This window comes from Eschrichtius robustus, chromosome 12 (assembly GCF_028021215.1).
Source record: "Eschrichtius robustus isolate mEscRob2 chromosome 12, mEscRob2.pri, whole genome shotgun sequence".
NCBI lineage: Eukaryota > Metazoa > Chordata > Mammalia > Artiodactyla > Eschrichtiidae > Eschrichtius > Eschrichtius robustus.
Genome location: NC_090835.1, coordinates 83,807,614 through 84,095,971, shown reverse-complemented (window position 1 = coordinate 84,095,971; position 288,358 = coordinate 83,807,614). Strand labels below are relative to the sequence as shown.

At 42.5% G+C, this 288,358-nt stretch overlaps 4 protein-coding genes and 2 pseudogenes across 13 annotated transcripts in view; 3 read left to right on the top strand and 3 right to left on the bottom strand.

Moving 5' to 3' along the window:
* Positions 1-10,754, bottom strand: part of LOC137773406 (DLA class II histocompatibility antigen, DR-1 beta chain-like) — a 10,877-nt gene extending 123 nt beyond the window's left edge. The window contains exons 1-6 of the mRNA XM_068558061.1: positions 10,592-10,754; positions 4,805-5,074; positions 2,117-2,398; positions 1,253-1,363; positions 750-773; positions 1-442 (exon numbers count right to left, since the gene is read on the bottom strand). The exon at positions 1-442 is cut by the window's left edge and continues 123 nt beyond it. Of these exons, the coding sequence (XP_068414162.1) occupies positions 429-442; positions 750-773; positions 1,253-1,363; positions 2,117-2,398; positions 4,805-5,074; positions 10,592-10,691 (801 nt within the window). The 5' untranslated portion in view covers positions 10,692-10,754 and the 3' untranslated portion in view covers positions 1-428. The remainder of the gene's footprint in view (positions 443-749; positions 774-1,252; positions 1,364-2,116; positions 2,399-4,804; positions 5,075-10,591) is intronic.
* A 47,036-nt stretch (positions 10,755-57,790) lies between these two features.
* On the top strand, positions 57,791-66,944 carry LOC137774195 (HLA class II histocompatibility antigen, DQ alpha 2 chain). 2 transcript variants are annotated; one of them, XM_068559347.1, is made up of 6 exons: positions 57,797-57,927; positions 61,321-61,470; positions 62,094-62,342; positions 62,797-63,078; positions 63,336-63,510; positions 63,678-66,944. In XM_068559347.1, the coding sequence occupies exons 1-5, from the start codon at positions 57,846-57,848 to the stop codon at positions 63,488-63,490; spliced, it is 918 nt and encodes a 305-aa protein (XP_068415448.1). In that variant the 5' UTR covers positions 57,797-57,845; the 3' UTR covers positions 63,491-63,510; positions 63,678-66,944. The 2 variants fall into 2 exon arrangements, with proteins under 2 accessions (XP_068415447.1, XP_068415448.1); XM_068559346.1 differs by lacking the exon at positions 61,321-61,470 and having other exon boundaries at positions 57,791-57,927.
* Positions 66,945-77,830: 10,886 nt separating this feature from the next.
* On the bottom strand, positions 77,831-197,686 carry LOC137773408 (boLa class II histocompatibility antigen, DQB*0101 beta chain-like). Of its 6 annotated transcripts, none has more exons than XM_068558068.1 (10): positions 197,464-197,686; positions 191,049-191,184; positions 158,192-158,266; positions 147,945-148,160; positions 88,976-89,044; positions 84,983-88,458; positions 83,282-83,551; positions 79,838-80,119; positions 79,220-79,330; positions 77,831-78,193 (listed from the first exon to the last, which is right to left on the bottom strand). In XM_068558068.1, the coding sequence occupies exons 6-10, from the start codon at positions 85,086-85,088 to the stop codon at positions 78,180-78,182; spliced, it is 783 nt and encodes a 260-aa protein (XP_068414169.1). In that variant the 5' UTR covers positions 85,089-88,458; positions 88,976-89,044; positions 147,945-148,160; positions 158,192-158,266; positions 191,049-191,184; positions 197,464-197,686; the 3' UTR covers positions 77,831-78,179. The 6 variants fall into 6 exon arrangements, with proteins under 6 accessions (XP_068414169.1, XP_068414163.1, XP_068414164.1 ...); XM_068558062.1 differs by lacking the exon at positions 158,192-158,266 and adding an exon at positions 148,589-148,737; XM_068558063.1 differs by lacking the exon at positions 158,192-158,266 and adding an exon at positions 148,589-148,737 and having other exon boundaries at positions 148,011-148,160.
* Positions 131,112-131,533, top strand: LOC137773409 (oocyte-expressed protein homolog; annotated as a pseudogene).
* Positions 197,687-197,957: 271 nt separating the features above from the next.
* On the top strand, positions 197,958-268,125 carry ELOVL5 (ELOVL fatty acid elongase 5). 4 transcript variants are annotated; one of them, XM_068557167.1, is made up of 9 exons: positions 197,958-198,112; positions 229,313-229,349; positions 242,971-243,036; positions 246,179-246,366; positions 259,833-259,910; positions 260,719-260,890; positions 262,572-262,696; positions 264,848-264,982; positions 266,255-268,125. In XM_068557167.1, the coding sequence occupies exons 3-9, from the start codon at positions 242,979-242,981 to the stop codon at positions 266,396-266,398; spliced, it is 900 nt and encodes a 299-aa protein (XP_068413268.1). In that variant the 5' UTR covers positions 197,958-198,112; positions 229,313-229,349; positions 242,971-242,978; the 3' UTR covers positions 266,399-268,125. The 4 variants fall into 4 exon arrangements, with proteins under 4 accessions (XP_068413268.1, XP_068413269.1, XP_068413271.1 ...); XM_068557168.1 differs by lacking the exon at positions 229,313-229,349 and adding an exon at positions 206,132-206,193; XM_068557170.1 differs by lacking the exon at positions 229,313-229,349 and having other exon boundaries at positions 197,959-198,112.
* Positions 206,471-207,236, bottom strand: LOC137774081 (large ribosomal subunit protein eL22 pseudogene; annotated as a pseudogene).
* Positions 268,126-288,358: the final 20,233 nt, after the last annotated feature.

Genomic DNA, 288,358 nt, shown 5'->3' with positions numbered 1-288,358 from the left:
CAGTAATGTTAATGAAAACCATTATTGTTATATGATGCAATTCTCCTTTTTTCTTTTCTTTCTCCTTCCTTCCTTGGAACTGTATGAAGCAGATGATTTTCATCCATATTTATTTGAGAAAGACTTTAAAAAGAAAAGTGGGCAGAAGATGAGTTCAGATGCACAGGAGGCAGTAAAGGTTAAAAACAAAAGGGACCAGGAAAAAATGAAGATAAGGTATTGCGATCAATATTGGGGACTTCCAGGTCAAGGATAGGGGCTGAGGAAGCCATCAAGAAGGACATTTTCTGCAGGGTCACTCAACCAAGAGCAAACTAGATCCTGAGAAGTACTATCGTTGTGGAAGAATTACAGCAAAGCAGGAAACATTTTCATGCTGCGAAGAAGCCGGGACAGAAGGTTTTTGCTTGAGTGTCACCATCCTCCCTTCAGCTCAGGAGTCCTGCAAAAGACAGAGGAGAGGGTTGTTTCCAGATCTAACTCTGCAAGCAGTTTTTTTCTCCTCTTTCAGGGTCTCATGTTAAAGCATTGAATTAAGAAGGAAAACAAATTCTTAAGTCTCCCTGAGCCAAAGTTACTTCAGAGCACAGGCCTTCTGTTTAGTGGAGAGAAGAAGCTTTAGTGGAAACTGCCTGATCCAAAGTCAGATCCAAGGTCTTTCCCATTATTTCTGTCACCTGTCTTGTCACCTCTACCATCTGTTCTAGGGAGACTAAGTATGTCTCTAAAAGAGAGTTAAAGAGCATTACCTGTTGGCTGAAGTCCAGAGTGTCCTGGGAAAGAGAAGGGAAGATATATACTTAAAATATATGGAGGTTAATCTGTCCCCAGACACAATGTTCCCAACCCCCGACCCCCACCTCAGATTCCCCTAATACCACAACCTAATCACACGATGCCAGGGCAGGGAGGAGAGCAGACACTGAGAGCTGGTAAGCTACGAAGCTCCTGTCACGCAAATCCAGTATAACTTCATCAGTCTTAGTGTCTCTTCCTGCATTTGCCCCAGGATCTCCACCCAAAATCTCCAAGCATGTTAACATTTTTCTTATCTCTGCAGGCTATCACCTCTTATATTTTAACCGTAGCTAACCATGGACTGTCAATTTCTGGATTTTCAGGAAATCTGAGGTCAACTAAGCAAAGAAAGACTTTACACAGGGTCATTGATATACAGAGAACTAACTGAGTAAAGTCATATTTCTTCCCCCAAAAGTCTGTGGGGAGGCTCAGCTGCCAACAGGCTCCTTACCTTTCTGATTCCTGAAGTAGATGAACAGCCCCACCCCAAGGAAGAGCAGACCCAGAACAAAGCCTCCGATTCCACTCATCATCTTGCTCTGAGCAGATTCAGACTGTGCCCCTGAGAAAAGAAGCTAGTTTTAGTGATATTTTACCCCAGTTCTTACTTCTCTAATTGAGACTCTGAGATTCAGAACTGTGACAATGGGGGAAAAAAGCCTGCCCTGGAAGAAATAGAATAATTGGCCATTTCTGGAAAAGAGGTTTAAGAATCACACTAAGTAGATACACACTGAGAATTAAACTCATTTAAATATCACAGCCTTGACATAAGGCCACTACTTCAACATCTTAAGGGTGAAGTGCCAGGAACTCAATGAGGTTAAGTAGGTTGCCTAGGGTGGCAGAGCTAACAAAAGGCAGAGCTGAGGTTGGACTCCCTTCATGTCAGGAAGGTCCCTACATCGTAGAGGACACACCTCTTCTCAGATCACAATGAACAACTCAGAGCAACAATGTCAGAAGTACGAGCCCAGCCTGAAGAAGGGGACTGGTGCCCAGGGCCAAAGAGGTGTCCATGACCTGAGATAAGATGGGAGGCTCAAAACAGGGACACCTCTATTCTGCTTGTCAGGCATAACTGCCTTCTCAGGGGGTACAGGTCTTTGTACAAACTATCACAGGATATCTAAAAATATCAGAGGATCTCTATCACAGGATATTCACATGACTACCCTCCTAACCTAAGCTGAAGGATAGGAGAGAATAGAGCAAATGAACATATGCTGTGGGGAGAGGAGAAACCTGACACTCAGGGGTAAGCAAGCCCCCTCCATGGTGGGTGAGGAACTCATGAGGTCAGAAAGCTTCTCACTCCATTCCACTGTGAGAGGGCTCGTCCGGCTGGGGTGCTCCACATGGCAGGTGTAGACCTCTCCACTCTGAGGGACTGTTTCAAGCATCACCATGGTCTGGAAGGTCCAGTCCCCATTAGGGATCAGGCCTGTGGACACCACCCCAGCCTCCTCTTCCTGGCCGTTCCGGAACCACCTGACTTCAATGTGGCCTGGATAGAAACCATTCACAGAGCAGACCAGGAGGTTGTGGTGCTGCAGGGGCTGTGTCTTTGCAGGATACACAGTCACTGTAGGCGCCACTAGGAGAGAAAATGGTAGAGGGGATAAGTGAGGGAGACAGAGTAAGTCTCGTTGGTTGGCTGCCTTTCTGCATCCACTCTCCAGTCCCAGACTGCAGCCTTGGGGAGGTCTCCCTCAAAGGTGGCCATGTGGCCCAACTTTAGGAGTTAGTACCATGATCCTTAATTTAACCCTTACCGCATGGACCCATTAGATTTTATAGATGCTGAGGATACTTGTGCGTCTTTTTTTCCCATTGCATGAAACAGTTATTTATTGTTGACATGTTTACAAATCTTTGCAAGGCATTTAATTAGAAGTGTCATTTCTGAATTCATGTTGCCTGGGTTCAAATCCAGGCTCTGTCTCTTACAGATTCATCCCAGGAGAATTTTTCCATTCCTCTGTGTCTCATCTTTCTCACCTATAAAAAGGAATAATAATTCTAATTCACCTCGTAGGGTTATGTGAGGATTAATGAACCTGAAGTATATAAAATCGTAACTGGAATTTAGCCTTCAGTATATCAGAGCTATTTATTACCCTTGTTTTATTTGAAAGAATATATGATTCAAAGCAGTGTGGATAAATTAGCGGGGCGGGGGGCTGTGTGGAGACAGAGGATGAAATCCTGGGAAAGCTGTCTCCAGGCACTCACACCTTAGAACACCTCCGAAAAGGTTCTACCCCAGGAAGAAGGAAAGACGCAAGTGAATCTCTAACTCTGAGTTGAATTCCAAAAAACCCCATGAGTCCTGAAGGAGAAGGAAAGAAGGAAGAAAAGTCATTATTTAAAAAAATTTTTTCTTATAATTAAACTCTGCTAATCAATCCCTCTCCTTTGCAAAACAAGTGAATTCACTACTGGAATTGTTATCAGTTTGCAATTGTCTCTCTTTTTAAGCTGACACATAAGTTCAGGCAAGGGTCTGGGACTCATTAAATATGTGTGCTTAGCGCCTGAGACAATCTGACAGTATCAGCCTTAATAAACACAATTTTTTTTAAATGACGGAGAAACTTGGTGAAAAACATTTTTACAATACTCTAAAATGGTAAGTTTAAAATTGATGGTAAATCTTTCCTAACAATTTTGCAGTTTATTTTATTAAGTAAAAATGTTTAAATTTCTATCATGGAAAATAATAAACTGAATCAAGATATAAACCTCGAACTGGACAGAAAGCTGAATCAAATATCAACAGAGTTAATTTTGCTGCATAGAGAATCTATATCACTGAGAAAAACACCAGGACCCCAGAAATAATAGAGAATAAATAATAGTTAGAGCAGTAACAAGGGGCCAATAAATATGTGAGAGATATTCAAGAACTTTAGGAATCAAAGAAATATAAATTTAAAATAAAAAATGTTAACTTTTAAACTGAGTACTTGGCACTATATATCTTTGAAAAAAGATCTGATAAAGGAGATTGTGAGGTGAATTGTTACACTTATAAAAAGAAATATTATGTAACTACTCGAATACTATTAGCGTTATAAAAATAGTGACATCAGTGTGTTAACATAATTATAATTCAAAAGCTGATTACACAGTCATCTCAACTATGTAAAAATATATAAGCTAAGGGGGAAAAAAAAAAAAAAGGCGAAAAATTTAGACCTAGAAGAAGTCTCAGGAAGATCAGAGGTGCCTCAGAGGCTCCCCTGCCCGCACCTGTCAAAAGGTAGTCTGACACCTTTTTCTCAGTGAAGTGCTCCTGCACACAGACAGACGCGGCACACTTATTTCTGGGGTGTCAGGAGTCAGAGGGTGTGTGCCCAGAGCACGCTGTGACTCTTCTCCTCACAGGTTCCCAATCCTTTCACTTTCCTCACCTCTCCTCCCCCAAACCTTCCCCCAACCACAGACACCTTGAAGTCCCTCCCGCATGTCTAACCGCCCACCCCAGTGGGGGTTTCCTCCCCTCCCCTCCCCCCTCCCCTCCCCTCCCCCCCTCCCCTCCCCTCCCCTCCCCCCCTCCCCTCCCCTCCCCTCCTCTCCCCTCCCCTCCCCTCCCCTCCCCTCCCCTCCCCTCCCCTCCCCCTCCCCTCCCTTCCTCTCCCCTCTCCTCCCCTCCCCTCCCCCTCCCCCTCCCCTCCCCCTCCCCCTCCCCTCCCCCACAGGGACCACCAAGGACTCCCGGAGCCTCCCTCCTGCACCCCTCCCGCCACACCTTCCCTCCCTCCCGGGCCTCCGCACACCACACACGCTCCGTCCCCTCTCACAGTCACTGACAAAATCACACACTGTCTCCAGACAACAGGAACCCGCCTAACTCTTACTTGCTCGCAGTCCTACACACCCCCCGCCCCCCGAACGCAGTCTCCTCTGTCCCCGTCTCTGTGTCTCCCTGTCTCTGTCTCAAACACACACCCACACGCACTGCGCCCCCCGCCCGCTGGCCGCCCAGCCCCGCGCTCACCTCGCCGCTGCACCGTGAAGCTCTCCATAACCCCGTAGTTGTGTCTGCAGTACGTGTCCAGCTCGGCCCGTCTCTTCTCCAGGAGGTCCTTCTGGCTGTTCCAGTACTTGGCGTCCGGCCGGCCCAGCTCGGTCACCGCCCGGTACTCGCCCACGTCGCTGTCGAAGCGCGCGTACTCCTCCCGGTTATAGATGTATCTCTCCACTAGCCGCACCCGCTCCGTGCCGTTGGTGAAGTAACACAGGCCCGTATGCTGGAACAGGAAATCCTCTGCGGGAGACACCGCCGCTCAGTCAGGCCTCAGCCCCACGCGGCAGCCGACATTACATTTGTTGAAAATCTTGTCCCACTGAAATTTATATTTTTTAAGAATCTGGACCCACTGAAGAGCTGTTTTTCCAGGAAAATTAATTTGTTCAGGACCCAGGCTTATTTATTTCTTTGCCTGCCAACCAATTGCAAAGTCATAGTTTATCCTTCACATCATCTTTTTTCTTAATTTCTCTGCCTCTGGTCCACTACTTATCTGTAGTAGTAACTTACAGCCACAGGCATCTTATTCCTGTTCGTGCCTCAACGATTTCATTTTCTAACTTTGTCTCCTAGTTCCAACAATACAAATAGGCATCAAATTACCACCCTTGGCCAGATGTAGAACTTGTTTCTGTAGTCAAGTCTCCTCAGGGGAGAGAAGGGGAGAAACTAAGAAGAAGATGATATTCTCATATAGACAGTTTACAAAAAACTGAGCAGGTCCCCAGACTTTAAGTAGAGACCATCACCTAGAAATGATGGCGGAAAGAAGGGTACTCTGGGTCAGACCAGGTCTATTTTACTATTCAGAAATTCTCAAGTATCTTATCGACACATGACACCAACGTTACAAAATTAAAAAGTGTGAAGTTACTGTTCACTGTAGCTTGTATGGTTAGCACTGTTTGTCCAGTTCTCGTCCCCAACTTAAGGTTGCCAGATTTAGCAAATAAAAATACAGGATTCCCAGTGAAATTTCGATTTTGATAAATTACTGTTGTTTATCAGAACTTCAGATTTAACTGAGCATCCTGTATTTAATTTGGCAACCTTAGCCCAACTTGCTAATGTAGCCTCAGAAGGAGGAGGATATTTAATACTTCTTCTTTGTATTCCTTAACACATGCCCATGGCAGGCTGCAGGAAGTGTGAACACATATGGACTTTTCAACTAATAAATGCAGAATGAATGTAAATGTCTCTTTTTTGTCAACAACAACAAAAAAGATACATTTACATCTTATTTTTTATTTTATTATTTTATTTATTTAACTTTTTATTTTATATAAGAGTATAGCCGATTAACAACTTGTGATAGTCTCAGGTGCACAGCAAAGAGACTCAGCCCTACATATACATGTATCCGTTCTCCCCCAAACGCCCCTCCCATCCAGGCTGCCACATAACATTGAGCAGAGTTCCCTGTGCTATACAGTAGGTATGTCTCTTTTGTGTTGGATCTAGCAGCCCTTGCAGCGCCCCTCCACACACACACACACACACACACACACGCCCAAGACACACACTGTGCATATGAACATCAGAAATTTTGTCAGTAATTCAGACACAATCAAGCCACTATCCACTAATGGGGGTTAGAATCCCAAGCCGTAGAATCAGAACTTCTGAATTTGAACATGAGCTCTTCTACTTAGGTCAGTTTTAGCATCCATGAGCCTTTTTTCTTGATCTCCAAAACAGATCTGATGATAGTATATCCCTCACAGTATATATTTAAGTGTGAAATTAAAGAGTGGCACTTCCTAGTGTTGATCATATAATAAATACTCAATAAATATATTGACATTTTTATTTTTATAACCCTATGAAAGCAAGCTCACAAGATCTTTCTATTCCTTAACTTCCTAAAGCAAGTAATATCTTCATCATCATTTGGCAATTGTCTTCAATTAATATAATCACTAATTACCATTTTGAGCAAATAAGAGCAGAACATTTTATATATAATAATGTGGTATATATAAATCTAACACAAAAGGGGTATGCTGACTTAGAAGAAAGGGAATTTCTATATACTCAGACTTGATAATATAATCTAAGTTCTAGAACTAACAATGTGGCACTGGGTAAATAACTCAAACTTTTTGAATTTTAGATTCCATAGATATACACGTTTTTTGTTTTTTGGGTTTTTTTAACACCTTTATTGGAGTATGATTGCTTTACAATGTTGTGTTAGTCTCTGCTGTATAACAAAGTGAATCAGATATATGTATACATATATCCCCGTATCCCCTCCCTCTTGCGTCTCCCTCCCAGCCTCCCTATCCCACCCCTCTAGGTGGTCACAAAGCACTGAGCTGATCTCCCTGTGCTATGCAGCTGCTTCCCACTAGCTATCTATTTTACATTTGGTAGTATATATAAATCCATGCCACTCTCTCACTTCGTCCCAGCTTACCCTTCCCAGTCCGCATGTCCTCAAGTCCATTCTCTACATCTGCGTCTTTATTCCTGTCCTGCCCCTAGGTTCATAAGAAGCAATTTTTTTTTTTTTAGATTCCATATATGTGCATTAGCATACGGTATTTGTTTTTCTCTTTCTGACTTACTTCACTCTGTATGACAGACTCTAGGTCCATCCACCTCACTACAAATAACTCAATTTCGTTTCTTTTATGGCTGAGTAATGTTCTATTGTATATATGTGCCACGTCTTCTTTATCCATTCATCTGTCGATGGACGCTTAGGTTGCTTCCATGTGATATATATGTTTTTAATTGCTACAGATATGATAGGATAGTTATAAGAATTACATACTGAAATTTATAGGCCTGGTACAGAGTAGCTGTAAAATGTTATGAGGCTCCACGTTGACAGAAGCCAGATTTGTTTGGTGTGTTACTCCAACATTACCACCTAAGGTAAAATAACTGGTGTATTCTAGGACATGAATAAATACTGGCTGTATTAATTAATGTTTTTTTGCATAACCTTGGCATTCAAGGGCACTCTAATGCTTCCTTGCTGATGACTAACTAAACATGTCTGATTCTCAGGTTTTCCCAGCTTCTCATCGGGCTCTTATTTTTATACTTTAGGTCCAGCTGATTCCCTTATGCTAGAGCACAGTCTGTCCCTGAGGTCAGCTAGTCGAAAGAGTCATCTGTCATCCATTCTTCAGTTCTTCAGCTCCCATTCTCTCCTCAAACGATCCAATCTAGCTCCTGTCTTGTATACTCCACTGACAGCAAATGCCAGGTCCACCATACCCAGTGCTCACTTCTCTGTCATGTTTTCTCATTTCACCCACCTCTTTGTCATACTCACCACAAATCGCCACTCTCTCCATCCTTGAAAAATCTAAGTTCCCTCACTCCCTGCATCACATTCTCTTGGTTTTTGTCACTATCCCTGGTACTCCTTCCCACTCCCCTTTGCTGACTTACTGACCCTGGCCCTCTCTTTGCCTTCTACTACACACTCCCACACTCCTTCTTTATGTGCAACCTCTTCTACTTTCCTGAAATTTAACACAGTCGTCAATGACTGCAACATATATGTCTCCAGCCCTGGTCTCCCCCTGAATTCGTCTCATAAATTCAATTGGCCTCTTGACAGCTCCACAAAAATGTCAAAAAATCATTTTAAACTTAAACAAAACTTTTATTCCTAACCACCCACCTCAAAGTTTTTCCTCCCATAGTCTTCCTTACCTCAATAAGCAGCACCATTATGTTTATTCCAGTAATTCAAGACAAAATCCTGAGGGATAAGCTTAATTTTCTACCCCTTCCTAATATAATTTATTAACAAGTCATACAAATATCTATCTCAAATCTGTTGCCTTTCTCTTTATTACTGTCTTTGTCACTACTACACTAAATCAGGCCACAAGCACGTCTTCCCTGGAGAATTCTACCATGATCCTAAAAGGTCTCCCTGATGAATCCGTACAATCCAACCTCCACATGGTAGCTAGAATTGTTTTTTTAATAAACATAAACTGACACTCCTTGTAACCCCTCAGTAGCTTCACATATCTTTTTCAATAAATTTCAAAAATCTTACCTTAGCCATCAGGGCCAAAATGATTTGGCTCCTGATTTCCTCTCCGATCTCATTTTATTCCACGTGCTAACTTGCTTGCTCTGTTTCAGCCACTCTAGCCTTTTTCTGTCCCTTAAACACAGCAAATATCTTTCCACACTTTGTTCTTTCCCTGTTCCCTTGCACCCTTTACATCACTGCCTCCTTCTCATCACTCATGTTTCAACTAAAGGTCACTTTCTCAGGGAGACCTCCCTAGCCACTTGAACCAAAGTCCAGTGAATCCCATTTTCTCTGTCCCATAGCCCTGATACATTTTTTTCAGAGCACTTACTGCTCTTTGAAATGTTTTTCTTTGTTAATTGGGTTGTTATCTTTCTCTCCTGTCATTAGGTAAGTTCCATGATAATTGAGACTTTTCTAGCTTTTATTCATATAGAATTCTGAGTCTAGACAGAGCCTAGTATATAATAGCTGCTCAAATAAACATTTGTGGTCTAAATGAATGAACTCATGGTTTGGGGAATTGATTATTGTGAGGATCTTGGAAAGCAAGAAGGGGCTCCAGCTCCAACACTCTTTTATTCTGCTGACACATTATATCCCTTCCACTTTCTGTGACAAATTCAGACAAACGTCCTCTTTCTTCTTCTACTAGTTGTAAGAGGCATTCACAGGAAAGAAAAAGGTGATTTTAAGCAAGAGGGAAAATTTCATAAGTTTTAGCTCATCCAATGGATCTATTATAGTGCTGGGGTCTGTGCAAACGTTGGGGACTTTCAGTAATGCTGATGACATAGCTGGGGAAAAATAGGGACAAACTTGAAGGAGAGGTAACCAAACATGGCTAATTAAGGAACATAGACAGCACAATGGATGAACCTATAATTTATCCTCTACTAGTTGAATCTCTTCTCATATGCTCGGGCCAAAGAACGGGGAGATGTAGGAGAAACTGATCATCTAGAAAGGTTCAAAATAGATTCACAGTGAACACTAACCTGTGTCAGGTTTTCAGAAGATGTCCTAAGTTCTTTAAGGCATCAAAGAACACCCCATGGATGCTCCTGATCTAAAGAGTCATTTCAAGTACTAAGGATTACTAAGAGTCGTTGCAGCTCCAGGGTGCTTTACCCAGGAGAAATAGAGAGAAAACGAATCCCAACTTCTGTCAGAGAACCTCCAGGGCAGGGATACAGGCATTTTAAACATTGGGGTTCAGGAGAAAGAAAAGATATGGGGGAAGGCCCTTTGATACATTCTCACATATTAGAGAGAGGCACCCACATCACAGGTCTTCTTGAGGATATAACACAGGATCTTCTAGGAGGGATCTTTCTAATTCCTTGCGAGTTCCCATAAAATTCTCAGAGAAACTTTCCCTTTTCCTGGCATAACTCAACATAATAAAGGGAAATGCCAAATGGGGAGTTATCTTTATTTCTAAATCCTCTTAAGACAATGAAAGAATGGGATGCAAGGCTAGGGAGGTTTTATTGGAGGAGAATTGAGAAAAATAAATGTCTTATACATATGGAAGTCCCTGATGCAGCTCTCATAGAGAGGACAAATATCTAGACACCTTTTGTTGTGGAAAGAATTGGGGATCCCTATGGTAAAGATAGCTGGTCACTGAAGAATATATCACAATTTTTAAGGGGCATGGCCTGGACACAGTGACAAAACTAAGTACCTTCCTTCCCCCACCCCATGATAGCTCACCATCCAAGGTATACACTTACGTTGGGTCTCCCTGGCCCAGGCCAGGGGCGGGCTCAGCACCATCAGTATCACTGTCAGAGCTGCCATCCAGGAGCCTCCGGAGAAATACAGAGACACCATGCTGGAGACCAGGAGAGGACAGGGTGTGAGGGGAGCAGGCAAGCCCCACTCAAATGGGTACTGTGACCCTCCTCCACCCAAGTGACACCAACCAAGGAATTCAGTATTTGCTCCTGGATTGGATGATCCCGGTGTTAGAGAACCAATCAGCACCACAGACGAGAAGCGTCATCAGTGACTGGGCAGAGATTCAGTTGGAAGGTCCTCTTCTGAAGCTTAGAATTTCCTCCACTAAAAGGATTTTTTTTTTTTTTAAAGGGAATTCACTGGATTTTTTTTTTTAAAGGAATTCCTTTATTTTTGTTTATTTTTATTCATTTATTATTATTATTTTTTTGGCTGTGTTGGGTCTTCGTTTCTGTGCGAGGGCTTTCCCTAGTTGCGGCAAGCGGGGGCCACTCTTCATCGCGGTGCGCGGGCCTCTCACCGTCGCGGCCTCTCTCGTTGCGGAGCACAGGCTCCAGACGCGCAGGCTCAGTAGTTGTGGCTCACGGGCCCAGTTGCTCCGCGGCATGTGGGATCCTCCCGGACCGGGGCTCGAACCCGTGTGCCCTGCATTCGTAGGCAGATTCTCACCCACTGCGCCACCAGGGAAGGGAAGGGAAGCCCCCTACGAGGATTGTTTTAATTTAGTGCTTTAGAGGTTTCATCCAGCTGCACCTGAAACGTTTTAACTGGGCCTCTATTGTGAGCCAGCTCCATGCTGGTCAGTGATGTGTCACACGTTTGAGCCTTTTAGAAGCGTTCATTCCTCTCTGCTTGAGACAAAGCTATTTTGACAAATGTATGTGTGATTGTGTTTAGGAGTTGAGTTGCTGGAGAGAAAATGATTGCAAGTTAATCATTTAACTTGGAGACCTTTAATCCGGTCCTTATTGCACCGTGACCTAGTGTTGTAGATTTGGGGAAGTTACTTAACCTCTACAGTTGAAATGAAGGCACTGTGATCTTGCAGTTATTTCAATACTGAAAGATTCTGTGGACTCCTCAAGGAACAGCATCCCCTGGTAACGGATGATGTGACAGAATTATAGCTGTTGATTGGAGAATAGTCTGTACCTCCTTACAGGTCGAGATGTCCCTGATAAACTAAAGGAAATTTAAAGTTAGTCAATAATTTAACCTGAGTGAAAAGGATTTTCAGGTCTGTCTTCTGGTGCTGTCACTGAGTTTAGCGGCACCTCCAGAAAACACTTAGAGAAAGGGCTTAGAGGAGACAATTTATGTGGAATGGAGGGGCTTGAAGGTACCTTTGTAGAGCACATAATGTAACAAGGTGGGAAGGCCAACTGTCCAAATCAAAATGTGCAGGGGGCTGAGAGGTGGATAAAGGACTCAAAGTCACCCTTTGGCACAGCAACTCTGCCTTAGAATAACAAATATTTTATGTGAAAATGTGTTCAACCCCTTACTTCTGCGTTCCATTTTGATTTCCACATTTTATTGGGGACGTGTCTCCTTATTATTCAACATCTTTTGCTTTATTCTAAGAAAAGATATAAGAAGACCTTGCTAATGAATACATTACCGAATGTTCAGGAAATAGAACACTTTGGAAAAGCTATGAGTTGCATCCTTTGATATAATCATATAATTTAACATGTAATTCTATTTTTAGATAAATATTACACATTAATGTAAATGTAATATCTCAGACTTAGAATGGAATTCAAAAGTCAACTATCATCCTGAAATTCTGCATTAATTCATGCTCCACTGCAGTTCTTATAAGCAGCCCTTCTTTATGTACCTCAATAGTTCTTGTAACAGTACCAACCATGCCACAATAAAAATTACTAAAATTTATTGAACAAATTTAAGCATTTTACTTTCTACCATGAATTAATTATACAAGGGCTTTTTTATACATCTTTTAAAAATTTAATTCTCACATCATCTCAGTGATTTAAGTACACTTTCATTCCTACAGATAGAGATAATAAAATGATGGGTGGAAGATAAACAGCTTTTGCAAGGATGCCAAGCTGGTAAATGGTACACTCCAGATTGAGCAAGTTATATGTGATTCCAAACCCCACAAGCTCGGACATTACACCATACCAACTCACATTCAATTTCTGAAGAGAATAGTGTCCCTTATATTGAATCTATTTTTGTCACTTTAATGCATAGATATGCGTATCAATAAAACTACTCCTTTTAATGAATGACAGCATTTGATATAAATTGAAGCAGCTACTTGTAACAATTCTAGTTTCTTAAAAGACTCCTTTCATCAGCATTGTTAATCTCCTCTGGAAATAACAAAATTTGCATTGATCTTATGTGATGATACCCACAGCTCCCCACAAGTCTCCTTCTTATTGAAGACAACAGAGGCCTTAAAATTCCTAAATCCAATCTATTGTTCTCAACCATTATTTCAGACTTCTCAGCATAATGTAATGCAAGTTTGAACATTTTTGAAGAGACTATAAATAGTATGTCCCTTATTTTGGAAAAATAGATTTCTATTAATATGGAAAGTTCAACATTTCTTAGAGAGGTTGGGTAAAAGTCACCATTGTTTCTGGATTTGAGAAGAATCTATGTCCCTAGATGCTAACAATAATTAGTACTATTGGAAGTTGTGCAGTTGCAACCATGGGAAAGAATATCATGTTGAATTTGACAAACGGAAAATCATAATTTACTCAGAATTCACTACTTGTGACATGGTAATCAGGGAAAGCCAAGCTAAGGTTCACCATATATCACAGGATAATAGGAATGGCAAAAAAAAAGTAGTTCTATATCAAGCACATACTGAAATATAGTAAAAGAGAACACTATCAAAACTTGTTTAGATAAATTTCACATACAATTTACAAATCATACAAATTTATTTTTAAAAAGAATGAGCCAATGACTATGCCCTAAATTCTGCATGTTGTATACATTTATGAGTAACAAAAATGTGCTGTCTTAAATATTATATATCTCACACTTTTCTGCAATACCGATTCAACGTAAGGACAGTTCGGGTGAAATAATGCAGCAACTGTCACCAAAGTTGCTTTGGTGATAACTGTATCTTACAGGTGATCTCAAGGCAGAGCTTCTTCCCTGAAAGCAAGAGAAGAAATTCTGCACAACTCTTGTATGTAAAACAAGTGTCAAATAAAGGCCTATTTCCTGAGTAAAAGGCAGTTAAATTGGTTTTTGGAAGAAAATGTTTCTTGGTACTAAAGTTCTAATCTCTGTTCTTGAGGCATGAGAGCATAGTCTTGCTTTTACGAAAAATAAATCACAACACTATTAGGAACAATCAAGTGACATCAGATGCACAGAATTTTGTTGAACAACAGGCAGGTTGAAATTTGTAGCATTATGGGATGTCTTGAGTCCTACCAATTGTCACAGAGTGGGAAGCCTGAAGGGTCACAATACACCTGGGGAAAATGGGCTCTTAGATATCAGCAAGCCATTTAGTATAGAATGTCTCTCTCTTGTCCGAGTAGTCTGGATATATTCTCTGTAATTTTCAGAAGCTACCACCACTAATCTGGAACTTAGTGAGAAGCAGGTCAGTGGTCCCTTTATCTAAGGAAAAAATATTAATAAGAAGAAATGAATAAACAGGTCCAATTTTTTCTTACCATGAAAGACATGTATCCTCAACAGAAGACTGTGCCATTTACAGGCCATATCATCCCTCTGCAGGCTTGGTAAGACCCTTTCCAGTTAGATCTCAGGGATCTCCTCCATTAGTAACTTTGGATGGAGCCAGTATTTACACCATGGTGCTATCTAAGTCAGTTGACAGGGTTTCTTTAACTTCCCAATGTCATTCTTTGATTCAACTTACCTGTGTTTTATAAAACTTTAAAACAGCACTTAAAAAAAACCCAGAATGTTTGCAATTGAGTTGTCACAGATAGACAACTGGAATTTTCATAGGCCCATCCTTTAATGTTGTCTGTAGGAAGAGTTTTAGTTTTCTTTCTCTTTGATCTAGATCTTGTGTTAATTGTGTTGTAGCCACCTCTTTATCCAATACAAATACTGGCCAGATTATTTTTCAAAATTTCACTTTGCTTTTCCACTGGCAACTACCTAGTGATTCCAGCTGTGTGTCTGGAATGTTGTCTGCTTTATTCAAAATATAGTAAAAAAATCTTTCAACAGTTCTTCTGCTATTGGTCCATTCTTATAGATAAACAAGTTTCTACCCTCAAAAAGTAAACTTACTAGTAATTATTCTTTCACAGTGAGAGAAGGAGCTACTCCCTCTGTATTGACATCTCTTTCTACAGTGTGTGCCTGTCAAATGAATCAATTCTTTCAATATTGTAGACCAATTTTGAGAATATTGAAGCATATGACCCTCACAAATTGTTGCTAGCATCCATATTTATGCGAGATAAAATAGGAAAACTTGTTGCTATCACACATCCACCTAGAGATGCTAAAGATAATCTGGGTGTAAAAAATGGCCTATCAGCCTCTATAGTTCAGAATACGGGACCTGGTCTTAAAAACACAAAAACAAAACAAAGCAAAACAAAAACTTTCAGAGGAGAAAGGAGTATGGTCATGTGTTAAAATAAAAACAAAGGGGCCAGTTAATAAAAAAAAATTATCTACACCATGGCTACATTATTAACCAGAGGAAAAAGCTATCTAATTACCGAAGCAGAAGATAGCACAATGACTATGAGCAATAATCAGCTTCTCCAGAAATGAGAAATACTTGCTGCTTTTATGAATTGTAAGGTATGAAAAACACAAAGGCCTAACAAGAATTAGTCCTACAGAAATTGGTTCTGCTTCCTAGGCAAAATACATAGTTGTTAGTTTATTTTCCACTCCGAACAGGAGTTAAACACTAAAATCTTTTAACGATTAACATTTTCTTCAATGCTATTGCTGTTGTTAACTACAGTATCTCTAATTTGACCATAGTAGTTTCACCTATAATTCTTTTTTTTTTAACATCTTTGTTGGAGTATAATTGCTTTACAATGGGGTGTTAGTTTCTGCTTTATAACAAAGTGAATCAGCTATACATATACATATAACCCCATATCTCCTCCCTCTTGCGCCGCCCTCCCATCCTCCCTGTCCCACCTCTCTAGGTGGTCACAAAGCACAGAGCTGATCTCCCTGTGCTATGCGGCTGCTTCCCACTAGCTATCTATTTTATATTTGGTAGTATATATAAGTCCATGCCACTCTCTCACTTCATCCCAGCTTACCCTTCCCCATCGCCGTGTCCTCAACTCCATTCTCAACATCTGCGGCTTTATTCCTGTCCTGCCCCTAGGTTCTTCCAAACCATTTTTTTTTTTTTTTAGATTCCATATATATGTGTTAGCATACAGTATTTGTTTTTCTCTTTCTGACTTACTTCAGTCTGTAGGACAGTCTCTAGGTCCATCCACCTCACTACAAATAATTCAATTTCTTTTCTTTTTATGGCTGAGTAATATTCCATTGTATATATGTGCCACACTTTCTTTATCCATTCATCTGTCGATGGACAATTAGGTTGCTTCCACGTCCTGGCTATTGTAAATAGAGCTGCAATGAACATTGTGGTACATGTCTCTTTTAGAATTATGGTTTTCTCTGGGTATATGCCCAGTAGTGGGATTGCTGGGTCATATGGTAGTTCTATTTTTAGTTTTTTAAGGAACCGCCATACTGTTCTCCATAGTGGCCATATCAATTTTCATTCCCACCAACAGTGCAAGTGGGTTCCCTTCTCTCCACACCCTCTCCAGCATTTATTGTTTTTACATTTTTTGATGATGGCCATTCTGACTGGTGTAAGGTGATACCTCATTGTAGTTTTGATTTGCATTTCTCTAATGATTAGTGACGTTGAGCATCCTTTCCTGTGTTTGTTGGCAATCGTATATCTTCTTTGGAGAAACGTCTGTTTAGGTCTTCTGCCCATTTTTGGATTGGGTTGATTGTTTGATATTGAGCTGCATGAGCTGCTTGTATATTTTGGAGATTAATCCTTTGTCAGTTGCTTCATTTGCAAATATTTTCTCCCATTCTGAGGGTTGTCTTTTCGTCTTGTTCATGGTTTCCTTTGCTGTGCAAAAGCTTTGAAGTTTCATTAGGTCCCATTTGTTTATTTTTGTTTTTATTTCCATTTTTCTAGGAGGTGGGTCATAAAGGATCTTGCTGTGATTTATGTCATAGAGTGTTCTGCCTATGTTTTCCTCTAAGAGTTTGATAGTGTCTGGCCTTACATTTAGGTCTTTAATCCATTTTGAGTTTATTTTTGAGTGTGGTGTTAGGGAGTGTTCTAATTTCATTCTTTCACATGTAGCTGTCCAGTTTTCCCAGCATCACTTATTGAAGAGGCTGTCGTTTTTCCATTGTATATTCTTGCATCCTTTGTCAAAAATAAGGTGACCATATCTGCGTGGGTTATCTCTGGGCTTTCTATCCTGTTCCATTGATCTATAGTTCTGTTTTTGTACCAGGACCACACTGTCTTGATTACTGTAACTTTGTAGTATAGTCTGAAGTCTGGGAGCCTGATTCCTCCAGCTTTGTTTTTCTTTCTTAAGATTGCTTTGGCTATTCGGGGTCTTTTGTGTTTCCATACAAATTGTGAAATTTTTTGTTCTAGTTCTGTGAACAATGCCATTGGTAGTTTGATAGGGATTGCATTGAACCTGTAGCTTGCTATGGGTAGTATAGTCATTTTCACAAAGTTAACTCGTCTAATCCAGGAACATGGTATCTCTCTCCATCTGTTTGTATCATTTTTAATTTCTTTCATCAATCAGTGTCATAGTTTTCTGCATACAGGTCTTTTGTCTCCTTAGGTAGGTTTATTCCTAGGTATTTTATTCTTTTTGTTGCAATGGTAAATGGGAGTGTTTCCTTAATTTCTCTTTCAGATTTTTCATCATTAGTGTATAGGAATGCAAGAGATTTCTGTGCATTAATTTCATATCCTGCTACTTTACCAAATTCATTGATTAGCTCTAGTAGTTTTCTGGTAACATCTTTAGGAGTCTGTATGTGTAGTATCAGGTCATCTGCAAACAGTGACAGCTTTACTTCTTCTTTTCCGATTTGGATTCCTTTTATTTCTTTTCCTTCTCTGATTGCCATGGCTAAAACTTCCAAAACTATGTTGAGCAATAGTGGTGAGAGTGGACAACCTTGTCTTGTTCCTGATCTTAGAGGAAATGGTTTCAGTTTTTCACCATTGAGAATGATGTTGGCTGTGGGTTTGTCATATATGGCCTTCATTATGTTGAGGTAAGTTCCCTCTATGCCTACTTTCTGGAGGGTTTTCATCATAAGTGGCTGTTGAATTTTGTCGAAAGCTTTTTCTGCATCTATTGAGATAGTCATATGGTTTTTCTCCCTTAATTTGTTAATTTGGTTTATCACATTGATTGATTTGTGTATATTGAAGAATCCTCGCATTTCTGAGATAAACCCCACTTGATCATGGTGTGTGATCCTTTTAATGTGCTGTTGGATTCTGTTTGCTAGTATTCTGTTGAGGATTTTCACATCTACGTTCATCAGTGGTATTGGCCTGTAGTTTTCTTTCTTTGTGACATCTCTATTGGCTTTGGTATCAGGGTGTTGGTGGCCTTGTAGAATGAGTTTGGGAGTGTTCCTCCCTCTGCTATATTTTGGAAGAGCTTGAGAAGGATGGGTGTTAGCTCTTCTCTAAATATTTGATAGAATTCACCTGGGAAGCCATCTGGTCCTGGGCTTTTGTTTGTTGGAAGATTTTTAATCACAGTCTCAATTTCAGTGCTTGTGATTGGTCTGTTGATATTTTCTATTTCTTCCTGGTTCAGTCTCGGAAGGTTGTGCTTTGCTAAGAATTTGTCCATTTGTTCCAGGTTGTCCATTTTATTGGTATATAGTTGCTTGTAGTAATCTCTCATGATCCTTTGTATTTCTGCCATGTCAACTGTTAGTTCTCCTTTTTCATTTCTAATTCTACTGATTTGAGTCTTCTCCCTTTCTTTCTCGATGAGTCTGGCTAATGGTTTATCAATTTTGTTTATCTTCTCAAAGAACCAGCTTTTAGTTTTATTGATCTTTGCGATTGTTTCCTTCATTTCTTTTTCATTTATTTCTGATCTGATCTTTATGATTTCTTTCCTTCTGCTAACTTTGGGGTTTTTTTGTTTTTCTTTCTCTAATTGCTTTAGGTGTAAGCTTAGGTTGTTTATTTGAGATGATTCTTGTTTCTTGATTCACCTATAATTTTATAGCCGTGTTACTTCAGACTACAAAAATGGAACTTCCTGTTATGCTCCTCTATGGACAATTCACTGAAGTTTTTGCCTGGATCAGCTTCTAAGGGAACCTGTATTTTCCCTGTCTATTAGTTAATGATAGAAGCACTAACATGATAAAGATTTGAACTGTTAAGTAAGTTGTAAAATTCTAGTTTCAAGAATGTTCAAGTAGGCAAAAAAAAAAAAACAAAAAACAGAAAACGTTGTTACTAACTTGTGACATTCGGGAATCTTTGGCACAACTCTGGCAGATCAGTGTTATGATATCACCTGTGAAGTCCAAATGGAAACTTCTTGGAATAATGAAGAGATGTTCTCAGACTCTCCACAGGTTTCCTAACCAAGAAGTGTTGGAAATTGTGGCTGTACAAACTTACCAAAAATAAAATCAGGAAATTTGGCACAATTCAGGCTGATCTCTTGGGGCACAAACTGATAATGACAATCCTCTCTGTAGTAGACCTCAAGTTTATAATTTACACCTAGGTAGAAACTCAGAAACTTTCGAGAATTGCAGTCTGATATAGTCTCCAGAGAGTTCAGTGACAATGTTCTTGAAATGCAAAACTTCAAATATCTTCGTGTCCTTGTTACCTTTGTGAGAGATGCATCGAGTTCCACTAGAAAGCAGGTTTCTGTCATTTAGTCCTTAAGGTGTTTTCTAAGGGTCTCTGCATGAGTTTAACAGAGTAAACATCAGCTTGCCATATACCCTAATCAGAACAATGAAAAACATCCTTGGTAGGTATATCATTATCCCTTACTGTGCCCTAAATATTATCCCCAAAACCACACCCAAAAAAAGATTTCTAATATGGACAGCAGGATAGTAATAAAGGGTTTCCTGTGTTAAGAAGCCTTATATAAAAGGAAATCCTTTGGGTAAATCCATCAAGACGCACCTCTGGTCTCAGCTCCCATGGAAAGTCTGAAGTTGAGAGTTGTCTTCAGGAATCATCTTCAATTTCTTTTTCCACCTAAAACATGTAGCTCTGCAGGTCATATATTTTAATAATATTTATGTTATAAAACTACCCCAGAGGAACTGGGCCACAATGTTCTCATCTTTTTACAATGGTAGATGTGGTCAAAATGAAAAGAAACAGCCATTAAACTCAAAGGCAGTTTTGTTACCGTTAATTTAATGATTAACAACATCCTCCAAACAGGGGCCACGAGCCATCCCAGTGGCATGAAAAGCCTTCTATAGCCCTAAAGCCATATACAATAGCCATTAGAAAGAAGGTGCAGAACTCCTCTGTGGTAACCACGGTAGCCATCAGCTGGTGATAGGTCAATTGTTTCTCTAGTAAAAACCATAAATAGATTGTTTTCTTAATTTCTCTTACTGATAGTTTGTTATTAGTATAAAAATGCAATATATCTGTGTGTATTGATTTTGTATCCTGCCACTGTACTGAATTTATTTATTAATTCTAACAATTTTTGGTGGTGTCTTTAGCGATTTCTATATATAAAATTATGTCATCTGCAAATAGTGAGAGTGTTACTTTCCTTTCCTATTTGGATGACTTTTTTTTCCTGGCCTAATTGCTCTGGCTAAGACTTCCAGTACTATGTTGAATAAAAGTGGTGACTATCGGCATTCTTGTCTTGTTTCTGCTCCTAGAGGAGAAACTCTCAGATTTTCACCATTGAATATGATGTTAGCTGTGGGCTTGACATATATGGCCTTTATTCTGTGAAGGTACGTTCCTTCTATTCCCGCTTTGTTAAGAGTTTTTATCATAAATGGATGTTGAATTTCGTCCAATACCTTTTCTGCATCTATTGAGACTATCATTTAATCATCATCTACCTCTCCCAGTCTGGAAGAAGTACCTTTGGGTAGGAGATGAAGTTTGTGGTTCAACCTTATCCTAGCTCTTGGCTGTCTCTCAAACCTTTGTGATTTCTAAACAGCCTATTATATTTTTACAGCTCTCAGTAGTTGAGGGTGTGCCAAGTCCTGCCAGTGTCCCAGTGGGGGGATCTGAATCAGCACCTAGATTCAGACCGATTGGAAGTCAGACCCTCAGGTAGCAGCTTTTAAAGTATGCAAATATATATAGTCCTGTAGGACCACAAGCTAAGCTCTGCTGGCCATCAGACCAGGTGAACTGGAGGTGTCTCCTGAGCAACAGTCACAAAAATCAGGGCTCCCTTTCTGGGAGATCTGTAGCAAGGCAGAGGAAGAGTGCAAAGATGGCATCCCCAGGCCTACATTCCCTGAGAGCACATCCATAACCTCTAGATGGGGACCAAACCTGAAGCTTGCCCCTAAGGCTGAAGGTCCAGGATAAGAAAATAGGCCTTTTCCATAAAAAGGCTGGGGTACGTTTCAGTCTGGCGTGTGTGCAGTGCCCTGGGGGGTGGTAGCCCCTCAAGAACTGTCTCTGATTGTTACAGTCCCGTAGGAACCTGGAACACAAGTCCCCCTAGCAGAGCCAAGAGATGAAAGGGTGTCTCCTGAGTTACAGCTACAAAAGCCAGGGAACCAGATGAGAAACCAGAGCACCAGACATGTGTAAGAGTTCCCCTCCAAGAGATACTGGCACTCTGGAGTGTGGCAGAGGAAGAGTGCAAGATAGTGCCTGAGTTTTGAGGTCTTTGGAAAGGTCTATAGTTAGCCCTTTGATGTGTGTTTAATTTAAAAACCCTGCCCCTCAGGCCGAAGCCGTGATGATAAACATACAGGCTTCTTTCACATAAAGACTCAGCTCCTGAGTCTGTTGCCTCTTGCTGTGCCCTGAGGGTGGGAGCTGGTTAAGAAATCTCTCTGTTGGTTACCATCCTGTGGGACCTGTGAGCATAAGCCCTGATGGCCACCAGAGCCAGACAACGTAGAGGTGTTTCCCGACCATAGTTGTACAAACTGGAGCAGCAGACGTGTGTAAGAGCTCCCCTCGGGAGATACTGGCACTATGGAGAGTGGCAGAGGCAGGGCATGAAGATGGCACTTCCAGAGGGAAGATATATATATGGTGCCTACCAGCTTTAGCAAGGCAGAGGGAGAGCTCAAAAATGGTGCTGGCCCATGCTTCTGTCCCCAAGAGTAACCCAACAGGCTTCTGCACCTCCAGCCAAAGCTTTAAGATATGTGACCACCTAGAGGGGTGGGATAGGGAGTGTGGGAGGGAGACGCAAGAGGAAGGGGATATGGGGATATACGTACACATATAGCTGATTCACTTTGTTATACAGCAGAAACTAACACACCATTGTAAAGCAATTATACTCCAATAAAGATGTTAAAAAAAAAAAAAGATTAGCAATAAATCTTTTTCAGTAAAGTCTGGGCCCTTTTGAAATGACTGCGTCTGTGTTAGACCCTGGCCACGTGAACCTGTGCACAAGCCCTTTAAGGGTGTCTTCTCAGTTTGCCACTGCCCCACATGTCTTGTTGGTTCTCAAAGCCAGATGTTTTGGAGGATTGTCTGTCAGGTACAGGCCCTAAAAGTTGGATGCCTTATTGAGGTACGAACACTTTGCTTCTCAGAAAGAAGCTCTAGGCCTGTGGGTTCCCCCCCAATTACGGTTGCTGTGTCAGGGTTGGGGTTTATGGCGAGACCTTGTCTCAGCCTCTCCTACCCACCTCCATGTGGCCCTTTTCTTGTCTGCAACGTGAAGTAGCTGCTCAGCTAGGCTTCAGGTCTTTTTCAGAGGGAACTGTTTCATATGGAGCGGTAGATTCGGTGTGTTCATGGGAGGTGAGTTCAGGGTCTTCCTACATGGGCATCTTGGACTGCCTCAGCATTTTTTTTTCATGAAAGGTCCCAAGAGAACTGGAAATATTTTTGTGAATACTAGGGCAGATAAAAGAAGGTAAGTGTAGAAAAGGGAGATAGAGAAGAAACATTTCTTTAAATGCAAATGTTTGGGAGAAGGAATAGGACCTGGGGAAAAAGCTGAGCATTGTGTTCTGTGACCAAGAGCACAGATGGTTCACAGGAAGTAGCACATGTGAGCCACAGAAGGACAATAAGATATGGAGAGTGAACCAAGATGGTGCCGTGGGCCAGGATTACTAAAGTCTAGTCAAGAAAAGAAGAAATACCTCAGCAGCAGCATTAAATAGGGATAGTGAATAATGGGAAAATAATGGGACAACCCTGGGACAAGGCTAGTGATTCCCACAGGATATTCTAGGAAAGCTCCTGACCAGAGGCCCAAAATAAGCACATGGCTAACACTAGCCCCTTTGCACTTCATGGACTCCAGCATTTGGTACAGGAGAATGAGGAGATGAGAGATCAATCTCAAGAGGGTCTGAAATAGGTAATTCTATAAAATATCCGAATACAGTTTTGATGAGACCTTCTGTGGATATATTGAGGACTGGGAGAAAGTAGACTAAAGGACATTCAAAATACCCAAAGAGTAAGCATCCAGAAAATCTTTTGTGATTAATAATAAACTATGAAATAAGGAGCACAGAGTATCATCTGGGACATGATCCTGGGACTGGTTCACCCTTGGTCACTAGTCAGTTCATCCTCTCATTTTCTAGGAAGAAATAGTTATCTGTGTCTATGTAGGAGAAATTGTTGGAGCCACATGCTAGGGATGAAAAGATATATATGATTTAGATCGTACTTTTAAGAAAACTAGAACCCACAATAAAGATAGAAATATAAAATTAAAGGAAAACAATGTTACAAGACCTACAGTAGAAACATCTATAAAAAAAAACAATCAAAACACAAATTGATAAAACAAAATAATTAAAACCAAGTAAAAACATAATTTACAATAACAAGGAAGCATTTGTAGAGACGTGAGTTCTGGAGGAAGTGAGACTTAGAACATAGAGGAAGGGGTTATGTTTCGGGTTGTTTAGAGACATCTGGGGAATAGGAACCACAGTGAAATCATACGTGTAGGAGGGAGGGAGTGGTCAGGAGGCAGTAGATGGTGAAGAGTCCTGTTTGACAGAATTGTAATCCTACCTAAATAATGTTGGGCAATATGAGAGAGTGGATATGCAGAGTTAAACTATGCTAGGTAAGTCATTGTAAAAATGGTAAAATTACATCTTTTAGAAAGATGGGAATGAGGTTAGAAAAAAATATTAACTAGGAAAACTTCAGCAACCCAAGGTTAGTTATGAGGGGTTGGGCCAAGAGATTAGTGTGACGACAGTAGGAATAAACAATACAGGACTGCTAGACATGTATAATATAAAAAACTGATACTTGATGAATAAGGGAGGAACATGAGATCTTTTAGAAGTATCTTTTCTTTCCTTTTGGAGATAGAAAGATCATCCCTTTTATCAGCCTGGGAGCTGGTTCCTTCCTTCTGAGTGAGACATTTTGGAGAAAGAAAGAGAAAGAGAAAGATTTGCTGGAAAAACCACATCCTTCCTCAGATAACTGTTTGGGTTTTTTTTTCCTGTAACCAATAGGGATAAAGACTGAGGCAGCATCACTTATCTCCAGCAGATACATCTGACCAGAAGGTCTTATTTGAAGTCTTGGGTAGAAATCAGGAAAGGACAGAATGACTAAGTTAGATATTGATAATAGAAGCCAAAAATATCCTTTAGTGGAATGAATTAGGACATGGTTAAGTGGTTAGCGAGGAAAGAGTATTTGCAGAGTAAAGCAAAGTGTGGAGTGAGGATTGGAGGAGATAGGCGTTTTGATAGAGATATGATGCCTGACTTCTCATACCTATGTAGGAAGTCCCTGGCTATGATTAAAAAGCACAAATCAAAAGCTATGATGCTGGTATCTCCCTGCTGTTCCTGACCTAGAAGAGATGGGGACTGTGAATGAGATCTACTATCCCAACTCTGGTTGCACAGACAAATGAAGGGAAACTCAGAGAATGAATTATCATTTATTTTCTACAAGGCACTGATTATGTACTTCCAGACACTTTAGTTCATTTAGTTCTCATCGTAGCCTCGAAATGGCTATGTTGTATCACACTGTATTTTCAGTTAACTGCTGCATCCCCAACACATGGAAAAATGCTGATCACTTAGTGATACTCAATAATATTGACTACAAGGGTCTAGTCAGGAAATTAAACATTTTACGTTTTTGATACTTTGTAGTGAAGTAGAACACACATATAGAAAAACACAGAAAGCATAAATATACAACTTAATTTTTATAGTGCCAATATTCATGGAACCACTGCCCAGATCAAGAAATAGAACACTGGGGACATTGGGCCAACACCCTGTAAGTGCATAATGTGCCTCTTTCCATCCACACTCCTCTCTCTCTCTCCACCAGGATAATTCATTACCCAGATGTCTATACCAATCACTTCCTTGATTTTCCACGTACTTTCCCAACCTGACATTTATTTCTAAACGTGCTTAGTAGCATTATATAAATTGAATTATTACAGTATGTTCTCTTTTGTGCCTCTTTTGTGACCTAATCGTTTTCAACTGAGCAGCTAGGAAAGGATGGTCTTGTCAATAAATGCTGCTGAATCAGTTGGATACCCTTATTTTAAAAAAAGAATGAAATTTGACACCTATCTCACACCACACACAAAATTAATTCCAGTTGAATTGTATATCTATATATAAAAACGCAATGCAATAAGATCTTTAGAAGATAATGTTAGGTTATATCTTTATGACCTTGAAGTATAAAAAGATTTTAAAAATAGGATACAAAGTTCACTAGTCATAAAGAAAAAGATTACCCGGAAGTCACAAGTATAACATTTAAATAGGGATAGTAAGAATTTATTCGGTACAACTAGTGAGTATCATGGGATGTACTAGGAAAACTCCTGATGAGGACCTTCAACAAGCATATCATGCTGATTCTAGAAGCCTCTCACTAGCTGGGCTCCAGTTTCTATGGTTCTAGGAAAAAGAGGAAAAAGAACGACAGAGGAACACACTCTCGAATGCTTTGGAAATCACTGGAAGGAAAGGGGCCGTTAAATCTGGGAAACAAGGTGACCTTTAGGAAGGTGATGAACCAAAGTGTGAAAATGCAAAGAGGGGAAGGAGAGTGGCGTGGCAGAGATTACCCCCCAAATCATCACTTCCAAAGTCAGAAAAGAAAAGTCTTCCTTAATGTTCATCTTAATTTCTCCTTGACTCGATGATATCAATTAAACAGCAAATTTAATCCTGCTCACCTATGAACGTCAAGCATCATGCTAAGTGCTACGTGGACATAGAAGCATGGAGTACAACTGGTGAAATTCAAAGCGAAAACACTTACTGGATACCTCTTATATTCAGAAGAGTGCTAGTGGCTAGCAATACCAAGATAAAGATCTCAGGATTATCAATCTCCACCGGGAAAGAAAGAAAGACACGTGGAATAATAGCTCTGTGAGTCGGAGACTTTATCTTCTTTGTGTACCGTTCTTTCTCAGTTCCTGGAGAAACACCTGGTTCAGAGGAGGTAATCATAAATAGTTGTTGAATTAATAAACAATACATTATGAATAAATACAGTGAAGGGGAGGGGCAACATAGGGGTAAGGGATTTAGAGGTACAAACTATTAGGTGTAAAATAAGCTGCAAGAATATACAACCCGGGGAATATAGTTAATATTTTATAATAACTATAAAGGAAGTACAACCTTTAAAAATTGTGAATCACTGTACTGTACACATGTAACATATAATATTGTACAGCAGCTACACTTCAATTTAAAAAAAGAAAAAAGAAGACAGGCATTTATAATTACAATGAAAATACAAATGGGTATTATTTTAAAGTAATCAAGTTTAAACATAGTAGAAAAAGGGTATATTCATATAGGTTGGAGTATTTAGAAGAAACTTGAAAATGTAGTTCGTTTGCAGAAGTGAGACTTGAATCGGAGAAGGAGGAAGAAATGATTCAGAACAGCAGTGCAAAAGGAACAATCATGAATCATATGAGCAAAAACAGTACTGGCTTAGGGTTGGAAGTACTGGGGGAAAAAAAAAAAAAGAACTGCCTCTTTTCTTTTTTTCAGGAGTAATATCAAAAGACCCAGTCCTTCAATCTCAGGCTGCTTCTCTAGCCTGGGTCCTAGGCTCTTTCTTCTAGGACAAAGCAGGTCAATTTGCTGAACAAAGATACTTTATGGAAATTCTCATTTCTATCACTTTCCTTCCTATACAACCAATAAGTGAAGTAACATCATTTGTCTCCACCAAATAATGTTACTGTGATGGTCCTAGTATTAGTCTGGTTTCAAGATCCTGTGAGAAAGTGGAGTCAGGACAAGTTATGAGTTATGTGGTGAGAGGAAGGTCTAATACCTAGAGTTTGTGAGAAGAAACAGGATATGGCTATGTGGATTGCCAAGAACTCTCCCCTTTTGGTATTCAAGCATGATTTAGATGGGTCTAGAGTGCTATAATCAGGATATTTATTCCTTTTCAGGCATCTTTGGAAAGTCCCTGGACAGGATTAAATGGAAAGGAAATTGCTATGATGCTAGTATCTCATTGCTGGTAAAAATTTAATCTCTGTGGTGGAGAGAAGACTGAAAGAAGAGAGAGGTATTAAGGACCACCTCTCCACCTGCTGGTTATCATGAGAAAGTGCAGGGACAATGATGGAAAAAGAAATCAATAGTTCTGGGCCCTGATTAAGCAGTTTTCAATTATCTCATTTAATCTTTGTAACAACCCTACAAATAACATTTCATACTATTTTTAGAAGTGATAATAGGAGTACAGGAATTCTATTCTGACTTCAAAAAAGAAAAGAATATTCTCTCTGAAGACTATAAATTTAGTAAAAATGTATTAGTGCTGAAAATTGTGCAAAGCATTCTTCAAGGTGCTGGCATTGCCAGGATGAAAGGGATTTGTAGATCTTGTTCCTAGGAGTTCAGAGCCTACATAGTCTTGCTATAATACACTACAACAAGAGCTGCAATAGATTTGTTTATAACGTATAGTTAGAGCATAAATTGGTGGAGCCATATGTTGTCAAAAGTGGGAAAAAATTGATAAAATGTTTTACAAATCTATAAGAACATTAAAAATTAAAGATTGGAGTTCTCCATTTATGTGAGGTAGTAAGAGTCATGAAAAGAGGAAAGGGGGTATGTTTCAGGTCAATTACAGAACAGAAGAGGCAAATAAAATATAATGGAAGGATATGCAGGGACAATAAAGGATGAAAGATGCAGGCAGGGAGAAGAGTCCTGGCCGATGTGAGAGAATAGTCTTCCTTAAGGAATAGAAGGGAAAATACAAAGTGAAGCTACCCCCAACAAAGCAAAATTGTATAGCTGCAAATAGAAGGGGAAATGAACCAAGCTAGTCTGGTAATCCCAATGCAGTTACAAGGTTAAGAAGTGACAGTTAGAATGGAAGGAAGGTTTGAATTTACTGAGCACTAATGTTCTCATAATTGCACTAGGAAATATCATTTGATAAAGAGGGAAAGATGAGTCCTTTTAGAAGGAATGCATCTTCTCTCTTTTCAAAGGCAGCACCTACAGGCTGAGCCCTCAAACCCAGAATCTGCCTCATCTGTTAACTCAGGCCCAGGTTAATTCCTTTTTAGGAAGGCATTCCAGCTTTTCATACTGAAGCATTTTAAGAAAGAAAAGCGTTCCTGGAAACCCCCATCCCTTTAACCTTTCCCTTCGACCAATAGGGATAGAAAATGAAGCAGCATCACTTGTCTCCAAGCAGATGTATCTTTTAAGAAGGTCTGATCTGATCCCATGTCTTGGGGAGAAGATGGAGAAGAGGCAGGATGACTAATATGTAGTGAGAGGAGTGGCTGACAACCTAGTTTCATGGAAAAAAATGATAGTCCATGTTAGAGAACAAAAAAAACCCCACATTTTGTAGTTGTGAAGCAGAGTGGAGGGTATCTAAGCATTTGGTGTTGGATGGAAAAAGGAGAGGGAACCTGATATTTTTCATGCATCTGTGGGAAGTCCCTGCTCAAGTTTTAAAAAGAAGGAAATGGCTATGACACTGAACTCTCCTTGACACTGACGCATGAGTACCTGTGGTGGACGAGATGGAAATTGTGAAAAAGTCCATGAGCCCACCTGCTGATTGTCATAGGACAATTTAAGGGAAAGTCGTATTACCATACCACATGCTGACAGTTTTTCTCTAGAGAAGCAGCACTTCCAGATGTATTATCTCTCTATTTATCATCATGACAGTCTTGAATTTTTCTTAACGGCTGAATTTTCAGCACCCAGAGTAGTTCTTAGCATGGAATAACCAGCTAGGCAATTAATTAATAAATGAATAGGAGACTGAGATTTAGTGAGTTTAAGAAATATAAGGTCATAATTATTAGGATCCAAACTTAGTTCTGCCTAAGTCCAAAACCCAGGAAATAAAATATTAGTTTTTCTGAGGTCAGAAGAGTATCTGGAGTAAGAGTTGAGTGAACCTTCATTCTAAGAATTTCACGCACCTCAACTTAACATTTCCTCTTTTAATATTCTTCCAATACAAAGCAACTTTCACTTGATCAGAGTTATCCTGTAGCTCAGTTAGTGAATATACACTGGGGTGGGAAAAGCAGTGTTCACTGTCATAAGGTCAGAATTCTGGGACCTGATCTGTAGGCTAGTCCAATGACTTACTCTTTTGAGCTTCTCATTCTTCATCATTGAAATTAAGGAATTGAATTACATGATTGCCCATGTTAACACTGAACTGATTCCTCAAACATGATAAATGTTAATAAACATTTAATTTTTATTCCACTGTCACTGATCATTTCAATTAACTGAAAATAATTACAGAAAGGCACTCTCATGAGCAGTAGATGTTGTGATGAAAGGCAATTGGGAGGCAATTCATGGATCTAATGAAGACACATCCTAGGCTATAGGCTGGCTAGTTTGCAGGTAAAAACCAGGGAATAAGAGAGCTGAGGGGTGCCCTCCTGGCGTCAGAACAAATATCAAACACTGACCTCAGAAACTATCCCATAGAAAGAGTCACAACTTTATTGGATTAGTTTATAGAGGAATTGATGCCCCAGGGCACTGTTGAAATAGATGGCTGTTGGAGCACCTAAATATATAAAACAATTATTAGCAGATCTGAAGGGAGAAACAGAAAGTAATGTAATAGAGTAGGTGACTCTCAAGTCCATTACCCCACTTTCAACAATAAATAGATCATCCATGTAGAAAATCAATAAGAAAAAATGGACTTGAGTGACAACTTAGACCAAATGAACCTTACGGACATATATAGAACATTCCATCCAACAGCAGCAGAATACACGTATGTTCTTCTCAAGCACAAACAGAACATTCTCCAGGATAGATCATATGTTAGGTCACAAAACAAGTCTTAACAAATTTAAGAAGATTGAACTCATATCAAGTATCTACTCTGACCAAAATGTTGTGAAACTTAAGTAAAAATAAGAGAGTAAGATTGGTGCAGGGACAGACATGTAGGCAAACGAACACAAACAAAGGGCCCAGAACCAACCCATCCATCTACTGGAGTTGGCATTGGAATTCATTTAGGAAATGGTATAGTTTTTAATAAATCATCCTGTGAGGTTGATTATCCAGAGGGAAAACTCAGCATTGGATCCAGACCATATAACACATAACAAAAATTAATTCCATGAAAAATAAGTACTTAAATGTGAACAAGAAAAAATTTTAACTTCTAGTGAAAAATTTAGAAGTTTACTTTTATGAGCTTAGGTAAGGAATCATTTCTTAACAGGAATATAATAGCAAAAAAATGTAAAATATAGATAAATTGACTTTATTACATGTTTCTTAAAATTATATCAACCCTAAGACACTTTTAAAAATACGTAGCAAATTGGGAGAAATCATTTTAATGCATATAACTTATATAGGAAATTGAGATAGTAAAAACTAAAATCTAACCCCTATAAACTTATTTCTATCTAGACATATTTTTATATATTTATAAAAATAATGAGGAATTATTGTCACTGGAAGGGCTAGAGCTAGATTATGAAAAGGAAACAGAGTAGACCAATACACATGTGAAGATTCCCAACCTTATTAGTAATCAGTAAAATGCATTTTAAAAGCACCAAGAGGCACCATTTAATACTCAACAGATGGACAAAATGAAAAAGTCTGAAAATACCAACTACCAGCAAGAAAGTCAATTAGTTAGATTAATTATACACTGATAGTGGAGGTGTAAATTCATACAACTAGTTAAATCTAGTAAAGCTATAAATACGCATACAATACACAGCAATTCTACCCTTACATATGCTCTAAGGAACTTTACACATGTGGACCAGGAGACATGCACAAGGATGTTCAGAGTGGCAGGGATCATAATAGCAGACAAAGAAGAATAGAAGTAACCAGAATTCTGTTACGGGAAATGTTCTCAGAAACATTCTCAGAATCTCCGGGGATCCCCAGAGGTTTGATATGAAGAAGTCCTTCAGATCAAAATGCTCAGAGTAGGGGAAGACATCAGCGCCTTTCACCGAATTACTTGACACAGTGCAGCTGATTTCCCATGACCAACACCACAAAGCCAGTCATGTCCTTCATTTTCCCCAAGGGACATAGTAAGGACTTCCATATTAAGGAGATCTCAATAACTGAGGTACCTAGCAGGGAGATTTATTACTTCCAGTTTGTACTTTAACCTCCAGACTCACCAGCTCATAGAAAGGTTGGTAAGTAAACAAAGGAAGAGAGAGATGCTTCCTTTCAGTGTCCAAGGGTCAGAAAGGATTCCTAGTCTTAAATTAAAATTTAGACATAGAAAATCTACTGGAAGAAAGAGATTTCAAAATTTACAAGCTTAGTTGATACTGCCTTGGCAAAAGTAAGAAAGATACAACAAACTTCAAGAGAGAAAACCCTAGAGAGCTAAAATTGAGCATTTCGTGGTACCAATCTTATTACAAACTGCTTACTATTGTGTAGATCTTTATTCAGCACTAGAAAAGAACAGGTATATGAATAGACAGTGAGACAGATTATCTGTCACTGGTAAATCTGCATAGCAATGCATAATAATCCTATTCTTATACTCGAGTTACCATTACACATTGCTCTTGTGTCAGCAAGAGAAGCTACTTGGCTTAAAGTAACAGCCATCACATTTAGCAAATCCTATAATGCAAAGCAAATTAGGGCTGATTTACTGGATTTACCATTGGATGGGGTGAAGGGAGAGAGGGCACTGGCTAATTTAGTCCAGGCCCTGAAGTGTTCACTGTTCCAGAAAATATACCTGTGCCCTTAGTAATGGGCCAGCATATGCACAGGGTTTGAGGTCTGGCCTCCAGCAGGGGGCTCTTTCACTGCTTGGGCCCCAGAGCTGGCAGTAAGCATGTTTCCAATCTCTGTTCAAATGTGAACTCTAAGATCCGGCGCTCTGGATAATGCAGTCCTCACCATTCAAAACCCCATTCTCTGTCAAATATTGAAACAGTGGCCCTATTTCTGTCTGACCCAGAGCTGGACACAAGCCTCACTGTTATACCAAACAATTACGGATCCTTCTTATCGCAATGGGTTTCCCAAATGCTTTTTTTCTCTTCTTGAGAAACTTCTACGATGTTACTAATATGTTGGATTCATATGCTAAGAAGGTGCCCTGTAAAATATTGTGCCTTAGTGAAAATTTCCTTCACAATTGGGAGGGTTAATCTACAATACATTCCTTTGATAAACTTATGTATAAATAGTTTGTTCTTATGTTCTTCACATCTTGTATGAAGATTGTTGGAGGATTGACCAAAGACTATATTGCCATCTAAAGTTTACATTGAAAACCTCAGAAAAACGAATAATCTATTTGATGCTTGTAGGAAGAGAGGAGTTGTTTGGGAAGTGGTGGTTAGACCAGGGCTGTGGTTCAACAGGAAGGATGATGACATAAATCTTTGCATAAACCACATTTACATGAAATCGTGATGTATCATAAAATACTTTTCTTTCCAGCTAATAAGAAGAAGGAAGGAAGGCAGCATCATTTGTCTCTGGCAGACTAAAATGTCCAAAAGGCATACTCAAAGTTGTGGTGGAGGGCAGGGATGGGGGGAAAGAAAGTCCATTTACATCTCAGTTCAGTGAAATTAGTATATGGAATATTTGAATGTGGAGCATTATATAGAATTTCTGAAGTTATCTGCCCATGCCGTCCCCACTGTGCCTATTCCCTACCTTTCTTCTTCTCCCACAGGCATTCATGGTCCCCCTAGGATTGTGGCCATAAACATGTAAGTCTCCAATCTTAGCTGAGCTCTCAAGCCCACTTTTCAATCCTTTTACATACCTTTGGTCTTTTTTTTTTTCCATTGAAGTATAGTTGATTTACAATAACATATTCGTTTTGGGTGTACAACATAGTGATCTGATATTTTTATAGGTTATACCATACTTTATATAAAGTTATTATAAAATATCTTTAGCCATTTCTACTTCTCATTTCCCTCCAAAATGTTCTTTTTTTAATCAATCACCTCATGGAACTTAAATAATTACCACTTTGTTCCTCAGAGATAAAGAGGAGAGAAAAAACATGAACACTCCCCAAATCTGATGGGCCTTAAATTCACAGCCCATGATTCCTGTGATGCCCAAGCAAGCAGACAGAAGAACGCTATTGAGATTCACACTCTTTTTGCTGCAAAAGGAAACTTTCAGAAGAAGTGTCCAGTCTGTAGTTAAAATACAGCAACTTTTGTGTTGGAACTTCTGGGGTTGGGTGTAGCCTTGACTCTTTGGCCATGTTTAGCAATGGTCTCAGCTCAGGAACATTTCTTTGGTTTTTGATAAAGTTGGAAAGATTTTTTAGCCTCAATGTGTTTGAGACTATAAGATTTCTAAGTCTAACTGTATAACATTTCAGATTCTTCAGCTGATCATGAAGACTCCAAAGTATATCATCTCTTTAAATAAGTGGAAGATAAATGATCCTGGATCTCGTCAGGAGTGTTCATACGTGCATGCATGAGTCAAATACTGTGTTAAGTATGAGAAACAAAGGGATACAGAAGACCCCTTTTCTACCCATAGGGAGTCCACAAGAAGAGCTTAGTCAGCTGCAAAAATACAACTTTCCACTTCCTTAGAAGAATTAAGTGGGTGGTTTAACAACTGGTCCAGTGCCTGTGAGGGGAAGTACAGCATCAATGGCCTTCTGTGACACAGGGTAGCACAAGGGCCCTCTGGCACATCACTCTGGGGTTAGACTGCCTGGGTTTGAATCCTGGCTCCACCTCTTATTAATGCTGTAGCCTTAGGCGAGGATTCAACTCCTCCATGCTACAATTTCCTAACTGATAAAATGAGGAAGGGAAGTAATAATAATATACCTACCTCATGATATCATAAAGATTAAGTCAGTTAATATAGTAAAAACACTTCAAAGAGTGTCTGGCATATAGTAAGCTCTCAATATATTAGGCATTATGGTTATTATCATTATTATTAATTACCATTATCACCATGGCTGGAGGGTAATCTCGCAATCTGTCTTCATTTTCTCACCGGTCTGGCTAATAAGGATCCAACACGTCTGGGGCAGGATCAAAAGCCAAAAGAAGCCTGGCTTTCTTTATGTTTGGGGAGAAAGGGGAAAAGAGAAGGAATTTGAGAGAAATAGCCATTTCATGTTTTAGATTCTGACGTTGTTCTAGCCACCTCCAGGAAACTCACCAGATCCCAGACATCAGGGGAAATAGCTGGGTCCATCCCTTCACCCCGTCCGGATTTCCTTTCCACCATTTACACATCCCAGAATTTGTTGGTTGATTCTAAAACTGCAAAAATCAGGCTCACACCGGTAGGTTGAACTCACAGTCGATTTTATGAGTGTGTGCTGTTTAGTAAACAGAGTCTACACCATAATACCCAACTGGCATATCATGAAATTCACTTGGGACTGAGTGGACATAAAGAAATTAAGTATCCTCAGCATTTCCAGAAGTAGAAACACTTTAAGGTGTTAATATTTACGGTTCTCATTTCTCTACAGGTGTATGGGTGTGAACCCATCCTTGGTTTAAGTTCTTGATCATGACCTAGATAACAGGGTAGTACAGTACATGTGGTCTCAGCTGACTGCTAAGCCCTTCACTTCTCTGTTCATGTGGAACATTTTTCTAGACAGAGAAGCAGAGCGCCCTAGAAGGCACACCCATGGAGTAACTCCCTCACCCTCAGTCTCCACAATGCCACTCCTCTCTAGCCAGACTGTGGTGACAAACAAACTTTGCAGAAGTTGGGTTTAAGTGAAACCAAAATGAGACATTGGAAAGTTTCCTCTCAGGCAAATTAGAACCATATGGAAGGCAGCATCCTTTGTTTCTGGCAGACTAAGCCATGAAAGACTATAAGAAAAAGTAGTTACAGAAAAAGAAAAAAGTATCTATTTTAAAACTGTAAAATACTAAGTCATACATTTAACAAGGAGTCATTAGTGAAAATATTACAAAACTTTTCTGAGACCTCAAAAGATGAATAAGTGAGGGAGAATACGTTGTTCCCAGAAAGGAATATAACACACAGATTTAATGCAGTTTCAGTCAAAATCATGTGATATTGTGTTTCCAAAAATCAATATGAAAAGTACCTATTTATACAAGGCTGCTACTGTATTGAGCAATTTTAAAAAAATAATTAGCTTTCCTCTCTACCATGCTGCTTAATTTTCAAAAGTGTTGGTTTTTTGGTATTATTTTGTTCTTATATGGAGATGATTTATTCCATTAGCTCTGATCACCATATTAATAATTATAGTTTGGGTGTAAAGAAATAAATCCTAGAGACAGATTCAAGGTACCAGAGGGAAAAAAGAAAACATCCAGAGTGGTTTTGCAGTCCTGCCTTGCTCTGCTCAACTCCCACCCACCACCACCTCTTTTCCACAAAGAGATCCTAAGCTAAAGTAGAATTCACTGATAAAGAACATTTGGAGAAGTTGTGTTTAAGCGGAACAGCAAATCTGGCATTGAACATGTTCTCTCCAGCCAATGAGGATCAGGTGTAGGGCAACATCACTTGGCTCTGGAAAACTAAGCTATTCAGAGAACTCACAAGAATAGAGCTAACTGTGTACAGAAAAAGTGTCTGTCTTCACAATACCAACAAAACGTAATATGTAGGAAGCAAAGAATGTAACCGAACTTTACTAACATATTTAATGCAACATGAAGGGCTGAAGAGATAAAAATATAAATCAAATGCCACATGAAACTGTAAAATTAACAATGCGCTTCTAAAATTCAGTAGACGTGATAACTAGGCAAGACCAATGAACACTTTCTCTTTTTTTATTTTTATTTTTTATTTTTTTTCATACACACACACTGTATTTTATTTTTACAAGAGATAAATAGGCTGACACCAAGCATTGTACATGGATGACCACAACAAAAGCAACAATGATTGCAATTACCAAACATGAAACACACTCACACTATGTCATAATATTGACATTCAGTCCAGTAATCCTCCACTGTAACAGCTCCTTTACTTTGCAGTGAAAATTGATTTGTATATTCTTTGCCTCTGAGTCCTTGTGGGATTTTTTTTTTTTTAATTCAGACAAAAAGTCACAAAAATTATACTCATCCTCATCAGTTCACTCAGTCCCATGTAATTAATTTTTTTTTTCATCTTGATCTTTTGTTAGCACTTTTATGAGTTCATCAGTTTTTCATTAGAGTTCTGAAAATGCTTATTCATTCAGTTCAGCAGTACAGTCAGTTACCAGAAACCTGTACTTGTCAGAGTCTTTTCCATGAATTTCTTGAAGATGAAACCCTTTTATAGGAACATATTTGCAAAAGCATCAGAGTACACCCAGAACTGTCTGTAAATGACAAAAGACTTAAAAATGACCACGGTTAAAGATTTGATGAAAGTTCATAATAATGCAGTTGACAAGAAAATTAGTTATTTCTGAGATATACATTTTAAAGTAACAACTAGGATTATTACTTATAACATTATACCAGAACATATAAGATTTTTAGAAATTTCATGTAATGTCTGAAACATTTATATTAACATATTTCCATACAAATAACCCAATGAAAGTTTAGTATTAGTTGTTTTGTTTGTTTTTTTATACTGCAGGTTCTTATTAGGCATCAATTTTATACACATCAGTGTATACATGTCAATCCCAATCGCCCAATTCAGCACACCACCATCCCCACCCCACCGCAGTTTTCCCCCCTTGGTGTCCATATGTCCGTTCTCTACATCTGTGTCTCAACTTCTGTCCTGCAAACTGGCTCATCTGTACCATTTTTCTAGGTTCCACATACATGCGTTAATATACGATATTTGTTCTTCTCTTTCTGACTTACTTCACTCTGTATGACAGTCTCTAGATCCATCCACGTCTCAACAAATGACTCAATTTCGTTCCTTTTTATGGCTGAGTAATATTCCATTGTATATATGTACCACATCTTCTTTATTCATTCGACTGTCGATGAGCATTTAGGTTGCTTCCATGACCTGGCTATTGTAAATAGTGCTGCAATGAACATTCGGGTGCACGTGTCTTTTTGAATTACGGTTTTCTCTGGGTATATGCCCAGTAGTGGGATTGCTGGGTCATATGGTAATTCTGTTTTTAGTTTTTAAGGAACCTCCATATTGTTCTCCATAGTGGCTGTATCAATTTACATTCCCACCAACAGTGCAAGAGGGTTCCCTTTTCTCCACACCCTCTCCAGCATTTGTTGTTTGTAGATTTTCTGATGATGCCCATTCTAACTGGTGTGAGGTGATACCTCATTGTAGTTTTGATTTGCATTTCTCTAATGATTAGTGATGTTGAGCAGCTTTTCGTGTGCTTCGTGGCCGTCTGTATGTCTTCTTTGGAGAAACGTCTATTTAGGTCTTCTGCCCATTTTTGGATTGGGGTGTTTGTTTCTTTAATATTGAGCTGAATGAGCTGTTTATATATTTTGGAGATTAATCCTTCGTCCGTTGATTCGTTTGCAAATATTTTCTCCCATTCTGAGGGTTGTCTTTTCGTCTTGTTTATGGTTTCCTTTGCTGTGCAAAAGCTTTGAAGTTTCATTAGGTCCCATTGTTTATTTTTGTTTTTATTTCCATTACTCTAGGAGGTGGATCAAAAAAGATCTTGCTGTGATTGATGTCAAAGAGTGTTCTTCACTTGAGAAGAACGTGTAATCTGCTGTTTTTGGATGGAATGTCCTATAAATATCCATTAACTCTATCTGGTCTATTGTGTCATTTAAAGCTTCTGTTTCCTTATATATTTTCATTTTGGATGATCTGTCCATTGGTGTAAGTGAGGTGTTAAAGTCCCACACTATTATTGTGTTACTGTCAACGTCCTCTTTTATAGCTGTTAGCAGTTGCCTTATGTATTGAGGTGCTCCTGTGTTGGGTGCATATATATTTATAATTGTTATATCTTCTTCTTGGATTGATCCCTTGATCATTATGTAGTGTCCTTCCTTGTCTCTTGTAACATGCTTTATTTTAAAGTCTATTTTATCTGATAGGAGTATTGCTACTCCAGCTTTCTTTTGATTTCCATTTCATGGAATATCTTTTTCCATCCCCTCACTTTCAGTCTGAATGTGTCCCTAGGTCTGAAGTGGCTCTCTTGTAGACAGCATATATATGGGTCTTGTTTTTGTATCCATTCAGCAAGCCTGTGTCTTTTGGTTGGAGCATTTAATCCATTCACGTTTAAGGTAATTATCGATATGTATGTTCCTATGACCATTTTCTTAATTGTTTTGGGTTTGTTTTTGTAGGTCCTTTTCTTTTCTTGTGTTTCCCACTTAGAGAAGTTCCTTTAGCATTTGTTGTAGAGCTGGTTTGGTGGTGCTGAATTCTCTTAGCTTTTGCTTGTCTGTAAAGCTTTTGATTTCTCCATCAAATCTAAATGAGATCCTTGCCGGGTAGAGTAATCTTGGTTGTAGGTTCTTCCCTTTCATCACTTTAAGTATATCATGCCACTCCCTTCTGGCTTGTAGAGTTTCTGCTGAGAAATCAGCTGTTAACCTTATGGGAGTTCCCTTGTATGTTATTTGTCATTTTTCCCTTGCTGCTTTTAATAATTTTTCTTTGTCTTTAATTTTTGCCACTTTGATTACTATGTGTCTCAGCGTGTTTCTCCTTGGGTTTATCCTGTATGGGACTCTCTGCGCTTCCTGGACTTGGGTGGCTATTTCCTTTCCCATGTTAGGGAAGTTTTCAACTATAATCTCCTCAAATATTTTCTCGGGTCCTCTCTCTCTCTCTTCTCCTTCTGGGACCCCTATAATGCGAATGTTGTTGCATTTAACGTTGTCCCAGAGGTCTCTTAGGCTGTCTTCATTTCTTTTCATTCTTTTTTCTTTAGTCTGTTCCGCAGCAGTGAATTCCACCATTCTGTCTTCCAGGTCACTTATCCGTTCTTCTGCCTCAGTTATTCTGCTATTGATTCCTTCTAGTGTAGTTTTCATTTCAGTTATTGTATTGGTCATCTCTGTTTGTTTGTTCTTTAATTCTTCCAGGTCTTGGTTAATCATGTCTTGCATCTTCTCAATCTTTGCTTCCATTCTTATTCCGAGGTCCTGGATCATCTTCACAATCATTATTCTGAATTCTTTTTCTGGAAGGTTGCCTATCTCCACTTCATTTAGTTGTTTTTCTGGGGGTTTTTCTTGTTCCTTCATCTGGTATATAGCCCTCTGCCTTTTCATCTTGTCTATCTTTCTGTAACTGTGGTTTTTGGTCCACAGGCTGCAGGATTGTAGTTTTTCTTGCTTCTGCTGTCTGCTCTCTGGTGGTTGAGGCTATCTAAGAGGTTTGATGGGAGGCTCTGGTGGTGGGTAGAGCTGACTGGTGCTGTGGCGGTCAGAGCTCCGTAAAACTTTAATCCACTTGACTGTTGATGGGTGGGGCTGGGTTCCCTCCCTGTTGGTTGTTTTGCCTGAGGCAACCCAACACTGGAGCCTACCTGGGCTCTTTGGTGGGGTTAATGGCAGACTCTGGGAGGGCTCACGCCAAGGAGCACTTCCCAGAACCTCCGCTGCCAGTGTACTTGTCCCCATGGTGAAACAGAGCCACCCCCCGCCTCTGCAGGAGACCCCCCAACACCAGCAGGTAGGTCTGGTTCAGTCTCCCCCAGGGTCACTGCTCCTTCCCCTGGGTCCCGATGTGCACACTTCTTTGTGTGTGCCCTCCAAGAGTGGGGTCTCTGTTTCCCCCAGTCCTGTCGACGTCCTGCAATCAATTCCCACTAGGCTTCAAAGTCTGATTCTCTAGGAATTCCTCCTCCCGTTGCCAGACCCCCAGGTTGGGAAGCCTGACGTGGGGCTCAGAACCTTCACTCCAGTGGGTGGACTTCTGTGGTATAAGTGTTCGCGAGTCTGTGAGTCACCCACCCAGCAGTTATGGGATTTGATTTTACTCTGATTGCGCCCCTCCTACCATCTCATTGTGGCTTCTTCTCTGTCCTTGGACGTGGGGTATCCTCCTTGGTGAAGTCCAGTGTCTTCCTGTCGATGATTGTCCAGCAGCCAGCTGTGATTCTGGTGCTCTTGGAAGAGGAAGTGAGAGCATGTCCTTCTACTCCACCATCTTGGTTAATCCCCCCAACACTTTCTCTTATTAATTTCACCACTTGGTTTATAATTACTCTCTTCTCAACTATGCTGTTTAATTTTCAAAAATGTTTCCTGTTTAAGAATGCATTTACTTTTCTTAAGGAGACAATAATTTCTGAAATATTTCTATAGTTTGAGGGGTGAAATATTTCCTAAAGTCAGTAGCTGGAAGGGACACACAAGTACAAATTAACTCTCCAGCCCCACACAATAAGACAAAGGCAAGCGGGATTTCATGGTGTCTGCATTTATCATGGAAGTGACCTGGACACTTGAGTAGTGAATTTCACCTTAGTTCTGATTGTAAATTTACAATCCCTTGTCACCTCACAGCTAGCCAGTAATGTCAGCAGTATATGCGAGGTATTTGAGAAATACAGAGCTGGAAAAAAGCCTTCCCAAAACTCTATGATTGCCTCACATGTTTGCAGCCTGGAGGTGAGACCTTGTTGACAAACATATCTACTCTCTCCATACCAGACGCTCAAGCTGTCACCTACAACACTTATATCATCAGTCTTTTAAACTCCATTGCCAAGGTATTTTAAAGAAGTAAGCTCTTCCAGGTTTATGACGGCTTGTATTCAGTTATCTGAAGGACCAAGAATCTCTCCTTTTCAGCCCCAAAGATCTAGATGGCTCTAAGGAAAACAGATGCTCATTTTATTCACTACATTAATCCATGGGATAGGGAGTGAGAAAACAAACTTGCATATTATAGAAAAGTAATTGCAACATCATCTTTTCTATGTGATTAAGGCGCTAAGAACACTGGATCATTGCTAATTGGGCTGTTCACTACCATGTCCTAAAAGCTCATGACTTACAGGTCACATGATCTTCTAGACTCAGAAAGGAGAAAGCCCAGGAGTAGCGGAAGGAAAGCTGTGTACTTGATCGACATGGTTAGTTGAATCTGGGTTCTAGACTTGTATATGTCTCTTGTCCAGACTTCACCCACTTAACAAAAATAAGATCTATAGGTCCTAAAGCACAACCTCTATGTTTAAAGTATCTAGGTGATTCTACAAAAGTGATTATAGTTCACGGAGAACCTCTCACAAATATCAGAGGCAATAAATTCATGGGCTACTAATATTTTATTTCGAACTTCAACAGCTTGACTAACATCCTTCTCACCTACCCGCCCAACTCACCTACCATCCCCCCCCCCACTCTGGCTGCCATCAGTCTCCTGATAAAGAATCAGAATTCACCTGAACTCCAGCCATACCCTATGTGTTGTGAAATGCAAGGCATCTCTTAATATAGTCCAACCGGACACACCTGTACATATTGGAGACAGATGCTTCAACTATTAGGATGACCCAGATCTGTGTACATTATTGACCAGAGACTGTACTTGTACTTATTTCTCCCATTAATCAACACCAGAGAATCTACATTACTCATTACGAGGGGGGAGCTTGAAGTAGTAAACAGCTTTGAGGCAGAGAAGCTTTGGATACAAGAAGCTTAATATGCCTAGAATATCAAGTACCACTATGCAAACGAGAACTATCATCTCCTGCAAGCCATCATCAGTATATCCCTCCATGGATCTCCTCTTAAGGAAACTGAAAGGTAAGAGTACCCTGGAGTTCCCACTATCCAAAGGAGATTCAGTATGTGATGCCCAGATGCACTCTAGATCAATTAATTCATGACCTATGAGAGAGAGAACCAAACATCAGTATCTTTAAAGGTCCCCAGGTGGTGCCAGGATACAACCAACTTGGGGGACTAGTACTATAGAGCAGTGATTCTCAAAGGCAATCCACACTTACCCTCTGCCAGGAGGATATTTGGCGATGCTGGAGACGTTTTTGGTTTTCACCGGCATCTAATGGATAGAGGCAAGGGAGGCTGCTAAACATCCTACAATGCACAAGACAGCCCCGCAACAACAAAAAATTATCCTACCCCCAATATGAATAGTTTTAGTGAAATAAAAGTTTAAAACTAAATTTTAATTAAATAAAATAGTGCAGAGGTTGAGAGATCCTCTTCTTGAGCGTTGCCCCTGAAAAAGTGATCTGTAGACTTTGGGAATTTGTTAGAAATGCCAAATCTCAGGACCCACCCAGGCCTAGTGAGTAAGAATCTGCATTTTAACAATATCCCCAGATGATTTGGATGTACAATAAAGTTCTAGAAACCCTGCTTCAGAGCAGTGGTCTCAAACAGAGCTGCACATAAAAATCAACTGATGCTCAGCCCTCTTTCCTAGGTAATTAAATGAGAATATCTGAGAGTAGAGCTCAAGCATATTTTTAAATCTCCCAGGTGATCTTTATGCCCAGCCAGGGCTGGGAACCACTCACTACACTAAAGCCATAAAAATGCGTATGGCGTGTACTTCACAATCAGTCACAATCAGAGGAGAGGAAAGACCCCTGAGCTACAGGCTTTGGGATCCTAGTGAACACAGCAGGAAACACAAAGGGTAAAGTATCAAGTGTTAGTGCAGACGCAGAGTCAAAGGCAGAGCTACAGGAAAGGAAGGAAGGAGCAGAGCCCTGACCTCAGGCTAAGGTAGCTGACACAGACTGCCTGATCACAAGGTCTGCCTCCAAAAAGCTAAAAATAACACTTCAACAAATCCTCTCCCTAATTTGTCTGTTCCAGAAACTCAGAGCAACTAATTGGCCGTATGTAAGATAGAAACACATCATTTGTTACTCTGGGAAAGGGAGGAGGGACAATACCAATTACTTATCCCTGCTGACTAAAGGTGTAGAACATTTGTCGTGCATGTGTTGACAATTCATATAATGTCTTTTATGAAATATTTTGCCTTTTATTTTTATTGGCTTCTTTGTCTATTTATTACTGAATAATTGGAATCCTTGATACAGTTTGGATACAGTTTTTTATCAGATGTATGATGCATGTGTTTTCCCCTAGTGTTAGCCTGTGTTTAGATTTTTTAAATAGTGTTTCTTAAGAAGTTTTCAATTTTCATAAAGTGCAATTAACCAGTCTTTTTAAAAATCAGTCTCTTATGGCTAGTGGTTTTACACTCTAAGTCATTGACTACCTCAAGGTCCAATGACATTCTCCTGAACACTCTATAGTTTTAGCTAATAAGTTCAAGTCAATTTTGAATTAATTTTTTGGGTACATTAGAAGTCAGAGTTCATTTTTTTCTGTACAGATAATAACTTATACAGCACCAAATATTGAAAAGATTATCCTTTCCCTATTGAATTGTCATGGTACCTGTGCAAAATATCGACAGTATATAAGTAGCTCTATTTCTAGACTATTCTGTTCCATTTATTGATTTGTCTATCTTATGCTAATACCAAGCTCTCTTTTTTATTGTAATTATATACTTTAACCCAATACATCCAAAATATTATCATTTCAACATACAAGCAGTACAAAAATAATGAGATTTTTTTTGTTCATACTAAGGCTTTGAACTTTGATATGTATTTGACACTGTGCATCTCGATTTGGGTTAATCACTTTGCAAGCATTCAGTAGCCACTCTGGTGAACGTACTGGACAGTGCAGGCATTGATTATAAGTGAAGAGAGTTGCAGAATAAGTTATATGAGAATCTGGGATTTCAAAGCTGAGCATTTCTGCTTTTAGGACAATGAGTTCTAAGCCTAAACTCAGAGGATCTTGTTGACCTTCATCTGTCATTTTTCCATAAATTAAGGGTTATGCTGTACCTGACTGATAATGCGAGTATGAGACTTTAACAAGATAATATCCCTAAAGCACCTGCCATGCCATAGATTATCAAAGAACAATGGTTCTCTCACTGGCTGCTCCCCTGCTCTCAAACATCCACGAGCAGTCAGCAACCTTAGCCAGGACTGAGGCTCACAATGTTTGAAAGCAATACCAAAAGCATCTTTATATAGAGTTGTATTTGTGTGCCTTTTACAAAATCTTGACCAATTTTCCAATCCAAATCCGGAAAGGAATTGTTCAGAGAAAGTTATAATGCTATGTGTTCCTTTAAAGCGTAAAACACTTAATTAGATGCCAAGGATTGAAAACCTTTGATTCAGGGCCCAAAAAGGCTCTAAGGGTTTTTTCCTCCAGCTCTACTGAGATATAATTGACTTATATTTGTAAGTGTAAGGTCCAAATTCTCTTGATTACTCTAGCTTTTTTTTCCTAGTAAGTCTTAAAACCAGATAATTTAAGTTCATCAATTTTTTTCTTCTTTTCTGAAAATTGTTTTGACTGCTTTAGGTCCTTTGCATATGCATATCTATGTAAATTTCAAAATTAGTGCAGCAATTTCTACGGAGGAGAGGGGGTGAGAATCCTGCTGAGATATTGATTGTAACTGCATCGACTCTATAAATCAGTCTTAGAGAATTCACATCTTGAGTCCTCAAGGTCCACCTACGTTGTTGCAAATGGTGGAATGTCCTTTCTCATTTTATATATATATATATATATATATATATATATATATATATATATATATATATATATATATATATATATATCTCACATCTTTATCCATGCATCTGTTGACGGGCACTTAGATTGTTTCCATATCTTAGCTATTGCGAATAATGTTGCAATAAACGTGGGAGTAACTATATCTCTTCGATGTCTTGATTTAATTTCCTTTGTGTAAATACCCAGAAGTGGAATTGCTGGATCATTGGTAGATCTATTTTTACTTTTTTGAGGAACCTCCATATTATTTTCCATAGTGGTTGAACCAATTTACATTTCCACTAACAGTGTACAAGGACTCCTTTCTCTCCACATCCTTGCCAACGCTTGTTATCTCTTGTCTTCTTGATGATAGCCATTCTAACAGGTGTAAGGTGATATCGCATTGTGGTTTTGATCGTGTACTTCCCTGATGATTAGTGATGTTGAGTATCTTTCCATGTACCTGTTGATCATTTGGATGTCCTCTTTGGAAACATGTCTATTTAGTTCCTCTGCCCATTTTTTAATCTGATTGTTTATTTGGTAGGTTTTGTTGTTGTTGTTGTTGTTGTTGTTATTGAGTTGAGTTCTTTATACATTTTGAATATCAACCCTTTATCTAATATATGGTTTGCAAAAATTTTTTCCCACTCTGAAGGTTGCCTTTTTATTTTGCTACTTGTTCTTTTGCTGTGCAGAAGCTTTTAAGTTTGATGCAGTCCCATTTGTTGATTTTTGCTTTTGTTGTTTGTGCTTTACGTGTCATATCCAAAAAATCGTTGCTGGGACCAATGTCAAGGAGCTTCTTCCGCACGTTTTCTTCTAGGAGCTTTACACTTTCAGATCTTATGTTTTAGACTTTGATCCATTTCTAGTTAATTTTTGTGAGTGGTGTGAGATGGGGACCAATTTCATTCTTCTGCAAACATTTGTTCAGTTTTCCCAGCATTACTTGTTGAAGAGTATATCCTTTCCCCTTTGGATGATCTGGGATCCCTAGGCAAATATTCATTGACCGTTTATGCAGAGGTTTAATTCTGGGCTCTCTACTCTGTTCCATTGCTCTATGTGTCTATTTTTATACCAGTACTATACTGTTTTTATTTCTGTAGATTTGTAGTATAGTTTGAAACCAGGAGGTGTGACACCTGCAGCTTTGTTCTTCTTCCTCAGAATTGCTTTGGGTATTCAGGGTCTTTTATGGTTCCTTACAAATTTTAGGAATTTTTTGCTTGTTTATGTGAAGAATGTCATTGGTATTTTGATGGGGATTCCACTAAATCTATAGATGACTTTGGCTAATATGGAGATTTTAACAATATTAATTCTTCCAATCCATGAACACGAGATGCCTTTCCATTTGTTTGTGTCTTCTTCAATATCTTTCAGCAAAGTCTTACAGTTCTTGTTTTACAGATGTTTTTACTTTCTTGGCTAAATTTATTCCTATGTATTTTATTGGTTTTATGCTACTGTGAATGGGATAGTTTTTTATTTCTTTCTCAGATGTTTCATTATTACTGTATGGAAATGCAATTGATTTCTGTATGCTGACTTTATAGCCTATAATCTTACTGAAATCAATTAGTTCCAACAGTTTCTTGGTTGAGTCTTCAGAATTTTCCATATACCAAATCATACCATCTGTAAATAGTGACATTTTACATCTTCCTTTGTGATTTGGATGCCTTTTACTTCTTTCCTGGGACTAATTTCTCCAGCTAGGACTTCCAGTACTATATTGAATAAGAGTGGTGACAGTGAGCATCTTTGTCTTATTTCTGATCTTAGAGGTGAAGCTTCCAATTTTTCTTCATTGAGTATGTATTAGTTGTGGGTTTGTAGTATATGGCCTTTGTTATGTTGAGGTATATTTTTCTTCTCGAAAGAGCTTTGGAAGTTTGCATTTTTTTAAAAAAAATGTCCAATTCATCTACTTTATTGTATTTATTGCCATGAAGTTGTTTGTTGCATGTCATTATTACTTTAATATTTGTATGGTCTACAGGAATGCTCCCTCTTTTTTTCTGATATTTGTAATTTGCATCTTTTTTATTTTTTTCTTAGTTCATATGACTAGAGGTTTAGCAATTTTATTGATTTTTTTAACATTCTGATTTTTATTTAATTGATTTTCTGTATTGTTTTTTGTCTGTTCACAATTTCATTAATTTCCTCTTATTAATATTATTCCTGCCTTCTACTTGCTTTGAGTTTAATTTGCCCTTTTTTCTAACTTCTTATGGTAGAATTTAGATCATTGATTTAATACCTTTCTTTTTTTCTAATAAAGGTATTTAATTCTGTAAAACTTCTTCTCAATATTGTTTTAGCCACATTGCACACATTTTGATATGTGGCTTTTAATTTTCTTTCAAGTTAAAATCTTTTCTAACCTCCTTTGTAATTTTCACCTTGATAGGTTATTTAAAAGCCTTTTCTTTAAATTCCAACTATTTAGGGATTTTCCAGATATTTTTCTTCTATTGATTGCTGGTTTAATTCCCTCATGGTCCAAGGAAGTATAAACACTATACAATTTCAATACTTTTAAGTTTTTAAGATTTGTTTTATGGCCCAGAATATGGACTATCTTGGGAAGTATTCCACATCCACTTGAAAAAAAAATGGATAGTCATTGCTGTTGTTGGGTGGGGTGTTCTATAAATGAGTCTTAGTCAAGTTAGTTGATAGTATTGTTGAGATATTCTATAGTCTTACTGACATTCTGTTTTATTTTTCTAACAAATACTGAGAAACAAGTATAAAATCTCCAACTCTAAATTTGGATTTTTCTATTTGTCCTTTCATTTCTGTCAGATTTTGTCTCATGTGTTTTGAAGCTCTGTTGTTAGGTGCACACACACTTAGAATTCTTAAGTCTTTTTGGGGAAATAAACGCTTTATCAATAAGTGATGTCCCTTTTTATCATGCATAATGTTCCTGTCTTAGACATTGACTTTGTCTAGTATTGACATAATTATTCCAGCTTTCTTTCGATTTTGTTTCCAAGGTATATATTTACCCTCCTTTTAAGTTTAATGTAGCTATGTCTTTATATTTAAAATGTGTTACTTGTAGACAGATTATAGTTTGATAATGCCATCTTTATTCAACCTAATCATATCTGTCATTTAGTATATGTTTATATTAATTACATTTAGCAAAATTCTTAATATGGTTGGATTATGTTTGCTGGATATTTTCTATTAATTCTATTAGATATTTGTTCATGTTTTATTCTTTTCCTGCCTTCTTTTGGATTAGCAGTTGCCCTAGGATTTACTATATATAAATATAAAATCTACCTTCAAATTCTAATGCAAGGAATTTAGATTAGTATACTCCAAATTCCTCTCTCCCATTTTTTGTGTAATTATTGTCATATACTTCACTTTTTCATATTCCATAAACACACAACACTTTGCTACTATTTTTGCTTCAGAGAATCTGTCACCTTATAGAGCAGTGATCCCCCAAGTGACATTTGGCAACATCTGGAGATACTTTTTGTTGTCCCAACTGGGAAGGATGCTACTGGAACCTGTTGGGTAGAGGCCAGGGATGATGCTAAACATTGTGCAATGCACTTGAAAGCCCCCTTCAAAAAAGAATTATCCAAATCATTGCACCAAAAGGTACAAACTCCCAGTTACAGAATAAATAAGTCATGGCATGTAATGTACAGTATGGTGACTATAGTTAATAATTTACTGATTAGTTATCAATAGTAAACTAATTAGTATCAATAGTTAACTATTATATAATATTAAGATATCAATAGTATCAGTAGTTAACTATTGTTAACTAGTAATTGATTGATTGATTGATTAATACTGTATTGTATATTTGAAAGTTGCTAACGGAGTGGATCTTAAAAGTGGATCTTTTTCTCACCACAAGAAAAAAATTTGTAACTGTGTGGTTATGTATGTTAACTAGACTAATTTCAGTGATCATTCCACAATATATACAAAAATCAAATCATCCTGTTGTACACCTGAAACTAATATAATGTTACACGTCAATTATATCTCAGTAAAATAAAATTTAAAAAAAAAAGAATTATGCAGCTCAAAATGTCAATAGTTCTAAGGCTGAGCAACTTCTTTTTTTTTTTTTAAAAAAAAGAGGAGTTTGGTTCAAGATGGCAGAGTAGAAGGACGTGCGCTCACTCCCTCTTGCGAGAGCATCGAAATCACAACTAATTGCTGAACAATCATTGACAGGAAGACACTGGAACTCACCAAAAATGATACTCCACATCCAAAGGCAAAAGAGAAGCCACAATGAGATGGTAGGAGAGGCCCAATCACAATAAAATCAAATCCCATAACTACTGGGTGGGTGACTCACAAACTGGAGAACACTTATACCACAGAAGTCCACCCACTGGAGTGAAGGTTCTGAGCCCCACGTCAGGCTTCCCAACCTGCGGGTCTGGCAACGGGAGGAGGAATTCCTAGAGAATCAGACTTTGAAGCCTAGTGGGAATTGATTGCAGGACTTCGACAGGACTGGGGGAAACAGAGACCCCACTCTTGGAGGGCACACACAAAGTAGTGTGCACATCAGGACCAAGGAGAAGGAGCAGTGACCCCATAGGAGACTGAACCAGACCTACCTTCTAGTGTTGGAGGGTCTGCTGCAGAGGCAGGGGGTGGCTGTGGCTCACCATGAGGACAAAGACACTGGAAGCAGAAGTTCTGGGAAGTACTCCTTGGCATGAGCCCTCCCAGAGTCCACCATTTGCCCCACCAAAGAGTCCAGGTAGGCTCCAGTGTTGGGTTGCCTCAAGCCAAACAACCAACAGGGAGGAAACCCAGCCCCACCCATCAGCAGACAAGCAGATTAAAGTGGAACCTAGAAAAATGGTACAGATGAACCGGTTTGCAGGGCAGAAGTTGAGACACAGATGTAGAGAACAAACGTATGGACACCAAGGGGGGAAAGCCGCAGGGGGTGGTAGTGTGATGAATTGGGCGATTGAGATTGAGATGTATACACTCGTGTATAAAATTGATGACTAATAAGAACCTGCTGTATAAAGAAATAAATAAAATTAAGTTTAAAAAAAAACAATTATTAGTTCAAATCTCCTTTGAGAAAGCTGGGCTGTGCTTTCAATGGGGATACAGTAAAATTTAGTAGGTGCGCGGGAGGAATTGAGTCCGTATATGGAAACACTCCAACTCTTACATTCAAAGCTCATTTATATATACCCAAAAGCCAGAGGACATTTATGGTACATTGCAAAAATAGCTACGGATTCTTAGCAGCTCATCCTATCAAGAAATGCAATCTGTTAACCCACTTCTTGATTTGAGCCAGTGCTCGACTTGCATCGGCTAATAGAATGTAAATTTAGGTAGAAAAAGCCCTGCCGTTTCTCTCGCGCTAGGGAGCCTTCCAGCACCTGATGGGGAAGCCTCAGCCAGCCTACTGGATGGTGAGCCCAAATGGAGAGAACCTCAGTAATCCCAGCTGAACCAACTGATGCCACAGATGGGTGAACACCTGAAAACATCTGAGCTGGCACAGACACAACTGCCCAAGGGGACCTGGCACAATTTACTGTCTTACAGAATCATAAGAAAATACTAAAACATTGTTTAAAGTTATTAATTATGTTTTGGAGTAGTTAGCGACATTAAGAAAATCTGGCTGATACAACACTCCTCAAAGTGTCCTATTTCCTAGTGACCAATTGGTGCTTCTGTGACTCACAGGCTCCCACATACCTAGACTGCCACAGGGAGAAGGTTGGCTGAAAAAGAAAAAAGCTATAGGCTGTCCCTGGCCTAGGCACAGTTAGTATTTGTCATTATATAGTTGCTCTCATTTGGAAATAAGTGCTATGTGCCAGGCACTGGACTGTATTTAAACCTTATAATTTGTACTTAGTTACCATTTTATTTTATCATATTAACTATCATGTAGCAGTTTTTATCCCATTTTATAGTAAAGTACCCTAAAGCTCATGTATTTTGAGTGACTTGCCCAAGATGATGCAGCTGATAAAATCATTATTGAACACTTATTCATTTGATTACAAAGCCCATCTTCTTTTTACTTTACTACTCTGGACTCTGTTGTTGTTGTGAAGCATCTTTCATTACTGCAAGATGGTAGAGGCTTGGCATTTTCAGTAAAACCTCACCAATGCATAATAACTAGGGTTGTGTCAGGAGAAAACAGTTGAAAGTCAGAACCAAAGAATTTGAAAATACACAGTTTCTTAGAGAATGATATAAATGTTAATTAGAAGTAACATGAGTTCTATCTAAATAATTTCTTAGAGGACGCCCAAAGATGTAAGGTATAATGACACATTCCATTTACACTGACAGTTTTAGGTACTAAATCAATGGCAGGAAATTAATGCTTTTTAAGAAAATTATTGGGGGGGGATCTTCAAAATGGCAGAGGAGTAAGACATGGAGATCACCTTCCTCCCCACAAAGACATCAAAGATACATCTACATGTGGAACAACTCCTACAGAACACCTACTGAACGCTGGCAGAAGACCTCAGACTTCCCAAAAGGCAAGAAACTCCCCACGTACCTGGGTAGGGCAAAAGAAAAAAGAAAAAACAGAGACAAAAGAATAGGGACGGAACCCGCACCTCTGAGAGGGAGCTGTGAAGGAGGAAAGGTTTCCACACACCAGGAAGCCCCTTCACTGGCGGAGACAGGAGATGGGTGGGGGTGAAGCTTCGGAGCCATGGAGGAGAGCACAGCAACAGGGGTGCAGAGGGCAAAGCGGAGAGATTCCTGCACAGAGGATCGGTGCCAACCAGCACTCACCAGCCTGAGACACTTGTCTGCTCACCCACTGGGGCGGCTGGGGGCTGGGAGCTGAGGTTCGGGCTTCGGAGGTCAGACCCTAGGGAAAGGACTGGGGTTGGTGTGTGAAGACAGCCTGAGGAGGCTACTGCACCACAGCTAGCCGGGAGGGAGTCCAGGAAAAAGTCTGCACCTGCTGAAGAGGCAAGAGACCATTGTTCTGGGGTGCACGAGGAGAGGGAATTCCTTCCCTGTGTACCCACAGAAGGCAGAACACAAACTATGCAAGCTCCAGAGACGGGCGCAAGTTGTGGCTATCAGTCCAGACCTCAGAGACGGGCATGAAACACTAACGCTGCTGCTGCTGCCACCAAGAATCCTGTGCGCAAGCACAGGTCACTATCCACACCCGCCCCCTGGGGATCCTGTGCAGCCCGCCACTGCCAGGGTACCAAGATCCAGGGACAACTTCCCCAGGAGAACACATGGCGTGCCTCAGGCTGTTGCAATGTCACGTTGGTCTCTGCCACTGCAGGCTCGCCCCACATTCCAATTATGACTATCCTACCCCTCCCTCCCCCTGGCCTGAGAGAGCAAGAGCCCCCAATGAGCCGCTGCATTAACGCCCTCCTGTCTGGGTGGGAAACAGATGCCTGAGGGCGACCTACACGCAGAAGTGGGGCCAAAACCAAAGCTGAACCCCAGGACCTGTACAAACAAAGAAGAGAAAGGGAAATTTCTCCCTGCAGCCTCAGGAGCAGCAGATTAAATCCCCACAATCAACTTGATGTACCCTGCATCTGTGGAATACCTGAATAGACAATGAATCATCCCAAAATTGAGGTGGTAGACTTTGGGAGCAATGGTAGACTTGGGGTTTGCTGTCGGTGACTGATTTGTTTCTGAATTTTATGTTTACCATAGTTTAGTTTTTAGCTCCTATTATCATTGCTGGATTTGTTTATTGGTTTTGTTGCTCTCTTTTTTTTTTTAATTTTAATAATTTTCCTTTTCTTTCTTTTTTTCTCCTTTTTCTTCTGAGTTGTGTGGCTGACAGGGTATTGGTGCTCTGGCCTGGTGTCAGGTCTGAGTCTCTGAGGTGGGAGAGCCAAGTTCAGGTCATTGGACCACCAGAGACCCCCCCCAGCCCCACATAATATCAATCGGCGAGAGCTCTCCCAGAGATCTCCATCTCAATGCTAAGACCCATCTCCACCCAATGGCCAGCAAGCTTCAGTGCTGGACGCCCCATGCCAAACAACTAGCAAGACAGGAACACAACCCAACCCATTAGCAGAGAGGCTGCCTAAAATCATACTAAGTTCACAGACACCCCAAAACACACCACAAGACATGGCCCTGCCCACCAGAAAGACAAGATCCAGCTCCACAAGCTCCACTGATCCACAAGATCAGCTCCACTGATCACAGGCACCAGTCTCCTCTACCAGGAAGCCTACACAAGCCACTAAACCAACCTCACGCACTGGGGGCAGACACCAAAAACAACGGGAACTATGAACCTGCAGACTGAGAAAAGGAGCCCCAAACACAGTAAGTTTAACAAAATGAAAAGACAGAGAAATATGCAGCAGATGAAGTAACAAGGTAAAAATCCACCAGACCAAACAAATGAGGAAATAGGCAGTCTACCTGAAAAAGAATTCAGAGTAATGATAGTAAGGCTGATCCAAAATCTTGGAAATAGAATGGAGAAAATACAAGAAATGTTAAACAGGGACCTAGAAGAACTAAAGAGCAAACAAACAATGATGAACAACATAATAAATGAAATTAAAAATTCTCTAGAAGGAATCAATGGCAGAATAACTGAGGCAGAAGAACAGACAAGGGACCTGGAAGATAAAATAGTGGAAATAACTACCGCAGAGCAGAATAAAGAAAAAAGAATGAAAAGAATTGAGGACAGTCTCAGAGACGTCTGGGACAACATTGAATGAACCAACATTCGAATTATAGGGGTCCCAGAAGAAGAAGAGAAAAAGAAAGGGTCTGAGAAAATATTGGAAGAGATTATAGTTGAAAACTTCCCTAACATGGGAAAGGAAACGGTCTATCAAGTCCAGGAAGTGCAGAGAGTCCCTTACAGGATAAATCCAAGGAGAAACATGCCAAGACACATATTAATCAAACTATCAAAAATTAAATACAAAGAAAAAATATAAAAAGCAGCAAGGGAAGAGCAACAAATAACACACAAGGGAATCCCCATAAGGTTAACAGCTGATTTTTCAGCAGAAACTCTGCAAGCCAGAAGGGAGTGGCAGGACATATTTAAAGTGATGAAAGGGAAAAACCTACAACCAAGATTACTCTACCCAGCAAGGATCTCATTCAGATTCAATGGAGAAATTAAACTTTTACAGACAAGGAAAAGTTAAGAGAATTCAGCATCACCAAACCAGCTTTACAACAAATGCTAAAGGAACTTCTCTAGACAGGAAACACAAGAGAAGAAAAAGACCTACAAAAACCAACCCAAAACAATTAAGAAAATGGTAATAGGAACATACATATCAATAACTACCTTAAATGTAAATGGATTAAATGCTCCAACCAAAAGACATAGACTGTCATACAGAGTGAAGTAAGTCAGAAAGAGAAAAATAAATACTGCATACTAACACATATATATGGAATCAAAAAAAAAAAAAAAAGGTTCTAAAGAACCTAGGGGCAGGACAGGAATAAAGACGCAGATGTAGAGAATGGACTTGAGGACATGCGGACTGGGAAGGGTAAGCTGGGACGAAGTGAGAGAGTGGCATGGATTTATATATACTACCAAATGTAAAATAGATAGCTAGTGGGAAGCAGCTGCATAGCACAGGGAGATCAGCTCAGTGCTTTGGGACCACCTAGAGGGGTGGGATAGGGAGGGTGGGAGGGAGACACAAGATGGAGGGGATATGGGGATATATGTATACATATAGCTGATTCACTTTGTTATACAGCAGAAACTAACACAACATTGTAAAGCAATTACACTCCAATAAAGATGTTAAAAAAATAGAAAAATTTTGGTCTAAATTAATATTTTAAACTGCAAATTTCATTTCCACCATTAATTTATGAAAAGGGTCTTTTATTTTCCTTTTAGACAGAGGTAACAAATTGGTTTTTGTCAAAGTGTTACACCATTCCTCTGAGTTTAATTCACTAATAATTTTACTTTATGTTAAAATTATGACCTGAAGAGAGAAGAAACTAGAACAAGGTTCATTGTGTGATTGCAGGAAAAGGAGGGACACAGAATCAGGTTAAAGACAGAAAGCTCATCTTCTATCTCTTAGCTAGTAACATTGCCTTGCTTGGACTTCCCCTGCATCCCACTGGATGTGAAATCTGAGACTGGTCTTCAACTTCCCATCCAAGATGCAATTCTAATCCTGAGTGTTTAACATCCTAACTTCCTAATTTGAGTTGAATTCTTTTAACTGTAAAATTAGTAGGTGAAATTCTGAAGCACCATCAAGAAAAGTTTTGACCATTTGCCAAACTGTAAGTGATTTATTTAAGATATAAAGCAGGTAAGTCTGGATCCAGAAAAAAAAGCATAGAAACATGTTATTTACTGCATAGAAAGGAGGATGCTGCATGGTAAAAGGAACACATCTCAAGTAGAACCTCAAAATTTCTCTTGGTCCATAACGGGAGAGACTAGGAAGAATGATAAGGCCACCTGTAGGGTCAAATATTTATCCTAATTATGTCAGGACACTGTATTCTGAATCCATGCAGGAGACCCCTTCCCTCCCTCACAGGGCCTCGTGGCTTGCCCTTGTCACATTTCAGCTCTGCACTCACCAGCTGTGTGACTTTGGGCACATTCTTTCACCTTTCTGAAATTTGATGTCCTCCTTGTAAAATGGGGATGATATTAATGTATTACAAGTATAAAGAGCCGTGGGAATTTTTCATTCCAGGTGGAGTATATCTATGCTCCTCACAACAATCTAATGAAGTGCTGTTAATGTCTTCAGCCAAGGATCATCAGAAGCACATCCATGGATGAACAAGTTGGTTTTATTGTTCATACACTCACCATGGGGAATCAGGGGCATCTCAATATGAAGATGTTGGAACCAAAGAAGCAGAACCTGTTGGAGAGATCTTTTAAGAGATTCATTGCAAAGAATTAGTTTACACAGTTGTGGGGTGGACTAGGCAAGTCCAAGACCCATAGGGAGGGCTATTGTCAGGAAAGGCAGGCTGGAAATTTCAGCACAGGCTGAAGCTGCAACCCACAGTGAAATCTCTTCCCCTCAGGGAAACCTCAGGTCTGCTCTTGAGACTGTTCACCTGATTCGTCCAGCCTCACCTAGATTATCTAGAATAATCTCTCTTGCATAATGTCAACTGATTTTGGACCTTAATCGCATCTATAAGATAACTTCAGAGCAACACCTAGGTTAATGTTTGAGTGAATAACTGAGGACCATAGCCTAGGCAACACATGAAACAGACCCTTAAACTATTATAGGATTTGGGCTTGTGTTAGGTGATCTTGAGGAGGATTTAAGAAACAGAGACTATTCTTAATTGGATTCTGTCAAGAAGTGGGTGGTGAGGTGGGGTAATTCTGTAATCCGGCACCTTAATAAATCTTACCTAGGAGGAAGGAAGATTATACTGAGGCTAACGCTGTAATTAGGAAAGAAGCAGATGTCATTCATATTATCTAGGAGAGAAGTAGGCTTGGTCATTTTTGTGATTTGGACACAGTTCATGTTTCGTCTGTGTTGAGACATGATTACTGAGCGGCCTTGTTTTCTGCTTCGATGGTCAAAGCAGAATGGCTGATGGTCACAGAATGGCTGTCTAATGCTGTTGCTATACGACGTTGCTTATGTTCAGCAAGAAAACACCAAAACCTAGTTGTGAGTTGCAGGCCAGCTCCTGGCAACACCAAGGCCTAATAAATAGTCCCAGGCAGCTCCCAGATGCCAGGGCTTTTTCTGTCTCACTCTTCTTTATAGTCTTTGTCACTGTGAGGTAAGACAGTGCTGAGAAACTGGGGGCCATCTAACAGGGACAGGGTGATTGATTCTAAATGGAACCCCCATTAACCCGTGGCTTCCATAACACACAGAAAATCAGTTCTTCTGAAAAAATAAGTGCCCCTCTAAAAATTGTCTTTGACCTTAGCTCAATCCTTAGTCCCTCACAAATACCTGGGGTTTTAATGTGGCAGGATAAAGAATATTAAAATATCCAGTAGATTAAAGGAAGAAAATTTTCGAAGTCAGGACAATTCCCTGAATTCTACCCTCAATATTTGACTTGACATTCTTAAGTTTAAAAAAATTATACAGCATGCCAGCCAGAGCTTTCTTTAATGTAGTCAATGCTCCCCAAATTTCTTTAAAAGTAGATAGGTTCACCAAAATATAGAGCATAAAGAATACTCAAGACAGGGAAAAAATTCAAATGAAAGATCATGCAGTTACTTTAGGCAGCATTACACGACATTACAAGTACTTTTATTGCCCTGGGTAATAAAAGCTTTTGAGAGTACGAAAAGAATAATTTACTCAACTGGATTTCTATAAGTAGAAAAGGCAAAGGTATTCCTTGGCTACTACCAGCAGAAATCACTTGGATCAACTCAATATTTAGAGAATTCCATATGCACTATGGAAACAAAGAGAAAGACAGTTAACCCACATAAGGGGGCAAGAGAAGTGGGAGGAGGTGGGGCCTGCCAGGGAGGGGGACGATCTCAGGGGAGAGATCCTGGAAGTTATAGCCCAGAATATCCTGTCGGACACCAAATTAGTGAGGACCTCATCCGTCCACGAGGCTGCTCAGAAATTCCCAGCCCTCTTGTCACCAGCAGGCATACACATGTGTGAGAAGACTCTGATTTAATACCCTCCCTCCTTTCATAGAAAATTCCCTCAGGTCCACTCCGAGTGGAGGCCGCATCAGAACCGGGAGATTTCCCAGTCCCTTCGAGGCCTCTTAGTACAAAGTCTTCATCTGGCAACTGAGGTGTCATCATAGGGGATTTTTCTGATTGGCCAAATCCTGACCTGGCAGAGTGTGGTTTGGGTGTCTACAGAGTTCCTTCTCAGCTCAGCCCTCGTCATTGCTCTGCAACTCAGAACGGCAACTGCTGAGACCACCTTAAAAGAGGATGGTCCTGAACAGAGCTCTGATTCTGGGGGCCCTCACCCTGACCACCATGATGAGCCCCTGTGGAGGTGAAGACATTGGGGGTGAGTGCACGCTTGAGGGATGTGGGGACTAGAGTTGGGGAACAGGGAATTGGAGGGAAAAAAAGATAGAGTTTGGCCTAGAGATAATAGCGACTCCTCAAAGCGTTCTCAATATTAAGCAAATCTAAAACTTACAGTCATTCCTCCTACAGGAAACCAAGAGTCCAGACCCACTCTCTTTGCTACTTGTGCTGTTGCAGAGTTCACCAAGGACATTATTCTGTTTCTGATATTGGATCCAGTGAATATGTCCTGGAGGGCTCTAGGGCATTCATTCATTATTGCCTCAAAGATTAGAAATGTTTCCATAAGTGGATATTTTGTTACTAAAATTTTATGAACTATTGCTCCCAAATTTCTCTGAGCAAATTTTGAAGCTTTTTGTATATTTCTCCTAAAGTGTATCTTGGGGTAAATAGTTCCATGAATTCTGTATACTGTGTAGATACAAAGAAGGGTGACCTTTTCAGTCTCAGATCTACATACATTTTCATGCTGTCATCTGGCACAGGTTGGGAGAGGGTAAGCGAGCACAGCAGAATGCCTTTACACGAGGCGTTTTACCGCAGGGTCCTCACTTAACCTCAGTTACCTCATACGTGTCACCTCACAAATAACCAAGTAAAATAGGTGTGTAGAAATGCTTTCTAAGTGATTAAGACACACAAATGTCAAAGATTATTCTTATTTTTTTAGTTTTACCGTTACAAGTGTAACTTTGCTTTATTTTCTTTAACAAAGTAAGAAATTTCCTTATTTTTATTTTAAAATTGAGAACTTTATGATAAGAAACTTGATGAATCAAGTTATATTGTTTTCAAATTGTTAGCCCGAATTACCAGTTCTTCGCCCCATATAAGGAAGTCCTTCAAGAAGAATGGGCAAGCACAGATTATTTATTTGGTCCCTTAGGCCCCTCTGCCTTTGCTGTCCCCCTCCTTCCACCCTCTTTTCATACATTCCTTCGTCTTCCTTTCCTTCCAGGATCCATCCCTGGCCCACATCTTTGTTATTTTATAGACATTGAGTGAGTTTGTAAAAACCAAAGTAGAAAGGCCAGACAGTTCAAAAGGGAAGTGAAATGGAGGGTACTCTAATCTTCAGCAACTTTGCTAACCATGGCTGCTCCCATTCTAATTGTGTGTGGTAGTGGAAGTTTCACGTACTTCTCCAGAGCACTTCTAAATTTTGTTTCTTCACCGTTACGCTAGAGTGTCCTGGTCAGGCTCGACTTCCCCATTAGGCACAGGGGACACAGGCCAAGGGCCTGCAGTGCTTATAGAGCTCCATGAAAATATTTTATTATTTTAATTAGAAGAAAAAATGAACTTTTATGTTTTAATTTTTAATTTAGCCTAGATTATATTTGTCTTTATACCAGTATGGCCATAAAATATGACTTTTAATATTTTTATGGAGGAAAGCTTGCCTAAGCAACAGTGCTTAGGGCTCACAATCATACTGCAGGCCTGGGCACTGCTGATTCTGATTGTCATATAATTCTGCTACCTCTGTGTTTGTCAGTCTTCCCCAAAGTCTCTGTGATCCTCAAGAATAGTAATTGACATTTTGTATACATTTTTAAACACGCAGCAAGCTAAGTTTGGGGGATGCAAAAATGAAAAAACATGCTATCTGCCCCATAGAGTGTACTAAGATTAGTAATGCTAACAAAATGGTGCAGAAAAACAGGAGTATTGCTGAGCAGGGCAGTGGACGCAGCTGAGGCTGAAGCTGTAAAAGTGAATTGGTTCCAGTTGGCACAGCAGTGCGACGTTCTTCAGTGCTGGCAACTCAGGACAAGTAGCCGATGAAGAGAATAATTGCATATATTCATGATTGAAAAGGAGTCAAGAATATTCACTACAGGGATAAGGAGGCTATGTTGGAAGGCCTTTTAAGTGATCAACCAAGGGGTCATGCTGGGTAACGTTGAGGAATAGACTGACTTGAAAGCAGGACACTGGGATGGAGAGGTTGGAGGTTATAATGTGAGCAAAAACATGTGTAATGAGAGAACTTAGCTAAAAAGTTGGTAACTAAGCAGAAACTTCAAGAATGAACTGGGGCTTCCCTGGTGGCACAGTGGTTAAGAATCCACCTGCCGGTGCAGGGGACAAGGGTTCGATCCCTGGTCCGGAAAGATCCCACATGCCGCAGAGCAACTAAGCCCGTGTGCCACAACTACTGAGCCTGCACTTTAGAGCCCACGAGCCACAATTACTGAAGCCCAGGGACCTAGAGCACGTGCTCCACAACAAGAGAAGCCACCACAATGAGAAGCCTGCTCACCTCAACGAAGAGTAGCCCCCACTGGATGCAACTAGAGAAAGCCCGCGCGCAGCAACAAAGGCCCAACAGGGCCAAAACTAAATAAATTAATGAAATAAATAAATTTTAAAAAAAGAATGAACTGGAGGTGTCCAGGAAATCCTAACAGATAATTTCATTTCAGGGGGGGAAAAAAAAAAAACAGACCCCTGCAAAGACCAAGGAACATGAAAGGATAATGTCATTTGGCTTTATTAATAGATAAGGTCAGATGAGGATATTGGATACATCCATCCCAGAACTCGGCACAGTACACTGTACTTGCTCCTTTACTCACCTGACTCTCCCATTAATCAATATTCTCCTTGTCGGCAGAGACCATGCCTGATTGATGTTTTACTCTTTGCCTCCCACAATGTCTGAAACCCTGTTGATACTCAGTAATTGAGGAAGGAAGGAAAGAGAAAATGATAAGAGGCTTGTATGTGTCTGGACAAAATTATCCAGTTAGGCTTACTTGAGTAGAGTCAAACTGAACTGGTTGCCATTCTGCTTTGGCATCCTCAGAAAAGTATATTGTCCATTTGAAGAAAACGGCAGAAGAGTATCTTGAGTCCTCAACAAATATGTGTTGAGTCAGAAAAAGAAGTTTAGTAACCTCCTTAAAGAAAAAAAATAGAGGTGGGAAATAACAGAAATCCAGAATAAAACTTCCATTTCTTACTTCAGAAGCAATCAGGCACTCTCCTTTAAGGATCACTACTGTTAACAAAACAGACAACTTAAAACCATTGTTTATTCTTTATATATTTTGTAATACTCTCACTGTCCTTGTCGTACTCGTTCTTACACCCTGTAACAGTTAGAGGAAACTCTTTTAAAATAATAAGATTCCGTGTGCTTTTCCTTGGTTTAGAAAAAATAAAAAATGAATCCTGTATAGAAAACGTTCTGCTCTGAGCCAGTCCTGAGGGGAGAGGGACCATAATGAACGTGTCATTACCTGATGAAAGAATTAAATGAGAAAGAAAACTTATGAAGCAAAGGGAAGTAAACTAACACCATGATCATTCATTCATTCCCATCTTTCTTCTTTCTTTCCATTATGATATTTATCACAAGCCTACAGTGTGCCAGGCACTGAGCTGGACATGCAGGAAATAGCAGTAAACAAGGCCTGTGAAAGTTCCGCCCTTCTGAGCATATGTTATAGTGGAAAGACAGCCTGGATTCTAACAGGACAGCTACCAACACTGAGGGCGAAGGAAACAGGTGCTGGGAATTTTGCTTAGAGACTGTGCAGAAATATGGCTACTATCACTGCAAGGACGGCAACATCTGATGGGAAAGTGCCTACGTGTGGTGTGTACAGGGCACTAACAAGGTTTACTACAAGCAGTTTTGCAGAACATGTCAGAAGTCTTATAACCCTTACAGAGTGGAGGATATCACCTGTCAAAATTGTAAAGAGACTAGAGGCTCCTGCCCAGTAAAAGTTCGCCACGTGGACCCCAAAAGGCCCCACCGTCAAGGGTTGTGTGGGAGATGCAATGGCAAACGCCTATCCTGTGACAACACTTTCAGTTTCAAATATGTCATTTAAATGAATGTGAAAAAACCAAAACGCTGGTCCTGCTGAACGTGTGCTAGTGGAGCAGACAAGTGAGCTTTTTTCCCTGCCCCTCCTCCTCCTCTCTGCTGCTCCCTCAAAATACTTCTTGAAAGGCTGTATTTGACAAAGCTGTCAAATAAAAGCATTGCAAAACAAACAAACAAACAAAAAGAGGTGAAGGCTACAATGTTTGAGAGTTAAGTTTCTTCCGTTACTTTGTTTAACATGGTTCTTTCCTCTCCCTCTGTTCTCCACCTTCCTTCTCCTCACCCTCACTTATCAGCTGACCACGTTGGCACCTATGGCACAACTCTCTACCAGTCCTATGGTCCCTCTGGCCAGTACACCCAAGAATTTGATGGAGATGAGCTATTTTATGTGGACCTGGAGAAGAAGGAGACTGTCTGGCGGCTGCCTGTGTTTAGCAAATTCTCAAGTTTTGACCCACAGGGTGCCCTGAGAAACATAGCTGTGGGGAAATATAACTTGGATATCCTGATGAAACGCTCCAACTTCACCCCTGTTACCAATGGTAGGTGTCCACCATTCTGCCTCTCTTTACTGAATCTATTCTTTCATACCAGACCTCACTCTCTTGTTCCCTAAGGAGAGATACCCTTCACCACTCTATAAAACTCTCTCCTTTACAAGGAGTCCCCAGATCTTCTCATAGTAATTACTGAACCCTCATCCTCCCTCTTCTCAAAGATCACATATTTCCATGTAATATAAGGATCCCTACTCCCATAACATATTCCTTGAATCCCTCAAGGAGGAGTCCCACAGACCTCCCTCCTTAACAAGCATGCCCACGGAGAATATGGGGATAAAGCAGAGGCAGTGAGTAGCATCTCCCAAGCAAAAGGGAAACAAGAGCTCTTCCACTGTCAGACTGGGAAATGGTGGGAGGGCTCCCCCAGGATGCAGTGCAGAACCTCAGGGCAGAGCTATCCTCATTTCACATCAGTGCTGTTTTCTCACCACAGAGGTTCCTGAGGTGACTGTGTTTTCTAAGTTCCCTGTGTCGCTGCATCAACCCAACACCCTCATCTGTCTTGTGGACAACATCTATCCTCCTGTGATCAACATCACATGGTTGAGGAACGGACACTCAGTCAGAGAGGGTGTTTCTGAGATCAGCTTCCTCCTGAAGAATGATCTTTCCTTCCTCAAGATCAGTTATCTCACCTTCCTCCCTTCTGATGAAGATGTTTATGACTGCAAAGTGGAGCACTGGGGCCTGGATGAGCCACTGCTGAAACACTGGGGTACATACGAGTTCCACCCCTTTGATACTTTCTTTTCTCTATCAAGTACAGAATGTCCTGCCTCTTAGCCCCTAAATCACACGGTCCAGAGCTTGTTTTCCACACTTCAAGTGTTTCTAAAGATATACTTCCCTCTCTTCCCTAAGCCTGGTGCCCTGAGTCTTTGTAGAATGAACACCACACCTCCTGTCCCATCCCAAACACATGCACGTGAACCAACACTCTGTATTCTGAGCTTTACAACTTCACTTTTGCAGAGGCTGAGATTCCAACCCCTATGTCAGAGCTGACGGAGACTGTGGTCTGCGCCCTGGGCTTGACTGTGGGCCTCGTAGGCATCGTGCTGGGCACTGTCTTCATCATCCAAGGCCTGCGCTCAGGTGGTCCCTCCAGACACCAAGGGCCCTTGTGAGTTGCACCCTAGAAGGGAAGGTAAGGATTCAGATTTGTCAGCATTGGAGACAGTACAGGAGGAAAGAAAGTGGGAAGAGGTTTGTGGACTCAAATGTGGTTGAAAAGTTGAGGAGAACTGGGAAAGGGCATGATGATTGCACAGAAGCCCCCTAGGACTCATCAATCTCATGTCTATCCTGTTGTAGGTGCACTGCCCGTCTACCAGAGCAGAAGAGTGGACATGCTAGATGACCTAGAACTTTCTTCATATAGCTTCTCTCCTCTTACACTCCTCCTCTCACCTCTTCTCTGGGACTTAAGATGCTTATCCCTTAAAGCTCACATATACCTCGGAATCCTCCCCCTGACTCCCTGATGATTTTTTTCTGTTCTCAATAGTTACATACCATGGGATCACTGGCGTATTCCACCCAGTTACCTAATGCCTAGTGACCCTGATCCAGTATCATCATGGAAGCAATAAATCCTCCTTTTATTGAAACTTTTCCTGTCTTTCATCTCAGGGCTGACTAGGGCCTTGTTCCCTTATGCTTTAGGCCCCTTAATTTCGTTTCTCAGATCATGTTTCATGCCCAGTAACACAGGAGCAACCTGTGTAGACTAATAATATGTTGATATCTTAGCTGAGATTATTATTTCTCTCTTCCTTCTGTTCCCACTCTTGGCACTGTCACCCACCCCCCTAATTCAGGCATCACTGAAGATAATATATACTCTTCTCCCGTGGTGTAGATTTGTTATAGCAGAAATACAAAAACCAAGAAATAAGTCTGTACTCATCTTAATATAGCTTTTAAAAGTTATGACAGAGAAATAGGAGAAAGGAATTTTGAATCTTAAAAGTACCAAAAGCCAAATTTTTGGTACCAAAAGTCAAAATTTGTTCCCAAAACTTTAAATTTGTGAAGAATGAATGAGGATAGTAAAAGCATTCCTCTCTCCTCCCCACCCTTAAGGAGCTAAGGATTCCCTAGGCAGAGAAAGAAATGAAAGTCAGTTAGGAGAGGATCAGAATACAACATAATGCAGGTATCTGAGAAGGACCAAAAACTTTGTCCTTACTTAGGGTTAGTAACAATGGGAAAAGGGATGGGGTAGAAACCACAGGCATATTTAGGGTCCCTAGAGCACAGGTGTAGTTTGCCTCACCTCCTACATGAATTCCTGCTAGATAATCACGCAGACTTTCCTGACATGGCATGTCAGGGACAGTAGAGTGAATATAGCTGCAGAATGTTTCTAGGCAGATAAGTCTAAGTCATTTTACTGAATCCCTGTGCATCCTTGTTTGCCCTGAGGCACAGCAGAACATTTCGGTACCCCCAGCCCCTGCCCTTCACCCTCCTAGCTAAGGAAATGAGAGAGAAATCCCAGGAAGGACAACATCATTGAGATAATGTAGCAGCAGCTATGAGTGTTATATTCTCCTCCAGATTCACTGTCTCCAGTGGAAATCTTTGTGGAGGAAATGGATCAACAGATGGATTCTCTGGCTTTCCTGAGTGTGTCCAAAACCTCACTCTTGAGAGTACATGTGACTTGACTTGGAGTCATTTTGCCCTTTGAAAATGTTTCAGGCACATTGTCTCAGTCTTTCCATTCTTCAGTTACTAAGTCCATACATTGCATCTCGGGTGGTATTATGGAACAACTATGAAATTTTTGAGACTGTCCCTGTCCATGCCATCTGCATCAGTGAGCTTAAAATGTAATTGAGAAAAAAGACACAATATTAACACAACATGATACAGCTTGGTTTGGTGGAAAGAAACCTAAATCCAAATCCAGAACTCAGCACTTCATAGCTAGTAGTTAAAATTTATAACACTGGGGAAAATATTTAACATTTCTGAGCTGTATTTTTCTCATCCATTATGTGGGGTGATGATACTTTCCTTGCAGAGCTATTGACAGCATTTGAATAAGCTTGTTATATAGGAAGTGCCTTATGCATACTATACAAATACATAAGAAAACATTGCTAGTTACATTCACAATTTATTAAAAAGAGTAGATCATATCATAAGAAAGCACTTTTGTTTTCCTGAGACTTTTAATGATTTAGGAGATTCAAACATGGAGCTATGGATAAATTCTTTTCATATGTTAATTGGAGGATTTTGTTTTCCTGAACGAGAAAAGCTGAGATTGGGTTAGGCTGAGAGAATAAATAGGGTACAGTTGCCAGTGATGAAAGGGTTGCTAAGAGAACTCTTAAGGAAAGAAGTTGTAATATTTGACTTTGGATATTTTTACTCTCTAATAAAAAATATGTCCCCCCTACGGCTCATAAATTTTAGTCAAGGTATGTTATATGCAAATGGATATTTATGCACGTTTACTTTGGGGAAGAGGTAGGGAAGATTCAAGGAGAAAAAGCTAGCTGTGAGGTAGAAGTAAGAGGATAATTTAAAATGCAGAGTAGGAATTAGTCAATACAGGGAACCTGAACCAGAGGTGATCATAAAAACGTAGGTAACCGAGCACAGATGATTTTTAGGGTATTGACACTACTCTGATACTATAACGGTAGATACATGTCATTATACTTTTGTCCAAGACCATAGAATATACACCAGGAGTGAGCCCTAATGTAAGCTATGAACTTTGGGTGATACACATGTGTCAATGTAAATTCATCAGCTGTAACAAATGTAGGGGATGTTGATGGTAGCAGAGGATGTTTGGTGCAGGCAAGGATATGTAGGAAATCTCTATGCCTTCTGCTTAATTTTGCTGTGAATCTAAAACTGCTCTAAAACAAAGTGCATTTTTTTAAAATTAAAGAAAATGTCAGCAATTATGATCCCAAATGTATAAAATAAAAATTTCAGTGTAAAAAAAATATAGGTCCCTCACTATGCACAAATGTGCTGAGAAGACCTTTTGGCAGTAGGATTTTTTTGTCCTTTGAATAGGAAATTTTAAGTAAATTTCAATGATTCATAAAGTAAGAATTCAGCAATTTGGAGGGTGTGTGTGTGTGTGTGTGTGTGTCTGTGTCTGTGTGTGTCTGTGTGTCTGTGTGTTTGCAATATAGGGTTATACTGAATGGCATTATGACCAGTGGCTCAGAAATATACAAATGCTGACCTACTCAGGCTCCTTCCTCGTCAAGTATTCAGGAAAGCAAATTCAATGTTAGTCGCATTTTGTTAAAGCATTCATTCATAAAGTCTTCACATAATTTTAAATAGCAGGACTAAAATTAATTCTAGAGTATACCCCATTTAAAGTTGTTGTAAAATATTGGTCACATTCTCTGTGCTGTACATTACATCCTTGTATCTTATTTATTTTATACTTGGTAGTTTGTGACTCTTAATTCCCTTCCCTTATCTTGCCTCTCCCCACACCTCTCTCCCCACTGGTAACCACTAGTTTGTTCTCTGTATCTATGAGTCTGTTTCAGTTTTGTTGTATTCAGTTGTTTATTTTTAAAATTCAACATATAAGTGAAAACCTACAGTATTTGTCTTTATCTGATTTATTTCACTAAGCATAATACCGTCCAGGTCTATCCATTTTGCTGTAAGTGGCAAAATTTCATAATTTTTATGGTTGAGTACCATACCGTCTTTAGCCATTCATCTGTTGATGAACACTTAGGTTGCTCCCATATCTTGGCTATTATAAATAATGTTGCTATGAACATTGGGTGCATATTTTTTGAATTAGTTTTTTTTTTCCTTCAGATATATAGCCTAGAGTGGAGCTACTGAATACTTTAAATGAAGTATAATCTATAAAAATATCAAATCACTATGTTGTACACCTGAAACTGATATAGCATTGTAAATCAACTATACTTCCATTTTAAAAAATAAATAAAAATTTAAAAATAAAAAATAAATAAAATAAGTGTTATATAACAAATAGTTTAAGGGGCTGGAAATAATTAATATACAATAGAAAACTAAAATTAACTAATTGGAATTTATTTTGCTCTGAATGACTAATGAATGTATAATAAAATTAACTGTAAACTAATAAGCTTACACTATTTAAAAACATGTTCCTTATATTAAAAAGTCAGAAATAAGGAAAAAATTAATTAATAAAAACTTTATAAATTTAACTCTAAAAAATAAGAGCAATCATTTCATCACCTAAAAGTAAAAAGTAGGATCACCACATGACATTACTGGAAACAAAATTGGCTATCAGACAACATGATTTTTAAATTACGTGATTCTTTAAAAAATTATTTGAGTTATTTGAATTAATTCAGATTGTATGCATAAAGTAAGACTTTATTAATATCTAATATAATACTATTTAAAAGTTACATAACTGAAAAATCACATTTCTTCAGCAAATAATTTGCAAGGAAAAATAGAGAATAGAGAAACTATACATTTTAAAAAAACCGAAGAAACATATCAACCAAATGCTAGGCTTTATTTGGATTCATATTCAAACAAAACAACTTTAAAAAATTATTGTGAGACAATCAGAAATAATTTTAGGTGTGGTAATGGCATTGCTGTTATATTTCTAAAAAGTTGCTATATTTTAGATTTTCATTGTAAAATATTTGCCAATGAAATTATATATTGTCTAAGATTGTCTTTAAAATAATCCAGTATGCATATAATATTAAATGGATGGATTTACAAAATTGTCCATGAACTGATCATTTTAAAACTGGACTGTTGATACATGGTACTATTCTCCCTACTACTGTATATAGTTGAAATGTTCCATAATACAAAGTTTTTTTTTAGATATTCCAGGAAAGCCAAAAGAAAAAATAAGCAGAGAAGCATTCTGTTTGAAGTTATTTTGGTTTTTAAGGTTTTCCTTATTTTTATTGCAGTTAAGAAACACTGAGTATCCAAATCCTGTTCTACACCATAGAACCTCTCAGAAATGTAACCCTAAAGAGTGTGTATACAACAAAGAATAATAGCAAAAGAAAGCAGAGTAATGCTCACTTTATTATCAGTTGGGCTAAACCCCAAACTTTATTAAATATAATTACTAGTTCAATCTATAAGGTAAAAATGGTCACTTAGAAGCGATGCTGTTGATACATAACATACTACATTCTGAGTGTATTAAAGTAATGTGAGAACAGATACATTTATTGTCTTTGAAGAATTTACATTCCAATAGGAGGAAGCATACATATATGAAATAATTTCAGAAACATACAATTACAAACTCTGAAGAATTTATAAAGGAAAAGAACAAGGTAATGTGAGAGAGTATTGCACAGGAACCAAGTATAATTTGGTGTTTAGAGAAGGCTTGTATAAATGTCTGAGATGAAACAAGATGGTTTACAGTAAGTGAAGGACAAGGTTAAAGAGGGCAGAGCAAATGTTTGAGAAATCTAATAGTATGAAAGAGAGTATGAGGAACTTCCCTGGTGGTCCAGTGGTTAAGAATCTGCCTTCCAATGTAGGGGACGTGGGTTCGATCCCTGGTCGGGGAACTAAGATCCCACATGCCACAGGGCACACCACAACTACTGAGCCCATGTGCCACAACCAGAGAAATCTTCATGCTGCAATGAAGAGCCCGCGTGCCACAATGAAAGATCCCGCATGCCACAACTAAGACCTGATACAGCCAAATTAATTAATTAAATACTTTTTTAAAAGAGAGTATGAGGGGCTTCCCTGGTGGTGCAGTGGTTGAGAGTCTGCCTGCCGATGCAGGGGACACGGGTTCGAGCCATGGTCTGGGGAGATCCCACATGCCGCGGAGCAGCTGGGCTCGTGAGCCACAACTACTGAGCCTGCGCGTCTGAAGCTTGTGCCCCGCAACGGGAGAGGCCGCGACAGTGAAGGGCCCGCGCACCGCGATGAAGAGTGGCCCCGCTTGCTGCAACTGGAGAAGGCCCTCGCACAGAAGTGAGGACCCAACACAGCCAAAAATAAATACATAAATTTATTTAAAAAAAAGAGTATGACGATAAAATAGAACAAAAATTATTACAGTTTAGTAGAGAAAGTTTATGTAAGAGCAAGCAAGCTATTTAAATTCTTTCTAATTAGAATCCTTAGTGAAAAGATACTGCCTCTATAAAAGTAATAATGAGGGGCTAAAAAATTGGAAAATGTAATAGAAAGATTAAAAAAATAATAGAATAATATGAAAATTATAATAATAGAATGATTATTATGTAATAGAAAAATTAAATCAAGAAAACCTCCTTGAAATTTTCTCCCTGAAAAAGAAGACAAAGAAATGTAATATATGGTAGAAAAGATAAGACACAGAGAACAGACCTGGCAACATCAAGTAACAGAGCTAGAGAGGGAAACAGAAAAATGAAGGGGGAAATTTATGAAAACAAGTAAAAGAAAATTTTCCAGATATAAAAGACCTAATTCTTTACATGGAATGGGGACTTTCAGATATTTAGCAAAATTAATGAAAAAAACCTCATTCTTAGATACATTAAAAAATTTTTAAATCATTTTTAAAATTTCAGAATCTCAAGTGTTGAAAGAAGATCATAAAATATCCCAATGAGGGAAACAGAACAAACTTACAACAGACACTGTTAAACCGTCAGATACTTATATCATTAAGATAATGAGAAAGGCCTGGAAGTTCTAAAGGAAAATTATTTTCTATTAATAAATGTATACCTTTTCAAAATCACAATTAGGCATGAAGAAAGGATAAAATACTGTTAGACATAAAAGAATATAAAATGTACCTAGCACACATAGCTTTATTGGAAGTTGATTAAGAATATGACTTAGTTAAGTGAGGTTGTTAATCAGGAAACAGGAACGTACTTGGGGAGTGACATCAGCAACATGATCGAACAAGATGTCTCTCGTTCATATCCCCCTTTTAACAACAATTTGGTATCCATTCCTGGATAAAGATACCTTTGGGGGAACTATGGGATCCAACACCATATGCTAAGGAATCCAGGAGGAGTCTTGCCCACCATGCATCAGATAACAAGCATACAGACCTCAGTCATGGCTAGGGACCCTGCAATGGCCCATGAACTGGCTCAGCCCCTCTTAGCTATTACCTGGGAGCCCCTGGAGAACAGTCTTAGACAATTACTCATAGGTGAGAGAGCCTTTGTGGAAGTCCCGGTTTCCAGTGGAGAACTTCCAGCATACCACTGGAGCAAAGAAATACAAGTTGGACACACTGGAGAGGGTAGGAGGAACAGCATCACTCCTCCCCAAGGCAGCACAGCTTGGTGCCAAGAGAGGCCGTCTCAACTCACGAATTATCCTGTAAGGGAAAGTGAGAGCATGTGAGTGAGCACCTGTCTTCCTCAGCTGTGCGGGAAACTGCCAAAGAGGCCCATTTCTCTCTCACCCCATCCAGAGTAGTGAGTTATAACTTACATTACTGGGGGTGGGTAGAGGCCAGCAAAGTGGCAGATAGAACTCTTGGAAGATATGAAAGAGGCGCAGATCCCTCAAGAAGTCCACCAACAAGCCACTGGGGATGCCTCACCATTGAATCCCAGCAAAGTGGCAGATAGAACTCTTGGAAGATATGAAAGAGGCGCAGATCCCTCAAGAAGTCCACCAACAAGCCACTGGGGATGCCTCACCATTGAATCCCATCAACTTGCCCACCGGCACTCCCAACACTCCATGCCCCTAACCCACACACACCCCACACTGTGGCCAGCTCCCCGTGTGCACTCCTGACAGCAGCAAGAGTGAGCTTTGGCAGACAACTAATGAGTAGCACAGAGAGCCAGCCCAAATCTGTAGGCCAGGGAGAGAACATGAACCTGAGCTTCAGCTCCATTCTTGGGAAAACAAAAGGGAAGCTGTCAGCAGCCAGCCTGGTACATTGCAGAATCAAGAGAAGGCATACAAGTTTAAGCATTCTGCCACAAGGGAGCAAGAAGTGTGGTACAGGCATATCCATAAAAGGTCTGAGAGAGTCTCAGAATCCCTAGCAAGACTGACAGAAAGTGTTTCTCTCCCGAAGTCAGTTAGTAAAGACTGGAGAAGGTGATTGCTACTTCAAATGCAAAGACAGAAATGAAAGACTTCAAGAAACATGAAAAATCAAGGAAACATGACACACCAAAGAATCAAAATAATCTTCCAGTAACTGACACCAGGACGTGGAGATCTATAATTTACCCAAAAATAGCTCTTTTAAGGAAGCTCAATGAGCTACAAGAAAACACAGAAAGACAACTCAATGAAATCAGGGAAACAATACATGAACAAAATTAGAAGTTTAATAGAGGAATAGAAATCACTAAAAAAAAAACCAAATAGAAATTCTGGATATGAAAAGTACAACAAAAAATGCTCTTTCTGCTTGATGGAAAGAGGAGGAAGATTCTTTCCTCCTCTTTCCATCAAGTAGAGGAAAGAATCTGTGAATTAGAAGACAGGAACCTTGAAATTATCCACTCAGAACAAAACAAAGAAAAAAGAATGAAAAAAAGTGAATAAAGCCTAGAAGATCTGTGGAATACAATCAAAGGTAACCCTCTGTCAATTATTGGAGTCCCAGAAGGAAAAGAGAGGGAGAAGGGAACATAAAGCTTATTTAAAGAAACAATGGCAGAATCTAAAAAAGAGTGGATATATGTATATGTATAACTGATTCACTTTGCTGTACAGCAGAAAGTAACACAACATTGCAAATCAACTATACTCCAATAAAAATTTTTAATGCAAAAAAATAAGTAATAAATAATAAAATAGCCCTGCCAGTATCACTCTCTTTAAAAAAAAGAAAAAGAAAGAAAGAAAAAGAAAGAAAAAAGAAAGAAAAGAAACAATGGCTGAGAGCTTCCCATATCTGAGGTGAGATTTGGATATCTAAGTTCACGAAGCTCATAGTTAAGAAATAAATTCAACTTAAAGAGGTTTTCTCAAAGATATATTATGATAAAGTTGTAAAAAAATCAAAGACAGAGATAATCTTAAAAGCAGCAAGAGAAAAGAAGCTTGTAACTTATGATGAAAACTATAATGTTATCAGATTTCTCAAAAGAAACCTTACGTTTAAGGGCAGAAGGAGATGATATATTCAAAATTGCTGAAAGAGTTTGGTACAAGAGGTTGATGAAGGAAGATCATGAACTCACCTCCTCCAATGGACACACCCAGTCTACAGCTATAAATGGAACAATTTCCTCTGGAAGAAAAAATAACTAAACTAAAAACTGGCTTAACAGCAACTGCACATCAGGTAAATGAGAGGGAACCACATCAAGGCAAGAGAGGCTGAGTCATTCATTATCTTTCCATAAACCCTACTCCAGGTACAGCAACCCACAATTGGGAAGGAACTCAAAATCTAGAGCTTCTCCCTGAGGAGCAAGGGGTTTGAACACCACAATATAGACATCCCAACTTTTAAGACCTGCACCTGAGAGATGAGTCCCCAAAACTTCAAGCTTTGAAAGCCAGTGACTCTCATGTCTATGAGACAATATTGTAGTGAACCGAGAAATGGCTCTTAAAGGGCTCACACACAGACTCACTCGACCCAGGTCCCAGCACAGAAGCCATTTGAAAAGTGCCCACACTTTATGGGAATGAGGCTCATTTGATGACCTTAAAGTGTCAGCCTAAGGAGCAGAGGTCTGCTGGGATACTCCCCAGGGATGGAGGCTGGCAGCCACCATCTTCGCACTCTCCCTGTGCTATGCTAAAGTGGGCAGACACCTTTTTATATTTTTTATTCTAGGCCTTTTTTTTCAGGGATTCCATCTTTACACTCCCACTTTGTATCGCGCTAGCCAGCAGGTGCTATCTTCACACTACTCCTGTGCCACACTCCAGAGCACCAGTATTTCCTGCAGGGGAGCTTTTACATGGGTCTGGTGTCCTGGTTTTTGTGTCTGGTGTCCCAGTTTTTGTGGCTGCAACCCAGTGGGATGTCTTTGGATCACCTGGTTCTGGAAGGCAGGGAGGTTCACACTCCTAGGTCCAATAGGACTGTAAAAATCAGATACGGTTCTTGGCAAACTACCACCCCAAGGGTACTGCACAAATAGCAGACTGAAACACACTCCCAGTCTTTCTGAGAAAGAGGCTTATTTTTTGTCCAGGAGTTTTGGCCTGAGGGGCAGGTTTCTGGTTTGGCACAATTCTAAGGGGCTATAGAGGTACTTTCATGCAACAGAAGCCAGTGGACAAAATCTTTGCACTCTCCCCCTGCCTTGCTCCAGCCCACTGGTGCCCTCCAAAGAAGCTTATACCTTGGGTGCCGTGATTTTTCCAGCTGGTGCTAGGAGATGCCTCTACATTTTCTGGCTTTGGTGACTAGTGGGGTGACACTAGGCTCATGGGTGACAAAGAACTATAACAAACGTAGAAAAGTTCTTAAACAGCTACCAACCCAGGGCACAGTAAGAGGCAACAGACCCAGGAGATCAGTATATCTGTGAAAGAGGCCTATTAGCTTACCATCATAGCTACAGCCTGAGGGGGAAGCTTCTAATTAAACACAAATCTAAGGGCTGACTGTAATCCTTTCCAGAGACCTTGGAGGGTGGGCACTATCATTTCACTCTCCCTTGCCACGCTCCACAGTGCCAGTAGCTCTCAGAAGGGAGCTCTTACACTCTTCTGGTGCCCTGGCTTTTGTAGCTGCAAGATTCAACATCTGCAAATCAATCTATGTGATACACCACATTAACAAATAGAAGAATAAAAAACATATGATCATCTCAATACATGCAGAAAAAGCTTTTGGCAAAATTCAACACCTATTTATGATAAAAACTCTCAACAAAGTGGGTATAGAGGGTTCATACCTCAACATAATAAAGGTCATGGATGACAAACCCATAGCCAACACCCTACTCAACATTGAAAGGCCAAAAGCATTTCCTCTAAGATCAGAATGAAAACAAGGATGACCACTCTAGCCACTTTTATTCAACATAGTATGAGAAGTCCTAAAATCAGATTAAAATAAATAAATTAATTAAAGGAATCCAAGTTGGAAGGGAAGAAGCACTGTTTGCAGACGACATGACAGTATATATAGAAAATCCTGAAGGCACCACCAAAAAACTATTAGAGCAATAAATTAATTCAGTAAAGTTGTAGGATACAAAATTAGAACATAGAAATCTGTTGTGTTTCTGTACACTAACAACAAACTATCAGAAAGAGAAATTAAGAAAACAATCTTATTTACAACTGCATCAAAAAGAATAAAATACCTAGAAATAAATCTCACCAAGGAGGTAAAAGACTTGTACTCTAAAAATTATAAGACACTGATGAAAGAAATTGAAGATGACACAAACAGATGGAAAAATATAACATGGTCATGGAACGGAAGAATTTAATATTGTTAAAATGACCGAAGCAGATTCAATGCAATCCCTATCAAAATACCAATAGCACTTTTTCACAGAATTAGAACAAATAATTCTAAAATGTGTATGGAACCACAAATGATCCAGAATAGCCAAAGAAATTTTGAGAAAGAACAAAGCTGGAGATATCAAGCTCCCTGATTTCAAATATATTGTAAAACTATAGTAATCAAAACAATATAGTATTGGCATAAAAACAGACACGTAGATCAATGGAACAGAATAGAGATCCCAAATATAAACCCATACACATATTTTCGATAAAGAAGCCAAGAATACACAGTGGGAAAAGAAAAGTCTCTTCAATTAATGGTATTGGGAAAAATAGACAGCTACATGAAAAAGAAAGAATATGGACCACTATCTTACACCATACACAAAAATTAACTCAAAATAGATTAAAGATTTGAATGTAAGACCTGAAACCTTGAAACTCCTAGAAGAAACAAAGATGGTAAACTCCTTGACATTGGCCTTTGCGATGACTTTTTGACACCAAAAGTAAAGGCAATAAAAGCAAAAATAAACTAGTCAGACTACATCAAACTAAAAAGCTTCTGCACAGCAAAGGAAACTATCAACCAAACGAAAAGAAAATCTACTGAATGGGAAAAAAATTTGCAAATTATATATCTGCTAAGGAGTTAATATCCAAAATATATAAAAATATCATACAATTCAAAGGCGAAAAAAAGTCTGATTAAAAAATGGGCAGAGAATCTGAATAGACATTTTTCCAAAGAAGACATACAGACGGCCAACAGGTACATGAAAAGATGCTCAACATCACTAATCAACAGGGAAATGCAAATCAAAGCCACAGTAAGGTATCACCACAAAAATAAATGAATAAATGAATGAATAAATAAATTTTTAAGATTAAATAAATATCTTTTTTAAAAAAGATATCACCTCACACATGTTAGAATGGCTATCATCAAAAAGACAAGAAATAACAAGTGCTGGCAAGGATGTAGAGAAAACGGAATCCTTGTGCACTGTTGGTGGGAATGTAAATTGGTGCAGCACTATCGAAAGCAGCATGGAGGTTCCTCAAAACATTAAAAATAAAACTGCCTGGGCTTCCCTGGTGGCGCAGTGGTTGAGAATCTGCCTGCCAATGCAGGGGACACAGGTTCGAGCCCTGGTCTGGGAAGATCCCACATGCCGCGGAGCGGCTGGGCCCGTGAGCCACAATTACTGAGCCTGCGCGTCTGGAGCCCGTGTTCCACAACAAGAGAGGCCACGATAGTGAGAGGCCCGCGCACCGCGATGAAGAGTGGCCCCCACTTGCTGCAACTAGAGAAAGCCCTTGCACAGAAACGAAGACCCAACACAGCCAAAATAAATAAATTAATTACTATTAAAAAAAAATTAACTTTGCATTCAAACTTTGTGTTAAACCACATATTTTTTAAAATAAATAAATAAATAAATAAAATAAAATAAAACTGTCATATGATCCAGCAATTTCTCTTCTGGGTATTTATCCAAAGGAAACAAAAACACTACCTTGGAAAAGATCTATGCACCCCATGTTCATTGTAGCATTAATGACAATAGCCATGATATGAAAGCAACATAAGTGGCCATTGGTGAATGCATGGATAAAGAAACTGCGGTGTGTATATACACATAATGGAATATTATTCAGCCATAAAAAGAATGAAATCTTGCCATTTGCAACAGCATGGATGGACCTTGAGGGCATTACGCTAAATGAAATAAGTTAGACAGAGAAAGGCAAATACCATAAAATCTCACTTAGTTTATGTGGAATCTTTAATAAAAAAGAACTCATAGATAAAGAGAACGAATTGGTGGTTGCCAGAGGAGGGCAAAAGTCGTGAAGGTGGTGAAAAGGCACAAACTTCCCGTTATAACATACATAAGTCCTGGGGATGTGACGTACAGCGTGGTGAATCTAGTTAATAATACTGTGTTGTATATTTGAAAATTGCTAAAAGAGTAGTTTTTTTTTAAAATTTGACTATGTTTTAATTGTTTAGACCCAAGATAACCCACAAACCTCTCTGTGACACAAAAGATTATCATGGTTATTCCCCATTTCATTCAAAATATTGTAAAGGTTCTACCATTTGCAATTCTGTTATTTAAAATAATAAAAATAAAATAAAATAATATAGTCCGTAAGTTTCTTTAAGAGGGTACAGTAAACTACAATACGTGGAAACATGCTAATGTGAGTGAACAAATGAAGATACAGCTGCAGCTTTCAGTGATGGAGTACTCCTGCTCTACCTACAGTATTCTATGTGACATCTCAGTTGTGACACGAGACTGTCTGATTCACTAGACCTCAAATATTAGTAAGCTTACTTCCTTTTTTTAACTTCTAGATAAAACGTAAATATGAAGGAGATGTCCTTTTCGTTCTTCCCACCACTGTGGAATCCACTGATCTGCTCCAGTGGTTTCCCAGCCGAGATTCTCGATTCTACCCAGAGCTGCTGAATCAGACTCCTGGGCACAGGCTGCTTCTCAACCAGCTCCCAGCCTGTGTGTTGGTCTGACAGTTAGATAACTATCTAACCTCCCCACAAGGGAGGCTTCCTTCCTGTAACCCTGACAGGTGGTCATTGAAAAGAGTAGATCTAAAAAGTTCTCATCACAAGAAAAAAATTGTAACAATCTATAGTGATGATGTTAATGAGACTTATTGTAGTGATCATTTTGGAATAATACAAATACTGAATCATCATGCTGTACAGCCAAAACTAATATAATGTTGTATATCAATTATACCTCAATAAAAAATATATGATTAGCATAGGGACTTCCCTATGGTCCAGTGGTCCTGTGGTTAAGACTCCACACTCCCAATGCAGGGGGCTCGGGTTCAATCCCTGGTCAGGGAACTAGAGCCCGCATGCCGCAACTAAAGATCCCACATGCAGCAACGAAGATCCCGTGTGCCACAACTAAGACCCGGTGCGAGTCTTAATAAATATTAAAAAAATATAATTAGCATAAGCTTAATAAAAAAGAAGGCTCAGGGTATAGATAACTCATATTCATGTTTAATTATGATATACCCTATAGCCAGGTAATGGTTTCAACGTGCTTCTCTTGAGCAGTCTGCGGAGGGAGAATGCAAACAGAAAAATCCCTTGGGGTCTGAGTAGGCGCTCAGTAGACGCTGTTGGCAGTACACGGGCAGAGGCTCCGGGGTCAGTGCAGGAAGCAGCATCAGAGTCAAATCCTTGGGGCAGGGCAAGGGGTAACCTGGTGACTGTGTCAGAGTTAATGGAGGAACCTGATCTCAGAGGAACAGGTTGACAGGCAACTGGGAATTCTGGGCAAGAACAGGCAGCTATTACAGAAGAGCAAAAACCAATCCCCGTCAAAGCATCCTCAGGAGTCAGTGCACGAGCCCTGGAGAAGAGAGAGAGTGATCAGCACATGGCACCCTGAGGGACGCGCCCCCTCACCTCTTCTCGGCCTGCAGCATCTGACAGAGAAAGCTGAGGTCCGGGGCATATCACCATCACCTCCCCTAACATCTGCGTAGAGGTGAATCAGCTAAAGAGGACACAACACTTCAGCCTGACGCAGATGTGTGGAAGGCTGGGGAGCAGCTGTTATCCTTCTGGGGGACACGAAGATGTCAAACTTTTAATAAATTAGATAATAACTCACCTTCTTTCCACCACTCATAGCCTCTTTCAGTCACTATAAATGCCCACAGGCAGTAACCACCAACATGTGGCACAAAGTGGGTATCATCCTGGTGTCTAGCACTAACACCACAGTTCTGGCTCCAAGTTTCACAGAAAGATGCCACCAAAGTTATGGCCTGATTCTGGAGAACAACCTCAGGAGCTTCCTGCAGAAACTGGGTGAACTTCTCCCATAACTCTTGATCCCATAGCAGAAAATAGGCCATGGACGAGACCACTGTGCCCAGGTATACTCACCTCACACCCTTCCCTCTTTTTATCTGTCCCCATAACCCCCAGGGAAACAGAGCAAAAACAGTACCTGCTGGTGGAGGCCCAGGAGGTCCCACAAAAGGTCTCATGACACAAACAGCAAGTGTCTCACCCACCCCAAAGGGAAAGGAGATAGGCAACTTAATTTGAAATATATTTCTTCCCTACCCATCCCCTCTACCAACAAGGTCTTAACTGCCCTAAAATAAAACCTCCCCAAATGAATGGAACTGTCACCAGAAGGAAGCCCTAGAATAAATCCCACCTGTCACCTCTGTGAAAGGGCTGCTTTCCAACCAGTAAAATCAGACTCCAATGTCTCCCTAGGTCGTTCCATTTCCGCCCACCACCAGCCTAGTCTCCTTCCTTTCAGGGTCAGGAGGAAAGAGCTACATCTAGAGGCACAGGCCTCCCTGAACAGAGGGTCTCAGTCACAGCCCATCTCCTCCTTTTCCCCAGAGTTCCTTACCCTTCTGGCTCCTGTGACGGATGACGAGGCCCAGCCCGAGGAAGATCAGCCCCAGCACAAAGCCCCCAACACCACTCAGCATCTTGCTCTGGGCAGATCCAGACTGTGCCCCTAGGGATCAGAGCCTGAGTGTCAGGGTTTGTCCCCACACCAAAGGGGGGTGTCCCTTTGAGAAGCCTGAAGTCTAGTCTGAGATACAGGAGGTGGAGGTGCCAGGGGAACCTAGTTCTCCACTCTGACTACCCCTAGGGGAGGGACCCGCCAACAGATCCTTGGACAGAGTGGGCGGGTGGGAGAAGGGGAAAGTGGATCCCTGCTCCTCAGGGACACATCCATAACCTTACGCCCTAAGACTCTGGTCACCAGTCAATCCTTCAGAGCTACCAGGGCTGGGCTCTGGGGCCCTGGTGTGTAGAGTGAGCTCCCTGTATCTGGAAAGACAATGAGATCAGGATTCTTCTGACGCCCTTACTATGAGGCAAGAGGCACTCTTGTGTCCTGTAATTTCCAGCTCAGTAGTGATTCTGGGGACAAGGGATGAGATGGAATGGACCAAGGAAGCTCTATCTGCCCCTGTCCTGTGGGGCCCACGGTGAAAGGAAACCAAGTGCCCCTTACGCCACTCCACCATGATGGGGCTCTGGAGGCTGGGGTGCTCCACATGGCAGGTGTAGACATCTCCTTGCTGGGGAGTCATTTCCAGCATCACAAGCATCTGGAAGGTCCAGTCCCCATTTCTAATAAGAGGGGTGGACACAACGCCAGCTGTCTCCTCCTGGTCATTCCGGAACCACCGAACTTTGATCTGGCCTGGATAGAAATCTGTCACCGAGCAGACCAGCAGGTTGTGGTGGTTTAGAGCCTCTGTCTTGGATGGGGAGATGGTCACTGTAGGTTCCACTGAGGGAGTAACAGACAGGAAAAGACACAGTGAAATGTGAGACCACACAGCAAGTCTCCCCACCGGGAAGAGTCCTTCCCTGGTACCAGGGTGGAAAGATCCTTGGATTCCAAATCTTGGATTTGGATCTAACCTGGACCACTTTATTAGCTTGAATAAAAACATTAGTCAGTTTACTTTTCAGAGTCTCAAGAGACAGTTCTAATCATTCTATGGGAGTTACTCTGTTGACACTAATTGATAAAAATGAAGCACTTTAAAATTATAAACTGCTATATTATACAGGCCACTACTTATAACATTTTTTAAATAAAATAATAAACCTGGACTTGTTCCCCCTTGCTCTCCCACCTAGAAGTGACCATCACGATCAGCTCTAGTGACTTGTGCTAGGTCAGTGACACTGTTTTCTGTTAGTCTCCATGCTCCCCGCAGTAGAGAAAATCCAGCAACTTTGACTCCCACCTGCTGGCCATGAGATGATCAACAGTAGTCATGGCCCCATGGACTGAGAATTAAGAAAGTACAGACATTTCTATGTCCAGTAAAATGGGACAACAGTGACCATCACATCCTTCCTACAAAGCAGTGTTTCTCAAACAGGCTACATCTATAATCCTCAGCCCTGTAATACAGAATTCGAGAGCGAGAGCACTTCTTACCCGTCAACAAAGCATCTCTCTCAGTTTTTAGCCTCATCTTAGCTCAAATGCCATTCTGTGGTGAACTCCCCACAAAAATGTATATAATTAAATACCTACACTTCTATCTCTAGTTCATTTATGCCACATATACTTTATTTGATTCATTCATTCATTCATTCATTCAACAAATATAAATTTGACAAGCACTTGGGACCCAAAGATAAACAACAAACTGTGGCCCCTGCCTTTACAGAACTTGCAATCTAGTAACAAAGATAAAACAAAAAATAAAAACAAAAAAGAACCACAAGTGTTATGTCAAAAGTTTGTAATTTTTGAAGGAAAAGAAAGGAAACCTTGAAAACAAGTAACACTGATAAAACATCATGTTTGCCCATGCCTTGATTCCTTTATCTTCTCAGATTGCTACTCATGGTCAAATATGACACACCTTCCAACCTGTTTTACACATATTATCCTTTATCCCTGCAGCCATTTTATTGCATCTCCCTCATTCCCTTAGTGCAAAACTATAGTAAATATTTCATGTAGTGTTTTATCTATTTGATAATATATCATGTACTCTCATTTACTTTTTTCCCCTAATTTTCTTTTAACATTCAAGTGAGCTGCCAACTCTACTCCATCCCTTTGCTATTAAGAACAACTGCCTTGTTCTGAAATCAGACATCATTATCATGTATGTTCTCTATAGAAAATATTCTGAGATTCTTGCAGAAGTTGGCCTGGGTTAGTGAGCATGTCACATGAACATATAATATAACTGGGACTTGCTGAGGTCGGCAGGCACTCTCGTCACCCCAATAACATGGTACTCGTGAGCCATCATCTGGAAAGAATCATGTTTTCAGTTTGGACTTTAACTCTTGATCAGGTTCTTCTTCCTGGGCTCTGACTAAAGTCATGGTCAGCTAGGTGGACTTATAAAATCTGTTCGTCTTAAACAGATTGGGAGTAAAAAATGGAGGTCACAAGTTCAAGAGAGAAATGTTAGGATAAGTTTTATGAGAAAGAACTGAAATAGCAAAAATATAAGTATGTACTTGGTGGCATCAGGATGAAGGAGAAGGCAAGATTGGGTAAAGTAAGCTAAAAGTTATGTGAACATACACAGATAACACCGGGGTCAGACTAGGGATCAATCAGTGAGCTTTCAATCCCTCGAATGTATCATTTTGTCCCACTAACATTGAAAATAGGCAGGAACAGACTCATTGCTGCTTCTGGTCATAACTGGCCTAAACAAGGCTTTGCTTCCATTAGACTCTACATACATGTAGTAAAGAACATGATGACTATTGTGTATTTGGGGGAGGCTTCAAGGCAGTGAATAACTGTGTGTAATTACTTAAACTGTTTATTATGTACCAATATTAGCATATATAAAGTGGTGATGCTGATTGCTAACACCAAGGAAATTAAGTGGCATAATATAGGTAGTGTTTGGTAAGACAATTGTCTAGCAATAGGTGCTCCTGAAACTGGTATAATTAACTTTCAGAATGTCTACCCCTGCAGTGGATGTTGGGGGAGCTGGTAGGCAGAGAGAGGATAGGCAGGCCAGGGGAACCTGAAACAATTTTTATTCAGTAATTAAATGGCATCAACTTATTTACCCCAAAACTTCAGCTCTGTTATCAGCCATTTGTTGAGCTTTTCTAAGAAATTAAAACTTTGCCTTATAACACCACTCAAGTACTGTTTCTATTTTTACTAAACACTTTTTTCCCTCAGGCTTTGCATTCACAAATTCTAAATCGTTAAGATCCAAGTCAATAAGAGTTTACTTTAAAGCATTAAGCAAAATCGTAAAGAATAATTAATACAGTCAGTTTTTAAGACCCTATTTACCTTTGTGCTTTCCCTTGAGCCTAAGTGGCTGGGCAACAGAGAACATTTATTCATTAATTTAAGCAAGGTTTATGGAGCTCATACTACCTGCCAATGTGTCAGGTACTAGGCACACAGGGATAATTAAGACAGTCCCTTGCCAGAAAGAGGGCCGGGACAAGTGATATAGTGACATCCATTTAAGAAACCAGGATTAAGATGAATAATGATTTGAAACCAAAAAGTGAAAATGTATTCTTTCGTGGCTGTGATGTATCACCACGTGTGTAAGGTGCCCTGAGGGCAGCCGTGGAGCAGCCCTAACTCCACCAGGCTGAGCTCTTGAGCTTCGGGAAGCAAACAAGCCAAAGGCACGAGGCGGGAACGTGCGGAATTAGTGGAAAGAACTGCACAGGAAGGGGCTCTCGAGAGCTGGGGCCATACTGAGCAGTCCCGGACCCGCCTCTGCGGGGAATGTTCCAGCGCTACCAACCTCCGTCTCCCTGCTGTGCCCTCGGTCCCCGGCCCTCCGCGCGGGACGCCGGGCCTCGCAGTCCCCTCCGCGGGCCTGGGGATCCCACCCCCGAGGCCCCGCCCCCTCCCCCCCGCGCGGAGTCTCGGCAGGTGGGGGTGGGGTGGGCCCCGCGGAGGGCGGTCTGCGCTCACCTCGCCGCTGCACCGCTAAGCTCTCATCAATCCCGTAGTTGTGTCTGCACACCGTGTCCAGCTCGGCCCGTGTCTGCTCCAGGATGTCCTTCTGGCTGTTCCAGTACTTGGCGGCCGGCCGGCCCAGCTCGGTCACCGCCCGGTACTCGCCCACGTCGCTGTCGAAGCGCGCGTACTCCTCCCGGTTATAGATGTATCTGCTCACGTACCGCACCCGCTCCGTGCCGTTGGTGAAGTAACACAGGCCCGTATGCTGGATCAGGAAGTCCTCTGCGGGAGACACCGCCGCTCAGCCAGGCGGCAGCCGCTCGGCAGGGCGGGGAGATGTCGGCCCGTGGCCAGCTGGGTCGGAAAAACCTGAAACCCGCCGCTCAACCCCGGGTTCCCGGCCCAGCCCAGCCCTGCGCCTCCTGCTGCGAACCCGGATCCTCCAGGCGGCTCTTCCAAGGCCTCCCGCCCCGTCTGAGGGCTTCCAGAATGACCTTCGTGTGAGGAGGCTTGTCTCTGAGGGGAGCCCTGGGACCTGTGATGCCTGCCTGAGCCTGAGAACCGAGTAAACAGGGCTGTCGGGTGGGTTTCACATCCATCTCTGTACTTAGAGGGATCAGGACGTTCTCACATGAAATGTCATTTTCCCTCGAAATCCTGGGAACCTCAGAGGCCAACAAGTGTCTACATAAGCACAAGACTTCAAGGGAATAACAAAGGAGGTGTAGAATGGAGCTTGTCCTCGTCCTGACAGGCACATTCTCTTGGTCCCTGGCAAAGTGCCTGCCTTCCCATGCGTGGGTTTCCTCTGCGTTTCTGCCACCCCGACCCCGACCCGACTCCTGTGTGGTTAGAAGGGACCGACACCGCCCCAGTCCTAAAAAGGATGGTTTATTCACGGAAGGAGCACAGACTTTCAAATTAGATAAATTGGATTCCAATTAAACTGAGACAGTTACCAGCTTGGGTGGGTTACTTAACAGAGTATCTGTATCTTAAGTATAACTGCGTAAAAAGTCATTATATCTACACATAGGGGTGTTAGGAAGATTGAGAGAGAATTTATATGAAGATACTAATCCTGTGTCTGAAATGAATGCTTTCTCAATATACATATTTCTCTTCTTACGTTCTCCTTTCTCCTAAACCCCGTCCATCCTCAAGTCAAGTCTCTGAATACCACTGAAGTCACTATTTGACCGTAAATCAGTGAAACTTGAGGTTAAGATTCTGTCGGTGGCCACCCAGTCAGCTCCACTCAAATACCAGGAGTTTGCTTCCGGGAACCCTCCACTCAAGAGTCAGGAATGTAGAGTCCTTTTCCTCAAATTCTGAGACTACAGAGCCCACTGCTGCCCTACATTTCCCCAACCCAGGATCCCACAGTATTAAGTCCAGACAAGGTCTCAGGGGACCCTGAAATGACAAGTCCTGCTGTGTCTTCTTTGGAGAAATTCTTTAAAACAAAATACCCATGCTCACTTTGTCCCAGCACTTGTAGCAGATACACACTTTGTCTCCTCCTCCCTGTTATAATATCCCCAGGCTTAAGCCTGTGGGAGGGGGGGACTGTCCTCACCTTGTCATTAGGAGGTGGAAATGAGGACATCCCCGAAGAGAGGAAATATTCTTGAGATCACACCCCAGGCCAAGTGTCCCTCAGAGCCTGGTCCCCGGAGCGGTGGCTCTGGGGAGCAGCTGCCCTGCACTTACGTGGAGAGTCTCTGCCCTCAGCCCCCGGGCTGCCCAACACCAGCGTCACCATCACAGCTGCCGTCCAAAGGCCTCTGGGGACCTGCAGAGCCACCGTCCCAGACATGATTGAGAACAAAGGAAGAAGTAATGGTAGTGAACACAGCTCACACCCGCTGGATCTGGTGTGCCTACTTTAGAGAATAAAAGCCTATGAAAGCTTCCATGTATGGCAGGATTGGAGAGTCCCAAGGAAAGGAACCAATCAGCACTGGAGCTGAAGTACCTCATGTATCTCTGGGCAGACATCTTTTTTGAAGGTTCTCAGTCTAATGCCTGGCACTCTGTCTTCATCAGATTACGCTGGATGAACATTTCGGGTGAAGAGTTCTTTCAGTTTTGAATGATCTGAAGATTAAATGCCTTCGGAGTTTAGAGAACGAAAAGAAAAAAAAAATGATTCAAGAGTAGACATCTATTGTTCCTGGGATTTTGGGTAAGGGAAAATAAGTGGGGATCATATTTCAGGCAGAGAAAATCATTGTCGCAAATAAGTTCACTTTTATTATCTTAGACACTCTGAGGAGCCTTAAGTTGTGGTGGGAAGAGCAGAGTTCTTGAAGGAAATTGTTTTGAGCTGCACTGATGCAGCAAGTGCCTGCTTGCCACCCCAGGTATCTTGCTATGCCTGGCATTGTGGTTGTCCATTGCTGTCACCAATAAAGGCATGGAAGAACAAAAAAAAAAAAAAAAAAAAGTAGTTCGTTGTTGTTGTCTGTTTTAAATTTATTTTAAATTTATTTATTTATGTTTTGGCCGCGTTGGGTCTTCGTTGCTGCACGTGGGCTTTCTCTAGTTGCAGCGAGTGGGGACTTCTCTTCATTGCGGTGCACAGGCTTCTCATTGCGGTGGCTTCTCTTGTTGCGGAGCATGGGCTCTAGGCATGCGGGCTCCAGTAGTCGTGGCTCGCAGCCTCTAGAGTGCAGGCTCAGTAGTTGTGGTGCACAAGCTTAGTTGTTCTGCAGCATGTGGGATCTTCCCGGACCAGGGCTCGAACCCGTGTCTTCTGTATTGGCAGGTGGATTCTTAACCACTGCACTACCAGGGACGTTGTCTACCACTGATGTGCTTTATGAGAGTCAACAAAATACTGAACCTTTTTGCCTCAGACTTCTCTTTGTAAAATGTGAGTCACGCTTCGTGCATTTTATATCTAGGCCTTCATATATACAAACTTAAGAGTAACATGACTTGCTTAGTATCGCAAAATGTTCCTCAGATGCCAGGTGTAACTGTTGGCAGTACCAGGTTTATACGTGGAGCAAGAAAACAAACAAAATTTGACAACCAGTCCTGTTGGCAAGTGATTTTTTCATTACACAAGAATCTATTGCATTTATGCTCTTTGAATGAAAGTATTTGAAAAATTAAGTTGACTTTTCTCTTAAAATCTCTTCAGCTGCTCAAATCCTCCCTGAACCATCTGATGTCAGCAAAAACATAATCCACAAACATTAACAGCATTCAGACACAGTCACCTTTATTTCTGAGGACAGGGAGCAAAAGATGTGGAGAAGCATTTCCTGCAGCTTGAATAGTGTTAATGAGGGAGCAGATACTTATAGTTGCAGATTGTACTACAGTACAATATTATTGTATTGTACAGATTGTGCCAGCCTAAGCATCAAATCCCCAGTGGCAGAAGTATCAATGTGTTTTTTTCAATAAATGTATTATTTATCAGGCTCCTCTTGCCCATGACTAGGGGCAGTATTAAATGGTTATAGAGCAATTAGAACAGTGCCTGGAAAACATTAATAAACAAGACAATAAGTGTTTCTCCCTCTATTCTCTCTCTTCCTGAATTTTAGGTTCTTCTTTCAAAATAGAGGAAAGGATCTAAAAGCAGGACATAAAGAGTTTACCAGGTAAAAAGAAATAGGGAAGAGGCAACGACAAGAAGTTTCCATTAGTGGCACATGAAGACAATGAGTTAGTTCAATATTCTGAATTAGGTGCATAGTCCCAGAGCACCTGAGACTGGGAAATCTGTCACTGGGCTTCCACCAGCAGTGGTGCACTCAAGATCAGGGTAATTTCAGAGCAAGGGGGGCTTCCATGGTGGGATGAAAACATAAAGGAGGAACATCAAACTCAGACCGGTAATAGGGTTGGGAGGCAACAAAGAACAGTCAGAGAGGGATTTTGAAGGTGCCTCAGTTCCCTCAGATCTTACCTCAGGGTCCCTTGGAATAAACAGAGGCTTCTGGCCCATGTTCTCCCTCCTGTCCTAAGGGAGAAATTCCCTCCGTTCTGCTCTGGGGCTGTGCAGTGGATGCTGCCTCAGACCTGGGGATTGCCTGGTCTTACAGGCCTCTTCACACAGGCTTTTCAACTAGCAGCAGCAAGAGTGTCAGCTTAAAATCCTTTTTCTGATTGGCTAAAAACTCATCTGCAAGGCTCTGGTTTGAGCTTCTGCCTGCTGTTTCTCCCGAGCCAGGCAGCATTCTCTACATTTTCTAGAGTTCTCTGTACTGTCCATACCCCTGCTGTGCTACTCAGGGCAGTCACTGCTGGTCTGGCCTGAGAGAAGGCGACACGCACATACCTTCTGATTCCAGGTGTCTACCTGAATCACCCTGTGGCGGCACAGCACCTAGGATGAGGCCAGAGTGTGTACCCCATGTGGGTAGACAGTGGCATCAAGAAACAGTCGTTGATATGGGTCAGGGTTCCTGTAGGAAGACTCTCGTGGTTCATCCTCTGTTCCCTCAGGATGAGACATAAAAGCTGTGGACTGTTTCCTTGTGGAAATTCAGGGAGAAATCATCTTCCTTGGTCAACATCCCTCGGAATCTGTACTTGGTCAGTTAACTGTGAAGGTACTAATCATCTTGTCACCAGAAGGGCCATCCAGGACCCTATTCTACATTCAATTCAGGAAACAAAATACATTGTACATTCTGAAAGGTTCCGTGACCTTCTTAATGCCAGTAGTAATATAATTAGTAATACTGCCCCCAGAATATTATTCCCTTCAATAAAAATTTGTAACACCACTATCCCTAAGTTTTTCCAAATCTTTGTGAAGCTACTCACACACATCCCCTATATGAACACTTAAGTAACCAGTTACATGAATTTTCCATAACATATATAAAGTAGGTCCTTTCTCTTTGCACAGTTATCTCTTTAAAATCACATTTTACAGAATCTGAAGAAAGAGTCAAATTAGTAACACAGTGACCATGTATAAGCCATTTCAGTTCTGAAAGCCTTAGTTCTGCCTCATCTGCAGAAAGAATACACATATCACAGGACCACTTCATGAACACAGATATAATTTGCAAAAGTCCACTGCAATCTATGGTGAGTTACATGCACACTAGTTTTTAATATAATAGTAGTGAGTTCATCTTTCTTGATGTCATTAAAGAGAAGTCTTCTTGTTATTTGCCATTTCTACTCAGATGATAGAATCATCATGGTTTCAAATCCTCATTATGGAGAAAAAGAGAGGGGAAAGCACGTTAGGTATATTTGATCATGAATCCACTGCATTTTCCCTCTCCGAAGCTCATGACTACCCTTGCACAGAACTGCCATTTTAACTATAATTTCAGATCTCAGAAACTGGTCCTCTTCTCAGTGGGCTCACAAATGTGGAAACTTGAGTGCAAAACAGAGTTTAATACAAATTGATGAAAGAAGAAGAACGTGAATGCAGCTTTGTGAGCTTCATAGACTGCTATGGCAGAGAGCCCAGGGTCATATTTTACACATCTTGATTTGATTTAGAGGAAGAGGGACCGGCCAATCCTCGTTGTAGCTTCTGCCAAATATCTAAAAGACCCACCCTATGCCACATGCCCGAGTGCCCTGCTTTCCTCATCCTCATTGTCAGGCGTCCCCCTGTGTCTGAGCTCTGACACATCTATATGGTTTGGTTTCCAGGAGTTTTGTCCCCCTTCCCAAAAACCCAGCACACCCTAGATGGTGGTTACTGTCAGTTACCAATATTTTTATACAGCTCCAGAGTTAAGGTCCTGGGTTCCAAAGATGAAAATACATGGATCCTGCCTTCTAGGAGTCCACACATTGGAGGAGAGACATATATGGGGAAAAATAAAAGAGACAAAAGTTTGCAACAGCTACTAAGGGGAATGTCAAATACTACTGACTAAAGACAAGACTGGGCAGTGTTCAAGGTTCAGGGTACATTTAAAACTCTAAATTGATAATGATGCCCATTTGTTCAGTTATTTCCTTTTCTCTTGGAAAGGGTTGGCAACAAAGGACTAGGAGATGATGATTATTTGTGGATTAATTCATAAATAATAATTTTTCAAGATGGCGAGGGTGGGGAGTTAATGGCGTAGAAGTCATGACAGGATTGAAAGAAAGGTTTTTCAGGTGCACTTCTCAGAGGAAGTGATGGCTCAACAGATAAAGGGCTATGATGATTCCGGGCAAAGAGACATACCTGAGTGCAGACCCAGATGTTTGGCAAGACTGGGGGTGGGGAGACAGGGATCATTCACAACTTGTGGTTTGGTATGATTAGAGGGTGGGATTCAAGTATCCTAGTCTTTGTGAGATTGGATGATAGTACCGTTGGAAGTTGCCTGCATTTTCTTTAGGTTAATGAGAAAGAATAGAAGGAATTTAAGCAGCAGAGTGCCATGACATGCTTTTCCGTTCATAAAACCACCTTGGAAGCAGCGTGAAGGAGACTTTTCAAAGGGACTGTAGATTACTTTCTGTGATCCAAAAAGGATCAAGGTTAATTTCATGAACCCAGTCCAACAAAAGCCAGTTTAGAGAGGAACCAATGTACCAATGACCAGTTTGCTAAATTTACCAACATTAATGTACCCTAAACTCATTTCTTTTTTTTTTTTTTCTATTCCTAAGGTTTGTGTAAATTCATATTTGATGGTTTGGAATTGTATTAGAGGGCTGAGAATCATAGACTTCCAAGTGTTTGGGGCCCTCCTGCTCTCGCATGGGCCCTGTTCCCCTGCTTCCTGGGACTCTATTCTGTATTTCTGCCAACAAACAGCTCCTGTTTCCATGAAGCTTTATAACAAATGCATTTGTAAAGACAAAATTAAAGCAGGTCAACTACACTTCACAGGCAATTTCATAGGTTGTTTTAAATGCTTTTAATATAAGTTGGAATAAACATTTTTAATAGTTTAAAATGTTTTGATTTAATTTGGTAAATTAATAATTTGGTATAATTAATAAGGATTAATTATAAATTAATCCTTCAGAGATATTAGCAAAAGAGCCCTTAAATGCTAAAATCTTAACTAAATACAACTTTTAAAAGTATTTGATACCAATATAAATATAAACTGAAAATTTTCTATGTGAAATGATTCCATTATTGTAATGTTCATGTCCTACACAAGGCTGACACTTCAAGAGTGGAAGACGTGAGCAGAACCAAGAAGAACTACAATCCAGCAGCCTGTGGAACAAAAACCACATTCATAGAAAGATAGACAAGATGAAAAGGCAGAAGGCTATGTACCAGATGAAGGAATAAGATAAAACCCCAGAAAAACAACTAAATGAAGTGGACATAGGCAACCTTCCAGAAAAAGAATTCAGAATAATGATTGTGAAGATGATCCAGAACCTCGGAAAAAGAATGGAGGCAAAGATTGAGAAGATGCAAGAAATGATTAACAAAGACCTAGAAGAATTAAAGAACAAACAAACAGAGATGACCAATACAATAACTGAAATGAAAACTACACTAGAAGGAATCAATAGCAGAATAACTGAGGCAGAAGAATGCATAAGTGACCTGGAAGACAGAATGGTGGAATTCACTGCTGCGGAACAGACTAAAGAAAAAAGAATGAAAAGAAATGAAGACAGCCTAAGAGACCTCTGGGACAACATTAAACACAACAACATTCGCATTATAGGGGTCCCAGAAGGAGAAGAGAGAGAGAAAGGGCCAGAGAAAATATTGGAAGAGATTATAGTCGAAAACTTCCCTAACATGGGAAAGGAAATAGCCACCCAAGTCCAGGAAGCGCAGAGAGTCCCATACAGGATAAACCCAAGGAGAAACACGCCGAGACACATAGTAATCAAAATGGCAAAAATGAAAGACAAAGAAAAATTATTGAAAGCAGCAAGGGAAAAACGACAAATAGCATACAAGGGAACTCCCATAAGGTTAACAGCTGATTTCTCAGCAGAAACTCTACAAGCCAGAAGGGAGTGACATGACATAGTTAGAGTGATGAAAGGGAAGAATCTACAACCGAGATTACTCTACCCAGCAAGGATCTCATTCAGATTCGATGGAGAAATCAAAAGCTTTACAGACAAGCAAAAGCTAAGAGAATTCAGCACCACCAAACCAGCTCTACAACAAATGCTAAAGGAACTTCTCTAAGTGGGAAACACAACAGAAGAAAAGGACCTACAAATACAAACCCATAACAATTAAGAAAATGGTAATAGGACAATACATATTGATAATTACCTTAAATGTGAGTGGATTAATTGCTCGAACCAAAAGACACAGGCTTGCTGAATGGATACAAAAACAAGACCCATATATATGCTGTCTACAAGAGACCCAATTCAGACCTAGGGACACATACAGACTGAAAGTGAGGGGATGGAAAAAGATATTCCATGAAATGGAAATCAAAAGAAAGCTGGAGTAGCAATACTCATATCAGATAAAACAGACTTTAAAATACAGAATGTTACAAGAGACAAGGAAGGACACTACATAATGATCAAGGGATCAATCCAAGAAGAAGATATAACAATTATAAATATATATGCACCCAACATAGGAGCACCTCAATACATAAGGCAACTGCTAACAGCTATAAAAGAGGAAATCGACAGTAACACAATAATAGTGGGGGACTTTAACACCTCACTTACACCAATGGATAGATCATCCAAAATGAAAATAAATAAGGAAACAGAGGCTTTAAATGACACAATAGAACAGATAGATTTAATTGATATTTATAGGACATTCCATCCAAAAACAGCAGATTACACTTTCTTCTCAAGTGCGCACAGAACATTGTCCAGGATAGATCACATCTTGGGTCACAAATCAAGCCTCAGTAAATTTTAGAAAATTGAAATTACATCAAGCATCTTTTCTGACCACAACGCTCTGAGATTAGAAATCAATTACAGGGAAAAAAACGTAAAAAACACAAACACATGGAGGCTAAACAATACGTTACTAAACAACCAAGAGATCACCGAAGAAATCAAAGAGGAAATCAAAAAATACCTAGAGACAATTGACAATGAAAACACAACGATTCAAAACCTATGGGATGCAGCAAAAGCAGTTCTAAGAGGGATGTTTATAGCTATACAAGCCTACCTCAAGAAACAAGAAAAATCTCAAATAAACAATCTAACCTGACACCTAAAGGAACTAGAGAAAGAAGAACAAACAAAACCCAAAGTTAGTAGAAGGAAAGAAATCATAAAGATCAGAGCAGAAATAAATGAAATAGAAACAAAGAAAACAGTAGCAAAGATCAATACAACTAAAAGCTGGTTCTTTGAGAAGATAAACAAATTGATAAACCATTAGCCAGACTCATCAAGAAAAAGAGGGACAGGACTCAAATCAATAAAATTAGAAATGAAAAAGGAGACGTTACAACAGACACCACAGAAATACAAAGCATCCTAAGAGACTACTACAAGCAACTCTATGCCAATAAAATGGACAACCTGGAAGAAATGGACAAATTCTTAGAAAGGTATAACCTTCCAAGACTGAACCAGGAAGAAATAGAAAATATGAACAGACCAGTCACAAGTAATGAAATTGAAACTGTGATTAAAAATCTTCCAACAAACAAAAGTCCAGGACCAGATGGCTTCACAGGTGAATTCTATCAAACATTTAGAGAAGAGCTAACACCCATCCTTCTCAAACTCTTCCAAGAAATTGCAGAAGAAGGAACACTCCCAAACTCATTCTATGAGGCCACCATCACCCTGATACCAAAACCAGACAAAGATACTACAAAAAAAGAAAATTACAGACCAATATCACTGATGAATATAGATGCAAAACTCCTCAACAAAATACTAGCAAACAGAATCCACCAAAATATTAAAAGATCATACACCATGATCAAGTGGGATTTACCCAGGGATGCAAGGATTCTTCAATATACGCAAATCAATGTGATGCACCATATTAACAAATTGAAGAATAAAAACAGTATGATCATCTCAATAGATGCAGCAAAAGCTGTTGACAAAATTCAACACCTGTTTATGATAAAAACTCTCCAGAAAGTGGGCATAGAGGGAACCTACCTCAACATGATAAAGGCCATATACGACAAACCCACAGCAAACATCATTCTCAATGGTGAAAAACTGAAAGCATTTCCTCTAAGATCAGGAACGAGACAAGGAATGTCCACTCTCACCACTATTATTCAACATAGTTTTGGAAGTCCTAGCCATGGCAATCAGAGAAGAAAAAGAAATAAAAGGAATACACATTGGAAAAGAAGAAGTAAAACTGTCACTGTTTGCAGATGACATGATACTATATATAGGGAATCCTAAAGATGCCACCAGAAACGTCTAGAGCTAATCAATGAATTTGGTAAAGTTGCAGGATATGAAATTAATGCACAGAAATCTCTTGCATTCCTACACACTAATGATGAAAAATCTGAAAGAGAAATTAAGGAAACACTCCCATTTACCATTGCAACAAAAAGAATAAAATACCTAGCAATAAACCTACCTAGGGAGACAAAAGACCTGTATGCAGAAAACTATAAGACACTGATGAAAGACATTAAAGATGATACAAACAGATGGAGAGAGATACCATGTTCTTGGATTGGAAGAATCAATATTGTGAAAATGACTATACTATCCAAAGCAATCTACAAATTCAATGCAATCCCTATCAAATTACCAATGGCATTTTTTACAGAACATTTTTTAGAACAAAAAATCTTAAAATTTGTATGGAGACACAAAAGACCCCGAATAGCCAAAGCAGTGTTGAGGGAAAAAAACGGAGCTGGAGGAATCAGACTCCCTGACTTCAGACTATACTACAAAGCTACAGTAATCAAGACAATATGGTACTGGCACAAAAACAGAAATATACATCTATGGAACAGGCTAGAAAGCCCAGAGATAAACCCACACACCTACAGTCAACTAATCTATGACAAAGGAGGCAAGGATGTACAATGGAGTAAAGACAGTCTCTTCAGTAAGTGGTGCTGGGAAAACTGGACAGCTACATGTAAAAGAATGAAATTTGAACACTCCCTAACACCATACACAAAAATAAACTCAAAATGGATTAGAGACCTAAATGTAAGACCAGACACTATAAGACTCTTAGAGATAAACATAGGAAGAAAACTCTTTGACATAAATCACAGCAAGATTTTTTTTGATCCACCTCCTAGAGAAATGGAAATAAAAACAAAAATAAACAAATGGGACCTAATGAAACTTCAAAGCTTTTACACAGCAAAGGAAACTACAAACAAGATGAAAAGACAACCCTCAGAATGGGAGAAAATATTTACAAGCGAATCAACGGACAAAGGATTAATCTCCAAAATGTATAAACAGCTCATGCAGCTCAATATTAAAAAAACAAACAACCCAATCCAAAAATGGGCAGAAGACCTAAGTAGGCATTTCTCCAAAGAAGACATACCGATGGCCAAGGAGCACATGAAAAGCTGCTCAACATCACTAATTATTAGAGAAATGCAAATCAAAACTACAATGAGGTATCACCTCACACCAGTTAGAATGGGCATCATCAGAAAATCTACAAACAACAAATGCTGGAGAGGGTGTGGAGAAAAGGGAACCCTCTTGCACTGTTGGTAGGATTGTAAATTGATACAGCCACTATGGAGAACAGTATGGAGGTTCCTTAAAAAACTAAAAATAGAATTACCATATGACCCAGCAATCCCACTACTGGGCATATACCCTGAGAAAACCATAATTCAAAAAGACACATGAACCCCAATGTTCATTGCAGCACTATTTACGATAGCCGGGTCATGGAAGCAACCTAAATGCCCATCGACAGACAAATGGATAAAGATGTAGCACATATATACAATGGAATATTACCCAGCCATAAAAAGGAATGAAATTGGGTCATTTGTAGAGACGTGGATGGATCTAGAGACTGTCATACAGAGTGAAGAAAGAGAAAAACAAATATCGTATATTAACGCATATATGTGGAATCTAGAAAAATGGTACAGACGAACCAGTTTGCAGGGCAGAAATTGAGACACAGATGTAGAGAACAAATGTATGGACACCAAGGGGGGAAAGTGGCAGGGGTGGGGGGATGGGGGTGGTGTGATGAACTGGGAGATCGGGATTGACATATATACACTAATATGTATAAAATGGATAACTAATAAGAACCTGCTGTATAAAAAAATAAATAAAATAAAATTCAAAAAAAAGAAAAAAAGCCTGGAAGAGGTGGCCGTTTCAAATAATACATAGAAATCAACACAGAGAGTCAAGAAAAATGAAGAAAGAATGAAGAAATGTGTACCAAACAAAAGAATAATTTAAATTCTCAGAAATTAAAAAAAAACTTAATGAAAAGGAGATAAGTAATTTACTTGATGAAGAGTTCAAAGTACCAACCATAAAGTTTCTCACTAAAGTTAGAAGACTAAATGAACACAGTGAGAACTTCAACGAAGAGATGGAAAATAAAAGAAAATCTAAGAAAATTAAAACAGAACACACAGGGCTTCCCTGGTGGCACAGTGGTTAAGAATCCGCCTGCCAATGCAAGGGACACGGGTTCCAGCCCTGGCCTGGGAAGATCCCACTTGCCGTGGAGCAACTAAGCCCATGTGCCACAACTACTGAGCCTGCACTCTAGAGCCCGCAAGCCACAACCACTGAGCTCACGTGCCACAACTACTGAAGCCCACGCGCCTACAGCCCCTGCTCTGCAAGAAGAGAAACCATGACAATGAGAAGCCTGCGCACCACAACGACGGGTATCCCCCTCTTACTGCGACTAGAGAAAGCCCCGCGCGCAGCAACGAAGACCCAACACAGCCAAAAACAAAACAAATAAATTAATTAATTAAAAAAAAAACTGAACACACAGAGCTGAAATACAATAACTAAACTGAAAAATACATGAGAGAGGTTCAACAGCAGAATAGATGAAGCAGAAGAAACTTAGAGAAAGTGAACTTAGAGAAAGGCCAGAGCAGCTTGCCTAATCAGAACAGGAAAAAGAAAAAAATAATGGAATAAAAGTAAAGCTTAAGGGACTTATGGGACAACCTCAAATGGACTAACATTTGCTTCTAAAAGTCCCAGAGGAGAAGAAAGAGACTGAGGCAGAAATTTTACTTAAATAAATAAAGGTTAAAAACTTTCTTAACCTGGGGAAAGAAGTAGACACCCAGATCCAGGAAGCTGAGAGTTTAAATAACATCAATCCAAAGAGATCCACACCAAGACACATAAATTTTGGTCAAAGAAATGAATGAACACATCATTCCCACAGTGGGAGGCAAGCTCTATTCCATCACACCTCTCTGCTGCCCATCCCTGCAGATGCTTTCCTCCGTTAGATCAAGCACTCTCCTAAAATCACGTCTTTCTTTGTAGGCAAAGAGGACAAAGGCACAGTTTCCAGTCTCCACCTTCAGAAGTGAGGCAGCTCTTTGCCTGTCCCACCCCACCCTAGGCCTCTTACCTGGCCTTTAGGAATGAGTACCTGACGCGGAAGCCTCCCAATACCGTGATGGCAATAACCATGAAGCGCAATCAGCTGACACCATTGTTGAGACCTGAGCAAAACCCCACCTGTATTGCTCCCTGGTGCTGATTCAAGGGCAGCGTGAGATGAGGCTGCAGCAGGCCCATGGGAAGAGCCCCTCCATCCTTGAGAGAAGACTCTGTCCCTTGAGTTCCAGCTTGGCTCCAGGCAAGTCCACCCCTCCTCCCCCAAACTGCTCATTCCTTCACTGCCCTGTGCTTTTCCTTCAACCTCCCAGCTCCAAGCACACAGCCTTGCCCAGGTGTGAAATTCCTCCCATCGCAGGGAGCAGTAGCTTCCTGGGACTTTGCTTCTGAGCTCAGGAAAGAGGACAGAATGGCCGCAGAAGAAATCCCTGGAGGCCTGGATGAGCAGTTCTCTGCTGGGGACAGCACAGATCTGAACTGACCCTTCCCTTCGGCACCTGCCATCACACCAGACCCACTCTTGCGGCTACACTCTGGGGGGCTGGCCTGGCCCCCACCTTTCTCATAGGCTGGCCTCTCCTCACCCTTGACTCCACCAATATCAACTCCCAGCAGCCCTCCCAAAGACATCGGCCAGGCCCTCCTCTGCATCACCGCATGTGCTGTTTCCCTACCTGGAATTTTTCTTCCTCCTTATCCGTTGGGTGACTCTTCTCACTTTTCAAAACTGAGGTCAGTGTCTCTTAAACCCCCAAATCCTTACTTTGGCCTGTAAGGAGCCAAGGGGCCTCCCTGGCTACCTCTTCTGATCTCATCTTCTAGCTCCCCAAGCTCACCGTGCTTGATCACACTGGGCCCCTTCCCGTCCCTGGAGCTGCCAGGCACACCAGGGCCTTTGTACTTGCCGTTCCCCCCTGCCTGGCACGATCCTCTCCCCACTCCTCACATGACTCCCTCCTCATTCCAGTCCTCTTCCTACAAATGGCGCCCTCTCCGGAGGCCTTCGCTGACCCCTGTCTAAATAGGGGTCACACACCATCGTGCTCCACACCCCTCCTCTGTTTGTCCTCATCGCACGTGTCATGATCTGATTTTATGTTACGGCTTATGCGTTATGTTCACTGTCCTTCTCCCCCAGTAGCGATGAGTCCTGTGGCTGCAGGGGCTCTTGCGTTCAGCAGTGCGTTGCAAGCCTCTAGAACAGCATCCGACGTGCAGCGTGCCCCCTGGAAACAGTGGCTAAGTAAAGGTTGGTTCCAGTTTTTTTTTTTCTAACTTGATATTCTGGTGCCTCTGGGCAGCTCTGTGAATACAGACAGGACTCTAGGTTCGGCTGGTGTGGATTTGACTCAGATGTCGTATGTGTTTGTGTGTGTGCGTGCACATGCATGTGGGTGTATGCACACATGTGTGTGCCTTACTGGTTCAGAACAATGATGCGAAAGACTGATTCCATCCTCTCTTTGAAGAGCGTGAAATGATTGTAAGAGAATTTCCTTCACAGTTCTAGTTGGGGCCACTACTCTGACAGTGGGTTGCATTTGTCCATCCTAAATGAGCAGGATGCCCTTGCGAGATGTCCCTCTACCCAAACTCCACACTGGAAATCAAGGCTGGCCTCAAGGGTGTGGGACCAGTGGCCGCACGGGGCCCTGTACTCAGAAAGGCCCCACGCTTGTTTCAGTGCTCTGTTGCCGTTGGCTTGAAAGTCTTCATCATTTTGAACACTTTGCTGTACACCTGAAAATAACACAACATTGTAAATCAACTCTACTTTAAAAAGTTAATTAATTTTTTAAAATAAACCTCAATTGTCATGGAGGCATGGGAATCAAAGAGAAGGGAGAGATCCAAGCGATATTATGGAGAAAGAATTGATAGAATTATATCCAAGATCAGGTAGGAGAGATGATAGCTAGAAAAGGGATGGAGTGAAGGGGACGTGGACTCTCAGGCCTGGAGAGCCGGATACATGATGGGCCATCGAGAGACAAGGACACATCAGATGAGCTGGTTTGTGGCAATGGGTGGAAGGAGTGTGACATGTGGGAAGTGACCTTTGAATGGGGATGGCTGTTTAGAATTGCCCTGTGGCTGGTTCCACCTCACTGCGCAAACCCTGGGAACAGGATTCAGGTAGAACACACTGCGAATGGCAATTCCTGCAGTCGGGCTGTGCCAGGGAGAATCTGAGTTGACAGTGGAATATTCAAATGCGAATATCTAGAAGGAAGATTGATTCACGAGACCAGGGATGTCAGGGATGGAGCTCTGTGCTTGGGAATCATGATGGGAGGAGAACGGAAGTCACGGGAACGCGGCAGGTCCCTGAAGAGTGGCGGAGAGAGAGACAGCAGTGCCAGACAGTCAGGCTGGGAACCTTTCCAGTCAGCGGCGGAAAGAGGAACCAGCAGAGATCCAAGCTGGCTTTGAACAGGGGAGAGCTGTGGTGTCAAGGAGATCAGTGGAAACGACAACTCCAAAAGAAGGGGTGGTGACCGTGTCAGACGCTGCGGAAGGTCAAGAAAGATGCGGGGAAGAGAGGTCTGGGTTCGTTAGATGGGAGGTGCTGGGGGGACGGTCCACGTTTACACCTGTTGTCTAGTATAATTATTAGCAGCATCTCGTTTCACTCTGAAAAGATCCCTCTTACAGGTGACCTTTGAAAGAAATAGTTTCAGGTGAAAGATTGGAAGTGAAGGCCAGACCCCATGGATGAAAGAAAAAGACAAAAAATTGGGGGTGGAGCCCTTCCTCCTCCACACTCAGCTGTTCCCCAATCAGAACAGTTTGATGGTGACTCTAACAGAGAGAGGAGGCTGACGCCGGGTTTATACAGAGATGTTCACCCTTTGGTTTACTTGTTTTTGTTTCCGTAAAGGTAACGATAAAGACAAAGAAGCCGTCTGACCTTGGACGGACTGAGAACAAGCGCAAGCGCATTCTTCCGCTACCTGCCAGGTGTTTTTTGGAACATCTGTGGAAAACCCCCATCTCCCGGTTTCAGGACAGCTAGCTGCCCCCCTCCTGCTGCAACACTGTCTTTGGAAAGCGGGCCTAGCTGGGAGGTGAAAGCTCTCCCTTGTTTGTGTTGTTTGACAGGGAGGGATGGAGTTCAGAGCAATCAGAAGGGGACTGTAATGGCTTTTAATTCTACATTTGGGGCGTGTGTGTTCATCTTATTTTTGGAGTGTGAAATGATGAGAACCTTTTTAAAACTATGATTTATTTACTGAAATGAACTTTTTAGTCTTCTTTCTCTGAGATGCATGAAAGTGTGAAACAGCAGAGAAAGTATACTTGAAAGGGGTTTTTGGGGGGTTGAGGAAACTAGAAAAAGATATTATGTGATGGAAGAGAAAACATCTCAGTGAGAGGCTGCTGCTTCGTTTGTTTGACTGTACACACAGTTGGGAAAGTTATATAAAGCATACAAATGGTTACTCACATAAAGGGGAAAGAGGACATTCATGGCTTGACACATCATTTAGGTTAACCCAGTGCTTTTCTCTAGAAAAGTCACCTCCCTGATCTTTTTCTTCTGAGAGCCAATGAGCTGGCTCAGAGAAGGCGTGAGGGAACAGCAAGGTGTAACAGGCTTTGGGACCACCTGCCGACATCACGGGGGCTTCATTAGGGCCAGAGCAACCTGTGTGTCTCCCAGGTGAGCTAGGATGCCACTGTGGAAGAGGTGAATGCTGGGAATGGACAGAGTGGGTTGAGATACGAAAGTCACAGCAGTTTTCTCAGGAGCGCGTCAAAAAACTGCGTTGACTTTGAGTCTGTGCCTCCAAAACACTTCAAATGAATATGGTATGTGCCCCCACTGTTGCCTTTTGCAACATGTTTCCCAGTTAGAGTTGCCAGATTTAGCAAATAAAAATATAGGCTATCCAGTTAAACTGGAGCTTTACATAAACAACACATAGAATTTTAGGATAAATATATCCCATGCAATACTTGAGATATACTACAAATTTCTCTCTGTTTATCTGAAATTCAAATTTAACAGGGCATCCTGTGTTTTATCTGACAACCCTGAGGACCCCACTCCCTCTTTCAGCTTCCTCTAAAGTAGGGGGAAATAAGTTCACGTCAGTTCAATAAATATTTTAGCCCCTACTAGGAAAGGTCAGTGGGGTAGTGGAGGGATATGCAAAGATGAGGAGGATGTAACATCTGACCTCAGGGAACTTACAACCTAGAGTTTTCACAGAGATACGGAAATAACTGAAGCACAGAATTCTGCCTTGATTCCTTTCTGGGAGAAGGCAGGGTAGAAATGCAGAATATATGTTTCATGAGAGATGCAAAAATACAATTTTGAGAGTTCAAGGGAAATAGAATCGCATTGTCTGGTGGATTGAGCATGGTGGGGCTGTGGAGTGAGAAATGGGAAGTAAGAAGGGTTGGTTAAGGGACACCAGGCTTCTTGGGAATGATGCCTTTTAAAGAATGTGGGCTTTCAAAGAAGAAGTGAGGAAAGAGCTCTGTGTAGGGGAAACCAAGAAAGCACGGGGTGGAGGAGAGAGAGAGGCGGTGGGGGGAAGCTATCGGTTCCTGGGTCAGAAAATTGTCACGCAGGGTGAAAGCATATGGTGGAAGTGGTGAGAAGTAAATTTTAAAACTTAGGTTGAGGCCGCATTAGGGTAGGTCTTAAGAAAGCGACTGACCCCCTTTTCTCTGTACGACCTGGTTAGCACTAGCCTCTGTGCCCCTGCTCAGCCTCCTCCCTCGGGTGAATCGGGAGCTACAGCATACCGGCCTGCGGGTGGCATCCAGGAGGCCAGATGCAGGTGGCAGCCTGCATCTCCTTGTCTGCTGGTCTCTTCAGAAGGATCACCTAACTGACACCAGAAAGTAAGAAAGAGGAATAGGTGGAGCCAGGGAGGAAATGAAAGGGACATTTATGGAACCCCTCATATGTGCAAGACACCACACTTGTTTATACATCCTCTCATTGCATCCTCACAGTGATCTGAGAAGCAGGTATTGTCCTTGTGTTCCAGCTCATGACCCTCAGGTTCACAGAGGCTGTAAAGAGTCAGGATTTGAATCCACATGTAACTTGAAGTGGGGATAGAGGCTGAGATCAAGAAAAAGTTTTCTGAAAGAGAATAAGTACGGGGGTGGAAGAAAAAGCAACGATTCAGTCACGCTAAAGCATCGGAGAATGGCTTTGTTCCAAGTTGCTTTAGAGCTGTGGGAAAGTCCTTTGTATAACAGGAAGGCTGACCTGACAGAAACTGTGCAACAGACAGTCCAAGGAGTGTGGGGTTTTTTTTCAAAACAAACAGCTTTTTTTTGAAGTATAGTTGATTTACAATGTTGTGTTAGCTTCAGGTGTACAGCAAAGTGATTCAGAGATATATATATATATATATATATATACATATATATATATATATATATATATATATATATATATATATATATATATATATATATATATATATATACGTATATACTTTTTCAGGTTCTTTTCCATTATAGGTTATTACAAGATATTGAATATACTTCCCTGTGCTATACAGTAGGTCCTTGTTGTTTATCTATTTTCTATATAGTAGTGTGTATCTATTAATCTCAAACTCCTGATTTATCCTTTCCTGCCCCTTTCCCCTTTGGTAACCATAAATTTGTTTTCTCTATCTGCAAGTCTATTTCTGTTTTGTAACTAAGTTCATTTGTATCATTTTTTAGATTCCACATATAAGTGATATCATTTGGTATTTGTCTTTCTCTGACTTTCTTCACTTAGTATGATAATCTCTAGGTCCATCCATGTTGCTGTAAATGGCATTATTTCATTCTTTTTTATGGCTGCGTAATATTTCATTGCATATATATAACATATTCTTTATCCATTCATCTGTCGATGGACATTTAGGTTGCTTCCATGTCTTGGCTATTGTAAATAGTGCTGCAATGAACATTGGGGTGCATGCTTCTTTTCTAATTAGAGTTTTGTCTTTTCCAGATATATTCCCAAGAATGGGATTGCTGGATCATATGTTAACTCTATTTTTAGTTTTTTAAGGAACCTCCATGCTGTCCTCAAGGAGTGTGTTCTTAACTAAGGCAGTGAATGTACACAGACCTTTCATCTCCCCCCACCCACCCTACTTTGTTCCTTTTCTCTTACACGCTACCAAGGGACTAATAGGAATAGCTCTTCGAAGCTGCTGGGTGCATGTTCTATTTTCCATGAAAATTCATTCTTTATTGATCTCATGCTAACGTGCTCATTCGTTCTCCCTCTTTCTCTCTCTCTGCCTCTCTCTATGTATGCACGCACACACACACACACACACACACACACACACATACACACAGTGCTCATTACTCTTGACTGGGCTTTAGTGCTGTGCAGGTGCGTGTTTACACCCATTCCGTCACTGGTTTAGGTTGAACGTGTGGGCTGTGCTACCCTTGGGTACTGTGAGGATGAAATGCAATTCTGTTTGTAAACTAAAAGGACTATAAAATGATGCATATTATTTCCCCAAACCTTTGGCCTGGGAGATTTCATTGCCTCATTCAGAAAGTCATCCCCCCTCCCGCACTCCAGCTCCTTCTCATATAATTGAGAAATAATGAAAGCTTGATCTGGTTGTGTGTCAGCTTTGATTATAGTGACTCAGAAGAGTGACAAAGAGCAACTCATCTTATGTTGATTAAAGGGCCCATTTCCATCCTTAACACAACTGTTGAAATCATTTCCTCCACTTGACAAATGATGCCAAATGAAATATCTCTTTGTGAAAGGCAGATTTGTCACTGATACAATGGCACAAATTGCTCATTTAGACTGTATGTGGGATCTAATGCTTCCGAGGGATCATGGGAAGACAGCCGACACGAGAGTGGGCTTTCTTTAAAATGTTATACATTTCAAATGAGAAAGTTGGCTGGATGTACCTAAGGAGCCCTTCAGTCCTTCTACAGTCGTGTTTACCAAGCAAATCACCCTAGACTGAGAGGTCAGAGGCTATGGACTGGCCCTGAAGGAGAGGCCCACCCGCACGTGGAAAGAACACACAAGGACGAGAATGGACTGTATGACTGGGGGCAGGCCCAGTAGTGGGGAAAAGATTGAAGCGGAAATCAAGCATGCAGGCAGGGAACAGTTGGCGGGAAAGGAAAACTACTGGGACCAAACACAGGGGCCAACCTCAGAGTGATTCAGCTAGAGGTAAAGAGAGGAGGATTATAATAACACAACCACTCTCATTTAATGGGATCCTTCCATATGCTAGGAAGGAACATTGCATTCCTTACTTAATGCCTGGGACAACAATGAGTGGTAGAAGTCAGGATCCGCATTTTGTATGAATGGGGGTAGTCATTAGGGAAATGATTTAAGATAACTGTAGTTCAGAGAAATAAGTGTTGTGCCAATAAGGATTGTGGTGATGAGACAGGCTGGGACCTGGGACCTGGGACCTTGGGACCCTTTGCTGCAGTGCTTGCCCCTGGACAAATATCTCCTCAAGCAACAGAATACAAAGGAACTATAAGGGACTAAAAAGAACTGCTTGCATGCACAGTTGAGGTAGATTATGAACAGTAAGATACAAAAAGGCCAAAACCCAACTGCCACTTCTGAGGTGCCGGGAGCAAAAGCAGGCTTCTGGGTGTGATCCCAGCACACAGCACCACCAAGTGGGCGGACCACCTAAGCCAACCCTCCAGCCCAACCCACTGATCCGCCCCTCCCCTCACCCCGTTTAAGGAACCAGCTCGCCCCCTTGTGGGGAGCGAGCAAAGGCACCTGTTACTTGTTCTCACTCCCTCGTGCTGCAGCGCGAGTCCCGGTAAAGCCTTGCCTGAATTCCTCGTCTGGCCTCTTATCAATTTCTATTGATTAAAGAGTCCAAGAACCCGGGTCAGGAGGAGTGATAGAGGCACCGAGGAAATGTTGACCTTAGGTCTCAAGACAGAGCCCACCCAAAGGCCTTAGTGCCCTGCAGGACTTAATAATAGAAAGACAGACTCCCAGTTTTATACAGAGTGGGCTATGACAACGATGGTGGGTAGAAGTAATCCAGCTTTGGGAAGAAAAGGATGGAAGGGCAGGGAACCTGGCATGTCACCACAAAGAGGTGACATCTGCCAGGCTTTGAAAAAATCATTTATCACTATGGAAATTCTCCGAGTTAAGAGATTACTATAACTGGCCACGTGTAGGAATCATCTCTCCAGCATTTCTTGGTCGTCTCTAGGGTCAATACCGAACTTATCGGGCAGGGTGTACAAAACATACATATGCCAGCATACTACGATGCGTCAAAAGGTCATGTGACCAGTGCCTTTGTTCCCATTCAATGATGAGCCAGGCTGGAATTTGGGATAAGAAGGAAACTGAAGAGGTTAAGCAGAAGAAGAATTGGGAATGAAGTCAGGTGAAGTTCCTCCAATCTGCATCTTTTGAGGGGGTCCAAAGAAGAAAGTTATTTTCCACGTGCATGAATGTTCAGTGCAGCACTATACACAACAGCCAAAAAGTAAAAGCAACCCAATGTCCATCAATGGATGAATGGACACACAAAATGTGGCCTATCCATGCAATGGAATATTATTCAGCCACAAAAGGAAATGAAGTACTGATAGATGCGACCACACGGGTGAACCTTGAGAACATTATGCCACAGGAAAGAAGCCAGACACAAAGTCTCACATATTGCCTGATTCCATTTATATGAAATATCCAGAGTAGGTAAACAGAAAACAGAATGGTGGTTTCCAGGGGCTGGGAGGAAGAAGCAATAGGAAGTCAAGCCATGGCTTGGACAGGTACAGGGGCTTCTTTTGGAGCGAGGAAGATATTTTAGAACTAAATAGATTTATTGTACAACATTGTGAATGAACTAAGGCCCCTAAGTTATTCACCTTAAAATGGTGAATTTTATTTTACATGAATTTCATCTTGATTAAAAAAAAAAAAAAGTTATTTGCCATGAAAATTGCAGGAGAGGCCAAGTGCCTCTACTTCCCCCCAGTTATTTCTTTACTTCTGAACCCACGATGGTGGGGCCAGTGCCTTTTTAAACTGCATTCACTTGGCCATACAGACTGAATGACCACTTACTCAGAAGAGGAAACCAAGGCACATGGCCCAATGACTTTTTCTTTCTGATTTGTAAATTTTTTCCTATGAGATAAAAAAAATGAAACCATGTTTACTCATACTTTAAAAGATTGATTTTTTTTTTTTTAAATGAAAAAAGTACATGAAATCAGAATCATCCTGGGAATTCTGGGACCTACATAATATGTCCTTAATAGGATGTTTATAATCCCCATTACACCAAAGGTCTATACTTGTACACTGATGATAACCCCATTCAGGTGCAAGTAACCGAGGTCAAGCACCTGCAGTCCTTTCTCAGCCAGCCTAGTAGGAGCCCTATCAACCGGTACGAGCCTGGAATCAGTGTTGTTTTCCTGTGACTGGGGATTTCATATGCACTCTCCAGATACACACGTGCCTAGATTTCACTGAACTGCCTAGCTTTTCTTTATTCCCTATTAATTTAGAATAGTTATAGATGCCCTAACTCTATATAAATTCGAAATTCTATGAAAAATATCATGAACATGTATACATTTTTCTGATAAAAGTGTCCATTCATTGTATTAAATCAGTGGTTTTCAAGTTTAACTTGGGTCAAAAATCAGCTGGGGGACTTACTAAAACACCCACTGCTGGGCTCCACACCTGCAGTTTCTGATTCAGTAAGTCTGGCTGGGGCACATTTTGTATTTCTAACAAGTTCCTGGGTGCTGCTGCTGCCCACCGGGGACCACGCTTTGTAAACCGCAGCATTAGATTCTCAAAGGGGTCTGTGGTCTAGGATCCAAGGGCTTCAGCCTGGGCTCTGATTTGCACTATCACTCCCTCCTAGAGTTAGAGTCTTGTCCTCCATCACAGCACAATTAGAATCTACCTAGCCCTTGACAGCTCCCTTATCCTTGTAGGTTGGTTTTTGTTAGAAAGGAGCCCTTGACAGCTCCTTTATCCTTGTAGGTTGGTTTCTGCAAAGTGGCGTTTGCACGAACTTGGAACCACTGTGGAAAATCTTGGACCCATCTCAGTCCCCTAAGCAGGCGTCTAGGGTGCTGTCCCAAAGCAAATGCATCTCCCCTGGTTAGACAAAATGGAGACAGCCGGACCCCTCTGTCCACATGTACCACCAGCTGCACCTGACTGAGCAGTCTGCCCTGGCTTTTCAGACAGAGACATTGTGGTTGCAGCCAACCTGGGGATGACCTGCCCCACGGCCAGGAGAGTGTCTTTGACCTCAACACCCTCTCCATTAGAGTTACCAAATCCAAGTTCATACCTCTCACTTCACAACAGGCAAACAAGTAGAGAGACAAGGTGTTGGGACAAGGAATAGCGATTTTATTGAGAAAGGTAGCAAACCAAGAAGATGGCAGACTAGTGTCCCAAAGAACCATCTTAACTTGGAGTAGAATTCAGGCTTCTTTTAGGCTAAGGGAAAAAGGAAGTGGGAGGGTTCAAGATCATAGGGTTAAAACAAGTTGCAGACTTTTTGGAGCCACCTGACCTTCAAGGGAAGCGTAACATTTCTTTGTTTTTCTGCTTGCTCATGTGGGCTAGATCACAAGGCTCCTGCAAAACTTCAAGTTGCTAGCAGTTATTTTTACTTTACCATTCTTATCTCTGCTTACTTGAAAGGTTTCTAAGCTGAAAGTGAACTTACCTACAAGTAATAGCCATAACCAACCCGGGACCTTTGGATGGGAACTTTCTTCAGGGAACTTAATGAGCTATTTGGGCACAAGGAACATTTCTCTAATGTTTAACTCTTGGTGTGCAGGGCTAAGGTAATAGAATACATAGACTATAGAATGAGGGAGGCAGTTTCCACATGGTGTTAGTTCTGTTCTTCCTCTGTTACATTACCAGATTCCAAATGGCAAATTATGACCCATTAGTCAAGCAATTCAGTGTATTGAAAATAACTGTAATTTTAATGCAATAGAACAGAGAAGAACATAAAATATCCCAGTACATTATTCCTAAAGAGTATTGCTTCTAAAACTTTTATTTCGTGTGTGTGTGTGTGTGTGTGTGTGTGTGTGTCAGTTTCAGGGAGCAAATATACTGACCATGGTGTAAAATGCACTTCTCACTGTGCATCACAGTCAAAAAGTGTTTGAAAGCCTATGCTCTATTTCCTAGCATGCCTTGAAGGGCAAGCACAGCAGTAGGTTTTAATGTCATTCTCCTTAGATAAAATCATTTGCCTGGTATTTTGTCTTATGTCCTAAGATCTTCTTATTATTCTTGATAGGATAATACACATTTTTGTATGTGCCACATAGTGGATAATGTAAAAAAAAAAAATGTTTTAACTGTTTCTTGACTATCTATTGACCTATGTACTCATAATTCCACTTCTTTCTATATCCAGAGAATAATAAGATCCCATCCTAATCCAGCTTCTGGAAATTATTAGCATGTTCTTTGAGACTCACCCTTCTAAGTGCCCATATGTGTAAAGAAAAATTCAGCTAATGAGCTACTTAAGTCTAGGAAGCAAATGGATGCAGCTGCCTGCCTTACCTAGCAAGGCATCTCTGCTTGGACTACAAAGACTTATTCGAAGCTGCAAGAAAGCTAGTTAACAATTCACAATTTTTGGCTGAGCTTCCATATTATGTGCTTCAAAGAAACATAGGGGGAGGCAAAAATGTTAACGTATTTCCCTCTTGTAGGCACTCCTAATGGCTGTTACTAAAGCTGATTTTCATCTCTCCACCGAAGAGGTTTGAACAAGGCTCAAAGTTTCACTACTATGAAGACAGATGCTGGATTAAGAAACTGAGACCTATGATTTATTGAAAAGAGAACCGGTTTCTGAGTTCTGAGCACCCGGAAGACCTGAGAGCTGTTTTCATCCTTAAGTATGTTTGGAAGTTGAGAGATTGGGGGGTCAGAGATGACCTGTTTCATATTTCTGTGGTCCCAAGACACTGCGCCATGCAAAGCTGATCATTGGGCATTCCCTACTTAGGGCCTGCTATAAAGCCAAGAAGTAAAATTTAACTTTTACTAGATGGTCAAATAGTCCACCAAACACAAGTAACCCAGAAATCCTTTAAAAATATGTATCCAAAAGGACAACTACATGCTTTCATTGCAAAGAGCACATCGGTACTAGACAAAAATCACTGCATTGTAATTAAGCTGCAGCGGCCAAGTTAAGTTTAAGCATGAGGCTCTAAGACTTTAAAGAAGAATCTATAACCAAAGTGGTGTTTGCTTGGTGAGCCTCGGGCTCCAAAAGGGGAATGTCCCAGGGACACCTTCCAAGAGAGACCAAGAAAGAACTTTCCTGATTTGTGAATGTATTAGTATAAAAAGTTTTTGAAAGGTTTAAGTTAAATCACGTTTATTTGAAATTGACATCGTCATGGAGAAATTATGCTGTTTGATCACTGCGCCAATAGAATCTAACATTTTATTTTTGTGTATATCTCTCCATGAAAAAGGAAATTGGGGTTAACACAGATATTTCTCTGATTTAGAATAGAAACAGATATTCCGTATTCTTCCCCTGATTAAGGGGCTTGCTTTTATTTCTAAACCCATAGGCATATAAATATAAAAATAATATTTAACCCAGGAAACTGTGAGTCACATTGAATTGGTGGGAGAACAGCCACATAACCCTTAAACTTCTGACTCTCCAACCCCACCTCGACCTCTCACCACAGGACATTCTTTTGCAGGTCTCCACTGAAGTAAGTCCAGTTCCAAGGAAAACAAAAGCCTCATCTATTCTTAGTCTCTTAACAAGACAACGCTGCTGACACTCAGAGACCTTCCTGCACCACTGTGCGCGTCCTTGGAGGTCTGAGGAAGCAGCTGCTTCACGTTTATGGGAGCGTGCAAGCAGAGGGCCAGCCCAGGAGTCCTGAGTCTTTTCTGCAGGCCAAGCCTTGAGCAGCCATATCGCTTTAAGAATGGTTGAGTTGCAAATGAAATAATGCCATTTGCAGCAACATGGATGGACCTAGAGATCATCATACTAAGTGAAGTGAGCCAGACAGAGAAAGACAAGTATCATATGATGTCACATCTATGTGGAATCTAAAAAACAGATACAAATGAACTTGTTTACAAAACAGAAACAGACTCACAGACATAGAAAACAAACTTATGGCTACCAAAGGGGAAGGGGGGAGGGCAGATAAATTAGGAATTTGGGAGTAACAATATACACACTACTATATATAAAATAGATAAACAACAAGGACCTACTGTATAGCACAGGGAACTCCTCAGTATTTTGTAAAAGCTTATATGGGAAAAGAATCTGGAAAAGAAGATAGATAGATAGATTTTTTTTTTTTTGCTGTATCCCTGAAGGTAGCACAACATTGTAAATCAGCTATATTTCAATTAAAAAAAAAAAAAAAAGAATGGTTGAGTTGCTGAGCAAGATAAAGGTACTCCCTTGATAAAAGAATGTTCACATATTCAGGTGTGGGTAAGTCCTTTGGGCATATCCATGAGTTATCTTGAATTTTATGCTGACTAGAAGAGCCTGGTTGTGGCCTATCAATCATACATTGTACATCTGCTTTAATTATTAAAGAAAAAGGCACATTGACCAGAAGTAAAGAATGTCCAGTTAACAATAAAGATTAAATGCCTCCCTTCCTGGGATGCCAATGCTGGCCCTCCTTTGATGATAAGACTCCCTTCCCAGGTGCCAAGGCCATGCTGACTCTCTGTGTATGTGCTGATCTGGTTTTCTTGAAACCCTGAAGGAAAGCATCCCTGACTTGTTTGATGTTCTTTGTTCTGACAAGACATAAAACTGCACTGAAAACCCCGCTTCTCCGGAGCAGTTCCTCAGAGTTATCTGAGAGGCTGTCTTCTAGGCTATAGTCCTCAGTTTGGCTCAAATAAAACTCTTTTCTATTCCTATCACAGATTGTTTATTGATTATTTTTGTCAACACCCTCACTGATTTTTTTGAGGCTTACTTAGTAGTAAGAGTACTAGAATACATAGGACATCCATAATCTAAAGGAAAACTCACAGACAGTTACCATAAAGCAGGAGGCAGGGACAATAAAAAGACACTGACATGCTCAAAGGGATGGTAGACCTAAATGTAAAATGAAAAAGGATAAAACTTCTAGAAGAGAGGTCTACATATATTTATTTTTATCTAGATAAATATTGATGTATTTAACCTAGATAGAACTAAGGGACCTTCGGTTTAGCAATAGTTTTTTAGATACAATACCTAAAGCACAATCCATGGGAGAAAAATATTAAGTTGGACTTCATTAAAATTAAAATAACTGCTCTGCGAAAGAGAATGAAAAGACAAGCCATGGGCTGGAAGACTTACCTGATGTCTTGCAAAACATATCTGATAAAAGACTTGTATCTAAAATACACAAAGAGCTATTAAACTCAGCAATAAGGAAACAAACAACCCAATTTAAAAATAGGCAAAAGGTCTGAACAGACGCCTTATCGAAGGAGATACACAGGTGGCAAATAGGCATATGAAATCCACTTTGCATCATATGTCGTCAGGGAAATGCAAATTAGAACAACAATTAGACATCACTACACACCTATTAGAATGGCAAAAATCCAAAACACTGACAACAGCAAATGCTGGCAAGGATGTGGAACAACAAGAACTCTCATTCACTGCTGGTGGGAATGCAAAATGTCACAGCCACTTTGGAAGAATATTTTGGCAGTTTCCTACAAAACTAAACATACTCTTCCCATATGATTCAGCAATTTCCCTCCTTGGTATTTACCCAAAGGAGCTGAAAATTTACATCCACACAAAAATCTGCGCTGGCATGTTTATAGAAGCTTTATTCAAAATTGTCGAAACTTGGAAGCAACCAAGTTGTCTCTCAACAGGTGAATGCATAAAGTGTGGTACATGCAAACAACAGAATATTGTTCAGCAATGAAAAGAAATAAACTTGCAAGCTACAAAAAACATTGAGGAAACTTAAGTGCATTCTGCTAAGTGAAAGAAGCCAATCTGAAAAGGCCACATTCCGTATGATTCCAACTACATGGCATTCTGGAAAAGGCAAAACTATGGAGACAATAAAAAGATCAGTGGTTGCCAAGAATTCAGGGGAATGGGGAGCGGGATGAATAGGTGGGATAGGGACACTTTCAGGACAATGAAACTATTCTGTGTGATAAGGTAAAGGCGGATACAAGACATGATGCGTTTATCAAAACCCACAGAACTATGAAACAGAAAGAGTGAACCCTAACGTAAATTATGGACTTTCATTATTAATAATGAATCAATACTGGTTCATCAATTGTACCAAACGTACCAGACTAATGCAAGACGTCAATAATAGAGGAAATTGTGAAGAGGGGTCAAGAAGAGGGCATATATGGAAACTCTTTGTACTTCCTACCTTTTTTCTGTAAACTGAAAACTACTCTAATAAATGAAGGTTGTCAAAAGCTACAAATTTCCAGTGATAAGATACATAAGTACTAGGGATGTAACGTACAACATGATAAATATAATTCCCACTGCTGTATGTTATATATGAAAGTTGGTAAGAGAGTAAATCCTGAGAGTTCTCATCACAAGGAAAAAAAAATTTTTTTTCCTATTTCTTTAAGTATCTATATGAGATGATGTATTTTCACTAAATTTGTTGTGGTAATTATTTCATGATGTACGTGAGTCAAATCATTATGCTGTACATATATACAGTGCTGTGTCAATTATATCTCAATAAAACTGGAAGAAAAATCTATTAAGAGTAATAATGAAGTCTATTTTTTTAAAAAAACGATAGTGAGGGGGTATGTTCGGGACGTTATGGGAGCAGAGAAGGGCTGAACTAAATATGGCACAGCGGAAGTGAGGAGGCAAACTGAGTCAAAGAGAAGGCGGAAACAGAGAAAAGGGTATCACAGGCAGCCAGGATAACACGTGTAGTCAGCTGAATGATGGCCACCGAAAGATGTCAAGCCCTGATTCCTGGAACCTGCAAATGTTATAAGGAAAAGGGGTCTTGGCAGATGTGATTAAGAATCTTGCCAGGGGAGATTATCCTGGATTATCTGAGTGGGCTCTAAACCCAATCACAAGTGTCCTTAGGAGAGAAGCAGAGAGAGATTACACACAGAGAAGAGGAAAAGGCAATGTGAAAATTCGGGCAGAGATTAGCATGACATGACCACAAGCAGAGGAATCAAGCTGCTAACAGAAGCTGAAAAGAGACAAGGGATGTATTCTCCCCTCGAGCCTCTAGAGGGCGTGCTGACCTACCGACACAACAAGCAAATGCAGATCCTCCTTGACTTACGATGGGGTTTTGTCCCAATAAGCCCATCATTAATTTGAAAATATCAAAAGTCAAAACTGCATTTAATACACCTAACCTACCCAACATCATAGCTTAGCCCAGGCTGCCTTCAATGTGCTCAGAACATTTACATGAGCCTACGGTTGGGTAAGATCATCTAACACAAAGCCTATTTCATCATAAAGTGTTGAATATCTCACGTAATTTACTGAATACTCTCCTGAAAGTGAAAAAAAAAAAAAAAAAAAACAGAAAGGTTGTCTGGGCACAGATGGCTGTAAGTGTGTCGGTTGTTCACCCTCGTGATTGTGTGGCTGACTGGGAGCTGGGCTCACTGCCCAGCATCACCAGGGAGCATCTTACCCCGTATCACTAGGCCCAGAAAAGATCAAAACTCAAAATTCTAAGTACAGTTTCCACTGAAAGCATATCACTTGCACATCATCGTGAAGTCAAAAAAAAATCGTGAGTCAAGCCATCATAAGTCAGTCGCATCCTAAGCTTGGTACCATGATGTATTTGTAGAGTAACTACTGTGTTCCGGACACTAATCTAAGTGGCCATGTGTAGTGATGCATTTAATCCTCACAACAATAAATGAAGTAGATACTGTTATTACCTTCATCCCCGTGTTATAGGTGGGAAAACTAAGACTCAGATAGGTTCAGTCGTTTGACCGAGGTCACACTACTAGTAGGACATAGGTGGCATTCAAGGCCAGGCAGTCTGGCTCCAGAATCCTTGTGCTTAACCACCAGGTGACACTGGCCTTGGACAGCAAGCAGCTGTAGTATATTTAGTGGATACAAATGCACCTCGAGAAGTGAAGCCGTGAGCAGCGAGATAAGGCTAGAGAGGTAACCCTTAGCACACAGGGGTCTCGAATGTCATGCAAAGATCAGGCTTGAGCATGCAACATCAGAAGCACCCAGAGGGCTTGTCTGTACCCAGATTTCTGGGCTTCACCCTCAGTTTCTGATTCAGTAGGTCTGAGGTGGGGTCTGAGAATTTGCATTTCTGGCAATTCCCAGGGGATTCTGATGCTGCTGGTCTGGGGACCACACTTTGAGAACCACTGCTCTAGGTGATAAGAAGCTATTCAAGGGTTTCAAGCTGAGAGGAACTCTGTTAGAGTTGCATTTTAGCTACCTAAAGGCTCCGTGTAAAGCATTCAACAGTATCAGAAACAAATCCCAATACTTAAAATCGATAAAAATGCAGCTGCTCTGTTTCAATAAGGAAGTGGTAGAGTACTTTCTGGTTCTTCAGCTTGTAGGTTCTAGCACCTGTGAGACCTTGGGTAAGTTACTGAACCCCTCCCAGCCTCAGCTCTCTCATCTTTAGAGTGGGAGTAGAACCTTGAGGGTGAAATAAGCTGAATAAAGTATAACAATTGACATATAGTAACACTCATTACATAGAAGACATTTTTATATTTAGTATATCATTGAGTGAGGGGAGTAGGGCAAAGCTCCCTCCCCCAGGATGGATTCTAGGTGAGCTGGGACTTTCTTTTTTAAATATAGTTTATTTTAACTTAAATATGCTTACAGGAATACACGCATATTGGTTAGTATAGTGTAATTTAGTTCAACTTAATGAACACAGTTTGGACCAAAGTTGTAAATGGTTTAAATATTTAAAAGAAAAAAAGAAAAAACAGGACTTGCTCTCTTGTATTATTTTTCACCTATTATAAGTGTACAGAAGATCCTTCCTCAAATGCTACTAAAAAAGGCAGCATGAACCCTGAGAAATTGGATTTTAGTTTACTTCAGAAAAATCATGTGTTACGCTGTAAAAGCTTAAAAATTGGAGCAGCAAAGCATTTTTATAATGTTTCAGTGCCAGCTTACACAAATGCAATAACCATAGTGTAGCCCCCGGGTGGGGAAAGGGTACTTCACGTGTGAGGCAAGTACAAGAGCTGTGTGCATTTAGTTGATATTGTATGTGGCTTCTAAATATATAGCCTCTGAGAGTCAACCAGTTCCCTAGGTCTGAGCTAACACTCTCAGTCTGAGGAACATTTTGAAAACTACTGAGTTAGATCAGTTTTAAACACTACGTTCTGAAATTGTAAGGTTTTTAAGCGAGCATTTTTCCCAAATTAAGTAATTAGACTCATTTTTGCCAGATTTATAGATTCAGGTGTTGAATAATGTGCCTGGTCTTTCAGGGTGCTGGAGATATTTTCTATGTTAGGCCATTAATCTTGATCACTTTTCAGTGATACATGGAAAAAGTAGGTCTCATCCTCCTTAAGTTTTAGAAGGAGAATACAGCACTGAAAGTCTACACATAGGGTCACTGAAGAAATCTGTTTCAGAGCTGCCACTAGGTTCTGGGCCTCCTGAGATCTCTTCCAGGGGACTGTGTTAGATTTCACTGATGACCTTAAATAGGAGAAAGCACATGGATTTTCAATCAGGAACCATGTGGTCAACCAAAGTATCAAAAACCTTTGCAAACACTATGTTAAAACATAAAACATGCCAGAGGATTAACAACCTTTTTCTTGTTTGCCAATATACTGAGAAAAACAAAAAAATCTCATTACTGTTTTACTCTGTAGTTCCTTAAGAGATCTTGAGCATCTTTTCGTATAGGTATGGACCATTTTATTATCCTCTATGAATTGCCTTTTCCAATCCTTTGCCTTTTTTCTACTGTTACGTCTTTTTCTTATTAAGGACATGATTTCACTGTCATGTATTTTTAAAAGGCTTTCTTTCTACTCTATTGCTGATATTAAGGGATCACAATCTTTGATGCATGCAGAGAATGTAGATTCTTTATTTTGTCCATTATCCATCACCCTGAATGAGCCCCACTTGCTAAAGAGAAGGGAAAATTAACAAAATGTTAAACCAATGTACCCCTTAGTCTGATTTAACAATTTAAACAGTTCTTTTAGGTAATGTTCACTTTTAGGAGTTAATTGTTTAGTCGGTCTCATTGTTTGCACCCCACCATCACTACTTCCACCTTCGCTCCTACTTCTCCCAAGATGGGACTTGGTATATAAGAGGAGATGGGCTAATGTGAGCTAGGAAGAGAGTGCAGGGTCCCAGGGAATACGCACAGCACTCCAGAGTCTCCCCAGTGCCATCTGCAGAATGGCTGGCTTGGTACCCATTGGGTTACAGTTTGTTTCATCCAAGCCACGTGCATTCTGTAAGCATCTCCTGCAGCTGGGGATACCAAGGTTGATTTATTCCCAACTTGGTGAGAGCCATAGCAGTGACCCCTCCTCACCCCCACCACCACTGCCTTGGCCCGCTCCAGTCCTTGCTGAGTGGCACACTCCACTGAGCATGTGCCTCATACTTTATCCTGCCCTCTGGCTCAGGGTTTGGTGTAGGGCCAACTCACGCTCTTTATAGTGGGCTCCACGGTTCTCAACTCAGCGTGTCCGCTTGAAGAACCACAGGAACTCAGAAATGCACTACCCTCCACCCTCCTGTCTCCCTCTCCTAAGCTTACTGGACACGACAAAGTTAACACAAGACTTCTGCACAGCTGTCTCCTCCAAGATTCATATGGAAGGTGAAGCCAGCCCTTCTGCCCTTGGTGTTTCCCTCAATTGATCTGACATTACCTCCTCTTAGGACATGTGTCTAATTATCTGCTCTCCTGGCACGTTATCCAGTTCCTTTTCCCAAAAATCCCTCAGGACTGGATAGAGTGAGCTTTCCCTGATTCTCCTCCTAACTGAGACCTCTCCAAGGTGAAAATGCTCTATCTGTCTCCAGTTCCCTTCTCTTGATATGCTTATTTCTTGTGGCAAAATCCTATTCTGAATGTCAGATGTTGACTATTAACTCTTTCTCTTGGCATTTTGGCTATCTCAATTATTTTTTAATCTTTTAAACATAATTATGCTGTCATTCATTGTTCACAAATGTTTGAACATTCAAATTTATCAGTCTTTTCCGTCACGGAGTTTTCAGGTTTTCAGTTTTCATAAGAAGACTGTACATAACTCAAGATTATAAAAATATGTTTGTTTAGTTTTCTTTGGTTTCTTACTATTTTTTATGTTTAGCTCTTTAAGCAATATGATTTTTTGTATATTGTATTAATTTAGAGATATGACTTTATTTTTTCTACATGGATAGTTACTTGCCACAATATCATTTTCTGAATCTAAACTCCACTTATTTTATCAAACTAAATTCCCAATAATACATTGATCTGTTTCTACATTTATTCCCCTAGGTCGGGAATCTCTTGGTAAGCAACAGGTGGGAATGTTCTGAGTCATTTATTCTTCTAAATTGGGTTTTTGTCCTTTGCCAGCTATATTTCTTTTCACTATATATATATATGTATATATATATATATATCAATATATATGTATGTATATATGTAGGTATGTATCTATACATATAGATACATGTCTGTATCAGTCACACAAAATTTCTACACATTGCCTTTCATCTTGCTAATTCTTGGAAGCTCTGTCCAGATATTCCTTTTGTTCTTGCCTCATTGTGTGTCTTCTTTATTTTCTTTCACTGTATTTGATAATATTTTGCTTCCCTGAATCTGTATGTTGACACTGGCTATCTTACTTTTCTATCATCTAAGTGATGATGGTCGGGGTGGAGAAGGACAATTGCTTGCCTGAGGCTTTGTATACTTGTTAGAATATCTGAGCTCCACCTTCTCTCCTGTGATGTGGGTGACTGTCCTGTTCCAGGTTCCTTTCACCTGGGCAGTGAGGAGCTGGGAAACAGCCTATTCCCCTTGGCTTCACTTTAGAGTAAGCGGTGGGAGCTTGGGGTACCCTGAATGCCAGAATAAGAAGGACTTTACTCGGAGACACCAAATCCACACTGGCCATCCTAGTTCATCCCTGTCAGTTTGTTCTCTTTCTTAAGGAAAAAGAAATCCTTCAGTCAAAACTTTGGCCAAGGAGTGAATGCCTAGCTGCCTTTTAGGTTGATGAGACAGAAGAGGTGGGCATGTGGAGCCATAAATCTGCATCTGAGGGACTTCCCTGGTGGTGCAGTTGTTAAGAATTCACCTGCCAAATGCAGGGGACATGGGTTCCAGCCCTGGTCCGGGAAGATCCCACATGCCGCGGAGCAGCCAAGCCCATGTGCCGCAACTACTGAGCCTGTGCTCTAGAGCCCGCGAGCCACAACTACTGAGCCCATGAGCCACAACTACTGAAGACCGCGTGCCTAGAGCCCATGCTCCGCAACAAGAGAAGCCACCACAATGAGAAGCCCGAGCACTGCAACAAGAGTAGCCCCAGCTCGCTGCAACTAAAGAAAGTCCACGTCCAGCAACGAAGACCCAATGCAGCCAAAAATAAAATAAATAAATTTTTTTTTTTTAAATCTGCATCTGAGGGAATTCCCTGGCGGTCCAGTGGTTAGGACTCCATGCTTCCACCGCAGGGGACATGGGTTTGATCCCTCGACAGGGAACTAAGATCCCAAATGCTGCTCCCTCGACAGGGAACTAAGATCCCAAATGCTGCACACGGCCAAAAGTAAAAAAAAAAATCTGCATCTGAATCTTCAGTCAGTCCCATCAATGTCCACCCCACCGTCACTCCTGACTTTTGAATGGGGCCATTCTATGCGTTCTGCGGGGTAGGTCAGCTGCCCTCTGTACTTATTTTAGCATTTGATTTCCTTGATTTAGCTTTATTATTAAATATCTGCTTTGTTGATGCCCCCTGAATTGTTGAGTTTATACTTTTTTTAAACTTCTTTACTATCATTTAAATAGGGGTCTCAGGAGGAAGAGTAGGTGAAAGTTTGTACTTAATCCACCACCTGAATTAAAATTATTTTCAAGTGATTTACATATCTGGTAATTCTTTAGAACTGTGGATCTAAATTCTTCAGAATTGCGGATCTGTTGATGGTGTCTTTTGGTTTCTGGCACTCTAAGGAAAGATGATATAGATATAGATATAGATTATAGGTATAGGTATAGGTATAGATGTGTGTGTGTGTCCTATGATTTTGAGGGATGAACCTGAAGACAGAATGGTGTGTGCTCAATCTGCATCTTAATCCAGTTTCTCCTAAAGACTTCATTTATTGAGAAGCAACCCCTCAAAACCCATATTTCCATGAGTATATTTTAGCGACTGTCAGTCTACAACACACATTTTTTCTTAGCCTCAGACTGGATTTCATTACCAGCATTTTCTGGAACTGACCGAGTATTGGAAGAAGACTCTCTGGCCCTTCTGACCTCCCTGGAATCATTTAACTCACAATTAGTCACTACAAGCTCCTGGTAGATTTGGGAGTATACGGTATGAATACCCACATGTGCTGGAGACAGCACATATTCCCATATTCTTCTATATATACTATTAAGAATCAAACATATATTTTTCTCACTGAGAAAACTAATACACACTCATTGCTGAGAAACTGGATAATATAAAAATGAATAAAAAGCAAAAATATTACTTCCAATCTCATTTTCCAAAGAGAACAGTTGTTAATCCTTTATTTTCCTTCAATTTTTTTCTATGCATTTTTAAACAAAATTAGGGTCATTTTATACACATACATTTGTAAAATATTACACTCTGCTTTTAAAATATCTTAATGTCATGAATATTTTTAAATGTCATCAAGTATATTTGGAAAATATTAAGTTAAAAAAATTTTGATATTGACTGGAATTAAAGAACTCAAAACAAAATAAATTTATGTGCATATTAAGAAGTCTCACTCCATACTGATTCCACCACTGTCACCACCATCACCATCACCCTCTCTACACTAAAGTAACCACTTTCATTAATTTATTATTTATCTTTCCAGTTGAAAACACTATTTTTAATGGCTGCATAATAATCCATCCCAAAGAGATATAAGATTTACACATTCTCCTAATTTGGGGCATTTGGAATGTTTCCAATTTTTCACTATTATTAATAATATTTACAAAAAATTTTAAAGTGTTGCTATGACTTGGTGGAGCTTCCTGACTTTCTATTCACTATATTTTATTTTTCTGTCTGGCACCAAAGGAGAAATAAAAGTTCATTAAGTTGTACTCCTGGCTTTTACCGAAACCTTGAAGCTAAAGGGTCCCTTAGAGTTAGGCTAGTTTAGTATCAACCCCTCATTTAATAGAAGTAGGAAAGTAAAGCAGAGAATGAGTGACTCGCCCAGGGCCACAGGCGAGTTAGCAGGAGGAAAGTGATGCAACACAGGACAGTCTGGCTGCAACATCGGCCTCACCACTGCCCTCCCCAGGCTGGTGGGGGTGACTGGGGTAGTAGCCCCGCTAGCCCACCAGTCAATCCCATAGTCCCTCTCAAATCCACATGCTTGGTTGTTGTAGACAACCTTCCCAGAAGGAAAGAGGAGTTTTTAAAGTCAAAGTGACCGCATATCTCTGCTAGAACATCTTGGTTGAACCATCTTTAGGCTGAACATCAGGTATATAAGTAAGAAAAGAGACGAAAACTGAGAAAATAAGAAAAGGGACAATTCTAAACCTCCCATATTGTTTCTAAATCATGCAGCAGAATCCAGCCAGCTGCCAAGGCGAGAGGCATGCTGTGAAACTAGATTCCCCCCAAGCTCCCTGGACAACCTGACTTTCCTTGTTCATTTCTCTTAAGGGAATGTGGAAAATTCCCTGGGATTTAGAAGCCTTTGACTCATCAACACATGTCTGAGAATTTATTCTAAGATAATACACAGACAAGTACACAAGATGCATATAAAATGATTTTCGTTGCAGCCTTAGATATTATAATGAAAACTGGAGAATTCTATTACTTCAGGATATATTTTATTTGCCTCTGCAGCTTCTCTCAGCCTCACCTGGCTCTGAGACCCTTTGCTTTGCCTTGGCTATTGCTATGGCTGGCCCACTCTTCGAAGACTCATAGTAGCCCACCTCCTATGGCCAACCAGCCACACACTCACAGTCTCTGACTCTCCCGGTCACTTGCAAATTCCAATGGAGAATTTCACTGTAGAACCTGAAATCTTGCTCGGCCAGTGGCTGCTAAAGATGCTGAGTGATGAGAGGGAGTGCGAGGGAGTCAACTTCCTGGTAAGGAAAACCTGGACCAGTGGAAGAGAGAAGAGAGGGGCTAGCAGGGAAAGTCCTCTCCCTTCCTCCCTCCAAAACACTGTTCTGAGGCTTGACTTCTCCACATAGTCTTCCTGGGTACATCTTGCAGGACCAAGCAGATGTACCTACTAAGGAACAGGTGCCTCTTAGGGTCTCCTTGTGAAGCAAAGGCTTCCCACTTTCACTACTTCACACATCTTTTCCTTCACTCTGGCTCCCCTGGGATTGCACCTTTCTTGTCTTGGGTTCTGTTTCATAGGGAACCTGGGTTAAGACAGATTGGTTTTGAACTTTGGTTTTAAAAACTTATGTTGTGGGGTCTTCCCTGGTGGCACAGCAGTTGAGAATCTGCCTGCCAATGCAGGGGACACGGGTTCGAGCCCTGGTCTGGGAAGATCCCACATGCCACGGAGCAACTAGGCCCGTGAGCCACAACTACTGAGCCTGCGCGTCTGGAGCTTGTGCTCCGCAACAAGAGAGGCCGCGATAGTGAGAGGCCCGTGCACCGCGATGAAGAGTGGCCCCCGCTTGCCGCAACTAGAGAAAGCCCTCGCACAGAAACGAAGACCCAACACAGCCAAAAATAAATATAAATAAATAAAATTTTAAAAAAAATTGATGTTGTGAACAGTTGCAGTTAAAAATGATGACGTATACCTATATTCACTAGCTTGGAAAGAGCTCTGAGTGATATTTGTGGAGGGAAGTTAACCCTGTTTGTTCCTAGATAGTCAGATTTTGGACATTTTCTTTTTTTAAAACTATTATGGATTTATTGTTGCACTTGCTACAAGTATGTATTAAATTTATAAACAGAATAGTTTTGGGGAGTCCAATTTTTACACTAAAATGTTGCCAAATTTTTCATCACCATAAAATTTGCTCTAATGAATACATTTTAAAGATAAATACCTTATCAATGTCACATGTATATAGAAGTAATGTTTACATGTGTAAATAGATATATACATAGTGTATCAGTACTTAAACCATTTTTGAATGGAACTTTTTTATTAGGCTGTCCACTGACAAACTGCTTTACTCAGCTTCCAGTTTCAGAAATGCCACTGAATAATTGCCTATTCACAAAGAACAACAGTCCCTTTGTGAAACAAAGATTTTTGGCTTGCAGCCTTACAGACAGAGTTCACAGCACTATTATAACTGTTCATACACATTTGTCAAAAAAGGATGGTATTTGGGGTTCGTTCAATCAGTTCCCTACAGAATTCAATAATAAACTTCTAGCTAAACTTAGAAATGCTATTTTATTATTTACATGTGAGGTGAGTTGTTTTTTTTTTTTTTTTTTTCCATTTAGGGTATGTCAGCTGATTTAAATAAGCAACTTATACTGAGGAAAGCTTCTATCCAAGTGAGCAAGCTAAATGGAAAAATGCAAAACCAAATAAAAAATACTAAAAAATAAAGATGTTGCCCAACTCTGGATCCAAATGAATTAGGAAACAGATTATCCAATGGCTCATGATTCTAAATTCAAATATGGTGCCAATGTACAGAAACAGTATGGGAAAGATGTTACAGAGGAGTCCGAATCAACGCTGAAATATCATTTTCTGTGGGGAAGAGAGGATGAAGAAATCATTAAAAGCAATGGCTAAGTTAAAAGACATCTTCTAACACACATGTCCCACACCTGGTAAGATATGTAATTAAAAGGGGTATTTGGATAACAACATGAAATACAGAGTAAAGAGAAGAGTCATTATTTCAAGCCTATCCCCTGAAGTCACTAGTGCCCCCTCATTCTCCTTCTAACTGGATTCTGGAGTTTCGTACACATTCTTCTTGCAGTACCTAAAGTTCTCTGAAGCTCAGGGCATCCAACTCACTTGGTCTGTTCTCTCCTGTCCCGTCTTCCAGGCCCCATCTGTGGCCCAACAGTGACGATGGTAAGGAAACTCCCTCATCCAGGTCTCACGTCTCGTGTTCACGGTGGAAGCTGAACTTCCTTAACTTTGTGATATATTCTTCCTGTTGCCGTTTCTGGCATCAGTCTGGTCCCTTCTAAAGGTAGTCTACTGCCTCCTGAGAAAAAGAAAGCTTTTTCCTCAAGCATTTCAACACTTCTGTAGGCCCCAGGAAAATCATGGTCCCATTCTGCTTAGATGCACCTGGAGCCCCGAAGTAGCACTCTCCCGACTCTTTCTGTTCCCAGTCTACCATCTTCACCCTTTTATAGGATGCTCAGTCACACGCCCAGCCATTCGTTCAACAAGCCTTTTCAGAGCACACCGGGGTCACTGTGCTCAGTTCTAGAAATTTCATGGTGAGCAAAACCAGAACAACCCCAGGCCTCCTGGAGCACCCCTTCTAGTGAGAAAGGAGACATGGACCGAATCATCCCCAAATGCAGAATTATAAACTCTAGTAAGGGCTGTGAAGGTAAGTTCCCAAAAGCTAATAGAGGCATGTAATGAGAATACTGATTTATTCTGGCAGGACCAAGAGGCATGTCCAAGGAAGTCATCTAAGCAAGTATACTCACACTGATATCCAAAGAAGTTTTCTCGGCAAAAAAGAAGGAACGTGCCAGGCACAAGGAAGAGTTTTTGTCAAGTTTGTGACATCCTCAGTGAATGAAAGAATATTGGTATTTTGGAACTGAGAAAGTTTGAAAGGTTAGGAGGTACGTACATTCTACAAATTCTGGCCGAGACGTTAACGGTGAAAAGTGTTTACCGCCCTCCCCACTCCCTCAAGCGCCTCAGTCCCGGGGCTGTCCACTGCAACATGCTCCGGCTCTTTTCTTTCAAGAGGCCCAACCAGGAGGCTTTACATAAGCACAGGCTCCAGGGTCCCAGCCAGACAATATTATGACCACAGAATGAACCTCTTTCTGGTATAGTACCTTGTACGCAACTTTATAGACGGCAAAGTGCAATCAGTAAGGATCCTAGCAGTAAGGGATGGGGCAGCGTGACTGGCAAGAGTGGAGAACTGTTGCCATTCCTAGGCCAGAGGGAGCTGGCAAAAGATCGGTTTCTAGAATGTGAACAGATGGAGAGGCTACCTGACCAGAGACATCACCTTTGAGAATGGGATGCAGCCCACCTGTGGTTACAACCTCAGGCAGGCACCTGGGGGGAGGAAGAGTCCGACCTCTCTCTCCTCCCACCCTCTGAGCTCTTGTCCTTGCTGGAACTCAATGAGAGCCGGAGGGCAAGGACACCCACGTGGATCATGGCCCCAGGACACAGAGCAGAATGGAGAACGGGGGATAGGCAAACCAGGTGACCTCGTCAGGAGAGTTGAAGCATAGTGCCCCAGTTTCAGATATTCGAGGCGCCACGAATAAAGTCCGTTCATCTCTAGATGCCTCAATTTCCTCATCTTTAAAATGGAAATAATGACAACAATATACTGGTTTGCTTTAAGCATTCATAAAATGTTTAGACTAGTGCCTGACACCTGGTGAGTGCTTATAAATGTTCTTACAGAAGAACGTTCATAAATGTTTTTATAGAAGAAACTGAAGTTCAGACAAGGTAAGTGATTTACTCAAGCTCCTGCTGTCAGAAGGGGCACAATCAAAACCAGAATCCAGACCTTATTGTTCTCGTCTGAACACTCCTATCTCTCCTTTAAGCTGTGTCTTCCACTCTCTTCTTCAGAATCAACAGAATAATTAACTAAATTGACTAATAGTTAATTCTGTAAGCACATTCTGAATCTTAGTGCTGTTTGTTAATTTGGGGGGTATTCGCATTTTCTCCCAACTTTATTGAGATACAATTGACATATGACATTGTGTAAGTTTAAAGTATACAACCTATTGATCTGATACACTTAGGTATTGCAGTAGTGTTAACTCACATCTCCATCTCGTAGCACAATTACCATTTCTTTTTTGTGGTAAGAACATTTAAGATCTACTCTCTTAGCAACGGTTGATCATACTTTTCAAAAATTTATTCACAGAGGACTGGAAAATGTTTCTCCTATTCTCTGTAACTTAATGCAAATAGGAACCTGTACCTTCACAACTGCATAGAGAAGAGGAAGAGAGAACAGCTCTCTCTTCCTCTCTGTCCACCATGTGAGGACACAATGAGAAGGCAGCTGTCTGCAAGCTAGGGAAAAGGCCCTCATCAGGAGCTGAATCTGCCGGCACCTTGATCTTGGACTTCCCAGCCTCCAGAAATGTGGGGAATAAATGTCTGTTGTTTAAGCTATCCAGCTATTTTGTTATGGCAGCCTAAGATAACTAATACAAGATCTTCTGTCCATTTTAAATTGGAATATTTATCTTTTTATTATTGAGTTGTAAGAGTTCTTTATATATTCTAGATACAAGTCCCTTTGCAAACTGTCACTTTCATCTAAGATGCCACCATCTCTCGTTTGGACTATTACCCCATCTTCCTGCTTCTACTCTAAATCTCTGTATAGCATTCCCCACACAGCAGTCAGAGTAATTAATTTTAAATATACATCAGATTGTGACATTCCTCTGCTCAAAATCCCTTACAGCTTCTCTTCTGATCCAGAATAAAATCCAAAGTCTTTACCTTGTGGACAAGCCCCAACTGATGTTGCCTCTGACCCCTGCTCAGTCTTTATTTCTCCCTTCTTCCCATTGCTTACCCTGCTCCAGGCACAGTGGTCACTCTGCTCTTTCCTAAGCAGGCCAAGCAAGCTACTACCTCTGAGCCTCTGTACTTGCTATTACAATAAGAAGCCAGCCAAGAGAAGCTCAAGAGAAAGTATTGTAGGCAGAGGGAAGGTCTAGAACAGTTAGGCTGAAAGTGAGACTGACATGTCCAAAGAACAAAAAGATGTTTAGTGTGGATACAGCAAGTGGAGAAGAGGCAGTAGGTGACACAGATGGACAGTTCAGTAAGGCTTTGTAAGGCAGGGTAAGGACTTGGGATTTCACCACAATACAATTACGGGAAACCACTGGAGGTTTTTAAGCAGGAGAGTAACATCTGATTTAAGTTGTAAAAGCATTGTTCAGGATGGGTAGACAGTGGCCACAAGCTTGGAGGCAGGAAGAAAATTAGGATGCCTTACTCTTATCCACTCAAATGTCTCCACTCTACTCCCAACTAGTCTTCTACTTACGCAGATTCTCTGCCCTATATTCTCTTCATTTTCCCCAGATGCAAGCTCTTCCATGAATGAATGATTGAATGAATGAACGAGTTTGCATCTTAACATTCATATACCAAAGGAGCTTATTCACGTTCAAGAAGCACTTAGTGAGCATTAAAAAAATTTTGAAAGGCACAATACTCTGCTGTGGTTAGTATACACGTGACCAAGACACTCTCCTTGCCTTTAAGAAGCTTTTTTAGTTCATTGAGGAAGACACTACACCTGTAACAAAAACACCAGCAAGAAGGGTTACAAGTAAAAGAGTTACAGGTAAAGTTCTATAGAGAGTTCAAAGGATTGGATGATCACTTCCAGGTAGAAAAATCACAGAAAATGTCCTATTTGAATAGAGTAAGACTTGAATAGGTGAAAATGGTTAGAAAGTGCATTTTAGGTCGATGAAAAGAAACTGATGTCGAATCTGGGAGCAGAATAAGATATTAAAGATCATTTAGTCCAAAACTGATTTTCCATGAGTGTATCAAATTATTTTATGGTCAATCATAAATATAGAGAACAGACTTGGTTGCCGGGGGAGGGAAGGATTGGGAGTTTGGGATTAGCAGCTGCAAACTATTATATATAGGATGGCTAAACAAGGTCCCACTGTATTGCACAGGGAACTGTACTCAATATCCTGTGATGAACAATAATGGAAACGAATATGAAAAAGAATATATATGTATAACTGAATCACTTTGCTGTACAGCAGAAATTAACACAACATTGTAAATCAACTATACTTCAATAAATTTTTTTTAACGATTTTACGGTCCAACAAGTACTCTTTCAACTTCACGCTTTCCCATAAAACCGTATATGCAGTTTGGTAATGAGACTGCTACACTGAAGAGCCTCAAAATTGTGGTGTAAACCTCCAGGCTATGGCTGGACCAGTGATAAAAATACATATAACAGATAGTCAGGCGTGGAAGAGAAAACGTCGGGACTATTTGTGAAAGTCTGCTCCATCTACCCCATAACGTTTCTGGCGCTCTTCTATCTGTTCTTCTCTCTACGGAATCTACTTTCATGCTTGTATAAAGAGAGCTGATGAAATTTAACTTCTGCTTGTCTTGGAAGCTGAGCTAAATCGATAATAAACATGTACTTTGGAATTTTGTCTATTTGAACATTCACAACCTGCTGCTAGACTTTTAAAAAATCTCAGAAGTTTTAGGCTAGTATAAAGGAAAATCATTATGATATTCACCAGAGAGAAAAAATTCATTGATTTTTAAACTTTGAGCTGACAAAGTCAATAGAGTATGTTCAAAGAAAAATCAGTGAGTTGCTACAGTCGTGGCTCAGTAACACTGGACTTGAACATGGACTGATAATGAGTATTTATCTTTAACATTCACATGAAGATCGTGTCTGCAAACCTCAGCAGTTTCAGGATACTGCCAGATAAAGATGTTTTCATTTACGTTTCAATTTTCACTGCTAAATCGCATCCCTTACGGATCAAGGATGCATACATTTTCGGGGCTAGAAGATTAGGCAGAAAAGTCATTACAATTCTTTCTGTGTCCAGTCTGGGTTGACAAGAAGTCCTCGGCGTTTTTTTCTGACAGTGTTGCTTTGGAGACAACAAAAAGTTAAATCAGAGATATGGGGATATATGTTTTTGTATAGCTGATACACTTTGTTATACAGCAGAAACTAACACACCATTGTAAAGCAATTATACTCCAATAAAGGTGTTAAAAAAAAAAAGTTAAATCAATAAGTATTCCAAAGACAATCCTTTATACCTAGCATATCAGTAACTATGGGTGTTAGGGAAAAAGTAAAAGAGGTAGTTTCTGCCTTTAGGAAATGTACACACTTGTTGGAAAGTTTATGTGTGTATCTATATACTATGAGAAAGAGCCAGAATGAGAGAAAGAGAGACATGGAAGCAAAATATAGACAAATATTTAGCAAAATATAGCATTTGTACTACAGACATTAGGAAGGGAGAAGAAATTGTGAGCAGGAGTTAATCAGAGAAGGCTTCATAGAGGAGAGGGTAGGATTCAAGTAGTTATAGTAGAGAAGAGAAAGTATTCCACATAAAGAGAATGGCACAGCAAAGACACTACGATATTCCCTCCTTTTTTATTAATCCACTCAACATTTATTAAGCACTTCGCACCAGGACTGCTAACCAGTAGTTTCAAAGATGAGCTGAAAGATGAAACCATGCTCTCTCCCTTCACGGGACTGGCTTAGGAGCCATTCAATCTTCTAACACAGTATCTACCTCTGCAATCAGATTTTTTGAACGTTTATTAAAAGGTTGAAGCTTCTGCTACTTTCTCAATGCATCCTCTTTTTTTAAAACCCTCTATCCAGTTCACCTGTATTCTCATATCTTTCGTGAGATTGTTCTCCACCTGCTGCTCTCACAGTCCACAGCACCAGCAGTTCTGGGAGCAAACACTAGAAACCCAGCCGAGATGTGTGGGCTGATGAAGCTCAGCAATGAAATGACCCATAACCAGAGCCACCCAAGTTCAGTTAAAGGATGATTGTGATTTGGAGCAGCCAAGGACCACTGCCGTCTGACAGTGGGGAAACTGACTCCTTGGAGAAAATCAGGATAATGACCTGCCAGCCCCTGCCAACTGGAACTAAGTGTGGGCAGATAGAAAAGGACTCCTCTCCCTGCCCTGAACCCTGAACAGTTAGGCTCACATCCATTCTAAGAGCAAGGGCAGCTCCAGAGAACATTGTGAAATGGGTCTTTGGTCATCAGTGCCCTATTACTCTCTTACTTGATTCTCCTTTAGAGGCTCCTTCTCTGTCCAATTCTCTGTTTCTTCAGGCCAGTCACAGGCTTCCCAGAGCCTCCTCCCCAAAGTGGGTGGACTTTTCCTTTGCCCACATGGAGGCATGTGAGCATGGCTGGAGATAATCAAGCAATTGGACAGGTCAGTTTCTGTATATTCATCATAACCTTCTACTTCAATAGGAAAAGAGAAGTCATCTCCCCTTCCCACCATGAAATTCCCCACCCACCTGCATATACATGTTCATCATCTCCTCTCCTACCATTTCAACACAGAGCTGTTGTTAAGAGCATGGAGTTAGACTACAAAGGTTCAAGGCCTGGCTCTACCACTCAGTAGCAATGTGATCTTGGATAAATTGTTTAGCCTCTCTGGGCCTCAGATTCCCTGAGAGTAAAATAGGGGGAATTTTAGAACCACCTCAGCAGGTTGTTGTGAACTTATAAGGGAAAGCCAAGGACCATTACATGATCCATAAAGCAAACTCTAAGTTTATTTGCCAGGCAAGGGAACATGCACCAGTGAAGAAGTTCACTGAGGTGGGGAGGGAGGTGTATATATAAATAAATAAAGGGGCAGGTGGGGCTCACAGTGGTTATACTAATTAAGAATAATAAGTAGGGGCTTCCCTGGTGGCGCAGTGGTTGAGAATCTGCCTGCCAATGCAGGGGACACGGGTTCGAGCCCTGGTCTGGGAAAATCCCACATGCCGCGGAGCAACTGGGCCCGTGAGCCACAACTACTGAGCCTGCGCGTCTGGAGCCTGTGCTCCGCAACGAGAGAGGCCGCGATGGCGAGAGACCCGCGCGCCGCGATGAAGAGTGGCCCCCGCTTGCCACAACTAGAGAAAGCCCGCGCACAGAAACGAAGACCCAACACAGCCATAAATAAATAAATAAATAATTTTAAAAATTAAAATAATAATAATAATAAGTAGGAATGTACTCTTATTCAGAGGATTAAATTGTTTAATCCATGGTAAAGCATTTGAAACATTGCCTGGCATATAATAAACCCTAAAAAATGTTACCTTTCATTATTTATTACTAAACTGTTCTGAATCTTGTTCTCTCACCATCTCAGGGATTTTACTCTTGAATTTTCAGTTCTCTCCGTCTCTACTGGATCATTCCTGTTAGCATTCAAATATATTCTACAACCTCCATACATAAGCCTTCTCTCTTACTTAGTAAAGATGAAGATGGAATCTTAAATTCAATGGTGAAAAGATAGATTTATATTATAAATGATTTGGAGAAAACGGGGAGCCATCTAAAAATAAAACCAAAGTTGTATCAGTACTTCCCACTTTACACCAGGAAAATCTCCTATTGGATCAAAGATCTCAGTTTAAATAATGAAACTATAAATATACTGTAAGAAATCATGAGAGAATTCTTTAATAAACTCAGAGTGGGAAAAGCCTTCTTAACTATGACACAAAACTCAAGGGCCATAAACAAAAAGATTTATAAATTTTTTTTTTTTTCCCCGCACCGCACGGCATGTGGGATCTTAGGTCCCTGACCAGGAATCGAACCTGCACCCCCTGCAGTGGAAGCGTGGACTCAACCACTGGACCGCCAGGGAAGTCCCAAGATTTATAAATTTGACAATATAAAAATCAAACATTTCTGCAAGGCAAAAGCCACCATAAACAAATTCAAAAGACAAACAACAAACTGGGAAAATAAATTCCAAAGGTAACAAACTGGGAAAACACATTTACATCGTTATACTGCAAACAAAGGGGTACTTTTCCTATAGCATGTATAAAGTGCTAAGAAAAAAAACCAATAACTCACTTTTTTGAATGGACAACAATCCCCAAAAAAGGAAATACAAATATCTTTTAAATATAAAAAGATGTTCAATCTCACTCATAATTAAAGAATACAAATTAAAATTAACCAGAGCTACCATTTTTCACTTACCAGATTAGCAAAGGTCAAAAGCTAGATAATACTCTGTTAATGAGGTTATGGGGAAAGAAAATCCCGCGATAGCTGCTCGCCCTTTACCCGCCGGCTGCCGGTTCCAGCATGGTCGACGACGCGGGCGCCGCCGAGGCTCTGGGGGACAGGCTGCTGGGGTTCCCACTTCCGCCGCCACGGATTCGCTCCCGGCCGTGGTGGTTTCCTGTGCAGGACCTGAGGAACCGCTGGTGTTTTCTTTGGAGGCGCGGCTGGCCGACTCGATCTTCCGCCCAGACCGAGACGTGGTTCCGGAAATGGAGTGGATGAGCCAGGCCCTGCTGACGGTGGACGCAGTTCACGCCGGGAAGCTGGTGGAAATCACCGGCTTCGGGCGGCCGGCTGTCCAGCGCCGGGTGAAGAGCGTGCTCCTGAGCCTGGCGTCGAGTCACCGGGAGCAGCGCGCCCGAGCTGAGAAGATGGAACAACGCGAGGAGTTCTTGAAGGCCCAGGCACCGGGTCCCCAGGTCCCCCAGCGTCCTGTTGCATAAGTGCTGTCAGGAGCATGAGAACAGTTCTCCTTCTGCTACTAAAGTTCAAGAGAAGCAAATATCCTTAAATCTATGCATTTATTTTTTTTCCTGTATCTTGATGGATAGTGGTTTGATTATTTTGCTGCTGATTATTATTTTGCTGCTAATTATTTTGCTGATTAATTTACATTCCTATGAGCAATGGTTATTGCTCATAGGAATGTAAATTCGTGCAACTATGAAGGAGAATTTAGCATTATCATCCAAAATCATAACGGTTCATCCCTTTGATCCAGCAAATTCTTTTTATTTGTTTATTTGAATTTTATTTTTTTTATACAGCAGGTTCTTACTAGTCATCTATTTTAAACATGTTAGTGTATATACATCAGCAAGTTATACTTAGAGAAATTTATCCTGCAAATTACACATACACACACACCCCCCCCCCCCAAAGCAACACATATATAAGGTTATTCATTGCAACATTGTGTGTAAGTTAAAAGCATTAGAAATAAGTGGAAGTCTTTTGGTATTTGGGTTTTTTGTTTTTTTGTTTTATAAATTTATTTTATTATTTATTTATTTAGTTTTGGCTGTGTTGGGTCTTTGTGGCTGTGCGTGGGCTTTCTCTAGTTGCGGTGAGCAGGGGCTACTCTTCGTTGTGGTGCGCGGGCGTCTCGTTGCAGTGGTTTCACTTGTTGCAGAGCACAGGCTCTAGGCGCACGGGCTTCAGTAGTTGTGGCACATGGGCTCATTAGTTGTGGCGCACGGGCTTAGTTGCTCCGCTGCCTGTGGGATCTTCCCGGACCAGGGCTCGAACCCATGTCCCCTGCATTGGCAGGTGGATTCTTAAGCACTGTGCCACCAGGGAAGTCCCTTTTTTTTTTTTTTAAGTGAAAGAATCTTCTGAAATTTTAGACTTTTAGGAAATAAAATTGCTTGATATGAAGAAATTCTTATTAATCTGAGGTTGAGCAATTCTATCAATTTCATTTGTTTTTCTCCTGTTAAATTCAAGTAAAGAAAAATTGAATGCTTTTTATTTTTGAAAAGCATTTATAATGAGATCCTTTTTTTTTTAAAATAATTTTATTTATTTATTTTTGACTGCATTGGGTCTTCGTTGCTGCGCACGGGCTTCCTCTAGTTGCGGCGAGCGGGGGCTGCCCTTCGTGGCGGTGTGCGGGCTTCTCATTGCGGTGGCTTCTCTCATTGCAGAGCACGGGCTCTAGGCTCGCGGGCTTCAGTAGTTGTGGCCCGCGGGCTCTAGAGCGCAGGCTCAGTAATTGTGGCACAAGGGCTTAGTTGCTCCGCGGCATGTGGGATCTTCCTGGACCAGGGCTCGAACCCGTGTCCCCTGCATTGGCAGGCGGATTCTTAACCACTGTGCCACCAGGGAAGCCCTCCGAGATCCTATTTTTATAGAATTATATCTATACATACATAAGGATACATATAAAGAGAGATGATGACAAAGATCTTGTCTGCCAAAAGTTGATGTTTATTTCTGGGTAGTTGATAGTGGGTTTTGTTTTGCTTGGTTTTTTGTTTTTTACTTTCTTCTTTAACTTTTCTGTAGTACTTAATTTTTTGTGGTAAGCATGAATCAGTTTACAAAACCCATACTTTTTAAATGGGTGTCTGCCTTCTGAGCTATCACAGTGTATGGCTGGGGAGAGGGAAGTTGACCAGAAGGCCCACTGATCATGGGTCTCACATTTTACAAAGACAAGAAACTCAGATTTTTCAATGTTCTCTCCAAAATGAAGATGCACATATTGTAACTGAGATACACTGACAAAATTAAACGTTTAAAACATAGCACATTTTCTTCTTTTTAAAATTATACCTGGAGCCTCAAGATGTCCATGCCTCTTTCACACCCTGAGAAGCCCTGCATACATTATTCAAAGTTAAGAAATGCCAATTTAACACAATGGGAAGGATAGGACCCAGAGGAGGAATCCTGGTTCTCCCTTCTACGTCCTAGATTATGCCCTGTTTTGAGCTTTCTACCAGGCAAATACTATGCAATCCTGATACTGTCATCTACAGAGCTGCAAGCATTGAACAAAACTAGTCCTGGTTAGGTAATGCACAGATCTCTTTGTGTTATGATGCTCATAGCTGATTACTTGCTTAGATTTGGCTTGACTTTGGTCTGCCTTTGATCTGATCACTCAATTCCTAATTTTACTACTTGACTTCAGCAAAAACTCACTGCTTTTCTTTCTAGATCTATGATTAAATTATCCACATTTTTTTTTAACTTACATCACATCTATGGGTATCAGTTCCTACTTATTCCTTGCCTCACTGTTTCTTAACCCCTGGCTGGCTGTAGTAGTGTGATATTGGACAAAATGGACCAAGAAAGCAGTGCAACTCACTTGCTTATTAAAGTTTCTATAGCAGTGAAAAGTGAAAAGGATTCATGAGAGTGTTGAGAAATTCTGGCCAGATCAACATTCAGGTTGATGAAACTGAGTGCCTCGTGGGAAGCTGGTCCTGGGACTCATGGGTTCTCCCTGCCCGTAAGGTGTGATAGAAATAGTTTTAGAAATAGAAATAGAATCAAGTGATCAGATCAAAGGCAGACTTACCCTACAAGGAATCCTAAAGAGACTCCTTCAAATGAGGTAAAAAGACCTTAGACAGTAACTCTGATTCTCACAAAGAAACAAAGAGCACCAGTAAAGGTAGCTACATAGGTAAATATATATAAAAGACAGCATAAGTTTATCCTTGTTAGTAACTTTTTCCTTCTATATGATTTAAAAGATAGCTGCATAAAGCAATAATTATAAAACTGTTGACGGGCTTATAATTCATAAAGATGTATAGTTGTAGGACAATAGTAACATAAAAAAAAGAAGAGAAAAGGAGTGATACTGAAGTAGAAAAAAAATTGGAGAAAATAAATAAAATACAATAAATCCTAGCTCTGCTAGTTGTGTAAGCTTGAGCAATTTTTTTACCCCATCCTGAGTCTCAGTATTCTCCATACAGAGTATAATATTTACCTTATGCTTAAGTAAAATAATATTTATTTTACAAGCAGGTTGAATGGATTAGTGAAAACAATTCTCTGGAAACATTTTGCACAATGATTTGCACAGGTGCTCAATAAATGCTAGAACTGCTTCTTCTGAGTAAGGGGTACTTAGCAGTTTATTATACTACTTTCTCGACTTTTCTGTATCTTGAAAATTTTTTACAGTAAGGAAAAAATTTTAGTACCAGCTTCTTTCCTTTTATGGTCTTTTCTTTGCTTCTTTCTGATTTAACCTATAATTTGATGAATGAGCCTAGAGAAGGAGGAGGTTAACTCTAAATGACTAAGTTATCGCCACAAGGATTTTCTTAGGGGATGCAAGCAGATGAAACATGAATTAGGAAGTTCTCAACTCCACTTTGCACAGAGGTATGTCACATAAATTTAAAATGCAAAACTCCAGATTAACGAAGACAATTGTTTGTCTTTGTCCCCTGTCCTCTGGGACAGCCGCCAATGATACACACTTCGTGGTCCCCATGTCTTTGTATAATCCCCAACCCGGAAGTGTGGGCTGGATCTAACAAGTCACGTCTAATAAATAGAATGCAATAAAGGTGATGGGGTGTCACTTCTGAGATTAAGTTATAAACAATTGTGACTCTGTCTTGATGGTTTTCTCTCTCTCTCTGGCTCTGCTCACTTGCTTGCTCTGGTGAAGCAAATGTCCATATTGTGAGCTACCCTATGGAGTGACCCACAAGCAAGGAACTGTAGGAAGCCTCTGGCCAAAATCCACGTGTGTGAACTTGGAAATGAATCCATTTCCAGTTGACCTGGAGATGACTAGCTCTGCTGACACCTTGATAGTAGAAAGCCTAAACCACAGGACCCAGATAAGCAGCACCAGATGCCTGACCCAGAGACTGAGAGATAATAAATGTTGTTGCTTTAAGCTGCTAAATGTTGGGGTAATTTTTTATACAACAACATACAACTAATACACCTGTTTCTTGACAAAAGGAATCACTGTAGAATGTCTATAAAGATCTTCTGTGGATTCAAAATATAAGCCTTTCCAGAAATCAACTTGCACAAATTTTTTTGGAACACTTCTTTTGCAGAAAGCATATTTATATATGCTTTATAGGAGTTGAGTAAATAGGAGTCACACTGACCATCCAGAACATTCTTATAAAATTTAAAGTTAAAATTTAAGGTTACCTTAAGATTCTCCTTGTCTATTTGTTTTTCCCAATCACTGTTATTGTCCCAGTTCCTCTACATAAAATTAATTTGTTAAAAAGAAGGAGGAGCAAGAAGAGCAAGAAGAAGAGAAGGAAGAGGAAGAGGAGAAAAAAAAGAAGAAGCAACCAGAGAGGTCATCAAGTTTTCATTGGCCAGAAGAGATTTACAAACCAGACTTGTAAAAATACTTTTCATGCCAAGAAGATTCACTGAGAAAAGTAATTTCCTACATTGATGGCTATTCTCTACCTGAATCATGAAGACACCTCCTGAATTTTCTGGAACAGTCCCAATTTCAAATCTTCTGCTCCACTTTCCCCTAAGTCAACTTGTACTTGACAAAATCACATGTGCTGATTTTGGTTTGGAAATAATGGGTCTCTAAAATCCTGAATTGCTCTTGAACTAGGCTTGTGTCATTGGTGGGCACAGTATATCAACTCACCTACTAATTATTCACTGAGATCCTTTGATAGCTTCAGCGCTCTGCTATGACAGTCAAAAGAAGGAGCGGAATCTTACAGAAGCCTCTAGCGTATTTGGGGAGACTGAACAGCATATATGAACGTACAGAGCAATCAATTAAATGGCTTCTGGATGTAAGAGGTAACTCAGTAGTTCAGAAAAGGAAGGGATCCTTGAGAACTAAAGAAATCTTAGGAGCCGTCATGGAGGAGGAGGAGGACTTGAGATGGAACAAAGGAAGAGTTGACTTCATTTTTGCTGTTCAGAAGTACAAGGTGGGACACGATGAAATCACAGAACAATTAAGAAAAGAGAACACATATGGAGGCGTACCTCAAAGGTAGGTTGAATATGAAGAATGTTCCTAGTCCAGTGCTATGTATCTGATCATTGTAATAATGTTAATCACTCCTTTAATGCCTGTTACTTGCCAAGCACTATGTTAAGCACTACACACTTACTATCTCATTTACTCTTTTTTTTTTTAATTTTTATTGGAGTATAGTTGCTTTACAATATTGTGTTAGTTTCTACTGTACAGCAAAGTGAATCATCATTTACTCTTTATAAATAAGACTCTTATTATTCTTTACAGACAAGAACACTGAGGGGCCCAGAGAAGTTAAATAACTCACCTGAGGTCACAAGCTAATATGTGGCAGAGCCAAGATTTGTAATAGGGAAGAACAAATCTGACTCCATATTGGATCTGTTTCTTTTACTTTAACCTTTGTTTTCTATTGCTTTTGCTACAAGTTAAGAATGTTGCCTGTAGCCTGAAATATACAGGACAGCCCATTCTCAAAGCTCTGACCTTTAAAAGTGTAACACTTTTCCATTGATATAGAGATTAAAAAGTTGCACAACAGCACATTTGTCTTATTGGAGGTTTACAGGAACATCGTGACCTGACCTACATGGACAGCTGCTAGAACAAAGGATTCTGACACCAAGAAGTTTGCAACAACTAACCATGCCCCTCCCCTTTAGTATAAAAGAAGCCTGAATTCTAACTTGGGTAAGATAGTTCTTTAGGACACTAGTTCATCATCTTCTCTGACGCCTGGCTTTCCAGATAAAGTCACTATTCCTTGCCCCAAAAACTTATCTCTCAACTTATTGGCCTGTTGTGCGGTGAGCAGTACAAGCTTGGACTCAGCAACTGATTCAAGTCCAGGTATGACTGACACCAAATGTCAAGCTCCTAGCCATGATGCTATCCTAAAATTGAGTACAGAAAACTGCCCAAGAAACATTAGTTCTGAAACTCTTCTGCAAACTCTTCATAGGTAAGTGTCCCACCTGGCCAACCTGAGAGTTCCATCTAATGGGTAGTGAGGACAGATCAAGTGCAGGGGTACTGCACAGTGTAGGAAGCACATACCCTTCCAGTCTTGGCCACACTACTCTCCAGCTGTGGAACTCCTGCAAAGCCACTGACTCTTATTTTCCCTGTGTGGTCTTTAAGGTCACCTCTAAACTCTATGTGCAGTATTTGTTTTGCATGCAAAAGGCTTACTTCTCATGACTGCACCAAAAATATCCTAACACAATGGTGGGATGTATTGATTTCAAACATCCTTTTTTTGTAGCTCTGAGCTACTAACCTACCACCTAATAAACATGCCTTTGTTCTCCTTGGATGTAACAACAAACGCACATAAGTAATTGCATTAAAAATTATGTGTCATCAGGGCTTCCCTGGTGGCGCAGTGGTTGAGAATCCGCCTGCCAATGCAGGGGACACGGGTTCGAGCCCTGGTCTGGGAAGATCCCACATGCCGCGGAGCAACTAGGCCCGTGAGCCACAACTACTGAGCCTGCGCGTCTAGAGCCTGTGCTCCGCAACAAGAGAGGCCGCGAGAGTGAGAGGCCCACGCACCGCGACGAAGAGTGGCCCCCGCTTGCCGCAACTAGAGAAAAGCCCTTGCGTAGAAACAAAGACCCAACACAGCCAAAAATAAATATAAATAAATAAATTTTAAAAAAAAATTATGTGTAATCAATTATTACTACTCACTTTGGGCTCAAGAATTGCAAAGCCTCAAGGCAAAATGGAAGCTCTAATTTATTTTGCAAAGAAGGTAAAATACAAAAGACGTGTGAATTCTTAAGAAGCTAGAAGGAGGCTTGTTTCTATCACTCCTAATTCAACTCTCAAACCTCACCTGGTGGTGTTCAAAACATTTCTATGAAGGGAAAATATCTCACCATCTACAGAGACTTCAGTAGTCTTTTATCCCAAGGAAACTAAAATATTTCCTATTTTTATTAATTGGACATATCTTCACATCAGGTTATTGCTTTTTTCTGTTTTGCTTTGTGTTTCCCTGATTGGCTTATTGAGCTCAGTTTCACATAATCCTTCGAGCAATATCCCCAAAACGGCAGTGTTGTGTTTAACCTAGTTCAATGACAAAGTAAACTGCTTTCCTTCATACTTTAAATGGAAATGTTTTCTTACTGTTCTAATCCCCCATATTCATTTCTGGGATGTTATTCCTCATAAAAGCTCTTTCTCATTACAATGAGAAGCATAGACAGCGTGGACCTCCTAATGTAGAGTGATGAGAATATTCTAGAGTAAATGTGGCTAGATCGCAGCTAGCTCTTCTACGTGTCAACATGCATATTAGGGGAAACTGGAATGGGGCTTGAATTTTATTCTCTTCCAGAATTTGGGATCTCATTCACTGCATTCTTCTATTTCAGAATTTGGAATACTGAGGGATGCTATTAAGTCAGAAACTGAAGGGTTAGAGATTTTCCCCTACTTGCAAGCTAACAAGTAAGGCTGCTATATACAGTTGTATATACATGACAGTGGCAGAAGAATACACACCGTTTGGACATAGACAAAACTGTTTATTAATCACAACAAAATCAGCATCCAAAGCAATATCTTGCATCAGTTCCCAAAACCCCCATCCCCACAGAGTGACACAGTGGGGACCAGATGTCACCTAGGCAGTCACTGGTGTGCGTCGCAAGAGAGAAATCCCCAAATTAGGAAAAACTGATTTATATAGGGCTACTGCTGGCTTGCCCATTCTCCCCTCCAGAGAAATAAAGAGGTTTTATTTTTATTTTTCCTCTGGAGTGTAAGCAAATCTCTCCAGGGAGAGGAAGAAGATTTTTACTAACCTGGAATGTGTCTAGGGAGGGAGACATTTCCAAGCTTTATTATCTCTAGCTTCCAAGGTCATTTGCTCTGCAAACATCCTTGAACCGATGGTCCAAAAAGTACAGGAAATGCCATGAAGAACTGCCTTCCAAAGCAGATAGGACTGGGGACGGAAAGTGAGTGCTGTCTCCAGAAAGCAATTTACCCCAGCAAAGCCCACGAGTCTTGGGCCTCCCTCCCAGACCAGCCCCGACCTGCGTGCTCTGGACTCCAGGCTGCCGGTTCACATCCCAACCCTAAATCAGGGAGAAGCTGAATCCCAAAACCTAGTGGACTCTCAGCTGAAAGCCAGAAAAGACCTGGCAGAGAGGGGGAAAAAATCCGTAAGACAGAAATCAGAATAATCAAATAATAGGTGGTACTTGGGAGAGAATGGTTTTTAGAGAATTTTCTAAGCTGATCTGAATGCCTCATTGGTTTCTTATATGATATGCATAGGCTTGCACAAGGCAGGGAAGAAACAGATTAAAGTGCCTGTCAGTTTAGACAATATCCCTGGAGTATAGAGATTGTTCAAAGAGCCCTCAGGTTAAGCCAAAGGAGAAATGATATTACCCAAGATGGGTTCAGGGTGGAAGAGAATTTATCCTGTAATGTCCATGTCCACAGTCCATACAGTCTGACTCTTTATTATGTAGACAGACCTGCCAGGAGGAGCTCGCATCAGCAGCCCCCATGATTATAACCAATTAAGATGCTTCATTAGTATATTTCCATTTCTCAGAGTGAAAAACTGGTGTGAAATGGGACAAGCTATCGTTGACAACCCAAGGTACCAATCAGTGTACTGCTTGGAAATATCGTAGTGGTTCTTTGGCGAGAATAGCTTTGAAACTGGGTTATGCTCTCAGCAACAAATCACCGAGTGTTCCTGAAAAATTGAAAGCATCTTGTCTGGGGAAGAAGCATTACTTCTGTTTTCTAGCTAAGGTATTTTCTGGCGTTCTGGGGAGGCAAACAGCCAAGATACAGTCTCTTCAGGCTTTCATTTGCTGAGAAAAATGGCCCTTCAGAATCTGTGATACTTTGGGCACATTGAGCGAAATTTGGGGTCATCTAACAGGTTAATGATCCAAATCATTAAACGGGCTACACTAATCTTCCTTCCCACAAGAACAATGTCAGTCATTTGACTTCTAAAAATGAGGACACTAGGAAACAAGTTGAGATGGGAAAAATTGTGGGCAGCTTGTATGCACTTTAAACAAGTTCAGGTTCTAATTCAAGAGGAAGAAGGTTTACAGGGGTCTTCTCTCTGCACACAAATTAGATCTTTAAATATATATACAATTGTTTTTTTCCTTTGCTTTTAGAATGCTAGTGCTATAAATTAAGTGTTAATTGCTTGGTTTATTGTCCACCTCTCTTGTAGTTAAAATATGCTTTATATACTATGATTAAATTAACCTCTCTTTGGAACTTCCCTGGCAGTCCAGTGGTTAAGAATCCATGCTTCCACTGCAGGGGCCATGGGTTCAATCCCTGGTTGGGGAACTAGGATCCTGCATGCTGAGCAGTGCAGCCAAAAAAAAAAATTAAAAAATAAATTAAGCTCTCTTTATAAACCAGCCATTGTGCCTTCATTTGTGTATCTTTGCTCCATAAAATACTGTATTCACAATCTCCTCAAGCTTCTAACCTTTAAGAGTATTTACTTAGCCATTACGTCATTCAAACTCAGATTTTTCCATTTTTAATCTCGAGGATTATTCAATACTTGAGATCTGGGACAACGTTAAAAGTGCTAGAAACAATGCTTCCAAGTCCTTAGCTTTCCCTATTTCCTATGTGTGTTCAAACCATTAAGTCTTTCTCTTTTTTTAAATAAATTTATTTATTATTTATTTATTTTTGGCTGCGTTGTGTCTTCGTGGCTGCATGCGGGCTTCCTCTAGTTGCGGCAAGCTGGGGCTACTCTTTGTTGCGGTGCACGGGCGTCTCATTGCAGTGCTTCTCTTCTTGCGGAGCGTGGGCTCTAGGCGCGCGGGCTTCACTAGTTGTGGCACGCGGGCTAAATAGTTGTGGCTCACAGGCTTTGTTGCTCTGCAACATGTGGGATCTTCCTGGACCAGGGCTTGAATCCGTGTCCCCTGCATTGGCAGGTGGATTCTTAACCACTGCGCCGCCAGGGAAGCCCCAAACCATTAACTCTTAAGAAAATATTTCTTCACTAAAAATAAGGTTTTCCCAGACAAGCTTTGATGGTTATCTGAGGTGGACAAACCCAGAGGTGCCACAAGCAGGTCAGTCTAACACAAAGGACACACCATAAATGAGCGGTGATTCCACTCTGGAAAATAAATTTCTACCAAGAGGAGTGGTACTCAGGCATCATCCAGTATTATAAAAGAAGGAAATCCTGTCTCTTAAACAAAATAGAATCCAGAACCTCCAAAGTTCATAGGTGGGAAGTGAAAATCCAGATAGGAAAGTCTCTGAAAAAGTGGCTTGTTTTAGTCCTACTCTGTGGTAGGCAGAATTCTTAGATGATCCCCAAATAACATGTAATCCCCTCTCCTTGGCATATGGGTAGAATCTGTGAATATGATGAGCTATTACTCCTGTGATTAGGTTACATTATATGGCACAGTTGACTTTTTTTTAATTGTCGTAAAAAACACTACATAAAATTTACCATCTTAACCATTTTAAAGTGTACAGTTCAGTAGTGTTAATTATAAGCAAATTGTTGTGCAGCAGATCTCCAAAACTTTTTCATCTTGCAAAACTGCAACTCTGTACCCAGTGAAAAGTAATTCCCTATTTCCCTCTCTCTCCAGCTTCTGACAACTTCCATTCTACTTATTCTTCTATAAATTTGAGAACTATAGATATTTCATATAAGTGAAATCATATAGTATTTATCTTTTTGTGTGTGACTGGCTTGTTTCTCTTAACATAATGTGCTCAAGTTTTATGAACGTTGTAGCCTATGACAGGGTTTCGATCTTTTGTAAGGCTGATTAATATTCCATTGTATGTATATACCACATTTTGTTTATCCATTCACCCATTGGCGGACATGTGGGTTGCTTCTGTCTCTTGACTATTATGAATAATGCTGCAGTGAACATGGATGTGCAAGTATCTCTTTAAGACTCTGCTTTCGAATCTTTTGGATACATACCCAGAAGTGGGATTGCTGGATCATACAGTAGTTCTATTTTTAATTTTTTGAGGAGCTGCCATAATGTTTTCCATAGCAGTTGCACCATTTTACAATCTCACCAACAGTACACAAAGGTTCCAATTTCTCCACATCCTTGTAAACACTTGTTATTTTCTGTTTTTTGATGGTAGCCATCCAAATAGGTATGACATGATATCTCATTGTGGTTTTGATTTGCATTTCTCTAATGATTAGTGATGCTGATCATCTTTTCATATGCCTTTTGGTCATTTAAATCATCTTTGAAGAAATGTCTATTCAGGTCCTTTACTCATTGTTTAATTATGTTATTTTGCTGTGATTTAGTTGAAGGAGTTCTTTATATATTCTAGATATTAACTCCTTATCAGATATATGATTTGCAAATATTTTTCTCATTCCATAGATTACCTTTTTTTTTTTTTGGCTGCGTTGGGTCTTCGTTGCTGCGCACGGGCTTTCTCTAGTTGTGGCAAGCGGGGGCTACTCTTCATTGTGGTGCACGGGCTTCTCACTGCGGTGGCTTCTCTTGCTGTGGAGCACGGGCTCTAGGCGTGCAGGCTTCGGTAGTTGCAGCACACGGGCTCAGAAGTTGTGGCGCATGGGCTTAGTTGCTCCGTGGCATGTGGGATCTTCCTGGACCAGGGATTGAACCCGTGTCCCTGCATTGGCAGGTGGATTCTTAACCACTGCACCACCAGGGGAAGTCCCTCCATAGATTACCTTTTAATGTTGATTTTTTTCCTTTGATGCACAGAAATTTTTAAGCTTGGAGTAGTACCCTATGTATATTTTGCTTTTGTTGCCTATGCCTGTGGTGTCACATCCAAGAAATCACTGCCAAATCTAAGGTCATGAAGTTTTCCCTGTTTTTTTTCTAGGAATTCTATAATTTTGAGTCTTACATTCAGATCTTTAATCCATTTTGAGCTAATTTTTGTATGTATTGAAAGATAAAGGTACAATTTTGTTATTTTGCATGTGAGTATCCAGTTTTGCCGGCAACATTTGTTGAAGAGACCATCCTTTCCCTATTGAGTGGCTGCTTGGCAGCCTTGTCGAAAATCATTTGCTCATATATACAAGGATTTATATTGGGCTCTCTGTTCTATTTTATTGGTTTATATGGGCACAGTTGACTTTCAGAAAGAAAGATTATTTGGGTGTGCCTAACCTAATCACATGAGCCATGTAAGAGCAGAGAATTTTTTCTGGCTGGTCACTTGAGCAAACCAGCACAAGCAAGATTTGACAAAGGCATGTTACTGAGATGGAGGGGGTCCTGTGGCTAAAACCTGAGAGCAGCCTCTAGGAGTCGAGAGTGTGCCCCAGTTGACAGCTGACAACTGCAAGGAAATGAATTCGGCCAGCAATCTAAATGAGCTTGGAAGTGGATCTTTTTCTAGTTGAGCCTAATGATGATAACACAGCCGATTCAACATTTTTATTTCAGCCTCATGAGACCCTGAACAGAGGACTCAGTTAAAATGTGCCAGACTGCTAACATACAGAAATGGTGAGACAGTAAATTTCTGGTATATTGAGATGCAAAATTTGTGGTATTTGTTACACAGCAAGAGAAAACTAACATACCCAGGTCACACCTTCCTCTTTTGATGAGGTCATTCTAATCACTGGGGCCATTAGTCCACTGGACTCCATGGCTCCTTTGTTCTGACCAAAGTTGAGACTGAATGAAACGTTTTTCTTTTTTCTCTTTTTATTTACTTATCTTTAGGGAGGAATTTTTAAGTTAATGTATTAAGTTTGTAAATAGGTAATATGTATACATGGTTCAGAAATCAAAACATGTAACATCTCTACATATTACAGTGAGAGTAATCCCTCATCGGCCTGTTCTGTTCTCCCTCATCTGCCTGTTATCACCTGCCAACCATCTCCCCAGGGAACCACTGCTTCTAGTTTCTTGATATCCTTCCTGAGTTATTTTAAATGCATATATGTGACCAAAAAAACTGTTAATTACTCCCAATATCAATTCTCTTCTTAAATAGCATTAGAATTTTTATTGGAGCAAATGGCTGCCAGGAATCAAAATTATATTCCCCAGGGTCCCTTATAGCTGGGTGTGACCAGGTGTGGCAGCTTCCAGGAACTTTCCTTGGTGTATGCCCTTTGTCCCTTCTTCTCATTTTCCATCCCACTGCCTGGAAAGGAGATGCTTCCTTGGACCGAGGACAAGGCCATGCCCTAAGAATGGAGGGCAGGTGAGCTAGAAGGAAACTAGCCCCGTGAGTGTGTCATGTAGCAGAGCCCTGACTCCATTCTGGACTGCCTTCCCCTAGATGTTTACAGAGAGAAATGATCTTTTATCTTTTTTAAGCCACTGTTCTTTTTGAGTATTATCACTGGAAGCTAAACCTAATTCCTAACTAACACAATATTTTTAAAAATATGAAGATATAGTTTCCCTTACCCCTTCTTTTACCAAAATAATACAATATTACATAATTCAATATTACATTGCTCTGTATTTTGCTTCTTTGACTTAACAATTTATCTTGTAGCTCTTTCCACTTTGTACTGTCAGGGAGGACAAGAAGTAGATGGCACACTACAAACAGGTGTTCAGGGAAAAATAACAGGACTAATTATAAAGATGTGGGCAGGGTTAGGAGAAACCAGTAAGGGAAGGGGAAGCCACAGTGGGAAGCCACTAGTACCCTTAGGCCTGAAAAGGTAAGTAGATAGACTGGTTATCAGAACTCAGAGAGATTTGTTGCTGCAGGACAGGGCAACCCAACAGAAGTGTGGCTATTGATTTAAAAAAATAGCTTCCAACCGTCACCTCATTAGGGAAGGGAGCCTGAGGAATATCCTAATCACTTTCTTCCTATTCTCCAGTCTCCTGTTGGTGCCTCCTGTTTCCTAAATCCAAGCAAAAGCCAGAGGGCAAGGAAGATTGGTGGTTGCGATTCACAAAGTTCACCCCCCTGGAGCCCAGAGCAGTATGGAGAAAGGCAAAGAGTGCATCGAGAGGGAAAAACAGAAAATATCCAGCACTATCCACCCATGTTACTTCTCAGCATCTACTTTGTCCTTTGTTTAGAAGAGAAATTTGTGTCCCCAACACAGGGAACATACAAAGTCCCAACAGCTCCATGCATTCATAGGGTAATGTCTTTCAGTCATATTCCAGTATCATTAAACTTTAGCCACGACATTGCTCTTCATTTAAATCCACAGGAGGATCTACAAAATCAGTGCAATCCCTATCAAAATTCCAACTGCTTTTTTTGCAGAAATGGACATGCTGATCCTAAAACTCATATGGAAATGAAAAGGACCCTAAAGAGGCAAAAAAAAAGAAAGAAAGAAAGAAAGAAAGAAACCACTGAGAAAGAAGAGTAAAGTTGGATGACTCATATCTCTTGATTTTAAAACTTATTACCAAGCAACAGTTATGAAAATATTGTGCTACTTGCATAAAGACCGATATATAGACCATATATAGATCAATGGAATAGATTGAGAGTCCAGAAATAAACCCATACATTTATATTCAATTGATTTCTGACAAAAGTACCAAGACCACTGAATAGGGAAAGAATAGTCTTTTCAAAATATGGTCCTGAGACAAGTGAATATCCACATGAAACGAATGAATTTGGACTTCTATCTCACACCATACACAAAAATTAACTCAAAATGGAACAAAGACCTAAACAAAACAGGTGAAACTATAAAACTCTGAGACAGAAACCTTGGTGTAAATCTCTTTGATTTTGGAGTAGGCCACAGTTTCTTAGATATGACACCAAAAGCACAAGCAACCAAAGAAAAAAATAGATAAATTGAACTTCACCAAAATTTAAAACTTCTGTGTGGCAAATGATACCATGAAGAAAGTGGAAAACAAATCCACAGAATGGGAGGCAAATTTTTCAAATCATATCTCTGATAAGGGTCCAGTATTGAAAATACATAAAGAACTCTAATGACACAACAATAAAAAAAACAAAAAAAGCCATTAAAAAGCAGGTAAGGATATGAGTAGACAGTTCTCCATAGAAGATATACAAGTGGTCAGTAAGTACATGGAAAGATGTTCAACATCAATAGTCATCAGAGAGGGACTTCCCTAGCGGTCCAGTGGTTAAGACTCGCCGCTTCCACTACAGGGGGCACATGTTCAATCCGTGGTTGGGGAAATAAAATCCCGCATGTCACGCCAAAAAATTTTTTAAAAAGAAAGAAAAAGAATAGTGGTCAGAGAAATGCAAATCAAAGCCACATTGAGGTAACACTTCATACCTGCTAGGATAGAAATCAATCAATTGATCAACCAATCAATCAATAGCATAATAGTGCTGACAAGTATGTGGAGAAAATGGAACCCTCATACGTTGCTGGTGGAAATGTAAAACGGTGTAGCACTATGGCAAACAGATTGGAAGTTCATTAAAAAGTTAAACAGAATTGCACTATTTCCCAGCTATTCCTCTCCTAGGTATATAACCAAAAGAAAAGAAAACATATGTCCCCACTAAAATATGTACATGAACGTTCATAGAAGCATTATTCATAATAGTCAAAAAGTGGAAACAATTTTAATGTCCATCAACTGATTAACTGATAACCAAAATGTGGTATAATCATGCAATGGAATATCATTCACCCATAAAAAGGAATGAAGTATTGATACATGCTACAACATGGATGAACCTTAAAAATATTATTCTAAGTAAAATAAGGCAGACATAAAAGGCCATGTATTGTATGATTGCATTTATATGAAATGTCCAGAATAAGCAAATCAATAGAGATGGATTATCTACACAAAAAGTAGATAGTGATTGCCAGTGGAAGGGGAAAAGGGGAAATTAGGATTAACTGCTAACAGGTATGGGGTTTCTTTTTGAGATAACAAAAATGTTTTGGAATTAGATAGTGGTGATAGTTGCACAACATATAAATATACTAAAAACCATTGAATTGCACGCTTTTTTTTTTTTTGGCCTCGCCGTGCTGCACGGGATGTTAGTTCTCTGACCAGGGATTGAACCCACGCCCGCTGCAGTGGAAGCGTGGAGTCTTAACCACTGGACTGCCAGGGAAGTCCCTGAATTGCACACTTTAAAATGGTGAATTTTATGCTATATTAATTCTATTTTATTAAAAATATTACCAAAAAATTATCAGGGAAGGGGGTGGGTGAGACAATTAATGCAAAACACAGCTGCCACATTCCTCACTTCTCTAACCAGTGACAAAGCCTAATTTGAGAATCATGGCGTCTTTCCTCCACTACCCATTCCACATTCCCCTGACTAGCACCGCAGCTGAGTGGGGTTCTTTACTTGACAGGGTGTTATGGACTGAATGTTTGTGTCCCCACCCAAAATTCATATGTTGAAATTCTAACCTCCAAGGTGGTGGTCTTAAGAGGTGGAGCCTTTAGTAGGTGATTAGGTCACAAGGTCATGAGTACCTTCATAAAAGAGGCCCCAGGCAGAGATCTCTTATCCTTTCAACCATGTGAGGACACAGCAAAAATACACTGTGCGTGAACCAGGAAGTTGTTCCTCACCAGACTCCGAATCTGCAGGTGCCGTGATCTTGACCTTCCTGGCCTCCAGATCTGTGAGAAATAAAAGTTCATTGTTAATAAGCCACCTAGTTCATGGTATTTTTGTTATGGGAGACATAATCTCTACCTCATTCCTCATAGTCAAACCTCATTCCTGGGGATTTCCCTGGTGGTGCAGTGGTTGAGAATCCGCCTGCCGACGCAGGGGACACGGGTTCGATCCCTGGTCCAGGAAGATCCCACATGCCGCAGAGCAACTAAGCCCGTGCGCCACAACTACTGAGCCCACGTGCCACAACTACTGAAGCCCTTGCACCCTAGAGCCCGTGCTCTGCAGCAAGAAAAGGCACTGCAATGAGAAACCCACACACCACAACAAAGACCCAATGCAGCCAAAAATTAAATAATTAAATAAATAAATAAGTAAAATATATCCATACTTTAAAAAATATCTATTATTTAAAAAAAGAAAAACAAACCTCATTCCTGTAGTATTTTAGTCTTTGGGGGTTTTATTTTGATTGACTGCTGAAGTGAATCCCCTGGGTTTCAAATAGAGTCCCCCTCGCCTCCATTGTGTAGTAGCAAGCAGCTCTCCAACCAGTAGAATCACCTCTTACCTGCCTCTCTGAAATCAAGACAAAGCCAAGTTTGACTTTCAAGTATCCCCATTTTGATGATAAACAGGCGCAGGGAATACATGTGACTAATACTAAGTAGAAATCAAAGAAATCAAGCCTAAACTTTGAACGAAAATCTGTATATTCATTGGAAATTATAGTTGTAACCATTGAGTTGTCTTATTTATTTGATGTTTGGAAAATTCCAGTAACTATTTCTGCAATGAATATGGATACTACATAGGACTTTAGTACTTTGGTGTTATATGGGGTTTTTTTTTCTTTTCTTTTCTTTTTTTACATTTGTGGAGTTTATATTTTAGTGTGAAATTCTTGATTTTTTTTTTTTTTACCCTGAATAACGAAGAAAGAATGTTAATCTCAGTGGCTTTTGTGATTTGCCATGGAGGTAAGATCTTATAAGAAACCCAATTTTTAAAACAATGTACAAGAAGAGAATGGATAAACAACAAGGTCCTACTGTATAGCACAAGGACCCATATTCAATACCCTGTGATAAACCATAATGGACAAGAATATGAAAAAGAATATATATATGTATAACTGAGTCACTTTGCCATACAGCAGAAATTAACACAACATTGTAAATCAACTATTCTTCAATAAAATTTTTAAAAAACTAAAAACAATGTACAATTTTCATGGAAAAGTAGAAAAAATATGTACAGTTTTCATGATCAAACAAGATTTATCTCAGGAACCCACAGTAGATTTAGCACTCAAACATTAAGCAATATAACTAGCATTTCATGGTGTTATGTTTTTAAAAAATCAAGTCTTGGGAATTCCCTGGTGATCCAATGGTTAGGATCCTCACTCTCACTGCCAAGGGCCTGGGTTCAATCCCTGGTCAGGGAACTAAAATCCCACAAGCTGCGTGGCCTCAAAAAAAAAAAAAAAAAGGAGCCAAAAATGGCCGGAGAGAGGTCTCAATTTCCAGTTTAACAAGACTGTCTGACTATGTTACCTAGAAAAGCATTTCCTCGTTGGGTACCTGGGCCTCCAAACCCACTGAATCTAAGGTTATGGAGATAGAAAGAGAAAATTCTGAAAGTGAGTTCTAAGGAATAATGAGAGAGGCCATTCTTATGTCTACCCTTTGGTTCTTGGACCCCTGGATTCTGAATATAAGGCAGACACCACCATAGCAAGGTCCCTGGGTTAAGGTGTGTACTATTAATACATACAGCACCTCAACTTTCAGTAGAACTTCCCACCATTCTTTCAAGCTAGATGCTCTGGGTGATAGGCCATGTAAGGCCCAAAGATTCTGAGAGCATGAGCCCAGCGTAGCACATCTTTACCATAAACTGTGACTCTGGTCAGGGTCAACGCTGAATTGGGTACCATGATAACTGATAAAATCTCCTTTCAGTCAACAAATGCTGGGAGAGGCAGTGTGAAAAGGGAAAGTAAATCCATAACTTGAATATGTGTTTATCCATTAGGAACAGATTGCTGCCCCCTCCGTGATGAAGGGGGTCTCACGAAATCAGCCTGCACCAGGTACCTGGCTGACCCCTCGGGAATGGACCATGTTAGGAGCTCACGCTTGGTGTCCGCCATTGATAGGTTGAGCACTCAAGCCGTGGTGACAGCCAGACCACCTGGGTGGGCGAAGTCCTTGCTGCCACGGTGGTGTTGTACTCTGTCCCACTGAGCAAGCACAGGAGTGACTGGGGAGAGAGGTTGACCGACATGCAGAGTAAGGATCATCTTGTCCCCAGATTGTTGAGAAATTCTTCTGCAATGCATGACCTTTGGAGAGCTTCCGTTCGGGTCAAAAATATTTTCACGCTCTGTGCCCGCTCAATCAACATGCCTCTTCCCCCAGATTTCTTTGTCCCCAGTCTTTTAGTCTTGTTCTTTCCTGGACAAGCAGACCCGTGCATTAGTCACTGCCTGTAAATTAGGACTGACCCATACCTCAGACTCTTTCTCCTTTCGGGCAAAGTGGACAAGCAAACTTTGTCCACGTGATGTCCTGTCCACTGGGAAAATTTCTCCTCAGCACACTTTCAGTGCCACCTCTAACTGAGGCTGAAAGCTGTGCTGTCTGCATCTGCTGGTGCCAGCACACCATGTAGGCCCAAACATGAAGCAGTCCTGTGCCTTTTCCTCCTCTGTTAACCATTGCTAGGGAATCCCCATGTGGACCAAGGTACAAGTTGAGTGAGAGGTAGCAATGTACTAGCCCCAGGCACCACAGGGGTCTGAGCTGCCTTCCAGACCTTCTCCACCTGGTCTTGGATATTCCACTCCCATTTAACATTGGAAGGCTGCTGTACACGTCCAGTTTCATGATTTTGTGGCTCAGATAATATCCAATTCATGATGGATAATTTGGGACACAGAGTTGGTCAGAATGCCACAGTCAGATAGTCATCCCATCTTTACCAAGACCCAGGAATAAGCCAGGAACTGCTTCTCAAAGAGGGAACAGTTGTCCAAAGAGACCATGGCTCTACTCTGACACCCTAGGGGCCTGGGCTGTGATGCTTTCCCTGGTCCTACCAGAGGCTCGCTGCAGCATCCCTGTCTGCCACAGACACTTCCAAAGCCACCAGGTCTGCTGGGTCATAAGGCCCAAGTGACAGGGCATTTTGTACCATAGCCTCGACTTGCTAAAGACTTTTCACTGGGCACCACTCAAAACTGACCCAGCAGACTTCCCTGGTGGTCCAGTGGCTAAGACTCCGAGCTCCCAATGCAGGGGACCCGGGTTTGATCCCTGGTCAGGGAACTAGATCCCACATGCCACAACTAAGAGTTCACATGCCACAACTAAGACCTGGCGCGGCCAAATAAATAAATATTTTTTAAAAAACAAACAAAAAAAACCTGACCCAGCATGTGGGTCAGAGCATCACGTGCAAATGTAATAGATGTTGCCTCCAAAATCAAAAGAGGCCCACAAAGCATGGTGCAAAGTTCAAAGTGAAGCAACTTTTCTCCCTCTTTAAGGGGGCTATCTGAACATGCGCCAGTCCCCTGAATGTCCACAAGAACATCCCACTGTCACCAAGCCCCTTGCTGCCTTTAATTCCCATCCTCTGGCATGCGTGTTCTTTACGGTGGCGACTAGGGTCCTGGTTACTGCCCACTCACCAGGTCCAGTTAATATAACTTTATCAATACAGCCGACCAACAAGATGATCAAGTTCCACCTGCACTTTGTTGTGACAGAAACAGAGTGGACATAGCCCTTAGGTAAAACTGTAAAGGCACTAATCTCTCTGCTCCATGAAGGCTAACTGCTTTGGTGACAGCAATGTACAAAATGTCTGTGATAAATCAATAGTAGGATAATCGTACTGGGTAGTAAGGGTGCTAACTTGTGCCGGGAAGATGCCATATCCAGAACCTCAACTGAGATTGGCACTACTCCTGAATAAATAACCTACATTCTCCAAGACTCTCTGGCTTTTGTACTGTTTAGATAGGTGAGTTATGTGGAGATCTGGTAGAAATTATCCATTCTGTGTTTTCTGAGTTTTTGATTGAGCTATTCATCCCTCCTCCAGGGATGTGGTGTTGCTTTTGATTTACTATCTTGGATTGGAGGTCAGGATGTGGAAGTTCCAGGGGCTTCTATTTGACCCCTTTCTACCTGACAGCACTCACTCCATGGGTCAGGGAGCCAGTATGGGGGTCCTTCAATTTGCCAAGTATATCTGTTATCACTCTACTACCTGGGACAAGGGAAATAAGCACAGGATGGGTCCAGGATCCCACTGGACCCACTTTGCAATGAGTTTGGAACAAGATTTCATCGATCACTGAACCTCTGTAAGTCTCTTCTCAACAGGGGGACCACAGTGACATTTTTGGGCTCCAGAGATTAGCTTCACGTTAGAGCCAGTTATCTAGTAACTCCAGGAAGGTCTGGGCATAAACTTTTTCTATTGTATAATCACCTGCTGAATGACTGCAAGTTTCTCCAAGGAAGGTTTGTGGCCACACTTCTGAGCCCTTCTGCAATAGGTCTTACATCCTTCTCAATCAAGGGGCTCCAAACCTGTGGTGTCTTAGATCCGGAAACTGAACAAGAACCAGGTCAGATCTCTGCCCACCTTTTCAAGAATTTTTTTTTTCTGTTCATCAGGTCAAGCAGTACCTTAGAAGTCCGTCCATCTATTTCACTCCTAAGGATGCCACGATCAATTAGCCACCGTCACAGATCCTTACAGATCAAAACTCCTTATTTCTGGTAAAGAACCCTCGTGGCTTGCTGTAGTAATGCACACTCCTTGTCTGTTGCTGGCACTTGGCCTCCACCACTCCCAGATTCCATTATCCCCACTGAAACTCCATTGCAACATCTTCTACCCTCATGTCAAGCCCAGAGAGAACAGCTGTCACAGGACTTTTCAAAGATGCTTGTACTCCTTTCACTAAGAATATACTTTCTAATGTCTTAGGAAACAAGCCTCCTCCAGATTTCCTGGGGTGTATGGTTAACAGGTGGCTTTGTGAACTGCACATAAACAATCCATGGAAGTATTTCTCTCCCTAAGCCTTGGGCTCTCTGTACAGTATTCCACAGAAGTTACAATATCTCATTCTCAGTGATTGCACATGGCCGCTGAGTCCAGGCTTCAGTAAAACATCACAACACACCAACAAGGGATGGTGCAGAGCGCCAGCGCTGGCAACAGTGAGAAGCTTCCTGTACTGCTGGGCCTGGGTGGAGGGCAATGTTGCCAGAACCCTACCCAGTAGGAGCTGTGGTCTTTGGGAGAGGAACACTGCCACTGGCAACCACAGCCCCAGGGTAGAGAGAGCCAAGGAACTAACTCCTGCTGGTACTTCCCCCTCACCCAGCCTCAACAATGGAAGTCAAAGGGCAATGGACCCCAATAGATTCATTCTAGAAAGGGCAACCTCGTAGGACCAAAGCAAGGCAGAGAGGGTAAATAGTGAATTTGGAGAGGAAAATAGACAATATCCAGTACACATGTCAACGTATAAAGAACTTCCTTTTTAACAGCTGCATAGTATTTCATTGTATGACTATACCAGTGAGCTACATGTGTCCAGTCCTCTGCTGATGGATGTTTAGGTTGTTTCCAATCTTGTTATTATAGACAATATGGTTATGGATACTGTACTGTAATGTAATGTAACATATGTAATGAATAATATAACAAGTAACCTTGCACATAGGATTTTTTTTATTGTGGTAGAATATACCTGACATAAATTTACATTTTAAGTGTACAATTCAGTGACATTAAGTACACTGACATTATTGTGCAATCATCAACACCATCCATCTCCAGACTGCTTCATTATCCCAAACTGAAACTCTATACCCATTAAACAATAACTCCTCATTCCTCCCTCCCCCCCAGGCCCTAGTAACCATTATTCTAATTTCTGTCTCTATGTATTTGACTACCCTAGGTACTTCATATAAGTGGGAGCATATAATATTTGTCCTTTTGTGTCTGGGTCATTTCACTTAGCCATTTATTTATAAGCTACTTATGGCTTATATCACTTATTCCGCTGGGCCAAGATTCATCCATGTTATAGCATATATCAGCTATATTCATTCCTTTTTAAGGCTAAACCACATTTCATTGTATGTGTGCACATGTGATATTTTGCATATGTGTTAACATACATGTGATAGAAATGAAATTACTGGATCTAAGGATATATATCATTGTAATTTTTATGTTTATTGCTGAATTGCACCCTCCCCACAACCCACTGAAGAACTTGTACCAATTTATACTCCCATCAGCAATGTGTAAGAGTATCTAATTCGCATGTCTTTGCCAACACAGTATGTTGACTTTTGGATATTTGCTAACTGGAGAGATAAAAGAAACAGAAAAGATAAAAAATGGCACCATTATTATTAGTGTCTCTTATTATCAGAGAAGCTGTGGATTGTATGTTTTAGGTGGGCAGTGGGGGGAACTTTCAAGTACTAAATATTTACTAAATATTAAATAACACCTAGAGGAAATTAGAAGAGGGCAATAAATATTTTAAAAATTCATCTTAGAGAGTACAGATTTTATATGTTCCATAGCCACCCAGCACTCATTTGCAGGCGGTCTTATAGTTCTGTACTCCATCCCAAAAGGACTGGCACGACTCACAGGGTTTTCATGTTGGTCCCTGACGTTCTATTTGGGGGCCTGTCAATGGTGGCAAGTGCCTTCTTGGTGGCCCCCACCAGGGATCCCTCTTTTAGACATCTGACCTTTCCAAGGAAGAGAGAATCTGCTGCTCCTTCCCAAGGCCCTCTGTCTTGCTTTCGGTTTCGGGTCTGAAAAGCACACCACAACCAGGTAACTGATGCCAGAACTGACATCAGCCTTCAGGTGAGAGAAGGGGAGTGATTGGCAGCGGCATCTGTCACCCCACTGATCACCAGGGTGATCCTGCTGATCTAGCTGATAAGATGCTATCATCTTTCTCATGGCTGCTCACGAATCCTTCCAAAGCTGTGCACGAACCTAGATGCAAGGGCTTAACAGGGTAACCGTGTCTTAGCTGGAATCACAGATAACCCTGGTAGAGCAGTAATCTCATATCGTATGTTTCCCAAACTTGCTTGATAGTAAGAATCACTTGGGACATTTGTTAAAAATCCAGCTCACCAGGCCCCTTCCCTGGAGATTCTGTTTTAGTAGGTCACAAAGGGTGAGCAGCGTGCCCAGGTCACGTGACTGGTTAAGTGGCAGGGGCAGGATGCCATGATTCCACTCTTACACACAATTACTAACTATCTACATTTGGGCAAGTCACTTAATAAAAATAATTGCCATTACAGAGAGCTTCATAGTTTATGAAACAATTTCACACCGTTATTATTTAATCCTTACAACCCTATAAAATTGATAAAATTACTCTCATTTTATAGAGGCTCAGAAAAGTCAAGTGATTGGCTGAGGCAGGGGGTCACACATTCAAATGCCTCTAGAGACCAGGCAGTTTCATCCGTTTTCTCAATCATTGATTCTTTCTTCATCCCTCTAGCAAGGAAGCATTCACTCGTTCATCCATTTAAAAAGTATTTACTGAGTACTGATGACTGGTGACACAGGGGTGAACTGTTTAAAATCCCTGCCCTCGTGATGCTTGCATTTTAGGAAGGAAAACAAATAGTAAGCACATAAAGAACAAATAAATAAGATCATTTTAGATTATAGTAAGTGCTATGAAAGCAATAAAACAGGCCTTTTGAGCAGGGGCGGGGGCAGGGGCGGGGGCAGGGGAGGGTTGCCTAGGGTTTTCCAGTTCAGTCGCCATTAGCCTGCATGTGTCTATGGAGCATTTGAAATACGGCTAATCCACACTGAGATGAGTCATAAGTGGAAAATAGACACTGGATTTTGAAGATTTAGTACCAAAAAAAGAATGTAAAATATCCCAATCGTAATTTTTATATTGATTATATGTTGAAAGGATATTTTAGACATGTCGGATGAAATAAAATAGATTATTAAAATCAAATCAACTTCACCTGTGTCTTTTGACTTGTTTTTAATATGGCAAGAGAAAACTTAGAATTCCATTTGTGACTCCCGTCGTAGGTCTTTTGAATGGTGCTAATCTAGATTAACCAGGAGAAGCCTCTCAGAAGAAGTGATTATTTTTTTGGTTTTTTGGGTTTTTTTGTTTTTTGTTTTTTAAAGCTTCTTTCTTTCTTTATTCATTTATTTTTGGCTGTGTTGGGTCTTCGTTTCTGCGCGAGGGCTTTCTCTAGTTGCAGCGAGCGGGGGCCGCTCTTCATCGCGATGCGCGGGCCTCTCACTGTCGCGGCCTCTCTTGTTGCGGAGCACAAGCTCCAGACGCGCAGGCTCAGTAGTTGTGGCTCACGGGCCCAGTTGCTCCGCGGCATTTGGGATCTTCCCAGACCAGGGCTTGAAACCGTGTCCCCTGCATTGGCAGGCAGATTCTCAACCACTGCACCACCAAGGAAACCCTTTGGGGGTTTTTAAAATAAATTTATTTATTTTATTTATTTATTTTTGGCTGTGTTGGGTCTCTGTTGCTGCACGTGGGCTTTCTCTAGTTGCTACGAGCGGGGGCTACTCTTTGTTGCAGTGCGCGGGCTTCTCACTGCAGTGGCTTCTCTTACTGCGGAGCACGGGCTCTAAGTGCTCGTGCTTCAGTAGTTGTGGCATGCGGGCTCGGTAGTTGTGGCTCATGGGCTCTAGAGCACAGGCTCAGTAGTTGTGGTGCATGGGCTTAGTTGCTCCGTGGCATGTGGGATCTTCCCAGACCAGGGCTCGAACCCATGTCCCCTGCATTGGCAGGTGGATTCTTAACCACTGCACCTCCAGGGAAGCCCAAGAAGTGATGTTTGAGCTGAGACTTCCGTGACTAGGAGGCATCTGTGAGATCTGAGAGAGGAGTCTGCACAGGGGAAACTGGCGAAGTCCAGATGTGAATCTCTAACAACAGGGTGTGATGGAGTGTAGACAGAAGGAGAGAGTGTGTCCACCACAACCCTTCAAAGTGTGAGACACTCTGAAGGACACAAAGGGAGTGGCTGAGTTGTTTTCTACCTGGGTCGGCCTGGTTTAGGTCACACCGTTCCCCACCCTTAAGAGGAGGGAATGCCAGATCAGCCGGACCAACTCAGTCCACTTGCTGAGGAACCAGGCTGCAGCTAGCCACCAAGTCTCCCTAAATCCCATCACACAGCTAGGAAAGACTTGGGTGATTTTCTTTTGATTCCAGGTCCCACATTCTTTCCACTTAGCCTGTTTTGGGCAATAGATCCTTTTGAGAATCTGATGAAACCATGGGCCACGTCTCCCACCATGACCACTACTACCGCATTGTGCCCACATTAATATTACATATAATATAAGGGGTCAGAGGTCCTCCCCTGAAGCCCACCCATGAACACAGATTAAGAAGCTCTGCAGGGCTTCCCTGGTGGCGCAGTGGTTAAGAATCCGCCTGCCAATGCAGGGGACATGGGTTCAAACCCTGGTCCAGGAAGATCCCACATGCCACGGAGCAACTACGCCCATACGCCACAACTACTGAGCCTGCGCTCTAGAGTCCGCGTGTCACAACTACTGAGCCCATGTGCCACAACTACTGAAGCCCGTGTGCCACAACTACTGAAGCCCGCGTGCCTAGAGCCCGAGCTCCGCAACAAGAGAAGCCACCGCAATGAGAAGCCCGCGCACCGCAACGAAGAGTAGCCCCCGCTCGCTGCAAGCAGAGAAAGCCCGCGCGCAGCAACGAAGACCCAATGCAGCCAAACATAAATAAATAAAAACAAATAAAAGAAAAAAAAAAAAAGAAGCTTTGCAGTATAGATAGTCAACTCCCTTCTCTACACCAAAACTGTAGCATGGAGATGATAACATCAGCTTCCTTAGGTCATTGAAACACTGGGAGGATCAGACAAGGTGATGTTAGTGGAACTGCCGTCCAAATGTAGGACATTACTACTACCTTCAGCCAGGAAGGATTTAAGGGCCTCTAACGGCAGTGCTGATGACTTGAAGGATTTTTTTTTTAACTGCAGACCTAAAAAAAAGAGAGAGAGAGAGATACCAAGAAACGGAAGAGCACAAATATTATAATTTTCAAGTGACATAAGAAATTTTTGGAAATCTATTCTAGACCAGTGGTTCTCAATACTGCCTGCCCATTAGAATTGCTTAGAGAATGTTTAAAAAATTCTGATGAAGTAGCACAACCCCTAAAGAAGGGAATAAGTAATATCTAGAAAATCTACACATGGCTTTTGACCCAGCAATTCCACGTCCAGGACTCTGTCTCAAAGATAAGAGGGTAAATTTCCAAAAGGAGTTTAGCACAAGGCTATATTCGTCACTGCACTATTTCCAATAGCAAAAGCCTGGAAACAACCCAAATATCCAGAGATGAAAGGATTAGGTACCCAGGACTGATCCCCAGCAGGCTAGTCTCCCAGAAAAGGAGTGGGCCTCCTGTGAGGCTCCCTGGAAGCTGCTGTGACCCTGTGATCAATTCTGGCTGGGTTAGATCCTTGCATCCCCCTCATCCTGATGATGCCAGGGCTGAGGCTGGGACTGGAACTTCCTCAATCCTGAACACTCACAGGGAAAATCCTGCCACCAGCATGCCATCTGCAAGAGCTGTCACTGCACAGCTTGGACCCCAGTCCCAGATCACACTGTGAGAGGGCGGGCGATTCTCCCAACCTGAAAATTCATCTGGCAGGATCAGACCAGAAACAGGGTGATGCCACACAGTATTGCTATGGGCCCATCCTGATGACAGGGGAGGGGCCTGTGCTTCCTCCATCTTTTAGCTTAAATGTCCCACAGCACAAGGAAGAGGGAGTCTGGGGCTCAGCTCCACCTGGGATGGATAAGGGGAGACCAATCCTGTGTCCATGAGCTTTCCCTAGTGAATACTGTGCTGATGGGCCTGATATACACGCTACTTGGCCATTTGTCCATTTTTACATTCAACTGGTGCAGTGAGCAGGGCACCTGGCCAGGCAGTCACCATAACTTTCCGGAAGATAATCAACAGATCAGGGATCAAAGTCCCACTGGAAGGTAGGATGGATCCTCTTGGGGTAGCATGGCCAGCTTTGGGGATGGTTAATCACTAATTGCTCATGGGAATCCCATGAAGACCTCAGCATGGAGACACAGGGAGTAAGCCTCCTGAAATAGAATTCTTTTGTTGTTGTTAATGACCTGGCAGGAGAGTTTCCCAGGAAAGGGTGGCTCCATTGAAAGAAGGCTAAACCAGCACTCTTGATGCTAGTTCAGCCTCCCTGTGATCATTGAAGAATATACACTGTCGGCCTGACCATTTAGTACTCACGATGGAGGGGTGTTAGAGCAAGGCAAGATCACCCTAACGACTGGAACAAGGAGGATCCCCAAATTATACTTGATACCGAGCAGAGCCTTGTGGAGCTCCTGGGCATAAAGCCTTTCTGTGTCCCCCATTTCTTTGATTACAGGAAATAGCCTTCATTCAGCCTCCTTGACCTTCCCTGAGTTCCAATGGGCAGATTCAAGCAGTTGTTAATTGAGGAAGGGAGGGGATGAGAGACCAGGGAGAAACAGTCAAGACAAACAGTAGTGCAGCCTTGGGGCAAGGTCCTGGTTCCCCGTCAACTGATACACACAACAATATCTTTGAGTTGTTTTGCAGATATTGAAACCCCCTCCAGGTGGGAGAAGTTAACAATTAAGGACGGTACGCTGCCCACAACCATGTAGACCCCAGACCAGTTGGAAACTGAAGGTTGAGGATGCTGACTCCTACTTACCTCACCACCAACCCATCAGAAGAATGTCCACGAGCTGATCACGCCCTCGAACCATTACTATAAAACTTCTCGCTATCCTCTCCAAGTTGGGACACATCGTTTTTCGAGGCAGGATCCCGCTGTGTCCCCCTTTGCCTGGCAAAGTAATAAAGCTATCCCTTTCTAGTTCATCCAAAACTCTGTCTCCCAGATTCAATTCGGTACCGGTGTACAGAGAAGCTGAGCTTTCGGCATCATACTCCCTCTCTCTTAGAATAAAATAGTAAACTGGGCAAGCTGAAACAAAATAATCTAACTTTGTACTTTGCCTAGGTCCATTATTTCATTGACAGTTGCAAGGTAGTGAAAGTCTAATTCTTTTATTCCTTTTTCATTTATTAGAATCTTTCCATAAAGAACTTTATTTACTCCTTGTGAAATGGAGCAGGACCCTGTGGGGCCCTCCCGGGCTTCATTCAGCCTCCTTGACATTCCCTGAGTTCCAAAGGGGAGATTGAAACAGTTGCTAATCAGGGAAGGGAAGGAATGCAGAAACAAGAGAGGAGCAGCCAAGAAACTACAGTGCAGGCTTGGGTCGGCATCCTGGTTCCTCCCAAGGAATATACATAACAATACCTTTGAGTTCTTCTGCAGGAACTAAAGCCCCCACCCAGGTGGAGGATGGTAACTTCAGGCTGAGCGCAAGATTCCCGGAGCACCGCCCTTCTACCTCAGCACCAGCCAATCAGAAGAAAGTCACACACCCTGTAGCCTTCACCCCAAATTTTGCCTTTAAAAACTCTTCTCCAAAAACCACGGGGGAATTTGGGGTTTGAGGGCACAAGCCACTCATTTTCCTTGCTTGGTCCTGCAATAAACCTTTCTCTGTCCCAAACTCTGACATTTCGGTTTGTTTGGCCTCACTGTGTGTCGGGCACGTGAACTTGTGTTCAGTAACACTTGTATATCTTGAGTTATACACAGGAAAGGCAAGAAAATTCCAGGCTTATTCCATACATTTCCTGCTCCAGACCTGGCCCATGCATTTCCCCAAGGAGTTTTTGGTACCTTTTAGTGAGAAATGATGTTTAGAGACTATAATATGGACTTAAGTGTGCCCATTGTTCCTGAGATGGTTTTTTAATAGGCATTTTCCATGAACAGAGTTAAGAAATTTGTATTTTTTTAAAAGAGAAAATATAATTTCATTCTGACCATCCAATCAAATTTAGGGTTAAAGGGGTTTTATTTACCTATCTTGATTTTATGTTTATATCTCTTTTTCTTCTGCTGAAATCTTAGTTCCTTATGATATTAGCATCATCATCAATCTGCTCTATCTTATCTATCCATCAGGATATATCCACTGATCACAAAGAAAGAGGCAACCAGACTTGGTGCCTTCTGATGTGATATAATAGGAAACACATCATCACCTAAGAAATATCCTTGCTAAGTATTCCAACCTTAATATGAAGTACATTTAATTATTGGTTTTCATGAAATACGGGAAACAAGGGAAAAGGAAAGGCCATATAGATGCAGTCAGCAAAACACAAAAGGCGGGAGACTCTCCAGGACAAATGACCAGATTTCTTTAAAAATAAGCTACAAAGAAGAGAAAAAAGAGTGAGGAGGAAACTATAGATTAAAATAAATGTAAGAGGTATATTAACCAAATCCTAATTCAAACAAACTGACTATAAAAGTTGTTTGTTAATGAGACAACTGGGAATTTGATAACTGACTGGATATTTGATGACATTAAGGAACTTTATTTATTGTTTTAGGCATGATAAAGATATTGTGTTTTACAAATAATTTTAGAGATATATATCAAAATAATCAAGGATGAGTTGATATACTTTGGGGCATTTTCTGTAAAACAATCCAATAGTGAGGAGAAGTGGGCCCAAAACAATAAAATCAGAAATGAAAGAGATGTTTCAACTGACACCACAGAAATACAAAGGATCATAACAGATTACTATAAATAATTATACACCAATAAAATGGACAACCTAGAATAAATGAACAATAGAACAGAATAGAGAGCCTAGAAATAAACCCACACTTATATCATTAATTAATCTATGACAATATACTATGGGAAAAAAGCCTCTTCAATAAATGGTGTTGGGAAAACTGGACAGCTACATGCAAAAGAATCAAATTGGACTACTTTCTCACACCATATATAAAAATTAAACTCAAAGTGGATTAAAAACTTAAATACAAGACCTGAAACCATAAAACTTCTGGAAGAATACTTAGGCAGTACACATTTCATATTGATCTTAGCAATATTTTTTGGATCTGTCTCAGGCATGGGAAAAAAACCAAAAATAAACAAATGGGACTACATCAAAGTAAAAAGCTTTTGCAGAGTAAAGGAAACTATCAAAAAAAAATGAAAAGGCAGCCTACTGAATGAGAGAAGATATTCGCAAACTATATATCTGATAAGGGGTTAATATCCAAAATATACAGAGAACTCACAACTCAACATCAAAGATCAAACAACCCCATTAAAAAATAGGCAGAGGACCTGAACAGACATTTTTCCAAAGAAGACATACAGATGATCAACGGGCACATGAAAAGACGCTCAATATCACCAATCATCAGCGAAATGCAAATAAAAACCCACAGTGAGATATCCTTTCACACCTGTCAGAATGGCCATTATCAAAAAAAACAACAAATAACAAGTTGCTAACAACTATATGATCCAACAATTCCACTTCTGGGTATTTATCCAAAGAAATCAAAAACATTAATTCAGAATGATATGTGCACCCGTATGTTCATTGCAGCACTATTTACAATAACCAAGATATGGAAACAACCTAAGTGTCCATCAATAGATGAATGGATAAGAAAGACATGGTATACATACACACACACACACACACACACACACACACACACACACTGGAATATTACTCTGCCACAAAAAAAGAATTAAATCTTGCCATTTGTGGCAACATGGATGAACCTTGAGAGTGCTATGCTAACTGAAATAATTCAGACAGAGAAGGACAAATACTGTATGATTTCACTTATACATAGAATCTAAAAAACAAAACAAGCAAATGAAACAAAACAAAACAGAAACAGACTCATAGAGAACAAACACGTAGTTGTCAGAGGGAGGGGCATGGGGGGATGAGTGAAATAGTTGAGGAAGATTAAGAGATACAAACTTCCAGTTACAAAATAAATACAGTAAGTCATGGGGATGTAATGTACTGCATAGGGAATATGGTCAATAATATTGTAATAACTTCATATGGTGACAGATGGTAAGTAGACTTATCATGGTGATCATTTTGTAATGTATAAAAATATCAAGTCACTGTGTTGCACACCTAAACTAATATAACATTGTAAGTCAATTACACTTCAATAAAAAAAATTAAATTAAATTAAATTAAATAATAAAATAAATTTTTATAAAATAAAATTTCAGAACTCCCTAAAAAACAAACAGAAATGAAAACACATGTCCACCAAAGCCTTGTACAAGAATGTTCATAGCAACTTTATTCACAACAGCCAAAAACTGGAAACAGCACATGTGTCCATCAGTGGACTAAACAAACTGGTATATTCATACAAAGGAATACTGTTCAGTAAAAAAAGTGACAAACTACTGACACATACAACAACTTGAATGAATCTCAGAAACTTTATATTGAGTGAAAAAGTCAGACCCAAGAGTATATACTGTGTAATTCCCCATATGTGATGCTCTGTAGCAGAAAAAAAAATTATGATGAAATCAGAACAGCGGTTACTTCTAGAAGTGGTGGGGATTGACTGGGAAAGGGTGTGAAGGAACATTCTGGTTGATGGAAATACAGTATACCTATATCTCAAGTGTCCTGATAGAGTATGTGAGTTATAAGGGTACATGCCTCTGTTAAAACTGGTTCAACTATACACTTAGATCTGTGTATTTCACTGCATGTGAATTACATCTAAATTAAAAAACAACTTATTTCTTGCAAACAACTGCATTGTGCATCTCTAGCCCTTTTATCCACTTTCGATAAAGAGCACATTAAGATTTGGAGTCTATTCCCACACATGTTTGCCTCATCTCTTAGCCTTGTGAACTGTGATGGAGGGAGTTATCATGAATATCATACAGGAAAATAGGGGTCACTATGTCACTAGTCATCAACTGCAGCAGACCAGAATACCAAGTAAAATAAGTCACATTACCAGTTTCAAATAGAAACAGGCATAAAATAAAAAGGGAACATTTTACATTTACAAAAGGTACATAATAAAGGGTAATATTTAACCATTTTCAAGTGATAATGCTAGGTATTCAAGAGTCACATTCCTTTATTTCCAAGAGAGCAATTTTTTAAATAACAAGGCAATCTGCATTGCTATTTCTATGCTTCATTAGGAAGTAGTTAATAATGTCCAAGATATTTAAACTAAAATCCAACTCATAATATTAATTTTTGTTTATCCTAATAGACCAGATATAGATGAAGTAAATAGTTCTTTGTTTGGACTTTAGGAGCACATTATATGGACAATATATCTAGTTTTTGGTGGTTGGAATTCAGCAGTCTTCTCAGTGGGCAGTGTATAAAATGATCCCTTACCTCATTGCCCTGTAATGTTCTTCTCCTTGTCTCAAAACCTTCCATTGAGATCAGAGTGGACATTTTCCCACCTGTTCTTGATTTTTCTTGACCTACAGGCATACCTCATGGATATTGCAGGTTTAGTTCCAGACCACAGCAATAAAGCAATTATCTCAATAACATGAGTTGCACGAATTTTTTTGGTTTCCCAGTGCATTTAAAACTTATGTTTACACTATACTGTATTCTAGTAAGTGTGAAATAGCATTGTGTCCAAAAAAACAAATGGACATACCTTAATTTTAAAATATTGCTAAAAATGCTAACCATCATCTGAGCCTTCACAAGTCGTGGTAGTAACATCAAAGATCACTGATCACAGATCACTACAACAAATATAATAATAATGAAAAATTTTGAAATATTGTGAGAATTACCAAAATGCAACACAGAGACACTAAGTGAGCAAATGCCTTTGGAAAAATGGCTCCAATAGACTTGCTTGACACAGGGTTGCCACAAACCTTCAATTTGTAAAAAACACAAAGCCAGTACACCTGTACTGACAAAGGGTCTCTCCTTGACCACACTCCAGCCCGGCTCCTCTGAGCCTCTTCTCCACTAGGCCCCAACCTTGCCCTATAAAGACTGGAACAAACATCAACATAGTTTCTGACAGCTGAAGGCCAAATCCCTAGGAAGACCCATTCCCCCTTAAAAGGCCTGCCTGAGAAAACTCAAGGCTGTCAAAAGAATTTGCTGTGTGTTTCAGCCCCTGTCTCCCAGTTGCTATTGGAGGGTAGTGATGCTGAAAACTTGACCTCTGTGCACTGGTGAGTCGAATCTCGGAGACAGCGTTTTGGGTGAAGTAGGAAAGAATAGCTTTATTGCTTTGCCAGGCAAAGGGGGCCACAGCGGGCTTGTGCCCTTCACAAACTGTGTCCCAACCTGGGGGAAATTTGATGAGGAGTTTTATAGCAATGGTTCAAGGGCAGGATTACTGATAAGGATCAGGGTGTGTGCAGGGCCTGCATTCCTTTAATCTGGCCTCAGGTGATCTCCTGATGAGCTTCTGTGGTTCCTTTAATCTGGCCTCAGAGGGTCTCCGGATATTCTCTGAAGAATGCTTCATCAAGTAGTTAACATCTTCCATTTGTTGGGAGTTTTAGTTCTGCAGAAGAGCTCAATGATACTGTTATGTGTATCCCTTGAGGCAGAACTAAGATCCTGCCCCAAGACTGCACTCTTGTTTCTTGGCTCCCTCCCTCCTTGTCTCTGCATCCCCTCCCTTCCCTGATTAGCCACTGTTTGAACCTGCCCTTTGGAGCTCAGAGAAGTTCATGGGGGCTAAAGCCTATTCCCTACAAACAAGAAACGGGGGACACAGACAGGTTTCTGTGCCCGGGAGCCCCACAGGGTCCTGCTTGGTTTCACTAGGAGCCAGTTAGCAAACCCAGATGGGTTTCACACGGACCAACCCTTTTTTCCCCTCGTATTTTTATAAGTTTTCACCTCCCTGATTCTACGGAGCCCCCAGTCACCCTCCCCTGTATCCTCTCATTCTCTCTTTAAAATGCCCAGTCACCTCTGTTTAAGTCAAAGTTGAGTTCAGTTGACACTAGACCCTTTTCCCTATTGCAATAGTAGATTCCTAACTAAAATCTGCCCTGACCACTTTAGCTAGTGTCCAGCTTTGTCTATTAGCTGTCAACAAAAACGGGTTGAGCAGAGAAGAGCCTACAAGGGGCTGGCAATCAAATAACAGACAGGGCCCACATACAATAAATACAAACACAGCTACTAGAGTGACAAAAAAGGAGGTCAGAGATTTGCAGCAGAATGATAGTATTTGATCAAGGAAGTCTTTTTGAAAGGAGAAATTTTGAGAAAGCAATGAAAGGGTATTTACAGTTTAGAAAAGAGCCAAAGGTCACATCTGCCTGAAGTAGTCTTGTTAGGGTTGGAAATCAACGGTGGGTGTGGACATTGTTTGAGGGACAAGTGTAGTGAGAGTGGAGGGGTGAGGATCACAAAGGAACAAGGGAGCATCGGGGGTAATCTAGATGGTTAGAGAGTCTGTAACCCAGGGAAACACCTGCTTTGGGTTGTCACAGAGCATATCACAGTGGTCGCCATCTATAGCTGCAATGGCCTCTTCTCCGACTTGGCCGAAGAAAGGCTCTCTCCAGCACAACAGGGTGACTGTGTGCAAACCAGAAAAGGCTTTTCTGCCTCAGGCAGAGGCTCTTACACGGAGTGAGGGGAAGGGAGGAGTTTAAAAACACTGAATTAGCATAACGGGGCTCATCCACGTGCAGCCTCTGTGCTGAGACCCTTGGAACACAAAGGACCTGAGTCACTTTGAGGATTGGGGTGGAGGTAGAGATTCACTTTGTTTTCTTTTAGCTTTCAGGGGGTTTTGTTATCTTTGTTTTGGATTTGGGGTTTTGTTGTTGTTGTTGTTGTTGTTTGCTCCTCTCCTAATTTGTCTGGCTAAGGCCACAGCCTGAAAACCTTGAGTTTCTCCCAGACGTGATAGCACAGTCTGCACTTATCTATAAACACTCCTCCAAGCACTTTCATAAGTCCCTGTGTCCTTCCAATCAATTTACTTCTGAAGTATCTCTAACCGCATTAAGAGGGTTACTTCATTTCTAGAGATTTCCTAATTCAAATCTCCAACAACTCTCACTGTAACCACCAGCTGCAGAAGTTTCTTCATTGTTTCTAGCTCTCCTCTCTACCTCAATCCAATATGTCATGGACCTTTTATCAGCATCACCTAAGACAGATCTGATCTTATCACATCCTCACTGAAAAACCCTCAGGGTCTCCCCATCTCTTAACTGATAAAGTCCAAACCCTCAGCACAGAGGCACAGTCTGTCCCAGGATCTTCTTCTGCCTCCTTCCCTCTCTGGCCAGAATCCCTCTCCGGGCTTTGAGATGTCAGAGAGTTGCCATTTTTCAATGGTGCCCAGCATTTTCGTTTCTCCATGCCTTTGTTTGTATGGTTCCCTCTGCTCTAATGCCTTCATCCTTATACCCCCATGTCTGACCAGCACTCTTTATATACCTTCAACTCCAGCTTAACTGTCCCCTCCTCTGGGAACCACGGCAACTTTTTCAGGCAAAATGAATCCTTCCCTCCAGTCTGCTCCCCAAACCCATCCCCCTACTATAAATTCTCATTGCTTTGGTCTTTACTGAACACTGTAAAAATATCATTTGCTTAAATAGTCTTTTATGAGATTACAAAATCCTCAAAGGTAGAAATGAAGTTACACACATAATTGGACACATAATGATGTTCTGCCTCAAACTGTTTCCCTTTTTCTCATGTCTTCTCCTTCCATCTTAGATTGTAAACTTCTTGAGGAGTTAAATCCTTCTATTCCTCCTTCACTTTTCCAACCCTTACTCTTGTGATGAACCTAATTTACCCTTTTATCTGTAAAAGGATGGATTAGATCACCTAGTGGGTCCTGTATCTTGATGTAACATTTGGTAATTCTGAGAGCAAACAGGAGGAACCCAAGAAATACATCATACTGATTACACAAGGGCTGCTTAGGTGGTATTTATACTTAGGAATTGAATAGTAATTACCTTTTTTAAGTAGGAAAGAGGCATAGAATCAATGAAGATCCTCCTCCTGCATGCTCCTGGTTATTGATGACTTACTACGTGCCCGACACTAATCTAGACACCAGGGATACAGCAGAAAACGAAACAAAACCACACAAAGGCCTTGCCGTCTGTGGAGCTTGAAATCCAGGTGGGGAGACAGAAAACAAAGACGTACATGGTACCGTCAAGCGGCAACGATTCTATGAACAAAAATACCACACTCCCACTGTTAACAATAACAACGATGATATAAAGCTGGTGAGGAGCTACAGAGTGGTGAAAGGCAGTGATATTTAGGAATGACAATCAGAGAAGCCTCTCAAAGGGGCTGCTAACATGTGCAGGAAACACTGCTGTGGGTCCCCAAGACTATCCTCACCTCTGTCTTAGGAGGAAGACGCTACAGTATGGTTACAGCCCAGAGCTTTGCCAAGAATGGGGCAGACGGGATTGTTTACCTGATAAAGGGAAAAGACTTAAGAAGGTCAGTGGAGAAACACATAAATGAGTAAACAAATTATGGTATAGTCATCATCTGTTCCAAAATAGAATCTCTTATTTTATCTATCATCATAAATGGTGGTTTGAAGATGTTTTTTAAACCTGGAGAATCTCTGACCCAATAAAATATGAGCAACAAACTATACATAGGTATGATCTTATCTGAATTAAAGTTATAATTATGTACGTGTGTGCGCAGAAAGTGTACTAGAAGGAACATCACAAAATAGTAATAGTGTCTCTAGCTGGTAGAATTACAGGTGGATTTTATTTTCCTCCTTATACTTTTTAATATTTTTAACAGTTTCTACCTCAAGCATGTCTCACTTATACTTTTTCACTTTACTTTTTTTTTTTACTTGTGCTAAGACGCTTGAGATATAACATTTTAACAAATAAGTGTACAACGCAATATTGTTAACTATAGGCACAATGTTTCATTTTACTTTTAATTTTCATTTTTAAAATGATATGTGTGCATTAAAAGTACTTCAAATAAACCAAAAAAAATTAAAATAGCAGAGATGTGCAGAAGGTAAAAAGTAAACATCTCCCCTGCCCTTACCCACTGGTTTCTCTCCTCAGAGCTTTCACACTAACAGTATCTTTCAACAGGCTTTTCCGTAGCCTTAGAAAATATTTTATGCAGGTCCAAACATATACATATATTCTTTTCCCCCCACAACTGGAATTATAATATATATACCATTATATAAGCTATTCTTTTGTTATTGATTTAAAAAGACTTAAATACATTCCTATGTCAGAACATAAAGAGATGCCTCATTCTTTTTTCAACCACTGGGTAGAATTCTTTTTTTTGGTGTTCTATATTTTACCTAAATGGATTGTTGCCAGTGTTTTGCTATTGCAGATAGAGCTGCAAACAGCAACTGCCTGCGGTTCAAGGGTGTCTCCAGCCAGCAGGGTTATCTGATGTTTGGGGCATCCGAAAAGAGACCAGCTCAGGAGTGGCACGCTGACCTGGCTTCGCGGAGGCTGAAGTGTCTTCTGCACTCATCTCTAGGTTAAGAGATTATTTCTCAGAGCCCTTCAGCTCTAGAGTCATTTCTGAGATGGGCTGGAGTGTCTGCTGCCATCAGGAGCAACACACACACACACACACACACACACACACACACACACACCCTGGCAGTACTCTCTCCTGGTTTGCCCTGGGCACAGGCACCGTCTTCTCTGACTGCCCTGATTGCCTCCTTTCTTCCCATCTTTAGGCTGAAACCACCCACCAGGTTGGCCTTCACTTTCAGACTCGAAGACCCACACTCTGGGGTTTGGGGTCTGGCTTTTCGGGCAGCCATTGAGGAGCCAGATCACCCAACGCAGATGCATGGGGAGTCCTGATGGGGTGAACCTTAAGCAGTAAGAAGAGAGATGAGCAGACGGGGAAAAAAAACTCCCCCAACTTTGTCTCTTCTGCAGACAACTAGGAGGCCCAGTTCTTCCCTCAGCTCCTCCTGAGACGTCCTGCCTGAACTGCCCACCCAGCCAGCCACCAGCTGAGTCCCTTTGTACTTTGTTGGGAAACAACAGCCAGTGAGGAACCACTGTGTTGCTTCACAATTTTCCTGGCCTTGCTTTCTCTTTATTCCTCAGCCACAAGTCCTGGGACCTGCCAAATAAAGTGTCAGCACTTTATTTTTGCCTCAGGCTGCTTTCTAGAGGACCTGGGCTAAGATATACATTAAAAGGAAAAACAAGCCTTTTTTTTTTTTTTAAATAAAACCACTGCCCTATAAGGTGGTTTTAGGAAGAATTCTCAGAAATAGATAAGGTCCCATGTGTGTGTGTGTGTGTGTGTGTGCACGTGTGTGCCCATGCACATACATATGAGTGTAAGACAAACTTTAATACCTTTTTTTCATTAAACAGCAATAAATTCTGGTCATCACTGTTTAAGCAATAAAAGAATCAAGGCTGCAAAAAAAAAAATCCTTGTACAAACATACATATCTTTTCTTATGCAGACATATGTGTTATTACATACATATTTAATTTGGTGCATGTTGTGAATTACCCAGAGGATAAATTTCTAAAAGTGAAAATATTGGGTCAAGAGATACATGCATTTTTTTATTGTGATAGGTGTTATTAAATTGCTCTTTTAAATTTTTACATAATTAGGGCTTCCCTGGTGGCACAGTGGTTAAGAATCCACCTGCCAGTGCAGGGGACACAGGTTCGAGCCTTGGTCCGGGAAGATCCCACATGCCTCAGAGCAACGAAGCCTGTGCACCACAACTACTGAGCCTGCACTCTAGAGCCCGTGAGCCACAACTACTGAGCCCACGCACTGCAACTACTGAAGCCCACACGCCTAGAGCCCATGCTCCGCAACAAGAGAAGCCACCACAATGAGAAGCCCGCACACCGCAAGGAAGAGTAGCCCCTGCTCGCCACAACTAGAGAAAGCCTGCGTGCAGCAACAAAGACCCAACATAGCCAAAAATAAATGATAATAAATAAAATAAATATTTTTAAAAATCTTAAAAAAGAAAAATTTTCACATAATTAGCTCTTCACCATAGTGGATTACTCTTTCCCCAAATCCCTTGCCTATATTGAGTCTTATCAAAATTTTAATCAATTGGGTGGTTTTGACAATTCCTACTGGCATTTTTATTAGGTTTCTATTACTGTGTAGATTAATTTAGGATTGACGCTGTGATAATTGCTATCTAAGAGCAGAGTATGTACATTTTTAATATCTTCAGTAGAATTGTAAGGTTGTCTTCATATAGGATAGGTATTTTTTGTTATGGTAGTTAGTTCTGTTAGACTACCAGGGATCATGCCTTCCATTACACTTGCTAAATATTTTCTATTTTTACATATTAATTTGGAAACCAGCTACTATTCTGAATGTTCCTATTGCTTCTAGAAATGTTTCAGTTGATTCTCTTGGAATAAAGCTATATTATCTACTAATAATGATAATTTTGCCTCCTCTATTCCAAAACAGAACCTTATTTTATCAGTCATTAATTAATCAATTCAACAAATAATGGAGTTTCTATTGTATGCCCAGTGCTGGGCTAGGCTATGAATCTAAAATGTTTGGATACTGTTTTCAGAACTGTGTTCACTATAGGGTGCAATAATACGCTTTCTGGTCTTTTTCATTTAATTTTCATAGAATAAGTAGTGTTTTTGTGCTTCACTATTAACTGTGAAATGGTATTTGCTTTGAAATATACACATTTTTATCAAGTGGAGGATATATTAATATATACCTATTCTATTATGAGAATTTTTATTAAAAATACATGTTGCATTTTGTCAAATGCCTTTTTAGCGTTTATTAGAATGATCACAATACGTTTCTTAACCAACTAGTATGGCTGATTATATAATATTAATCCCATTTTACAACTATTTTTGCATTTCTTCTCTGTTGAAACGTGCTGCTAGATTCTACTTAACCAATATTTCAAGTCCCGTTGTAATTTTAATGTAGTAATTTATTCTATGTGCTAATATTTTGTGCAGGATCTTAGCATAAGCGAGATCTGTCTGTAGTTTTTAAAATGATTTAAATGATAAGAAAAGCATGCCCTCCCTGCGAGTAAAAAACACATCAGTTTCGTATTCTTGTGTCGGCAGAATCCCGATTTGAGAAGGAAACAAGAACAACAGCAGGAGAAGGCTCACACCCTCTACCTGAAGTCTTGGCTTGGTGTTGCTCTATGAGATTATCCATGAACCTGAATGCAGTAAAATAGCCTCACCTTTGATTTGCCAAGATGTAAGGGCTAATCACCAAGAAGTAATGCACACAGCGTAAAGCTTGACAGCTTATGTTTGTAGTCAACCAGACCTGGGTTCAAGTCCTGGCTTTGTCATTTCAGGCTCTGTGACCTTGGAAAAGCCCTTAACGTTTCTTGTTCTACAAAATGGGAACTATCACTCCAGCCACTTTATAGGGCTGTGATGAAGATGAAATACGGTAAAGCACATTACAGTGGTTAACACAGCACTCGGTGTGTTGATATACTTGATTAATTTAGCTATTAATATCGCTTAATAAATGGTTATTGCTATTCTTCTACATAATCATCTAAAGTAAGTTTAAAGAGTTCTGAAATCCACATGCTATAGGTGCCCTTACACCGAAACACTTATCCCCTCATCCTCTGACCCACCTTGGTTAACCGTATCTCAAGGAGCAGGTCACAAATTCAGTACTAAGGCATTCTGACTCAGAAAGTTTCCAAATTTATAGAATACTGTCCTTTGCTATGCTCTACGATAACATCTTTCTCTGTCAGAAATTGAAGCGCTTTTGAGACAACACTACACAGAAAAACAAGGTGATTAAATCAAGAAATGTTTGAAACACACACACAGCTTTTCTGCCTAAATTAACTATGAGAGTACGTCATGCCTACAACTGGCAATTGAGTCGACATGGGGTATGGATTTGGCGACGGTTGTAGCTGACATCATAGTCAGTTTCAGCTAATCAGGCTGTTCTTCAAGGGACTAAAACGAAAATGGAGTCCTTTCTGAATTTTCAGATACTTGTCTTTAATCACTGACCCACCTTGCTTAGTGAATTCCACAGATGTCAGTAAAGCTTAGAAATGTTATTTCTCTCTTCCTAGCTGACCCTGAAAAGAACCTATCAGAGTGGCCACTTACGTATGGTTTTCTAGAAACACAATTGAAGTTCTAGGTCTGGGCTCCACTGAAGTGGCCACAAGCAAGGTTTCAAAAAAGAAAGGAGGTGGAGGAGATGGTGGGTGATTTGCACTCTTAATTTCCTACTCCCTGAATGCACTAGTCTCTACCTGTAGCTGCAGCCAATCTTGAACCCTAGAGACCATCAGGTTTATAAAAATATAGCTGCAGCAACTGGGGATTCTGAGCATCTGACCAAATGATGATAAATTCTCTGAAAATAATTTTTAAGGCCTGCATAGACCATTGCATTGGGTATGTTTAATGGGATGGCCCCAGGTCAATCCAAGTCTTTTATGAAACAGCTCCTGGCACGACTTAGGACTGCTCATTTCTATCCTGTCTTGCATTAGAATAATCAAATTATACACTAAGCTATTGAAATGAATGCATATGCACTAGGATACTCTAAACAGAATTGGTAAAGTGGCAAAATTCTCCCTCCTTATATTCATCTGCTGTGCTAAGAATGTGGCCAAAGGTCCTATGCTGACCAGACACAAGGGTTCTTTATCAAGTAAATGTGTAACAGAGGGAAACAAAGACAGCTCCAAAGTACAAAGGATTTCTTGTTTAAACATAAAAAACACAAAATTTTCTAAGCAAAATTACAGTGAAAAATTAAGTATGCTATATATATGTATATATATCTATATATATATACATATATACACTAAAGTATATTTGTATAAATGGTGTTTTTATAAACAAAAGACAAAAGACAGGAAGGCAATGAAATAAAACATTAATAGTGAATTGTGATATGATGGGTAGTTTGGGTTATTTTCTTCAAACTTTAGCATTCTACAATTCAAGTTTTCTACAAGGAATCTGTATTACTTTTATAAACGGAAACATATACAAAAAGAAAGTAGGAATTTTTTTAAACTCAGATTTGTAATGCAAACAGCTGGAACCAGCATATATTTAAAAGGAAACTCTTATACACTGTTGGTGGGAATGTAAATTGGTGCAGCCACTATGGAGAACAGTATGGAGGTTCCTCAGAGAATTAAAAATAGGACTACCATATGACCCAGCAATCCCACTTCTGGGTATTTATCCAAAGAATACAAAAACACTAATCTGAAAAGATATATGCACCCCTATATTCATAGCAGCATTATTTACAATAGCTAAGATAGGGAAACAACCTAAGTGTCATCGACAGATGAATGGATAAAGAAGCTGTGGTATATATGTATAATGGAATACTACTCAGACATTAAAAAGATGAAATCTTGCCATTTGCACACAACATGGATGAAACTACAGGGCGTTATGCTAAGTGAAATAAGTCAGACAGAGAAAGACAAATACTGTATGATTTCACCCACATGTGGAATATAAACAAACAAACAAAAAACAAAATAAATGAACAAACCAAACAAACACAAACACGTAGATACAGGAATAGAGTAGCGGTTACAAGATGGGAAGGGGTACAGTGGGGAGGAGGGCCAAGTGGGTAAAGTTGACCAGTGGTCATGGTGACAGATGGAAACTAAATTTTTGGTGGTAAGCATGCCAGAGGGTATACAGAAGTGGAAATACAATGGTGTACACATGAAACTTATGTAATGTTATAAACCAATGTTACTGCAATAAAAAAATTTAAAAATAAATAAAATTTAAAAATAAAAGCAGACTTAAAATTAACACTCCCTGCTGAGCAGATCTGACCCTGATCCTAGGCCATCTCTGCATCCTGTCTGGGTTGGGGCCGAGGCTTTGGCTGAGAGACGCTGGGAAGTCTGCTGTAGCTGGTGGTTCCAGCCACCCTCCTAGTCCTGGGACAAAAAAACAGGAGAATACAGGTGTTCCTGTTTGGTGGTCAGAGAACACTCAAGTTGAAAGCGATGACATGTCAGCTCTACTGAAAGGACACAGAGTCACACCTCCTGAGCTGTCTCATTCTGCAGCTAATGATGATGTGCCACTAGAAGCCAACCTCACAATTATTAAATAAAGCAAAGATGCCGAAAACAAAACAAAGTTTATCATCTACAGCAAAGAAAAAAAGCTGATAGAATCATGGACCATACTCTTAACTCTTCTGATACTAGAGATATGAAAACATACTGCCCAGCTGGAAGACAGGAAGCAGCCTGTTACTATGCCAAGAAAAGGGGAAACTGCAAAAAAAGGATGAGGAGAGAAGAAGGCACATGGATGAAAACTTATATTCGTGGTCAGAAAGCGCAGGAGCTGGTGTAATACTTGACATTCAGGGAAGCGTTTGCCTCCTCTGAGGCAATGGTTGGATATTTTAAGGAAATAGGAAAAACGCATTTTTTCATATTTGTAACTGTGCCAACGAAGGAAGGAATATTTGCATGTGGAAGGAGATGGGTACTGACCAGCCTGCAGCATAGCCTGGCTCTCACGTACTGCTTACCAGAGAACTTACCACTGACAGTTGGGAGGAAAAGGCATATTTGTTTTTATCAATAAACTCAGAAAAATAGTACTGAAAAATCCAGGAGTTGCAAAAGAGGTTTGTCCAAGTGCTCATAGTGTCCACTGTAGTATTTAAAGAAGCTGCCCTCCACAGCCAAGTTGCCTGGGAACTGACCACCCCAGAGAAAGCCTACTGACTTGGTATTTCAGCCAAATCATCCGGGAGCAGAAACAAGAGCTCACCAAAGTGTGCACATCTCCATTCTATAAGTATAGTCTACAGTATGTCAAAATATTCCAAATTGTCTTTGCCAATCTCTTTTTCTTAGCTGTCTTTAGGCATGAGTTTTCACCCACACAGCTCATGCCATTCCCTTGGAAGGAATTCACTAAGATTTTCGTTGTATATTCATTACACTTGGGTGCATACTGAGTCAACATTTATTAGATGTCTCTGCATTTGATGATTTCAATAGATATTTTTAGCATTTAAGAAACAGATGTCTTTTTTTTTAATAAATTTATTTCTTTTTGGCTGTGCTTGGTCTCCGCTGCTGCGCGTGGGCTCTCTCTAGTTGCGGTGAGCGGGGGCTACTCTTCGTTGCGGTGCGTGGGCTTCTCATTGCAGTGGCTTCTCTTGTTGCAGGGCACAGGCTCTAGGTGGGCGGGCTCCAGTAGTTGTGGCACGCGGGCTCCAGTAGTTGTGGCGCACGGGCTCAGTAGTTGTGGCGCACGGGCTTAGTTGCTCCACGGCATGTGGGATCTTCCCGGACCAGGGCTCAAACCCGTGTCCCCTGCAGATTCTTAACCACTGCGCCACCAGGGAAGTCCCAACAAATGTCTTTTAATTAAAAACTTATTTTCCTAGTCTATCCTATTTTAGCCATTAGAGCTTGCCCCTAAAGGATTCTAGTCTTTTCCTTCTTCAGGTTTTGATGGCTTCTGTACCCCTCTTATGAAATATTGTATTTTACCTTTTATTATTGTTTGTAGTTATTTCCTTCATCTGGGAGAAAGCCATTTAAGGCAAGATTTGTCTTATTCGTCTTTGTATGATCTCTAACACTTAAGCTGGTAGGAACTCTGGAAATATGTGTTGAGCTGATTTAAATATAATTACTTGGCATAAATGATAGGAGTTGTACTGTCCTAGATAATTGGTACAAAATATCCAAAATTGCATTCATTATATCACTCAAATTCATCACTCAAAAGCCTGCTTATTGCCCTGAATTTCAGATAATGAATGTCACCAACCATGTCCCAGATGCCTGTCACCTCACGAATTCTCTCCTTCTGCAGTCTCTCCCCTCTCTTCTCTGTCTGACTATAGGTCCATTATTTCATAACAGTCTCTGTGTAAGCCGCTCCTGATTTGTCTTATTCCCATTTGGCAAATCCTTCTCACCACTGCCCAGGTAACCTTCCTAACCCAGGTAAAATCTTATTTTTCTTCCTCAAAAACCTCAAAACACTCTCAGGTACCCAAAACCTAAATGGCTTCTCCCGACGTCCTCTACTCTGATCTCAAGCCAGGCCTAAATTTCCAGCTTTCAGCTCCACAAGGCCCACACTCTGGCCACATGGGTCAGTGACCTGCTCCCAAAATTGTACACACTTTCTTCACTCTCTGTTGCCTACTTATTTCCCTAAAATTTCAAAAATTCTTCTGAAGCTCAGATTTATGCAGGCTCAAGTTTAACAGAAACAGGTAAAAGGGAGGTACCTGAAACTTCTTTAGCTATTAGAGGTCACGCATTTCTCTTGCAATAAGAGGACAGAAGAACTGAAGCTATAGGCAGAGACACTCAACATCATCCCTGCAACGTACACCATATGGGTGTCAAACCCCTGGAAAGCAAAAAGGAGATGAAACATTTTGACTCTGGAAGGGCAGGGCTTTCTGTCTGTTTTGTTCCCTGATCTCCCAAGAGCCTCAGGCAGTGCCTACCACATAGTAGAAACTAAATAAATACCTATTGAATGAGGAAATATATCAGGAGGCATATTCAGTATGGAAGAAATTGAGGACAAAGAGGCATTTCATGTGTGCCCAGTCTGTACCTGGCAGTGCACGGACACTGGGGATGGAAATGGGCAAAGGAAGCCAGGCCCTGCCCATGAAGAGCTCGTAGCCCAGAGACGGCGACCAGCACGGGGGGACTATTCGGAATAACGCAGGTGGGGAGTTTTAATGTTAGACCGTGGTCTCCCCAACCATCAGAGAAGAAAGTTGACTAAACCCTCTCCAGCCCCTGGGCCCTTCTTGTCTGAAATATGCCGTTGACATTTCCCACACGAAAGTTCCAAGAGGCGCAGGGCTGTGCCCTCTCACCTTTGTATTCCTTGCAGTAGCCAGTACCATTCCTTGCAACTAGTTGTTGCTTATTATCTTTTTTTTTTAATTGAACTGATTGCAATTGTCTAATTTTAAAAACAGAAATAAAATTAGAGATAAAGAAGAAAACCTCTCTGCACATTATAGTAAAAATATATAAACTGGGAGATTGGGATTGACATATACACACTAGTATATATAAAATAGATAACTAATAAGGACCTACTGTATAGCACAGGGATCTCTACTAATACTGTGTAATGGCCTATATGGGAAAAGAATCTAAAAAAGAGTGGATATATGTATATGTATAACTGATTCACTTTGCTGAACACCTGAAACTAACACAACATTGTAAATCAACTATACTCCAATAAAAATTAAAAAAAAAAATCATCACACACACACAAAAAAGAATAGGATGTCACCAATAAATAGATCCCAGAGTATGAGGTGAGGCAGCACAGAACAGAAAAGGCAGGAAACCTTGCACATTCAGAAAATGAATAGCTTCTTTGGGGAAATTGCTTAGCAACTTTGTCTTGACCTCCTCAAAAATAATGAGAATAATCAACCTACTTCACAGGGTTGAGAGAAACTAATCAGATAATGGATGCGAACTTGCTCTCTAAGTATGAAAATGTTCACGAACATTAGTTAATACTGTTACCACTGATCAGTTCCCCGTGTGTGGCTGCAGCTCCCTCGCACCTCTGCTGCCTTCTTCCCTAACCTAGTTAGTCAACCAGGTAGAGTATGGAAGAATTTTATCTTATATCCACTAACCTCCTTAGATTTAAACTATTGGCTGTCTCACGTTTAGAAATCAACAGGTAGCTAAAATTGGGTTTACTGCTGTTGGAAATGTTTATTGATTAATTAACGTGGGGAAAGAATATAAGAAAGTCAGGAGAGAGAAAAAAAAAGTATGCATACTTTTGGTTCAATATGATATACCAAAAATAAGAGAATTATTCAAAGAAGGAAAAATATATGTTCACAAAGATATTTATTGCAACATTAATTTACAACAGTGGAAAAGAATGACTTTCCTCTCCAGCTGTAGCAGAGCTCTAAAGGCCCTGCTGTCCTCTAACCTCAGGATGACTGCTTTTGGTAAAGCAAACTGTATAATGAGGTTCTTGAGCTCACCCCCCAGTGCAGTTGACCCTCAAACAACACAGGTTTGAACTGCACGGGTCCGCTTATATGCAGATTTTTTTCATTAGTAAATACTATAGTACTACCGATCCGAGGTTGGTTGAATCCGAGGATGAAGAGGAAGCTCGGATACAGAGGGCCCACTGTAAAGTTACACTTGGATTTTGGACTACGGGGCATCAGTGCCCCTAACACGCCCGTTGTTCAAGGGTCAACTGTATCTTGAATTCAGTAGGTTTGGTTCAATGCCTAGAAATTTGCACTGAGCACCAATGGTGTAGGCAATGGCTGTGGTACCGTCATTTAATGGACATTTTATAAAAGATAATGTAGCAATAGAAGAACATTATAATTAACTAGGAGGTTAAGGAAAAGCAGAATCAGGGACTTCTCTGGTGGTCCAGTGGGTAAGACTCCACGCTCCCAATGCAGGGGACCCAGGTTCGATTCTTGGTCAGGGAACTAGATCCCGCAAGCGTGCTGCAACTAAGAGTCCGTGTGCTGCAACTAAGAGTCCGTGTGCCACAACTAAGCCCCAGCGCAGCCTAAATAAATAAATATTAAAAAAAGAAAAAGCAGGGCTTCCCTGGTGGCACAGTGGTTGAGAATCTGCCTGCCAATGCAGGGGACACGGGTTCGAGCCCTGGTCTCGGAAGATCCCACATGCCGCGGAGCAACTGGGCCCGTGAGCCACAACTACTGAGCCTGCGCGTCTGGAGCCTGTGCTCCGCAACAAGAGAGGCCACGGTAGTGAGAGGCCCACACACCGCGATGAAGAGTGGCCCCCACTCGCTGCAACTAGAGAGAGCCCTCGCACAGAAATGAAGACCCAACACAGCCAAAAATAAATAAATTAATTAATTTAAAAAAAAATGTATTTGCAAGGCAACTAAAAATAAAACACTTTAAAAAAAAAGAAAAGAAAAAGCAGAACCCAAATTGCACAACTGTGTAAAAGTTGTACGTTCAAGTTGACGAGGTACAAGATCAATTTTAAGGAACAATTTGATTTGTTACTCTAGAATACTGAGAGTGAATTATTGTCTTCCTTTTATTTTGAGGGCTGTTGCTTAGCTGATTTTAAAATCTGTACTCGTTAAAACCAATATGTGGATTTGGGAATTTATGAACACTTTAGAAAACAGAAACAGCCAAAAACGATGGCTTCTGCCTTTCCCATTAACGTTCTAATGAATGTTAGTATGTAAATACTTACATGACTTTAGGAAGATAGCTTAGACTTGTCAACAAACAAAGGCACAAGAAACACACAGAACCATAACCATTAACCTCTCTCATAAAAATCAACAACTACAGTAACTTCTACCACAAATTTAGAACCCAGAAATGTCCACACCAGGACGATTTAGTGTGCAGACACTATAATCACATTACATATAATACCACTGGGGTTTTCTCAGAACCATCCAAAAGATTAAAGAACCTTGACATTTATATGACATAGTTATTGCTAGAATAAAAGGTTTAGATTATCTCTTAATCCCTTAGCATCTGTAGCTGAAATGCTTTCTCTGGTATTACAGATAAGAAGAAATGAGTCAAGAAACTTGCTAAATTATAAAATAGTGATTTTTCATAGTCTCCTGTTTGGAGCCATATCTGTATAGTTAATCTCAGACAATCGAAGCATTTAATAGATCAGTACTTCTTCCCCATGCCTCTTCGTTTCCCTGGGAACCTGTGTTATGCTCACATTTCCCATTGAAGTGGGAATTGATGGATGCTAGAATCATTACCAAGTTAAGTTAAACCAATTGTTACTTAAGAGATTAAGGCCAAAGCAGATCCTCCTCTATTTTCAGATAACTACCTCGAATTCTTACTTGGTCAAGAGCAAACATAGCCATGGAATGTCTTAAATATAGTGGAGGACAGAAATAGAGCTTTCTTTTCAGAACTGACAAAAAGGAATAATTCACACTAGAAACTCAATTACTTATGATATCCAAAAACATAATGCGAAGTCCTAGCCATGATCTGGCCATTACAATAGGAGTTAAGGGTAAAGTCCCATCAAAGACACTATTTTCACTGGGGTTAGGATATGGGAATTTGGATGGTATTAAAAATATACTCCTTCACCCCATACCAGCAACAATGCTGGAGACAGTTGGTCCAGGGACTGACTTTTGATAACTATTGGAATGGTCAGACCAGGATATAATCTTAGGTCTCACAGAGATATTTAAAAAGAACTAAACTACACTAATCAAAAAACAGCAATAAACATAAATAGAAAGATAGGTTAAACACTTAGTTGGTACAAAATTTTTAGCAGTTCTATTATGCTTCTGATTTCATTTGGGCAGAGAATGACCCTGTATTGTTTTATAGAGTACTGAATTCATATTCTAGGTGTATAGATTTTTTTCCCCAGTGAGCTTGGGTTTTCCCCCCTTATATTCCCAGGGTCAGAGTCAGCTTCAGCCCAACCCAGGTGAAATTTTACTCCTGGAGATGCCTACCAGGCTGGACCTGGTGTCCAGCCTCAGTGATGGCCATTCTTAATCTGGGGCAAGCCCAAAGAGCTGGGCTGTTTCCTAAACTGTGTGGAAGGCTGTAAGGATGTGTTGGGGCCAGGCTCAAATCCCTGAGAATCCACAAGATCAGCCCTGCATCAGTTCTGGATCTTGTATCTCCCACTGGCTTCTCTGAGTGTCAGAAAACATGGAACAGTTGAATTTGTCTCCGACCGCTGTCTTGCCACCTTCTCCAATACCTTTTGTCCTTGGGCCCAGTGCACATTCTACGTTTGCGTCAGTACTTGCCTGTCTTCTGGGTGGCTGAAAACCTCACAATGAGGACAATGTTGGACACATGAAGACAACCATTCTCCAAGAACAACATTCTTCAACTGGTGACAGTGCAATTTTGGAAGAGTGGGTTTCTATACTTGAGGTATCAGGGAGTCATAACAAATGAACCTTCTCACAGTTTTATATAAAAGATCAAATATGTGGCACTGGTAGAAATAGCCCCAAAGCTCGAGCTTCTCTGCAGAAGCCAGAGCAGATGGAAAGCATCACCCTGACTGCAATAAAAAAATCTCATACTTGTGATTAACTTTACCTGCGCCTCACCTGTGCCTCTCACCCCACCTGCGCCTCTCAGATTAGAAAGCTCTTCACACACAGTACTCATGTGATCCCACAACAATTAAGGAACATCATGCTGGGCTTACTGCCAACTTATCCCATTACAGTAGAGATACCACTATCTCTAGAAGGTTCTCACTTCAGCCACAAAGAAAGCCCTTCCCAGATTAAATCCTACTGTGCATCCCTCCCCGCCCCAGGCTTTTCCTCATATGCCTTTTTATACAGAGCGTATTCCACCAAATCCTAAATTCTTGGGTTCATCATTATCTGCTACCCTCTTACCCTCCTTGTAAAGCAGACTTCCTGGTGCCACGGACATTAGTGAAACCTTCATCTCAGAAATTTACTCATCCACCCCCAGGGTTCCCAATTGTTTAACCCAGTGCCATCCAATAGAACATAATGAGAAAGCCACTTATGCAATTTAAAATTTTCTAGTAGCCACATTTTTTTTTTAATTCTATTTATTTTTTGGCTGCGCTGGGTCTTCATTGCTGTGCGCAGGCTTTCTCTAGTTGCTGCGAGCGGGGGCTACTCTTTGTTGCAGTGCGCGGGCTTCTTGTCGTGGTGGCTCCTCTTTGCTGTGGAGCACGGGATCTAGGCATATGGGCCCAGTAGTTGTGGCACGCGGGCTCAGTAGCTGTGGCTCATGGGCTTAGTTGCTCCGCAGCATGTGGGATCTTCTGGGACCAGGGATCAAACCCATGTCCCCTGCATTGTCAGGCGGATTCTTAACCACTGCGCCACCAGGGAAGTCCTGGTAGCCACATTTTTTTAAAGTAAAAAGGAATAAGTGAAATCAATTTTTAAAAATGTATTGTGGTAAAAATTCACCATTTTAACCATTTTTAACTGTACAATTCAGTGGCATTAAAGTTCTTGCACAATGCTGTGCAACCATCAGCACTATCCATTTCCAGAACTTTTGCATCATCCCAAACAGAAATTCTGTATTAATTAAACACTAACTCCCCACCCCCACTTCCCCTAGCACTCCGGTAATCTCTATTACACTTTCTGTCTCTATAAATTTGACTATTCATATAAGTGGAATCGTATAATATTTGTCCTTTTGTGGCTGGCTTGTTTCACTTAGCATAATGTTTTCAAGGTTCATCTCTGTAGTAGCGTATGTCAGAATTTCATTCCTCTTTAAGGCTGAATAATATTTCATTATATATATCGCGTTTTGGTTATTGATTCCTCTCTTGATGGAAATTTGGGTGTGACCATCTTTGGGCTATTATGAATAATGCTGCTATAAACACTGGTATACAAGTATCTGTCTGAGTCCCCATTTTCAGTTCTTTGGGCATATCCCAGAATTAGTGAAACTAATTCTAAAAATATATTTTACTTAACCTAATATATCAAAAATATTACAATTTCAACATGTAATCAGTAGGAAAAAATGAGATACTTTACATTATTTTTATATTATTTTTTTGTATGGGGTTTTCAAAATCCAGTGTATTTCTTCTCAATTCAGATGATAAATTTTCAACAGAAAATTGATCTCTGTTTAGATTTCATAAAATTTATATTTGAAAAAGTAGATTCACATACCCACATTGTTCTAAATATACTTTAGAATATGTAAATTAATTAAAATTAAATAGAATTTAAAATTCAGTTCCTTAGTCACATTTCAAGTGCTAAATACCCACGTGTGGCCAGTGGCTCCCATACTGAAGAGTGCAGGTCTAACCGAGTAGAAACGCCTCTTTTTGGTACTATACAATCCACTCCATCCTACCTTACTCAGCCTGCCTCCCACTATTTCCCAACAACTGATCCTGATCATTAACTCGAGAAATATTTATTGAGCACTGACAATGTGCTAACCACTGGATATAATGGGAAACAAATCTATGTCTGCATGGAGCCCAAAACCAGGTGGGGCCAGCAGACATTAAAAACAAGTAATTGCATAAATACATACATACATACATATATATATATATATATACACACACACACACACACACACACACACACACACACACACACATATTTATAGTTATAAACCTTATGGAAAAATAGGGTGTGATGACAGGACAAGCAGATGTCAAACAGAATCACATGAATAACAATACCTTAAAATTTTTGATAGGGCTTCCTTGGTGGCGCAGTGGTTGAGAATCTGCCTGCCAATGCAGGGGACACGGGTTCGAGCCCTGGTCTGGGAAGATCCCACATGCTGCGGAGCAACTAGGCCCATGAGCCGCAACTACTGAGCCTGCGCTCCGCAACAAGAGAGGCCGCAATAGTGAGAGGCCCGCGCATCGCGATGAAGAGTGGCCCCCGCTTGCCGCAACTAGAGAAAGCCCTCGCACAGAAACAAAGACCCAACACAGCCAAAAATAAATAATAAATAAATAATAAATTAATTTTTAAAAAACAGTACAAATAATTTAAAAAAAAATTTTTGATAAGTACCTGGAGAAAAAACAGATCTGATGGGAGTTATAATCGTGGGCTTTATGTAGAAGAGAAGCTTCTCAGAGGAAGCAACCTGAAGCTGAGAAGGAAGGAGAGATGAGCTGGGGAACGGGGTATAGAAGAGGGGTAGGGTAGTAAAGTGACAGGCAGAGGGTCAGCATGTGTGAAAGGCCTGGGGTGAGAAAAATTTCATCTCTGAGAAACAGAGATGAGTAGAATGGTGCAAGTGTAGACAGCAGGGCACCAAATGGGTACATAAGCAGGACTCAGTGTAGACAGTGGGGAGGATGGGCAGGTAAGCAGGACCCAGCTTATGCAGGTTTTTATATCATAGTAAGGATTTGGGATTTTGTACCAAACGCAACGGGAAAGCTATTAAAGAACATTTAAGAATGCTGGGCTGGCATTTCTTTTAAAGGCCACTTTGGTGAAGAAAAGTCCTGACTCTGCAGCTTGGCTCTTAAAAGGGCCCTTCTTTCCTTCTTCAGCCTTTTGACCTATGCTGCTTGGTCAAAGCTGAACCATAATTCTTACCTTGTATTTATCTACTGTCATTGTATGTCTTCCTTTACTGTTATTCATACACTCAGGTCACTAATGCACCTCACCCTATCTGTAATCTTTTCCAGCAGGTGGAAAAGCTTCTCACCCATCTTTGTGTGTCCACAGCCTGGAGTATGGAGCAGACAGACCCAGTCAATCTGTTAAATTGGATTGAGGTCAAAGTCTAATCATAGTTTGCTACTTTCTTCCTCCAAAAAGCATTCTGTGACCTAATTAACTCTTTGATCCAACTTTTCTGTACTCTGCTTGCCACAAAGAATGAAGTCCCTGAACAAGACCTGGGCAGCCCTCCAGCATCCCGGCAGGCAATACTTAATTACAAAAAGGGGTTTTGTTTCAGGTCAGGCTAGGGTTACAAAAGACATCAGCCCATATGTGACCTAGCATTTCAGAGCTTCAAGGAACTCTCCTTCTACCCTTCAAAGTTCTGGCACGAAAACTATGTACTTGACAGAGTTCTCAAGAAATACAAACCCAACTCCAAGAAGTGCTTGCACACTGGGCTAGATGCACCGTCCTTAGCTAAGGGTGCCAAAAGCATTAGATTCCTTTCTACCTTCCGTTTATTGTGGATTCCATGATCTGGGGGTAAGAAGTGTGGAAAGGGCCCAAACTCTGCGATACACAAACTGTGATCTTGGCCAGATTAATCTCTGAACCTGTTTTGACATCTAAAACAGGTGATAATACCTATTACTACAGACTGGTTAGGGGGACTAGGTGAGAAGTGAAAATATCTAGTAGCAGTTTGTGGTCGAACTGTTTTCTGTGCCTTAAGGTTTTGGGAGGGGGCAGAAGGGAGGGGGAGGAAGAAGGGAGTGACCTTTGCCACCAACAGAAAAGCCACTAGGTTTCCTCTTAATCCTTCCTGATGAATAAGACATTATGGTAGATAGCTCAGAAGAAAAAACAAAAGTCCACTTATGAAACACAGTAGGACAGATATTTTCAATATCACACAATTTTTGAAGATACAAAGAGTAAATATAATTTTACCTCTACAGAAGCAGCCTTTTGTTTTATCCCCACCCTCGGCAGCCTAGACAAGCATTAACAAAGTCTACCACTGCGGGCTAATTCCCGGGTTATAAAAGATGACTGTGAGAAATGAGTTAAGGACTGCAGGCTTCTCTCCACAGGCCTTCCCTAGCACCGCACTCGGGCTGAGCTGTCCAGAGCCACATTTTCTTGCTGCTTCATCTTCCCCTTTTCTCCTGCCCCACCCAGGGGCGCGGCTCGGGACTGGGAGCTTCCTACGTGCCAATCTGGATGCTCTGGGCTCTAGGTCCGAGGGGTGTGGAACCACTGCAGTCAAGACCACTTTCCATTCTTCCCGACCACCCTCAGATCCCAGGACTCCTCCGTCCGGCCCGCACAGCTCTCCGCCCCCTCGCCCGGCGTCTCCCCACCCTCACCCAAGTGCCCGCCGGGTCAGCGCGAGGCCGAGGCAGGTCATTGCCCGGGACTGACCCAGGCCGGGCCCGAGTCCGGGGCCGGGAAGGGATGAGCGTGTGCCCGGCGCGGCCCCGCCCCATCGCCAGATGCGGAGCTATGGGTGCGCGGTGATTGGCGGGCACGGCCGCTGGATGAATGGGGTGACCGCGGCGGGGGAGCGGGGCGGGGCCGCGGAGGGGAGCCGGGCGCGGGGCCGGGGTGGCACCGCCCTGCGCCGCAGGCGGTTAACGGTCCCCACGCCCTGAGAGTGGAGGAGGGGTCCGGGGGGCGGGCTGTGGTCCCAGGGCCCGGCGTGGCTGTAGGGCCCGGAAGTGATGGGGGCCCCGGAGGTGTTGCGGTCCAGACTTGGGCGCGGGAGGTTGGACTGGGGGAGGAAAAGCCGCGCCCGCCCCTCCGGCCGGCGCAAAGGGCGTCCCCGCCCCCTGAGGATCCCTCCTGGGCTCTCGGAGCCTGGTGGTGCAAAGATGGCCCGGAGCTCTTCGGAGGAAGAGCTATGACAGGAATCCATGTCCGGACACGCAGCTTTTTTCCATCCCTCGACCAGCACCCTTTTTTGACTTCGCATTTTACATTGGGTCATCCAGCAAATATCTATTGAGCGCATACTTTATGCCTGGCACACCCCAGTGAACAAGGCGGACTTGTTTCTGCCATCACGAAGTCTAAAGCCTAATTGGGAAGGTAGGGATAAAAATAGTAAGCAAAACAGTCGCAGATTGTGTGAAGTGCTGTGAATTGAGCGTAAACTAGTGGCTGAGGGAAAGGAGGTGAGGAACTGATTTTAGCCGGGGTAATAGGAGAGACCTATCTGAAAAGGTGACTTTTAAGTTGAGACCTGGAAAAGGGGAGGTGGGCAGTTTTAAGTGGAGGGTATAGCCTTTGCAAAGGCCCTGCTGCCTCAAAACCCTTTTCTCATCCTCTGCAATACCTGAATTCCTGTGGCACCTTTTTTTGCACTTCTTAAGGTACATCACTTTTTTACCAAGTATTGCAGTTTTATTATCTCAATTCCTGGCACACACCAGGTCCCCAAAGAAGATTCAGTAAATATCAACTTAGCATCAACTGACTTGCAGATACCCTGCTAGGTGCCCAGGTTAATTTAAGAAGTGAATAGACTATTCATGAATGTTTCCTGAATATTCATTTTGTCTTTTTTGTGCTTGTCCTATACACTCACTGTAGCACCCTTTATCCCTAGTCTTTGGGAATTTTTCTTGATTTATTTAACCAGAACGCAACTTCCCAGGCTTTCTCACTTTCAGAGCTTAGTGACTTCTTTTTTTTAATTAAGTTATTTATTCTTGGCTACGTTGGGTCTTCGTTGCTGTGCGCGGGGTTTTTCTCTAGTTGCGGCTAGCGGGGGCTACTCTTCATTGCGGTGCACGGGCTTCTCATTGCGGTGGCTTCCCTTGTTGTGGAGCACAGGCTCTAGAGCGCAGGCTCAGTAGTTGTGGCGCACGGGCTTAGGTGCTCTGCGGCGTGTGGGATCTTCCTGGACCAGGGCTCAAACCCGTGTCTCCTGCATTGACAGGAAGATTCTTAACCACTGCGCCACCAGGGAAGACCCTTTTTCTTATGTAAATTTATTTTATTTTTTGGCTGCATTGGGCCTTCGCTGCTTTGCGCGGGCTTTTCTCTGGTTGCAGAGAGTGGGGGCCACTCTTCCTTGCAGTGCGTGGGCTTCTCATTGCAGTGGCTTCTCTTGTTGTGGAGCACAGGCTCTAGGCGCACAGGCTTCAGTAGTTGTGGCTCTCGGGCTCTAGAGCGCAGGCTCAGTATTCGTGGCGCACAGGCTTAGTTGCTCCGCGGCATGTGGGATCTTCCTGGACCAGGGCTCGAAGCCGTGTCCCCTGCATTGGCAGGCGGATTCTTGACCACTGCGCCACCAGGGAAGTCCCCCACAACATTTTAAACTCAAAGCTTCTGTAGGTGAGGAATCGGGGCATCACTTACTTAGGTGGGTTCTCTGCTCCAGGGTTTCTCACGGACTACAGTCAAGATGCCCACTGGGCCTGTAGTCATTTCAAGGCTGCACTGGGTAAGGATCCACTTTGTTGGCAGGATTCTGTTCCTTGTAGGCTGTCATACTGAGGACCTCAGTTCCTAGCAGTCTATTGGCTAGAGGCCACCCTTAGTTTCTTGTTATGTGAGCACCTCCAACATGGCACCTTGCTTCATCAAAGCATGCAAGTCAAGAAGCTATATGGAGAGAGCCAATAAGATAGAAGTCACTTCTTTTCTACCTAATCTTGTAAGTGTCATTCCATCATTTTTGCCATGTTCTTTCTATCTATTAGGAGCAAGTTACTAGGTCTAATCCATGGACATGAATATCAGCTGCCAGAGATCATTGGTGGCACTTTCAGAAGCTGCCTACTGCATTATTAAATAACATTAAACTGTTGAAATAAACTTGGGGCTCCACAAGCCTTTCATGCATATCCTGAAACAGCCTACTATGTTTTATTTGCCGTCTTTATCATGAAGAAAGTAAATGGTCTTTGAAAATCTGATTCAATAAACATTCATTGAATGCCTACTATGTATCTGGTATAGCATAATGCTAGAGGAACAAAGATAAATGACACATCTTCCAGCCTTGAGTTGGGGAAGAGAAGTAAAAGCAAATAATTACAATATTAATATCATAAGTGATAAAACAAAGGCCTGTACAGAGTGCTCTGGTTACAGGGAGAATAGGAAAGAAACATTCTGTTCTAGGTTACATTCAGAAAGTAAAAAGGGTGGGAGGAGGTGGAGAGAAAAATGAAAAGACAACATATAGATTAAGACTATGTAGAAGTTAATCTTCCTGATTAGCAAGATGCACAAGTAATAACATATTATTGTACTTTTAACTTGCTAGACTTTAAACAATTTTATGTGTATAGGGTATCTGACAGATTTTGTTTTTTGTTTATTTTGTTTTTCTGGCCGCACGTGCAGCATGTGGGATCCTAGTTCCTCGACCAGGGATCGAACCCGTGCCCCCTGCAGTGGAAGCGTGGGGTATCTGACAGCTTTTTAAGTTGTCTACCTGCATCCATTCTGTTGAAATACATCTGATGGAGGGCAGTGCATCATTTAATCATTCAGATTAGAAGACAATACTATAAAGCTATTAAACCTGAAAGAGAATTGACTGAGTGAACCTGACATTAGGGAATATATGAATTTCAAAAAAAAAAAATGTGCTTCACCATCAGATGCCACGCAATAGTTTGCAGAAATAATAGAACTGCAACATACACCTGTAGATTTCATTTGAGACTTAAGATGCCACATTTACTCTCAGCAAAAAGGGAATTTGAGATTGTGAAAAGAAATGGCACCGCCAGTTTTCGACATGTAAGAACATGTCTAATATTGCAGGTGTACAGGGCTTCCCCGGTGGCTCAGTGGTTAAGAATCTGCCTGCCAATGCCAGGGATACGGGTTCGAGCACTAGTCTGGGAAGATCCCACATGCCGTGGAGCAACTAAGCCCGTGCACCACAACTACTGAGCCTGCGCTCTAGAGCCCGTGAGCCACAAGTACTGAAGCCCATGCGCCTTGAGCCCGTGCTCCGCAACAAGAGAAGCCACCACAATGAGAGGCCTGCGCACCGCAACAAGAGAAGCCACCGCTCGCCTCGACTGGAGAAAGCCCGCACACAGCAACGAAGACCCAACACAGCCAAACATAAATAAAATAAATTGCAGGTGTACAAAAGCAAGGCGTTTTATGACACGTTATGCATATAACTAATACATCACATAACCTAGAACAATTAAACCAATTATGGCTAATGTTTGGAAAACTTGTTTCATAAATAACAGAATTGGGGCAAAGCATATTCTGTACTGTATCACCAACTCCAAACTCATCTAGAGCACTTATAGAACACACTGCTCAGCCAGGACACAGTCCACACAAGCATGTTCTTAACAACAGAACCACGTCACTACTCTTTGCCCGTTGCACATAGTTTTTAGCCAGAAGTTTGGTTATCATCTGCTTTTGTCTACTTCCTAGAATTCTTTAGCTCCTTTGTATGTTATAGAATGAAATATATCAATTGAGAAATTTCTCTTTCGATAACCAGCAAAGTAAAGGACATATTGAGAAGTTCTCCTGATTTAAGATCTTACCTTTGACATAGCTCAGCCTGTAAAGATGTTGAGGACTGAGACCTGAATTCAATCTTAATTCTTCACTAACTGGCTTTGCAGCCTTTCGATGTCACTTAACCCTTCTGTGGCTCAATTTTCTCATCTCATTATGGTGCTGAAAGGGTAAAAGGAAAGTGTATTGGGAAAGGCTTTAGAAATTTATAAGTAGTAAAAAGAAAAAGAACTGGTGCCAAATTTGACTTATCATCTAAATAAATATCATAACAGTCTCTATTTCAAGAGAAAGTGCTTGATATTCAAGGTAACTGATGCGGGACTTCCCTGGTGGCGCAGTGGTTAAGAATCCGCCTGCCAGTGCAGGGGACATGGGTTCAAGCCCTGGTCCGGGAAGATCCCACATGCCACAGAGCAACCAAGTCCGTGCACCACAACTACTGAGCCTGCGCTCTAGAGCCCACGAGCCACAACTACTGAGCCCGCGTGCCACAACTACTGAAGGCTGCGTGCCTAGAGCCCATGCTCCACAACAAGAGAAGCCACTGCAATGAAAAGCCCGAGAACCACAACAAAGAGTAGCCCCCGCTCAACTAGAGAAAGCCCGCACGCAGCAACGAAGACCCAATGCAGCCAAAAACAAATTAATTAATTTTTAAAAAAGGTAAGTGATGCATTTATAGAAGAGTAAGACATCCCGAATTCATACCAATTTAAGACAATGGTATGTCTTTTTCATCGTAACCATAGTTATAGTCTTTCTTCTTTTATAGCACTTTAAAAAGGTTAAGTATTCTCTTGGGGTGTGTTAACTTTTCAGATTTTTAAAATTTATTTATTTATTTATTTATTTTTGGCTGTGTTGGGTCTTCGTTTCTGTGCGAGGGCTTTCTCTGGTTGCGGCAAGCGGGGGCCACTCTTCATCGCGTTGCGCGGGCCTCTCACTATCGCGGCCTCTCTTGCTGCGGAGCACAGGCTCCAGACGCGCAAGCTCAGTAATTGTGGCTCACGGGCCCAGTTGCTCCGCGGCATGTGGGATCTTCCCAGACCAGAGCTCGAACCCGTGTCCCCTGCATTGGCAGGCGGATTCTCAACCACTGCACCACCAGGGAAGCCCCAACTTTTCAGATTTTAACATTTCAGAAAGGTGGCAGGAAAAACTTACTATCATTAATGGGGAACAGAAAGATATTACCCATCAATAGTAATTTTTTAAATTATTGTAGTTGTTATTTTCTTTCTCTTAGACTTAATTTTTGGCCAAGGGGTTCCTAGTAAAAGCATATCTTACTGATCCGCATTTCAATTTTCCATTCATTTGTTCATTAATTTATCCATTGAATAAGCACTGACTGAGCTCCTACCAGGTACCAGACAATGTTCCAGGTGCTGGGGTTTCAAGTAGTGGTGAACAGAACAGTCTGTGCCATCAGTGAGTTAACAGGGGGATAAGAGTAAACAAATATTAAAAGTGAGCCTATAGGGACTTCCCTGGTGGTACAGTGGTTAAGACTCCATGCTCCCAAAGCAGGGGGCCTGGGTTTGATCCCTGGTCGGGGAACTAGATCCCACATGCCTGCCGCAACTAAGAGCTCTCATGCCCCAACTAAAGATCCCGCACGCGGCAACAAAGATCCCACGTGCCGCAACTAAGACCCAGAACAGCCAAATAAATAAATAAAAAATTTTTAAAGTGAACCTATAGTATGTCTGACAGTGTTAAGTGCTAAGGAGAAAAATAAAGCAGAGTAAAAGGGAGGCAAGGAGGGAGATGTTACAAATTTAGATAGTGATCAAGGAGAACTCTCCAAAAGATGACATTTATAGAGATCAGAGTGAAACAAGGGTATAAGCCTTGGAGATTTCTGGGTTAGATTATTTTAGGCATGGGGGGAGAGTAAGTGCAAAGGCCCTGAGGCAATTCTAGTGCTTAGTGTGCTCAAGGAATAAGGAGGAGGCCGTTGCAGGTGGAAGACAGAGTAGCTTTAGAAGGTCCAAGAAATGACAAAGGTCTTATATGTTGTTTTAAGGGTTTTGACTTTTACTGAGTTAAGAGTTTGATAGATTGTTTTAAGTGACTTAATGTGGCGTTAGTTTTAAGAGGATTGCTCAGGCTGCTGGGTTGTGAATAGACCGTAGGAGGAAAACACAGAAGTAGAGGTCAAGTTGGAGACTATTGCAAAATTCTGGGAAACAGCTGATAGTGACTTAAACCGGTGGCTGTCATAAGGAGGGTGAAAAGTAAACAGATTCTGGATATGTTCTGAAGATGGACTAGGCAGGATTTTGCTGATGCATGGAGATAGGATGTGAAAGAAAGAGGAGTTAAACATAACTCTAAGGTGTTTGTCTTGAGAACACCACAGAGGGAGCAGGTCTGGGGAAAAATCAAGAGTTCACTTTTTATTATTCTCAGTTTGAGATGCCTTTTAGACAGACACCCAAGAGGAGGAATCACTAATAGGCTGTTAAGTATATAAGTCTGGAATTCAGGGGAAAGGTTTGGGCTGGAGAAATACATTTGGGAGTCAGCAGATTGTAGATGGAATCCAAAGCCATAAAAGGGGGATGATAATACACCTAGGAAGTAATATAGATAGAGGGAAGTGAGGACACAGATGCCTTTCATTGCCCAGTTGCTCCCAGATAGAGTACTAAAGACTATGAAAGGAAGTGGAGAAGAAAAGACCAGAGAATCCAGAAACAGTTCAAATTGTTCACTCATTCAGCAGATATTTATGAGCATCCGCTATTTGTCGGAGGTTCTGCTAGCCATTGGGAAAACAACATGGTAGACAGGCTTGGGCAGTGCCTTCCAGTAGCTCACATCCATCAGGATGAACACTCAAGGACAGGAATAGAGATAAACCTGGTTACATGTTGACCAGCAACAAGGAAGAGTAGCAGCAAAGTAACAATGGAAGCATGGAACAAACCCCAAGGTCTGAGGAGGAAAGGAAACTGCCCTTTAATCTCTATCTCTCTCCAGCAAAGACAAGCCAGGCCAATGGGAGCCCCTGGCAACAAGATAACGGAAAACACAAATTAGAAAAGAAGAAAAAAGTAAGATCACGGCAAGGAAAAACAAAAGGCAGAGACTGAATAGTGTTACCCTTAGCATAAACTAGCTTATACTTGGTTTATATTTTAATCAACATTCAAATGTCCAGAGGCAAACATAGGCTTGTATTTTATCTCAAAAGAGAGGTTTCATTGGGTTGTGCAAATACCTCCTAAGCACACGTAGTATTTCACCTTTAAATCAAACAACAGTCATTAGAACAGCATTCTAATGAAACTTTCAGGCATATTTCTTAATTCAACTTCAGATGCTACAACAATAGAACAAATCTCCCAATATTTCTCAATACTGAAGCAACCTTCTTATACACTTGGAAGTGTATGGTTGGAGGAGATCTGGGATCACAGAAGGGAAAATGCTGCCAGGATTTTAAAATAAAGAAAGAAAAGCAGGAGGAGGAAGAGGAGAAGGAATAAAATAGTTAACTATTACGTGAAGATAATTCAACAATCACTTCTCAGGGGACTACCACGGATGCTATAGGGCAGGGGTCCCCAACCCCCGGGCCACAGACTGGTACCGGTCTGTGGCTTGATAGGAACTGGGACACACAGAAGGAGGTTAGTGGTGGGTGAGTGAGAGAAGCTTCATCTGCATTTACAGCCGCTCCCCATCGCTCGCATTACCGCCTGAGCTCCATCTCCTGTCAGATCAGCAGTGGCGTTAGATTGTCATAGGAGTGCAAATCCTACTGTGAACTGCACATGTGAGGGATCTAGGTTGTGCACTCCTTATGAGAATCTAATGCCTGATGATCTGAGGTGGAGCTGAGGCGGTGATGCCAGCACTGTTGAGTGGCTGCAAATACAGATTATAATTAGCAGAGAGGTTTGACTGCACAGAGACCATAATAAATCAATTGCTTGCAGACTCATAGCAAAACCCTATCAGTGAGTGGCAAGTGAAAACCAGCTCAGGGCTCCCACTGATTCTGCATCATGGTGAGTTGTATAATTATTTCATTATATATTACAATGTAATAATAATAGAAATAAAGTGCACAATAGATGTAACGTGCTTGAATCATCCCAAAACCATCCCCACCCCACCCCCTACCCCAGTCTGTGGAAAAACTGTCTTCCATGAAACCGGTCCCTGGTGCCAAAAAGGTTGGGGACCGCTGCTATAGGGAAGCAAGCAAGAGTTACAGGGCTTTGTACTGCACCTACTTGGGTTCATTTTTGACAGGCTGGTTATAAGGATTGGGATGGCTCCAGCACAGGGTCTAGAACCCAACTGGCCAGGAATTTGATTCTGACACTCAGTAACACACTTTCCTTGAAACTTGGCATGGAGTCCTAGGCATTCTTTTGATCTATTTTGAAAAAAATACCCCCAGTTAAGTTGAAGAGTCATTTCTTACAACTTTATCCATGAATGCGATGGTGTTGCCATCTAGAGTAACTCATACTGAAGTAATGGTAGTCAGTTTACACTGCAGGGTTAAGATGAGTTGTCCGGGGGGGCAGAAATTTCTCCCTGAATTACACATGTATTGGGAACCCTAAGTCTCTGGATGGGTAAAGAATGAGAACATGACCTTACTAACTTAGGTTTGAGAGGAGTCAATAGTCTTGGGACATAACCATCTGACAGAGGGTTGGAGTTCTGGAGCAGAAAATGGAAGCACTAGTGGGATGATGGTGAGGGGGAGTAAGAGCTCACACACTTATTCAAAGCATATTTATTAAGCTCTTAGTATATACCAGGGGCTGTAGTAAGATCTGGTGATAAATAATGAGCAAAATTCAACATGGTTCCCCCTCCAATGGAGTTTACAATCTAACACAGGGCTCTTTAAAGTGGAGGTACAAGCACCCCATGGTTTTGAACAAGATGGGACAGTCAGGAAACTACAATGCAGAGTGAAAAATGCTCTAACGGAAACCAAGATACACAGACAATAACTAAGGCCTATCTGTCAAGGGCATATGAAAAGGCATCCTTTGGGGGCTAGGAATAAAATAATAGAAATTTGTGTTTACTTTTCTCTTAAAATACAAAAAAATTATTTAATATTTAATGTATGACTTGACAATTATATGAGTCCATAATTAAAAATAAATACAGATATTTTGGTAGTATGGCCGAAAACATTTTATTGATAGGTGAACACAACAAAAACAATTGTGTGTGGTGTAAAACTGGAGATTTTTGGAATATCAAGTTAAATTTGAAACTTTTAAAACCTGGAAAGATAGAACTTGTTAGGGTGATGAAGAGCTGAACCAGCTCTGGCCTTGAACTGCAGGCAGAAGAGTGAAGAATAAAGGAGATACATTTGCCCAACTCTTCTATGCCTCTGGCATATGCTTTTCACATGCCCCTTGACAGAAAGTTCTTCATTAATCTGCTTATCTTGGTTTCCATCGTAGCGTTTACCATTCTGCATGGTAGTTGTTTCCTGACTATATCATTTCACAGGGGGAGGGGATCCTTGCAGTTTTTTATTTCTAACACCTAGCATAGTATCTGTCAAACTGAAGTCAGTGTTTGTGGAGTTGAATGGCAATTGACTGTTAAAAATCTTGTTATTTGTTTATGTTTACATTATCTCATTTGTATATAGTTTGCACACCTGTATTCTTAAGGCAATGGGCAATGGCCAAGGGCCTGGAACGGCTGGCACATGATAAACATTGTAAATACCTAAAAGAATAAACTTGGGCTTCCCTGCTGGCCCAGTGGTTAAGAACCCGCCTGCCAATGCAGGGGACACGGGTTCGAGCCCTGGTCCGGGAAGATCCCACATGCCACGCAGCAACTAAGCCCGTGTGCCACAACTACTGAGCCTGCGCTCTAGAGCCCGCGAGCCACAACTACTGAAGCCCGCGTGCCTAGAGCCTGTGCTCCACAACAAGAGAAGCCACCACAATGAGAAGCCCACACACCGCAAAGAAGAGTAGCCCCTGCTCACCGCAACTAGAGAAAGCCCGCGCACAGCAACCGACCCAATGCAACCAAAAATAAATAATAAAATAAAATAAAAGAATAAACTTGCCTACATTAAACAGTTGACTATATTGGGTCCATGGGCATGGGGTAATAGAAATACAGCCAGAGGGCACTGGGAGAAAGGCTTAATTACTGGGGCTTGATATGGGGAAAGCATAGGATACTAGGATGATGAAGGCCTTAAGTTATCCAAATATCAATGAAAAACAGCAAGGATCTTCCACTTGTGCCCTGAGCACAAAGCACTTTGTCTTATGTGCTTAAACCTGTCTAGCTGAAAAGATGTCACTTACTCCACCACATTTTCTCCTTCTACAAAAAGTCTTGAGAAGAAAGGGAGTTGGTAGTGATCACTAAGAGAAAATCAGAATCCCTAAGAAAAATCACGGTAAATCTACCCACCGGGAGTTAAGCTATAGCATCAGTTTTGAGCGCTTTTTTGTTGTTGCCTTATCTTGTTCGCTCCGGTGATCTCCGCAGGCATTTAACCCTTTCATCCAAAACCAAGAGGAACTGGCTCCCTTCCAGAACCCGCGAGGAGACGGCACCAGAGTGGGCTTCTGCTGTCCAAACGCGGACACAACCTCACCACGCCCGGCACTAAGAGAATCAGAGTTCAGGGCATCGGGAACTTCACTGGTGCTATTGCGCAGGCTCTGCGTTCCACGCAGGCTTATTAGGAAGAAAGGGGATAAAATTGCCCAGAGACACGTGAACCGGAGGGGACCAACCCAGACCACGGTTCCCCACTGCGTCGGATTCTGGAATTTACAATCACGAAAGTTCTATTGTCTCGCGATTGGCTCCGGGGCCGCATGACATCATAGCGCTTGATTCGGCCTCCCGGCGGCGATTGGCTGGCCGCGCCATTGTGACGTCACGGTCAGCCCACGTTCAGATTGTAGATACCCGGCGCCTTCCTCTTCCCATCCCGGCGGCTGCTGCTGGCCCGTCACTCCCTCCCGCCTCTTCCTGGCTCGGCTGGCCCCGGGCGCTGCCGTCGCCGCCGCCTCGCCGCTTCTCGGAGCCGCAGCCACCCTCGGCCTAAGGGGTAAGCGGGCGGCTCCAGGAAACTTCGCCCGGCCGCCGCTCGGCCATGACACCCGCGCCGGCGCGCGGCCGGGACCGAGGGTTGCGACCCACCATTGGGTCCTGAGCCCGGTGCGCACGAGCGACTGCCGGCGCGGCCCGCGCTGCGCCCGCGTGGCGGAGGAGTTCGGCAGCTCCGGGGGCGCCGGCCCGCTCCGGGGCGCGATGGCGGGCGGGGGGAGAGCTGTGCGGACGTCTCGGGAGTTTCCGCGCGATGCTGTCTCACCTGTTCGGCGGTGGAAGCCGCCGGCGGGCAGTGTGCACGCTGATGGGCGCGGCGGGAACGCATCCGGCGCTCCGACGGGAAGCAGGGCGGGTGGGCTGTTGCGCTCGGATCTGACCGCCCGGGCGGGATGAACGCGCGGCCGGAGGTCCGGGGAAGAGCCCCGAGAGCGATCGCGCTTCCTCAGGGGAGAACAAAACCCGAGGGAGCTGGGAGAGCTGCCACGGGGTCGCGACGCGGGTCGGTGCGCGGCGCCTCCGGTCTTTCCTTTTCTCTCTTACCCTCCCGCCTTTGCCCCTCGGAGTGGGAGCCCGCTAGCCTGGGAACGCTTCGGTTTTTATTAAAACCAGATAACTGTAGCCCGCGGATCCTCGGGGAGGCCGGCGGGGGAGGGGACTGGAGAGCCACCTGGGCGACCCTAGCGGGAGTCCGAGCGCGGGGGTGGCTGGGGAAGCCCTGGGGTCGCGTCTGCTGCGAGTGGCAAAGAAAAGGCTCTTTTACAGTTTACACGCAATAAGACTCGGCCCCCACCCCACCCCCGCGTCCGCACGCCCGCCTCTGTGTGGAGGGAGTCGTGCCTGGAGCAAGGCTTGTTCTTTTAAACTGTGTCGTGCAACCGTTCCGTGCCCTTGCACTTTTAGGTTGATGGTTTCGCCTGCTCACGATTGTAGTTCAGCTCAGCTCCTGGCTTCTTGATTGCAAATTGGATAATGCATTTGGCCCACTTTGGGATGAGGGGTGAGGAGTCTCGTATGGAAGAATCCAGTGCATGACTTGTGAGCTGGGCTGCGGAACCTAGGCATGCGGCGGGAGAATAGTGGGGAGCGAGCAGCCTTAATTCTTTAATAGCGGGCCCCGTGGCAGGAAGTGCTTTCTTTATAGGGTAGTACGGAAGAGCTAACGTTGCTTGTTAGGTTTTGTAACTTGTTCGCCTAACCACTCCATAGATAACCTGTTGGTGTGCACTTGTTTTGCTCGCACCACCTCTCAGCCAACAGCGTTCGGTGCATAATCTCAGATAGGGACACAGCCGGTTTGGCTGTGGACGAACACTTTAACTTTCCATCTGCGGTTAGGGGACAAGCGGATCACTTTTTTAGTTCGTTCGGAAGCTGCCTGGGATTCTCCAAGGAAAGCTCCGTACTTGAAAGAGAAATGTCACTCATGTCCCTTTTAGATTCTTACCCCAGATTATAACTTCTCATTGCCAGGAATTTTTTCTGTACAGTTCCTCTTTTTTGTATTTCTTTTCTGTTTCTAACTGAAGACAAAAGGGAGAGTGTTATTGATGGTTACAGATGGTTAATTTTACAGAATACAGAACAGAACTGGGCTGAAAAGTGAAAGTAGAAAGTGTATTAAGATTTGATGGCCAGATTTTTTTCAAGAAAAGTACATCATAACTTCAGACACTGTCCTCACCCTCTTGACTCAATTTCCTCGTCTGTCCACAGGTTTCACGTTGCAGAATTGTTAGGGATTCCAAGAGATGACACAGTTGAAAGTGCCCAGCATGGGGCTTGTCAAATAGTGGTTTGATAAATGTTTCTTCTTCACTTATTTTTCTTCTTGGGGAAGGGGAAGTGAGGTTTAGGGGATGTGGCCAAGGATAAAGCTGGAGAATCTCAAGTAGCTGGGAAAATATTTAAAACTAGGTTTTCACAGACAGTAATTCCAGTATTCCTGCGAAGTCACTTTTGAAAATGAGGTGAGTTATCTCCTTCCCTGGGATCGACTGAGCTTCCTTTTTCTTTTTTGTGCGGGAGGGGTGTCAGAATTCTTAATTTTTGGATGTTTGCAAGAATCTTTTTTCCACTGCCTCCTCTTTTCCTCTTAGCATAACTGTTGATTGCCCTCCTGTTTGTAGGAGTGAATATCGGTACTTGGGTGTCTTATTTCCAACTTGAATTATACAAATCAAGGCAAAACTGTTTACCTTCCTTTAGGGTGACTTTGATGCCTAAGTAGATAGTAGAGAGTGTGAGTGATGGTTTTACTTCTTTCTTACTCGGGGCCACATCCTTCCCCTAAGAAAATTTGTAATTATGTTTAATACCTTCTTTGTGCCTACCAACTCTTCTGTTACTGATGGGATAATCTTTCCGTTAGTTACCCAAAATAGGTCTGTCTTTGCATGCATTCAGTTTCAGGTATTACAGATGTGAGCACCTTCCTATTAATAGTTGCTTTCCGTACATAATTCTTACAGCCTCCCTGTGAGAAGTGCTATCCCCTACCTCTTTTATGAAGAATTGAGAACTAAGGCCTAGAGATGCCAAGTGACTTGTCCAAATCACATAGCTCTGTCTCCTGTAACATACCTGCTCCTTGCTCTGTCCTTGCTGCTGGGAGGATTTGGTCAGTGGGCTCTGCCCTTTATGTAACTCTGTTACTCTGTAACTTAAAAATCTAACCTCATGATTAAAGGTCCATCTTCGAGCCATCCAAGATTAACAATTTGCCATTTTCAAATCTGTGTCAAGTCTATTCCTTCCTTTTAGCCCACATTTGATTTACTCTCTTTATTAATTTATTGACTTGTCAGTTACTGAGTGTGTACTGTGTGTGTGTGTGTCTTGGGGGAAGAGGTTGTATACAAAGCTGAACGACAGTTTCTGACTCCAAAGGGCTTCCTGAATGAGTTTACACTTTAATCCTTTTATACCCATACTTAATCTGTACCTTGGACTAGAAGGGTATCAGAAGCAGATTTCCAGGGGGCTTGTCTCACTGTTTCTGGGAAAGCTTTGTGGCAGAACTCACCATGTTAGATGTATCAGTGCCTAGCACTGATAGGCCTGTTTTTCGTGCAAGGGACAGAAAACCCAATGCAGATGGGCTTAAATGACCATCTGACCTGAAAAGTCCCATAGGCAGAACTTTTGCTCTGTTTCTCTGAAGTCTCCTCAGATGTTGGTTATGTCCATAGGCTGATTTTGCAAGATGACTGCCAGCTAGTCTGGACCCCTTGTTACCATATTCTCAAGTGGGAACTTCCCTTCCCACCACCTTCCAAAGAGGGTCCTTGGCCTTGAGGTGATTGATTTTGGCCTTGGTTACTTGAAGTAATAACTAGAACAATGAAATCTGATAACCTGGGGCACATCCCAAACTGAGGAAGTGGATTTAAATCTCATCTCACCTACCTGGCCGCTAACTACACTTTCAGGAAGGGCCTCTGTGGACATAGGGGTGTGTCGGCTATAAGGGCCTCCAAGCATGTCAGGCCGCATCAAAGAGATGATTGGATTAAATGACAGAGAACTGAATCAATATTTGAATTTCACTTCACCTGTCATAGAGGAATCTTACGGGCGCACAGAGGTCAGAGGATGGGCATTCTAGGAGAGGGAGTTTGGAGAGCAAACAAGTGAATCATTGGGCATTAAAGCAAGTAGCCCAGTTGCCTGAAGCTAATAGGGCAGAAGTAGAAAGAAAGGTTAGAAAGGCAAGTTGTTGATAATAATAAGGGCTAACATTTATTAAACTTATTACGTATCAAACTCTGCATTAAGCCCTTTTATGTGGATTTATCTCAAGTACTATTAATTGGTACTGTGAGCTTTCCCACTTTACAGATGAGGAAATGGAGACTCAGAAGTTTTAGACTTGCCCAAGATCACAAAGCATTCCAGCCTGGGTGGTCTTGACCCACTAGCCTGCTGTCTTTCCTGAGATGTTGGGTAACAGGACCGCTGAAGCTTTTGAACCAGAAGGAGTGCGTTGTGAATCCTGTGTTCCAAGAATATGAGTGTGGTCAGAGTGCGTGGCGGGGATTGGCGAGGATGGACACCGGGGCTGTGTGGGGGTGGGCTGGGAGGCTGTTGGAGGCCAGGGCAGTGGTGAGGCCTCACCTGGAGCCACAGCCATGAGCACAGACTGGAGCGAGCTAATCACATGAGGATGTTTCTAGGACAGGATCTACACAACTTGGAGACCAGCTGGATTGAGGGCCAGCAAGAGGAAGGGCGCTCTCAGGCCTGGGAGTTAGAAGAAATGCGGTGTCGTGGGGGAAGAGGGAGGAGGCTTTGTCCTCAGGTGGAAACATCTTAAGGGCCCACGTTCCATCCGGACAGGCCCTTTCTCCCCCTCTCGGGTCCCCGGTCCTCTTTGCAGCCGGTGTTTGTCCGCCACTTTACAGGTGTGTGTTTCCACCACATTTCATCCATTTTCAGGCAGTTTTTCACATTTTAATATATCTGGGTAGAGATGCAGCTTACAGTCAGTGGCATGGTAAAATCACACAAGCCCTCTTTCGCATTTTAATATTACTGAAATCAGGATGCTTCCCAGCTTTTAATGAAGTATTGTTGGTGAGAAAAGCAAAGTCTCAGTATTGCTGAAGCTCATGGAGCCAGTTGCTGGCAGAGCCAGGAGTGAGAACCAAGGCCTCTGGGCTCCTCTCACCCACTGAGTTACCTCAGCTCATGTAAGAGATATTAAAATAAATATTGCCTCCTAATACAGGATTATGGTAAAGCACACGCATATTTCTTTGTTATTAAAACGGAAGTAATCTGAGAGGTTTGGAAGGCACAGTGGTTCAGGTAGAGTGCCTCATCCTTGTATAGAGCCCGGCTGCCCTGGTTCCCTATCCTAAACTTGCCATCAGCCTTAAGAAAATCAACCCTGGGCATTGGTCCCTTTCTTTAAAAATAAACAATTACACCAAGGTGATTTTCAAGTCTGTCTCAGAACGAAAATTTTTTATTTTCACTTTTGCCGAGAGCAAATCCTTTGTTTCTGTTTGACTAGGGATAGAGAATGAAAGTTGAAATCATTTAGGTCTCAGTAAGGTAGATGTCAGAATCAGTGATGGAAATTAACAGTTTTCTCCTTAAGAGGTTAAATGTAACCGCTGGAGATGTTCCGGCCTAGCAGAGTGAGTTGTTCAGGAAGGTAGACTGGCCTCATTTTGAGTTTTTGTCATAGAATACCTCCTCCCATCCGATCCCGATTTCAACCCATAAATGTTATCATTACCAAGCTCTTTGATTCCCACTGGCACGTTTCCTCTATGGGGACACTTTTATTTGACTTGAATGCATTTGCTTTTAGAATTGTGTGGCCCCTGGATTGAAAATATTCATACTTGGTGAGTTTTTAGGAATACTGAATCCGTATCCTTCCTATTTAAGCACAGTTGTGTGCGATGTCTCAGTATTCCTTGTATCTTAAGTTAGACTTTGGCACCTTTTGTTTGATGTATGTTTTCTTGCCGACTGGGATATAGGAAATAATTTTTCACTTAAGATTTTTAGTGCTGGGACTCTCATGCTTCCTGCAGTTAGAATAACCATTTTCTTGAAACACCTGCAGTTTCGAACGACAATCCTGACACTAGGTTCACGCCCTCCTGCTAGCACACGCCCTCTGCCCTTTTCTTTCCCCATTGTCAACAGTTTTACTGTGTCAGAGCTAATCTCTGATAAGTGCATACTAAACAGACCTAATTAAAGCCACACTGGAGAATTGGCCACTCTGGTCCTTATTTTATCTGCGTTGTTCTGAACCCCAGAGTACCTGTTCCTTCTGTCTTGGGATAGCACACACTCCTACAGAGTAATTGTTGTGAATTTCTCCTTCCCCAAAGAATAGTTTCTTATGACGCTGAACTCAATAATTATTCATTTGCTTCCCTGGGAAGTTTGGCCGTGCGCTGTACGTCCCTTGAGGGTAGCGTTCAGGGTACCTCTGCTTCAGGTTTTGGCAGAAGAAATACATTACCTTAATATCTACAGGAGTTGTTGACACCTCTGTCTGCCCTGTTTGTGAGCTGATATGTACCTCTGTGAAAATTTGAGTTTACTTCTTAGAGAACTTCTGAATGTTTAGCTCTTCTGTGGATCTGAGGTGCATTTATTAAGAGTATCTACTGTGCTTTTTTTAAAGTTAGCAAAGCTGTAGGAAGGGGATTGGAGAAGAGGCCTTTCAGGTTAGCAGCTGCACAGGAAAGGGATCCAGCTCTGCCCCACAAGGCTGGGCAGGCTCCGGCAGGCCAGTCACTCCACCTCTGAGACTTCGGTGTAGAACTTGCAGGTGATAATACCTGTGCCTCCTTTGGAGGGTGTCCAGACTATCGGTATTATACATAAACGTTAAGTAGGGGACTGACTTAATTTGATAAGCGTAGTTAAAAAATAATCCCTCTATTAGAGGATAGGATGTTCACTGAAGCATTGCTTACTCAGCTGACTCAATCTTCTGTTATCATGCTCTTCAGAAGAATAAATGACACTGCAGTTGGGCAATGTTTTCAACTTATGAAGAGAATGAGGCTGTTTTGTGGGTGCTAAATACACTACATGCCAGGTGCTTCTCTAAGGTGCTCTACATCTGTCAATTCATTTTGGCCTCACCAAATCCCCCCATGAGGTAGGTACCCCAGTTTTACAGATGAGAAACTAAGGCACAGAAAGGTTAAGTGACTTGTTCAAGGCCCCCCAGCTAGCAGGTGACAGAGGCCGGGTTCAAACCCAGACTGGTTGAGGGCATCCAGCGTCGGTTTCCTTGTCTGACCCCAGCGCCGCCGCCTGGGTTTGATCTACAAGGTGTATAAGACCTGAGGGGTGTGGGTTGGGAGGGAAGGGCACCCACATCCCCCAGGGAGCCTCCATCTGCGGATTGTCTGGTCTCCCTTGAGTAGAGGTGTACATCCTGTGTGTTTTGAGAACATCTGGGTCATTCTGACACAGGCCTGGTTAAAGGCTGCTTGTTCGGGCTGTTCAGAATAACACCTTCCCCAGCCCTTCAGTTCTCTTGGGATTCTTACTCTTTTAGGACTTCCTCATTTTCTTTCTGGGTGTGGGTCACTAGGTCTGACAACATTATGATGGCTGTTAAGTACCATAATTCCTAAAATACGAGGATCACAAAATTCACAGAACAGTTTATATATTAACATGGAATGTAACCAGGTGATAAAATAACTGTTGGCTTTAGACACTCTGTAGAGGAGATGATAGATTGATTGCTGGGTTGTGTTTGCTTTTAAAAATGCCACATGGTACCAGGCTCTTTTCTTTTGGAAACACATTTTAACTCTGCCTGTTCCTCCCATTCCCACCGCCCCCCCCCCACACACACACCTGAACAACAGTTATAAAATATGGAGGTTTAGATTGAGTTTTTAAAAAGAAATGTGTTTTCGTGTCACACCCTTATTTATGTTACACAGGTTTGAATTAATATCTAAGACATTTTCTCTCGAAGGGGGTGCATAACTTATCTTTGTTAATTATGTTTCTCCACCCTCTTTTAATTTCAACCAAAGCTGTAACGCTGCCTTTGTATATTTTGTATGAATTAGCTTGGAGAACACGACAATTTATTTTGAATATTCAAGTAATCACGTCAGTTAATCAAGTGATCACATCAGGCTGCAGTCAGATTTAGAATTATAAGTAGCTGCCCATAGCACAAAATGTTGCTTAAAAGCCTCTTAAATGTTTATCTCCCAGCTATTTGCAATTGCATTCTGATTTGTGTGTTAGAAATGGGGTTGAAGTAGAGCTCGGCCTGTTTAAGCTGGGTCTTTAAGGGACTGGTTAGAGGCTTGCAGAGGATCTCATATCTAGATCTGTGCAGCCTTCCATTGTCTGCAAGTCTGTTTCAGCCAAGAAGGCAGTTGTCCTGTGAAACAGGTCGGAATTTCTCCAAATACCCCCTTAAAGACAGTGTTTCAGGACTTCGTGAACCCAGGAGAATGCTGTATGTACTGGGCTTGTTATGACAGATCCTTTTTGTTTTCTTTGCAAGGCGCGGTAGGTTTGGAGGAGGCTCAGTGACCCAGAGGAAGGTGGCTGCGAGTGCAGAGAGAGGTGGGTGCTCTACATTGAGCCTTGGTACAGAGCTCCATGCTTGAGTTCACCGTCTTTCAGAAAATGGGACTGGCATATTTTAAAGTGCTTCCCGAAATTCAAGATGTACGTGAATAGTTGCAAAGTACTGTTGGAAAACCAATCTCAGTGGGTGATTTAACCCATGGATTCAAGTATTCACCCACCCACCCAACCCATTGTCCATCTCAGACATTTCTTTTTTTTTTTCCTAAATTTTATTTAAGAATTCATATAAAATACTCCAGATAACTGAGTTTCAGTCCTCATCTTCCTCCTCTTATTCATCTTGATTAATCTAAAAGTAACGTTAACTCATAACTTTCTTTGCTGTTAGCAACTACGCATAACCAATCATGTAGATAATTATTCTTCAAATGTTTTTTAGTGAGATATTTCAAATACTTTTTGGAAAAAGGCACCTTGGAAGTTACAGTGATTTTGCTTTTGCGCCTTTCGGTTGTTATAACACCTCCTCTGAGGTTCTCAGCTTTTCCATGCACTTTCATTCTTTCCTGAAGGAACTGCTCAAAATTGGCAGCATCCATGATTCCATCTTCTACAGGACGGGTACAGTCAGGAGTAAACTTCTGGACCTGCTTTTTTTTACCCCCCTTCGCCACAAGCTTTTTCCACACTTGCACTTTATTTATTTATTTTTAAATTTATTTATTTATTTATTTATCTTTGGCTGCGTTGGGTCTTCGTTGCTGCACGCGGGCTTTCTCTAGTTGTGGCGGGCGGGGGCTACTCTTTGTTGCGGTGGCTTCTCTTGTTGCGGAGCACAGGCTCTAGGCGCGCGGGCTTCAGTAGTTGTGGCACGTGGGTTCAGTAGTTGTGGTGCACAGGCTTAGTTGCTCCGCGGCATGTGGGACCTCCCAGACCAGAGCTCGAACCCGTGTCCCCTGCACTGGCAGGCGGATTCTTAACCACTGCGCCACCAGGGAAACCCCAACGCTTGCACTTTGAAAAGCCTTTCAGAATCTGAAAAGACCTTTCCAAGAACACATCCTACCTCCCTTCATGTCTCAAAGAACTTCACCTAAAACTTGTATTAATTGGGTCAATTTTTCAAACATTTAGCTTTCGACAAAAGTCACTCTTTTTTTTTTTCTTTCCCTAACGTGTCTTCCTAGTAACAACGAAAAGGGCTGCTTTAAAATCTAGCCCCAGAAATATACAATCAGCAGGTAAAAGACCTGCCAGCAATGGGCTCTATACCTCCCACCATGGTTTTAAACCAAAAGCGTACAAACGCCTAGAAGCCTTAAAAGCCCACCCAGGCAGAAAGATGCAGGTGAGCCGAAAATGTTAACAAGGGCATCCCAACAAAGGAGGAGGGTAGGAAAACTTTCTCCCAGTGACCTGGGAGGAGAACGATCTGCAGCCAGAGTGACATGAGGGCGCCGCACGGCCCAGGCCCAGCCTGGGTGAGAGCGAATGGAACTGGGCCCTCCCCCGACACCCAAAAGGGTCTGTAGAGCTGCACCCTGAAGATCTAACTTCCTCCACAGTGGCTAAAGGGTCCTCTAACCCGGGCCTCCCTCTGAAAACAGGCCGACCAGGTCCAACTTCCATGGACCTTCCCACTGGTCCCCGGGGGTGGCGGGTCCCCACTTTGCCCGCCCTCCGCCCAGGTAACCAGGCCCAGGCCTTGGCTGCCTCACGGCGGCCGGGCTCCAAGGGCTGCTGACCGACCCAGGCTGCAGTCGCTGCCCCCCGCTGGCCGCAGGCAGGGCCCTGAGCGCCAGCCACGGCCTCCGAGAGTCCCGGGTCTCCCCCTCATGTGGGGGCCCCGGCGGCCGCCCCAGCCCGGCCCCGGCAGGATGCTGCAGAGCGCCATGTGCTGCAAGCTGCCAGCCATGCAGGGGCCGGGCGGGCGAGGCCCTCGTGCCTCCCCCAGAGCCGTGCTCCCCCCTCACGCGGAGTCATACTCCCCACCCCAGACTTTTATTTCTAATCCACTGCTTTCTTTTGAGCTCCAGGTTCAGAACTTCTCATCAGCTGATTCACCTGGTTGCCCTCCAAACCTGTCTCCTGTTGGCCAGCATGGCCAGGAGCACTGCCATCACCTGTTTGCCCAGGCCGTCAGGCTGGCGGCACTGCCTGGGTCCTTCTCCTGTTAGCTGCGTCCTTCCCCCGCTCCCTCCAGCCGTCAGTCACCAGGTGTCCATTCGGGCTCTGCTCTGTACGCTGACCCCCAGCCTTCACAGCCCGCCAACCCTTCCTGGGTGCCTGGTTTCCCCCTGCTCCTTCCTGCCTCCCTGTGTTCTGCTCCCAGCTGTGCTGCCACAGAGGTCTTCTGACAGGTTAATGGGGTCATGCGCTCCACCCTAAAACCTTCGTTTACTCCCTGTTAGGGCCATCCTTGATCCAGCGTCGTTTCCTGCCTGTGCTTTTCACTCTGCACACACCACAGACTCACATCTCCCCAGATGTGCCTTGTAGGCTGTACTTGGATGCTTCCTCAATTGCTCCCCACCGACGGAAACACAAAAGTAAAGCAAACTAAATAACAGAAAAGTCCTGTTCTTTGTAAGTCAAACTCATACAGCCTAGGGGCTTCCCTGGTGGCGCAGTGGTTGAGAATCTGCCTGCCAATGCAGGGGACACGGGTTCGAGCCCTGGTCTGGGAAGATCCCACATGCCACGGAGCAACTGGGCCCGTGAGCCACAATTACTGAGCCTGCGCGTCTGGAGCCTGTGCTCCGCAACAAGAGAGGCCGCGATGGTGAGAGGCCCGCGCACCGCGATGAAGAGTGGTCCCCACTTGCCGCAACTAGAGAAAGCCCTCGCACAGAAACGAAGACTCAACACAGTCATAAATAAATAAAAGAACGTGAATTTCTTTAAAAAAAAAAAAAAAAAAAAACTCATATAGCCTAGAACCTTTGATGCTTTTGACTCAGTTAGATGTTCCCACCCCTTCCGGCTTGTGTAACCTTAGTTATACGTAACTAACTAACCTCTGTGTGCCTCAGTTTCCTCATTCGTCAAGTGAGGATGACTAGTGCTTTCCTTCTCTCTCTGCTCAGTGTCTGGCATGCTCCCTACGTATCCTTGGTACCTGTGTACTGTCTGGCATGTAGTAGGTATCTGGCAATGATTTGCACGAATTTCTCTAAATATGTACCTTTCAAGTATGATCAGTTCTGTAATCTGTGCTTATGGCTGTGTGAAGGTGAGTATGCCTCAATAGCCAGAGAAGCCTGAGACTTCGTAACACTGCACAGGTGAGGGGCCCACCTGGGGAAGCGGGCTCTGGGGCACTGGTTTCCCTGTTTAGGGTTGCTGTTCCCCCAACCAGGCTGAGGGAGTAGAGCAAATTGCTAGACATCCCACCTGCCCAGGAGCAGAGGATGTTCTTTTAATGTCTGTGTTAAAGGACCTTGCTTATTTGCGTATTACCTCGTAGAGCTTTCAGGTGGAATAAGCCAGTGATAGAATACACTGGTGACCCTGTGCCCGAGGAGGGAAGAGAATGAACTCCGGTGTCTAAGCTTCTGAACTATTCCCTGACCAAATAATGGTAGACACTGACACTTTTTTTTTCTTTTAATTGGAGTATAGTTGCTTTACACTGCTGTGTCAGTTTCTGCTGTACAGCAAAGTGAATCAGCCATATGTATACATATATCCCCTCTTTTTTGGAGTTCCTTTCCATTTAGGTCACCACAGAGCGAGTAGAGTTCCCTGTGCTATACAAGAGGTCCTCATTAGTTATCTATTTTACACATAGTAGTGCAGACACTCTTTTTTTAACTTTATTTTGGTTGGCCGCAGCAGTGAGCCAAGGTTAAGGTAGCCCGTGTAGCTTGGACTGAGCCTGTCTGCATCAGTAGCCACGTGGTCATCAATTCATTGACCATCTACACTTATTCACCGTTGAGGAGTTCTGTGTGCTGCCCTCTGCTCGGGTGCATGGATCCCGCAGAGACACATGACAATACACCTACTGACAGATTATAATCCAGTAGAAGAGGTGAGGTATGTACTTGATGCAACAGATAATTATTGGTGCTGTGGATATGACTGTGTGTGTTGCAGTTAAATTTGAATGCAGGTGACAGAGATTACAAGATAACAATGGTTCCAATAATGGCATCTCAAAACAAGGTATTGTATTTCCCATAAAGGGCTGGAGAAAGAGGTACAGGTATGACCCAACTGTAGGCTCCTAGCTCACTGTGTGTAAGGCTTAGAGGCAGCAGGATGGAGGAAGAGACAGAGGTAGAAAGGACAGAGGATTCATTCGTACTTTCTCTTAGGGAAGTTCCCAGAAACTGCCCCTAGACAATTTTGCTGTGTCTGCTTGGCCAGAACTTTAAACATGCAGCCACATGAAGCTGCAAGACAGACCGGGAAATCTCATCTTGATTCTGGGTGGCTGTGAGCAGCTAAAAGTCCTGCTGCTGTATCCAGAATTGGGGTGACCACCCCCAGTCTGTACCTAAGGTGGTGGATGAGGTTGACGGTGCTGCCCGTGTGGAAGTTGCAGTCTGGAGGATACTGATGGGGAACAGATACTAGTACCACGGTGTTGAGAACGGAGAGCGTAGTGTGGGGTGCTATGGGCGCAAACAGGAAGGACCCGTAAATCAGACCGGGAGGGCCGGGGAAGGGTGCCTGGAGAACGAGCAGACATCTGCCTGGTGGAAAGAGGAAGTAGGCATTCAGGCAACGGCTCTGAGGTGAGGAAGCAGGTAGCACATGAGGAACTGATAGTGAGGAAAATCGAAGGATGAAGCAGGGGTCTGGGGCCACACTGAGGGGTTTGGACATTTTCCTAAGAGCCTTTAACTGGTTTTGAGGTGAGTAACCCAGAAAGATGCTTTTTGGGGGGCGGGGAGCAACGCAAGACTGGAGGCAGGGACCCTCTATCGGGAGGGAGTGCACTAATCCAGTTGACGTGATGGTGACCTTGATTGGACAGTGACTTTGGGGGTTGAGAGAAATGGATGCAAACCCCCCCAGTTCGTAGAACTGGGAACGGATTTAGAATAATTTGGGCTGCTTTTCACTTGACAGATGATGAAAGCAAGGCTGTCAAGTGGCATGCCCGGGCCGCACAGCCGGCTCAGAGCAGCACCGGGTCATCCCTCTGCCTGAACCCTTTGTGTCACTGCTGAATGGCCAACTGGCGCAACAGGGCTTTGTGGGCATTCAGAGAAGGCAGAGGGAGGGCAGGTGGCGTGTGAGCTGGAGCGTGGTGTGCATGTGGCTGTGGAGCAGAAGCCGGTGTGTTGCGTGCTCCCAGCTCTGCAGGTTGAGGACAGCGCTAGGGTGCTTCAGGGAAGTAGTGTGAGATAATCCTGCAGGAGTGTTTCGAAATCATGGAAGGCTTTAATAGAAGATTAAGTGGTTTAGGCTCAATTCTTTAAGCAGTGGGAGCCAATTAACATTTGGTATCAAAGGACTAACACAAGCTTGACAGCAAAGTCTGTGTTTACCGTTTGCCCCTCCCAGTGCCTTGTATCAGGTGCTTATGGTCAGCAGAATAAGGGCCCCCAGAGATGTCCGTGTCCTAATCCCCAGCACCTGTGAATATATGGGGTTACAGGCAAAGGAGCATTAAGGTTGCAGACGGAATTGAGGTTGCTAATCAGCTGACTGAAGTAGGGAGGGTCCTAGGTTATCCAGGTGGGCTCAGTGTAACCCCCAGGGTCCTTAAGTGTGGAACAGGGAGGCGGGAGAGAACCAGAAGGGTGGGGTGTGAGGAGACTTGGCCCAGTGTTGCTGGCCTTGAGATGGAGGAGGGGACTGTGAATGGAGTGGTACAGGCAGTCCCTAGAAGCTGGAAAAGGCGAGGAAAAGGATTCTCCCGTAGAGCCTCCAAAAAGGAACGCAGCCCTGCCCACACCTTGGTTTTAGTCCGTTGAGACCCGTTTTGGACTTCTGACCCCTAAGATGCATTTGTGTTGTTTCAAGCCACTAAGTTTGTGGTCCTTGGTTATCTGATAGAACGGTCAGTACTTGTTTGCTGAGTGAATGAGTTGTGCTTGAAGAGATCAATGTGACAGATTCATGCATTAGATGGACTGGATGAGGGGAGGTTCTGGAGGCCAGGGAGTTCATAGAAGATGGTTCTGGCAAAGGGGTGATGAGGATGAGGCAGGCTGCGGCGGGGGAGTGGATGACTGGAATCTCAGGGCCTGTTGACAGGCCTGAAGCCCTGGCTGGCCTGGGTTCCACGCTGGGGGGAAGTGTGCTTTCAGGGCTGGGTTCCTGGGAAGGTGATTGGGCAGGAAATCACCTGGAGGGAGTCAGGAGGAAGGGTGGCTTAGCTTGTTGGGTTTAAGGTTCAGAAGCACCACATGTATGTAGGTGGAGAGAGCAGATGGAAACTGGCCCTTGAGCATGGAGTTGGGGATACAGGATTGGGTGTCACTGGTCATGATTTATCTGTACCCTTTCTTTAAATTTTTCTGGTGAAGAGACTCAGCAGCCCTTTTGAAGAATCCAGTATGTCACATTCCTTAAAATTAAGAAGTTTTTTGCCCAAATATTTTTGCGGCCATTTGAATTCTGTGAATCTTTCTTCCCCCCTATTTATTTATTTATTTTTTTATTTATGACTGCGTTGGGTCTTTGTTGCTGTGTGCGGGCTTTCCCTAGTTGCTGTGAGCGGGAGATACTCTTCATTGTGGGCTTCTCGTTGCGGTGGCTTCTCTTGTTGCGGAGCACGGGCTCCAGAGTGCAGGCTCAGTAGTTTTGGTGCACGGGCTTAGTTACTCTGCAGCATGTGTGATCTTCCCGGACCAGGGCTCTAACCCGTGTCCCCTGCATTGGCAGGAGGATTCTTAACCACTGCACCACCAGGGAAGTCCAATTCTGTGAAGCTTTAAAAATTTTTTTAGTAAATAAAAATGAGTTAATACTAAATAATTGTTTTAAAAAACTAAAAATAACATCATCCATGACCCCTTCCTTGCATATTTCACCCTGTGCTGCAGGTCGTCTTCCCAGAAGCCTCTCTGGCTCCGGTTGGTCTATCACCCAGCTGGTCACTCAGGGTCACACGCTTACCTACCCACCCCCAACCTGCCCCCGGGTCCTGACCCTATCAGATCTCACCCACTGAGCTGGGGAGGATAGAGCCCTAAACAAAACTTGGCTTGTGTTGGAAAAAGGGAAATGGATGGTACTTGCTAGAACATTTCCACATCTGTCTTTTAAAAATATCAATTTGCCACTGAACTATATATATACTTATTTTAGACTTGGTTACGTAAAGTCCTGAAAGTTCTTGGTTTCTGAATTCCTTTGTTCTTCATAATGAACTTGGTTGTAATGATTGAAGTTATAACCGATTTCCTGAGAAATGGGAGAGAGACCATTTCCGAGGAGCTGTGTAGAGTGTATTGACATTAGAGGTGTTTTCCTGTGGCACCACGTTGCCTTCCTACCTGTCTATTGCTGCCGTCTGAGCACTCTGATCGCTGTCCTTCTACTTGGTGGCAGTGTACCAAGTAATATAAGTCTAGAAGTTTTCAGTGAAGATTGTACTGAATATAAGTAAAAAAAAAAAATAAAGCCTGTGAAGATGAGTTATGACTAATAATGTCCATAAACCACACATGAAAATCAATTTAATTTCAATGAGTTACTTACATTTCATTCTCCAGAAAAAATAAGATTAACACGAGATCTCATTCGTTCTAAGTTAACCAACTCAACTTTCTGTTCTCCCTTCCCTTTGCTCTTTGATTTGATTAAATAAGATTTGTGGGTGCTACCTGGTGAGTTGTCTTTCACGTCAGTTGGTATCCCTGCAAGACAAAGGCCCCACAGTATCCGGGAACCAAGTGCAGCAGGGTTAAGCCGTGTTGAGCAGGAGGTGGGGGAGGAGGTGTTGGTCCAGACCCCGGTGCCCATTATTGACATTTCAACTGTGCTGTCCCCAGGAAACAGTCATGATTTTTTTCTTTCTTGAAATCAAGTTGTTTCCCCTGATGAGGCAGTCTGCTTGGCGTACAGGCATTTCTCTGTAATGTTTTCCAAACTAAGAAAGCAAACAGAGAAAACATTTTGTAGAGAGAAACCTGCAGATAGCTGCACTGTGGCCGTGACCTAAGGTGAACACCCTGAGCTCTTGTTTGAAAGCACTGGGTTTCTTCACAACCGATGGGAGGACATAATGCACCTTTATAGCAAGTGAGTGTTAAGCTTCACACAGGATTTGTTCTCCCATTGACACTGCTCTCTGTCAAAGGAATAAATGATGGGGGGTCATGCTTGGAGCTCTGAAACGTCACTCTCAGATTCTTATTTTGAAGAAGGGACTGTCCTGTAATTTTCTCCCTCTTATTCGTATTCATTCTGTCTGTCTCTGCTGACCTGCTTTTCTTCCTCCAGTGGGGACTCTGCTTTCCTGTTGGTAATTATATTCCTGTGTGATGTCAGGGACATACCTGCCACTGACACCCCATTTAGAGGGAGAAGGAGGTGAGCCCCTGAGCGGGAAGATGTGCTCCCCTGAGCAGGCTGCACTTTTAAGTTTGGGGAAACCTCCTGCCTGACACTCTCTTGGACTCAGTAGCAACATGAGTCAGAGAACGGAGGACACAGTGACAATTGAACAACTGAGGCGATAGGCAAATGGAAAGTGTGGTGTTTTAAAAGATCTTTTGTAGTGGCCAGAAAATGAATTTTTGACTGATTCTGAGCTCTCTCTCTCTTTGTCTCATATGTATGTGTGTGTGTATGTATATATATATGTACATAAGCACTTCAGCATCTGTGTACTGGCTGGTGAGTTAATAACATTCTAGCTGGAGTACTACCTAATGTGAGTTAGCCAAAGGATACTTAGGTCTTATTACTTATGACTTAAAATTTTAGGTTTTGGTGAATAAGAGTTTCCACGAGGAGTATCTTCATTTGAAAGGGAAGTTAGTATCATGCTAAAGAAACATTCAGAGTTTTTAGCCCACATACTAATGTGAAAATCAGCTCATCCTGCTGTATATAATTTGAGTTACTGGGAAACCGGTAAGAATGTAATTATTTCACAGAGTGCTTTAAATTAAAATATATTTATTGTACGTTTTATTCATTATTGCTAGCTGGCTCTTTTTTTTTTTTTTTAAAGATTGATTGATTGATTGATTGATTGATTGCTATGTTGGGTCTTCGTTTCTGTGCTAGGGCTTTCTCTAGTTGGGGCAAGCGGGGGCCACTCTTCATCACGGTGCGCGGGCCTCTCACCATCGTGGCCTCTCCTGTTGCAGAGCACAGGCTCCAGACGCGCAGGCTCAGCAGTTGTGGCTCACGGGCCTAGTTGCTCCACGGCATGTGGGATCTTCCCAGACCAGGGCTCGAACCTGCGTCCCCTGCATTAGCAGGCAGATTCTCAACCACTGCGCCACCAGGGAAGCCCTAGCTGGCTCTTTTTGAGGTATATTTGGGAATTTTGCCTTTAAGTTGAGAAGCTAAATTTATGTCTTTTAAGAGATAAAACCTTACAGAGGGGAAAAATTCTGTATGCAATTTTTTTTTTTTCACGGTTAAAGATTTGATGAAAGTTCATAATAGTGCAATTGACAAGGAAATTTAGTTATTTCTGAGATATACATTTTAAAGTAATAACTAGAATTATGACTTATAACATTATACCAGAACATATAAGATTTTTAGAAATTTCACGTAATGTCTGAAACATTTATATTAACATATTTCCATACAGATAACCCAATGAAAGTTTAGTATTAGTTGTTTTGTTTGTTTGTTTTTTTATACTGCAGGTTCTTATTAATCATCAATTTTATACACATCAGTGTATACATGTCAATCCCAATCGCCCAATTCAGCACAACACCATCCCCACCCCACTGCAGTTTTCCCCCCTTGGTATCCATATGTCTGTTCTCTACATCTGTGTCTCAACTTCTGCCCTGCAAACTGGCTCATCTGTACCATTTTTCTAGGTTCCACACACATGCGTTAATATACGATATTTGTTTTTCTCTTTCTGACTTACTTCAGTCTGTATGACAGTCTCTAGATCCATCCACGTCTCAACAAATGACTCAATTTTGTTCCTTTTTATGGCTGAGTAATATTCCACTGTATATATGTACCACAACTTCTTTATCCATTCGTCTGTCGATGGGCATTTAGGTTGCTTCCATGTCCTGGCTATTGTAAATAGTGCTGCAATGAACATTGGGGTGCATGTGTCTTTTTGAATTATGGTTTTCTCTGGGTATACGCCCAGTAGTGGGATTGTATGCAATTTTTAATACAGCAACTCTCAGACTTTTTGGTCTTAGGACCTGCACTTGTAAAAATTACTGAGAACCTCAGAGCTTTTGTTTATGTGGGTTATATCTATTGGTATTTATTCATTAGAAATTGATTTTAAATTATTTTTAAATAATTTTAAATAGTAATACATTTAAAAATGATAATTAGCCCATTACATGATAACATTATCTATATTTTTATGAAAAATATTTTTTCCCAAACAAAAAGAAATTAGTGAAACCAGACAACATTTGACTGTTTTTGCCCATCACTTTGGTATCTGGCTTAATGAAAGACAGCTGGCTCCTCTTCTCTGCTTCTGCATTCAGTCTTTTGAGATATCACACATCATGTAGCCTCTGGGTCACTTAACAGTGAAGAGAGAGATGAGATTGAAAAAGTAATCTCTTAGTAACATTACAAAAATAGTTTTGATCTTATACAACCCCTGAAAAGGACCCAAGGACCCTCAGGTGTCTGGCCTACACTTTGAGAACCCCTGTTCTAACTATAGCCTATTGTATTTTAAAATAAGGACCAACCTTCTGCTTGGCTATGAAAACATCCTTCACGGGGGTGGGAGGGGGTGTCTTATTTCATCAGCTATTGCCTCCTGAGTCCTTCTGCCTGAGTAAATTTCTTGATTTATGTCACAGGAGGATCTCTGAATGTCACCTTTGTACGTGAACTTCATCAGGTGGACTGGTTTTGGTCATTTTATCAAATAAATGTATCTGTAGGTCTGTAGGTACCATACTTCGGTAGGATAATATTTAAAAGTAAATTTATGTCCTCTGAATATGCTGGTTGCTTGCATAGATGCTCTACTGGAGAACTATAGTGTTCAGGGTTTTTTTGTTGGTTTTTTTTTAAAATTAATTTATTTTATTTTATTTATTTTGGGCTGTGTTGGGTCTTTGTTGCTGCACATGGGCTTTCTCTAGTTGCGGCGAGCGGGGGCTACTCTTCGTTGCAGTGCGCGGGCTTCTCACTGCGGTGGCTTCTCCTGTTGCGGAGCACAGGCTCTAGGCGCGCGGGCTTCAGTAGTTGTGGCTTGCGGGCTTAGTTGCTCTGCGGCATGTGGGATCTTCCCGGACCAGGGCTCGAACCCTCGTCCCCTGCATTGGCAGGTGGATTCTTAACCACTGCGCCACCAGGGAAGCCCTAGTGGTCAGTTTTTAAAATAAAAATCCAGAGCAGAAAGGAGTTAATCAAGAGTAAGGTCTCAGTGTGGCATAAATACCTTTTTTAAAATTTTTATTTATTTGTTTATTTATTTATTTACTTATGTATGTATGAATGCATGCATGCCACGTGGCGCGTCATGTGGGGATCTTAGTTCCCGGACCAGGGATCAAACCTGCGCCCCCTGTAGTAGAACACGGAGTCTTAAGCACTGGACCGCCAGGGAAATCCCGTAAATACCTTTTTAGATGTTCAAGATGTTCATTTCTTTTTTTCCCCCCCACCCGTTCTCTTTGCCATCTATACATTATTGTATTTGGGCCTTCAGATTGGCTGTCTTTTGGAATAGTTTTTAAAATAGCTAATTTCCTTTTTGTTCATGCCTGTTTGATAGATACTACTTAACTTCCTTTTTTTTTAGTTACTGCTGATTTTGGACAGTGCTTTTGCTTTAATAAAAATTTGCTGCATCGCCTCCCCACATCTCCACCTTGTTCTCTTTAACCATTTAACCTTTATATTCTTGTGTTACAAAAAGGTTCTTCTGGCATTTTTCATATGTCTGATCATGTAGAGTTCTGCTCTGGGGACTCATCAACCCGGCATCTGCCTCCCCTTTCCTTTACTCTAGGGACTTCTTTCAGGATTCTTAGAACCTCAGGTTCTGTGATGTCTGAATGAGGTGCCAGTGCACATTGAGCTGCTCGCTTCCAGATGCTGAGGTGTTTCTCTGGGATATATTTTGCGCTGTCCAGTATAGTTGTCACCAGTCACAGAACACTTGCAGTGTGGCTACTGCAAGTGAGGAACTGAGTTTTTTCATTTACTTTTAATTAATTTACATTTAAATAGCCATGTGTGGCTCAGGTCTCTCTAGACCGTGCAGCTCCCAGGGTGTCTGACAGCTTCCTTTTCCTGACTCATGCCCTGCTCAGTCTTGACCTCAGCGTCTCTTGCAGGTTCGTCCATTCATTTTTATACGTTTTGTGTATATTTTATCTCTCAATTTTAGAAGTAGCACATAGGTTTCAGCATCTGTAGACTGCCTTACTGCCGGAAACAGAACTAGAGGGAATATTGGAGCTAAAAAAGTGAAGGCTGTTTGATGTTGGCTGCTTTTTATGAGATCTTGAGGTGGTTCTAGGTGCGATTCAAGGGTAAATAGGGTTAAGGGGAAAGATTTTAAGTTGGGGAGACTTGAACAGATTTGTCAGCTGATAAAAGGATCCTACAGAGAGAGGAAATTGAAGGTAAAGGGGGAAGTGGAGTTGAATAGTCAATTCTTGAAGGAGGCAGGAAAGTAGGAGATGCTAAGCCTCTCTTTATGAATTGGGAGGGGAAAGAGTAGGTTGTTTTTTGGGGTTTTTTTTTAAGTATTTGAATTTTTTTTTTTTTCCAAGCAAAAGTCTGCGAAATCAACCTTTTTTTTTTTTTTGTGGCCGTGCAGCATGCGGGATCTTAGTTCCCCGACCAGGGATCAAACCCGTGCCCGCTGCAGTAGAAGCGTGGACCCTCAGGGAAGTCCCTGAAATTAACCATTTTGAAGTGGACAGTTCAGTGGCATGTAGTTCACCCACAGTGTGGTGCTCCAGCCACCTGTGTCTAATCTTGAAACATTTTCATCCCCCACAGGAGACCCTCTGCCCATCAGCCGTTCTCTGCCCGCCCTTTCCCTGCAGCCTCTGGGCAACACTAATCTTTCTATCTTTATGGATTTGTTTATTCTGCATATTTCATATAAACAGAATCATACAGTGTGTCGCCTTTTGTGTCTGGCTTCTTGGCATAATGTTTGGAGTTTCATCCACTTGTAGCATGTAACAAGTGCCTTGACATTTGAAGGCGAGGCAGTTTCAGGGAATTCATATTGACAGCCTGAATCTCAGCAAAACGAGTCAGTTCGGCCAGTTGGATTTATCGAGGATTAAGGCTCCACAGGGGCAGATGTGGTGTCAAGAGTATTTGTGGGGTGACCGACTGAGGTCCAGGCTGAGGGGAAACACACCCCAGGAGCCAGCGCTGGGGGCGGATGGGCATCGAAGTTCTAGATCAGGTGATGGTAATCACCACAGCGAATTGGCTGCCAGTGGGGGCAGGCGGGGGAGGACCCTCTTTTAAGAGGGGGAGGAATGTCCTTTTTCCGAGTGGGGTAAATTTGGGGCCCTGAGTTAGAGCCTATCTGCAGCGGAGGGAGCCTCTTCTGCGCGCAGATCAGGGGCACCGTGCCGCCTGCTGCATGAACCGACCGACCGCACATCTGAGGCAGGTGAGGTGGAAGCCGTGTCCTCCTGCCCCGCTGGGTGGTGAGGCAGCCCTGCTGCTCTGGGGACTTCCTCAGAAGCGGGGGGCAGCGTGGGGTGGGGAGTGGGAAGCAGCCCCAGCCTTTCTTGCTGCTTCCTTTGATGAAGGTCATAAAGGGAGTCAGCCCCCCTGGTTGGTGCCGGGAGCAGTGATGGAGGCAGCGGCGTTGCTGGCGAGGCTGCCTGGGGCCCCAGCTGTTTTCACCGACTGCCTATGGAATAAAGGTCAGAGGACTTTCAAGGTCTTCCCTATCTGGTCCCCAGCCTGCTCTCCAGCCTCTTGACCCTGCAGCACTCATCCCCCAGATATGCAGTGGGCACCCCCGTGTGCCCAGCACCGAGCTGATGGTCCCTGTGAAGCAGACACACACAGCCCTTGTCCTCGAGCACTTAGGTCCTCAGTGTTCGTTCATATCTGGGCTGTGATTAGAGTGTAAACAGAGGGACCTCACCAAACCTGGGGCTTTGGGGAAGAGGAGTCAGGGAATGTTTGTCTGAGTGAAGGACCTTTATGCAGAGGTGAGGTCAGAGGGACCTTTATGCAGGAGGCTGAGGGAGCTTTCCCTGAATAGGACGTGCCTGCAGAAAGGAGAAGGTGGAGGGAGGTGGGTGTGGTCGGGGCAGTGGGCACGAGGGGAGGGCAGTCTTCGGCTGGAAGCAGCTGTGAGCCAGTGATGGAGGGGCTGTAAGCAAATGAGGGATTGTAGGTCGTATCCAAAGAACAAGGGACACCGTTGTTGAAAGGCTTCGGGCAGGAGTGGGCCTGTAACTTTTGGTGGCTCTGGTGCAGTGTGTGGAGATGGATGGGAGGGGACAGGGCTGGATGCCCGGGACTCACCAGCTGGGAGTCCACATGGAAGAACACGGCCTGGGATGGTGGTGCGGATGGGAGAGGTGGATGTATATAAGGTACTAGGGGAGAGCATCAGCGTGCTTAGAGATGATGTTGTTGCCCAGGTGCGCTGCCCCCTGCCTGCCGTATCCTTCCACGCTTCCACGCCTCCTTTCATGGTGTGCTTCAGCTTGAAACACCCATCAGCATGCTGCCTCCTAGGCCTTCCGCCTTGTAAAAACCCTTAATAACCTGGCCCCATGCCACTTGTGTGAAATCTGCCCTGATCCACTGCTCGGAATCAATTCATTTAACATTTATGGAGCATTCACATGTTTTAGTGTGTTTTAAATCATTGCCGACACTCTTCTGGTGAAGGCGGAATCATATCATGTGCCAGTCAATCATGTGACCGCTCCATTCTTCCCAAAGTGTGGCCGCCCCCTTCCCCCTCTGCTCCTTGGATGATGTCCTTCATTTGGAATACCCTTCCCAAATCCCTTGGCCTACCCATACCTACTGCTCTTTTAAGGGTTGGTCCAAGCCCCGCTCCCCTGGGGAGTCTCTCCCTCCTCCCCACAGTGCTCCCCGCTTTGGTGCTTCTTCTCTTCTACTGGGTGCTCTTGTGGTATTAACTTTCTGTGTGTATGTGATTCCAGATAAGTTAGACAGTTGTGGACTGTTTCCCGCCCACTCTATCAAGAAGAGTGCTTGTACATAGTTGGCACACATACATATCCATAGCGGGCTCATAACCACCCTAAATTCCTGTAAGTGATAGATAAGATATGGGTACTGAAATAGATAAGATGTGACACTTGGCTGTAAGTATCATATGCTGGTTTATGACACAGTAATGGGTGTCTTAACCTAGAATTTGTTTTGGATTGAAGAGTAATACCCACATGATTCTCCTCTGCTGTAGCTTTCCATACATTGTTTTGTTCTTGGACGGGACATCCAATCCCGAGGAGGTTGGTCGGTGGTAAATGGAGTGTGAAGCAAATGGCATTTTGGAGGATGAGCTTGAGCACTGACCTTCCTGATGGAACTTAACCCCAGGATGGGATCCTCACCTTGGAACTGGGCCTAGGAGCGGGGCAGAGTCAGGAGACCCAGCGACCTTTGGCACAGTGCCTTTCTACCTTTTTCACTCTGTGTGGGAATGGGGTTATCAGCGTCCAAAAAAAGTCCTTGGCCTCAGGTTAATCTGTACTCCCAGCTGTTGGGTGGGGGGAGGTGCTTATTTATGCAATATCCCCACAGGCCCTCTCTGGTGTTTGTACTCTCTGAAAGTTCTGTGTCAAACCTCAAGCTAATGCTTCTCCTTCTTGATACTCTTTGGAGATGGAGACATTCTGATTTTATGATAGCCCATTCCTCAGCTTTCGGTCTTGGTTTAAGACTAGATCGTTATCCCAAACTCATTGCCATGGGTCTCTTTATTTTTTAAATCTTTTAACTGTATATCCAGGTTCTAAAAAAACATTGTGTATTTTTAATTACATCAGTTGATGTAATATCTAGAGATAGATCCATACTGATTTAATTATATGCTGCATATCCATATTTTAAAGGGATTTGGGAACTCATTTCATTACTCATCCTGGCCAGTGCTGCACGTGGTGGACACATTTCTCGTTCCGTATCATGTTATCCTCCAGGGCACTTAAACCAGAAGTTGCCACTTGAGATTTTTTTCAGCTTATAGCCTCACTGAAATTACATTATCACCATTATTTGCTTTTCTGTCATTTCTAAGCAGGCTTGCTACCTGAGATTTAATATGACCTCATGGATGCTATGAGCAGGCCACCAACCTTCTTTCTGACTCATTTGAATGGGGAAGAAAAACCAAATCAAGTGTATGTCCCATAAACATTGTAACCAGTAGTAACCATGGGTCCAGTGACATTCTGGTTTTGTACACCATTGTCTTGGTGTTAGGATGCCTTGGGCATAAATCGTTCCTTACAAAACCTTAGATTGTTACTTAGAACCCAGTAGTGTGTTATAGGTATCTGTAGGTGGCCAGTTGGATGTACTTTCGTTTTTCCTAGCAGAGTTAAACTTAGTCAGATTTTAGCATGAGAGGCAGCTAAGAGCTTTGTTTGAATCCCCTGAACCAAGTACAGGCTCTGTCATCGTGTGCAGTACCTTCTAGTATGTGAGCCTCCATTTCCTTCTCTGTAAAGTAGGGAAAAGACCCTTTACAAGGTTACTGAGAAGATTGAATTACGTGGTGCACGTGAGGGTGCCTGGAGTGACGCTTAGCACACACTGAGCGTTCAGTGTTAGTTACTATTCAGATAATCATCATTGTGTTCTCTATTTTTAATGATCTTACCACCCTGAAGCCAGGGATTCTCTAAAGGAAGAATATTATGATTTCATAACGAAGTCTTCTTAACTCATTCATGAGGCGTTACAGTCTGTAATGATCTGAGATTTGTTTGATGCTGGGATAAATTGGGCCAGAGTTAATGCCATTTCATCCTATTAGACCTTGTATCGCTTATCTCATTGCCTGCCTGACATTTTGCTGATCAGAGTTTCCTTTCCCCCGATGGTGGACCACTTGTCGTTATGAGGATTTTTATGATCCAAGTAGCAGTTGGTTTATTCTAAATTGAAGCTTTGGGTTCAACCTTTTTTGTTCTGGATGCAGGTGACTGAGCTGAAAAGTGCAGGCGAGAGGACACCTTGGGGTTTCTCATTTGTATCCTGTGAAATGCATATGAACTTTCTCTGTGAACAGGTCAAAATATTTTTCTAACTGCTCACTCAGCGCCTCCACATGGGATTGGAAAAATCAAGCTGTTTTATGATGCTTTATTGATAGTAATACTAATGACATAAACTGGATTTGGCTGACTTGGCTACTGAGGGGCAAACAATGCCCTGTCTTCTGCAAAATGTTACGTACACAGTTAAAAACCACCTGGAAGCATCATCTTAATTCAAGTTCTTAAATACAGAAAACATTTGGCTTTTTAAAAGCTAGTTTTATGAGCCTCTGTTACTAGAAGCGGATTTACTGTTGGTTTGCGGGGCTCCTTTGTGGTTGGGTTTGTAGAGTCCACTTTTTAAAAACAGTCCATGTCCCTAGACAAAATAGATACTTAACAAATGCTTGGACTGTGCTTTTTAAATGCATGCTGTCCTCAAGGATCACTATTGTGTATGTAAGACGAATGCTTCTCTTAGAGGTTTAAAAATTGGTAACTAGACTGAGTTCCTGGGTTTGAGGGGGGATCTTTGTGGAATGCAGACAATTCCATTTACTAATAACCTGAGAGAAAGAAAAACTCTTAACATAAGTGACCAATTAAATTCCAGCTTATATTCACAAATCAATTCTTTTTTAAAAAATTATTTATTTATTATTTTTATTTTTGGCTGTGTTGGGTCTTCGTTTCTGTGCGAGGGCTTTCTCCAGTTGCGGCAAGTGGGGGCCACTCTTCATCGCGGCGCGCGGGCCTCTCACTATTGCGGCCTCTCTTGTTGCGGAGCACAGGCTCCAGACGCTCAGGTTCAGTAGTTGTGGCTCACGGGCCTAGCTGCTCCGCGGCATGTGGGATCCTCCCAGACCAGGGCTCGAACCCGTGTCCCCTGCATTGGCAGGCAGACTCCCAACCACTGCTCCACCAGGGAAGCCCCCACAAATCAATCCTTAAGTAGAAGATACACAGAATTTATTATTCATTTTTCTTTTATGACCATTAGCCAAAAATGACTCTTTATACATATATTCAATGTTTATTCAGCTGTTGGGCTTTCTGTATGATTTATATTTCTAATATACACATAGAGCATTTTGTATTAGACTAAAAAAATAAAATCTCTTTTTCCTTCATGACATTACCCAATCCTGGCCAGGGTGCAGTTTATATAGGCTGTTCACATAGTCCCTGCTGGTGGGAATGTTAGTAGGTGAAAATGTTTTGGAAAGAAATTTTGCAATATATGTTATATGAAGACCCTTAGACATGATTGGCCAATTTCTGGGAATCTCATTCAAGGAAGTAATTTAATATACAGCTAAAGTTTTACGTGCAGAGATGGCCATCACAATGTTATTTAAGAGTAGTAAAAACTTGGACGTCCCTGGTGGTGCAGTGGTTAACAATCCGCCTGCCAGTGCAGGGGACACGGGTTCAAGCCCTGGTCCAGGAAGATCCCACATGCCGCGGAGCAACTAAGCCCGTGTGCCACAACTACTGAACCTGCACTCTAGAACCTGCAAGCCACAACTACTGAGCCCGCGTGCTGCAACTACTGAAGCCCGCACGCCTAGAGCCCGTCCTCCGCAACAAGAGAAGCCACCACAGTGAGAAGCCCACGCACCGCAACAGAGTAGCCCCCGCTTGCCACAACTAGAGAAAGCCCGCACGCAGCAACAAAGCCCCAGCATGGCCAAAAAATAAATAAATAAATAAATTTATTAAAAAGAATAGTAAAAACTTGGAAACAGACTAAATGACTAATAATGGGGGAATAATTAAAGCATTTGTATAAATATTGCTCCAAAACTCAGATTAGGTTCATGAAGATAGTAATTGCTGCAGTGTTGCAATGCAAGATTATACAAGTATATGCTTTTTTTTTTTTTTTTTTTTTAATGAGAGCCTCTGGGAACTACATTTTTGTCTTTTTTTTTTTTTTTTTTTTTTTTATGGCTGTGTTGGGTCTTCATCTCTGTGCGAGGGCTTTCTCTAGTTGCGGCAAGCGGGGGCCACTCTTCATCGCAGTGCGCGGGCCTCTCATTGTCGCGGCCTCTCTTGTTGCGGAGCACAGGCTCCAGACGCGCAGGCTCAGTAATTGTGGCTCACGGGCCTAGTTGCTCTGCGGCATGTGGGATCTTCCCGGACCAGGGCTCGAACCTGTGTCCCCTGCATTGGCAGGCAGATTCTCAACCACTGCGCCACCGGGGAAGCCCAGTATATGCTTTTTTAAAGCATACAGAATAGTGGAATATATTTATATTTTATTTATATATTTATTATATAATACTAGGATAGCTCTGTGCTAAATGCTGTACACGAACCATTTCATCTGAGTACGTAGGTATTATTTTTACTCCCATTTGAAGGGAATATTTCAGGTGAGGCAACTGAGGCTTTCAGAGGTTAACTTGCCCAGGATCACTCTGCTTGTAAATGGCAGAAGGAGGGACATGGATTCTACCACACTCTCAGAGGCTTTTTGTTTTTACCTTAAAATGAAACCAAAAAAAAAAAAAACCTCTTCTATTTTTTCAAGTTCCTGCAATAAACATCCCTTTTTTATTTTTAGTGTAACATAGGAACTAGAGTGCAGTGGTTAAAAGAGCAGGCTGTGGAGTCACTCTGCCTGCTATTGGCATGACCTTGGATAAAGGACTTAGCTGCTCTCTGCCTCAGTGTGCTCACCTGTGATAAGGGGATGTGGGAAAGGGCTGGTGTGAGGGGTCAAGTGAGATCATCCTTGTAAATTTATAGCAGAAAGACTGGCACGTAGTAAGGACTGAGTGTCAGTTGCTCTTGCTGTCATCATGATGCTCTTCAAAGAAAAGAACTTGAAAATAAGAAAAATCATTTGAAATGGTGGCCTGCGCTGTCCTAAGTGGTTTTCAGATTCTCTCAGAGGATGTTGTGATGGGAGAGTGACTTTGGAAAGCTTTTTTGTGGCAGTCATTAGCAGACCATTTAGTGAAGGGAAATAGCAATTTGCTAAATAATTCAACCCCCTGAAGTGTGTAATTCATGTTGGAGTGTAGCTGGCTTAGTGTTTTCTTAGGACAAGAAGAGCATAAATCCCTAAACAAATGCGTGGCTTAGGTCCTAGCTTAAGCTTGAACTTCTTATACTTAACATTACTCAGTGCACAGTTCATCTTGCAGATTTTTCCCTATAAGAGAACACATCACTACAGTGAATGTTCACTGATTTGCACTCCAGTAATTCACAACACATGGCCTGCCTGTTGACTCAGCAGGCACGATGCGTCTGTCATGAACAGAATCGGTGGCCGGGCGGTACATTTCTAGATGGTCAGAACCTTCCCTATTCCCTTCTTCCCTCCTACTTGTCCCTGTGCTCCCTGACTCATAGGATAGCACTGCGTGCAGGGTGCAGAGTCAGAACCAGAATTGGGGCTTCCTCCTCTCCCTCCCCTCACCTTCCTGCCATCCCTCCTGTGGCCCCTGGTTCCCTGCCCTGCCGTGGCCTCATGGTGTCCTCCATCTCCTGTGTGGACTATTGTGGCCAATAGTCAAGTCTTCTGACTTGACCTTGATATCACTCTCTTTCCAGCCTCCCGCCCACCCTCACTCTCACCCCCCGCCCCCAGTTTAAAATCAACCAGTAGAGCCCTTAGCTGCTTCTCCAACATGGGTTTTCACTTTTCTCTCCCCTCCCCTTTGTCCCATCTCCCACTGGCAAGCCTTACACGTGACTGTGACCCACCGGTCCCTGCGTAGAATCGGTACGTGCTTTGTCAAGGCATCTCCCTCAGCTTGCTAGTTATCATTTCTCCCTAGTGAGACTGACTTCTCCGGAGGCAGGTGTGTGTCCTGTGGCTCTGTGTCCCAGTGCCTCCCACGGTGCGGTGACTGTGTGCTCCAGGATCATAAAAGCAGCTGCCGCGAATTGAAGTGCCCCTGCATTGCCCCAGCGTTTCATATCATCTCATAACAACCCCGTGGGGTGTACGCATCGTCACACACGTGTTTAAAGTCCAGGGAACCGGGGTCTGTACAGCTTACCAAAGATCATATTACAGTGTTAAGTGTCAGAGCCCAGAGGGTAGTAACTCACATTATACATATTACATGAAATTATTTTCATGTAGAAATAGTGAGAATCTATACTCATAGGCACCACTTCATTATGAGTTAAGTAGTTTAGGGCCCATCTGGAGATCTGTCAACTACTTATAGCTAGGGTTCTTAATTTGGGGATTGAGGGTCCCTAGGATTTTGGGGAGCCTGTCAATTTTATCCAAATTCTCTGTCATCTGGGGATAGAGGGTCACCTTCACTTTTTCTTTTTTCTTTTTTAACCTTTGCTTTAATCATAGTTTTACAATTGGGGTGGGATCCCCAAAAGGTCCAGAACTGCTAATTTCACATTATTTCTATGGAAAATAGAATACAGAAAATAGAATTTTCCAGAGGCCAGATGACTAGTTTACAAAGTAACATCTGGAACACAACCCTTTTGTAAAGTAGAGATAATATGTTTTGATAACTTGAGGGAGTAAAAGAATGAAAATGATTCACCTTAGAGACTAGGTTTTCTAAAAGTAGCAATTACGGTCATTCCCTTTCCCTCTCAAAACCACCCCTCTGTTATACACTGAACGTTTGTGTGCCCTCACCCCCCATTTCATATGCTGAAGCCTTAACTCTCTGTGTGATGATGTTTGGAGGTGAGGCCTTCGGGAAGGGTTAGATGAACCTTGACCTTGGTCTTGCCAGCCCGCAGAACTGTGAGAAATAAATGTCTGTTGTTTAAACCACCTGTCTATAGTATTCTGTTACAGCAGCCCAAGCTGACCAAGACACTCTTCCTTTCCTTCTCCAACCTGAGGGCATATATTAAATTGTTCGTGTATATGAAGAAAATTATTGGGGAAAACCATAATACATTTTAAACATGTCACTGCTTCTGTAGTCCCGTTAATTTTCTTCAAGTTAAGTGTGTTTATTTGGTTCTGTCTAGGAAAATGTGATAGCTTTTCCAAATCAAAGTAGGATATTATATATCCTTTCATATCTATCCCCCCCAATTAAATGTTCTTGTCTTGGAACATTTGTGGGTTTTTTTTTGGGGTGGGGGGTTATTTATTTTTATCGGAGTATAATTGCTTTACAGTGTTGTTAGTTTCTGTTGTATAGCAAAGTGAATCAGCTATCTGTATACATATATCCCCTCTTTTTAGGATTTCCTTCCCATTTAGGTCACCACAGAGCATTAAGTAGAGTTCCCTGTGCTGTACAGTAGGTTCTCATTGGTTATCTATTTTATACGTAGTTTCGGAACATTTGTGTTTTTAAATGAGCTAAGAACGTGGATTCCAGCTGGATGATAGTTAGATTTCTTAGTTTAGGGGGAAGGACCACGTTCCCTATCTCTACCACCTACCGTGATGCCTTAAACACATTTGATGCTCACGAAAGGCATGTTGTTAAACAGTATATGCCGTTTTATATGCCTCAATTCTTTTCCTAAAATTTTCACCTGATTGACTTCTTCAGGAAAGATACCTTATAAGTTCTTTTTTTTTCACACACACACACACACACACACACACACACTGTATTTTATTTTTACAAGAGATAAATAGACTGACACCAAGCATTGTAAATGGATGACCAGAACAAAAGCAACAATGATTGCAATTACCAAACACGAAACACACTCATACTATGTCATAATATTGACATTTAGTCCAGTAATCCTCCACTGTAACAGCTCCTTTACTTTGCAGTGCCTTACAAGTTCTATACATAAATATTTTTGCCCCTCCTAACTGTGTCCTTAATTTTCATTTTCAGATCTGTTAGTGTCGCTCCCTCGGTGTTCCAGCTGTAGGTGGGTACCTAATTTTCATGCTAATTTGATCACTGGCTTGCCTTTCTTCATTTTGTTACGGCAAAATGGCTTTTATGACAGCTTGGAGTTGGATATTGGTACTTGGGGAGAATTGAAATGAAAGGAAAATCTTGTTATTAGCCAGTCAGAATATTCATTTACATTAATGTGACTTGCTAAACTACTTGGAGTTCCACTAAAATGTAATCACTTTAGGGCCTAATTCTCAGTTATTTCACCTTTAATGGTTGTCAAGGGGGTTTTAAACACAGTGGCACGGTTGTTGAAAGTAGCACTAGGTGAAAAGGAGAAAAGCTTTGCTAGGAAGACATCTAATCTTAACTGGAGAATTTTGAGAGAGGGTTATAGAAGTCCCCACAGCCCTTGCTAGACAGTGTCTGTGCTCTGGGCAGCTGTGGGCATGGAAGGCTCCTTCCTGTCCTGAGGGCAGCAAGGCCCCCTGCAGGGCACAACTTGCGCCCACACTGCACACACCCAGGAAACCGGAATCACAGAATGGTAGGACTCCTCCACTTTATAAAAGTGCTTCTTCGCCACTTTCTGTTTTTCATTGGATTGATAAGAAAATGACCCAAAAGATGGAAGAAAGCAGTTTTTATTTTTCATAATGAAGTAAGCTTTTCTTCATATTTTTCATTTATCAAAAAACATCTAGAGGGCTTCCCTGGTGGCGCAGTGGTTGAGAATCTGCCTGCCAATGCAGGGCACACGGGTTCGAGCCCTGGCCTGGGAAGATCCCACATGCCGCGGAGCAGCTGGGCCCGTGAGCCACAATTACTGAGCCTGCGCGTCTGGAGCCTGTGCTCCACAACAAGAGAGGCTGCGATAGTGAGAGGCCCGCGCACCGCGATGAAGAGTGGCCCCCGCTCGCCGCAACTGGAGAAAGCCCTCGCACAGAAACGAAGACCCAACACAGCCATAAATAAATAAATAAATAGAAATTTAAAAAACATCTAGAATCTGACAACTCAAAACTATTGATGATACCTAAAGTTTTCTATGTTCTGTGTAAAATAGAAAGCGGCACGGAAATAACGGATGACAGGAACTTCTTATTTAAACCAGAGAGGCGTAATAGATTTACAGATTTATCCCAATTATCTATGCCTGCTCGTCCATGGTTCTGTAAAATGGGATTGGGCGCTCATAGTTCAGCCCCTGGAACACTTCAAGATCACAGAATGCCCCCGAGTCATCAAAGCTTTGATTTTATTCGGGAGGATTTTATTTGATACGTTTAATGATTTTCTTACTCTCTGAAAACTGGCCTATGTGAGAGGTATGGTCCCTTGAAGTCAATCAGAACATAAGGCTGGTCAAACAGTATTCCTGTCGCCTGAGTAGTCTGGGTAAATAAGCGTTTACTGGGAAGCTAAATCAGACAGCTCTGAAAATTAAAGTAGTGAAAACTCTAGCATTTAGGTGAAGGGTTAAGCTTTCATGAATGAGGTGATAGTTCACACTATTCCTTTCCAGCAGAACTCAATAACAGATGCCAAAAAGTCACAACTGTGTGTCAGTGGGAGGTGCAAGGGGGGCGTGAGGGGGTTGAATTTTTTAAAAAGTCAAATGCTTAGTCTTGTTTATTGGTTTGTTTTCCACTTTTGTGGATTTTTTTTTAAATGTAACTTGTTATTTTGAGGTAATTTCAGGTTCATAACTAAGAAATAACACAGAGATCCCAGATCCCAAGTACCCTTTACCCAGTTCCCCCTCCCTGGTAACATGGTGCAGAACTGTAGTTTGGTACCACAATGAGGTTGCTGACATTGTTACAGAAAAGATAACAGGACGTTTCCATCAGCACATGTTGCCCTTTTATAGCCACATCTGCTTCCCTCCTGCCTTCACTCCATCTCTGACCCCTGGTAACTGCTCATCTCTTCTCCATCTCTATAATTTTGTCATTTCAAAAGTGTTATATAAAGGGATTGGCTTTTTTCCACTAAGTCTAGAGATTCATCCAGGTTGTTACATGTATCAGAAGTGTGTTGCTTTTGTTGCGGAGAAGTATTCCATGGTGTGGATGTACCACTATTTGTTTAATAATTCACCTGTTGAAGAGTATCTTGGTTGTTTCCAGTTTGGGGCTATAATAGATAAAGGTGCTGTGAATACTCACGTATAGGTTTTTGTGTGCATGTCAATCTTTTCTCTGGAATAAGTGCCCAGTAACTTTATTTTAATGATGGCATACTGTTTGTATGCCTGTACCATAATTTATGTAGCAAGTTACTTTTAAATGGGTATTTTTCTGCTGCTTATGTCACTGATGACAATCTTATAATTAAATCTTAATGCACATCTGCTTTTATTTCCTTAGTATAAGGATTTCTACAAGTGAGCTTGAGTGTGCAGAATTTTAAAGCTTTTTTTTTAAGTATCTCTCATTTTTTAATGTTTATTTTTAATTTAAGTGCATCTGATTCCAGAGCATTTTCATTACCTCAGAAACCCCATACACGTCAGCAATTACTTCCCATCCTCCCCTTCCCCAGCCCCTGGCAACCACTAATGTACTTTGTGTCTGTATGGATTTGCCTATTCTGGACATTTCCTATAAAATAGAATGGTGTAATATGTGACCTTTTGTGTCTGACTTCTTTAACGTAGCATAATGTTTCCAAGGTTCATCTGTGTTGTAACATGTATCAGTACTTCATTCCTTTTTATGGCTGAAAAACATTCCATTGTGTGGATGGTACTACCTTTTATTTATTCATCAGTTGGTGGACATTTGGGTTTGTACCCCCCCCCCCTTTTTTTGGCTAATATAAATAATGCTGCTGTGAATACTTGTGTACAGGTTTTTATTTCTTCTGGGCATATACCTAGGAATAGAATTGCTGGGTCATATGATAGCTCTGCGTTTCACTTTTTTAGGACCTACCAAACGATTTTCCACAGCAGATGTACCATTTGACAATCCCAAATGATGTATGAGTGTTCCAATTTCTCCATATCCTCACCAACAATTGTGTCTGTCTTTATGATGATAGCATTCCTAGTGGGTGTCATATGGATCTTTCTAAAAGAGAAAGGGCCAGAGCTGTTGGGGTAACACTACCTTGCTGATAGGTGGCCACTTGACCTACCAGCTACGGAAAGCTCATCCCGGAAGTGACATACCATCCCTTTTGCTGTGTTCTATTGGCCCTATACACAGCCCTGGTCCAGTGCAGGAGAGGATCCCTGGGGACCACCTTAGAGGCTGCCTTCCACAGATGCCAAGTTCACATGAAGACACCTCTGTCCCCTAATCCAGGGAATGAAGCTGATAGGAAGTGGCTCAGTGTAGGACTGATAATAACGGGGCCTGAGCCAGAGCCCACCTCTTGGCCAGTGTCAGGATGCTTCCTTTTGTCCACCTTGCCTCCTTCCAAGCAGTACGTCCAGTTGGCTGTGGGCAGGTATGTGCTGTGAGTTCTGGCGTTGGCAGCCACTTGGTGGCACCTCACACGTCCCCAGCTCAGTGTGACCAAGCCCATGGTTACTAATTCCCTCTTGTGTCCCGAGAACAGCTGCTGGGGGTGACAGGGAGCAGGATAGACCCTCCCTCGCTGCGCTTTACAGGCCTGGCCTCCATTGACACCTGTCAGACTGGGAAATGCTGACAGAGGGTAAGGGGTCCCGCCTCCTGCCGGGGGCGGGGGGCGGGGAGGGGGGGTGGTATTCTTTATAACAACATTCCAGAGTGGACGAAGGGCTTACACTACTTCATGCCTGCTGGCTGTATGTTATATGTGCTGTGTAACACTGTGTTTAGAAGGTAGGAGAACTGATCTCTGACTTAATGAGGTTTATTTCAGCTTAAGAGATGATTCCCCCATCCCCCGCCCCAGCTGGTGGAGTTACAGCAAACAGGGAATTGTAACCTAATTTGTAGGAATGAAGAACATTTTCTCCTTGACCCCTGTCCTAGTCTAGACTCTGTCATTGTAATACAATACATGGATATTGTCTGCAACAGATTTCATTAGTCCCAAAGCCCAGTTTATATACACAGCAGTAGTTCCGCAAGAAGGCTGGCAGCTCATCAAAATTACCTGAGGAACTTTTCAAAAAAAAAAACAAATTTCTCAGCCTCTTGACTACTGAATCAGTTTCTAGGGGTGGGTCCCAGAAATCTGTTTTTTAAAGCTTCTAGGTGATTGTGAGATGCGGACAGATTGGAAAACCCATTGATGTGAAACTGAAAGATGTGAAGGCATTCATTCATTCATAGTTTCAGCCAGTAGTCGGCAATCTGTCAGGCACAGATCCAGGCTCTGAAGGCACAGATGGGAACATCAGAGGTTCTGCCCTGAAGAGCTTGGAGCTTAATGGGGATTATGAACAAATGAGCAGATAATTGCAGTATAACTGACAATCACAACACTTTAAACATAAGCCTATAATTTTATCACTGATTGAGATAGTGGAAGTGATGATGGGCATATGAAAATGAGGCCAAGGAGGATTGCCACCCTTTTCCCGCTGACTTCCCAAATAGGTCTTAATATGGAGATTTCTAAGGTCTCTCTTACCAAGCATCATGAGTGAATACAACTGGTTGTTTTTGGTTTTTGTGTTTTTTCATTTTGTTTGTTTTTGGCTGCGTTGGGTCTTCGTTGCTGCTCAGGGCTTTCTCTAGTTGCAGCGAGCGGGGGCTACTCTTCGTTGTGGTGCGCGGGCTTCTCATTGCAGTGGCTTCTCTTGTTGAGGAGCACGGGCTCTAGGCACGTGGGCTTCAGTAGTTGCAGCACACGGGCTCAGTAGTTGTGGCATGCAGGCCCTCAAGCAAGCATGCTTCAGTAGTTGCAGCGTGTGGGCTCAGTAGTTGCGGTGTGCGGGCTCTAGGGCACGCGGGCTCAGTTGCTCCGCGGCATGTGGGATCTTCCCGGGCCAGGGATCGAACCCGTGTCCCCTGCATTGGCAGGCGGATTCTTAACCACTGTGCCACCAGGGAAGTCCCTACAACTGATCTTTTAAAATTTTAATTGAAATATAGTTGATTTACAGTATTGTATTAGTTTCAGGTGTACAGCAAAGTGATTCAGTTATATATTTTCAGATTATTTGCCATTATAGGTTATTATAAGATATTGAGTATTGTTTCCTGTACTATATAGTAAATCCTTGTTGCTTATCTATTTTACATATAGTAATTTGTATCCGTTAATCCCATAGTACTCCTAATTTATCCCTCCTCTGTCCCCCTTTCCCCTCTGGTGACCATAAGTTTGTTTTCTACGTGAGTCTGTTTCTGTTTTGTATATAAATTAATTGGTGGTATTTTTTAGATTCCACATATAAGCGATATCATATGATATTTGTCTTTCTCTGTCGGACTTACTTCACTCAGTATGGTAATCTCTGGATCCATCCATGTTGCTGCAAATGGCAATATTTCATTCTTTTTTTATGGCTGAGTAATATCCCACTGTGAATACAACTGGTTTTGTTTTTTAACTTGATAGTGTTATTTAAAATTAATTCTGCATTTATTCTCATGGATAAAGCCGTGTGAACTCAAAACCACTAATACATATTGTCACCATCCTCTTTACAATGATCTTATGAAGATGCCCCTTGAAAGGCCATACCGGGTTTGTTTTGTTTTTTGTTATTTATTTATTTATTTATTTATTTATTTAATTTATTTAATTAATTTATTTATTTATTTATTTATTGCTGTGTTGGGTCTTCGTTTCTGTGCAAGGGCTTTCTCTAATTGCGGCAAGCAGGGGCCACTCCTCATCGCGGTGTGCGGGCCTCTCACTATCGCGGCCTCTCTTGTTGTGGAGCACAGGCTCCAGACGCGCAGGCTCAGTAATTGTGGCTCATGGGCCTAGTTGCTCCGCGGCATGTGGGATTTTCCCAGACCAGGGCTCGAACCCGTGTCCCCTGCATTGGCAGGCAGATTCTCAACCACTGCGCCACCAGGGAAGCCCCCATACTGGCTATTTTAAGAGTGGTAGGTTGTGGGGTGGAAGACTTGGCTTCAAACTTCGGCTCCACCCAAACTCTGTGACCTTTGGCATCTCAGCCCCCTCTGCAGCTGTAGTAAATGAATGAACTCATTGGGCATCTACCATGTGCTAGTTGCTAGGAGTACAAAAGGCATGTCAGATACAGACTGACTTCTGCTCTGTGCTGATGGTATGAACACTGATCTTCTCTTCCACTCTGAAGTCAGTGACCAGTGTCCCCTTAACATTCCAGAGAATTTATCTAGAGACTCTTAAAAGTCTCCTGGATTTGCACATATTATGTCATCCCATCCAAAGTAGAGAATGAATGCCAGAGCTGTGAGGTGTGGATGTGGGATGGTTTCATTGCCCGTGGACTTTGCAGGGGACACCAGTCTATGGCTTAGCAAAAACTCTCATGAACATTGAATGTGAAATTGGTCAGTGCCAGAGGTCTTTGTAATGATGACAATAACACAGATACGTTTGTATCTATTGTGTGCGTCCATGATTGTAAATATTTTACATATATTATTAACTCATTTAATCCCATGGAGAAGGCACTGTCAATGGCCCTTCTTTTACAGGTGAGGAAATTAAGTAACTGGCCCAAGGTCACACAGCTAGTAAGTGGTGGAGCAGGGACCGGAACCCTGGCTATCGGGCTCCTGACCAGTGCTCCCCACAGGGTCTTTGCACACTGCTAACCACTTTGTTTCAGGAGGGCAGAGTGATGTCTGTCTCTGTCACTGTCGTTTTCCTAACGAGCAGTACTGTATACTGCTTGGCACATAGTAAGCGCTTGTTAAATATTCAGCTGCCTTTCCGATGACTGGTGGCATGAAGGGCAGTCACTCTCAGCATCACCAGGAGCACAGAAGTAAAACCAGTCATGGGAAGACCTGATCCCGGCCCTCGGATCTTTCACCTTGTCTCACCGCAGCCTCGTGTGGATTGATGAGTTACTGTCAGCAAAGCTCTTTGTGGGAGCAGAGCTCTCCATCCATCCGCAGCAGTCTGGCCTTCATCCACCGGCAAGGGGCTTTCTGTGTCTATATTCGCTTCGTCTTCTTCCAAATGACAGTGTGCTTCAACCGAAGCCAAATGTCACTGGTTTTATTCTTCTGATTTCAAATGAGAATTGAGTCATCCAAGAGTAATTTTCTACAGTGAACCCCTCTCCAGATGCTTGTGGGGTAAGTGGGTTGGTGTGTGAGGTCTTTACTGGGGAAGAACTTTGATGATATGTTCTGTTCCTTAGCTCTGAATAAGAATTCCCCTAGAAGCTACTAGAGGCCAAGGGAGAGTCACTTGACACCTAACCTGGGACTTGGAGAAAAGGTGAAGACAGAATGAACAGAGAGGAAGGACCACAGTTGATTCATTTAAGAACAGAGTGGGTGTGACCCTCCACCACTTTAGAAGAATAGAATGTCCTTCTCCGGCAATGGTTAGAATAGTGCTTTTCAGTTAACTGGTTGCAACCAAGGAATTGGAGGTGACGTGGGCTTCCCTTTCAACCTGTCTCATCTAACTTTTGTATAAGGGAGAACTTGAGTGTGGCAGCATTTACAGTCCCCTCCCCCGCCCCAGTTGTCCATTACACCAGAACGAGGGGCTCAGCCTTTAACCGCAGCGCTGACCTGTAGCAGGACTTGGTGGTGCCCCAGCTTTGCAGTGACTGGCCTGAAGCTCAGCTAGAGCTGTGTCCTTTCTCACGTGCTTGCTGTGCGGTAGGAGAAAATGACTCCATCAGAGTATTAACGAGAGTTGGATGTGCCCTTAGAATGAGGATAAGAGAGTATGAGAAGCCTATGGGGGAATGAGAGTAAGCATAGGTTCCTGGATTGTCGAAATGAGGGGACCACTGTTGATGTGGCAGATAATTTCTCCCGAGCCAAGATTTAATCCGGAGTTATCTTCTTTTTAAGTGCCAGCACTCTAAAGGGATTCTCTTGTCAACTTGATTTCATATCTGGAAGCTTGTTAGTGCTTAGATGTTTTTCCCCTTAGGATCTTTATGACAGTTGTATATTTTAACATTTCTGAGCAGATGTGGTTATTCTCCTCCGCTCATTCCCAAGCTGATTTTCTCCAACCAAGAAAAACCTTTTTAAATTCAAGAAACAGTGTTGTGACTACCAAATTAAAGCACCATTTAATGTTTTGTGTTATTGGCAGCAACTTGGAATGTTCCCATGCCTGCTTAACAGGAGTTGACTGTTAAGGGGATGAATGGGTTGGAGAATAGAAAGTGGAGGGAGATTTCCTCCTGACCCCTGGGAGCTGGAAGCTCAGTTTAGCTGACTCATTTTTAGATGAACTGCGACAATTCTAAATGAATAAATAAATAAAACAGGACACCATGAGGAAGCTAACAGTAGTTAAATGTCTGCAGTAAACACATTTTTAAACCAAAAGCAATGTGACTTGACTGATTCCACAGGAAAGGGGGCTTTCAAAGCAAGCTGACTGCTCCCTGCCACCATTGCCTTGGCAGCAAGAAAAACCAGGGCTTGACCCTGAAAATAAATCGTCACTGCTAAGCTTTAGAGTCAGCAAACAGCCTGGTTGTGGGTTTAGGTAATTAACTTCCTTTACTATGATAATTTTTTAAAATCTTGCTATCCTTTAAAACAAATTTGCCTTAAGATCCCAGCACTTTTCACGTGCTTGGTAGCTTTCTCACTTTCTCCTGCTCCAGGTATAAATGGCCAAGATTCTCAACATTTGCATTCTTACCAAGACCAGTAACTTCATCTTGAGAATCGCGGTGGGAGCAGCTCTCCTTAACCCCAGCGACCTTCCCTGTGGCCACCCCACCACCCCATTTGCTCACAGTTTGTTGTCTCTCTTGGGGGCCACATGGAAAGGGGGGGGCACTGGTTTGCCGTAAAGCTTGTTGTGTCTTATTTCAAGCCTCCAGCAAATTCTGTGTGATACTAGATCACAGTGAAAACGAATGCTTGTTCAGCCTCACGCAGATGACTCACCTGGGCCTGCTCCTGCGGAGAGCTAACTCATGGACAGACGGATCTTCCACAGGAGCCCGGCTCTCTTTGGGGGATTCAGGTTTTGCCCTTTTGTGCCCTGTTTTCATCAGGTATTTCCGGGTTTGTGTATTCTGAGCTGTGGCAGTTTGAACGTTTCTCTTGAATTTAGGCCTGAGGCTCACCTCAACCCTAAAATATGTAGGGCACGTGCCAGGAACTTGCCACGGGTCACAGAACTAATCCTTGATTTAGATGAAGGTGTACTGAATGCTCTCTCATCCTCTTTTAATACAGGGTAATTGCTGGCCCTAGTTAGTCATTTCTTTTCTCAGTGAGATACTTAGCATGAGGCGCAATTGTAATACAGCTGCATAGTTACCAAAAACACTCCAGAATTTGATAGTGGGAAGTGGCTTTCAACTAAGAGTGTCTTCTGGGAAATGTGCGTACAAGAGTTCTTTAAAATCTATTCTGATTTACCTGCCCGTGTTTTCTGCCCTTATCCTGTTTCCACTGTTGTCATTTTCTGTGTGTGGCCCTTGAACTCGTGAAGAGCTTTTGGATGCTGTTGTGGTTGGAATTTTCCTTAATGTATCTGATTACTCCCTGTCGTGACCTGTCATTCTGGGAGGCCCCGCAGGCTGAGCGAGTGCCAGAGACTCCTGGTTAAAGAGGGTGGGGAGGCGATGCTTGGCTTGGTGTCAGCGTGATCTGGCCCCTGGGAGGTGCTGACTCTCCCTTTTTCCTGTCTGAGTGTGGGGAACCAGTCACATCAAAGAATGGCTTATTCTTTTGCTGCGCTCAGGACCAGAGCTCCTCTTGCGTGGGCCCAGCGCCTGGGCTTGGTCCCTGCTAGTACAATTGTCCAGAGCAGCTGTGTGCCTGCGTGGCCCAGCTCGCCCAAGCTGCCAGTAGGTTGGCTGGTTGTTAAGAAGTGACGTTCCCAGCCCACGTGCAGCTTGGAAGATGGGGATCTGCCGCAGTCAGGCAGGCCACAGACCTGGCCGTGCGGTTGGACACCTTGTGTAAAGTGGGTCATGCCATTCCCATGATCCCAGATCGCCAGGCAGAGTGTCAAGGGCTTTGCAGGGCCCTGTGCCTCTCCCGTTCCTTTAGAAAAGTACAAAAGAGCACAGCTCAGCCCACAGGCTGCTCAGCAAGTGCGCAGTTCGCCCAGCAGGGCGGGCTGGCCCGGTGGGAGGAATTCACTTGCTGGGACCTTTTGTCCTGTTCCTGCCAGGCGGGCCAGCCCGGAAGCTGCGAAGGGGACGCGGGGATGGGTGTGAGTGCAGCTAAGGTGCCGCCTCCCCTGCCAGCCGGTGGCCACGAGCTCCCCGCACCGTGGGGTTGATTTCTGTGAACCCCAGTGGGCGGGGAGGGGAGGACAGAGGGGCGATGGCCCCAGGCCACTGCCTCCAGCTGGCCCTCAAACAGGAGTGCCCTTTCTCTCTGCTCTGTGGTCACCTTATCTGAGTGACGACCGCATTTTCCAAAGTAAATTTTCGCTCCATGATCCCATCCCCTTTACCCTGCTTTATTTTTTCTTGCTGACAGTCACTTTACGTAACATATTTTACGTGTGTGTTCCTGCCCAGCCTGGAATTTTGTTCCCTGCTGCACCCGTCAGGGCCGTCCTGCCTCTGCGCCTGGCACGGGGCAGGCGCTTGGTAAGCGTGTGGTGTGAATGAGAAATGAATCCATGGTATTAAGGGATCTGGACGTGTGGCTGGCTGGACAGGGACACGGCACTGTGCTGCGATGATGAAAGCAAACCTTTGCTGGAGAAGCCTCCTGGTGACCGGTGTGAAAACTGCCCCTTCTGAGAAGGTCACGGGACGTGTCCAGTTGTGGGCATGGCCGGGGGAGAGGATGGGGAAAGCCATGAACGTGGCCGCGTCCAGCCCACAACCAGGCCTCCGATTCCCCGGCCAGGGGCTCTGCTGGTTAGGGCCTCATGTTCCCCCTTTTCAACATAGACATTTCAGGAATTATGAGCAACTCTCTGAAAATTACTACTGTTGTGATTGTTCGGCTAGCTCTTTGACGTGTTCCTGAGTTTGATGGTGAAAAGTTCTGCAAGCCTGAGAGAATTCTCAAGCTGAGAAGAAATGTGGTCTAAGAACAGCTGGGCCCTTACTGACAGAAGCGTGTGGAGATGTTCCGTCTTAGAATGAGCCCCTGTGCTGCCGCCTCCTGCAGGGCTCAGGACGGGTTCAGATTCGGATTGTTCAGGACAGACGGCCTGTAACAGAAGTCTTCAGTATCACCACGTACTAGATCCCATAGTCTCTTCTGGGGGCCTGCTGCTGGGTTCAGAGTGATTGGGCTGAAATTTTACCTTGTGTTTAGCCAGGCTGCTTTTCTGTTGCCATGACGTCAGCGTTGTCATCTTTGTAACGATGGGTCATTTATACCCATTCCTGGGCCTCATTTTTTCCCGAAGTCCACGGATGTTCTCCCCCCACCTCCACCCCACAGGTGTGTTTCCTGTCATTTTTGAGCACTCCTTTACTTCTGTTTCCAGCTTTTCTACATCCTCCCTACATAGAAACCAAAACTGGTTACAGGCTCCTGTGAAAGGGCTCTTAGTTAAAAATGAGAATGATGTTCTTACTGTTTTCGTCAGGTGTGCTCCTGATGTTAGATCCCAGAATGCTGTTACTTGCTAGGACTTTTACAGCTTGTTGTTAATGCGTATATGCATCATTTCCAACATCTGCTTGTTGGCAGACTCGGTTGGTTTTGGTGTTCAGCACGTGCCTTCTCCCCCATCGTGAAAGTCTAGTCTGTTCTAGGCCTCCAGGCGAGCTCTTTGTGTTTTTCCCTATTCGACAATCCTTTGTACACGGCAGGTTTAGTACGTTCATTTCAGCCTCATCTTTCATGCTCAGATAATGCTTCACGCTGACAGGTGCCTCTCTCCTGAGACGTTGTCAACTATCCCACCTTCCATCGCTGCCCCCTGGGGGTGTTAGGACTTGCATTGGACGTTGTGAGCTCACTGGTGGGAGTTGAGTGGGCAGGGCACACGGGCGCTGGCGGTATCCACTGTGGAGTGGACCCTGCGGCAGACACACAGCAGGAAGCCTTTATGGGAGGGCTTGCTGCGTGCCAGGCACTGCTCTAAGGACCTTAGGGGTATTAGTGTATTAGATCATTTGCTCTTCTTAACAGCCTGAGGGGCAATTATTATTTCCCACATGTTACAGGTAGGAGGCTAAGTAACTTGTCCAAGGCCATATTACTATTAAGTGGAAAAAATGGGTTTCAAACCCAAATTGTCTGATAAGGAGCCCAACGTGGAACCTCTTAATCACCTGCCAGCCTGTCATGCTTTTCTGCCTGGTTGTGTAACTGTTGAATGACAAAGGTGGCATATCAAATGGTTGGCACTTGGGTGTGTGGGAGCTGATGGCTTCCTGGCCGAGGGAGTCCGCGCCCTGCAAGTCTCCCCCCAGGGCAGGACAGATGCTGGAACGGAACCCTGGTCGCTGCTGCTTTCAAGGTGTCATGGATGGCAAATGATTAACTGCCTAGTTGATGAAACCAATTCTGCCTTTGCCCTTGGAAGCAAAAATATTTGTGGTTATTTCTATGAGAGTAATGACCAAGACAGTTAAACGTTTGCCTCCTAACTTTAATATAGAAAATCTAGTCAATACACAGATGAAAAGATGCTTCGCTACCCTGTAAATGTAAATCTTAAATGGGGGGAAGATAGAGAGTTATAAAGTCTTAAAGATGGAGGTAGGTCTGTAACCAGTAATAGGAGATCATCTCCAAGATGTTGTCAGTGAAAACAATCAGCAGTATTTTTCCAAGCCTTTTTTTTTTTTTTTTTTTTTTGCAGTTACCACAGTAAGAATATATTTCACATCACAGCTGAGTACATCATACTCATAAGTATGGTACAGTAACACTGAAGATTCACGACAGTATTCATTCTCACTAAGGGCAAAGCACTCTGATTATTATGATCAGTTTATTATTTCTAATGCGAAGTTGACTTGATCATCTATTAATGGGTTGTGACCAACAATTGTAAAAACTCCCATTTGGCATGACTTCTTTTGTGCTCAAAAGAGAGAAATCTCTGGAAGTATACCCAAGAAATGGTACCAGTAGGTTCCTTCTAACAGTGGGGTGGAGGGATTGTGTTGGAGCAAAGTGATGAGATTTTTCTTACCTCCTCTTTTCATTTTAAATGTTTGAATTTTTTTTTACTATGGACGTGAGTACGTTAAGACAGTAATTAATAAAAGTACCCAGCAGAGGAACTGTCTTCTCCCTGTGGTGGTCCTGTTTGCCCCAATGGGCTCTTCCCTGTCTGCCTCCTTTCTATCCAGTTCCATCCTTCTCCCCACTGAGATTTCAGCTTCACAGAGAGAGTTTTTACAGAGCTGAGAAAAGAAGCACAGAAAACTGGCGCTTCATTTATAAAGTGAATTCATGGGATTGTGTCTTTTCTTTTGATTTTCAAATTAGAACTTAGCCCATAGGTTACTTTTGTGAGTTTAAAAAGAAATTGTTTGAACATGAGGAACTTAACCTTGTCCAGAGCATGTTCCCTGAAAAGAATTTGTTCTTGTTGTTTTATGAAAAAATACAAAAAGCATTTTGAGTAGAGATTTAATCAATGTCTCTTTTTCTTAATAGGTTTCAAAATGGAACACTTTGATGCATCACTTAGTACCTATTTCCAGGCATTGCTCGGCCCCCGAGGTAAGGTGGTTTTGGGTTTTGCTCCCCCCTCCTTTCCCCCCGCTCCTTGTTACAGGCACATGTAAATATTGCACAAATACATTCTAGAAAACATGAGCATTTTCCAATGATTAGACTAACGCTTTGTCCTGGATACCAGGGGCTTGGAGTCCTCTGAGGTCCCCTGGCTGCTGGGGCGGAGACACAGGTGCTGTGACCCTCTGCTGACTTTGGCTGGAGCTCAGGTTTGCTGTCAAGCTTGCAGCCTGAGAATACCACAGATTTCACCACTGCTGGTGGCATGGTGTCCTCAGTTCTTGTTAGTCTCCAGCTGAAACTGACTTCCAAAATGCACTGCTGCAATAGGAGTTTAAAACTCTTCCCCTTTTACAATTCTAAGGGCTTTTTAATGTCCTTTTGTGTTGTGTCACGTCAATGGCTAGATATATACACCTGAGCTCTTTTGCTCATCTTTCATTACCTTTTAGGAAGTAGGTCAGCTCCATGTTACACCTTCTTCTAATGTCATCTATAATGTCTTAGTTGTAAAGAAGGAACTTTGGGAGTTCCCAGGAAGATTCTTAGGAAAACTGCAAGAGGCTTTTAAACAGATGAAAAGATTCTCAGTTTCACTTGTGTCTTTTAAAATACAAAAGAAAACAATAAAAGGAACTTCATCTGTTAGTAAGGCAGAGATGAAATAAGGCTGATACCATCTGTGGTAATAGTGAGGATGTGGAGAAAGAGTCTAACTTGGGGTAACCTCTCTGGAGGGCAGTTGTGTTTTCTGTTGAAATTAAAATGCTCATGTCCTTTGACTCAGCAAAGATATGTATAAGGAAGGTCCTTAACAGCATTGCTTGTCAAAACTGGAAATAATCTAGAAGCCCATCCGTAGGGGACAAGTTAAATTAGTGTGCAGCCCTTGGAAAAGAACAAGCCAGATCTATCTCTCTGTGCTGGTGTTGGGACGATGCCTTCCTTTGAGTGTTGCTGGATCAAAAATCCAATTTTAAATGGCTGAAACAATAATAAAAATTATTAGCTTACATTATGTGATCTGAGTTACTTCAGGGGCTCCATGATGATACCCAAGAACCCCATTCTTGTCATTTCCTACCTTGCATCATCGGTATGTCAGCAGCTCTGTCCTCAGGATAGGTTTCCCCACCTTTCGTGGTTGCAAGGTGGCTTCTACAGCTCTAGGCTGCACCTCCAGAGGAGGAGGGAGAAGTCTGATCATTTGCACGGTTTTAAGAACAAGTAAATTCTTCCCCAGAGCTCTTCACAAACTGTCATCTCCTCAAGAGTTCAGTGGCCACAGTTGCTCCACATGCTTATGTCTGAGCCAGTCCCCAGGGAGTGGGTTAGGTCTCCACAGTTGACTAGATCCCTAAGGATTTACCGCCTGGGGTTGGGGCCAGCCACCCAGGAAGTACTTGGATACTTGGTCATATAGAAGAATGAAGATCTGTGATAAAATTTAAAAAGCACAGTGCAAAACAGCGTTAAGTAAAAGGAAATGGGAGGTTTTTGTGGGCGCATTTATTGTGTTTGTGATTATGTACACATCAACATTTGTAACAGTCTGATGTTAGTTGCTACGAAGGAACTTGTTTTCTCAGAATTGACGGCTTCCAGCCCAGAGCTGAGAACAGAAGGGGTTAAGAATCGTCTTGTTAAGCTCACTGGGGCGGCCGCTCCCCTGAAGGGCTTCTGGGAAGCACAGTTCGGCAGAAGTGGCCACCACCCTAGCATCACTAGTGGGGAGAGGGTGGAGGGCGTCTCCCTCTAAAGCCAAGAGAAGAAACACGGGGAATTTAGGGTGTCTGCAAGAAAGGAGACTGACAGTGGTTTCCCAAGTGGATGTATGCTCCACTTAACCTATGCTTGTCCTACAAGGTCAAGGGAGAGAGCATTGGAGAGAGTAGCAAGATGGTCCAGCCAGGAGCTCAAAGAAGGGGCTGAGACACTGTCCCCACTTAGCCCCAACCAGCATGTGCCTCTGAGCTCCACAGTGGGGGGGCCTTGGAGGGTATGTAGAGTCAAGGGCTACAGGTTTGGGGGCTCACCGTAGCAGGATGCAGAGGGGAGCGTGCTGCAGAGGTGGCTTCCTGGGAGTCAGCCAGAGGATGGAGTTGAGTCTTGCAGGGAACATATAACACCCAAGGGATCCGGCTGCCAGGGAGTTTGCACCCAGCCACGGGAGGGCTGTCAGGTTGCCGCCAGCAGCTACTTGGAGTGAATTTTCCTTTTCCTCCTCCTTCCTGCCTAGGAGAGGGGAGGGGAGCCAGGGAGGTCCCTCCTGTGCCAGTAATTTCCTTGAATCAGTATAGGTCTTCTCTCTCAAGCTTCTGTTCTTCACTTACTGGTCATTGCTGCTTCACCCTCACTTGTTAAAATATCATCCCCGCTGCTGTTGCCCATGGCACTCGTGGCAGACGCTGCCTGTTGAATCAGAGACGATCACTGAGCTGGCTGAGTGGCACGTTTTCTGAGTCTGCGCAGACTGGCTGACACTGGGCTGAGATGGAGGGCTTTGGAGCTCAAAGACTGCCATTTCTAGGGTTTCCTTGTCCCATGCATGATTCAGCAAGCCTGGTTAATCAATCCAGTTAATGGAAAATTGAGCTTTCTCCTTGGTTTCTTTTTTTTTTTTTTTTAATTTATTTATTTATTTATTTATTATTTATTTTTGGCTGTGTTGGGTCTTCGTTTCTGTGAGAGGGCTTTCTCTAGTTGCTGCAAGTGGGGGCCACTCTTCATCGCAGTGCGCGGGCCTCTCACTATCGCAGCCTCTCTTGTTGCGGAGCACAGGCTCCAGACGCGCAGGCTCAGTAGTTGTGGCTCACGGGCCTAGTTGCTCCGCGGCATGTGGGATCCTCCCAGACCAGGGCTCAAACCCTTCCTTGGCTTCTTTAAGATTCTTTGGAAAGGATTTTTTAAAATTATTTAGCAGAACCTGTGAATAATAACGCATGTCGTTATTCAGAACATGAATGTGAGCCTCACCTTGAGGCTGTATACTGAAGACAGTTCCTCTTCCAGTTGCTTTGTTGGCTTGGGAAGTTTTAATTAATGTTTGAATGTTTGAAAAACATTGTTTCTATTTTTATATCTACTTTGTTAATCACTAAATGTTGTTTCTTTTAATATTTTCCAGATCTCAGAGTAAAAGGATGGTTTCTTCTGGACAATTATATCCCTACTTTGCTCTGCTCCATCCTATACTTGCTAATTGTGTGGCTGGGACCAAAATACATGAAGAATAGGCCGCCGTTTTCTTGTCGGGGGATTTTAGTGGTGTATAACCTTGGACTCACACTGCTGTCTCTCTATATGTTCTGTGAGGTAGGTCAGAGGTTAACACAGCTTCCTCTCACTTAAATGTACTCGTGTCACCGTCCTGAATTGTGCTCCTAAGTGGAGAAAGGCAGCTGCATGGGGGGGAGAGAACAGGGAGGGCAGGTACGGTAATGCGTTTCGAGGATGTTATAAAATCGATGTTTCAAAACGCCAGAGTTATTTGTACAAATGTGCCTTCTGGGCACATCTATCTAAAATAGAAGGCTTTGCTATGGATTCTTTTGTTATTTATGTTCTGTATTATACTCAGAATTAAAATAAATATTTTCAGAAATACTCTTACGCAAGCAGAACACAGAGTAGAAAACGAACAGAACGCAAAAAACAGATCTGTGAGCCTTTTATTATGAAGCGTTTAATAAATGCCTGGTTCTTGTTTGGAGGCAGCCGGGGAAGGAAGTGGGCAGAGTCTGCATTTGCTATGTTTGTGGTCGGTCAACCTCTCCATCCTGATCTGATCACTGTAAACAGCTTGGAGCTTTGACAGGTTATTTTTTTCAAAGCTAAGAAGACTAGATAGTGAGGTCTGCATTTAGGGTTGGAATGGTCTAAGTTCAGGCCAGATTATTTTTTCTATATAACAGGGATGTTGAAAACCAAATTTGATGATCTCGAAGGCTTAAGTAAGAGTGAAAGACACATCGGAATCAAAACTTAAGCCTCCTATTTTGACAGTAGAGTCACTTAGCCTTTAAAGCTAGAAGGGGAGGAAAGCTCCCTCCGTGATAAGTACGATTTGTATGCATTTTTAGGGGCAGAACTACACTGTTCAGGTTTACAGTACAAAATTACTGCTAAATCTCTGGGGCTGAGGCTTAAGCCATACATAAAACAAACACTTGCAAGACCTCCTATTTGGATTTTTAACCTTTCATTGTGGCTTTAATTCTCCAAGGAGTAGTAAAGGAGAAGAAAAGAGGAGAAATCAATACGAATCTTGCAGTGAATTCCCCAGCAGCCTCGGGCTGTGACGGGGGTCTCCCCGTCTGCGTGTGGGCGTGTGCGGGGGTGTGCGTGTGATGCAGGAGCTGGTGGGAAGCAAGTGTCTGATCGTCAGAGGCACTGCCGCTGGGAGAGGTCTAGGTCTGGTCCCCCCAATGTGTTTCATAAGCCAAGGTAAAGGTTTTATGACTAGGCTGGTAGATGCTACTATCATTGCTTTTATGCCTGACAGTATGTGAAATGCTCACAACTCCTTTTTTGCTTCCTTTCTGGCTAGAGCGAAAGCAGTTTAATTAGCCTCTGAGATGGAGATTGCGGGCCTGGAGGCAAGGGCAGTGCACAGGAGTGGGCCCAGCACTGTGCTCATCTCTGTGTTCCAGGGACAAAGCCGCAGCAAGCTGTCAGGTGTCTTAGAGCAAACCGTTTACTTTCCCCTACTTGATAGATGGTAGAGCCATTTCCTTGAGAAGGCTCTTATAGAGTTTATTATTACGCCTAGCAATATTCTAGAGAAAAAGTACTTAAGACTATTAAATCTTCCAGAACTTAAGTATCTGCCTTATATGTTTCTCAAGCCCTAGAGATATAATTACAACTTCATAATTAACCTCTCAAACAGGTAATTCCCTGGTAAAGAGGGGAAGAAGAGTGCTGGGTAGATTGCTTCCAAGTGCATGTGGCTGAATTTGGGGGGTTCTAAAAGCATTATAATAGGAAGTACAGATTTCCCTCCAAGACAGCTTGGCGAAAACTTTGGAAGATGTTGAGCAGTGTCAAAGCCCTGAATAGAGAGATTCAGGAAATAGACAGAGGAGGAAAATAACATGCTTAACCCACAATGTAGAGTACATAGAGAAGTAATGGATAAGGGGGCAGTAATCCTTAAATTAAACCAAGTTTATAAAAATAGGCCCAGATCAGATATTCCCGAGTTGAAAATAAACCCTAGTACCCACATTAGATGATATTTCTTTTTGATTTTGTCTGACTTTTTTTTTTTCCTGTACTTACATAAACCCCTCAGGAATACCCTTATAACATATCTTTTGTCAAGTTTTAAATTTCATTTTAGCTACTGGTTTTTCCTCTTTTTTTTGCTTAGCATTTATAGTCCAGTGAATACTGAAACACGGGGCAGTCATGGTGTTTTACAGCAGAACAAGCTGAGGGGGCCATGGAGCCCAGCTGGGCCCTCATTTCAGGGAAACATCCCAAGAGTTGGAGCCACTGCCTGTGGTCACACCATTGGCATGGTCACAACGATTAGTCTTTATTTACCCTCCTGCTTATCTACATATTTGGGTCTGTAAAGAATCTTAAAAATAAATATGTAGCCATTGATATTTTTGTTTGTTTAATCCTGTGGTATGAATTCTCAGCTGCCTTGGCCAAGTTCTAGGTTAATATAAAGAAAATTAACTGTTGCAAGGAGAGAAGAGAAATCTTGAAAGAGAGAGATAAAAAGGAAATGAGAGAGGAGTCACAAAGTTTTAAAATGACTAGAAGAAAAGTAACCAAATGACTGTCTTATAACTGTGAAACTGAGTTTTAAGATACAGAAGGAACTTGGTCATAGCTTCTGCATTTGGTAGAAAGAAAATTAAAAAGAGAGACGTGGCTTTACTTCTGATTGCCTCATGAACTTGGTGTTTATTTCTGGGAAAGAGGTCATAATCCCTGAATAGAAGTATGTTTGAAAGTGGTATGTTTTAGATTAGGAGTAGAGGACTTCATGGCAAGCATTTTTTCATTTATTAAATTAGGTGTTGTCTAAGATCACAGTCAGTGGTAAAGGCTCAAATAAAATGTCAAGTTATAGAAGAGAAACAACTTAGTTTGCATTACTCACTCAGCTTTGTAAACCTGTGTCCTCATAGCAAACATAAAAATCTTGTGTGCCGTTCCACCCACACCCCTACTCCTCCAGCCCACCTCACCCCCCTCCCCACTGACCTCCCAGGTCCAGGGCATGTTTCATCTGAATGGAAGCCCCACTGTGTTTTCAGACAGTGTATCCACACATCTTTCCCTTTGTCCCCAAGATTGAGAATCCCCACCCACCAGATGCCAGATTGTGGCTTTTCCCTCATTGTGCAGGGTGTACCTGGGCTGGACGCAGGTTTCCCCTGGCTCACCCAGTAGTATAACTCCTTAGTTAACATGTCAGACACTCAGGGGGCTGCTCTGTCCTGACCTGGAACTTTTTTGGTATATCCATCCGCCCTGCTCCTGGCCTCTGGTCTCTGGTCAGCAAAGCAGGGAGGATCCAATTGCTTGGTTTGTCACGGTCCGGAGGGGAGCATCCCCGTGCAGGGATCGCGGGGCTCAGCAGTAGCAGCAGGAAGCAGGGTCAGCACGCACAGCACGTCAACCTTGAACTTGAATGGAGAGAACGGCTGGCTGCCCTCCTTAGCAGCCTGCCCCAGTGCCCCATCCACTCAAACCCCCAAGACCAGATTGTTCCTTTCTTTGCGTCTCTGCCCCCCTAGAAACTCCACTTCCTTCAAACCTAAGCCTGCCTCGGTTTGACAGTCCCCGTCTCGCTTCTGAGGACCCTTCTCAAGGTCAGTTCCTCTGTGACATCTTGAGAGGGCTTGGCTTTAGAGCAGTGATCCCAGCCTCTCCTGCCTCCCCGTGGTCCCGAGGAGCCTGACGCCTTCTCTCCCATCACGGTGCCCCCGGGGGTGCCCACGGTGCCTCCAGCCTTGCGTCTCTCTCACGCACCTCACTGGCTGTAGTTACAATGTTCCTTCCACATCTTTTCCGTCCCCTTGTTAGCATGGCTTCAGCATTAAGGCATAAAAAAGCAAATGCCAGAATGACGTTTTACTTTATTTAACAAAGATAAATCACAGATTACAAACAAGATTATTTTGAGTGTTTGTTTATTCCCTTGCAGTTAGAACTGTGTGTTGTGAAGTAGTGTGAGAAAATTCAGTGAAATGAATCAAACATTCAGAACATTTAAAATGTAATTTTAGAGAATGATTGATAGCTAACTCGATAGGTGATCTGAATTGGCATAGATTCAAAACTTTTTTCTTTCCCTTTGCAATTTTTCCTTAAAATTGTAAGTCCAAAACTACTTCAGAATATGGAAAATAAAATCATAGAAATATTATATTTATCTATGCACCTAACAAATATTGACATTACTGGTTTGAATTTTTTGTTTAAAAAGGAAGACATGACAAAAATGCATCTAAAGCACAGAAGTTCGTTTCTTTTCTGGATATGTTTTTATACTTTTACTAAACATGTATGTATATGTGACAACTTACAGAATATTCTGAGACAATTTTTTTAACTTACATAAATGGTGTACAGTTTATACTCTTTATCAAATAGCTTTTTTCAGTCAGCATTATATTTTGAGAATATATGTTGAATCTTATGGATTTCATTTCATTAGTTTTAACTTCTCTGTATTATTTCAGTGTTAGAGTTTATAATGCCATTTTATCCATTTTTCTTTGGATGGACATGTACGTTATTTCCAATGTAACAATTTTGCATTGAGATCCTTGGAGAATTATCTCCCAACACTATCTTTCTCCTTTGCAGAAACTTCACTCTTGTTTTGCATTTTGCATTTTTTTAAGGTATTACAGAAACAAAATTGTATTATTTTCCTAATTATTCTCCAAAGCAGCAATTCTCATGTGCGTTACTAGCTAGAAATAAATGTACATGCTGGCATTTGAGATAAAAGGCTTTTGCAGTTAAGAAGGAATTAAAAAGTAAGTTTTTTTCTTGATCAGAAACCTTCCTCCCCAAACAAACAAAAACAATGTTGCATTGAATGTTGTTGGACATGTCCCTGCGTGCAAATGTGATTGATTTATTTATTTATTTAGGCCAGGTATACACTTAGGAGTTAATGACTGAATCTTGACACTCTCTTGTCTTTTAGTGGGGAAATTTTAATCCATTTTCATTTAGTATAATCGTTATTTTGGAATAATTTCTATCACCTTTGTGTGTGTGTGTGTGTGTATGTGTGTGTGTATGTTTTCTTTGCTCTTTTTTTATTCCTTTCCTGCTTTCTTTTGAATTTTTTTTTTCATTTTACTGATTTAAAAGTTATTCTAATTCTATTATTTAGTAATTACCTATAAGTTTTTAACATGCACCCTTGACTTAATAAAGTCTAAAGTGAATTACTGTTTCTACTCCTGAACAATACAAGGACCGTAGAAGATCTGGGCTCTGATCCCCCATCTTCCATGTTATTGTTGGCAAGTGTTTCATTCCACCTCTTTATGAGGTCCTAAACAGTCATCATTACAGTCTGTGCTTACTGATTTTCTTTGCACACTGTTCATCTGTGAAATCCATTCTTTCCTTTGAGGTTCAGTTTTCTTCTAAAGTAGTTCCTTTTCTGGGAAGGGTAAACTCAGTCTCTGTTTGAGCATCATTTATGTGACTTTATGCTTGAATAGTATTTTAGCAGGGCGTAGAATTCTAAATTAGCAGTTATCTTCCCCCAGCACTTTGCAGATTTATTTCAGAGAAGTCTGCCGCACTCCCATTTTTGTTCATTTTGTAGGTAATTTTTTCTTTCCAGATATTTCTAAAATTGTTTAAGAATGAAACAGAGTGTGCCTAGATAGTAATCCACTTTTATTTATCTCACTCAGGATTGTGCACATCCAAGCTGAGAATTTCTGTGTTTCTTAATTTGGGAAAGTCATCAGGCATCATATCCTCGATGCTTTCTCCTCTTTCACCAGCTCTGGCTGGAGCTCGTATTAGACGTGTGTTGGACATTCTCACCCCTATGTATTCTCTCGTATTTTTTGCATCTTTATTTCTCTCCTGCATTCCTCTAATTCACTCGTATTTTCAGTTGTGTCTCATCTGCTCTTTCAGCCATTTTTAGTTTCAGTTACTATACATCTTTTATTTCTAAAAATTCACTGCTTGTTCTTTTTTTCACTTCATAACATGGAAACATTGTTTTTTTTCCTAGTTAGATACAACTGTGATCTCAAACTTAACCATTTGCTGTATTGCTATTTGAAAATATCCTTTAAAAAATTTTCTTTCAGCTATAGCTGTGAGGTCATGCCTCTGGGAATAATTATTATATCAACGTTAATTTTTTTTTTTTTTTTTTGGCCACACTGCACAGCATGTGGGATCTTAATTTCCCGACCAGGGATCGAACCCGCGCCCCCTGCATTGGAAGCACAGAGTCTTAACCACTGGACCGCCAGGGAAGACCCTATGTTAAATTTCTTTACCTTTTTTAAAAACAAAAACAGGACAGTTTGTTGGGTGTCCCGTGTAAGCATCCCAAGCTAGTATTGCTGGGGTCATCTCAGGTAAAAGTGTCTGCCCCAAATAAAAGAGATTTTTAAAAGAACTGGAATGTAAGCTCACTTCCTCTTTTCTGACTTATTTTTTTAGGGGAAGCCTCACCTTACAGTTTGGCATTAGTGGTGTTGGAGTTTTTATTTATTTATTTATTTATTTATTTATTTATTTATTTAGTTTTGGCTGTGTTGGGTCTTCGTTTCTGTGCGAGGGCTTTCTCTAGTTGTGGCAAGCAGGGGCCACTCTTCATCGCGGTGCGCGGGCCTCTCACTATCGCGGCCTCTCTTGTTGCGGAGCACAGGCTCCAGACGCGCAGGCTCAGTGATTGGGGCTCACGGGCTCAGCTGCTCCGCAGCATGTGGGATCTTCCCAGACCAGGGCTCGAACCCATATTCCCTGCATTGGCAGGCAGATTCTCAACCACTGCGCCACCAGGGAAGCCCGGTGTTGGAGTTTTTTTGGTGTTTCATGTAGCATTTCTGCTTTGTGTTAACGGGGGGGAGGTGATTCAGCTTTCACGCAGTTTGCTGCGCTGCCAGGACCAGACGTCAGTGGTTTTTTTCTTTGAATCTTCTCTTGAAGATTTCCGATGCTGCTTTATGCGGAGGATGAGAGAAGTTGAGCATTTGACGGGGAGGGTGTTTTGCTTGTGCTTTCCGCCCCCTCTGTAATTGTGGCGTCGGTGCTGTCAGCACGTCTCCCCAGGCCCCCGACAGCACTGCCTCCCCGGCTCTGGCTTTGAAGGTCCTCGATAGAGCTGCAGAGCAGTTGCTCTGGAGACATTATATTCTAAACGGTCTTGTTTTTCTTTCCCTTCAGGCTTTCTTAAAATAGATATGTTATTGTGGAAAAAAATAGGATTTGGAAAAACACTTAAAAGACCTGGCAAGTAATTACTGACTTTTATTTAGAAATGATTTTGTTCCCCAAAATACTTTGAAAAAGACATTTAGTACTATTCTGCCTTTCCCCATTGAACAGAGGTTGAAACTCTGGTGAGATGAATACTTATAGGAAAGACCCAACTATTGCCTAAAACACTTCTCACTCACAGTTCCCTTACCACTGAAACTCCTTGCTCAGAAAGAAGCTTCTCTCAGGGAGAAGCAACGTCTCAGTTACCTGCCTGTCCATTTACCTGGCACTGCCCTGAGGGAATGCCTGCAGTGGGCGGATGGAGAGAAGGATTCAGCCTTCTGACAGACAGCCTTCCCCTCAGCCGTACTCCCGGGGCACAGGGAAGGGATGCCTTCCAGTAGAGAGGAAGCTTTGGCTTTGGTCCAGAGCCAAGGCCTGACTCCTCTAAACTGACCCTACAGACCTGGGTAACTGAGCCTTACAGCTGGTGTAACAAGGAACCAGTCTACAAATCCTCCACTAAAGCAGACTCAGTTTGTAAAGCAGGAGTCAGTAGGTAAGCTGGATGTCTCTCTTTAAAGTATGCAGAGGATGCTGTGGTGGGGCTTCTGTATACAGTCGGAGCAGCAGCAGTGCAGACCTAGTAGTCACGAGCCTTCAAGCGCTGGGGCAGAAAGAGCAGACATTTGTGTAGAGTCATAGCAAAGACGTATATATATAGTGCCTGCCTTATGCCAGGTACTGGCTTCACTCACTGTTCATCACACTGCCACTGTCCCCTTTCTGCAGAGGCAAAGCCCCGGGTGGACCTGGGATTCGAGTCTGTGCTTCAGGCCATTGTGCGTCACTGCCTCAGAACACTGAGCCTCAGCTTGGGTTTTCTCTCCCAGCCAGTCCCATAAAATATAAAATGAGTGTTTCTTGTGGGGTACGGGGAAGCAACTTACCAGAAACCACCTCTCAGGAGGCTGAATAGTGAGAGAAAAGGACTGCCAGCGTGAGTGGACAGGGCCCAGGGTTGAGGGGAGAATGCCAGACATACCTGTGTCAGGCTGGGCTGAGGACAAGCTGTTTCTTTGTGCTTTGTTCTGAAGCCTTCTCTAGTGTACAGAGCCTGTACTTATGACGTATACAAGAGTATTGCAGTCGGCTGTAACCCAAGGGGTTCCTGGGCCTCAGTGGAAGAAAACACTTTTAGAGGTCACGGGTATGAAATTATCTTAATGGGCATCCTTCTGTTCTGGACAGGAAAGATTTGAAATTCAAAACCACATGCTTTGACTTGACCCTGTTCCATAATGGCACTGCCAGTATTGGCCAGCTAAACCTGGGAGAAAGAGGTACTTTTAGTTTGGGAGTAGCTGATGGTTCATTTGAAACCAAACATCTGCTGAAGATAAAGATGCAGCAAAAGGTCTGCTTTTCCATAGAATTCTTCATGAATAGAGTATCTTCGCTGTGTTCTTACTAAAGACACAAAAACAGACAAAGAAGGTCAGAGGAGCTTGGAAGTGCTGTTAGAGATTGTATTTGGACCGAGAGTCAGGATTCCTAGGTGCTGGTCCCAGCAGTGCCACCGAGAAGCTGTGTGACTTCGGACCAGCCATATCACTACTCGTCTCTGTTTCCTTAATAAAAACATGAACTTGTACCGGGTCTAAAAAAGTACACACTTGTAGTAGATGCCCACAGGAACAGTCAAATCTGGGAAGATGTCAACCTCACACACTTTTGGTGGTGTTGCTTATTTTAGCAAAGTCCCTCGGGTCCTGGGATGGTTGAATTTCAACATGCATAGTGTCTGTTCCCGTTACCTTTCATTCCATTTCTGCTTAGGGGGAAGTAACCACACAGCTCATCAAACCCGCATCACTAAATCCATTAGCCCCTTTTGGAAAGGGGTCGCCTTACTGCTCTTGGGTTGTTGGGGTGAGTGACTGATACGGGCCACACAGGATGACATTTTTCTGCTTAAAGTGTTTCAAATGATCTTGTTTCTTGAGATGCGTTGGTGGCATTACAGAAAGTGCCATGGAAGTGGTTATCATGCTATAGGGTATACATTTGTGGTTAAATTGTGGTGTTAGATGAGAAAAGTCAACTCTCACCTAGACAATCAGCTAGAGATGAATCACTCCGTGAACTGCATCATCCAGACCCAGCTGTGATATTCACCTCAGTTGTCTTCTTTAAATGAACAGATGCATGAAACCACTTTTGGTTATTGAATTTGTCTCGTAAGGAGAGAAGGAAGCTTCTAGCTAGGCTTTAATTATAGCTCTGCACACGCCCATGGCCTAATTGAAGTTTGCTTTACTCCGGAGAAGGAGTGGTGGTTCACAGCGGTGCTGTGTGTGTCTCGGTTACTGGGGAAGAGCCAGGTGTAGGGTACTTAGTGCTCCGTCGGTTGCTCTTGGAGTGGCCGGTGGCATCAGGAGCTGGGGAGGTGGTGGCCAGCTGCTCGCTGTGGCCTGCTTTTGCATTGGAGCACGGACCTGCCCTCTCGGGGTGACTTCCAGAAGTCAGGGTAGAGCCCTGTCCTCACTTCCAGTGCCTCCCCTTTGGTCCCACGTCCTGGGCCCTCCCTGGGGCTGCAGTGTAATGAATTTCCAGGGATGGCCCAGAGCAGCTCTTGGAGGGAAGCCAGGCCTGGCGAGAGCACTGTCTCCTCTGAGGCGCTCCTCTCAGGCTGGAGGGGAGGCCAGGCCTCGGCTGAGAGCCCCCGGGCTCTGTTACTCAGACATGCCGTTTTCTTCTGACGGGAATGGAGAGAGCGGGACCCTGATACTGGCCACTTGTACGGAGCGTGGCTGAGAAGCTTAGGTGAATAAACTTGAACTCGGGTGCTTGATCCTCATGTGTCAAATATCCTGTCCCTTTTGAAGCCAAGGATATTTAAGAATTAAACTCCATGTCACCAGTATGACATTTGATGAGGACTGGTTTTCGTCTTGTAAACAGAAACTTTTTTTTCCCCCTGCAAGTAAAACATTGGGCCTAGATTTAAGGGGCAAGAAGCAGCACCTTGAACACTTTGTTTGTTGTTATTGAGCAAATATTTGTTCAGCATCTCTTATGTACGAGTCCCCGTTCCATCTCCCCCAATCCCCGTGATGAATTCTGTGGACGCAGATATGCAGCCGCAGCCTCTGAGAGCTTACAGAGGAGCTTCAGACAGAGCCAGTGACGGGTCTTAAAGGAGCACGTAAGCAAATAGGTGTAAGTCATGGCACCTAGGCTCAGAGGCAGGGGACTGGCTTCAGCTGGAGTGCTCAAGGGAGCAATCATGAAAAACAATAAAATTTTAGGTGACCTTTGAAGGATGAATAAGATTTTGAGAGCTGGAGATGGGGGTCCATGGGTGCAGAGAGCACTGCAGTTGAAAAGGATAAAGTAATGGTCATTTCTAACCGTTGCTGTGCTTATCCTCTATACCAGGTTGGGTGAGATAAGCATTACACACATCTTGTTAACTTCTCACGGCAGCCTGAACAGGCCAGAGTATTATTTTTATCCTGTTTGAAGAGTGAGGAAAATGAGGCCTAAAGAGCTGCCATCTGTTTTTATAAATAAAGGAACAGGCATGGTTTGCTGTTTCATAGTATTTTTTGTGCTCCCTCCCTCCCATTGGTGATGTAAAAGAACTACAAGTTTCTGTTTTTAAGGAAAGGCTTCTGTGAACAAAGATTTTACATTCTCTACTGGTGTTTTTGAAAGTTGTTTCCCCTTTTTTAATGCCAAGGGGCAAAAGCAGATGTGCTTAGAGGGGATGCCCAGAAGTGGTGACAAGTTTGCTTTGAAGTATTCACACTGTCTCTCCTAGTTGCTCCTGTGACCAGAAACATGGAATCATGAAACAGCCAGCTGAGCTCAAGGGGTGGGACTTTCTACAAGGGAAACAGATTTTGCACTTGGAGAATGTATCTCACCTGGGAGAGGCTCACACCTGTGATCTAGGCTTCTTTATCTCCATCCTTTAACCCAGCGGAGTTCCAAAAAGTTCTTTCTCTGTACCCTCCAGCCACAGAAGAAAATTTATCAGCTCCCTCATGGGGTAGAAGGAAGGGCAGCAAAGAACATTGTGCCAAGACGACACCTCTCTTCCCTCAGGTTTCCACCCCAGCGCGGGCACACACGCACACACACGCAGTCCACTTTAGACTCAGGCTTTGTATCTTGATTGTTGGGACTTCTGATAGGTCCACATGCGGTGTGCTTAACTGGCATGACTTTAGAAAGGGGAAGACCAGAAAGATAATATACCTTCCAATAAATTACCTATGGGTCTGGTTTTTCAAAGATAGTATAGTGTAGTTTATGTGTGGTCTGTTTTCAAAAAAATCTTAATTTAGTAACTGTAGAAAATTAAAACAGAACCTTTGGAAATAATTTAATCCAGCCTCATCTGCTTACAGTAAAGAATGACCAAGGCCTAAGGGAATTAGCTGGCGTGCCCCAGGTTGCTAACTAGCCCTGGTACTTCTGCCCCTAATCCTGGGTTCTTTTCATCATAAAATGATGGGCTGGTCTTTGGCCACAAAAACCATGTTAGCTCTTAAAGAAGTTAGTAGAAGGAAAACTAGATTGAAGCAGGGTGTTGAGTGTGCTGGCTCTTGTCTCTGAGGGTGGAAGTTTAACCCTTTGTCTTCAGACCCTTGTGATCAGCTGATGTTCCCTGAGGGCATCTGTGTGCAGCCAAACTCTGTTGGAGGGCAGTGTGGGGGAAGGTGGTCAGTGCGAGGTTCTAAAGTCCTGTGTCTCGGTTACATCTTACGTGCAGCGCTGGTGGGTGAACCATTTCTTACATGAATCAGGTAGCATGAAACCAGTGGTTCCCACTCCTAGTTTCACACTGGAATTGCCTTGCAAACTTCTGGTTTAATGGTCTGGGGGAGGCCAGGCATTAGCAATTTTTAAAAGCTCCCCCGGTGAGCCTGTCCTACAGCTGGAATGGGAGCCACAGCTTAACAGTTCTCAAACATCAGCTGCATCAAAAATCACCTGTGGAACAACCTGATTTTACACCGCGGAGCTTCACACCCAGAAATTTCTGATTCAGTGGGTCTGGGGTTGGGCCTGAGATTTTATATTTCTAGCTGACTCCTGGGTGATAACTGCTGCTGCTGCATCGGGGCCACACTGTAAACCACAGGATTGGATTCTCTAGGGTTTTGGCTCTGAAGCTCCAGGCAGGGCTCAGGTATTTGCATGTCTTTTGAGTTCCCACGTGATGCTGGCGCAGCTGGACTGGGGAACACGTTGAGAACCACACTTGGGGGCCCAGTGGCCGGTTCCTCGTGTTGGCTCCCCAGATGAGCTCAAGCACGACAAGACAGACCACCTGAGGTTTCTCCTCCCGTGGCCCCACTTGACCACCAGAGGGAGAGCCACCGGGAACAGCTGAGGATGCTGAGGCTTCAGGAGGAGGGGGTGAGCTGCGGTCTCCGTGGAGAAAGGCGCAGCTCGTGGGTGTCTGTCCGGCTGGAACATAGTGGACACGCACAGGGTAGTCAAATCACACCTTCCCTCTGGGCCGCTGGAGCAGGTCCTTAGGTCTCCCCCTAGCCGGGCGTCATCCTCATGTGTGGGTGAGGCAGCTGAGGCCCTCATGGAGAACTGGCGACCCTGCAGCTCTGCACCCCAAGTCCGGGGTCCTCGCTGTGCCACCACAGTGCCTACTCTGCTGCAGGTGAGTTCCGAGGCATGGGCACGGTTCCTCAGTTCGCAGAGGTCTCATTCATGGATCCGGAGATGACACAGCAACGGAACACAGTGAAGAGGCTCAGGCTGGACTCGGTGGCCCCAGGCTTGCAGCAGGGGGGCTCCAGACCAGCATCAGGATCACCTGGGAACCTGCTAGAAATAGGAATTCTTGGGCCCCACCCCAGACCTGCCAGACCAGAAACACTCCCCAGCAGTCTGCCTTTCACTGTGCCCTTGAGGTGATTCTGGTCCTACACACTCAGCTTTGAGAAAGCCTGTGGTTTCCCCTGAGGCCGCGGCAGGGCAGGACCCAAGCCCATGATTGGATCACTTGGGCCTCGGAATTGGTGAGGTGCCTGTGACGGGCCCAGGGGAACTGAGGGTTCTGGAGAGAGGCAGCCTGGCAAAGCAGGGCCTGCCCCTTGTGAAATTGAGTCCCTAGTCATTTAAACCCCCCTTGGTTCACAATCCCTTGTCATTATGGTTTTTTGCCCGGAGCAAACTTGCCTCAGCACAGCCCAAGGTCAGTCTGCACAGATTCTCAGATTAATGAACTTTAATTGAATAGGGCTTTTCCTGGTTCTTATTTTGTTGATGATTAGCTTTTTCCCTTTTTCTTTGTTTTCCAGTTAGTGACGGGAGTATGGGAAGGCCAGTACAACTTCTTCTGTCAGGGCACACGCAGTAGAGGAGAAGCAGACATGAAGGTATTGTCTTTTTTTTTTTTTTAATAACTAAATTGTTCAAAAGACAAGATGGCTGTCCAGATAATCCCTGTGGACATTTTTTAAAGAACTTTAAAAGCAGTATGTGCACATGGTATGAAAACTTAAGCAGTATGAAAAGTATAGAATGGAAACTAAAATCTCCCTGTCTGCAAAAGGTAAGTCCTGTTAACAGCTTCCAGGGGAAAAAATGTGCGTGCATTTATCAGTGTTTGTGCTCTGTTTATATAAACAGGATCGGAAGGATGTCTTAAGTGTTTTAATCATTCCTCTAAGTGGCCTCTGAGTGTGGTCTGTCGATTCCAGCTTCCACTCTGGCGTGCTTTTTGGGTTTTGTTTTAACAAAACGCTGCAGTCTACCCTCAGCGTGGCAGTCATTTCCTTAGAGACCCCATGTGGCACGTTTAATTGGGCAGAACCTGGCACTGGATACCCTGATTCCTTTCTTCCTCTGCCTCGTGTCTGTCACCTGCCCCACGCCAGCCCCTGAAAGCAGAAGTGCCTTTCTTGTGGTTTTCTTCCTCCGATGGCTCTGTAGGCTCCTTCCAGAGGGAACAGGCGGCCTGCAGGGATCTGTTAGAGTCATGAAAGGGGTTGGTGGACCTTTGAGAGCTTTCCCTGCCTTCACTCCCCGCAGCCCCCCACCCAGCCCCCGGTGTTCTGGTTAAAGGCACTGCAGAGTGACCGGCTTTGGCGGGGCCAGTCGGTGGGGGCGGGGGGTGGGGCGGTGCGGAGGGATCCTGGGGTTGAGTGCAGAACCCGGAAGACGCTGATGGCCCCTTCCTCCTAGATCGTCCGCGTGCTCTGGTGGTACTACTTCTCCAAGCTCATTGAGTTCATGGACACCTTCTTCTTCATCCTGCGCAAGAACAACCACCAGGTCACAGTCCTGCATGTGTACCACCACGCCTCCATGCTCAACATCTGGTGGTTCGTGATGAACTGGGTCCCCTGTGGCCACTGTGAGTCTGGCATCTTTGGGGACAGGTGTGAGCGGAAAGGCTGAGTTGAAACTAAGGCTTTGAGAAAAGGTGTTGTTTCTGTAGACATCTAGGTCAAGCCTTTGAACGTGGTGTCCAGGTTGCCATTAATGATAGTCTGCGGGGCCTGTGCACTCAGCAAGCTAACAGAACCTTTTTCTAGTTTGGTGCACATCCTGTGCTGATTTGGCAGGATGAGGGAAAGACCAGATTCCCAGCCTGGGGCACATGAAGAAATCAGGACAGAGTTCTCTATTCCAGATTGTTCCTGATCCTTGTTTTCCCTATAATTTGGAAGATGTTTGACTGACAGGGACAGACCAGGAAGATGGAATCACACCATGGAGTGGGCACCGGAGAACAAGCTTTAGCTATAGTGCCTCAGGGAGTCTGCACATACTCTGATATAGTGACCCTCGCCTTCCTGAAGCGTGTTTAGCTGAGCAGCTTCTGTGACAAGCGCCAACATTTGAAGTAAATTCTCTAAGAAGGATGTGGACCGCTTGTAGTCTGAAGTGTCCTATAATTTCCAGGGATTTAAGTTGTTCCTGTCAGTTTCAGCCCAGGAGTTCTAACATGTCCCAGTCAAAATTCCTGTCATCCATCACCAACAGATTTGATCAGGACCCCTTGAGTCTATTCACATATGTTTTTCCCCAGGATAGCGCCACCCTTGATTAACTTGGCCCACCAGGATTCACATAGAGGATTTTAGGACCAGAAAGGACTTTCCAAGTACAGCCCGTTCCAGTTTGGGAGAACCCTGAGACAAAAGAAGGGTTGGTAGAGCTCACACCTCATGGCCATGGGTTACCTGACTTAACTTTCTAATAGAAACGGCACCTCCCCACATTAGAAGAGGACCTTAAATGTCAAAGATCCCACAGGATGACAGATCATCACCAGCCCCACCTGGCCGATGAGAAACAACCAGAGAATGGACGTGACTTGTCCAAGGTCACGCAACCAGTTACTATCATAGCCCAGCCTGGTGTGTCTGACCGCACAAGGGGGAATGCTGGTAGCTTTGCTTGATTGCTTACTGTGGGGGCAGAGGGTGGAGAGTCTGAAAAAAGACCTGCTGGTCCTACTGGAAATTATAAATTAAGACGTAAATAATGGGTCTCTCATCTCTAAGGAACGAGGCTCTGGACTCTATTATTGATAAGAATATATGGCCTCCGCACTGCAGTCCTGGGGAATAATTAGGAGGTGATTTCAAAGGCCTCTCCAGACCTCAGCAAATGTGTAGAGACAGCCAGCTTTGAACGTACTGCCCGTCGGCTGTCTTCCCCACGTCTTCAACGCAGCAATCAGAGGCACTTGGGCAGCTGCCTCTGGGAGTCACTGGGGGCCTGGCAGCAAAACCTTTAGGTGCCAGAGTGGGGCAGGTGGTCTCCTGACTCCTGTGCTGGATGCCCACCTGGTAGCTGCAACAGACCCTGGGCTTAAAGCATCATGACGACTGCCTTCCCCGGGTGGAAATTGAATTCTGATTGCATGCCCGTGCAGTGCCAGATTGCTGCCGCCGTGTCTGCTAGCCCCTGTTCAAAAACACTTTTTTTTTTTTTTTTGATTTAGAAAGAATCTTGGATTTTATTTGTGACCTATTACATATAAAACATTGAGGCATCCTCCTCCCCAATTCCCTCTGTTCCTGCAGCTTATTTTGGTGCCACACTTAACAGCTTCATCCACGTCCTCATGTACTCGTACTACGGTCTGTCGTCCGTCCCTTCCATGAGGCCGTACCTCTGGTGGAAGAAGTACATCACGCAGGGGCAGCTGGTGAGTGACGTGGCCTCTTTGCCCCGGGACTTGCCACCTGGGGAACGCCGAGCTCTTCCTGGGGTGCTCTTGCTGCCCTCCTGGCTTCATTGTTGTTTACTAGCACCTAAGATGTGGCTTTCCCATCTCTCTCTCTGGGTCCAGTTAAACTCCTTGAAGTGGGCAGAGCAGGGAATCGTGTTCATTTCAGTCGATGGAGAGACCGTGCCTGTGAGCGTGCAGCTAGTTGGATTGCGGAACAAGGACTAAATCTTAACTCTCTAACTTCAAGTTCAGCCATTTGTTCTGAGTTTGTGCACAGAGCATATGTGTGTGCACATGTTTTCTAATTAGAACCAAAATCCAAGGTGAAATCTGTGTATCTGTGTTTCCAGGATTTGCTGAGAGGAGCATGAGCCCAGGGTGCTAGCTTATTAGGCAGCAAGGATGCAGGTGCCGGGCCACCTCTCAGCCTGTGTGGTGGTGAGGATGGCACTGCTGTGCCTCAGGTGACAGCCCCCTTCCTGGGCCCACGTGCCAGGGCCACCCAGCAGCTGTTCGCACTTGGTGGTTATTTCCCACCATCCTTTTTAAAGCTTTCCTCAGCTGTCAGTATATTATACATCCTATTCCTTTCCCTTCCTGATTTCTTTCATAAACTAATTATTAACACTGTTACTACTCACGTTAAAATCCTGACATTTGTTGAGTTTACTACGTGCCAGGCTCTCATGTCAAGTAAGCAGTTTTACATGGATTGTCCCACTAGCCTGATTTTGTGTTATTACCCCTATTTTATAGATGAGGACATGGGGGCAATAGGCCAGAGCTAGCTAACCTGTCGATATTAGATATTAAACCCTTGGCCCTGACCTTGCCTTATTGGTACATTTTTTTCTAAGGAAACCAAGCTGATTCAGATCCCTCCAAGCCAATTGCGATTTTTCAATATTGAAAGATAACCTTCTGGGAAAAAAAAATCTGAGGAGACCTTCTGAGCTGCTTATGTGTTTGGCGTTTCGTTATCATCTCTTTGCCAGCGGCTGGACAGTCCTTGTTAATTTTCTTCTTACCCACCTGTGAGGAAGGATAATTGTTCTTCAGCATCCCTGTTACACTTGAGAAGTGACGCAGAGATCGATTTGCTCCACGCAGCGTGGCTCTGCAGAAACAGAATTTAGAACAGCCTGGAGAGCTGGTCTCCCATTAGGCTCTGCCCTTTGAGGTAGAAGATTGCACCCAGTTCGCCTAGATTTACTCTACGCACCACTTACAGTTTCTTCTCAGTCTAGAATACTTAACCTTAAAAAAGGAAACAAACAAAAACAAAAAACAGTTCCCTACATGGAAGCACTGAAAGGTGGGCCCGAAATCCAGTGGGCAGAGCCCTGCCCTCCGCTGTTACTCCTTAAAGTAAGCAGCAACCATGCCTTATCTTAGCCCCTTCTCCCCATTTCCCCAGGCCCTTGCCCTGCTTCTCAAGATTGACTTGTCAGAAATAATCTAGGGAATTAGCGTTGTATGCCAATCAGAGTGTAAGTCTGTCTGCCAGCCTCAGCCTTCACCAAACCAGAAGGTCCACGGATAAGGATGGGGAAAGTGTCCCGTGGGATTGCACGTCCTGCGGTGAGGTCCCTGGTCCCTCTAAACATACACCCGACACCCATCCTTCCTTTACAAAGAAAACAAAAAACAAAACTCTTGCATCTCCTATACTGTATTCCTGAAGTGTGTGTGTATGTGTGTGTGTGTATTAGGTTTTTTAAACACGTTTTCCATTTTTCCCTCCAGCTTCATTGAGATATAATTCACATACAGTATTGTGTAAGTTTAAGGTGTACAACATTATGATTTGATATATGTATCTGTTGTGAAATCTACCCTCAGCAACTTCCAAATATACAACGCAGTGTTGCTGGCTCTTCCCCAAGCTTTAGAGAAGATGGTTTCAGTAGTTGGAAGGGGAGGAGAGTATACATAGGACCCATGCAGACGTATAACGAGTTTGGGTACGTTTAGCATATGCACCGTGTTTTTGAAATGACCTCTGTACCTACAGAAAGGTTAAGTGTTCCTTCCCAAACTTGGGGGTGCAGGGTAGAGCGCCCATCTGGCGGATGCCTTGACCCTGGGCCGTGGCCGCGTGCTCAGCTGTGTCTCCTCCCCCACCAGCTTCAGTTTGTGCTGACCATCATCCAGACCAGCTGCGGGGTCATCTGGCCGTGCGCCTTCCCTCTTGGTTGGTTGTATTTCCAGATCGGATACATGATTTCTCTGATTGCCCTCTTCACAAACTTCTATATTCAGGTAAATCTCCCTCTTCTGTGGCGGTTGAGATTTGGGGTCCTTGCAGCCAAGGCCCTCATTTGTTCCTTTAATGGGGAGCCCCTGCCTTGGTGGGGCTGGGGTGGGGGTCACTGCCAATGTAGGAGGAGGTATTGAAGTCTGTCCAGGCCTCTGGAGTTCCAGGTCTTCGATGAGGGAGGCTCGGGGTCCCTGTGGGAAAGCAGAGCTGTCCGGCAGGCCCCGTACCGCTTCCCTCGTGGCCACTGCAGACCCGCCATAGGTGAGTCTCAATCCCATGTCCCTCAGCCCCACTGCCCTAAACTTTGGGGCTTAATTAAATGTCTGAAGAAATTTCCATCACAGACCCCAGCTATAGACAGAACTCAGCCCAGCCTTTCGTCCTGGTTTTCTTACACTTTCTCTCCCCGCTGCTCAGGTTTGGGGGTGCGGGTCGTTCCCAAGTGCATGATGTGATGTAGGTTTTTGGTCCTGGAAGGGTCTGTTTAGGGCAGATTACCTACAGGGGAGCCTGACCTTTTGTGGCCACTGTTGGCTCCCCTGTGTCCCGTCACCCCTGGGGCTCGTGTGTTCGTGCTGCATGAGCAGGGCCTGGTTCTGGGCAGGCATACAGGGGGTGGTGAGGAGCAAGGACAGAGGGAGTAAAGCCGGGTCACATTGGGCATCCCTCCCCCCCCCCCCGGGAGGGGGGGAGGGGGCAGAGCAGCATGTTTGCCCCTCCCTGCGCCCCATGCAGACAGACACTTTTCCCCAGACACACCTGGGGTGGCGGCTTTGAGTTGTGTTCACATCTTGCCGGGCTGGTGGTTCATGCTACACTTTGGGGCATTCACCAGGTATGAGGGAGGTTAAAGGATAGGGCCCGACGAAGCTGAAGCCACACCTGTTTTGACTGCCCTCGTGGCAGAGCACTTTGTACATAAAGGGCCGAAATAGTTGCTGAAGTCATGAGGCAGTTTTGAAGGCAGAGGATGTGAGTGACAGAAGGTACCGCAGTGGGAGCGTGGAAGGGCAGAGCTGAGTGAAGTGTAAATTGTGTTTTCTGTCTAACTCTCAAATCACATGGATACAGTGAGCCTGTGACTCACTGAACTTACCCAGGCTGAGCCTCAAAAAATGGAAGAGTGATTGAAACCAGTGGCAAAACAACATTTTCCTGGTCGCTTGACCACAGACGTTGCTTCTTGATATGATAGCACTGGTCCCCAAAGGCGCTAACGTTAGGGATGCAGCTGGGCCTCCGCCGTGGTTCCCATCTGCCCTTATGCCTTGCAGACCTACAACAAGAAGGGGGCCTCCCGGAGGAGAGAACACCAGAAGGACCACCAGAACGGCTCCGTGACGGCCGTGAACGGCCACACCAGCAGCTTTTCTTCCCTGGAAAACAATGTGAAGCCGAGGAAGCAGCGTAAGGACTGAGGCCCGAGGGTTGACAGCCTCTGAGCCACGTCGTCTGATTGTAAGCACAAATGGATTGTGCCCAATGCTCGTTAACAGCTGCTGTAACTAGTCGGCCTACAATAGTGTGACTCACGTAGGACCTCTTCCATCAGTTCCAAACCCCTAGAAAATGTAGACAGATTACCCAAGTAGGCATAAGATTTTTAACATTTCTGGGCTCTCACCGACCCCTGCGCTAGACTGTGGAGGGCGTGTTGTTGTAGTACACGACACTGCTGTTGCCTTATTAGTTATAACATGATAGGTGCTGAATTGTGATTCACAATTTAATAACACTGTAATCCACACTTTTTTTTTTTTTTAACTGTAGATCATGCATGTGATTGTAAATTTGTATAATGGTGTTACAGTAGAGAAACACACATGCCTTAAAAGTTAAAAAACAGGGCCCAAAGCGTATTAGTTTAAATTAGGGTATGTTTCAAGTTTTTATTCATTTCTAATAGCTCTGTTCAGAAAAATCAAAGACCATGATTTATGAAACTATCGTGTGACACATAGTTTCAAGTGACTTGTACATGTGAAATCGGCACCTTCAGTTTTGTAATATTGGCTTTAAATCAGGCAGGTTCAAATCTAGTGGAACAGTCAGTTTAACTTTTTAACAGATCTTATTTTTTTATTTTGAGTGCCACTATTAATAATGTAAAAAGGGAGGGGGGGTTCTAAAGCAGTCTTGATGAAACTTAAAATATATATTCTTTGTCTTCAGGATTTTAGGAAGTGTGTAGGATGAGTAGGCCGTTTTAAATTTCAGAAGTGCTAAGTGTTTTTATACAGGAAACAAAGCCCATTTTGCTTTCCACTTGTGAGAGAAGATTTATACTTTTCAAGAGAGATGATTAAATGTTTACCATTTGACAGAGTCCCATAGATGAGCAGTGGGGAACTGGTTGCCAGGGTCCAAATTTGGGTTGATTTCTGTACTATTTGTTTTGACGTAAACTTCCTTTGAAAATGTGCCTAGCTTACCAAAATGTGTTAAAGGTGGGGAAAGGACCTTAGAAAAATTTAAGGTAAAATTAAACAGATAGCTGCAGCATGAGAGAACTGGGGAACTGGATAGAGATGGTTTGTTTAATGTAAATCTAATAGCACCTGTAATTTTTTTATCCTGCTTCAAATCTAAAGATTTGTTTAGAAATACTTGTTTAAAAATAAGACTGCTTATCATAAAATCATGTCTCATACCCTAGAGGCAGTGGTCAAACAGATAAGGACTGTTGTGTGTGTCATTTTAAAGTGTTGGAATTTAGCCTCTGAATACCTTCTCCGTTGGAGGAAAAAAACATTCACTGAACCACTCATGACACATCTGAGAAGGTCATTGACAATGTGTGAACGAATTGTTGGTTTGATATTTATGTAAATATCAGTTTATCATGCTTTAATTTTGCACATTCATATTATAGGGAGCCAGTTGGTTCTCTTAATTAGTCTTGTGGGATTTCTGTTTGGAAGGAGTCACAGCATCTGTTTACATTTACCTTATCAAATCTAGAATGTGTATATTTGTAAATGTATGTCTTCCTAGGTACTAGTTTGCGAATGTCTTTACATATTTCAATACAGAAAGTATAACATTCAATAGTGTGCTGTCAAAGTGTGCTTTAGCTCATCTGGATATACCCACAATGTTAAATAATGTCTAAACATTAATCATTAAAATGTTTTTGATGACCTGTGCTTAGTTTTACATTGTTTATATGCTGCTAATTCTGAATGACTGGAGAAAAATCCGCTCTCTTCACCATCTAGGAACTCACCCAAATAGATGTAAATAATTCAGTTTGGGAGGTTATATTGTGGCTCAGCCTCAGGAGGAGGGATCCCCACATCGTAAGACATGGTGGTGGCTGAACCCCAATTCCTTCCTCTAAGCCTTTCCCAGTTTGCCCACTAAAGGCCCCAGCTCGAAGTCCACTCCTTTTTCCTTCCTCCCTCCCTACCCCAGGCTATTAGAGTTACTTTCCTAGATCTAGACCAGAGGTCTGCACATTCTTTCTGTAAAGAGCCAGATAGTACATGTTTTAGGCTTTGCAGTCCACACTGTCTGTGTCCGCACTGTTCAGCTGCCTTTGGTATAGAGCTCCAAAGCAGTCACAGGTAATATGTAAGTGGGTGGGCGTGGCTGTGTTCCAGTAGAACTTTATTTGCAAAACCGAAGGCCTGTGGCCATAGTTCCCTGACCCCTACTCTAGAGTAATGAGGGCCCACCTGTGTCACATTCTTTGCCAAAGACCATTTCACATCCCAGACCCTGCCCCCCCAAGCCTCCCCCATTCTGACTTACCAGGTCCGTCCACATCCACGATGGAAATGAGGATACGGACAGCCCCTCTTCCTTCCCTCCACTTCGTACCACAGAGTCCCCAGTGCAGGCATGATCCTGGCTTTGAGTGTGTTCTGGTTTGTCAATATCACCTTAAAACTATCATCAGAAACTGAATTTAGTATTAGGGATATCATCTGAAAAATGCAGAGGACTTTGGGGTTTGGTGGTGATGATTACTTATATCCTTGTCCTTCCCCTCTGGGTCCAGAACAAATTGAAAAGACGTCAAAAAACCAGATTGGTGAAATCAGAATAGCTCATCTGTCACTGAGAAGACTGGTCGGTGATACGAAGACCACAGTAGGGCTCTGTGAATACCCTGGCTGCGGACCCTGTTGACGTACCACAGTCAGCACTGGCACACCAGTGGTTTTTGGCTGCCCCCAGTCTGTTGGTCTGGTGATGAACTGATTATTAAAATATTTTGAATGTCAGTCCTGGAATTTACCCACCTTCGACGACAAGCTCCCTTGCAGTGTCAGGTTCTGCCCTGATGACCTTACCTGCTCAGTAGTATCTCCCAATCCTGGCAACCAAAAAGACGCCCTCCTCCCCTCAGAGAGGTGAGTGGGTAAGAGGGCTGAGCAAGGCCAGACGTGTTCCCACCCTTTGCTCTCTCCTGTACGGAAGTGGAAGGGCAAGTTCACACACCTGTATGGAAAAGGGAGATTTCCAACTTCCCCTCTTGAGCAGCCTTGCCATTTATAGGAAAGGCAGTGTAGCCTAATGTGGGAAGCGCAGCTTGGGGGCCACATTGCCTGGTTGGAATCCTATCTGTATGATCTTTAGGCAAATTGCTTTAACTTTGCCTCAGTGTTCCCATCTGTCAAACTGGAATAATGTTAGTACCTACATTACAGGGTCATTATGAGGATTAAATAGATTAATGTATGCAAACCTCTTGGAACCACAAAGAGCACAGTGTGAACTCAATGTTAGCTGCTACCTCAGTCCGCCTAGCTGGTCCCTTTAAAGGAGCAGCTATTGTTTTACTGTTACTTCCTTGATTAGTTGCTCTAACAATCCTATCAAAAAGGAGAGGAAGTTACTTGGGTAGGATACTCTGTTAAATCAAGAGTTGAAAAGAAGGGGCTTCCCTGGTGGCGCAGTGGTTAAGAATCCACCTGCCAATGCAGGGGACACGGGTTCGAGTCCTGGTCTGGGAAGATCCCACATGCCGCGGAGCAACTAAGCCTGTGCGCCACAATTACAGAGCCTGCGCTCTAAAGCCCGCGAGCCACAACTACTGAAGCCCGCACGCCTAGAGCCCGTGCTCCGCAACAAGAGAAGCCACTGCAATGAGTAGACCCCGCTCGCCGCAACTAGAGAAAGCCCGCACGCAGCAATGAAGACCCAACGCAGCCTAAATAAATGAATGCGTGAGTTGAAATGAAACCAGCAATTGTTGGGAGTCAAAATGTGTATGACTATATTATTCCAGATTTTGTCAGAGTTTCAGAATTTCTGGAATCTGCTTTATTTCCTCTTGGGAAAACAGGACAGGTTCATCAGTCTCTGGTCTGGTGCATTATTCCTCCAGATCCCTGACAGCAGTTCTGCGATTCCATCCGCAGACACAGTGTATTTCATGTGAACCGATTTTAAACAGGTGTCTCCCACTATCCCCACGTCAGTTTGAGATTTCAATACTAAGCAGCTTCTCTTCAATATTAATTTGGAGAATATTGTCTTCGATGGAGAAGATGGCAGCAAAATAGTGGTTGCCTTAGTTTGCTTTCTGCTTTCATAGCATTGCATCACCAGCCACTAAGTCTCATTCCAGACATAGATTTAAAACTCATCTTTGTCGTCCTTGACATTTTTATAAGCTTTGCTTTCTCTCCTTTCCAACATATTTATGGCACTCACCCAAAGCGAGAAAGTTCCCAGGCTGACTTTTGCTATAGTTTGCACCCAGCTTGTGGAAGACAGCTTGGGCTCCAGGGCAGAAGTTGTAGGAACAGGCAGAGTAGGACCCAGTAACTGGTGATGCAGTGGTGGCCGAGAGCCAATCATGGTGGTCAGTGGCTTTCCCCTTTCTCAGATCATTCAGACTCTTCTGAAGGGTGCTCACCATCCCCTCTGTTGCCCGTATATGTTTTTTGTGTTGACCACCTGGTTCACTGGGAGAGCGCCTGGTGCAGAGGACTGAGTTAGATGTATTGGGCAAACAGGGATCCATGAGAAAAGACTTCAGTCCCCAAAGGAGCCTTTGTTAGACTGGCATCAAACATACACACAGATGACTCCCACACAGGGTGGTTTGTGGTGAGAGCGTGAGATTGACACAAATCATAAGAGTCCAGGGAGAGAGAATTCTTCTAGCAAGGTGATTAAGGAGAGCTCCTTCGATCTGAGCCTTCAAAGATGACTTGGATTTCAATAGGTGGCGGCTGAAGGTTGCCGGGGAGACAGCATTCCAAGTTCAGAAAACAAATACAGCAAACGAGTAGAAGGCTGGGACAGTGAGACACAACACATTTCACTGAACTGTTGGGTGTGTGGGAGAAACTGCTTATTTTTAAAACAAGAGGTAAAGTGGAAAGAGGGTGTAATTTGGGTGTTCCTATCGATCAAGTGTGCAGAATGTTGCTCAGAGTTCCCAGGGCTCTTTCTCTGGAATTACGCCTTCCTTCCTTCCTTCCTCCCTCCCTCCCTCCCTCCCTTCCTTCCTTCCTTGTAATTAGCCTTGAAAGAATCATCTGTAGCTATGCCTCCTGCCCAGATGACCTCCTCCTCTTCTCCAAGGGTGACTGCAACAAGAATTGGCTCTCGTGTCTTAGTTATAAACTGATGGGAGTCATTTATCAGATGGGGCAGACTCAAAGGGGCCTCAGCCCTTCTGAAAATTCCTCCGAACCAAACTTGGGGCACCCAAGGGTATGGATCATGGGTAGGATTCCATGTTGGCGTGTAAACAAAAAATTCTTAAGTGATTATATCAATACATATTACTACTGGCATTCTTTATTCAAATAATGGGTGTAGATGTGGATTTCCCTTGATGGATGAATTTCACAGTGTTTCAACCAAGCTAGCACTTTTTAGCAAGTTGTGTGCCTTCCCCTTGACAATCTTCCCAATGAAACAGCTACCTATTTGTAGCAAACCATCAACACCAGGCTCCAGCAACCTCGTGTCTCCTGTGCCCCTTCGTGAAGTGCCGAGGTGGTCCGTCCTTTGTAAGGCCACGTGACTTGGGGTGACCAAACCCCGCCTGCCTGCTCACCGTGCAGTGCCGCTCACGCAGAGCCAGCCCCCCTGGTAAAATGTATTTTAAGACCAAGGCCCAAAGTCAGGCCCACACAAGGGAGCAGAGGGGATACAAGTCTAGCTTTCCTCAGGGCTCCAGAAGAGGAAAGTGATGGCCCCAAGCTAGGTCCTGAATCCCATCCTTATTTTAGAACTGGGTGTGATGGGATACAGGCACAGTGTCTTAGGCCGCAAGCAGTGCTCCTGTCTGCTGGAAGTGGTCCAGCACCAAGTACATGTTAGAATAAAGGCTTTGCTATTGACTGTGGGACCGCAAACAAGTCACTTCACTTTCCGGAACCTCAGTTTCCTCAACTGTGAAGAGCGCTGTGGGTGTGTGACTGAGACGGCTGAGGTTAAAGGCAGAGATGAGATGTGGGGTGTTTGGCACAGGGCTTTACAGTAACAGCCACCTATTTATTATCAAGGATGAAAGACCAAATAGGTAAGGAAACGAGGAAATCTTGCACATTCATCAATTTTTCATCAGATTTTAAATTCTGTTGCTCAACACAAATTATTTCCACTAGGTTATCCTTGGTTGAAGCTCAGTTAATGCTAGCTTTTGGTAAGGGAACTCAAATTTCTTTTTTTTTTTTTTTTTTTTTTCAAATTTCTTTTTTTGATTTTTTTTTTTTATACAATTTTTTTTTTTTTTTTTTTTTATTTATTTATTTATGGCTGTGTTGGGTCTTCATTTCTGTGCGAGGGCTTTCTCTAGTTGCGGCAAGCGGGGGCCACTCTTCATCGCGGTGCGCGGGCCTCTCACTATCGCGGCCTCTCTTGTTGCGGAGCACAGGTTCCAGACGCGCAGGCTCAGTATTTGTGGCTCACGGGCCTAGTTGCTCCGCGGCATGTGGGATCTTCCCAGACCAGGGCTCGAACCCGTGTCCCCTGCATTGGCAGGCAGATTCTCAACCACTGCGCCACCAGGGAAGCCCTTTTTATACAATTTTTAAAGGTAACTTTCCATTTACAGTTTTTACAGAATACTGGCTATATTCCCCGTGTTGTAACTTATTTTATACCTAATAGTTTGTACCTCTTAGCCCCCCTACTCCTATATTGCCCCCCCCACTGAGAACCACTAGTTCTCTGTATCTGTGAGTCTGCTTCTTTTTTCGTTATATTCACTAGTTTGTTGTATTTTTTCCACTTTTTAAATCAAAGTATAGTTGATTTACTGTATTTTTAAATCAGATTTCAAAAGAAGTAAATTTGATGTCTTAAATTTAGTTGTCTCACCAAATGATTTTAAGTAGAATTGTCTAATCATAAGTGGTCACTCAAAAACAAAAATTATCCTTTATAGCACTAACTGCATGTAATTCTGGTAGGACACATCATAAGTCTCTGGGTCTCATCTATAAATGAGAGGGTTGTAGGAGTGTTCTAGGCCCTTCCATGGAACATTCTGTGATTCCAAAACAGAACTCAGACAGAGCCCCTTGCCTCTCCAGGACACTGAGATGCTTTCTATGCATCTCTAAGGCGAGACTTTGAACACACAATGTACAATGCAGAGAATCCTGCACACAGTCAACCTCTCCGGCTCTGTGGGACCCTGGGCTGCTTAGAAAATACAGCCCTGAAGAGGAATAGTCAGTGTGAAATTGAGACCTTCTTGTCTGGATTTAATATAGCATAATTTTATTTGGCCTGTTTTAGATTCATCCCTAATGTTTGGGGAATATGTTTGAGAAAGAACTTTATGTTTTTTACAGTATGTTTTAAATATATCTCAATACAGAAAAGAATGGGTGGGAGGTGATTGAAATAAGGCCCTTTATGAAAGGAGGTCAAGGAATTCAAGAACCTCTCAAGTGTCCACACTGGCCCAAGATCCAAGCATACACAGCCTGTGTCCCAGGACCTGTGGTGGGATTTGTGATGAAGTTTCTGAGGAAGCAGAGGCAGGAAAAGAGGGAAGTACCACGTTCAGATAAAAGGAAGAAGACAGGAACACTGATGGAATAAAAGCACCAAAGAAAGAGTGCTGTTCTAGAGGCTTCTCTCTTCCTTTCTATGTTATTGGAGTCTAGTTGATCTAGTGTTGTGTTAGTTTCTGCTGTACAGCAAAGTGACTCAGTTATACAATTATATACATTTTTGAAGTATTCTTTTCCATTATGGTTTAGAATAGGCTATTGAATATAGTTCTCTTGTGCTATACAACAGGATGTTGTTTATCCATTCTATATATAATAGCTTACATCTGGCAGCAGCTCTCCTATGCTCTGAGGTGAACAGCTGTGGTGCCCTCACCAGCCTTACAAATCGCTGAAGGGACTCAGCTTGGTTCAGGTGTTCCAGAAGGGACTCAGGTGTGGAGCGCTGCCTTGGTCTGCATGTTTGTGTCCCTGTAAAGTTCATCTGTTGAAACGTAAGGCGATGGGATTTGGAGGTGGGGCCTTTGGGAGGTGATGAGGTCATGAGGGTGGAGCCCTTGTGATTGAGATTAGCGCCTTTAATAAAGGAAAGAGGCCCCAGAGAGCTAGCCTGTCCCTTCTGCCAGGTGAGGTTATAGGGCGAAGATGACCGTCTGTGAGGAAGCCGGGACTCACCAGTCACCGAATCTGCACCTTGATTTTGGACCTGCCAGCTTCCAGAACTGTGAGCAATAAATGTTCATTGTTTATAAGCCTCCCGGTCAATGGTGTTCAGTCACAGTAGCCCCAACCGACTGAGACGTGTGCCTTGTACCGAGCGCCCACTGAGCACGAGACACAGGTGCTTTCCTCCCCGCCTCAGGTATTAACGTCTGTCATTTCCACATTACAGATGAGAAAGCTGGGACCCAGAGAGCATCCGAGACCTGCCCAGGTGAGTGTGACACCAGAGTTCAAATGGGCCCACCTGTTCCAAGCTGATGAGCTCACCCTGCAGGGAGCCGCCCAGAAGGCAGCCCCTCAGACCAGCTCCTAAAGCACAGGATTACAGCTCCATTATTCCCATGCTGGCTGCTTCCCTTCCAACCAGCGTGATAATTTACCTCCACGCTTACATCAGTGTGATTTTAAATTATTTGGAAAGTACGCATTATCTAATGAGGGGTTTCAGTTAATGGATTAGAGATGCTGGGAGAATTGTACAGAGATCCCCAAATATTAAACTATCTGATTTAATGCTTTGTCATATTTAAAGGACTTTTACACTTATGTACTATCTCTTCCTTCTGTGATGCCACTGAGTAAAAGAAACTACCAAGTCATAAAAGGTAACGCCAAGTCATATCTGTAAATTTAATAAAAATTTTTGTCAGGGGACTTACCTGGTGGTCCAGTGGTTAAGACTCCACCCTTCCAATGCAGGAGGTGCAGGTATGATCCCTGGTCAGGGAACTAAGATCCCACATGCCTTGCAACGCAGCCAAAAAAAAAAAAAAAAAAATTGGTCAGAAAAATAATCACATCTTGCATTCATTGTTCTGTTTTTAAACAACTGACAGTAGCATATATTTACTTAGATATCAATATAGTACTTATTGCATCTGCATTGCAGTAAAACTTTTGAGTCAGTTTCTCTCAGACACTGAAGACAGTTCCAAATTGCTTTGGTCACTGGTAAGTATATGGCGTCTCAGAAACTTGCTGTTTCCCCCAACTCCTGCTGATGCTCCTGCTGTGCTCTGGGCGTTTTGCCAGTTGCTGGGGAAACAGCAATGAAAAGATAACCTCATTCTGGAAGAGAGACAAAAACAAGCAAACCAAATAATTACAAATTATGATAACTGTTCTGAAGGACATAAGCAGGGTACTGACATTGAGAATAATCACAGGCACTGTTATGCTTGAGATGGTTTTGAGGCATATGGAAGGATATTGGAGTGTCTGTGTATGTGTTTAAATTGGTACTTATTTTCTTGAGCTGAATAAGATATCACTGGAAGTTTCCTGCCTTCTCTAGGAAGCCATCAGGAAGGTCTTGATAGAGCTGTCTGTTCTCCACCGGAACGGTGGCCCTTCACCAAGCATGAGTGAGCCCCATGCTGGGCTCTGACAGTTCTGTGAGTATCTGGGATTCCTGCTGCTCTCCACGTGACGGGCAGGCTTCTACACTGATATCTTGTCATTTCAGCCCTGCACCATAGGGTGATGTCTTTGAAGATTTTTTTAAGCAACAATTAAGGATTCAAATATAAGCGAAATCCAACTGTGAACGGTAGTACCAATGTCATCCGAGGACACAATGGGTCAACCACTGCTTTTCATGCCTGGCAGTGGCGCATCCTGCCTGGCAGTTGCCAAGGTCCTTTAATGAGAAGAATAAGACGGATCTCCATCTCAGAAAGACTAAAACTGTGTGGGTGGGTGGGTGGTAGAGGCTGTGTGTTATAATCTCACTCCATTCTGGAAGATGCCGTATGGATTATAAACAGCCCATTCTATTCTAAGACACTTGAGGGCAGGAACTGTCTCTTATTTGTGTCTAATCCCTAGTGTGTGCCCTGCACAGAACCAGACACAGCAGATGCTCAATAAATGTTTTGATGAATGAATGGAGTAATCAGGAATGACTGGACAACACGATGTACAGTAAGAAAAACAGGCTTTCCAGCCAATTAGATCCAAGTTTAAATCTCACCATGTGTCATGGACTGAATGTTTGTGCACCCCCAAAATTCATAGATTGAAACCCTACCCCTCAGTGTGATGGTATTAGGAGATGGGCTTTGGGAGGTGATTAGGATTAGATGAGGTCATGAGGGTGGAGTCCTCGTGAATGGGATCAGCACCCTTCTAAGAGTGGCAGGAGAGCTTGCTTCTCTCTCTCCATCATGTGAGGATGCAAGAAGTCGGCAGTTTGCAGCCCGAAGGAGGGTCTCACCAGAACCTGACCATGCTGGCATCTAATCTCAGACTTCCAGCTTCCAGAACTGTGAGAAATATATTTGTTTATAAGCCACCTAGTCTATGGGGCTGTTATAGCAGCTTGAACTAAGACACAATGTGACCTTGTCAAATTACCTAACCTCCTATAACTCAGCCTGGCTGTCCAGGATTGGAGAAGACACACATAGATCACAGGGTCTGCAGGGGGGGACTCTGATACAAATGAACTTCTTTACAAAACAGAAACAGACTCATAGACCTAGAAAACAAACTTACGGTTACCAGGGGGAAAGGGGGTAGGGGAAAGATAAATTAGGAGTTTGGGATTAGCAGATACACACTACTATATATAAAGGAGAAAACCCACAAGGACCTACTGTATAGCACAGGGAACTACATTCAATACCTTGTAATAACCTATAATGGAAAAGAATCTGAAAAAGAATAGATATATACATGTATAACTGGATCACTTTGCTGTACACCAGAAACCAACACAACATTGTAAATCAACTATACCTCAATTGAAAAAAAAAAAAATCCCTAAATGTTCCCAGCTTGTTGGGACCCAAGGTGGGAAAACCTGCGTTCAGGGACTCGAGAGTCAGCTGTGAATTGGCATTTAGAATAGAGCATGGTAGAGCTGACCAAGGTCCCCTCGGGGTCACCAGCTTCCCCCACCTCAGGGCCACCTCCGGACAATTCCTCAGCAGCAAATAAAATCCTAGATCTTGGGCTTCCCTGGTGGCGCAGTGGTTGAGAATCTGCCTGCCAATGCAGGGGACACAGGTTCGAGCCCTGGTCTGGGAAGATCCCACATGCCGCGGAGCAACTAGGCCCGTGAGCCACAACTACTGAGCCTGCGCGTCTGGAGCCTGTGCTCCGCAACAGGAGAGACCGCGATAGTGAGAGGCCCGCGCACCGCGATGAAGAGTGGCCCCCGCTTAACACAACTAGAGAAAGCCCTCACACAGAAACGAAGACCCAACACAGCCAAAAATAAATTAATTAATTAATTAATTAAAAGCCAACGTTTAAAAAAAAAAAAAAAAGAATTAACGAGCTGTCTGTTCTCTTATGAACTTAATGTATAAATTCTGCTGCTCTGTGCCGTTCAGATTTAGAAGTGAAGACGAAAATAATTGTGAAGGTGAGGGACAGCGCTGGGAACTATTTTTAGAAGCCTGCAACCAACGAGATTTTATTTAAAGGCGCCTCAGTTGGGCCTTATTTGATTTTATGACCTCTCTTCATCTGTTTTCTTGAATTACAGCTTGGAAATAATGATCATCCCAAATGTTCTACTTGTTATTAGAACTAACAAACTCATGGTGCCTGATGAGAAGAGAATGGAAGGATGTTAGCCGGGTCCAGTGAGGGAACGAGAGAAACCCAGAGGTGGCCCCATTGTTAATTACCCCTGAGCTTCCCGCCACTTGCGGGGGCAGCTCTGGCTGGCCGTGGGCTGCAACCACAGGAGAACCGTGCAGTGATTTGCCAAAGAGCTTTGTGGGCATGACTTCAGATACTGTGACAAGGATCCCTCAAGGACGTGCTGCCCTTAGAAATAACGTTTTGGGCACTGAGTCGAGACACAGAAAACATTCATCAACAGCCAGGGAGACCAGAGGGGCTGTGATGAGAGCCACACCCAAAAGGCAGGGACAGGAGGGGAGCAGAGGATGACAGCTGAAAGCAGTGGCAGCTGCAGAGGAGGCCGAGGTGATACATAGTGTGAAAGCCACGTTAGAGGAGCAGAATTGAGAGCACCGGGGAAGGAGGGGACCTTTACAGAGGAGACACCTGAAACCGGTGGCCTCACTTCTCTCCCTTCTCCAACTGACAAAAATCATAGCCTATTAACTATCTCTATGTCTGCCCTCATTTTAAATTTTTTGCAAACCAACGCCCAGACAAGATCACTGGGTGACTTTACATCAGTAAACTTTTATAAGACCAAGGATGCCCATTGTGGTGGTGTTTATAGTTTTAAAAAAAAAAAAAAAAAAAATTGTGGGGCTTCCCTGGCAGTCCAGTGGTTAAGACTCCATGCTTCCAATGCAGGGGGCAAGGGTTCAATCCTTGGTTGGGGAACTAAGCTCCCACATGCCTTGCAGTGAGGCCAAAAAAAAAAAAAAAGGTAACAACCTAAAAGTCCGCATGGGTTAAGTAAATTAGGTACATCATTCATAGGATAGTATGCAATGGATCAAACATGCTTTGAAGGGCATCCCTGGTGGCGCAGTGGTTAAGAATCTGCCTGCTAATGCAGGGGACACGGGTTCGAGCCCTGGTCCAGGAAGATCCCACATGCCGCGCAGCAACTAAGCCCGTGTGCCACAACTACTGAGCCTGCGCTCTTGAGCCCGCGTGCCACACTACTGGAGCCCGCATGCCACACTACTGAAGCCCGCGCGCCTAGAGCCCATGCTCCACAACAAGAGAAGCCACCGCAATGAGAAGCCTGCGTACCACAACAAAGAGTAGCCCCACTCTCAGCAACTAGAGAAAACCTGCGTGCAGCAGCGAAGACCCAATGCAGCCAAAAATTAAATAAATGAATGAATAAATAAATTTATATTAAGAAAAACATGCTTTGAAAAAACTTGAATCATGTGAGAAAAATGGTCATGGAAGTATTAAATGAAAAAGTGAGTTATTAATCAGTTTATACCACACTTTTTCCAATTTGTTAAAATATGGTTCTATGTGTATGTAAAAAGACAGGAAGGATACATATCAAAATGTCAACAGCGATTGTGACTGAGTGGGAAGATTACAGGTGATTTTTATTTTCTCCTTTGTGTTTTTCTAAAATTTCCAAAGTTTCTGCAATAAATACTTATTATTTGTATAATGGGAGAGTCATTAAATTTTTTTGACAGAATCAGTCAGTCCATCACCCAGAGATTCAACCTATCTGAAATGAGTGCTTTGCAAAAAATGGAAGACACCCTCTTTCCCCTTGAGGATACTGCTCTTGATGTCTAAACCGTGGTTTAATAGAAAAACAACATTTTGTTTTAGAGGCAGCAAGAAGCTATGCGATCTTGCATGAATCGTTAGATAATTTCCAGGTGAATTGACAGCCCCTACTGTGTTAGAAAAGACCCAAGTCCAAGGTCCAAGTTCCTGCTCGTCCCCTTGAAACCTGGGGCAAGACGGTCCGTTGGTAGTCAGTTTCCCCATGTATAAATGGAGAGCATGCTTGCTTTTCTGTTCACCTCACAAGATTATTTTTGAGTCCTAAACCCCTACATTACATGGAAAGTAAGGCAGGGCCATTCTCACAGAAATGCTGTCAGGATTCCTTTCGACACAGGGCATCTTTTACTGGAAGGCCAGAGGGGAGGCTGGTTCAGATCGATAAATCCCTGCGGAGATGGGCCATGATTCACTCGGTGAGTCACGGAGGCCAATGGCAGAGGAGGCAGGAGCCCGCCAAGGTCTGCGGCAGGAATGCAAGTTCAGCCTTTTCCCAAACAGTGTGGGCTTCACAGTAAATATTTTGACTGCTCTGCCATCTGGCAGTATCAGTTCACAGCCAGCTTCGTCCTTCCAAGAGATTCTTGGCCATCTCAACAGAGATGGGGGCGAATTGCTTTGTAGTTCTACTCAGCCAACACTCGGCTTCAGGGTCACAGCTAGGTGAACTGGTCAAGCCGCCAGCGCTTGACATCAGCACCCTCAAATTTCCCTTCTTTATTCTTTCCCCATCTTCCCTTGACCTACATGCTCTCTCCGTCCTCACTTTCAAAACACTTTCTAGTAGTCATTTACACACTAGTAATAATTTGAGTCCCCAAATCTCTTCTCCCAATAGCATTTTAAGCTCATTTCTTATGGTATAATAAAAGACTATCCAGTGCTAGGAAAACTGAAGACAGTAGTGAATGGGTGGAAGGAGATGGGGGAGGTCAAGTGAATTTAGGGGAGATATTGCTCACTTTCCCTCAGGCCAGGGTAACCTATGTTACTGAACCCAACTTAAGTCCTCTTGCCTGACGTGCAGTAAAGCCAATCTACTGACACCAGGTTGTGATGAAGGAAAGCACCATGTTTATTGCAAGGCACCCAATGTGGGACCAAGAAAGGAGGACTGGCAGCTCATGCTAAAAAGAAGACCTGAACACCCACATGGTTTTTGGAGAAGGGTTCTTTTGGTTGTTTTTTTTTTTAATTTTTTAATTTTTGGCCACACCACACGGCATGTGGGATCTTAGTTCCCTGACCAGGGATCGAACCCATGCCTCCTGCAGAAGTGTGGAGTCCTAACCACTGGACTGCCAGAGAATTCCCTGGGGAAGAGTTTTTAAAGGTAACATTAGGGGTGAAGGTTGCTGGATCCCTGATCAGCTCGTGGGCATCCTTCTGACTGGTTGGTGGTGAGGTAACAGGGTGTTATTTCGGGACTTAACATTATCAACCTTCTGGTTCCAATTGGTCTGGGGTCTACATGCTGGTGGTCAGCAATTGATTTCTTCCACCTGGTGAGGGTTTTAGTATCTGTAAAACAACTCAAGGATATGGCTCAAGATATTATCTATAACCCTTGAGGAGGAACTAAATATCCTTGACTTTGTTTTATGGCTCAACTATTTTTATTTTGTCTTGCTTCATCGTTTTCTTTTGTTTCTGTGTTTTCTCATTTCTCTGATTAAATTTGCTCTTTGGAACTCAGGGAAGGACAAGGAGGCTAAAGTTTTTCTACAAACAAGAGGCAGGGGGCATGGGGGTCTGTCCCCAAGAAGGCCCTGCAGAATCCTGCTCAGTTTCAACTACTCTCCAGTCCTAAAATCTGGTCTTAGAGCGAAGTGAGTGGCACCTGTTTTGGAAAACACAATACTAAATTGGAGTATTTGTGAAAATGCATAATTGCAGTGCTGAGGGCTTTCCTCAAAGTTCCACAGATCAGAATAAAATGCAAACTTTTCACACTGGCCTGGGGCCCACGTGATCTGGCCCCTGCTCCCCTGCGTGAGGTCATCTCTACCACTGTCCTCCCTGCTCCCTCGAATCTGACCACGGAGGGCTTCCTGAGCAAGCCAAGCTCATTCCTGCCTGGGAATCTTTGCACTCCTTGTTTTCTATCCTGGAACACTCCTCCATGGGGGTTCCAGAGGAGGAGAGGTATTACAGGATAAAATGCAGGATACTCAGTTACAACTGAATTTCAGAATAATGACAAATACTTTTGTAGTACATGTATGCCCCCAAATATTGCATGGGACATGCTTATACTGGAAAAGTTTTCATCATCTATCTGAAACTCAGACTTAGCTGTCTGTCTTGTATTTTTATTTGCTAAATCCAGCCACCCTAAATAGAAGTCTCTCCTTACCCCTCATCTAGATAACCCTCCCCCGGGCAACTGCCCTTCAGCTCCAACACCCTTGCATCTCCTTACCTGTTTTATTTTTTTCAAAGCACTTACAACCACATGAAATTATGTTTATTGTTAGCCTCACCAACTAGTCAGAGAGAATGTTCCATGGTTCCATGTGTAGAGAGACCTCAAGTATCTTGTTTCTGGCTGCCTCTGATACATGGAACATAGTAAATACAATTTCATTTGGATGAGTGAATGGATGAAAGAGTAAATGAGTTGAGTTTTACATACACACTTGCTTTTCTTGAATGTTTTATTTGAAGGGAAAAGCAGATAACTTCCAACATGAGTTTTCAGTTCAAGGTGTTTGATGCTCACATCTCAGCTCCCATCACCTCCTTTATCTGCTGCTGGACCCCTTCTCCTGACTTCGCCTTCCTTTCTGAAAATGACGTCCTGCTTTCCCACTCATTTTCCTGCCCACCTTCCCCTGCTGCACTGCCTGCCCCTAAGCAGGTCCCTCCCCTCTTACCTAATTTCTTTGACTCTGACATTGCACAGAGACCCATCACTTTTGCTTTAAGTCTTCACAATGCAAATGCACCCCAGAAGATAACATTTGTCCATTCTTCTTGATGCAAATGAATTTATCAGATGCTTTCCTGGAAGCAGGTTTTGGTTTAGAGAAATGAAAGAGGAGGGAAGCTCCCGGAGCCAGTGATTGTGTACAGGAGCCTCGAACAGAAAAAAGTGGTTCAGAAAGGTGAGATCAGGGGTAAGTTTTCATTTTATTAAACCAGAGCCCTCTGTCTGCACTAACGCTTCTCAGCTCCCGGTTGCCTTAAGGATTGTGGACAGTCCCGGCTCTGTCCTTCTCTTTCACTATCAGCCCCCCAAAGGGGTCAAGAGGACATTTTGGTACTGGTTTCAAACCTCTATCAGCTGCTGTTGGTAGGCACAGGAGAGGTTAGAGGAGCATCTCTTTATGACTCTGGGTATCTGGCAGAGATAATGACCCAGGGTCAGTCCCGGGGCCTGGCACTGGACTGGGGTCCCCTCTGCACTGTCCCCCAGGCAGGGCCCTAACTGGATGCCACGTGAATCCCAAGGGATGGAGCCTTGCAGGGGCTGAGACACAAGGCTCACGTTCCTGTAATCAACCAAACTGCTCCTGTGGGGCCTCCAGACTGATTGTAGTTTCCTTTGTGTGCAACTTAGAATCCCTGCTTCATATTTGGGTCAGAGCAACGGGAGGGTCACATGACTTGCTTTAAAATTAGCCTCAAAACTCATTGTATAACAGCTCCCATTGTCACTAAACGGAAGGCTTCCTGGGAGGATAAGCCAGCATTTGTAATTAAGTCTGTCTGGCGGAGTTATCTCGGAGAAAACCCTTTCAGTTCACCAGGACTCAACGTTTCCACCTGTAAAACGGGGTAGCTTTGTGTGAAAGAAAAGAAATAAAGGGCAACAAAATAAGAGTAACCACTTCATCCAAACCCCCTTCCCCCAACCACCACCACCACATACACACACACACATATATATACACACACACACTTACACACACTCACATATACACTCACACACACATACACATATACACACTCACAATCACATATACACTCACACACACATACACATATACACACACACAAACTCACACATATACACTCACACATACACACACACACAAACTCACACTCATACACACTCACACACACATATACACACACAAACTCACACTCACACAAACTCACACTCACATATACACTCACATACACACACACATACACATACAAACTCACACTCGCATATACACTCACACACACATACACATGTACACACACGGTTATTAGGGTCATCAGCAGATAGAGAAAAACATCCCATCTAGTCCCCAAAAGATAGGACAAAAGCAGAGAAGGAAAGAAATGCTTACTTCCTAGATCATGCCATCAGCAGAGTCCAGTGTTGATGTTCTGATAGTTTAGTGAGCTTGGAGAATATATTTTAAGTCTTAAGAAAATAAACTTTTCTAACTATTTCTCCCGGGACAGGGAGATAGTCTTCACACAAATTCAAAATCAGCAAAAAGAAACTAACAAAAAAACATCCTGAAGGCTCTCTTTCTCCAGGGACAGATAGTTTCCCCAGATCTCTGATTCATCTTGGCAACATCTGCAAATAAACCCCAATGACCTGGAGGCTAAAGAGGTACAAAGAGCTATGTGTGATTGTGTGTGCCTAAAATGTTTCTTTATAACGGGAAAGGGTGTTCCCATGATCCACTGAGTTAGAAGAATAGGCAGTTGTAATTTATACCTCACCTCTGAGGGGGTGATAAGGAGCTGAGGGTTGGGGGAGAGGGCGCTGAAAGAATTGGGCCTCTTTTTAAGTGTGGGGGCAAAGAGCACGTGACACTCAGCCAGAAGCCACCCAGCTGGATGAATCAGGCAGGGAGGCTTCCGTGAGTGCTTAAAGGAGGTCTTTGTAGTCAGAAAGACCTGGGTCCAACCCCAGCTTACAAGACATGCAAGCTACTTTGCCTGTTTTAACCTCACTTTTCTCATCTGCAATATGGGGATAATAAAAGCACATATCTTGTGAGGCTTAAATGAGATAATGCTGGTAAAAAAAAAAAAAGCGGGGGGAGCTTAGCAGAGTGCCTGGCACATAATCAGGCCTAATAGATGCTCAACATGTTAGTAATCATTGTAATGAGGCCTAATTTCCTAGGGCTGCCATAACAAATTACCACAAATGTGGTGACTAAAGGCGATAGAAATTATTCTCTCACAGTTCTGGGGGCCAGAAGTCTGAAATCAGGTGTTGGCAGGGCAGTGCTCCCTCCGAAGGCTCCAGGGGAGACTCCTTTCTTGCTCCTCCAGCTCCGGATGGCTGCCAGCATTCCTTGGCTTGGGGCTGCATCACTCCAACCTCTGCCCCCTGGTCACATGGCCTCCCCCTCTCCTCCCTCTGTCTCTCCTCTGTTTGTCTTATAAGGACAGTTATCCTCTCTCACCCCAGGCCCTGCAAGTGTCGGCAGCTTGCCTGACTGTGCTTCTGGGTCTCCATCTATAACACAGGGAAACCTCTGCACTTAATGAGAGTTTTCTTGATTTAGAATGTCTTTCTCGGGACCTCGCCGGTGGCTCAGTGGTTAAGACTCTGAGCTCACAATGGAGGGACACCAGGTTCAACCCCTGGTCAGGGAACTAGATCCCACGTTCATGCTGCAACTAAGAGTTCGCATGCCACAACTAAGGAGCACGCCTGCCACAACTACGACCCAGCGCAACCAAATAAATAAATCAAATATTTTTTTAAAGAAAGTTTATAGAATGTCTTTCTCTGTCCCTTTGGCAGGATGACACCTTGCCCATCCAGGAAGAGGATTAGCACTGTTGGTCTTCCAGGGTCATCGAAGGAAGTTCACAGAAATGCATGCAGCAGACCATGCGTAGCTTTGGGGAACGGCATCTCCTAAACTAGCAGCCTTGGGCCATTGGTGCTTGAAACTCAGGAGAGCCCTCAGAGGTCTACCCTCACTCGTAAAAGTGCACAGCTTTTGTTCACCTCTGCGGCCCCCTCATCATCTAGGTCCTAAAGTTATAAATGAACAGGTTCGTCCAGCAAGATGCACAGAGGCAGCTAGGTACAGCCTCTTCTAACTGCCCATTTTACTCTTTCCTTTTCTCACTTAGAATATTTCTAAACTACCTTTCACTCATTCCTACAGAATCATTGCCTTTGTTTTCAACCATGTGTTGTATGAAATTCTAATTCTGCTGGTGTAAAGTTTAGGATCTCTTGGGACTCCCCTGGTGGTCCAGTGGCTAAGACTCCACGCTTCCAATGCAGGGGGCCCGGGTTTGATCCCTGGTCAGGGAACTAGATCCCACATGCCGCAATGAAGATCCTGCACACAGCAACGAAGATCCCACGTGCCTCAACTAAGACCCGGCACAGTCAAATAAATAAATAAATATTTTTTAAAAAATAAGAAAGTTTATGATCTCTCATAGTTAGGGGCTCCCCAGTGTCGCATCTGAGTCCCAAGGTTTTCACATGTGAACGTCTGTCTCCTGGAGTACGTGGGATGCAGAGTGGGAGGTGGAGATTGGCCTCCCTGGGCTGGGCAGCTGCTCGCTGGGCTCCCTGCTGAGCGGGCCCAGGGCTGCAGATCACGTGCCATCTGCTCTCCCAGCCCTGCTCCTGACCTGCCCAGAGGGACTCGCTATTCTAATTCACCCACCAAAGATGCACTCTTTCCGATCTAAACAAACTAATCTGTGTCGGCTTGACGTGGCCCTGCTTGGGTCCCAGAATCTCCACCGTCCTCCTTTTCTCCCTCCTTTACAAACCAGGGGTCAGAAGAGCTGGCAGTTAACTTAGATGAAGTGAAATAAGATAATAGATCCTAAGCTGTTTATACTGCAAACAAGCCTGTCATCTGCCCAGGTGAATTGCCTTTTGAAGCCTGTGCTTGCAACCCCTGAACAAATGGACAATAGCCAGAGAGTGCAACCCCTGAACAAATGATCCTGAGCTCTCCTGACCTGGAGGCCAACTTAGAGACCAACATGCAAACCAGCTGGACTCTCCTGGTGGCTCCCTGATAGCCCGAAAGCTCCAGCCAAAGGACCAGGCAAAGGCTCCCTCACTGAGGGTCCTGGCAGGCTGAGAAACTCTGCAGGTTCTTGGGCTTCACCTACTGGCTCGCCGCTTCTCCTCGCTAGTTTCCAGTCTACACCAGTGGTTCTCAACTAGGGATGTTGCCCCTCAAGGGACATTTGGCAATGCCTGGGGACATTTTTGGTTGTGACAACCTGAGGAAGGGTGCTCCCAGCATCAGATGGGTAGAATGCAAGGATGCAGCTAATCTTCCTACAACACACAGGACAGCCGCCCACAACAAAGAGTTATCTGGTCCCAAACGCCAACAGTGCTGAGGCTGAGAGAGACTCCGTGTTTACCTGCACTTGGATCTGTTTACTGGAATTTGCTTCCTCCTGTCTTATTGAAACCGAGCAGGACCCTGTGGGGCTCCTGGGCATGGGAGCCTTTCTGTTCTCCATTTTCTTGTTTGTAGGGAACAGAATCCAGCCTCCATGACCTTCCCTGAGTTCCAAAGGGCAGATTCGAACAGTTGCTAATCACGGGAGGAACAGCCAAGAAACCACCTGAGGCCAGGAACCAGAGAAGCTCATCAAGAAGATTACCTGTGACCAGATTAGAGGAGTCAGGCCCTGCACACACCCTAATCTTGTCAGCAATCCCACCCTTGAACTATGCTATAAAACTCATCAAATCTTCCCACAGGAGCCCGCTGTGGCCCCCTTTGCCTGGAAAAGCAGTGAAGCTATTCTTTTCTACTTCACCCAAAACTCTGTCGAGATTCCATTCGGCACTGGTGCACAGAGGTCGAGTTTTCGGCATCATTACTGACCCTTGGACTGATGCTTCGGCCACCCTTGGTCCCAAGCCCACTCTCACCTTGGATGTAAATACCAAGTACCTTTCCATTCCACAGCCCGAAACCACAAACAAAGGCAAGGCTGCCCTCACCTCACTGGGTTCCTGTAAATTCTTCCAAACGCTGTCTGGGGCTCTGTGATGATTTCAGACCATGCTTGGGGCTCCCCCTACAGCCTTCCACCCCTGAAAGCCAAGCAAGGCCCTGCAGCACTGACTTAGTTAATGCTAATACAGTCTTGCTTTTTAAATGATGTGAGTTTTAGATGTTTAGTTCTGTTTTGTGAAGGTCTGATACATAACAGAAAAAAGCAATCCCATACTAAGCCTCCATTCTGCTCAGTGCTTCTAACACGGTTAACTAGTGTTGTCCTATTTCTGTTCATGTTGTCACTTATCTCCTTTCTTGGATTTTTTTTCGTATCAACTCTCACTACCCCTTTGTACCCAGCAAACTGTTAAGCCTAACTTCAATTTTTCGTAACATCCTTTAGTTTCTCAACCCCTGCACTTCTTTAAACAATAGATTTCATCCACATGGTAGGCAGAATAATGCCCACCCCCACACCCAAAGATGTCCACACCCTAATCCCCAGAACTTGTGATGTGTTACCTTACATGGCAAAGCAGCAGATGTGGTTAAGTTAGGGACCTTGGGGGGTGGGTGGTAATCCTGGATTATCTGGGTGGGCCCA

What these genes read in the sequence shown, in the direction of transcription:
- LOC137774195 (XM_068559347.1), top strand. Translation starts at nt 57,846, where the DNA reads ATGGTCCTGAACAGAGCTCTGATTCTGGGGGCCCTCACCCTGACCACC. An exon ending in CTTCACCCCTGTTACCAATG is followed by an intron (nt 62,343 to 62,796) that starts GTAGGTGTCCAC and finishes TTCTCACCACAG; the next exon opens with AGGTTCCTGAGGTGACTGTG. An exon ending in GCCACTGCTGAAACACTGGG is followed by an intron (nt 63,079 to 63,335) that starts GTACATACGAGT and finishes TCACTTTTGCAG; the next exon opens with AGGCTGAGATTCCAACCCCT.
- LOC137773408 (XM_068558068.1), bottom strand. Translation starts at nt 85,088, where the DNA reads ATGTCTGGGACGGTGGCTCTGCAGGTCCCCAGAGGCCTTTGGACGGCA. An exon ending in CTTAGCGGTGCAGCGGCGAG is followed by an intron (nt 80,120 to 83,281) that starts GTGAGCGCAGAC and finishes TTACTCCCTCAG; the next exon opens with TGGAACCTACAGTGACCATC. An exon ending in CCCCATCATGGTGGAGTGGC is followed by an intron (nt 79,331 to 79,837) that starts GTAAGGGGCACT and finishes TCTGATCCCTAG; the next exon opens with GGGCACAGTCTGGATCTGCC.
- ELOVL5 (XM_068557167.1), top strand. Translation starts at nt 242,979, where the DNA reads ATGGAACACTTTGATGCATCACTTAGTACCTATTTCCAGGCATTGCTC. An exon ending in GAGGAGAAGCAGACATGAAG is followed by an intron (nt 259,911 to 260,718) that starts GTATTGTCTTTT and finishes CCTTCCTCCTAG; the next exon opens with ATCGTCCGCGTGCTCTGGTG. An exon ending in TCACAAACTTCTATATTCAG is followed by an intron (nt 264,983 to 266,254) that starts GTAAATCTCCCT and finishes TATGCCTTGCAG; the next exon opens with ACCTACAACAAGAAGGGGGC.